A 230415-nucleotide genomic window follows, 5' to 3' on the forward strand; every position below is an offset into this window, starting at 1 on the left:
AGTGTGTCTTAATAAACCTGTTCTCATGTGAAATATGAGATGAGTTCAAACTAGTAAGATCTAAAATATAAATAGAGATAAGGTGCTACTCGTGTTTTGGGCATGTTTGGGACCTTTTCAGTTGGGGTAATGTGCTACATACTCGTATCTGTTTCTATGAAATTTTTTTAGCTCCATTAAGCCTAGAGAAAGAGAAATTTATGTTAACCTAAAGTAGTGTTTCAGAGATTCTTTTCAAGGAGATCATCTTTGTGTTGAGATATGAGTTTAAATTTTAGCTTTGGTTTTAAAACTGGGTTAAAAGGCAAACTAGTACTGTTCAAAATGCTCTAACAGCAAAGTGTTACAGACATAAGTATTTAACTTCCAAATCCATTTGATGTTTATTTTTAATGCATTAAAGCGATTTTTACATGCAAATACTAGAGCTGTGAGCATAGGCTAGGCTAAAGGCATTTATTTCTGAAATAAAACAGAGATAATATAGGATATTTTTCCAAGCTTATATCGAGCTTTGATGAAGCTTGAATATTAATTGTGTCTATTTTTCCCAGAATGAAGACCAAACCGGAAAACTCAGTTGTTTGCAGACTTTATAAATGTGATGATAAATATTTCCTTTAGGACCTTGCCAAGGTAGTAACTTAAATCATCCTAAGAAAGCGTAAACTAGGAAAATTTCCTAAATTAGTTATTTACATCCCAGTAAAATACATGTATAAAATAATACATGTTATTGGAATGTATTCCAGACTATTACCTCTTAGTGAAAAGTCGCAAAACATCCAAGCATGTTTTTTTGTCTGTGTATAATAAATTTTAAACCTTAGGATGCTTTTAAATTCCCAGGAGTTTCACACAAGATAAGTGGTTTCAGAATATGTGCAAATCCTGGATATTGTCTTGAGGCTCTGCTGAGATTGTTGTGGTGTTTCTTTTCAGTATTTCTGATGCGGAAAACATGAAGGACAGGCTGGCGCTGTTATCAGACTATCCTGGTTTGTACGGGGCGTCCCTAAGGAACGAGCCCTTTTGCTTCACCCCAAATTTACTGAAATGCAGGGTGACTAGAGTGTGCACAGTTGTGGGGGTTGCGTTGTGTTTTAACCAGCTGCCAGATTAGATCCAGTGGCAAATGGCGCCAATTCAGGTGAACTTTAAGTATGGCATTAATGAGAGCTCAGCAGGAGGCAAGTTGAACCTGGGCTGTGAAGGTCCAGGAGATGCTGGAAGGTGTAAGCAGAGACTGAGAGGCTCTGGGAGCTCAATAAGTCCCTCAGTGTTGGTGGAGATGATGTGCTGGTTTGTTTGGCCAGCAGGGCGTTGATGGGAATGGGCTGGGTTGCAGACACAGGACGTGAGAGCAGCAGGAGAGTTTGGCGTCAGTGAGCAGCCACCGAGCCGTGGGCAGCAGGCACTGCCTGGAATACTCACTCATGGAGGGGCTGGAATGGCCCTCCCTGCCAGCAGATAGGCTGAAGTGTTTTCGTCTTTGGGAATCCTGGGGGATGGGGGAGATGGCTGTGGAATTTGCAAAGATTGCAGAAGTTTGGCACCATTTGGGGGCTGATGTTATATTCATAACATTCTGTTCCAGGGCTCTGGCTGGGGCTGATGACTCTGCCTTACCTCATGGCAACGCCCTGGTGTTCTGCTCCTGAGAGCTCGGGTTACTCAGTGAACTTCACTGTGTGGCCAGATAAAACTGCCCCATTATTGTGACACACTGTTGAAACTCTTCTGGTGACATTTAGACCAGCACAGGTCAGAAATTCAGGGACCTGGATTCAGTGAACACAGGCCATGCCGCTTGGTCAATATTTTTAGGCTGATATGGGATACTGTGAGCGTTTTTGGCTGCCTGTGGAAAAGGTACTGAAAATAAGACAAATGAGAAGAGGCTGCCATAATAAATAGAGTAATGGAAAGATGCAGGAGGAAAGCACAGAGGAGTTCAGTTTGTTAACTCTAGCAAAAGAAGGGCTTTGATTTCTGTGGGTAAATACCTTCAGGCAATAATGATCTGGGGGACCGAGAGGAAGGGAATTATTTGAACCTTTAGTTTAATAAAACCTTTAGCAACAGCAGCCAAAGTCCAATTATTTTAAGCACTTTTTAAGAAAGATTGCAGGAAATTAGAATAAGATTTTTAAGCATTGTGTCACTGAGGTTTGGAAACAGCATGCTGATCAAATGAATTTTAAGATGGAGTTGGATGAATTTCTGAACAAGGTAGGAGAAGAATCTCAGGGGCAAGAGTTCCTTCCCGATGTCCCTCCCCGGCTGCCCTCTCAGTCTGCATTGCTGCAAGAGGGCAGTGAAGCTGAGGTTGTAGCATGAACCTGAGGTGATTTTGGAAGGCTCTTGCTGTAAGACAGTAGAGCAGGGACAGTTATTTTGGAGACATTACTTCACTGTGAACGGATCTGATGTATTTCCATTTACTAAGTCGTGCATCAGAGCCGTCTGTTGGAGTCTTCTTTGGGCAGCCAGTAAAACCTTGCCATTTCATAATTAATGGAGAGGCAACAACACTCATTTCCCCTCTTCCTGGTGCTGCAGAGCAGCTGCCAATGGCCCCAGTATTTTACTTCAGTCCCTCTTCTACTGGGGTAATTTCAGGTTTCTCAGTGGCTTAGAGTGAGAGGGGAGAACGCCTCAGTCACGCCTCTGAAGTTTGTCCTTCCAGTTCTGTGAGGTCTGTGCTTCACTTATTGGTTTCTGTTGCTAACTGTGAAAATCAAACAAATTTTGATGAGGATAAGGCTAAGAAAAACCACCACAGTAGTTGTAAAAGATTAGGTGTGTAGCACCTGCAGTCTTCTGTGTATAAAATTGTGAAAAGTATTCATTCCTGCAGCTCAACAGTCTCCCAGCCAGTGTTTTGTTGTTTATGTTTTGGGTCTTCTTAGTATCAGAAGGAATGCTTAAATAGGTAATTGTTGCTGTTAGAGCATTTTGATCACGTTACTAATTTGCCTTTTAACCCAGTTTGGAAACCAAAGCCAAAATTTAAACTTATATCTCAGTGACACAGATGATCTCTCTGAAAAATATCTGAAACACTACTTTAGGTTAATACAAGATAATTGAAAAGCAGCTTGCCTAGTTTGTAGCAAAATCACATTGTTAAATAGTGAAGACTGAGAAAGTGTAGATACTGACCATTAATTCCTTCTTATAACTGTTGAATGAAAGGAAATATGGGTATTGGCCTAACCATAAATAGATTATGCTGATGTTCTTTTGTAGTCCATTCCAACCTTGTATTTGTTAATAAAGCAGTTTAATTCAAGAGTATCACCCTTAACTTTCTCAGTTAATCTGTGAACTCTCCCTTGGGCAACAAATCTGTCCATAGAATATGATAACCTGTAGGATTTGCTCAATTTTTCTCTTTCTTTTTTTTTCCCCCCTGTGAATATCACGCATGTTCCCCCTCTGGGACCTTTGACTCCTGCCAAGACAGTAGTTTGCTTGTGATTCATATGTGAACTTCAGAAAATATGGACACTTGGTGGTGATTTCAGGGATATGATGTTACTCCCATCCTTTTCAGCTTTTTACATTTTTATAATCACTTTGTCTGGCATAATATTAAAGAGCATTGCAAATAACATTTATTTGGAGCGATTACTCTTGCACAAGACAGTCTGGCAGATTGCAGAGGTTCCCAGATGTTCTGAATTACAAGTACTGTTGCTCATCTCATTAAAGTAAATGTATTTAATGTAGGACCAAAACAGCTTAAAAATAAACAACCACTGTATAATAGGAAAATGCAAAGAAAGATTATCTTTACTTACAAAATCTGTCTGTGGAAAACTGGAGTAGAAAATTGACTGAATATTTAACATATCAGGATATCATTCTTTAAATATTTGATTTTTTTGTTGTTAAAATACAACAGATTGAATCTAAAAAATATAAATCTCAGTTTCCCAATAATATCTCTCAATACAAGAGGGCTATCAAACATGTGACAATTCGGGCAATAGCTAACGGATATTTTTCACGTCAGTCTCTCCCAAAGGGGTTCTACAGCTTACTTTAGAACATGGGGACACAGGATATAATACTTCAGGTGAAGTTGTATGGTAACTACTAGAAATGAAACAAGAATCTGTGGCATGTATGCAATGCTTTGTTCAGGTATCTGTAGGGAGCTTTTTCCATCTCTGTGTGAGAACATTGACTCATTTGATACATGTAATAAATATAACCTTATTTCTGCTGAAAGGCTTATAAACACTACAGGTACACATTCTTTTTGTGCTGGACACAATATTGAAAAAACCAGGATTTCATCCCAGAAGTTTAGTACTAAGCTCAAACCTGTAACTGCAGGTTTTCTTGCTAAGTAGCAGGTCTTTTTGATGCTCTGGGTTCTGACATCATAAGAAAAATTAAAAAATAAAATTAAAAAAAAAAATGAAATCCCAATTATATTTACAAAAAATATGTGTCCACTGTTTCAGCAAATATGAACTTAAAATCTGGTTTCTGCTTTGAAGTTGTACCAGTGTGCTGTGGGCTTGTGGATGCATTGGTAAGTGCTCACGTGCTTTAAGTGGTTGCTCAGGACATTGTCAGGAATTGGGGACAGCTTTCACTTGGACTAAATCCATAAATCCACAGTGTAAAAGAAACATGACCTGGTTTAAATCTGGTTTGTTCTCTTTCTGGTTTAAATCTACAACAGGTGACTCCTGGGGGTTTGGTACTGCTGAGTCACTGGTCTTCATGGAAGTCTCTGACCTAGGGAATTTTTGTCACCATGACCAGCATCTGATACCTGCAAGTGCAGGTTGCAGCATCTGATATTTGATAGCAGCACCTCGTCAGGCCACCTGCAGTCCAAGATTTCTGATGCCAGTGGGTCCTTCCTTCAGCACCACTACTCTGTCACTGTCCCCTCCTGTGGAGCAACGAGGACTCCTCCAGTCAATCCTGCCAAGTAAAACTCTGCTTTGTTGCTAGCAGTGTTCATATGTTCAAGAATACATCAGCAGGCAAATATCAGTGCATCACTTCTAGTATATAAGATTGTGAGCTAGAGGAGCCCCCTGTGCTTTCCCCAGGGGTGGAGTGCAGAACAGGTCCTAAAATCCATGTACACACACCTTTGTCTGTAATGGAATGGAATTTATCTGGACTGTAGCTGCAGAGTTTTTAAAACTGGAAAAACAACTCAATAACCAGCCCTCTCGTAGGTGAAATCATTATAAAAGTGCTGTTTACCAACATGCTGTTACACTGGAAAGTGTTTAAAAGCTTCCAAAACTAATTTTTTAGGTAACTTGTACAGAAAAAGGCGCTGGACTCCTTTCCTGTAGTTATGCATTTCACTATCTTTGTTGTAGTTATATCTAATGACACCCCAAAAAAGGAGTGCTCTGGAGAAAAAATTGAAAGAGCAAAATTAAGTGGTTTTGTGTAAACTCCTGCCAAGTGAAAACACCAGCTTAGGAGGAAGAGCAAATAGATCTGGGGGTCTAGAGAGGCTGATTCCTGGCAGTAAAGACAGGCCATACAGGACTTGAAAGGAAAGAAGTGGCTGCTTATGTCATTATACCAAGATCAAGGTCTTTGTAGCAGCAATCAATTATTGTGAGTGGGGGGAAAAGGATTTGCTCTGGACAGAGGAACGGTTATTTTTGTCACTGAGAGGTGGCTGAGAAGTTGATGCTCAGGTACATAAAGCTCTGGCTTTGAGTTCAGTGTAATTGGGACCAAATATTTAATTTGAAGCTGTCGTCTGGATGTGTATCTGAGTATCAGAAGCATTTGTTGAAAGACACAAATGCTGACAGAAATGCCAGTTGGAGAGTTTGGGGTTTGCCAGGTGGAACAAACATCCATCATGGTTTTTCTCAGCTCAGCTTCAGGTGGTAAAAGGACTTTGTCAAAATACTGCAAATACTTGTGAAAGTGGGCAAGTTATTCACGTGGCTCTAAATCATGAAAATGTCTGAGAATTTAGCATGACTGGTTTCAATTCTAGTTTCAGGCTGGAGATTCCGTGATTGTTATTTTTTATCAACTCCTTTCTAGTTCAGAGCAAAGCCAGTGCTGTGTGATTTATTTAGATAACCAGTAGGGCTTTGTAAACAAACAGGGGCTCATCTGGCAGTGCTGAACTTCAGCTGAACCTGACTACCCAAAAATCAGCTTTACTTCTCCAAAAAGCTGGTTCTCAGCTGAATGCAGCCTGTTTCCATTAGCTGGTTTGCAGGTGCTTTTTTACATGCTGTGGTAATTCATTCTGCAATGTGCCGTTCTGTCCTGTTTATAATTTTCAGATTTCTATCAGGACCATTCAGGTTACATCAGCTCTAAATAAAACCTAGCTTTTCTTATTACTCTTAGTATCTGCTGAGAACTTTTCTGTGATTAAGAGATATTTGGATTAGCTGAGATGTCCAATTTGAAGACAGGGTTTTAGCAAAGTTGTGACTGGCTTTCAGTCACAATTTAGATGTGGCTCTTTAGTAATCACTGATGGCTCTTTGCTTTTCCATAGTAAAGCTACTACAGGTGGTAAAAACACCATGATATTGCCTTGCTGCACATTTGGGTTGGTGAACACAAACCACTTCTGTGTTAGAGCCTTGTCTGTTAAAGGACAACATTGTTTATGCATCCAAAAAATTTTCAAAACATGAGCTGTGAAACGTTAGCGGTAATATTTTGGCAAAGGCTTTGCAGGGTTACACCCAACTTGAGGTTCTCTATCAGTCTCTGCATCACTGAGAGCATTGCAGAGAAACCAGTTAGAAAACCATGAATATTTCCTTTTCAACAAGGTCACAGCAGCTGAGAAAGCCTGCTGGCCTGAAGGGTTGGTAAATAGTGAATACTGGTGAGCTAATTCTGCTCGCAGACAGATGAGGAAGGATGAGACAGATGAGGAAGGATGAGACAGATGAGGAAGGATGAATAAATTTGATGCAATCAGAGTTATTTACAAAGTTTATATTTAAAGTCTAGTTCTTTTAAGTAGAAGAGAAATTGAAGAGGTGATGGTTTTGTCACAGATTTTTTCAGCCCATCTCGTTCCCGTAAGCTCTCAAGCATGTGAACTGCAGGACATCTCTGCAGAAACCACCTGGTTCTGTGCAGGAAAGCTTTTTGCAGGAAACCTGGTTCTGTGCAGGAAAGCTCCTGCCTTCAGTGTGTATTTTAATGTTGTTTTCTCGTGGTATTTTTGCTTCTTCCATTTCAGTCAGTCTTGCAGTCTCACTCAGCCAGAGAGCTCTGCATTTTTCTCTTTGGACCTGGAGAAGTCTTTTGCCTGCTTTATGTGAAGAGCTGGCACACTCCATTTGTTCCTGTGGTGTTTGGGAGCTCATTCTTCTCCCATATTTGCCATCCTCATTTTTTAGATCTGCAGCAGCAGATTCCAGAGAAAATGCAGCTAAAATTCTGTGAAGGAACCTTGATGGTGTCTGGAACTGGGCTTTTTTATGGACCACTGTGTTTATCAGGGACAGTGGTAACAGGGAATACTCATGGAATTCTTTTCTTCAGGGATGCTGGCTGGGTTTTGCCTCTGAAGCTGGAGACCTCAAATTGAATACATTCGTTTTTTGAAGCTTTTGCATACAACTTTGTGTTTGCCAATGGTTCTGCTATGGTTTTGTATAGCAAGAGTTTGGCCTTGCTTGAATTATGGCTGTGCAGTGCAGATCTCTTGATTCCTCTCAGGTGTTCTCTATGAGAGGAATCCTTGAAACACTTCTTGTGATTGAGCAGGAGGGCAGGATTTGATTTGTGTGACTGCTGTGCAGTAAGCTGTTGAAGGGTGTGGAGGGGGGCTTGTCTCACTCGTTAGCAATGAGAAGTTATTAATAAGGAAGCCAGCTGCATCTCACTGCTTTTTAGGACTTCTTAAGCTATCAAGAAACACAGGAGATGTGCAGTCCTTACATACAGTGAAAAATCAGATGAGATTCTCTTCTCTTTGCACAGCATTCCTTCAGAGCACTTCTTAACCTTTGCGCTGTATTCTGAACAGCCCTTTGGCTTGGTGATGTTTGTGATGCCCCCATCATTCAGCTGTTCATAAACTATCATTTGAGTCTGTCTTAGTGTTGAAGAGCACCTTTTTTATCCATATGCCTTTATCTGTAAGCAAGTCTTCTTTTCTTCCCTTTCCAACCCTAAACTTAGCAAAGCAGAAGAATCTGCCATCAGTTGTGCACTGATGATGTGGGATGGTTGAACCCAATGATCTGAGAAGTGATTGGAGTTGTGTTAAATGTGTCCAGGCATGCAAATGTGTTTATAGAAATCTGCAGCCAGCTAGGGATCACATTAAACATTCACAGGGATGAAGTACTGGATGCACTGCTTGGATGTTGAGCTGATCAGTGCACTGCTGCTGGAGGTGTGATGTCTAAGGCTCTGTTTAGCTCTGGCCATCAGCTGGCACTCTCTGGTGTTTCCTTGCTGTCCCAGCTCACACCCAGAGCCCTGTGCCTCTCAGTTTGTCCAGAGTTACAAGGGGCAAGTAAAGTCATTCACTAAGAGCTCTTGTAATCCCTGTGGAGCAGCAGCTCTGCATGAATGGGGAACTTCTGTCTGTGCAAGAGCTGAAACTGTCTCAAATTTCCCCTCAGAAAACACAGCTGTACTTAAGTCATTCAGACTCTCCAGCATTAGTGGACATTGGTGAAGAAGGTGTTTTAAGTTTCCAGCCTTCAGTGTGGTGCTGAGTGACAGCTGATGGGATCTGTTTGGTTTTGGGCTGAATCAAAGCTCTCTGCTGGAGCAAAAGCCAAAGCCCACAAGGCTGGAGGAGCCTTATCCACAGGATCCTCCACAGAAACAAAGCACAGCAGCCCTCACCCATCCATACATTTGTACATCCCATATCCCAGCAGGGAGAACTGGAAATGTGCCAGGGTGATCCCACAGCCAGTGCTGCTCCCACCTGTGTGTGACGGCAGGGTGGGTGCTGGTATTCCAGTCTCATAAACTAATCCATGGATTTCAACTGTTGCACTGTGCCAAGGTTTTATTGGCAGCAGCCTTGGATTTGAGCTGCCAGAACTAGAAATGCCTCTGAAGTCAAAGGGCACCAGAACTCCCCCTTGGACCCTGGGAGCAGAGTCCTGCCTGTAAGTGCCCCGCCGATGTGAGCAATGACAGCTGCGTTACTCAGCATCCGGCCTGGCTTCGCACCCACTGTCTGGATCTGACCTGGAAGTAGACATTTCCCAGTCAGGCATTGCTGCTCTGGTCTTTGCTGAGCATCCATCTCACCTGATGAGGTGTTTTCCCTTTACCCCACAGTGCTGTGCATTCAGCACAGGCTCATTACTGTAGCCATGAAGCAGCCTTTTACATCAGCCAGTGTGTGAAGGGAAACAAAACCTCAGTAAATTTCCTCACTCCAGGGGCTGGGAAGCTGGATCCCTGCGGAAGGTGTGATGGGCATTCCTTACCTGCCTCTGGTTCCTGAACACCTGGTTGTATCTCAGTGTCCAGTGTCCAGTGGTGGGTGTAGGAGAATGAAACCTGATGGTGTGGTGAGGGTGGCATTAGGGCATCTGTCATCTTTTAACCAGTGCTGGTTATGAATTTTCCATCCCTTCTAGCCCCAGTCGACCCTGGTTTCATCCCAGAACAACTTTTCCTGCCTTATTCTTTTCCTAGAAATTAGATTTGGAAGGAATCACACAGGGTTTTTTTTTTTGCCAAGGGCTGTATTTAACATATAGTTTCCTTTAGGCTTGACCAAGAAATGATTGTGGGAGGAGGAAGGAGTCTGGTGGTGCTCTGGCAAAAGCTGGGATGTAGCAGATGTTTCCTGGAATACAGGCGTGGGCTGAGTGCTCTGGGCACTGCTGCAGCAAGCGAGCAGCTGGGATCCAAGGTGTGCCCTCTGGGAGGTGAGCTTCAGGAGACTTGAGTGCCCAGCTGCTGGGATGCCACCGGATGTCACCCTGAATCCACCAGGATGTACAAATTCATCTCTGTAAGGGATAAACCCCCTTTTGCCATGTTTCCCAGGGTGTGTTTGACCCTGGTAGTGTAGTTAATGAAATGTTGCCGTGTTTGCACAGAGGTGAGGCCCAGGAACAGAGGCAGGAGCCAGTGTCACAGGACAGTGTTTCAGGGATAATAGGACCAGGAGAAAATGCTGCTCCAGGAAATCCACTGAGCAGTGGGAATAGTAATGGCTCTAAGAACTCCCTTTATTTTCCAACTATTATTTGTTGTAGTGGTGTGGCGTCTTTTAATAAGAACTTAACATTCACACATATTGCTCTCAGGCTGCTAAGTTGGAGACTTAGTTGTTTGTGACAGGAAGGCATTTGCAAATTGTTTTGTGACAAATCATGTGGTGACCATATCAGCCCTTGATGAGACTGCACTGAAGCTTAACAGTGCAAATATTGCTGCAGACTAATGGAGGGGCTTGGACAAACTGATTGTGCAGCCCTGAGACACTGGAAATTGCATCTAAGGTTTGGGCAGCTTTATCCAAAGTGGTGATAAACACAGTAGAATATTTTTTGTATTTAAAATGTGGATTTATCAAAGCAGGATTTTTAGTCCTTAAGAAACACCCAAGTTCATATGGGCACACAAACACCCACTGACCTGCCCATTGCCTCTCAACAGACCAGGAAAATCTAATGATAACTAGCAGCTTTTCCAGCAGCAACAGTGCCAGGTGGCTTGTGGAAGTAGAGCTGAAGCAGATGCAGTTGCTCTGAGCTCTAATTTAACATATTTGCAATCTTTTTAATAGAGCATAAGAGAAATTACAACACATCTCAAGGCACATCCCAAGGAGGGGAGGGGAGGCCATGGAACAAGTTCTCCTTTGCTTAGCACTTCCCATCAACCAGTCCCTGAGTGAAATCACCATGCTCACAGTGACCCACGTCTCACTGAGCCCTCAGTCCTGTGGCATCATCTCAGTGTAAGGAACACCTTCCACATGGACAAGCAGCTCCTCCTTGAGCTGGCTCCTGGAAAGCCTGGGATGAGAAAGCAAACTTGGAGCAGTAGCTGTGTCAGTGATTAAGTGGCTTCCATCTGGTTGGTAACTATTAACTTCTTCTAGGGTCAGATTTGCCTTTAAGGCTGTCAACTCTGTTAGGTTTTTTTCCCCTTCTCACTCAGTTATGTCAGAGTGGAAATTTTTGTGTTCTAGGAGTGGAGTTAGATTCTCTTAAGGATGTAATTTTCAGTCTGATTCTCATCCTTAAAAGACATTGAGGTACCTGTACCTATTATAATTTACTCTCATTTCTCCTTCCCTAATGTCTTTGTCATGAATTTACATTCTTTGCACTGCTTTGAGTTTTCCAGTCAGGCTTCCAAGAAGCAATCCTGTTTAATTTGAAGTCTGTCACTCATATGAATTTGTATCAAGTGCAAAGTAATTTTAAGTCATCCTTATTTTACCCAACTATTTCACTTGGTGCAATGCAAAGGGAACAAAAAAGCAACGTTAGGGGACAACTAGTGGGGCTGTCTAGAGACAGTTAATAATTTCAATAATAGAGACAAAATTCCATTGGGAGGCAATTTGTCCCTGTGGCTAAAAATATACTTTTAAGCTGTTGATAATCCCTTACTACTCCAGAGTACTAGGAAGAGGGAGGAGAGCTGGAGCTATTGCCTGGTTTGCTGGGCACAGCACCTTCTGCATTGTCCCCTGGCACATAGGGAAAGAGCTTTACAAATGGAAAAGAATTTGTTTCAAAGATAAAACTCCCAGCAGTCTCAAAGGTGATGGAAACCTTTATTTTGATTATTTTCATTGTATTGACATTGTCCTTTTATGCAAACTTAACTGTAAAACACTCTTGAGATACTGCATAGAAAATACACATAGGAAAAACCACATATATACACGTCCATAAAAATAGAATACATCTTGGCAAAATTACTTGTGTACAGTGTATTGACATTATTGAACCAAACTTACATCGCCTTTGGAGAAAAATGTTCCATGTGTGTAAACCCCAGCACATTTACTGAGCTGAGAGTATGGCAGTGGATATGAGTTTGGGTTAAATAAATTGCTATACCAGAATGGCAGAGTAAAAACAAGTTACAAAATACCTGCTCTAGAAAGTAGAAGTAGCCATGTTGTTTTTTCTTCCAAAAAATAGCAACATCTCTACACTTGCATGGAAATCAAAGGTACCAGTTCCACATTCTCCTGTAGATTTGTTAGCTGCAAACAAACTTTAACATAATTTGTTTCAGCATTTACAACCCTTGGGCATGGTGGCATTTGGTGGGTTTGAGCACACAACATAATATAGCACAGCCCTAATTCTATTGGTAATTGATAAGGTAAAAATCTAATAGATACAAAATTTTAAACACTTAGCAACCTTTAAAATACGTAGACCACTGGAAATTATGGGTTAATTTTCTTCAGTTACTTTCAGTGGAGGCTGCTTCTTGCTTACTGCTTTGACTACGTTGATTTCTGTGCTTTTCAGATTTCTGGTTTTCAGAACATACTGTAGAAAATGACTATTCCAGTGTAATAAATAAAGCAAGTGGTAACAGGTCCTTAAAGCCATGGATCTTCCTGTTGAATTGGAACAACGGAACTGGAGAGGCAGGCTCAGAGAAGGAGGGGAAAAGAGCATAGCACCTTTCCAAGTGCCTTGGTTCTCACTGCAGGGCAGGCAGCAGTCAGGCTGACATGGTGGCCCCACTGGCACTAAGGATGTGGTTCCTGTGGGCTCTCTGCAGGGGCCGTGCTCAGTAGGGGAAGGCAGACACGGCGATGTAGACGATGAAGGTGGTGCGGTACTCGATGCTGCCGTCGGCGCCGTAGGACAGAGCCCTCACGCCCATGCGGTACGTCCGCGGCTCGCGCAGCGCCCGCGTGGTGAACACCACCCCCTTCCAGTGCTCATCCCGCAGCGCGAACGGCACCGCCGGGTCCTCGTCAGCCATCAGGAAGGTGGTCCTGGGGTGCACCACTCGGTCGTGCGTGTAAGCCACCAGCCGGATCAGGTCCTGCCCCGCAGCGATGCCGAAGGGCAGCGACAGCAGCTTGTACTCCAGGGCGTAGGTGCTCGGGTCACACTCCAGGTCATTGGCCGGGCAGTTTTTGAGACAGAACCTAGGAAGAAGCAGACTTTAGCCCAGGGAGAAGGTACAGTTATTAAGTACCGGGAGAGCTCTTAAAAGAGAAGTTCTTCCCCTGTTTACCCTGTTGCAGATTAAAATGTCTCTAGGGAATGCTCATGCTCCCTTCATCCATTGTTCCTTTAAAGCTGCAGCCCAGTTTAATGTCCCATTTTCTCCCAACAGGATCATCTCAGAAAGATACTGACTACACTGATGTCACTGAGGTCCATGGGGTAAGCTTTAGTGACCGTGCTTTTAAACATCAGAATAGGAAGAGCTGGTTTAAAATATCCTGGGCATCTCCATTTGAGGTATCTGTCTGTTTAGGTCATAAAATAAAGAACTGGAATGAAAGGCAGAATAAAATTTACTTCTATTAATCAAAAATTAAACCAGGAAATCTTTGCTAATCTTTGCTAATCTTTTGCTGTTTGCCAGTGCTAATGGAGGTCAAAGGGCATGACCAATGTCAGCTTAAATGTCATTGAAGTTGAGTTTGATCCCAAAAGATGGTTTCTGATTATGAAACAAGCTATTTTTCCTTAAGAATATTAAAAGATTAAAATAAATCTATATTCTTTTTTCTAGAACGGAGAAATAACAAAGCTTAGCAGGAACTGTGGCATTATTTTCATGACTAAAAGAATATATTGGATGCTTTAAAGTGACAGCAAGTCAAGGCCATTAGAGAGATTTAGGTTAGATGTTACAAAAGAATTCTTCCCTGGCAGTTGAGGTCCTGGCACAGGTTGCCCAGAGAAGCTTCCCCATCCCTGGAAGTGCCCAAGGCCAGGTTGGACAGGGCTTGGAGCAACCTGGGATAGTGGAAGGTGTCCCTGCCCATGGCAGGGTTAGGGTTCTTCCAGCCCAAACCATTCCAGGACTCTCTCTCTATGATCACCAATGTCAATGTCTTACCTTTAGCTACTGTGAGGTCTACTGGTGTCAGGCAAACTTAAAGTTTCTTCTTTAACAAACACATGTTAAGGGGCTGAGCTCGGGGCAGGTGGAAAGGGGCTGAGAATAAAACATACCCAGAAAGTGGCTCTCGCTGGTAGTTGGGCGGACAAGGAGTGTCTATGCACTGGTAGCTTCCTCTCATGTTGAAACACATCTGATTTGATCCACAGTTTATGTTCTCTTCCAGACATTCATCAATATCTGGATGGAAAAACATGCAAGGGATCAACTGCTCGTAGAATTAAAGGGTGGAAACAAAAGTAGGTAAAGGCTGAGCAGAGGTCCAGAATGTGCTTCTGTTTGACCTAGAGCTTGGAGCTCAGTGTGTAATGTGAGGTCACAGGGGGAACTGCAGAAAATTTTAAGTTGCAATTGTGTAGTTTGCTGATGTTTTATGAAACAGTTAAGTGTGGAATACAAAAACTCTGAAACTTGACATTTTGAATGCTGACTCTCACATAGCCAATTCAGAGAGGTGGCTTAGCCATGTCCCAGCCTGGTTTGTATCTGGTTTCTCTGCAGCCCTCCCCTGAGCACTGCAGCAGTGGCTCTCCTACCTTGGCAGGTTTTGCCATTGGGCATGAGGCGATATCCTGAGGGACAGGCACACTGGAAGCTGCCCAGGCTGTTCCTGCACTCATGCTGGCACGTGTCTCTGCTCTCACACTCATCGATGTCTGCGGAGAGAAGCACCAACACCTCAGCACTCCCTGAGCCTGCCACAAACACAGGTACTTCTCCCTATTTATGTACTGCAAGTGTATGGGCAAAGCTGGTGGGATTTGTCTGGATCTTTTTTCCTGATGGGGTTGAACACCAAAACTGGAGTGTCCTCTCCCCTTACCTGTGCCATTCCTGGTAACTCTGCAGGAACTGAGGTCAGCTTTGAGAGGCTCCTCCCCTCGGTGAGGAGCAGCTGTGACAGCTCCCAGCTAAGGACAGCAGTCCTCAGACAGAGCTCTGGGGAAATGACAGATGTGGCACCTGTGTCCACTGCCAGGGTCACACAAACACAGTCCTGTCCCCAGAGCAATCGGAGCTGCCTGCTAATCAGGTGTTAAGCAACATGCTTAGGGAACACCCAGATTCCTTATCTCACCTGAGGAAGTCTTGTCACTGAGGGAGTTTCTTACAGTCACTCCCTCCTAAGGCAAAGCTGTTTCCCTTCCAAACTGACCTTGCCTGTGCCAGGGGGGTGAATTGGGCTCAGCAGCTGGTTAGACTGTCACTAAATGCTCTTAACATATTTTCTTTTTTTTTTTTTTTAATCTCCCTCTCCAATACAGAAGTACCACACCACATTATGTAAAGTTTTCAAAGCAGATTAGTGTGATTTAGACACAGATAATTTATAATTATAATGGCTTCTGAAACATCTGCCTAGTTCAGGACAACAGTAAATTTCATGCAGAAGTTCAGACTTGCATGGTTAAGTCAGTGGAAGGAAGGTCTTTGCTTCCCCTCTGACTGACAGGGGTTGAATTAGATCAGAATGCAAACAGAGAACAGAAACAGATGTGACTACAAATCTCTGGTGTGTTGTTAGCAAATCTTGATGGTTGCCCATTGAAAGAATTTTCTTTAACAAAGCGCCATTTGGGGTATTTTTCATAGTAAACAGTAATTTTAAAATTTAGGTGTTTATTCACTGAAATTAACATATTAATATTAATGGAATATGAACTGGTTCCAACTGGAAGCTGGGATGAAGGTCCAAATTTGAACCTAGCCCTTCTTTCATTTAAGGGGAGTTGAGTTCCTGGACCTATCAATTAAACTGCTGTTCCCATAACAATCCACTTTACTGAAACCTCTTTGTAGCTTAAATACATAGTTTGATGTCTGCCTGTCCTAATTTTTATTAATTAGAATTCTATCCCTATTTTTCACTGTTGCACCTGGCTGTATCATCCCAGCAGACTCCTGGCTGCTGGAACCTTGCTGTAGGTCATTATTTACCTTCCTACTGGGAAGTGTCATTTGCTTGAGATACTCAAAACATGAATTAACTTGGCAAAGTCTGGCTTAAGAGAAGCATTATTTCCAAAAATTAACTCACTTTTAGTATGCCCCCCAAACAAGTGCAGAGCTTCCCAATTCATGTAACTGCTCACTCTCCTCCTTGGGAGAAGTGCATGTGCTGTCACTGCCACAAGTCCTGACAAACCCCTGTCTGTTTACTTACCACCAGTCTCTCCATGCTCACTGAATTACATTGCAACCCCTTTTCTTATATAAAATTATAATAATTTAAGAGCTTCTGTGCCTGTTGTCAGTGTGACAGTGACTAATGGTCCTGTGGCAGTGCTGGCACTGCCCCCAGTGTGCTCAGTTCTAAAATGTTTATTCCAAACCCTTCTGAACCAGGTTCTTGCTGCCATCAGAGGGAGTCTGACAGAAGCACTGTGACTAGACTGGGGCTACTGGAGATTTTTGGAGTGTGAGAAGATTCACCAAGGTCAGCAACCATGATCAGGAGAAAGCGAGTAACATAGGGATATACTTTGCAAAGAGATAATAAGCAGCGCAATTAAAACAAGAGTTACATGGAGATTTGAGAACATTTTTGCTACAATGTGATCAAAGACAGCAGAGACCAGAACATGCAGAGCCCTCTGGGGTAATAGAAAGCACAACCCCAGCACCACAAACCCTCAGCCCCTGGTACATATCACAGTAACCTAAGAATAAGGCCCAAAACAGAGAGTTGCATAGATAGGACTGACATTTACCTACACATCTGGCATTTCTTGCCTCATAGCCTTCAGGACAAGTTTCTCTAAGGTTCCTTCTAGTCCTGGAGAAAGGTATTCTGCTGTTCCTATACTCTGAGAAGGAGCTGTAGAGATTTGAGGAGTGCCTGTAATAGTGCTGCAGTTGCTGGTTGTCTCTCCCAGGAGAGAATTGAGCATAGTTATAGCTACTGTAATAGGCACCCGAATTTGGCACCCTCTCCAATCCAGCGCAAGATTTCCCATCACCCAGTAACTGTTGCCCAGGTGGACAGAAACACTTGAAGCTGCCGGGGGTGTTGGTGCAGTGAAGTGCACAGGGTTTAGGCACTTGTTCACATTCATTAATGTCTGCTCATGTGACATGATCCAGAGCCCCAAACCATGTGAAAAGGAGAGAAAACAAACAAACAACAACACGTAACTATATGTATACATACACACAGATACTTATCTCAGTCTCAGGAACAAGCTGAAGACATTAAGTGAGATTTGGAGGCAATAAAACATGGAGAACATGACGCCAAGCAGGCAGGATGCACTGTCCGGGACTGTTACAGATCTTTATTCCTCCACAGGCTGATGTGACTGTGTTCACCAGGACAGGAGCCCTGCTGAAGCCTTGTGTCAGCCTCAGCTGCTCAATACTCTTTTAGCAATTGGGGTTTATCCTTAAGTGCTCCACAGATGAGTGGGAGAAGCTGCTGGGCCCTTCTTTAAAGCAGGATACTTAACACAGAGCATTGCAGAGAAGTACAGTGTTGGAAATTCCTTGCACCCCACGCTGAGGAAAGCACAACAAGCTCCGACACAGTTACTGTGCCTTGTGTCAAGGGAATCATAAAATCATGGAATGCTCTGGGTTGGAAGGGACCTTAAAGCCCATCTGGTGCCACCCCCTGCCATGGGCAGAGACATCTGCCACTATCCCAGGGCACTCCAAGCCCTGTCCAGCCTGGCCTTGGACACTGCCAGGGATGAGGCACTGGGCTCAAGGATGTGCTTTAAGGCTGCAGGGGCAGGAGGCTGGGTATGTTCTAACTTTTGATGCTGTTATTGGTCATTCCACCTGTGACAGGTTGGAGACTTTACAGTAAATATTAATGGACTATTGGACAATTAAAAAATAGAGTTATTTTTGTTTTCCTAAGCAATGCTTTTTTCTTTTGTTTTCTTTTAAATTGCAGTCCAAAGTGATTTGAGCCATGCCAGCAGTAAATATCCATCTTTGAAAACTGAGTGCTGAGCAGACAACCTATGGTAAAGGCCTTAAAGGTGCAACATGCTGAGTGTCCTTCACTCCAAGTAATGTAACTATGAGTGATCTTGGTACCCCTCCTCCACAGTCTTTCTGGCACTACTAGAAAGAAATTTTCTATGACTTTCATCAAGTTACTTTAGGCCCAGCTGGAAATTTGACATACATTGTATTTCTTTTCAAACTTACAGTCTTTCTTTACCAGAAAAAGACAAAAATCTGCTAATTTCAAACAACTCTGCAAGGACCAGAAATAAATAACCTGCTATTAACATACATCACAACATATCTATAATTGACATATATTATAAACATTTTCCTACTAGAAATTAAAGATGATCTTAATGGTGATTCAGTAACAGTTTAATTATTTCATAGTAGTGTGTATTCTTTCAATTACTATTGTAAAAATGCCACTAAGCCAGTGTTGTTACAGTTTCATTTGGGATTTTGAGCACAGTTTGTAACTCTCCAAGGCACAAACACATGAGAACGGTATTTAAAAATCGGTACTGTCAGAAACATAGTAGAACATTAGATTGCATTTTTATGAAGTAATTAATATTTGATACATTTAAGGTTTTAAAGAATTTAGGGGGATATTAATAATTAATGCTGTAAGAGTTGGAAATCCAGGAGTAATAATTGCAGAGTGTTACAGTATTTGCCAACTGTTATTTGGCAAACACACAACTGAAACTTCACACATTAGTGGAATTATCCTGAGGGTAGAATTTTCAGGTGTTACAAATGAGAATTTCAGTTTAAGTATGGCAACAACTAATCTGAATTTTAAGTGTATTAACCTCAGTATGTCCTTAAGATGAAAAATTCATTATTCATATACATGGTAAAAGAAAACAAACTCATCATTTCCTTAGCACTCAACTGCTGACTTTTACATTCTGTACCTGCCTAAAGTAAATGAACACTGATATCTTTATGACAACCAATGTCCTTGGAACAAGTTGTGGATAAACAATAGAAGATAATCACAGAAATGATGAAAGACAACAGGTAAAAATTTGAGCAATTTCTTTTGCAGGAGCAGCCTGTGCAATACAAGCAGAAGCGACTGCAGAAGTCCCCAGTGTTGGTTACAGGGCTGCCCCCATGAGAAGAAGCCACTGAGGGATGGGAACCCTAATATTTACAAGAACAAGGTAAAATCACTTTGAAATTAAAATAGCTACATTTTCAGGCTCTCTTTAATTTGAAGAACAATATCTGATTTTATATTCTGGATAGCCTTGCACATGTTATCTGCATTGTAGCAGCCTTTAGCAAAGCCCTTCCACCTATGTGGAAAGGAGAGAAAACAACACAGCTCCCAGAAATGCTGTAAATTCAGGCAAATGGGCACACAGGAGGTCTGTGGGGGTCACAAAGGAGCATCCTGTCCAACAAACAAAAGGGGAATTGTGGCACAAAGAGCTTTACCCAGGAACAAAGTTCACTTCTCTTTCAGTCTGGGCCCTAGTTATTTTTCAACTCTTCCCAGTGTTCATTGTCAATACAGACAATAAAAACTGGATTTTTGTTAACAAAACTAATACTCTGGATGAATCTATATTTTAAATATATTTTTAAGCACATAAAATTTCAAAGGATAAAAATTCAGATCATACTAAAGAGGGAGTTTTCAGTGGCCTTGGTCAGAAGGCAGCTATAAGGCTGCTGGTGTTTTGTGAAAATCTACAACCCTAGACTTTACCTGGCTTTTTCCAATCAGAAGTTTAAATGGCTTAAATATACTTTAAGAGTCTGGGATTGGTTTTATTTCAGTACAGAGGCAAATGGCAGAAGCAGCATCTTGGTCAACAGCCAAACACTTTCTTATTGCAATTTAATCTCTTTTAAAAAAATCCCGAAGATTCCTGGCTTTTGACAGTCCAAAATCTTAGGTTGCTAAAAAAAACCCCAAAATGAGAAAATAAATATTTATAACTTAGGAAAGCTAATCTTGAAGTTATCAAGGAGGAATGCTTTTCTGACATGATGCGTAAGAGCAACCAAAACCAACCTCACTTAGTGTCATACACCCACATTCAGAAATCGTCATTATCAGGGTAGGTCAGCTTTACGTTTGAAGTATTTGGCATAAATGCAATAAAGACGATTCTAAATGATCCTCCTGCCTTCCTGAAGTCTCTTAAAAGCCAAGTGAAGTGTTTACCCACTTGCACTGGCCCCACATATTAACCTCCCTTGCTCCCCATGCCAGAGGTCAGGAGCCTCACACAACATGGGAGAAAACCCCACGTGGCTTTATGCCTAGATGGCACAGGGAGTGACTGCATGGTTGGCGTTCCTATGAGTGCCAGGAATCCTGTTTCTTCCCTGCTGGAAGCCCCCCACACCAGGAGGGCAGCACTGAGGGACAAATGCAGAAATGCCTATCAGGTCCCTGTGCTCTGCCTGCTGGAGAACACCCTTGGCAGTCCTGGGTGGGGTTGGGTGTGTTGGGGATGTTCAGCAGCCCAGGTCAGTTCTGGGTCTGTCGGGGCTCTTGCAGCTCCTTGGAGTGTACTCCTTAGGGGAACCCACATGTGTGATTGCCTTCAGGGTGAACCAGGGCAGGCCAGGCACATCAACAAACCCCATCTGATTTTTGTAACTGAAGCCTCCTGGGAAGTGGTCACCTGCCACATCATCCAACAGTGCTCTGAGACCCTTTTACACTTTGTTTTCAAAGCATGGCCCCAAACCAATCTCTGTTTGGAACCACTTAGCTTTGACTGTTTAGGGTGGGGTGCTTTGTTTTAGACGGGCAATTTGGAAATGCAGAGCAAACTTGTCTCTTCAGCACGGTCTTCCACAGGACTAGCTAGCACTGTTGGCGTGTTGCAGCAGAAAGCCAAGCAGCAAAGCTGTGACAGAAGTGTGAGAGTGTCAGCTTACCCACGCAGGGCCTGGCCGTGCCCTGGGAGCGGAATCCTCGCGGGCACACACAGCGGTAGCTGCCGCGGGTGTTCTCACACAGCTGGTTGTAGCGGCACTGGTGCGACCCCAACCGGCACTCGTCAACATCTGCAGCACATGGCAAGGCAACAGTCACACCTCTGCAAAATCCTTCAATGGGGAGGGAGCTGTGGCTGCCCCATCCCTGCAAATGTCCAAGGCCAGGTTGGATGGGGCTTGGAGCAACCTGGGATAGTGGAAGGTGTCCCTGCCTATGGCAAGGGCTAGAAATAGGTGATTTTAAGTTCCCTTCCAGCCCAAATACTCCCATGATCCCACTGGAACAAAAGCTTTGGTAGCACCTACAACATCAGCTGTGTCTAAAACACTTCCTGATAAGCAGCAGGGATCTGGGATCTTGATTGAGAACTCCTGAGCCAAACTCTTAAGATATCATGCACACACAGGGCAAAACATTTCAGTCCATGAACAACTGAGAGAAATCAAGGTGCCAACTCAGGAAAGACACCAAGGAAAATCTTATTGTTCTTGCTTAAGAAAGGTGGAAAACTAGAGGTGATAAGGATACATCCATTTCTTTTAATACCAACTACAAAAAAAAGTTAAATATAGATGTTGCCATAGGCAAAAACAAGTTGGTGATGTAAATGTGCAGATATTAATAACTGGAGATGGACAATCTTCAGGATTGTTTTAAAAACTAAAAATCATCATAGTGCCTGTGTTTTCCATCACCACAGAGTGAATTAATGCTTCTACTCACCAATGCAAGTCCCATTCTCTGCTTTGGTCATCCCACTGGGACACAGATCAATGCACTTATATCCACCACGGGTGTTCTTGCAGAGCTGATCAGACCTGCACACGTTCTGCCTGCACTCATTGACATCTTATTCAAACAAAAACCAAAAATAATAAAGCAAGATTAGACTCAATTACGTCATGAAATTACCCTGTGTCCATGCATTTGAATAATTTTATGCACATGTATCACTCAGCCCAATTCCTGCTGCCTCTGGTTTTTAGTACTGCTTGACAGATTCCAAAATATACATCAAGTGTATACATCAGGATTTTCTTCCATAAATAAATAGAGCAATAAATAGATGTTGAACTCTGTCTCTTGGAATGAGAGAATGGACATACAGAACTTCATCCCTACCCATGCATTTCCTGCCCTTCAGCTGGAATCCTGGGTCACAGCCACAGTGGAAACTTCCTATGGTATTGAAGCAACGCTGATGGCAGGAGTTGGACTCTTGACACTCATTAATATCTGTGGAACAACACAAATCCTTGACACCAGGGCTGGGAACTGCCCTGTGGGCATCACCTGAGCAGGGTTTGGCTGAGTTTTGCTCTGGAGGGTTTGCTGCTCTCCTATCTTTGTACGAGAAAAGGCACACAGGACAAAAACCCAAGAAAGCTAAGTTCTTTCAGAAAAAGCAAGAGGTTAAAAAACCCTCAAACCAATAAAAATCTATTAAAAAAATAACCCCCAAAAATCCACAACCTTAAGAATAAGATGCTTGGAGATGTCCCTTTAAAGTGACTTGCAGTTGCACGCCAGCAGCATTTTCACCCCCAAACCAAAGCCCTTGCACACCTTGGCAGCTGAAGCCGTCGGGCGTGGTGCGGAAGCCACTCCCGCAGCGGAGCACGCAGCGGAAAGAGCCCGGCAGGTTCTCGCAGTTCTGCCCTGCGTGGCAGCTGTGTCCCCCCAGCGCACACTCGTCGATGTCTGCAATGGGAGACAAACTGCCAACCCTCACAGGCGGCACAGGGGACACACACCAAGCAGTGCCTTGAGCATGAGCAGCTAGAAACATGGGACTGCAAATACATTCATCTATGAAATTATTAGAATTGTATTCTCATAATAAGAAAATGGCCCAAACAAAACCTTTCCTTAGCAATTTAAGTGCCTTTTAAAGCATTTTAAGGCCTTAAAGTATTCAAGGGGCATTTGTATCTAAGCTGTCCCCAGCAGCATCTGTCTTACCCTGACACGTTCTTCCATCAGCAGAGATGGTGAGGCCTTTGGGACAGGAGCAGTAGTAGGATCCCACAGCATTGTGACAGGTGTGGGAACAAGGATTTCCCACAGCACATTCATCTTCGTCTGGAACAAGGAAACATTTGAAAAATCAGTGGGACTTCACAAGAAACTACTCCAAGCTCACCCTTCCTCAGAGGGGTGTGACTGGTAAAGCCCACAGGGTAAAACCAGATCCAGCAATGGACCAGCTTCCTGTGCAATTCCCTTTATTAATGAACTTTCGAGAGGTAGTAAGTCCACAAAATCATCTCAGATGATTGCTCAAAAACAAACTGACTCTAGAGAGACAGCCAGGACACTCATGTGCTTCTCTCCACGTCCATCCCTCAAGCGGGAACACAGGGGCTGTTGGCTGAGGTGTCAATACTTGTCCTTTCCTCCACACAGGTCACGTAAGTCCTTCATTGCTCTGCAGGCTTAGCAGAGCCTGAGACTCAGTGTCCTCCAGGTGTACCTGAGGTACTGAAAAGCTATCTGGGCACTACTCATAGTTGAGTGCAGGAGTAAACTCTTCAACTGCCCTTGGATCCACACCCTTTTAGCAAGGGTAACTCATACATTTTGAAGTGCATACTTTGAACTCTATTTTAAATAAAGGGGATGTAGGTTTTGGTAGGTTAATACTGTGTCCAGCTCTAGGGCCACAAGCACGAAGTGGAAATGGACCTCTTAGAGCAGGTCCAGAGGAGGCCATGGAGATGTTTCCAGGGCTGGAGCCCCTCTGCTCTGGAGCCAGGCTGGGAGAGGTGGCGGTGTTCACCTGGAGAAGAGACGGCTCTGGGGAGACCTCAGAGCCCCTGCCAATACCTAAAGGGAATCCAGGAGAGCTTGGAGAGGGATTTGGGACAAGGGCCTGGAGTGACAGAACAAGGGGGAATGGTTTCCCACTGCCAAAAGGCAGGGATAGATGGGCTATTGAGAAGGAATTGTTCCTGGTGAGGGTGGTAAGGCACTGGCACAAGGTGCCCAGAGAAGCTGTGGCTGCCCCTGGATCCCTGGAAGTGTCCAAGGCCAGGCTGGACACTGGGGCTTGGAGCAGCCTGGGATAGTGGAAGGTTTCCCTGCCCATGGCAGGGGTGATTTTTAATGCCCCTTCCCACCTAAACCACTCCATGGTTGCACCCATCAGTGTCAGGCATTACCTGAGCAGTAAGGCCCAGATGAGTCCAAAGCAAACCCTGCAGGGCACTGGTTGCTTCGGTCCCCTGTATGGTAAAGGAAGCACATGTCACTTGTGGACAAAAATATGGCCATTTCATTACTTGAAGAATTGCCGCCCAGCTAGTTATAAAATATTTATTAGATTTCAACACCAAAACAGCAACTTTAGTGGTTTTTTTACTTGGGCACTAAAAGCCAGAATAACATGGCTTCTGCTGGTTTGAATAACATTGAACAGGTGTGTGTGAGTTCCATGCCAGCCTAATGCAACTTGCAAAGTTCCTTATTGAAAGAATGAAGACCATTCATTTTAACTTCACATAAAAGGAGGTAAATAGACCCAAACCTAACAAATCACCCTGTCACAAATCTTAGGAGGTCACTGTAGAACACAAGTGTGTACTATGAACTGCAGTGGAAAACTCAGGGAGAGACTCCCCAAAGGCTACAGGGGTTTGGCCGTTTGAAAACTGATATTTAAAAAATGAAATTTAATAAAATCCCTAACATCAGTATCTTGATTGTTGGAGGAAATAAATGAAAGTTCAGTAAAGGCTTAGCCAGATCTAATCACAGGTATATCTTGACCTGGAGACTCCCTTTTATCAGGTTTCTTCATAGATTAGAAAGAAAAATCTATTTGGTTTTCAAGTTGTATAATGAGTCCATAGTCTGGCAAGTGGGAAAAACCTTATTTTACTTAATTTAGAACATTACTGAAAAGAAAGACTGAGACAGGCAATCTCACTGTTTCCTTCTTACTATGTAAAAAAACCCAAACCCTAATAGTGTTAACAAAGTAACAGGCCATTTTGCTGATTAATTAGGACTTCTCAAAGGAAAGCCTGCTCACATAAACACATGCCCTGTCCCCCTTAGGTCACTCAGGGAAGTTAATTAAAGCCAGCAGTTAGCAATGCTGACTGATCATCTATGGGTACATTAAAAAGACATCCCAGGATCTACGGCAAGGTTACCCAACTTTCACAGAATTTCCTTCTGAGACTACAAGTAATGAATTCTAGGAAGGGAAGATACTCTTTTTCCATTGTCTGATTTCTGGGAAAGTCTAGAACAATACCTTTTGCAATGGAAGCCTGGATTTTGAAAGCCACAGCCTCCTCCAGTGGGTCATACTCTGTGGTGATGGAGGCAGCACGCAGGGTTTGCACCAGGAAGGGCATCTTGCCCTTGGAGGAGTCGTAGGTGATGCTGTGGTTCCAGGTGTAGGGAACGCTGACCCCATCTGCCGCGAAGAGGCGTGTGGAGTGCGCGTGCAGCTGCCCAGGGCCCGTCTGGATGTAATCCTCTGTGTAATCCTGCAACAGAACCCTCCCATCCATCAGCTGCTCCCACACCAACAGCCCCTGGGCTTGTACTTCAGAGCTGGCAGATGTGTGCACAGAAAGGCTTATCTTAACTGCTGAACAAAGGGTATTGCATACACACGGGTCCTGGGTACTCTTACTGTAGTAACTGTTGAATCTTAACATTGCCCGCTCTTTAAAAAAGATACAGATTGATGGACTGTGGATACTGATGACGGAAGCCACAGCAGAGCATTTCTAAAAAGTATCTTACTCTTCAGTAACAATCTTTTGAGGTCTAAATGTTTGGCTTTTATTCCAAGTCAGATGCTGACAAATGTGCTAAATAAACAATCACTAGAGAAGAATTCTCCCACTGAAATGAGGTATAAATACTGCACATACTACATATTGCAGTGTACCAAAATATCAACAACTTCATGTGCATTTATTGCATGGTGGGATTAATATAGTAAAATACTGGCTACCTGCCACTAATTACTAAGTCAGAGAGGTTAAAGATGCACTCTTCTAGCTCTGCCCAAAGCAACACTGACATGCCAGCCTGCAATAACTGCCCTGATGACCCTCCTCAGCACTACCTGCCAACATCTCAAAGTCCAGAGACCAACACCACCTTCTTCATGACAACTTTCTGCTTTCAAAGGCAACATCAGCATGCTCAGTTAAAGCAGACACAAAAGAAGTCACATACAGTACAGCAGGTTTCAGGACTCAATGTTCCCTGCTTTCTCTGGGTGAGAGCAGTACAGGTGGATGAGAGCAGGGGTGGTACCTGGAGCAGCTTTACCTTGACACTGACATCAGCCACCGACTGGAGCTGCAGCACGTGGCCACTCACAACAACATCCAGCAGCAGAGCCCCATCCGTGTCCAGGCCACGGGCAACGTGTGTCATGCGCAGGATCTCCCCTGGCAGGAACAGCACACTGATTTACCAAACATCCCAACCACAGACTCCCAACAGCCACATGGAATCTGAATGGGAGTCCTTTGACCAGTTATTTTATACTTATATTTTGTAAGATGGACCATGACCACAAGAAAAAAATATGACAAATTTCAAACTACAGCTCTAAAAGCCAGATTTAAGCCTCAAGAAGCCACAGTCAGTCTGAAAATATTGGTGTAAGCATAAGACCCAAATCTCAGCAATTGTCCTGTGCTGTCTCTTCAGAAATGCAGCATCTATCCAGCTTACTGGAGAAAGAGCTGGTCTGCCCCAGGGAACTCACCGGTTGCAAACTCCACTTGAGTTTCCCTCTTGAAGACTGCGTCAGTGAGTGTAAATCCATTCATTGCTTCCCCAATTTCTTTGGCAGTTGTCCAATAAACTGGGCTGAGTATGGAAACAAGCTTTCTCATTGCTGGGCCTGAAGGAAACCACAGAACATTGAGGAGCTTTGATCTCATACTGGACCCACATGCACAGGAGTTGAATATGGAGACCTAGAACTAGTGTAACTTTTCAGCTTTAAACCAGAAAACCATATGCATTGGTGCATTCAGAGAAAAAAGTGATGAAAGTCAGAGGCCTACCGAGACTCCGAGGGATGTTGGTAATCTTGGCCTGTATCACTCTGGTATCAGAGTCCAGACTGTCCATTACCGTGGCGTTCAGGAAAGCAATTCCAAATTCCACATTGTTGATATTGCCAATAATGCTGCCTTTGGCACGTGCAGGCCCACCTGTGCAGTGGAGGGGAGGGAGGCAAAACACAGACCCATGTGATATTTCCTGTTGGGTATTCTAAGGAGAGAGAGTATTGAGCTTAAGTTGCAGGGCAGATTTAAACCCAAAAAAATCAAAATACGCAGTCAACCAGCCAAGACATGAGAGAGCACCAATGAAATCAGAAGTGTCACAGGCTTTCACGACACTGTCACTTATAGCCTGTTTGCAGGCTATAAATACTCACCAGGACATGCCTGGGTGTTGCACCTGGATATCTGGGAGGAGTCCCCAGGGCAAGGACGGCCACGATTTAAGGGGGCTGGGCTGCTGCACAAGCGCACCCGGGTCTGCTCTCCTCCTCCACAGGAAGCAGAGCACTGGCTCCATGATTGCCACTGCCCCCAGTTTCCATCCACTGCACAACAAAGAACAAAGAAAGCAATTTTTCAATTTAAAAGTTTCAGGCTGCACTGGTTATGCTGAAATCTGTTCCTTCCTGGAGGAACCAAGGTTCTAAAGGAATAGCTCAAAGGATGACAAAATCATCTTAATGGGCAGGTGTGAACACTCCTGTCGTCAGAAACACCGAATCTCGGCACGGTTTGGGTTGAAGAGACCTTGAAGCCCATCCAGTGCCACCCCCTGCCATGGGCAGGGACACCTTCCACTATCCCAAGTTGCTCCAAGCCCCAGTGTCTAGCCTGGCCTTGGACCCTCCTGCATTCCTTTCATGCCATGAAGGTATCCCATTTGTGACATATGCCCTGATGCCTTGCAGAGAAAGCTGCATTCCCCCTGCTGTTGTGAGCACTGACCTGGGCAGAGCTCCGTGCTGCACCTCTGGAGCTGCACATCAGCCCCAGCACAGTCTCTGCCACCGCTGGCCGGCCGAGGATTGTCACAGCTCCGGTACCTCCTCGCCTGGCCCCCACTGCATGTCCGACTGCAAGTTCCCCAGCTGCTCCATGGGCCCCAGTTGCCATGAACTGCAAGAAGTCAGATTTGATCTTCCTCAGGGACTTAAAACCAGTCAGTCAAGCTAGGAAAATACTTTTGTTGGAGACTAACTTAATTTCTTTTTCCCAGAAGAAAAGAACCAAACCAAGGTGTGGGCAAACAGCCCAACCCAAAGCACTTACCTGGGCAAGGATCACTGTTGCAAAAATCCATTTGTATGTCACTTCCCTCACACTTGTGTCCACCAAACTGCGGGGCTGGGTCGGAGCAGTGGCGCGTCCTCTGCCTGCTGCCTCCCCCACAGGACACGCTGCAGGCACTCCAGCTGCTCCACAGGGACCACTTCCCATCCACTGGGGAGAGAGGCACAGCACAGTTACAGCCTCTGACACAGCAGGGCAGTGCTCCATCGGGGAGAACTGAACATGGGCATCACTGACTCTCTACAGCATCTCAGCTGCACAGGGATTTCTCCCCAGGGACCTTGGGTGCTGATGGGTGAGAGCTGGACCTGTCCCAGCGGAGATCCCCCTGTGTCCTGGCCTGAGCCCCAGTGTGGGCAGCAGGGGAGGAGGGAATTTGGCCCCACTGCCTTACTCAGGTGAGATCCCACCTGCAGAGCTGCCTCCAGCCCTGAGGCCCAGCAGGGGAAGGACCTGGAGCTGCTGGAGAGAGTCCAGAGGAGGCACCAGGACGATCAGAGGGGTGGAGCAGCTCTGCTCTGGAGCCAGGCTGGGAGAACTGGGGGTGTTCACCAGGAGAAGGGAAGGCTCCAGGGAAACTTTAGAGCCCCTTCCAGGGTCTAAAGGGGCTCCAGGAGAGCTGGAGAGGGACATGGGACAAGGGCTTGGAGTGACAGAGCAAGGGGGAATGGCTTCCCACTGCCAGAGGGCAGGGATAGGTGGGATATTGGGAAAGAATTATTCCCTGTGAGGGTGGTGAGGCCCTGGCACAGGGTGCCCAGAGAAGCTGTGGCTGCCCCTGGATCCCTGGAAGTGCCCAAGGCCAGGCTGGACAGGGCTTGGAGCAACTTGGGATAGTGGAAGGTGTCCCTGCCCATGGCAGGGGTGGGGACTGGATGAGCTTGAAGGTCCACTACTACAAGGTCAGTTCTCCTTTCTACCAGTTTCTGGTCATGGTGAGGACTTGGTGTAGGATCTGGCAGGAGCAAAACGCAGCATGAAGCCAGGAGGCTCAGTCTGACGTGTTGCACATTACAGCCTGTTGAATTTCCCTCTGTCACTCCTGCACTCAGTCAAATATTGAAGTCCTATTTCAAATACGTGATTTTTCCTATCCTCTCATGAAGAACTCATTGAAATGCAGAAGAAAAAGATAAATGAATAACAGAACATAGGAAAATTTAAAAAATAAATATTTTGGAAACCTATCATATAACTGTCAAGAATATAAAATGCAGCTTCAGTGGAGTAAAGCAACAAGGACAAGGAAAGAAATCCCATTTGTAGAGTCTGTACTGGGATGCTAGAGGTAGTGACAGGGTCAGTGACAATAAAAGGCTTGAAGGGAAGTTTTTCCAGGTATTAGACTTTTAGAGTCGGCAAGCATTAACCACAAGGAAAGCAGAACTGGGGAAGGGAGGGAGAAGCCGGCTCTCACCTGGGCAGCGGCGGCGGTGGCACAGCTGGAGCTGTGTGTCCAGGCCCCGGCAGCGTGAGCCGCCATGCGCTGGGGCTGGGCTGGCGCAGAGCCGCAGCCGCGTCTGGGTGCCCTTCCCGCACGAGGTGCTGCACGGCCCCCACGGCCCCCAGGGGCTCCAGCCACCGGCCACTGCAACGACACACAGCTCACGCACTGCCCCGGACAGACACACAGCTCACACACTGCCCGGGACAGACACACTGCCCGGGACAGACACACAGCTCACACACTGCCCGGGACAGACACACAGCTCACACACTGGCCCGGGACAGACACACAGCTCACACACTGACAGACACACAGCTCACACAAACAGACAGACAGATACACTGCCCTGGACAGACACACACCCGTGATATCCCAATTCCCCCGTGAAATGCATTCAGCAGCAGCTGAAACGAACAGCAATTTGCCAAGCAAATATTAACTCTTTCTGGTTTTGGAATACATCACCTCACCACCATCATGGAACAACAGAACTGAGCAGGTGATCAAATCCAGAGTTTTCCAGTTCCCTGGGTAGGTCCAAGCATGGCTGACACAGCCTGGCTAAAAGCTGCCAGAGAGCTGCAGCCAGGGCTGGCTTTCCTGCCACAATCTGGAAAAATGAGCCTCAAGCCCTTGGAGGAACATTTGGCATCATGGTGGGACCAGAGCCAGGGCAAAGTGAAAAAATCAATACGCTGCAAATTGTACAGAAGGGAACATGACAGTGATGAAGGCTCTGAATAAACTACAACCTGTCAAATGTGGGAAATATTCATGTGACAGGCAAGGAAACCTGAACGTTCAGGCAGCTGGGGTAAAAATGTGGCTAAAAATTAAAACAACAGAGGAAAATACACAGATAGAGTATTAAATTATTAACAATCATTTTTACATGGATCTTAAATAGTTGGTGGTTTGGGTTTAGTTATTTTTCTTATTTTAACTGGCTTTGCAGGATAGGTTTAGAGTAGTGAGAATTTACACTGTGAGGATGTGGGTAAAAAGTACTGGAAAACATTAAAATACAAAATTAATACTTTCACTGGCATAAAAATAATTGCTGAGAACATTTCTTACGCTTACTTTTGAGATTCTTATTTCCAAGAACTAGTGCCATTCAATTTTAAAATAAGAAACTAATTAACAACTAAAAACAAGCTGAGATAATATGGGTTTGGAGAATCAGAGACCTATATGGGAAGCCCCTCCTGCCAGTGATGTTAAATTGCTCTTCTCTTACCTGGGCAAGGCCTAAGATTGCACATGACTGTCTCCAGAGCGCTGCCCTCACAGGGCTTCCCTCCGTGCTGAGCCGGGGGGTTACTGCAGGTCCTGCTCCTGGTCCTGTTCCCTTGGCCACAGCTCTTGGAACACTCTTCCCACAGCCCCCACTCTGACCAGCTCCCATCCACTGAGGAAGAAAAGCCCAGTTTTCATCCAAGAATATTTTTGCCATATTTACTGAAATTTCTTTTTTCTTTCTGCAAAATCCAGAATCAATTTCAACTACTTAGAAAAGTTAATCTGCCACGAAGATCCATGGTGATAGAAGTTCATTGTTTGGCCACTTCATCCAAGGCACATTAAAAGTATCAATTCATTGTGGCTTTTCAGTACTTAAAAGGAGATTATAAAATAGAGGGAGGGAGACTTAAATGGGCAGACAGTGACAGGAGATAGGGGAAAGTTTTTAAACTAAAAGAGGAGAGATTTAGATTGGATATTGGGAAGGAATTGTTCCCTGTGAGGGTAGGGAGGCCCTGGCACAGGGTGCCCAGAGAAACTGTGTCTGCCCCTGGATCCCTGCAAGCGTCCAAGGCCAGGCTGGACACTGGGGCTTGGAGCAGCCTGGGATAGTGGAAGGTGTCCCTGCCCATGACAGGGGGTGGCACTGCATGAGCTGTAAGGTCCCTCCAACCCAACGCGCTCTGGGACGGTGTGAGTGATGAGTACCTGGGCAGGGCTGGTGGTGGCAGCTGCGCAGGTCGCTGTGGGGTCCCTGGCAGCCGCGGCCACCATTGGCTGGCACGGGGCTGTCACACTGCCGGACTCGCTGCTGCACTCCCTGGCCGCAGGTGACGCTGCACGCCTTCCACTCCAGCCAGCTGGAGAACCCGCCGTGCACTGCAAGGGAGCAGGGATGCTGCTGGCACTGCTGCTGCCCACAGCTCCCTTGGGCTCACAGAGATGTGAAATCAGCACATCCTGAGCCATACTTGGAAATCCAACTCACTTCTCGTCTTTGTTACTGCAGAGGTGCCTTACTACAGGTCAGAGACAATTACTGCTTATGTTCCTAAATGCTTTTCTTTAGAGGCACAGTTCAGTTACGATGTTTTCTGAGGATGGGGTCTGGTTCAAGACTCTTTCTATTAATGTCTCTGACCCTTCACAGCCTCTGTCTCTCCCAGCTGGATGAGTAGAACGGAATTAAATTTACTGAAAGAGAATCCCACTGACACCTCAGACTAGGCTTTCCTTAGATCTCTTGCTTATGAGGATAAGATCAAACATCTCATCCGTAAAATGTGGGCAAGATGAACCTCAACCATATTTGATCCAAATTAATGCTGTCATCTACCAGTTCGAAAGTCACTCTGGGATGCTTTGTGCACCTACCCTGCACAGTGAGGGGCACTCTGACGAGGACAGATCCCAGGAGATTCCTGGCCACACACTCATACTCCGAGGTGTCCTCCCTCTGCAGCGCAGCGATGCGCAGGGAGCCGTTAGCCAGCAGGGTCACTCTGTCATCTCCCAGCACAGGCTGGCCCTGGCGGGACCAGCTGATGGCCGGAGGGGGCTCTCCCCTGGCCTGGCAGTCCAGCACTGCCGTGGCTCCAGCCTCCAGCACGGTCCCTACTGGCTCAACAGTGATGGCTGGGGGGCCTGCAAGAGAAAGGGTTCTTTGAGCAACAGCACATGGGCCCAGGTTATTTGGTATTAAAGTGAGCACAAAGAAACCCTAAGGCAGTGTACTTTGACTAAAATTATTATTGCTGATCTTTCACTAGCAAAACAGAAACACAGAATCCCTAAGTTTGGAAAAGACCTTTAAGATCATCAAGTAGAACTGCCAACCCAGCACCATCACCACGTTCACCACTAAACCATGTCCCCAAGTGCCACCAAACGGATGTACATTACAATGCCAGCAATAGGCTGGTTTGAATATGCAGCAATCTCAGGAATAAAGTGGAGATTAAGCTATATGAGCACGTGCTCTTTCTTATTGCTAAAATGGGTTGTTTTTTCATAAAATCCATGGGACAATGTTATTAATCATATCCAAAGACAATGGAAAGGTAAGGAACAGACACACACTGCTTGAGGCTACAGTAGGCAGGGCATATTTAGAAATTCTCCCACTAGCAAAGAAAAATGCTGACATTATTTTGCCAAAAATAAAATATTGTCAGTGACAATTAGGATTAATCTCATGTAACCTGCTCAATCTGTAAACTGAGAGTCTAGTTTATTCCAGTTATATCGAGTGAACTAAGGGAAACAGGGCCTTTCAGAAGGTGATTCACCCCATTCCACACTGGTTTCTAAGATGAGGCTCAACCACTCTTTACATCCCTCTTTTCTTTGACCTCAAACACAGTTTAGACCAGACTCTCAAATATTCATAATGAAAGATGCCCAGAGAAGCTGTGTCTGCCCCATCCCTGGAAGTGTTCAAGGCTGGGTTGGAGCAGCCTGGTCTAGTGGAAGGTGTGCCTGCCCATGGCAGGTGATCTTTAAAGTCTCTTACAACCCAAGCCCCTCTATGATTCTATCAAGAGGAGATGAATCCAAACCTCCAGGGCAGTGCCCAACCTGCAACACTCCCCCTGGAGCTGCCTGCACATCCCAATATGCTGGTTTTCACTCCCATCAGGGGCATTAAACCTTCCTCTGAGCCTTACTCTGCAGGGTCAGCGTCAGGCTGCGCTCCACCACGCCCGCGTCATTGGTCGCCACGCACTTGTAGTCACCAGCATCTTCACTCTGAGGAGCAAAACAGAGGCTCAGTCTACAGGGCCCCTCCTGGCAGGGAATTTTAACCCCAATTCCAAATGCAAACCTGAGTTCATGGGGAAAAATAGGGGTCTTGCTGTTCAGATTAGGAGTTGGAATAAGAGAATTACACGTGGAGAATGTAATTGCTTTTCAGCTGGCCTGACTCTGTAGAACCCAGGCAATCTTAAGGTCAAGAGCAAAGATCCCATTTAATTGGGTCCCATTTATTTAGTATGTAAATTCAGTCCTTCTGACAAGAAGGCAGAACTCTGACCCAAGGGGGGTTTTTGCCTCAATAATTTGAATCTAATTCTAGTCTGAATTAAAACATTGGTTAAAGGTAAAAGCAACAAAGTCTGGCTTGTCTAGCTTGACTCTTTCAAACCAATGTGATCGGGAATAGCTTTATCAATCAGGTTCAAGGCAGACACTCAGTACCAGAGCAGGACTCACCACAGTGCCGTAGATAGCGAGGGAACCATTGACAAGCTGTCGGATCCTGTTGCTAATCTGAACTCCCACCCCTTTTTTACTCCATTGGATGGTTGGAGGGGGATCGCCCCTGACTTCACAATTCAACATAGCATTGCCACCCAAGGGCTCAATTCGGCTGGAGTGATAATCCCCTTTGAAGACTGGAGGCTCTGAAAAAACAAGGCATGGCAGAGAAATATCACAGTCAAAATAAAATGTCCTTAATGATAACTGCTGGCAGGGATCACTCACCTCTGACTTTCTGAAGGGGGAATTTCAACCTGTTTGGATTTTTCCCATTTAACCATTGGCAAGGCATTAAATACTGGGAGGAATGGTTTTAAACTGACAGTGGGCAGGTTCAAATTGGATATTGGGAAGAAATTCTTTCCTGTGAGAGTGGATGTGGTCCTGGCACAGGGTGTCCAGAGAAGCTGTGGCTGCCCCTGGATCCCTGCAAGTGTCCAAGGCCAGGCTGGACACTGGGGCTTGGAGAAGCCTGGGATAGTGGAAGGTGTCCCTGCCCATGGCAGGGGGTGGCACTGGATGGGCTTTAAGGGCCCCTCCTACCCATTCCATTCTGACTCTGCCTCCAAACCCGATGGTTACATGGAGCTGTCCAGCACTGACCACAGCTGCTGAATTTCATGTACCTTTGACATACACGAAGCCAATGGCCTTGATGGAGCCCACTGTGTTCTCTGCAGAGCACACGTAGGTCCCAGAGTCCTCCTTGGACACCCTCTCGATGAGCAGCTCACTGTGCCCATTGACATCGTCGTACTGTGCTGAAGGGAGAGCAGGGAAAGGATCATTCCAGGGACTGAAATTTACACAGCTCACAGGAGTGCTTGCATCTGTGCACTGCTCAGCAGCACAGCTCAGGAGCTCTGTGCACCCCTGAGACACTCCAGCAACACACAGAAAGTCACTGCTGGGACATTTGCCCACATGCACCTGTTCACTCCAGCTGTCCCTTCATTTCAAGCACCAGTTGCTACATGCTGAGTAAATATCATCAGATATGAATGTTTTTAAGGTGCTCCACTATTGTCTACAGAAGAAGGATGATTACTTTATTACCTTCCTCATTGCTTTGTCTCAGAGGCAATTTATTTATGTGATTGCATAACACTAAAGATATTCCTCACACGATTACTAACAGTTTATTCCAGCTAGTGTTTTCTTCTTCCTTGCCCTAAACTGCAATGCTGCACAGGGGAAAACAACACTGGAGCTGAATGGCCACCAGGGACCCACCTGGAATGATGTTATTGTTAAAGGTCCACGTTATTTTGGGTATAGGTATCCCAGTTGCTTTGCAGGTTAACCTGAGCTGTTCTCCTTTGGTCAAGGCTATGTCTCCAGGCAGCTCAGTGAAAGCTGGGAGCATGTGAACTGTCAGGGTGACAGTGTGCATGTCCTCCCCAGCAGTGTTGGTGGCAATGCAGGTGTAACTGCCAGAGTCTTCAGGCTGGAAGGAAACATGGTGAGGGAATTTCAGCTGGAATATATCCTACAGTACACACCACGCCTATCAGTAAGAGAATCTTGAAAGGTTTGGAACAAGCACTCAGCAGAAATGCCCAGCTGAGCTCTCCCACTTCCCTAAATTTGAAGGAAGACTAACACTTTATTTTACCCATCCTGAGGATTTACCACTACAAATTCTTCATAGATTTTACTACTCCGTGGAAAACGAAACTTTTATAACGACTTTGGAACATTAAGAGCAAGGAATCAAAATAAAGCAATGACTAACCCAGAAGTGGATCTTATCACTGCCCAACCTGTCCAGTAATAGCTTAGATTTAGAGAACTTACAACAGCATTGTCCAAAATGAGGTCTCCACCTGGCACAGTCTGGTATTTTCCCACTGTGTCTCTTAACAGGGTGTTGTCCTTCCTCCAGTTAATTGTTGGTGTTGGGATCCCCTCAGCCATACAGGACAGAACAGCCTGGGAGTTTTCTGTGACGGTGTACTGTGCATCTGTGCTGCGGATCCTGGGTGGAACTGTGGGGAGGTCATCAAAAACATTTCCTCTGGGTATTATCCAAGCACAGCACTGGACTGAAGAAAACCCTGCCTGGACTTTCTGGATCGTCCATCTCCATCAACGACCATGTGCCAAAATTCAAGCCACTGGCTAACACTACAACCCAGTAATGGTCCCTTATATTAAGCAGTACATGAACTCCTCACTGTACATCCCTAGCTCCTCACTCTCTGTGGGGTCACAGGGTGTCATCGTCTCCCTACAGTCCCACTCATGGAACCACAGGATGGTTTGGGCTGGAAGGGACCTCGAAGTCCATCCCATTCCCACTCCCTGCCATGGGCAGGGACACTTTCCCCTGTCCCAGGGTGCTCCAAGCCCTGTCCAACCTGGCCTTGGGCATTTCCAGGGATGAAGAGTCCTCAGCCTGTCTGGAGCAGCTGTTGCACTGTCCCACACCCTCCCAGGAGGAATTCCTTACTGTGCACAGCAAGCTCTGTGCTGGACATGCTGGATCCCGCGGGATTTGCCGCCATGCAGGTGTATTGGCCGCTGTCCCCGGGCTGCACAAACACGATCTGCAGAGCTCCCGTGCTCAGGATCCTCCTCCTCATGGACTCCATTATCTGCTGCCCATCCTTGTGCCAGCTGATCTCTGGCCCAGGGTAGCCCTCAGCCTCACACTGCAGAGTGACAGACTGGTCAACAGCAACAACGTATTCCTTCACATGCGACTTGATAACAGGAGGGACTGAAAGGAACAAAGACAATTATTAAGAGAATTAGAGGCTGTAAGAAACACAGAATGCTTTAGTTCTTAGTGAAAATAATCCTAAAAGCACATCCTGAAGCAGACATAGAACTAAAGAGAATAAACCTCCTGGGCTCTGTTTATCATCATATCAAAAAGGAAAGCACTAGGTCCCTCTCCATTGCTCAGAATTGTGTTTGGATGAAGAGGAGGCATTTAAAAGGGGATTTACCTTGAACTTTCAGTTTGATCTTCCCCAGAGCAGTGCCAGCTGGATTTTGAGCAACACACGTGTAAGTGCCAGCATCTTCCACAGCTGCTCTGGCAATCTGCAAACTGCCACTTGGCTGGACCACGTAACTGTTCCCTAAAACAAATATAATCAAAGTGTGACACTTCAATTGTTTGGTTGTAAATGAACGGAGAGGAGGAGCCCAAGCTCCAGGAAAGAAAATGTGTGTGTGCATCATGGGAGCAGGTGGGGTGCCAGGCTTTGGAAAATACCTGTGGTGATGATGTTGATGCCCTCCTTCTGCCATGTGATCACGGGCTGAGGAGTGCCTGTGGCCTCACAGGGCAGCACAATGCCATTGTTCACGATGACATCCAATGCCCCCGGCTGGGCCTGGATAACAGGAGGCTCTGTGGAATGGAAGAAAAAGGGAAAAGCACAATGTTCAAGGCTAGGAAAATACAGAAGAGCACTCAAATGGTACAACCTGACCAGGCTGAAGTAGCAACGTTGGCTGCCAGAACAGCCTTGCTCATTAGCCTCCAGCTTACCCTGCACGTGCAGAGTGACGTGCCTGTGGGCAGAGCCTGCGGCGTTCCGGGCCACGCAGGTGTACTTGCCCCCATGGGCCAGCTGGGCAGAGGGGATCTCCACAGCTCCTGAGGCAGAGAGAGCACCACAACATGTAGAGCATCCTCCAGGCACAACTGCTCCCTTACAGCATCCCTCATTTCATTCCAAGCCATCAGAGATGGGATCTTTGGGTGATTGTTTGCATTTCGGTAACTCATGGGTGTGCCTGATTGCACTGATTTCCTGCAGCACATTACCTGAAGAGAGAATTCTGTAGCCATCTCCTCTGGGAAGCAACTTGACACCATTTTTGGTCCAATGAACTGTGGGGACAGGAACCCCGGAGGCAGTGCAGGAAACCACAGCCGGAGAGAGCTTTGTTACCAGGAGCTCTGTGGCTTCATCTGCTATGGATGGGGGCACTGAAAATGAACAGCAGGACAAAGGTTACTTCCTCACGTTCATTTGTTATAAATGCTTGGAAATACCAGAGACTTATGAATATCAGTATCAAAGAGAAATGAAATACAAAATCTCATCTCAACATTGGAACACCCCAAGGAAGTTCTGGGTGTCACACACATGTAATAGCAATATCCCCTCTACCTTGAACAGTGAGCTCAACTGCCCTTTGATCTTCTCCTGCATCATTTGACACAGAGCACTCATAGACAGCAGTGTCATCCACAGTGGGAGAAATGATTACTAAGGAACCTGAAGACAGAAGTCTGAACAAAGAAAAAAGAAAGTAAAAGCCATTGAAATACTTCTTTTCTTCTCAGGTGATCAGCCCACTGAATTTGCTGGCTAGACAAGGTAGCTTTTAAGCACAGCTAGATTTTTAAAGTGCCAAAATCATCCCTGAAAACTTGAAACCCACAGTGAAAAGAAAACACCTCTCACCTGTATGTATTCTGGTTCTGGTCAATACTAAGCAGATGTCCATTCTTTTTCCAGCTAATTGCTGGTCTGGGAATTCCAGTGGCTTCACAAGGCAAAGTGGTTTGCACATTTACAGTAACTGTGATATTCGTCTGCCCAGGAGCAACAGTCGGAGGAACTAAGGACAAACAAACCCAATTATTTAGAATAAATGTTTGTGTCTATATACATATATATGTATGCCCACACATCTCTCTCGCACCTAAATTTATTGTGATGAACTGTCTGAACACATTAACTTAATTTTTATAAAGAGTAACTCGACAGCAGTAAACCTACTAAACATGTAGCATGGGGTGTGTCAAGTCTTCCTATTTCAGGACAAGGAATAAATTGTTCCTTCTCAAGAACATTTGGGTTGTATTCCTAAGGCTGTACATTTCTCCCCCTTTGTTTTAGTCAGAACATCTAAGAAGGGGCTCAGCTGAAACTGTCTCTGGCAGAAGGAAGCTGCTGCCAGTGGATTCCGACGCAGTGCTTTACCAAGGACATGCAGGTCGATGCGCTGGCGCTCGCTGCCTGCGGCATTGGTGGCCATGCACACAAATCTGCCTGTGTCAGACACCTGTGCTGAGGGAATCAGCAGGGAGCCATCCTCCAGCATGGAATACCTGCAAGAGAGCAAATGGGAGTGCCACCATCAGGCTACAGGGCCATGGGCTGCCCTGGCAGCAAGAGGAAAACCCTTAAAAAACCCTAATTAATGCCTGTACTTTTCTTTGCAATATAACAGAATTCTTTAGAATTTGCTCATTTCTAGAAAAAGCCAAACTTACTTCCCTTTAAAAGAGTCTGAAGACAGAAACAACTCACTATAATAAAAGTTGGTACTAGAACATATATAAAAAGTTCCATGTATTAGAAAATACAGAATAGCTTTTGGTCTGCATGAAATTGCTTGGCTTTATCCCAAAACTCTGTGTGCATATAAAGACCTTTCACATTTACTCTTCCAAATCTCGAATGTCAGAATTATTATTATTGTTACTGATTCTATATTTGGGTACCAAAGGAGTTTTTTTGTCCTTCTTAACAACCAAAGAGTGAAACCTTTGGTACTGCTACTTTTCTGTAGAACAACTTCACATCTCATTAAGCTTTCTGTAATAAATACATTCTCAAATAACCATGAAGAATATTTACGCTGACTTCTGGACAATACCTGGAATTGTTTCCAGTAAAAACAGCCCCATCCTTCCTCCAGGTCATCCTGGGGGTTGGGACTCCTTCTGCAGCACACTCCAGTAGGGCAGAGGTGTTGATGTGCACCACATAGGTCTGGGAGCTGCTCCGGATTGTGGGAGCCACTGTAAGGGAAAACTGCTTATAAAAACTGATGATACTAAGGGAGTAACTCTGCATTGCATTGACTGAAACTGAACACAGGAAAAGAGGTGCAGCAGCAGGTTTGGGGGCACTGCAAAGACAGGAACAAGTTTCTTACCGTTCTGGGTGACAGTAATTGCCAAGGTGCAGCAGGAAAAGGAGAAAGAAAGTTTGGCTGAAATGCACTGCAAAGGTCAGCTCTGGAAGGTACTGCAAAAGGAATCACTAAGCTAAAACAGTGAGAGTTCAGCACATGGAATTCAGCAAGCTAAGGCTGTGGGGATATCCTTGCTTTCTGATTACACACTAAGAAATAAAAAGGACTGTAGCTGGACCAGGTACGGCCAGTCATTGGGGGCACAGTGTAAGGCAGGGCCCATGTGACTGGGCTGGGAACAGAACAGAAAAAGGGGGAAAGTTTGAGTGTGACAGTAGAATAATTTCTCATCAGACTAGAGGCGAGAAAATAAACAGGTTTAAAATGGAGCTCGAGGCTATGGTAGCACAGGACAAGCATTGAGCATAAGGCTCCTCAAGCCTTGTCCTCTCCAGGTGCAGAGAAGCTGCCACAGCTCTCAAGTAACCTGCCAAGGTGGTGGCCAAGCCAGCTGTGAAACCTTGTCCTCAAGGTGCCAGTCAAATGCTTCCAAGAATTGCTCTGAGTTTTCCCGAGAGCATTTCTGAGTCCCGGCCCTGGGTGTTCCCTGTGGATGTATCCTGACTCCATGTCAGGATGATGGCTGGATGCAGTCTCTGCTTGCATCACACACAGATGCAGAGTGAGCCACATGGAGTCCCCAGCAGGTCCCTTAGTCTGGGGACAGCTGTGGGCTCGGCAGTGGGACAGGAGGCCATGATCCCACCGTTTGGGCACGGCCTGCAAAGAGGCCACAAATGCTCGGAGTCTGGTGCCTGAACTCCTGCAGAAGCACCTTGCAAAGCCCAGGCTGCCCCAGGCTGCTCCCTGCCTTTACCATGCACTGCCAGCAGGAACTCCCTGGTGGTCTCCCCTGCCACGTTGCTGGCCACGCAGGTATATCTGGCGCTGTCTCGCAGCTCGGCATTGTTGATCTGCAGGTACCTCCCGCCGGACAGGATCCGCAGCCGGGGGCCTCCCTGCGGGCACACAGACATGGCAGGGGTCAGAGCTCACTGCTGGCCCCTGCTGAGCACAGAGCATCCTTCCCTGCACAGCAAGAACGGCCAGGACACAAGGGCACTGATTAACCCGGCACTGAACTCACTGCTGGCTTTAAATCCCTGAAAAGAAGAGGGCAAACGAAGTTTTAAAAACTTATCATTACTTACTGGTTCTCCATTGAAACCCTTATTGGGGCTCATGCCTGAAGGAGACAGCTGTTACAGAGCTGTTACAGAGCCAAAGGGTTTTGGAGTTTTTATGGAAAGGGGAAGCTGATAGCAGATGATTAATTTCATTTTTCTTTTTTATTTATGCACACTACAGGCAGAAGGAATAGAAGTTTCTCTACACTCTTCTTCCAGCAGCACCGTCTGACTCAGGTGGCAGCCAGCACAGGCTTAGCCAGCTGAGTTTACCAGCAAGGAGTTCCCCAGCCAGCAGCTGTGGGCACAGGCTGTCCCTCTTCCCAGCCCCTCAGGGACCCCATAGCCCTGCCAGGAGCAGTTCAGGCAAAGCTTTGTGACCACACCTAGCGTGGGTCATGTCTGCATCAACCACTGAGAGCAACATCAGCTATGAGCACTCAGAGACCTGAATGGATAAAAAACAGCAGGAAAAAGCGCACAAACTCAGCTTTTCCGGTATGTGCTACCCATCCTCTGGATGGAACTAAAAGCTGACATTCCCATCTACTGTTCTGGTTAGAGGGTCAGGAAGGGCACCCCAGAGAGAGGGAACTCCTGTGGTTCTGCACTACCACCCTGGTACCATTCCCTCCCACCCACCACCAGCTCCAAGGCTGCAGTGCAGGGCTAGAACTCTCAGGTGACACAATTCTCCACCAGGGTGGGTTACTGACAGATTCTGGGCAATCACAGGCATGTCCTGTTGAGAACACAGCCTGTGTGATGGTGGAACCTAGAGACGACAGAAGACAGGGGACGAAGCTATAACTTAATCCTTAAGCTCTACTTAAAGTAAGCCAGAAAAGCCATGTTGGAAAAAAGTACAAATTCAGCAAGTTCTTTTAGTGTTTGAATAAAGCCAGATTAGCCAGGAGGCTCCTACTTCTTTTCCTAACATTCAATGTGCATTTCCAAATCCCTGAAAGTGCCACGACTTCAAAGCTGCTGGAGACCAGATCTTTCCAGAGTTCTGCTGCCAGAGAAGGTGGTGCTGCACAATGCCATTGCTGCCGGCACACAGAAATGGACTAGGACAGCCTCCAAATCTGCCCAGTGGAAGACAAAGAAAGCAGGAGGAGTGACACCCCCCACAAGGCTGCTTCACAAAACCAGTGACATTTAAATTGAAATAACACTGCAAGCTGAGAACTTGCGTTTCTCCTGCCCTCTCTTGTTACTGTGACACCTCCACTTTTCCAGGCAAGGAGGATGACTTGCCAATGAGCTCTCCACACCCAAGGTCTCCCATTTCCAGCTGCTCAGGATTAGTCAGCTGTTACATTTCTTTGGGGTTGAGAAAGCAACTATGGACTGGGGAGGACACTGATTTCTCCTGATCTAGAGCACGTATTTATATAAACTCATGGGTGTGGCCCTGGCACAGGGTGCCCAGAGAAGCTGTGGCTGCCCCTGGATCCCTGCAAGTGTCCAAGGCCAGGTTGGACACTGGGGCTTGGAGCAGCCTGGGACAGTGGAAGCTGTCCCTGCCCATGGCAGGGGGTGGCACTAGATGGGCTTTTAGGTCCCAAGAAGCTTCAGCCCTCACATTCTGATATGAATTCATGAGGCAGGATGAGAACTAACAGTGCAGAAATAATTCTCAAGTTACCAGCTGAGCACCTCTGGCTGTGACATTGTTCCTCTACTTTTGTTTCCTGGGGAATATTTTTAACGGTAGCTGCTTTTCATGGTTTATGTTCACTAAGTACTGCTTCTAAAACACAATGAAGACTAAGCATGCATATATTTTATTTCTGAGCCTTGTTCTTCCTTGCTTCCATTAAAAAAAACTACCAATTAAAGAATTAACTGGTCAGAAGCAGTATGTTTCTGTTAAATTTGTTTCTAGCTAGGTTCCTGGTCTATATTAAGATCATAGTCCCTAGCAGCACTTTGTGAGACATGTTCATCCACCATATCCTTACTTCTTCCAGTAATATTTAATTCTTCTAAATCTACCACAGAGAAAGAGTCTGAGAAATGGCATGTCAGAGGAAAGCAAACAAGCAGGAATTTGGGTGAAGATCTAGTGATGGACCACAGCAAAGGGAGACAATTTGTTTCTTCTTTATTAATGAATAAAGATCAATTGAGGGAAAAATGTCAATTAAGTTCAATTAATAACTGAACTTGCATGTTTAGTTGAAAAGCACCTGTTTTGTAAGTGATCTCAAGGATGGGAAGGAAAAGATTCCTTCTGTATAAACCACCCTCATCTTGCTAATTGTCTCTCAACCAGCAAAGACTCTCTGCCTTGCTGCAGCACTATGGAATTCTGAGTGGGAAAGATGCACTTGGTACAAAACTTGGTAATTAGCAACCCATTTTCCTTTAAAGAACTTCACTTCCTTTCTAAATGCTACTAGAGTAGGAGGATGCATAATATAGCCAACGGAAATATAGAGTGCAGTCTTGTCTCAGCTACCTTTCCTGGGAAGCCATTCAGGAGTTTACCGAAGGCTTCTAGCATTGCTCAAAGGATCCAGGAGGAGCAAGGGATCCCCCTAAAGGAAAAAAGAACAAGTAACAGCGGGAGGGCCACTTCACATGGCTGCTGGCTCTGGGGGCTCATTTGGGGCTGCCTGCAGTGGCACTGGGGCTACCCAGCTGCTCTGAGCTCAGGGCATGGAACTCGGGCTGAGGGGCGAGTGGAGCAAGAGACCTTGAGCACTGCTGTGACAAGCGCAGGGAGCAAAGGCAGCACACAGCATGGAACAGAGCTCTGTACCTCCAGTAGCTGCCCATTCTTCAGCCACGAGATGGTTGGAGGGGGCACAGCATCCGACCTGCACTCTAGAGTGACCTGTCTGTTCTGCAGCACTGCCAGCTCCTGCGGCCCCTCGGCACCAGCGATGTTGGGGGGCACTGCGACACAGACAGAGAGCAAAATCAATGCCACGGATCAACCAGCAGGAAAATTACTGATGGAAAATTTGCAATTTATTAAGATAAATGCAAAGCTGTGGTAGCATTAATTGGGTCTTCCTCTTGATACCTGTGTTAAATGTATCAGTATATTTCACAACTCTTCAATGAGCACAAAAAAATCGATCCAACCAAATACCGACATCTGTGAACTTCCTGGATATTCAAAAAAAATACTTGGAATTGTAACAGAAATCAGGTGGAGCTTCCCTTCTAAGTGTGTATCACATTCAGAATGATTCCTTATTCACAAACATTAATTACAACCATATGGTGTAATACCACAGAATATTGCATCTTTAGGAACATGTTTGTTAAATGAGATGCTGACATGTACCTCAGCAGTTTACACTTTGAAGGAGTATCCTTTTTTTCCTAAATTAAACTTACCATGCACTCGTACTAAATATTCCTTATCATCATCTCCTGCTGGGCTAGATGCCAAACATGTGTACCTTCCTGTGTCCTCCACCTGGAAACACAGGGACAACTTCAGCAGAAACCTCAGATTATGGGAAAAATTCAGCAAAACAAAGAAATACAAACACAGCTACAACATACAATAGGCAGGACTTGAACACAAGCATGGGAGATACAGAATGCCTGGAAAATAAGTAATGAAGTTATTAAATAATTCTTTATTTTACCACAATAGAGTTATTCAGAGATGGCTCAGCAGTTGCAGGGCTCCATAAAACCCCTCTGGGTAATGTGTCTCCAGCACTAAAGATAGAACTAGCTATAGGCATCCATCTAAGCAAGGCTCAGGGTTTGGGTACTGAGGAAATCCTTTTGTGCACACACAGTCCTTAACACTTTTACAGTTTCTCCTTCCTATACACTCCTCATTGTACAGCCCAGAAGTGTCTGTTTTACGAACAAAACCAGCAGCAATCAATCCGAAGCCCTATCCCACTTCTGTCAGAGGAACTTCACCTGTGCATCCACAGCTGGATCCAGCCTTAGTTTATTGATGCAGGTTTTTAAAGGTGATTTGCCCTCAGACCCTTCTCTAACCACAAATGCAGGTGGGTGATTTCATAGGGGTTTTTGGGACACCTCTGAGGATGGTCCTAAGGCAGGAACCCTTTTAGGGGTTGCAGAACTGAGCCCATTTTGAAACAAACACTCCACCTGAGCACTGGTTATTCGGAGGGCTTCTCTTAGCACATGAATATTATCAGTCTGCAGCAGTGGGCGCCCATCCTTCATCCAGGAGATTTTGGGCACTGGGATGCCAGAAGAGATGCAGAGAAGCTCAAGTGGGTTGTTAACAATGACAGAGAGCTCTTCTGGTTCATCTGAACCATTGATGTGAGGTGGCTCTGTGGAAGGAAAAGCATTCCAGTTCTTTATGGACCCTGTAAAACTGACTGAAAAAGCCTATAAAACATGATCTTGGGGGTAGAGTCTGTAGAATTAGTCTACATTAAATTATTTCTGAGTATATCATGAATTCACTGAGTAACTCAGGTAATTTCCATGACTCTGCCTTTTAATTTGCACATTTTTTGATTGGAATTATTAGTTAGAAAATGTTTTCAAAAACACCAATGAAACATAATTTCAGCAAATATATTATCAGCCCTTTAACTGTTGTGCTTTCAGCTGTGAATTTCCTGTCAAGCTGAATTTCTGCTAAGCAAAGGTACTGATTTAAAGCATATAGTTATATTAATTATAGCACATTTCAGGACTTGGGAAATGTATACTATATTGCACATTCACACATCTTTAGGTATATTTCCTTATTTCTCTCATTTAGCATTCATTGAAAAGGCCAGGCTGGATGGGGCTTAGAGCAGCCTGGGATAGTAGAAAGTCATGGCAGGGGGTGGCACTGGATGGGCTTTAAGGTCCCTCCCAACCCAAACCCCTCTGGGATTCCGTGAGCCTTGAAAATACTCCTTGACCCTGGAGGTTTTCAGTGTCATTGCTCATGCTGGCAGGTGAGCACTCACCCAGCACCTTGAGGACAAAGTGCTTGCTGCTGTCCCCAGCGGCGTTGGAGGCCACGCAGGTGTACCTGCCGGTGTCCCCAGGCTCTGCTCGCAGCACCTGCAGCACCATCCCGTGGCTGCTGTGGCTCAGGTGACCCCCGAGGCTCAGGGCGAGGCCATCCTTGAGCCAGGACACGGTGGGAACAGGGGAGCCATCGCTGACACAGCCCAGGGCAGCTGCACCACCCCGCAGCACCAACACCTCCTCTGTGCTCCCCGCGTTGTCCAGGCTGGGTGGCACTGTGGGGACAGAGCTCAGTCACATACAGGGCCACACGGACAGGGGGACAGAGATCAGTCACACAGGGCCACAGGGACATGGGGACACAAATCAGTCACACACAGCACAGGGACAACGGGACAGAGCTCAGTCACACACAGCACAGGGACATTTCCAGCACAGAACAGCTGGACCAGCTGCCCTTTTGCACTTCCCCACTCACATTCCTGTACTAAAGTTCAATTACAAATTAAATATTATTCCTTCTTAAAAACCTGTGACACATTATGGGGGTTGGAACTAAATATGCTTTAAGGTCCCTTCCAACCCATGCCATTCTGTGATTTTATGATTATGGGTGACAATTGAAGTAAGGACTTTTCCTGGGTTAAAACACTTTCCATTTAAAAAACTCCCACCACTCTGAAAAGTTAAAATTCCCCTAATGATTACCGCTAAGATATACTTGTGACTGTCTGCAACAAGGTGTTGGTGAGAAAGAAAACAGAAGAGTAGGTTTAAAAAATTAAGAAATAAGGTTCTTTACATAAAGCATTGCAGAGAAGCTCACCCAGAACTTGCAGGTTGTAGCGCTTGTTGTGCACTCCAGCCCTGTTAGATGCTACACAAGTGTACACTCCAGTATCAGATGTCTGCACTCGGGCAAGCCTGAGGAAAAAAGCAATTTAAGCAAGCTGTAAATGGAATACATGGAACACATTACCTTTATTATGGCGTGGTTTGGATCACAATTTTTACTCTTGCTTCCAAAAATACTGCAGAATTATGCTGATACAGCAAAAGAGAGCAGAAAGTCAGCTAATTAAAAGAAACGAAAACTGACCTGAGGATCTGCCCTGCTGAGAGCAGCCTGATCTGGGAGGAGACAGACAGAGGAAGGCCATTCTTCAGCCAGTGGAGCTGTGGTGAGGGAGTCCCAGTCGCCGCACATTCAATATTTAGGGAGGTGTCCAAAAGGGCAGTGAGCTCCTCTGCTTCATCTTTACTATTGGCTATCATTGGAGGAACTGCATTTTGTAAATGATGGAAAGGAATGCATTAAAACAGGCTCTCGAAACCATTCCACCTTGCAGGAAATCCTGCCCCTGATGCCCAACTGACAATTCAGTAAGAGGATCCCATTTTTTGTAGAGTAAATACTCAGAAAATAACATTGAGCACTGAAAATCACCCATTTAAGTATTTCAAATCAGAGGCACTGTACAATGACAGTAGGATTATCTTTGATTTGCCAGCCTACGGCAAACAAGACAGACCTCAGTGCTGGAAGCTCCTGGGGTGAGAAGGACAATGCAGGAAGGGACAGTCTGAACCCAGGGGCCAGAAGGGACCACTTAAACTCATGGCCTTCACTAAATCTTAAAAACAGTGAAATCACAGAGGAGGAAAGTTAGTTTATTCATGTCTGGTTGCATCTGCTGACTTCATTCTTAAACAGAGAAAGTTCAAAATGCCCAGGTAAGTATTCTGGCTTGTTATGCCAACTGCTGCTTGGGGGCTCTTTGGGGTTCCAGGTTAGTTTGAAAGCCAGGGCTTTGGGGTTTCTCCATGTGAAATATCCCAGCCAGGTGCAGCTCCAGGCCCTGGCTCAGGATCCCATCACTCTCCATGACTGTGGCATCAGTAAGACCTTTAAGTTGGTTATTGCTTGAACTTCAGCCAACACAAACTAAGCAAACTCACCCTGTTGTGCAGAGCCATTCTCTCCCAAAAAGATGCACTGTGGTCATTCAGAACTGTTATTTATTCTATCAGAGGTCATCTCTTGTTGTTCTGCTCATGCCTGTGTTCCCACTGATTCTGTGTGAGTGGAGCAGATGGCTGCCCTGCTGTGGAACCCTGCCTGGGCAGAACCTTCCCCTCTCCCCTCCAGACACTGTACTTTAAAACATTTTTCACAAATTAAAATACCCACTCTCTCTGCTGCTAAAGAATTAAACTCACTATCTGCTGGATGTCAAACTGTGCAATTTCCTCCATCACTCCCTCATTTTTAAACTCTTGGGACATTTAACTATCATACCATTCTGCTCTTAGCTGATGTGCTTTGATTGGAATTGGGGAAGATAATACAACAAAACAGCAGTGTCACAGGAAATCAACCCCAATATATCTTTCCTCATAAGAAATAAAAAATCACTGCAAGCAGAACCCCTCTATTATGAAATCCACCAAAGGAATTAATTCCTGTTTATCCCAAAACATATTTACCAACAATTTCAAGCCTTCTGTCATTGACAGAGCATCTGTGTAATATCTGCAGCACAGGCAATTGGAAACATGTGCACGCAGGATTCCACTGCAGACAGGCATTCCTCTATGGGCTCTCCCTTGGGAGTACTCCCAAGGATGGGATTATGTAGCAGACTTGGGTTTCACATCTGGCAGAACTCACCATAAACATTGAGGTTGAAAATCCTGTCCTCCTCTCCTGCAGGGTTGGTAGCCACACAAGTGTATTTCCCTGTGTCCAAGGTGAGAGCTCTGGAGATGTTTAATGTGCTGCCATCTGGAGTCACTCTACAAGAGGCATCACAAAGCACAGCGAGTTTGCTTAGTGTTCTTCTGACCTGGCAAATAAATAGCCTGGCCTGGACATTTCAATAACTACCTCTCTCCTGCTGGGAGCTTGGTGAGAGAACCATTGTGTTTTGCAAAATATTATTGTTAGAGATAGGCTAGGAAGTTTTTCCTAGAGATGTCCGGTTTAACTTTGTTTTAGGATTCCACTCTAGCCAGGCTTTTGAAGTACACATAATGAAAAGCATCAAGTAAAGTGTTTCCATGCCTCAGATCTTTCCCCTGCAAAGGAACTTAATGACCTTAATAAACTTTCATGAAGCTGATGAACTTCAATGGCATTTATTAACTGAGAAAAAAATAAATATCATATACTTATTTCTTTTAGGAAAATTAGATTTAAAACCATCAAAGTAATAACAAACTGTACTCGATTTATAGAAGCTAAGGAGGGAGACGATATTCTTAACCTGGCTAAGCTCCAGTTCAGGCTCTCCTCACAACCCCTCCTGTGGGCCCTCTGAGCTTTAAAATCATAAAAGAAAATGCAGTGCTTGCTTATTTTTCTTGCCTTATTCTTTGTAAATCATCACTGGCAACTGTTTTTCCATCCTTCAGCCACTGCACATCCGGGGTGGGCACTCCACTGGTGTTACAGAGCAGCTGGACACTCTCCCCCAGGAGGACACTGACCTCGCTTGGCATCTCAGAGCCAGCAATACTGGGAGGAACTGGAAATGCACCATAGAGGGAAGAGATTCAGCAACAAGAAATGTAACCTGAGCTAGGAACAGCCACACTGCAGTAGCTCATGAGCACCAGCACTCAGTGCAGCACCTGAGGCAGGCTCTCAGCAGCTGTGGCTGTCCCTGGATCCCTGCAAGTGTCCAAGGCCAGGTTGGACACTGGGGCTTGGAGCAGCCTGGGATAGTGGAAGGTGTCCCTGCCCATGGCAGGGGGTGGCACTGGATGGGCTTTAAGGTCCCTTCCAGCCCAAACCATTCTGGGATTGTGACCAACATCATCGTAGCCACACTAATTCCATCCTAATCAAAGCCATTTCTATCCAAGGAACAACAATGATAGTCCTGCTATTCATCAAGTCAAGACTGTCAGTCCCACTAGTAAGTTCTGAGCATTTCAAGCAATTTCAGACACATTTGCTCAACCAACCAGCTGGACATTCCATTCCCAGACCTGGGGAAAAGCTGGCAGGCAGAAGTAGCCCAGTGCAATTAGTTGGGATGAATCATTAGGAACAGAGGAAAACACAACAGTTGCAGACCAAGGGTGATGCACAGCGAGGCAGGAGACAATTCCATAACAAACAAGGCTTTGTCATTTGAGGTGGGGGTGAGGGGAAGTATTCCTGAGGCAATTCTGGCAGTGTGTCTTTGCTAACTCCTCCCATGGCACAACAGGTACCACTGCTTCTGAATCCATCTCCATGTGCTGCTCCACAGCCAAGCGAGGCAGCCCCAGAGCTCAGCAGGAGGAAGGATGTGACCAGCAGCAGACACACACAGCCTGCACCACTCTGTTCAAGGTCCACCGCAAGGGCTTAGGGATATTCTTTTCCATGCAAATTTTGGACCAAAAGTACTGAATTCTCCAACCATTTCCCCCTCTGTTTACAGAAATAACAGTGCAAATTCTCCACTTTTCTACGTGGGTGTGTGATCTCAGTGTCTCCAGCACAGACAGTGTCAATTCACCCAATTTTCAACCAGTTCTGTTCCCTGCACCCTCCCCCATTCCTTACCTTGGATAGAAAGCACATAGGTTTTCTGGGCTTTCCCCTCTGGATTGGAGGCAATACATGTGTAGGTGCCACTGTCCAGGAGCTGAGAGCGAGCGATCTGAAGCTTGCTTCCACCAGATAAAATATGAACTTCAAGAGAATCCAAGTTTTCTGAAATAGATAAACAAGTCATCATTCCAAACCAGGCCACAGGGAGCAAACTCCTCTTTTGGGAGAAATTGTTCCATCAAAGTTTCAAAACAAAGATTCCAATCAGTTCTCAGAAGAGTCTGTCTAGAGACAGATGAAGAAGTAACACAAACCAGGCAGCACAAAGCAGAGTGGTGCCTCAAAGGCAAAAAAGAGAAGTGAAAAGCACGAGAGAATGTCACCTATTGGTTTTCCATTCTTAAGCCACACTAATGTTGGTGGAGGAATTCCAGTAGCATCACACACAAAGGTGACAGGATTACTGACGGATTCCCTGACCAGCTCCTGCTCAGGGCCTTCTATACTTGGAGGCACTGTGAATTGAACAGAAACAATAAGAAAGCTATAAACCGATTTTGAATTGCCTAATCTGCAAAGTCTATGTTATTAAAAAGACTGCTGTAGATAATGCAGAGGGTGCTCACCGTATACATTCAGATGGAAATTTTTATCATCTCGTCCTGCAATATTTATGGCTTTGCACGCGTACTGGCCAGTGTCAGAAACCTAAAATAAAAACAAGTTTTAAAATAAATCATTATGGAATCTTATTTTAATGCTACAGTTTAGAGATATTAGCAGCCTGTGCTTCTGCAACTGAAGCTCCTTCTCACAGGATGAGAAGCCTCCAGCAAACACATCTCCCATGTACAGCGAGTAAAACACACCAATAAAGACTGAAATAATCGCTTGGCAGTGGCAGCTGCAGCTCTCCCAGCCTGGCTCACCTCTGCAGCCTGGATCCTCAGACTCTGCCCGTCTGCCAGGACCTCCAGGGCGGCAGAGTCGGGAAGGACTCGGCCATTCTTGTACCAGGTGATGACAGGGGCTGGGATGGCGTTGGACTCGCAGTGCAGTGTCACTGGGGTGCCAACTCGCACGTTCAGCACTGTCACCGAGGTTCCCCCCTGGGCCTTGATGCTTGGGGGCACTGGACAAGGAGCTCAGAGTTAGCTCTGCGTTTGTTTTGTTGAAACAACCCAATAAAGCAGATAAACATCCCTACCCTTTCCCAACCAATATGTATTACTTCATTAAATAATAAATAATAATTTTCAAAAAATAAGAAAAAATAATAATTTTCAGAAAATAGTAAAACACAAACCAAGGACAGTTAGGAAGCTCTTCTTCTGCCTTTCCCCAGCTTGGTTCCTGGCAGTGCAAGTGTATTCTCCACCATCTGACAGCTTGGCTCGGGGAATCTGCAGTGTCCGAGCACCTGGAGTGAGGAGAGAAGACTGGAGATTTGCTCTGTGGGGATTGTGTCAATCCCAAAGGCTGGCTCAGAACGGCAGGTCCAACAGGCTGAGCACAGGCACTATGCCCCATACAGAATGGCCATGGGCCCTGTCAAGGCAAACCAGACAGAAGCTGAGCCCGAAGGCTGCAGGAATAGCTGAGATTCCTCACCAGGCACAATAAAAGTGTTGGCATTGGAACTGACAGGTTTCCCGTTCTTGAGCCAGCTGAGATCAGGAGGTGGAAAGCCCGTGACCTCACAAGTCAGAGAGATTAAATTATTCACCACCACGGTCAGATTCTCTGGGTTAGTCCCAACAACACTTGGAGGAACTGTGGAGAGAAATATATATTAATAGCATCTATCACTGCATCAGCAAAGGATTTCCCACAAGATCCTGATTTACTAAAACAAAGCTGAATTGCTGCTTTTTGCCAAAGGGCCAGGTTGCAAAAGTCTTTCACATCCTATGAAGGGATCCACGGCTTTTTGATGTGTCTGGAAATCTGACTGAAATCAATCTAATGGTCATGCCTGTTCCTGTACTTCACAACAATGTCAATTATTTCATTTGCAGTCCTTCTGTGCTGGAGATCTGGGAGGATTAATGAACCTACAGAAGGTCCTGACGATGCACTGTGAATTTTGTAATGCTGCTCACTGGACGTTTGCTCTGTGAGGCAGGACAGACCAAATTCCCATTGTCAGAATATGCAGGATGACTATCACTTCTTCCTGATTTCTTGCTGCTCCTGTCTCTCTGGAATAGTCCATTTTCTGCCTACAGAGACCCCAAACTGATTCCTCCTGACAACGTTCAGAGTTTTTCTGTCAACCAGGCAAACCTGCTGCTTAGCAGTGAGCTAAGCACTGGAAAATCCTGGCATGCAGCATTGCTCCACGGGGTGCATTCTCTAAGCTTACAAGTCCCAGGATTTTTAAATCAAGAATAGTTTGACATGTGACCTTTCCATGAGAACGATTTAGAATGAAAGAACTGTAAATCTCTTCCTTTTAATAACCCCCAAGCTTTAGTTGCCATGTTTTTGCAGTGGGGATATATAAAACACTTAAGAGGAAAGCAAAAGCATGTTCTTGGCTCTGCTGGGTGAAAAAACATTCCAAACAATACATGGAATCCTCCTCTTCAAAGACAGAAACGTGGAAGTATTTTGGCCCATCTCCCCCTGAAATGCTCCAGCTGTTTGCTGTCGCTTGAGTGACACAAACCAGTCATTAAAGCAACTTTATGGCCCCTCTGGGCACTGCACAAACAAGACGAGTCCATGTAAAGAGAAGAATTTGGTCCATGTTTTTCAGCTTGGAATAACTGAAGGATATTTCCCTGATAAAGAGCATAAAATGGTTCACTAGAGCAAGTGGAGAATTCTGATCTGATGACATTTGATAGTTAGTTATATTTATTTACTTTTACAGTTCCTTTCCCACAGATGGGATTATTGGCAGTGGGTAATTTAATGTACAGGGCCAAATCTCGGCTGTCTTTAATGAAATTTGCTTAAATTGTCTAAGGGGTTGATTTCAATTTATGGAGCAAAAAACACCCACAAATGCATCACAGGTAATCTGCATATGTAAATACCTTTACATGTACATAAAGACAAGTCATGGGCTCAAATACAGCACTCAGTATGAGAATTACCTATTATTTTCCTATTATTTTAAATCTGGGTGCTTATTTTCTATGTTTTAAAAGGTGTTATATTAGTCTTATTACTCACCTTGGAGACCAGAACTGAATTTTTCAACTTAATAAAGAGCATAATCTTTAATATTTTACTTGAATTTATGAAAGCAGTTCTATTAGAAACACATAAAAATGCTGGGAAATAGCCTTTTTTTTGACACTGACGAAACACAGATCCTGCTGCTTACTGATAATGCATTTTCTTTAGTGATTCACCTTGTGTGGTCTTTTCCTGAACAGCTACACTCTAATTTTTCAAACTAAATTGCATTAAGAAAAATAGACCTAAGTTGAGTTAGAATTGAAGCTTCACGTAAGTATTTCTTTTAAGAGAATAGTATTAAGCCATAGTCACTAAAACCAAATATTTTTAAGACAAGAAGTTTAAATTAAAACACAAATGTCAGGAAAAGTGAAATATTTTGATTTAAAAGCAAAACTCATACATCAGGAAATCTGGACAGACTCCATTGAAGGAAAATAACTTTTCAGAGTATGACTCCAGGGCAAGTTCTTCCCATGACAACACTACTTTCGGCTAAATGCATTACTGAATAGCAAAAAGTGCTATAAATTTATGCCATGTAGTAGGTAAATTTGCTGCGTGTGGGAAGGAGGAAAAAATGTAATTATTCTGTGTGCAATAAGCTGACTCTTCACATTCCTGGGATGCTGGTACTGTCCTCAAAAGGGAGAGAGAGGACAACCCTTGGTTTCTGCCTGGACAAACCACAAAAGCCTCTCCAGCTGACAGGGATGGGACAGAGGACATGGATCCCATGGGAAAGGTTGGGATAAAAGGTCCCCAAATCACACGGGGAAAGCAGATAAGGACAGAGCTGCCAGTGCTCTTGGCAGGTTGAAACACGGAATGGTGCAGAGGAATTACTGTGAGTGATGCTTCTTCGCTCTTCAGGATGGAAAGCTGAAAGTGGGGGGATGGAGAGGGCAGAAATAGAAGGGGAAAGTTTGGGTTTACTCTGTAATGTTAATTACAGATGTCCTGATTTTCTGAAGTCATCAGGAGAGGGAAGGGAAGGTGGTGGAGACACTTTATTGAAAATTTCTCGATTTCTTGATTGTATTTGGTATAGACTTCTGATGCTTAAGGCCAACATTTATTTTAACATTATTGTAACTCCACAAGAAAGCCAAAAATAGAGAACAGAAAGCAATCTCTAAGGGCACATTTCTAAAAACCAAGCTTTTACAAGCTGTGTATCTTTATTTAATGCTATCATTAATTTCTTTGAAAAATGCATTTTCTGAATGTCTCTGAACAGGCTATAATCCAACCTGCTTATAATTCATGATTCCAGGGCTTAGCAACCCCACCAGGGTGAACACACACAGCCACCACACCAGGCTCCCTCAATAACAATTTGCACCTTTCTGGAACACATATCAGGAGCTAAAACCACATATCAAGAGCCATATGTTGTCAACGTACTTTAAACTGATATTTGAGCTCTGGTCTGTCAGAATCACACCCAAAAAGACTCACATGAATGAAGCTGAGGGGGTCTGAGCACTCTGCTAAAAATAACACATCCAAGCTAAACCAGCATTTGACAGTAGACAGAAGTTATGGGTGATGATACTTACCATGAACATTGAGGTTAAAATACTTCTTGGCACTTCCAGCTATGTTTTCTGCAATGCAGATGTACCTGCCAGTATCTATTATTTGGGAATTCAAAATCTAAGGGGAAAAAAAGACAAAATGTGGTTGTGGAGCTAATACATAAGGAACTCACTGCCAAAGAAGCAAGTGGAGAGGATTAAGCCCAGCTCTCCGTTTTAACAGTTTTATCCAATTTCATTCATTGATGGGAAGTTCTTCAGAATACACTATTTTCACTATTCTCTCCATGAAAATCAGTATTATTTTAAACTGAGTGATTTCACTGATGTGGTTCACACCATGATCCCACAAATGGTTGGATCTGAGGGAACCACATGGGAGTAAGAAGCAGAAGGTGAGGGACAGGACCAAGGGACAAAAACTCCTTATGTTTGCAGCACCTTGTAGAAGAAAGAAGGGATTTCCTACTCAGCAAAACCAGTTTTGTGTTGCCAAAAACCAGATTTTCAGCATGAGCTACCTGTAACCTCCTCCCACTGGACAAAAACATGTGTTTGTCATCCTCTGCCAGGAGCTGGCCATCCTTCTGCCAGGTGATCCTGGGGGAAGGGCTCCCGCTGGGAATGCAGTCCATGGCTGCCTCCTTGCCCACCAGCACAGTCACCTCCTCAGGCAGGTCCCCGTCGTCAGCCCCGCTGATGGATGGGGGAACTGCAGGGAGCAGAGACGAGGAGAGAATGTCACTGTCACTCAGCACCTCTCAGGTGGTTGTGAGATTAGATTGGGTTTGCAAGAGGAAGGAGTGAAATCTCCAGTGAATCCAAGATAAAGGCATGCTATGAGTAGTTCAGCTGGAATAACTTAGCATAACTCCAAGGAAAGCAGCAGAACTACACTTATTCACAGCACACACAGAGAAGGAGAGGTGAAAACCCATTTCCCAGTTATTCCATCGTGTTCTTTGCCATCAAAACAAAAGATGATTTCCAAGGCAGGACCCCTTTGTAACAATAAATCAGTATTTCAGTGGTATAACACAGCAATAGAGGTAAAGAAATAAGTGTTTCCCAAGGCTAAAATGTTAAGTACATCAACAGACAGATCATCAAAATGTTTGTGCAGGCATTCATTAATCTAAGTCCTCAATCTCCTTCAGCCTTTGGGAGTTCTGCATGTATTGTGGAAAATAATGGCCAAAATAAGGGGAGAGAGAAAAGTCTTGGTCAGGATTTTCAGTGGGTAGGTGGGAAGGGAACAACAGATGAAAAACCTGGATTTTTCCCTATGCTTTCCTTCCTGGTAGTGAGAGATGTAACTCAACTGAGTTCCTACAACAGTAACCTAAACACATTGAACTAGGAACACCAACACTCCGTTCACACAGCTCTGCACAGCTGTACAGCTCCAGCACCCCGAACACATGAACGCCATCGTTTACAAATGAACATTAGAACCACTAATGACTCCTGAAGCGTAATGGTGGGTTACTTTGCACAGAAGCCTTTTTTTGGCAGCAGAAGGAGAACGGAAGCTCACAGAGCACTCGGACGTCGTAGTGGATGGAGTCCTGCCCCGCCTCGTTGACTGCCACACACTCGTATCTGCCGGCGTCCCCTGCGCGCGCCCGCGCGATCTGCAGCACCCGGCCTCCTGCAAACAAACAGCCAGCCAGTATCAAGGACTCTCATCATCTCCACACCACATCCCACCAGAGACCTGAGCAAGCACTTTATGAATGGTCAGCATTTGGGCTCAATTAGAAGTAACTACAGGGTTTTATTTCCTAGCTACTTTTTCGACCAGCGGGTATTTGGAGTGCAGCCACGTTCATACTGAAATGTTAGAAAAAACAATTAATTCCACATAAAGGAAAAACATGCTGCAGCAATATGCAGCCAGGCATGATTCTTCCATCAAAACCAGAAATATTTCTCAATAAGATGGCACAGAACTATATAGGGAAAAGGAAATATAAGCACAGAATATTCCATTTCGAACTGAAAAGATTCACTTCTGAGCCTCAGACGTACTTTTCACTCTATTCTTCATTAAAGCACAATCATATAAATAGCTTCAGGAGGAGAAGAAATCTTAAGAATACACTTTGGGAGTGCTTGTCACTGCTCTCCCAGCAGATTAACAAAATGGATGCCCTTCTTTAACTACTCCATCCCAAACCATCTCTGCATAGCAACACTCAGGACTATAGGCAGATCTTTCCCTTCCCGGCATGAGTTTAAGTAGGAGATCATGGCCATTTTTCTGCTGGAAATGTGTTTCCCATGCCTCACTCCTTGGTTAAGAAGCTTTTCTATTCCAATTATTGTTTTGTCAAAGCAAATTTAATAAGGAAATAAATCAGGAACACATCAGAGAGAAGGTATCATTGTTGTATTTCATTTTGTAACACGTAGAAGTGTCCAAGGCCAGGCTTGGAGCAACCTGGGATAGTGGAAGGTATCCCTGCCCATGGCAGGAGGTGCAACAAGATGGGCATTAAGATTCTTCAAACCAAACCATTCTGTGATTCCATAATTCTCTGTGAGAGATCCATGGTGACATTCACACCATTTTAGGGACTACTTCTTAAATTAAAGACAACAGTCTAAGGCCAAGGACTGAAGAGAAACATTTCCAGCCAACAAAGTCTGAGAAGAACATTGAAGAAGTGTTCTGAAGGGGAGAAGTATATTATCACTACACAAAATACCAGCACTGAGGCCATTTCTTAATCACAATTATAAAATTGTTTGGTTTGGAAGGGACTTAGAGATAACCCAGTGACACCCCCTGCCATGGGCAGGGACGCCTTCCACCATCCCAGGCTGCTCCAAGCCCCAGTGTCCAGCCTGGCCTTGGACACTTGCAGGGATCCAGGGGCAGCCACAGCTTCTCTGGGCACCCTGTGCCAGGGCCTCCCCACCCTCACAGCCAAGAACTGCTTCCCAATATTCAATCTAAACGCACTCTCTTCTAATTTAAGCCCATTCCCCCTTGTCCTGTCACTCCATCCCCTGTAATTCATCTCTCTGCACATTTCCTGTCAGCCCTTCAGGCAGTGCAAGGCCACAAAGAGGTCACCCCAGAGCTTCTCTTCTCCAGGCTGAACAATCCCAACTCTCCCAGCCTTTCCTCACAGGACAGGGGCCACCCGAGCACCCACCTGGCAGGACGAGCACTCTGCCACTGGAGCTCAGGGGATGTCCATCCTTGAACCATGTGAGCACAGGGGGAGGAACAGCGTTGGTCTCACAGTACAGTGACAGGGGGCTGTTGACAATCACATCTTTACTCTCTCCACCTCTTCCTGCATCCACTGTGTTCCCAGCTTCCCATTCCCTGTAAGGCTTTTGGAAACTAGGAGGGACTACCGCAAAGAAGAGGAAAAATATTAGCATTTTGCAGCAGGAATAGCTGATTTTAAAGTCAAGAAGTGAAGGGGAACTGCAATGTTCAATACCAGCAATAAAAATTAAGTGTATTAAATCAACCTCTCCCCCCCTCCATTAGGTTACCCAGGAAAATTCTATTTCTTCTAGAATGAACAGTTGAGCAATTTACTGAGTATTTTCTGAAGAGCAATAAAAAACAGCGTAAGATGACCTGCTAACAAACACAGAGGGTATTCATCAACAAAAATACTTAAACAATGAGGTATCTGGTTTCACTCAAGTTCTCATTTTGTCTAAATTTTCAGAAATTACTCATGATTGTTTTCTTGTATTTATACACAGTAGGCTAACAGGATGCTTATATCTGGGGCCTCTAAATACTAGTCGAAACAGAGAAATAAAATATGACTTAAATTAAAATAAGTTAAACTTTTTCACGGCATTCAGAGGAAGATCAGAATTGCTATGTCATTACACTGACTTCAGATACACAACATATAAAAGAATAACGTGTTAATAATAATACTGCATATGTTAGTATTATTACTAACATATGAAGCATTATTATTAACACATTATTAATGTGTTAATAATAATAATAATGCAGTAGAATTATACTGCATGTCAGAGTGATGTGCAAAATATCCCCTAAATCAAAGACACACAAAACACAAAAGCCTTGGGTTTGACCATACCGGAGTAAAGGACATAAAATCATTAATTCCAACATGCCAGAATACAAGAAAAGCAAGCTACCAGGGGAGTTTTATTACCCTTTTACCTTGTATATTCACATCAAACTCCAGCTCATCCTCCCCAGCAATGTTGGAGGCCAGACAGGTGTAGCGCCCCGTGTCTGACACCTGAGCCTCCTTGATGTGCAGGGTGTGGCCACTGCCCTGGATCAGGACATGGGTATCTGCCTGCAGGGGCTGCAATGGCAATTCAAATGAAAATTAGCGCTCAGCAGAGGATACACTAGAAATAGCCAGATTTGTGGGAGTAATATGAGTAAAGTTGATTAAGCTCCAAGTTCCTGGAGACAATTTTCTTTTCACGGTTGTCAAAAACTCTGCATCTTCATCCTTCTGATCGTGGTGGCTGGTCTCCTCAAGGATGGGATTTTCCACCACTCCTAGTCCCAGGATGCTGCTGAGAGGAACAATGCCATCCCCATCTGGCAAGGAGTCTCGTGACATTGGATCCAATCAGGCTGATCCAATCTCAGGACTCACTGGCAAGCTTCCAATCCATGGAAAACTACCATTTTTCTACGAGGTGAGCAAACGGATCTAACTCACCCTACAGATCTGCTGCCCAGCAAGGACATGGTGTGAACCTGGAATGGGCAGAGCAGCAGCACAGAGAGACACAGCATTAGACGTTCCTGAATCTGGGTCCCACAGAGGCTGCAGTGACGCAGCCTGTGTGTCAGTAGTGGATCCAGAACACACCGCTACATCAGCAGCCTGCTCCAGTGGAAGGTGTCCCTGCCCATGGGAGGACTGGGGCTGGATGGGCTTTGATGTCCCTTCCAACCCAAACCATGCCATGAGCCCATGATTCCATGATTAGGGCATCAGCACTGAACTCCCAGCCTTCAGGGGACAATTTATTCAGCCCATGGATGGGAGTGAGAGCCTTTCACCCAGGGCAGTCTAAGGAGCAGCAGCTGCTGTGCTAGTGGCAGCCAGCTGTGCCCAGCCACTGCCTCTGGGGACCTCTCAACTCCCCAGATTGAGTTTTTCTTTGGCAATGCAACCAGGACTCCCAAGGGATCCCAAAACTGCAAGGCACGCCTGGAACAGCCTGGTGTTTCCCCAGGTTCTTCCCACATTAAATCCAAGAAGAGCTGTTCCATGATGAGTGTCCTACCAAGAACAGCTAAAGCAAGAGATGATACTCTCCTTTCTGACAGAAGAGTAGCACAGTTCCTTCTCCACTCATTCCTTGTGCTGTATTTCCCTGTGCCCCTGTGGCCCAGCCCTTCCCAAACCTCCAGACAGATCCGCAGAGCGCTGTGGGCGGCAGGAATCGCGCCTCACCCCCTGGAGCAGCCAGATGCTCTTGTGGCTTTGTGAGCTCTGCCAGGACTGAGGGGGAGGCTCTGCAACTTCTGCAAGGGCAGCACTCGAGGGAACCATCTGCAACAAGGCCTCTGGGGGCTTTACACAACAGCCACGGGCCCTGTGGTCACACCGTGGGATGCTCCTGCCAGGAAGGGCACTCCCTCTCACGGCACAGGCCGCTGCCAGCCTGGAAACTCCAGCCCCAGTGTCCCAGGCGCTGCCAGGCACCCATAGAAACCCCAGATGTCGATTCATAGAGCTCTGGCCACCAGCAAACACCCCAAGCTGCTGGGGAGTGATGCTGCCAGCAGCAGGGGATGAGGTGACTGCTGCTGCCCTGCATGGATGCTACTTCCAGGGACAGGGAACACACAGCTGTCCCTGTCCAACATCCCCTCAGAGGAAGAACTGAGTTTGTGACTGGCCTGTCCATCCTTGTACCAGCTGATGGCAGCAGCAGGAATGGCGTAGGCTTCACACTCCAGGGTCAAGCTGTGGCTCACTTTGATCTTCACTTCCTTGGGTGACAGCCCCATCCCTAAGATATCCCCTTTGGAAATGGTGGGTGGAACTGCACACAGACAAAAGCAGAGAGGGGAGAGACTGTCATGACTTACTGTCTGCTGCAGCATTCCAAAATTAACTGGAAAAGGGGAGATCCTAGTTGTTAACCTCAGGGAAAGCAAGTGCTTTCCCCCAATAAACTGCCTCTTGCCACAGACAAATTATTATTTATAAGTATATATATATATATACACGTATGTATAAATATATTTATGTACATATATATGTATTTTCAACCATTTTAGTACCATTATTATGTACAAAAATATATAGATCTGTGTTCAACACTTTTAATGTGCAAACCTGACTACAGCCCTACCTAACTACAGCACTTCATCATGATGTGCCTGGTTTCAATTCTATGAAGTTCAGGGTATTGTAGTAATTAAAAAGCATTTTAATGGAAACTAATATTCCCAGAAACATATGTTTGATCCCAAGTCCACACTCAGAGTAGTTGGTGAGAACTCAGCATTTCCACCCCACTGAAATCCCCGTGTTGCAAAATCCTGTTTCTTTCAGAATCAGAAGGAAAACAGAATGTTTCAAAATTTTTCAGCTACCCCCCAGCTTGGTCTTATAATATTTTTGAAATTATTAAAATGCTTTCAGAGCATTTTCCACTCTTCTTTTTTCCACTGGGAATTTTTAAATTCTCCCTAATACTCACAGTATCCTAATAACTGAGAGTTGCAATGACATTTGGGGGTGGAGGATATTACATTCCTACTTAGCCATGCATCAGTAATGACCTCTTTTATCATCTTCTCATTACTCCAAATCCAGTGGGCTCTTATTAGGGACTTAGTGTAATTAAAATAACAGTATAGTTACTGCAAGGAAGCAAACCAACTCTAATTCATACTGGGAAATTTTAAAAAAGGTAAAAATCATGCTTGATTGAGCCCATAATTAAGAGTTTGAGCATTAAAATCAAATACTTAGGTACAGATGCTCAAGGAAGACTTGAATAGGAAAACCTTTCCGCATATGGAATTTTATGGAAGGATACAGAAATAGTATCCCCCTGTTTTACCTTCCTCAAGAAAGTGTACCACTAGATGTCAGAGGCCCCCTTCTGTTTTTCTAAAATGGTTTCTGTGCTCAGGAGATTCTCTGCTCACATCTCCCATTGTGCTGCGCTCATCTGACTTGAAAATCAGCACCAAATAAAAGCATTTCACAGGGAACTGGTGTTCAGTGTTTCTTAAATGTCCTCCCCGGGATGGTATGAAGACTTCTAGCCCAACTGCAGCATTGCAAAGGCTGCTACAATCAACTTTTCTGGGGTCTTTCCTCAGCAATGCCAGGAGCTAATGCAGACATTTGCTCAGCAAAGCCATTACCAGGAAACCTTGTATTCACCAGGAGAGACAACACTGCATGCACTGGGGAACATGGAAGAATGCAAAATAAAAGGAAATTTTAAAAGACTGAGAGCATTGCCATACTGTAGACTTTCACTTGGTAGTGCCTCAGAGTCTCCCCAGCCTCGTTGGTGGCAATGCAGGTATATCTTCCAGCACTGTCCTGCTGGGCATTCAGGATCTGCAGGGTTCGCCCACCTGCCAAAGACACCAGCTTGAAACAACATCCACACCAGACTCTTCCCAGTTATTTAAATTGAGTTATTTAAATATTTTATACCCTTTGGTATAAAATCTGCCCCTAGAGAAGGAAAACCTGGCTGCATACTACCACATGTAATAAATGAGTGCATGATTCATGGCAGTGCTGTGGATCACAGCTCCTGTTGCTTATGGATTCTCAGGAAATTTGTTAAAAAATTTATGCAAGAAATTTCTACTGGGAGTTTCTTGAAGATAGCCAGGACTCATTATTTCTCTGAATACTTGCAGTTAACAAGGTAAGGTACGTGTACATCTCCAGCACTTCAAGTGTTCCCTCTGACACTGTTCCCATTTTCCACCTCCATAGGTGCTAGGGAAGAGTTATTCCACTAACTAAAAATGGCAAACTACTAATGACCTAGAAAAATGCCACCTCATTCTCTTTACTAATTTACATTTCATCTTATTTCCACACTTAATTGCAAGTTACTTATATTCATTATTATCTCATATGAATTTTCCCATCACTTTGCTTCATTGTACAAAAGGATAAATACCTAAGTACAAATAAAATACAAATAAATAATCAGTTAATTGTGAAGCACTTAAAAATACAGGAATGGGAAGTGCTAGAGAAGTACAGAGAATTCCGGAATAGCTTGAGTTGGAAGGGACCTTAAAGCTCATCCCATGATGGGGATCCCATTTCGGGATACCTTGCACTATCCCAGGTTGCTCCAAGTCCTGTCCAATCTGGCCCTGGACACTCCCAGGGATAAGGCAGCCCCAACTTCTCTGGGCACCCTGTGCCAGTGCTTTACACTTAATAGAAATACATCCTTTGATTTTTCTAAGAAATCTGTAACAGAAAAACAAGCAATAAAAGAATGGGGTGTTATTTCTCAGTAAGAACAGCGTTTACCTGGCAGAATGCGAATGTTTCTGCTGGACTCTAAGGGATTCCCATCTTTCAGCCAGGTGATGGTGGCTGGGGGGTAGGAATAAGCCTCACAGACTAGTGAGGTGGGGCTGTTGAGAATAACCGTGACATCCTCTGCATTCCCTTGGCTGTCTGATCCCACGATGCTTGGAGCCACTGGGAACAAAAAAATCAGTGACCACAGGGAGGAAAGCTGCTCTCCAGAGAACCTATTTTCTGGTCCCTGTTCAGTCAGGAATCTGGCTGCAGCCCCAGCTAGCTGGAAGGCATTCCTACAAGGAGCAGCAAAACTCAGGCCCAGACAACACTCAGCTGGGTCTGTGTCTTGTCCTGAAGTCAGCAGTGATCCCAAATCAGTGCAATCCACCCCCACCCATTCCTTTGTCAAGCACAGGTCCCCAGAATTCCAGCCACCACTCATCGAGCAGAGGTGGTAGAGCTGCTGCTTGATGATCCTGGAAGGAGGGATGAGCCCAGGAAACAAGGCTGTGGAAAACAAACTTGCCATTGTTTGCACTTGGTTGCGCAATAACCCTCATGGAAAAAACCGTACGAAACGGAGAAGTGCAGATGGTTTCAGCTTTTCTGAAGAGATAACAATCTGAAATGCTCTTCAGATGCTCCTTGCTTGAATCACAATAAGCCAAAGTGCTGTCCTGCCCATTCCATAGGGACATTATGGGTATGTTATGGTTCCCTATTTTCCAGCTCTGTGGTGTCTAAAGCACAGCAGTGGTGTTTCTATTGAGCCACTATCACTTATCAATTACTACGCTGTAAAACCATAATCCTAAACAGGCAACTTGTGCATTGTTGTCAATAAAGCCCTACAGAATTCCAATGGAACTCTCTTTCTTCCCGAGCTGCCTGTCTCTCTAGCAGAGGCTGCCCAGCTCCTCACCAAGCACATTGAGGCTGTAGGTTCTGCTCCTGTCCCCTGCAGCGTTGGACGCCACACACGTGTATCGCCCTGTGTCCAGGAGCTGCGCCTCAGAGATGTGCAGGGATTGCCCGCTGGACACAATCCTGGGATCTCCAGCCTCGGCCAGGACCTGCCCATCCTTCAGCCACGTGACCTGCGGCACGGGATTCCCTTGGTGGAGTAAGCAAAATGGCAAACATGAGTTGGTGCATAACCTCTAGGATATACTGACACTTCTGAGAAACAGGAAAATACAGCTTGGGGTGTCCTTTTAAAATACATCCTGTGAAGAGATGCTTTGAAATGTGGGTTCTGAAGTCTCTGAGCCCCCTGTAGTGATATACATGACCTCTGAAATTCCACGGGCCTTTGGAGAGCAAATATCACAGCAACATCCCTCTTGGTGCATCTCATCCAACCTCTGCAAGGAGTGCTTAGTCCTGCTCTAAGCACCACAGTTAAATCTGAGATTTAAAAATCCCGCTGAACTGAAATTCCATTAAAAATACACTGTGCAGGATAAGTTGTGATCTGAACAGACTTTTCATGAGCAAAGGTAAATCATAAAATGTTCCTTTACCTGTCACCTCACACCTCAGGGTAACTCCATGCTTCTCCTTCACTTTCACCTCTTCCAATGTATTTTCCCCTACAATCCCTGGAGGCACTGAAACAGGTGAGGAGACATCAGCACGGATTCCTTGCAACACCAAAATACAACAGGCTGCTCACTGATCCTGCTAGGAGGGACAAGCCTGAGAATCCAGGATGTGGAAAACAAGCTCACCAATGTTGCTGTTTGGTTATACACTAACTGCCATAAAAAAACAAGAGCAATACAACATATTCTCTCAGCAAATGCAGCTAATTCCATATGGGAATGAACACACTACACAGCTCTAAAGGCATCTTGCTGTGGTACAAATTACATTTCCCTGGGGAAACACAAGAGAAAACCCTTAAAATACCTATCCCATCCCACAAACAGCCAACCCAAGACAAGGAAACTCCTACTGTATGGCTGATGTGGATAACAAAATTTTGTTTCCAAATAATCCTGGTCAACTTGTGCTTTTGGATGAGGAGGGCGGGTTTTGAGGGTGCTGGGGAGTAGATGTGGTGGTTAAGAGCTGTGATCAATTATTTATTTCAAAGTAAAGGCATTTGTAGATCAGGCCAAAAGAAACTGGCACAAGTCAAAGTAGGCATGGCGTGTAACAGGCTGAAAAGCAGACCCTATAGTTACAGGAAAGCAGCCCCATCTCCAAGAGATACAGGAAGTTTTGTAACAAAAATGTCAGAGTAAGGAGCCAGATTTATGCTTTAATAATCCTGCAAAATGGAAACTTTCAGCCTAGATAGAAAACCTAAGAAGAAAGGAATTAAAATACATTTAGCAGCTTATTTGTGATCTGGAATTTTGCTGGAAGCAAAAGTTTAATAAAAGTAAGAATCATGGAACTATGCAGAGTTCACTGTCAACAGAGACAATAATGTTACACCAGATTTCTGATAACTAATGAAAGGTTCAAAGTAGCGTGAAGGAAACAGATGGGGGGGAACAAAACTTAAAATCATAAAGTTCAGGACTTAAGTCAGGCCAAAAGTTACCACTATTCATAAACAGAGACAGCAACTCATTGCTTTGGCCCCAAAATAATACAGTAATTTGTCAACGCTTCTTAATTTCAAAAATATGGCAAAGCCACACCAAACCCTTTTCAAATATATAAATATCGTGCTTATTACACCAAGCCCTGCCTGCAAACTGCTGCGCCTCCTGCAACGACCCAGAGAAACCCCGGCATGTCTGCATACAGTTCTCACTGACAGTGACTGGTGAGGATTCTGTGTCACTGTCAGGCTCCATTCCAGTGACTTTCCTCTTGAAAGACAAAGAAATTACTGGAGAGAGGGAAGAGAAGGCTAAACAATGGAATTTTCCACTTGAAATCAGCTCCACTGAGCATTTTTCTTCAAGGCAAACAAAGCCTATGCAATAGAGATTCCCAGAACTCTCAAGAACACCCTGCTACTAAAACCCTCCAAAGAAAACAGACAATGAAAGCTTTCCAGTGTTTATCCATCTCTTCCGTCCTACCACACTTACACTTCCATGAGCTCATCAAATAAACATGAACTGACTTGAATGGGAGTTATCATTTCCAGGGTGAATATGTCCAAGTCAGCTGAAGGCTGAGGGCTCAACACCTCAGAGAAAGGAAACAGAGCAAAATTCTACACATAAATGCTGTGAGAGTACCTGCATCAGGCCTGACAGTTATTGATAAAAATAACACTTACTAAACTAAAAAGTAGTGTTTTCTTGGGAAAATACTTGTGTGAAAAACCAAGTAATGTGAAAAAATAACACATTAATGGTTACAAATAGTATCTAAAGAGCCTGCTGGATCATTCCTGGTCTAAATACATCAGCAGGATCACCCCCTACCACACTGGTTTATATTCTTTGTCACATGAAAGGCTCTACTGACTGAAGGTTTCCACTGTATTAGAATTTGGTTCACTGATCCTGGAGAAGAGAAGGCTCCAGGGAGACTTGGAATGGGCTCCTGGAGCCCATTCCAGGGCCTAAAGGGACTCCAAGAGAGCTGGAGAGGGACTCTGCAAAAGGGCCTGGAGGGACAGGACAGAGAGAATGGTTTCCCACTGCCACAGGGCAGGGATAGATGAGATATTGGGAGGGAATTGTTCCCTGTGAGGGTGGGAAGGCCCTGGCACAGAGTGCCCAGAGGAACTGTGGCTCCCCCTGGATACCTGGAAGTGTCCAAGGCCAGGCTGGACATTGGGGCTTGGAGCAGCCTGGGATAGCGGGAGTCCCTGCCCATGGCAGGGGGTGGCATCGGATGGGATTTGAGTTTCCTTCCAACCCAAACTGTTCCAGGTTTCTATTCTATGTAGAGGAAGCTTCTCCTTACCACCTGATTTTCTGTATGTGGTATCGACTTCACTTATTTTTCCCCTAACATATGCTTTGACATACTATTTTTTAAAATACCAGCAAAGTATACAAAATGCCCTCCCCCCTTCTGTACTCTCTTGTGCTGCCCCAAACCCAAGCAGGTACTCACCCAGGACAGATAGGTGGAAGTCCTTCCTGGCCTCCCCTGCGGCGTTGGTCACCACACAGGTGTAATGTCCCTCATCCTCCGCGCCCGTGGGACTGAGCCGCAGCGTCCTGCCCCCTGAGACAGCCAAAGCAGAATCAGAGCCCTGCTCTGCCACCCCAGCAGCACCCTAGGGCTGGCAGGGCACACACACCCTGCTCTGCCACCCAACACCATCCCAGGAATGCTGTGCTTGCAACACACACTTCTGGGCCAGAAACTGGGACAGCACCCAGTGTCTCAGACAGCAGGGTTTTCACTCTCAAGAGTGCTTTGCTGTACTGAGGCTCTAGAAGAATATTCAGGAAAACTAATAATGCCTCATCAGTGCTTTTTATGTGTGTACATATGTACACATAAAAATAAGCTTGTTTTTATAAACACCTTGTGTTATAAAAATGCTAAATGTATTTTCACATGTATAGATCAGGAATAAAATTCCAGTTCTTCCTTCTAGTATTTGCATTAATTGTACCATCAACAATAATAACAACAGGGGATAACAGCACTGTTTTGCTGTAATGGTTTAAAAGAACAGATTGCTCTTAACTCTGTAGTTGTCAGATCACCTTTGCACAGACACATTTAAAAGGAAGAAGACTTGCAAGTAAGTTTGACCAAAGGACCAGGAATATCCTTGTTTTGCCATAACAGAGTAACTTCTCTTTCCTTCTTTTTTGGCAGAGAACAGCAAAATATCAGGGAGCATTTGAGTGTGAAACCAAAGGTGGTGGCCAGCCTGCAGCTTCTCCCAGTTTCTGGTTAGCAGCTCTTCCACCAGCAACCATTCCCTAACCCACAGCACATCTGCCCTGGGCAGCTCCCGCCTGTGGCTATCCCTGTTAGGATGTGAAATTGATGCTCCTGGTCATGCACTTGGAGGAACAAACTGCTGAGCTGGTTACTGGGTGTGCCTCTGCCTAAGGAATCCTGCCTGCTGGAGGGAGCACTGGGAGACTCAGGGAGGCTCAGGTTTTCCAGCCTCGTGTCTGACTGATTCCTTCACCCATCCACCCCTGCACAAGGCCACAGCAGAAGCAGAAACTTGCCTGCAGGAGTCTGTGACCTTCCCTGGCATCACACACCAGAGCACCCCCAGGCCTTCAGTGCTGAGGCAGGACAGATTTCCTACATTCAGCTAAATAAAAGCTCTTCTCCTTCCTACAGCCAATGTGCAGCTTAGGGCATGGACTGCATGGAAAGCAGGTGAGGTACACCGGAATTTTTAAATGTTACGTAGAAAATACACCAGAAGGATCACCAAAAGCGAACATCAGTATCTGGACAATGCTCTCAGGCACTGGATGTTGGGGTGTCCTGTGCAGGGCAGGAGTTGGACTGGATGGTCTTGTGGGTCCCTTCCAGCTCAGGATATTCTGTGATTGCATGATCTGAATTAACTGACTAAAAGCTGCCAGCAGTGTGTCCACACACTGAAATTATCTGTAATGCCAAGTATGTTTTTAATCAACAGAACCAAAATCTTGCTTTGGCAAGGTATTTAACTCCAAAATTAGAGGATTGTTGTCGTTGTGGTTGTTGTTGTTTGCAGCTGTCCAAGCACAAATAAAGGTCCAAGTGCCATGCTGGTTACAGCTCACTACCACAACGTGCAGCTTTCTGAAGCACGAAGTTTGGAGGAAAATAAGGGCCCAAGTCCTGGCGTGTTTCCCCTCCCACACAGCCAACATCCAGAGACAATAAACATCTTTTTGTCTCTCCCCATCCCAACTCAGCAATCCAGGAGGTGAGATTAGCGTGGGTGTAGAAAGCAACAGAGAGGACAGAAACAATCAAGCCCAGAAGATGTTATTTTTGTTGATGGCAACTTGACACAGAAAGGAATGCACAGCAGCTCCCAGAGCCAGGTTCACACTGGGAAATAATCACACACCCACTCCTTTTTCCATGCACCATATGCAAAAATGGCAAAGCAGAGGACAGGACTAACATTAAAAGCTGCACTGATTAAAATATCCTGAAATGTATCAGCTTCAAATACAATCTTCACTAGCTACTAAACACATTCCAGCCCTTTACCTGCCTGATGGTTTCCTTTGGTTCACATTGCAGGCTTTGAAAGGTGGCTATGACAGAGTATTAGAAACTCCATCAAAACTTATTGTCATGAGATTCCTACTTGCCAGTGGCAAACCCAAGTCAAAGAAACAACACAGCCAGAAATGCATTAACATGCACTCATCTCTGAGGCTCCCTTTGGTTTCATATACAGACCCACAGAAATTAAAGATGTGCTTTGGCTTTTGTCATTTGTTCTTTCAAAGATTTTTCCTCTTTAAATGGTAAAACAAGTGTGAAGAGGCAGAGGTGAAGAAAAATAAATAGGAGAGCTAATGGAGTATGTTCTTGGGCGTGACAAACTGAGACATTGCCATGTGCCCTCCAGCTTTTGTACCTGAGAGGATTCGCACTGAGCTATTTAAGGTGATGGGCAACCCATTCTTGAGCCACGTTATTGCTGGCAAGGGGATTCCTGAGGCTTCACAAACCAGGGAGATGGGATTCTTCTCCACAACACTGATGTTTTCAGGCAGCTCCAGGTGACCAGAAACACTTGGGGGAACTACAGCAAAGAGTAAGGAAAAGCCATACTTCAAAGCAAATACAAGTTCACAGTGCTCACAAAACATTCTGCCACCCAAATATTAATTCACTGAGAGTGAGTAGCAGGATAGTCTTGATTAAACCTTACTTCCTCTCTCCCAAAACAGAATATTTCCCACCATGACACTCACTCCAATGCCATGTAAAACTGTACCATACCCTGGTTATCTCGGGCGATGGAGCAACTGGGGGTGAGTTGACATTAACAGAGAGAGAGCTACAATTTTAAAACATTCATGAGCTATAAAATCGGATTTGGGCTTTTCCTAACCCTGTGGCTGGAGCTGCATCCCCTGCAGCAGGTCCAGGATGTGCACCGACCACCACACCACTGTTGGCCACGTGGGGGTGAATTTCCACGTGTCCATCCCCCTGCCCCAGGTGGCTCTGCTCACCGTGGACACTGAGGTCATACTTCCTGTCGGCCAGCCCGGCGGCGTTGGTGGCCACGCAGACGTAGCGGCCAGTGTGGGACACCTGGACCCTCTCCAGCCGCAGGATGCGGCCCCCGGCCAGCAGCGCCACGTCCCCACCAGCGTCCAGAGCCCGCCCGTCCTTCAGCCATGCCACAGCTGGCTCTGGGACACCCTGGGCCTCACACTCCAGGGACATTTCGCTTCCCTGGGTGACCACGACCTCTGAAGGGTGGGGACCACTGTTGGATATGGTTGGTCGAGCTGGGGAAGAACAAGGGACACAGTGTAGGAGTCAACTGGAAGCTGCACTTCAGGATCTTCATCTGCTGCTGAGCAGAGTAACAGTCAATTTTGCAGAGCAGCAGGGCCAAGAAAAGACAAATTACCTCCTCTCCCCCTCTCCCACCCTAATTTTTAAAATGCAAGCAAGAGAAAAAATTGTATTACAAAAGACTGCCCCAACACTGTCAATCCCTACAGATTTTGGAAGATTTTATTCTCTGTGGGATTGTTTAAGAATACCTCCTTTATTCCTGATCAAAACACAGTAAAATCTCAGGGAAAGAAGGGAAACATAAGTTCAATTGGTTGTCATCACTACTGCAGTTTGGGGACAAGACTAAAGGGCTTATGTCCCTGGATCATGCACTTCCAGCAAGGATATGCAATGTCTTGGTCGAGCTCTGAGTCCAAATTGCCAAAATTTTAATGACTTAACACTCTTGTTGAACTCCCTCTATACTGTCCTACAGCAGCCCTCCCTCTCTGGAGATCCTGCAGCTCATCATCACCGCCCTGCTCACACTCCCATCAATTACTGCAGAACTGGTAAACAGTAATCAGAGTTTCCCTGGCACTTACTGTACACTTGCAGGCTGTACTCCTTGGTGGCACTGCCAGCCACGTTTGAAGCAATGCAGGTGTAAGATGCAGCATCAGACCTGTCAGCAACTGCAACCTGCAGCTGTCTGCCCCCAGACAGCACCCGCACCCTTCCCGATGGCTCCGGCACCAGAGGAGAGCCTGCAAGAGACCTTCTGTCAGACAAAACCACACGAGTGGCCAGGAGCAAATGAAAATCACATGGTGTGAAGGCCACTGGCTCATTCAAAAGGACTGAGCTGCACAATTGTCTGTTTTACAAGTGCTCTGTCAGAGTTTTCCCAGAGAGCAAGAACTTTGCACAAGCAGATCCTGAGGAGTTCCTGTATTAACCACAGACTTCATGGGATACCCTGAGCTAAAGCACACTGACTCTTCCTCACATCCATCCATAGTTTGGGACACCTCCACTAAGCAGAAAGCTCAGCACTTTCAGTAAAATGTGACTCATTTTTCAGTGTGTAATTATCTCACCCAGCACAGCCAGTGCTTAGAAACATGTAATTCAGTTTTCACACCATCTGTGGGTTGTGTGTCACAGGCTTCTGCTCAGGAAATCCTCAGCAGAAATGTGACAGCAGAATACCACTGCATTCTCTGAGCAGATGTTTCAGTCTTGGAGACCTCAGATTATCCATCTTCATCTTTCCAAACCGCAGGGAGACTTCATGACAGAAGGAATGCACCGGCCATGGATACTTCTTTCAAGCTTAACCTTCATTTCCCTCTTGTGCATTTAAAGCCCTCTCTACAAAGTGCACCAAATGTCAAACATGCTGAAAAATCTACTCCTCTTCCTTTCCAACTGCTTTTCTAGACTTTCCAACAGTTTTAAGTCCCCTTCATGCCACTAAGTGTACACACATTAGCCTTGCAATACACACAAGGGCTTTTTGGCTTTCAAGGGACAGGGTTTACATAGAACCTGATTAACTTCCCGTTCTCTGAAAATGTTAAGCATTAGAAAATGTGTTTTGTAATTAAAACCTGCTCTTTCCATGAGCCAAAATCAATTAAAGTACATTCTCCACATAATTGTGCTGCCTAGGAAAACACAAATATAGGTAAAATAGATCAGTAACACAAGAATTACCACACTGGAAGAGTAAATTATCTTCTTTTGTCTTATATTCTGTCTCCAAAAGTGTCAATGCTTAAAAGGAGGTGCTGAAAATAGTTGGCTTTGTCTGCCAAATCCTACAAAGGTGTTTGGCAATGTAACTTTAGCCCCTGAAGCAAAAGGTGTGCAGACTACTCTTGAGTAAGATGGGATGTGTGAAAGGGTTTGGTGAATCCCCAAAGCAATTACTACAACTACACGTATCTTGCAGCTTGGCAGGATGCCATGGCTGCAGATCTAAAACCAACTTGGAGTCTGTGTGTTCTGCAGTGGATCACAGGGCAGAGACTCAACTCCACGCCACAGGACTCCCAGAGACCCCAGCTCTGACACCTGGGATCCACAGATGAGTCATACAATCCCACAATGGTTTGGGTTGGGAAGGACTTTAAAGATCACCTCATTCCAACACCTGCCACGGGCAAGGGACACCTTCCAATTGCTCAAAACCCATCCCCCCTGGTCTGGAACATTTCCAGGGATGGGGCACCTCGCTGCTGTCCTGGTGCCCCATGGTAAATAAACACATTAAGTGCTTCCCAGTTCATTTTTGTCAGCTGTGGAATCTCTGCACTGCACTTCTCTTGCACTTTTAGGAATAATGACACCTGATCCAAGGAGAGATGAGGGAGAGAGAAGGGAATAATCTACTCCTGCAGTTCATTTTACTCAATGTCAGTACTATGCACGTTTGAGCTCCTCACAACACACCATTCAAAATATGCACAAGATAAAAACAAAACCCAGCAGGTCAGACTTATCCCATTTGCTTTACAAAACAGATAATGGGCAGTTACCCACCATTCTTTTTCCAGGTGAGACTCGGTGGTGGGATGCCACTGGACTCACAGATGAGGCTAATCAAGCTCCCTTCAGTGACTGTCAGCTGAGAGCTGTCATCTGAGCCAGAAATACTTGGTGACACTGCAAAGAAATGCCAGATAATTGCAGCCTTTGAAACAACACGTTATCAGCCAGCAGCAAACCTCAAATGACCCTTATTCAAATATGTCCCATTCAGCTCTGAAGCCATGACAAGGATTGTCTCCACAATGCTGACCAGGTCCTGGGTGGGGAACAATACCCTTGGGAAAGACTGCATCCATCCTTCTGGCCTCCAAGGGCTGCTGGCATGCACAGGCTTTATTTTGGGCTGACTTTGAATGGACTTCACTGAACAAAGCTGGTTTGGGGAATTCTGTCAAGTGACTCCAGCTCTTAGAGTCTGCCTCATTCATAGCCTCAGCTAGTAAACTCACGGAGATCATCATCAGTGACTTTTAAAATTCAGCCTCTGTTTTTCCTTTGCATTTTTCCTGCATCAGCACACTAGCTGCCATGTCCAAGGCTATGGATCCCACCCCTCTGATCACCCTCCTGCAACAAAGGGATGGCTTTGCTTTAGAGCTCTGTGACTCTAACCAGCTGCAGACAAAAGGGACCAGTGTTTTACTGATTCTCCAAGTCTTAAAGAACTTTGGTTCAATCCCTAAGGAAGGGCTAATTGCCTGCTAGGAATCAGGAAACCATTTTCATCAGATGGAAATAGTGTAGGCAGAGACCAAAAAAAAGCAGAAGAGAATTGAGGTTGAACCTGCACAATAAAAGCTCCCTGGGGGGACAGCCTATGCAGCACGTTTTTAATGCATGTGACAGTAGCCAGCTTCTTCTTCTGACACCTCCAGCTCTGCAGCAGCAACCAGATGTGTGGGGTGTGAAACATCACTGCCAAGGGCCTTATGGTACTGTTTGCTTTATTTGCCCTGCTTCCAGTAAGGACAAGTTTGTGCCATTCTCTTCATTTAACTCAGGGTCTGGCTCCTGAATCCACAGTTAGCTCTCAGGATCTCACCACTCCGCAGAAGGATACATTTCCTGAATTTAAAACTTCAAAAATACAGCAAAGAGGAATTCTGGTGTCGGGGTGTAAATGAAAACTGTAATTCCAAACGATTATCCACTCATGGCTTTCACAGGCAGCCTTTCTATAGAAACCAGCAGTGTTAATAGAACACCAGTGTTAATTGAAACCAGCAGTGGTTTCTTATCCCATCAAAGCTGCTAACTAGCAAAGAATTATCCCTCCACTCAGATCCTACTGGAATGGTCTCACTGCACAAAGGAACAAATCCAAATCCCTGCAGCAAAGGTCCTGTGCAAAAATCTGGGAGTGGGAGAGGAGAACAGAGGCTCACCTGCACACTAAATGGTATTTGCTTCAGCAAGAATAAATGACATGGTGCTGCAACACCCACCTCTAACTTAAATGCCATGAATGGGTCTTTTAATAAGGACAGACTTGAAATCTGTACTAAAAATGTCTTTTTGGTGTTTCAAATGCTGATAGGTAATTCTAGTCTGGTGACTCCAAAGCAAGAAATTTATAATAGTAAAACAGGGATATTTCAATTTGAATAAGGGAATATAATAATGGTGCAGAAAAACCCCTGAAAAGCAATTACTCAAATAATGTCCTAAGCCACATTCATCACAGTGCCCTAGAAAAAAATTACTGAAGCTGTTTTTATGATTCAGCACCAGTAAGTCTGTAGAGCAAATAAAGCTAGGTGAGGCAGCTTTTATTTATCTGAATTTTCAATGCTCCAGCATTTCAGTAAATGGAAAGTTGGTATGTTAATTCAAACAGCATTAAAGCTATGGATCCAAATCCAGTTATTTACCATAGAGTCATAGAATAGTTTGGGCTGGAAGGGACCTTAAAGATCATCTCATTCCAGCCCCCTGCCATGGGCAGGGCTACTGTCACTAGTTACAGCTCTAACCACTCTCATTTCTGCAAGCCCAGCAAAGGCCTGTGAAGTAGCTGGTGTTAATTTAGAACTAAATTAAAGCCACTCGAAAAATGTGTGCACTGTCTTGGGCCTGTTAAAGTAGAGCAAATATGACAACATCTCCCTGCACGAGCCTCAGCAGCTGAGTGTTGATGAACTACAGAGGATTTCAGTGTCTCACATCACAATTCAGCTCTGAGCTTTGTCCCCATTCCCAGAATAAGCTTAATAAATCTTACCCCAAATATTGACATTATAGTTCTTCTCAGTTTTCCCAGCAACATTTGTCGCTTCACAAGTGTAGCGTCCGGCGTCCTGCACTTGAGCTCCTTCAATCTGGGGACAAAAGGAAAACCTTGGGTTTCTTCTTCCTACATAATTATTCATGAAGTGTGCAGGGAGAAGGGGGCTCAGGTTGCAATTTTATTTGTACATATAAAGTATGCATTAATAATGGAGCATGAACCCAGCAAGCTCTGTACTCAGACATCCAGGGACGCTGACCTCCTTCCCTCCCTGCTCACCCACTACCCTCTGGTGCCCCAGAGAGCCCAGTGCTGTCCAAGCCCCACAGAGGGTGTAACTGCCAGGAAGGAAGCCCAGTTACCTTCAGCACGCTGCCATCTACAGAGATGCTCAGGCCTGGCTTCTGCAGGAGAGGCTGCCCATCCCTGAGCCAGGCGAGGCGCGGTGGAGGCACAGCATTGCTGCGGCACTGCAGCTCCAGGGCCTGGCCCAGCAGCACCGACACGTTCTGCTCCTCACCCACGATGTCCGGGGGCACTGCACCAAGGATATCACACAGCTGCTTACCCTGGAAAAGCCCTCTGACATCAGAGAGTCCAACCGTGCCCCAGCACTGTCCCTAGGGGCAACATCCACAGCTCTTAAATCCCTCCGGGGATGGGGACTCCACCCCTGCCCTGGGCAGCTGTGCCAGTGCCTCACCATCCTTCTGCAAAGAAATTTTTCTTATATCCAACCTGAACCTCCCCTGGCACAACCTGAGGCTGTTTCCTCTTGTCCTGTAACTTAATTCAAGCGACATTTGGGCATTAAAGACTTCCCAGCGTGAACATAATGTGGAGTTAAGAGACTTCACTCAGAAAAATAAAGTAACACACCTTGCTGACACACAACTTCAGTCTCCTTTACACCACAAACCCACAACGATAATTTTTGTTACTTACGGAATATCTTCCACATAAAATACACACTACTAAGGTGTCAGCTACAGAGAAATTATATGGATAAGCCAAGACTAGCAAAAAACCCCCTTGAAACATAGCTAGAAGGGAAAATCCCTGATATATAAAGAACAGGGGAATGAATTTCTGCTAGGAAGAAAAAGAGCTGCTGAGTGAAAAAGCTCCTGAGATGATAATCAGCTCCAGAAGCTGTAAATGTCTTAAGCTGTTCCAGACAGTGCCAAGAAGGATACTTGCTTTAAGGAAAACTCTGACTTACAGAGAATTTGTCCAGAGATGGCCAAATACAGCTGACAGAATGAGAATTTACATGGTTGGCAAGCAAGTCAATGCATTAATGATTTAACAAATCATAATCTACAATTAGCTCATGTATCAGGTCTGTGTGGGATCTAGTAATTAGTGCAGTTGTTGGCACTGAGCACTATATTTACATTTGTCCTGCAGTTCCAGTGATAACCTCATTATTACACTATTATTTCCAAATCAGACAGTAGAAAAACCAGCTTTTGGAAGGAAAGTTTTCTCTGTAGAAATAAAAAAAGCCCAAAACAGTGGACACTTCACTTGAAACCCACTGGCTGCTCTTGAACAGTCAGGATTTAAGAAAACACATCCCCCCCTCCCATTTTTAAATTTTGTGTTTCCACAATCAGGAAAACAAAAGCAACTGAGAAGGCGAGTGCGAACTAAACCTTGGAAGACAGCAAATCAACAGATTTCCCCAGGAAAAGTGTTCATGGCTGGAGTGAAAACAAACATGGAGGAAATACTGCCCCCCAAAAGCTTGACCAGGACCAAATATAAGAGCCTTTGCTGTGACATTTTCTTTGCCCTTTAGTTTTGGAATGCATTAGCCTGGATGTTGTCGGTCTGTGTGCACAGAACCTTGGGGTGAGAAGGGAGGCAGTGGGACTCAGTGAGAACCAAGGACCCTGAGTTAATCAGCACATGGGAAACCAGAAGGTGTCCCAAAGTGGCACTCAGGGGACAGCAAGACATCTCAAGATGGCCTGAAAAGCCAGCAGCAATCAAGCTTTGTGTTTCTTGCCGAGGAAGTACTGAGCAGAGCTGCTGATTTCACAGTTTGGAAATAATTTAGGGAAAAGCCTGGTCCCTGTGGATAAGAAATATAGTAAGTGGGGAAAAAAAAAAATCTGTTTATCTTTCTTTCTTTGTAGAACTCACAAAGGCCTAGATTCTTTATGAATGTTGTGGAACTGAGTATTGGAAGCTGATCCATTCCTGCAGAAGATAAATTTTTTTCCAAAGACTTTTCCACCAATTACTTCTCCTCTCAGCTAAACGAATTGAAATGTGCTCAAAAGGAAACTGAGTTTATGACACAGAGACAGACACTAAAGCATTCGTTTCTGAAGGAACAGGGTTTAAAATTAATCTAATTATACTCATAGTAACTGTAAGTAACCAAGCTTGTTCCAACTCCTGGCTCAGTGCACATTTCCAACCAACCCAGGTCCAACTACACTCCAAATTATTTTCCTCCTGTGGCTTCTTAATTAGATTGCCCTTAAGAGGCAAGTCTGAAGAGCAATATTACGTTTTGCTGACAGCCTCACTCAAGCTTGCCCTGCAGCTGAGCTCAACCCTGGCCAGTTTCTAATACAACACTAATTTTAAACATACACAACTCCTAACTAACCCTTTTCATGTCCTCCAGCTAAAATTGACAGAGGTTCCAGAAAATAAAAGAGGAATAATAAATACATCCATGCCATGTTACACAGACACACACCTGTCCTCAGACTCCAAAGGAGACCCTGATATTCCTTGATCTAGACATAAAATGTTCCAGCCTGTGTTCATCCAGGCTCACTTACCACAGCAGAGTCCTGGATTTCTGAACTGCCCCTCCCAGATCCAAAAGTCACTAGGACATCAGTCAGGAGTACCCTAAGCAAGGGAGTCAATTCTGAAAGCCAAACTTGAGAACAAAGAGCCTAGCCAGCTGTCCTGACTTAGAACCCATCCAAACTCCTAACTTTTCTTGCAAGGTTTTCCAGACTTGGGATGGCCATAACACTGGAGACTGGCAGAGTCCAGCCACTGACTTACTGAAAGTAGAAGCAAAACCACAAAGCTACCTCATTTCTGAAACAAGTGGCAGATCATTGTTCATCCTCGTTTCACTGGTGGACCAAACCTCTGAGCCATCCAAGGAAACTCAAAACCTGCTGCAGTCATTCTCCCTGGCATCCCTGCTGGCACAGCACCCACAGGCTCTGAGAACACAACATGGGGTGACCTTAGGGACCCTTCCAGTGCCTGAAGAGGCTCCAAGAGATGGAGAGGGACTTTGGAGAAGGGCCTGGAAGGACAGGACAATTAGGAATGCCTTCCAGAGGGCAGGGATAGATGGGATTACTGGGAAGGAATTCTTCCCTAGGATGGTGGGGAGGCCCTGGCACAGGGTGCCCAGAGAAGCTGTGGCTGCCCCTGGATCCCTGCAAGTGTCCAAGGCCAGGATGGACACTGGGGCTTGGAGAAGCCTGGGATAGTGGAAGGTGTCCCTGCCCATGGCAGGGGGTGGCACTGCGTGGGCTTCAAGGTGCCTTCAAACCTAAACCGTGCTGTCATTCTATAAATATGAAAAGGCATCTCACAGAAGTTATAAAAAACCCAGGATGAAACTCATACAAGTTACAAGAAAACCCAGAATCACAGAATATCCTGAGCTGAAAGGGACCCACAGGGATCACCAAAGTCCAACTCCTGGGTCTGCACAGGACAGTCCCAAGAATCCCACCATGTGCCTGAGAGCGCTGTCTAAATCAGATGGGAGGATGAATCTACACAAGTTCAGGCAAAAAGATTTCAGAATTAACTTACTGACAATCTGGAGAGCTGACAAGTAACACTTATTTCCTGCTCCTTGAAAGAGACAGAGTTGATTGGTTGGGCTCCACACAGTGTCACTATTTAGCACTAAAATAGTCCCCTCCATTTAGACAGGCAGAGCAAGGCTTGGGAAGGGGATGGGAACAGCAGAGCTGGATGGGGAACTCCCAGTGACTCCTGGGGCAATAAAGACAATGGAGCACTGGCCCCAAGAATATCTCTCACCTGGCAGATCTACAGGGTCTTAGACAAACACGTATTTTCTTTTATCATTTATAAATGAGCTTTTACGTATTCAACTTGCAAATTCACTGTTGTAGTTACATTTCTTCAAGGATACACAGAAGGACACACCTACATGCCCTAATAAATGAGGACCTATGTGAATATATATGTTTTAACTTCCATACACACACCCCTCCTCCTCACTTAGCCTTCCATTATGGGTTGGGTCTGTTTTTACTCAGTGCTGCTCAGGCTCTGGGCCCAGTGTGTTAAATTAAAGCTCCAGGAAGAGCTCTCAGGACCAAAGCAAAGGCATTTGTCACTCACCATAAACGCGGAGGTCGATGTCCCTCTGGCTCTCCCCTGCAGCATTGAGTGCCACACAGGTGTATGTCCCCGTGTCACTGAGATGGGCACTGGGCAGTGCCAGCACCCGGCCCCCAGACAGGACCTGCAACAGGAGCAGGGCACTTTCAGACACACCCCAGTGTCAAACAGGAGCAGGGGGAGCTCTTAGGATTCATTTCAGAATGAAACACAAAACAAGTGTTTTGCCACTGCTTCCCACCATCCCCATGCTCCCTGTGCTCTTCCCTGCACTCCAGCGTTCTCTTCTGATCCAGACTTGTAAAAGCAGAACTCCAAATTCATGCCAATCCATAGGGAACTCCTGGTACTCCCAAGACTCTGCAGGAGCTGGAGACCCCTCCCTCCCACTGGCTTCAAACATGCTGTCACACCTTCTGTCTGTGCCCTGAGCTGTCCCCACAGAACAGAAATTTCCCCTCTTCCCCTTCAGTTTACACAATTAGCTTCCAAAAACCAACCATGGCCTCTCCTTTTACCTCTGAAGTATATCCTTATATCAGAGGCTGGTTTTCTCTTCTGAATGACTGTTGTAAGTAACGAGCTCTACAGACCTCTTCAGCAGAGGAATATGGTCCAATTTCCTCATCTTCCCACTAAGTGGAAAATTTGTTGATGCAAACTCTTACTCAGTATGACATCAGCTAAAGGACCACTTTATTTCAATATTTCTCTGTCTTCCACTTCACACTAACTACTGCAGCTAACTCACTCAAACAACACACAGCAAAAGGCCTTATATTTTTATTGTGAATCCTCTTCTCTTCCATTAAACTGCATTGACTTAAAAGCCTCCTGCCACAGCAGGGAGCAGCACAGACAGAGTAGGATCTGACTGCAGTACCTGGAGTCCATTGCTGACGCTGGACACAGGGCTCCCATCCTTCAGCCAGGTCAGGATAGGGGCAGGGATGCCTCTGGCTTCACACTCCAGCCTCACTGGATTATTGACCACCACTGTCACCATGTCACTGCTGCCGGAGATGGATGGGGGGACTGAAAAAAAACCACAGAAAAAGGGCTGTAACAGTACATAAGAGTATTAATCACAATGAAATTAAATAGGCTGCCTAGTTTGGGATGTTATTTCTCTTTTCTCATGTTATTCCTACTGAACTCTTGTCATGCTCTGTGCCAGATTCTGCTCTTTCCTTGCACAAGCAGGCAGATAACCACAGCGAAAACTACTGTGAGCAAGGTATGTGGGACTGGGCCCACAGCCCAGAGGACAGCTGTGAAACCCAGGAACCACACCATAAAGCCAGAAAATATTCCCTCAAACTTCTCCAATATTCCATTTAGACCTTGTGGAAGGCTTTAGGAGTGGTGGGGATTAAAGAAAGGAGTTTACCAAATAAACTACATAAAGTAAATCCATACACAGAGTGATAAATTGGCCTGGCAGAGCATATGGGAACGTTTACCAAATTGGACTGGAAAACATCTGCCTGTCTGATGACACAAAACATTGTAATGGAACATCTAAAGCACTTATTCTAGGCGCACCATCTAGCAAATATTGTAAGGCAGTGGCAGAAAAGGAGACATGAACATTTAAAAAAGGAAGATGTTTCATTGACTAGGAGAATCAAAACTATTCTATTTTCTCCTACCACTAATAACTAAGGAATAAAGCTTAAAATTTAGTGTCAGGTGAGAACTTAATGCTTGAAGTCACTCCTGCAAAGAGAGAAGAATGGTGTGAAGAGAGAAAACATGTATAAAATTCTGCACTGAAAGTAAGATTCATTAGTGAATTTAGCAACCTCTAAGAGCCTGTAATTCAGGTTTTGGCTGCCCCATCCCTGGAAGTGTCCAAGGCAAGGTTGGATGGGGCTTGGAGAAACCTGGGATAGTGGAAGGTGTCCCTGCCCATGGCAGGGTATGGAATGAGATGGTCTTTAAACTCCTTTCCAACCTAAACCATTCCATGATTCTGTGATTCTCCCCACTCTTACATGTATTTCAGTAATAGCAGAAAGGGCAAGAAAAAAAGCACAAGATTTTATAATTTTAAAATCTTCTCCCTGTACACAGAGTTCCTCCTATTGCAGTGCAATGGCATCCATTGTTCTTAAATGCCTGAGAAAGTTATACTGGGGAGAAGGAAATGAAAAAATTAATACAATGAAATGAAATCCTGTGCATACACTAAACTGGAATTCCACCTGCTTCCTTCAGTTGGCCTGCCTGGTTCCATTCAGTGTTAAGCCTGCAGTATCAAGCATTGTTTTTAATGCCAAAAAGATCTGTTAACACTATTAACAAACAGAAATTGTTGAATAAGACCAGCAGTTGACCAAGGCAGGTGCTCATAAAAATCTTGAGCAGCCTTTCCACAAATACAGTAGCACAACTTTCTGTACTTGGCATTTGAGCGTGCTCTCCATTAGGGAGTCATTGCTTCCACTGGGAAGAGGGCAAAACCCTCAAGTTTTGTCTTCTCAAATTCATCAACTCAAAGGACAGTGGGTGATAAAACTGTGGATGGGGAATTCCAGCAGCTCCCACTGTCAGCCTGGCAGGACCAAACTGAATGAAGCAGGTCCATGGACAGCAGTTTGATACAATTAGTTCTTTTGATGCAATTAGTTGTGACTGCAACGGCATACTCCATTCTAGAAGGGGAAGCTCTGTGTCTTAGTCAGAAGGTTTTAGTTCCCTACAGAACTCTGGACATGTTTGCTGAAATTCCGCCACCCTTAAAAAGACACACATGTACTGAGGGGTTATTTTTCATTTAACTAGAATAATGACCTTAGCTCTAAGGATTTCCTGGGAATTAATCACTGGGTGGAGTTAATTGCCTTTGACTATGTCTTGTGCCATCAGTTTTTCCCACGATGGTCATAAAATCCATGGAAACGCACTGCCCAAGTCATTAATTAGCGTTAATAGGACCTATATACTCTTGTGCGCATCTCAGTTGGGGACACTGGGCCAAATTTGGGCCACACTTTTGCATGGAAGAAAAACACACAGAAAACCAGCTACATGCACACGCATGTTTCAAAGATAAGAATTTGGATAATGGCCACATCCAAAAGCCACTGAAATCAGTGGAAAAGCTCCAATTTGGCTTTTGCTCAGGTGTCTCATGTCAGCAAACACCCACACTTCCACTTCATCTTATTAGACACTGCGCATTTTTTTTAAAACTCTTGGATTACGAAAGAGCACTTGATTTGATCTGTGTCTTTTGTCTACTATGAGCTTCAAAGTCACCTACAACAAACCCCAGCAATTGCCAGGTCCTCCAAATCACCATAGTGATCCCTTAAATAAAATACCTCTTCCACAAATCCAGTGTCTCTGCTCATTCTTCTTAGAAATGCCTTCCCTTAGCACATTTTCCTCATTTAAAACACCTATTCTACTGCCACTAAGAAAACAAAAGAGTGAAGAGCATGGAGTGCCAGGACAAGGGGAATGGCTTCCCACTGCCAGAGGGCAGGGAGAGATGGGATTGTGGGAAGAAATTCTTCCCTGGGAGGGTGGGGAGCACAGGGTGCCCAGAGAAGCTGTGGCTGCCCCTGGATCCCTGCAAGTGTCCAAGGCCAGGCTGGATGGGGCTTGGAGTAACCTGGGATAGTGGAAGGTGTCCCTGGGAGTGGGATGGGCTCTAAGCTCCCTTCAATCCCAAATCCTCCTGGGATTCTATGATCATGTTGTGAGTGACACCAAGTCTGTTAAACAGACTGGAAAAGGAGGAAAACAAAGGTGGAGCTTTCACATGTTGTCCCTGAGTGTCACTATACAGGGCAAGAGGAAACAGCCTCAAGCTGTGCCGGGGGTGGGGGTTTAATTTGGATATTAGGACAAATTTTTTCATGGAAAGGGTGGTCAGACACTGGCACAGCTGCCCAGGTGGTGTCCCCATCCCTGGAGGGATTTAAAAGCCATGTGGATGTGGCATGTGGGGACATGGGTCAGTGGTGGCCTTGGCAGCACTGGGGGACCAGCTGGGCTTGATGCTCTCAGAGGTGTTTCCCCAGCTCCAGAGTGCCAGCTCTGTGGTGCCTCACTCACCATGGACCTGGAGGCTGTAGAGCAGCTCAGAGGCGCCCGCAGCGTTGGCCGCCAGGCACCTGTAGAGGCCAGAGTCAGCCACCTGCGCGCCCTCGATGTGCAGCACCTGACCGCGCTCACCCAGCACACGGCCGTCCTTGGACCATGAGATGGCTGCGGGAGGAACGGGGACAAGTCACCAACAACCCTGGGACAAACATGGCCCCACAGAGCCATCAAACTATCCACCCCAGCTTTCACACACCAGCGTTCAACAGTCACTGTCAGCGTTCATCGTGAGTAACAATAAAATGGAACTGAAAACAAGGAAATTGGGAGATTGGTACAAAATACTGACTATGCCCCAAAATTCAATAGCAAATTTGACACTATCATCCACACCACCCATATATTTATGGAAAAGTGTTCTGAAATTGGAAAACTGTCACGCAAAGCAAATTACAGGGAATTATCTTATACCAAGGAAAAGTGCACATGTTTAAAACCACACAAAAATATGGAGGTGTCCCTGCCCATGGCAGGGGTATGGAAGGAGATGAGCTTTAAGGTCACTTCCAATGCAAACCATGCAGGGATTTTATAATATATATCAATGTTTTTTACCTTTTATCCTAAATTATCACTACATTTAACTAAACTACCTGGGACAAGGAATCAAAATGTAAGCAACCAAACCAAAGTGCAACTGACAGACTGAAAAACTGAAAATAAAGAGCAAAAAACTGATGTTACTGCAAAAGAAAGTTTATAGGAAGTTGGCAACCAAGAAAATCTATGGATTTTGCATCTCAGCCAAAAGATGGCATCATAGATCAGGAGAATAGTTCACTGAGGCTGTACTGGCACCACTTCACTGCTCAGAAGAAATTACCACTCACTGAATGAGTATCTGTAATACACAGGGGTTTTTTTGGGGAAGACTCACACTCACAAAGTGCTCTGGCCTGACTGATAGACCAGACTTGCACACAGCTTCTCTCTTTTCCAGTGGGATGCTGTGCTCTCACTTTCCTGAGCTAATGCTGTATCTTGACATTAAGATGTGCCATCACAATCATACCAGAGGTGATCAAACTGTTCTTACTGCGTAAGTTATCTGAAATCCATAATTTTAACTGTTTGTTCTAAAATAACTGAAAATTTGGGGGGAAAAAAGGAGGAAAAAAAAAATTAAAAGGAATGTAAAATGGATATGAAGTTCTTATGTTTTTATAACATTTTACTTCCTCAATATTTTAAATTCTTCTTTTTTACAAGTCTAAATTATTCTATAAAATAATACTTTGCCGTGAATTAATTCTTAAAAAGGCAGAAAAGGAGAAGCTGGATGCACATCTGAAATGTAATAACACCTTTCTGCTGCAAATGTTGCTACAATCAGCACAAGAATAACATGCTCTATTAGATATAAGCTCCTAGTAACTATTCCCCAGTTTCGCTCTACAATAATACAGCAAATTGTTTTCATAGTAACATGTCCCTTTTTGTCTTATCAGATAATAAAAACAACACATTAAAGAAGGTCCTAGACATGGGCACACTTGGCAGGCACACTCAATACACGAAGCATTTCAGATCTGCCCTACACTATCAAATACCGAGCTGACAGGAGACAACAGGTTAAAGCTGATTCAGTAGAAATCCAGCAGTGCTCTTGCCTCACAAGGGCATCACAAGGGGACAGCTTATCCTTGTGATGTGTTCTCACTCACTGACCAGTGGGGATCACTGAATTCCTCAGTCCTTCCTCCATATCAGCCCATACTGACACTTCCCATCACAGTTTCTAGCTGGTTTAAAGCCACACAATTAGCTCCACATTCAGCATATCCACATGTGAAAGTGAAACCTTTATGGGATGTTCCTTGAGGTGCACATGGATACCTGGCAGAGGGTTCCCAGATGCTCTGCATTCAAGTTGGATTGGATTATTCACCACCACTGTTTCATTTAATGTTTTTCCTGCATCTTCCAGACTAGGTGGTTCTGGGAAAAGACAAAGGCAGCAGGTTTTCATTAATTCAGCCACCCAGCTAGCACAGCATCCAATAAACAAGCAATTAGTGGTAAGAGGAATAAAACATTATTTTTGTTCATTTTAATTTTTTTCAGGAAAAATTGAACTTAAAGTAAAATTGCAAGTAATGGGTGCACAACACAGAACAGCAATTCCTTCTCGTGGCAAGCTCCCCTCACTTCAGCTGGTGATTGTAAACTAAGTGGTAGTAGGTAAACTTAGTAAAAGTAGATATCTTTTACCTTCCTGAAGTTTAGAAATCTGAAACATGACAGAAACACCAGATAATGACACTTTGACACAAAGACTGACAGCAAAGGAGAGCTTCATGAGCATGGGACTGACACTGAAATTAGCTGTGATGCAATTACCACAGTCTGAATGTGGCTTCTCTTTCTAAATCTCATCCACAGAGACTCTGCAACCTCTCCTAGCTTCAGTTTAACGTTTTCCAGTTACTGGCTTGGTTTGGCAGTAAAAGTCAACATAACCATACTCTGTGAGAGTATTCCTGCACCTCTTGAGGATTCCCACACCTCCTTTGAGGATTGGGTCACATCAGCAATGCACAACACTTCGTGACCACTTCGGAGCCAAATATACGTAAATCGTGGTGAGAGCATTTATTAAATTCACATGCAAACACAGCTCCTCGAGTTTCCCTGATGCTTTTTATACTGTCTTTAGCTGAAAAAGAGAAAATCCCCTCACGAGAAAACGTTTATTTCTCAGAAAAGTCATCCCTGTAAAAATTTCCCATTGCAGGGTCATAGGGAATACCAACATCCACAAAAAACCTGGATGAAATTAGTAATGCCAGTGGTGGTATATCATATATTGATCCAGAAACACAGAGTACCCTTTTGATGGGCGGGTTAGTGGGAATGTGTTTGGCATTTTGGGATACCTCTGAGCAGTGGAGGTAGCTGGAAAGATACCAGGTAAACACACATACATACATTCATACATTCATTCATTCATTCATTCATTCGTTCATGTGGCCCTTGGTACTACAGGATAGAGGCCAAATTCTACAAAAGACAGTTTTTGCCATCACTCCTTGCCAATGGAGTGGGACAGAGAAAGAGAGCTGAGAGGTGGATGTGCAGAGTCCCAGCAAAGCCAGAGCAGAGTGACCCCAGGTGCAGAGGTGCCCAGCCAGCCCCACATTACCATGCACGTGGAGCCTGATGTGCTGCTGTGCCTCCCCCGCAGCGTTGGTGGCCACGCAGCTGTAACGGGCAGCATCTCCAGGCAGGGCCTTGCCAAGCTGCAGGACACGGCCCGAGGACTCCAGCTGTTCCCAAACACAGAGAGGAGCTGTGTGACACCCCTGTCCCCTCACAGTCGCCCGGCGAGAAGGCGAACGGCTGCTGAGCATGGCTGGGCTCATCGCCTCCCAACCCTGGCTCGTGGAGAAAGGAAACTGCTAGCTCAGAGATTTCAGTGTCCCTGGGACAGTGGCATCAGGAACTGTACAAGTGAGGGGCAGGCAGGCAGAGGAGACTGCAGGCAAGATGCCAAAAACTGCTCCAGCCATGGGAAATCAAAGCCATTGCAAGTGCTCATCCCCTGGAACATGCAATTATTGGGAAGGGCTCTACATGGAAAAGTAGGGTATCATCAAGAGAAGGGAATTACGTAGCTTCTGCAGTGAGCACAGAACAGCTCAGCTAATCCCACTCACAGGGACGAGTGGATAGAGCCACCTCACAATCAGCAGATAACCATTTGACTTTGAAGGGCAAAGTACAACTGGAAGGAGACAGATTCTGAATTTCCAGTCATGAACTCCCCTGATATGAGGTGCCTAATGGGATTCAGTCTACTAAACACGGCTATTACCTGAGACACCACCCCAGTCAGGTAAAAAGCCTCTCACTCTGCAGGATGGATCTTAAGCACCTTTGTATCACAGCGTGAGGGAAGCAAAAGGAAAAGAACCACTAACTAATGTGTAACTTACTGCAATTATCTTCCATGGTTTGGGTCCCATAAAAGAATCATGCTTACTCTGATATTGCCTCTGGCTGTGTTTACTGGCTGTCCATCTTTTAACCAGGTTATGGAAGGGCTGGGAAGGCCACTGGCTATGCACTGCAGCATCACAGGCTTGTGGAGCACGACTGCTCTCTCGGAAGGCCCAGCTGATTTAATGGTTGGAGGAACTGCAACAAGCACCAGAAACAGAAATGATGCATCACTGGAACATCAGACATTTAAATACAGAGAAGCAATATCCCAGAGGTACATTCTGCTTCCCAGTCTAGTGGAAGGGGTCCCTGCTTGGTCCAACCCAAACCATTCTATGATTCTATTTCATCTAATCTCATCTCCAATTTTTCAATCTGCTAATGGAAATAAACATTTATAGAAAGTTTGAGTACCTTGTTGCCAGCAATTGAAAATAAAAGCAGTCTGCTACTTCCTCCCCACCTTGAGTAACCTACCGTGCACTGTAACATCAAATTCCTTTTCATGTTCTCCTGCCTTGTTGGTAGCCACACATTTATAGCGGCCAGCGTCTGACACTTGAGCTTGAGAGATGACAAGTTTCTGTCCATTTAATAAGACCTTGTGTCCAGCCTCCTCTCCAACTGGTTGACCATCTTTGAACCACCTACCAAAAACAAAGTTCCATCACAGATGTCTGTGGAAGTCAGATCAACAACACAAACAAAATATGCACAGTTCTATTAAATGGAACATCTCAGTAACTCTGTTTGCATTTCTAGGGAAGTCTGGCAGTGTCAGATTGTATTGCCCTTGTCTGAGTGGCATGGATCGAAAGGGTTTCTCAGAAGGGAGCATTGCCACTACAGACAATGTCAGAAAGGTTACAGCAGATACCACCAGAGGCTGAGAGGAATCTCCAAAGCAAAAGCAGTCACAGGTGGCAGAAGAGAAGTGCACATTAAGTTGCATCAGCAAAGGACTGAGAGTTTTGTCTGCTCTAATCTCCAGGACATGGATACTGGCACAACAAAGCAAACTACTTTAAAGTAAAATCCTGAAGCTGCTGAGTGAGTGCCTGATGGTGCTATCAGTGGAGCCAGGAGTTTGTCCTCTACTCAATAACCACCCCTGATAACACAGGTGACCATAAAGCTCACCTAACCAACCAGCAGATTTATTTGTATTTTTTCTACTCTCATACCAGTGACCTTACGTGATAGCTGGTGAGGGTGTCCCTCTTGCTGGACAATCCAGCTCCAAAGGACTATGGAGAATCACAATGTAGTCCGAGACCTCATCCCCACCTTCCACAAATGGTGGGACTGTAAGAGAGAAAAATCCACCAACAGAAACATTTACACATCAGAAATACCATAAAAGATTCTCTCAAATCACAGTGTTAAACACATACAGAGTCATTAGGAACCACTGTTCCTTTTTGAAGGGAAACATCTGCCCTGTGACATTTTACTGCTTCAAATCACTGTTCTCACTTTTTTACTGTTTCTTGTTCGCTTGGGTTTTCCAGATTCGGTCAGAACGACCTTGTGAATTGGTGGGAAGGGGGTGACTTTTAGCACCCTCTGCCAGCAGGAAGAAACCACAAAGGTGCAGAGAACCCTCTTCACTGTGTCTCATCCTCTCTGGGAAGGAAGCACTGCCAACACAGCTCCTCCACTGACTATCAAGACCAGTGACATTTACCTGCAGCAGCAGAAGGGATGCTTTACATCTGCATTCAGTGTCGCGTTCAAGAGAGTAAAACCTAAAAACCAGATCTTTACAGCTGCCTTCCATGTCAGGAGAAGGTGATTCACATTTTTGCACAATTCATTTACCTCAAGACATTCAGAAGGGACTGCTGAGATGCAGACTGTGGTAACGGATTCAAGAGATATGAAAGAAAAAGCTTTTTTTTCAATATAAGGCTCAAAACTTGCACAACACAACTCAAATTCAGAGAAATATGACCTCTCGCAGAGGCAACTACTCAGTGGCATTTTTAATATATACCTCTGATTTTCTTCTCTTAAGGCAAGTTAGAAGAATTTTAGAGGTTACTGGGAACAATACTTACCTACCACATGCACAAAAACCCTTCAAGAAAAAGTTGGGGGTTTTTTTTGAAAAAAAGTACAAGGCTTCAACTGTCCTGTAGCCCTGGACAGAAAAGTTGTGCAGTGCCCAGGTTCAGCTACATACAGACCATGACTAACTGATCTTAATACATTGATACCCACAGAAATAAAACTGTAAGTTTTATGCAACTTTTCCATCTTAGATTTATGGCAATCTGATAAACCTGCATCTCACACACCTAAGATTTCAACGCCATACTTGATTTCTTGTTCTCCAGCTATGCTCGTGGCCACACACCAGTACTGGCCCCGGTCAGCCTCGACAGCATTGAGGATCTCCAGCTGCTTCCCCCCAGCCAGGACACGGAGCTTGGCACTTGCTTTCACAGGAACCCCATCTTTTAACCAGGTCAGGAGGGGGGGAGGGTTGCCAGCAGCCTTACACTCCAATGTCAGAGAATTCCCAGCAACCACCTGCCTGCTCTGGGCTGTGTCAGCATCGCCCTCGATTACTGGAGGAACTGCAGAAAGGAAAAGAAATATTGCACACCATTAATTCTGTAGCCAGAAAATATATTAAGAGCAAATGGGTTAGTTCCACCTACTCTGGCTCCATCTGCCATCATGACATACACAATGTCATGTGACAATTTGATGCTGGGGCAAGGCAGGGCAGAGAAGTCTAATGATGTACTTCAGTATTGACCAGTTGTATAAAATAGGATCTGCAGGACTTTGAAATGGAAGAACTAGACAAAAGGGATTTAAAAGACTAAAGATCCCACGCAGAGTGGTTCTTTCAAGTATTGTCCAGCATGCAGATGTGAAAGAGAATGGATAGACATGGAAAAGAAATAGTGATTGGAAGAAAGCATGGTACTAAATCTGGTGAAGGGAGGGCAGGGTTAGATGGGATATTGGGGGGGAATTGTTCCCTGGGATGGTGGGGAGGCCCTGGCATAGGGTGCCCAGAGAAGCTGTGGCTGCCCCTGGATCTCTGGAAGTGTCCGAGGCCAGGTTGGACAAGGCTTGGAGCAGCCTGGGATAGTGGAAGGTGTCCCTGCCCATGGCAGGCAGTGGCACTGGATGAGCTTTAAGGTCCCTTTCAGCCCACACCATTCTGTAATTCTCTGAAGTAAAGAGATTTTTGAGACTCCCATAAAGCAGAGGGTCTAAATCTTCCTCTACATGGCCCTGCCAACAGAGGCCAGAGTTCAAACACAGCCACCGGAGGCCTGCAGAGGCTGAAAATCTCTTCCAAATCTGCTCTGCAGGAGCAGCTAAGGCAGTCTGGGAGCTGTCCCTCACCATAGACATCCACGTGGAACAGCTTCTCAGCAGCCCCGGCTGCGCTGCTCACATGACACGAGTAGCGGGCAGAGTCGGACACCTGCGCCCGCGGGATCTGCAGGAACTGCCCCCTGTCCACATACACAGCCTGGGGGCTGGAAATCACACGCTGCCCATCCTTGTACCAGGTGATGGTGGGCACAGGGATTCCCCTGGTTTCACATTCCAGACTTATCAGGTTGTTGAGGAGCACCGACACCTCTGTGGTAATATTTCCTCCCTTAATACTAGGGGGGACTAGTGCAAAAGACAAAACAACAACATTAAAACATTACACTACAAATATGTGCAGATTTCAACAAAACATTAGAATGCTGTAAGAATAAAATATTTTCATCAGCTTTCCAACCCTTCCTACTGTGTTTTGTTTGGTTCTTTCCCTAGCTGAGCTGATCTATCACCTGTACAGTCCTCCAAGGCATACAGGGTTGAACGCATGAAGAGAACACACCAAAAAAGCCACCAGGCTCCCACATGGGCCAGGTTAGGACAGCTGGGCCTCCATGCCTCCTGCAATGCATCTGGGCAGCCCTCTTCCCTGTCTCCAAATGAACAGCAATCCACTGGATGCCTTGGGAGGTGCATCCTCCCAGCAAGGATTCTGCTATTGCAAATACCAAACACACCTAAGAGCCTCCACAACTGCAGTGGGAACAGCTCCATGCTCCAAACTTCTGAGGATGAAGTCACTCACTTTGAGACTAAGTATGAGCTTAACAGTCTTGCTTTATGCTCCTAGTTTTGAAGCTTTTTGGCCCATGGTAATTTCCCTTGCTCTCTAGGCAGCAGGACTCGGATTTTTCTAGCAAACAAGCTCTCGTGTAAATCAGCCAATATAAAGAGTCCGTAAATCTCTATAGAAGCAATAAAAACACAGTGCAATTGGCAACGACTAAATTTATGGCTGCTGAAAGTACCAGACACATCTGGAAGACACATTGACTCCTCTGCTGCCAAACATGCTCAGTATATCCACGGATTCCTCTGACTTCCACAGTGGTCCCTAAAAACACCACAGCAGAAATGTGAAACAAAGTGTCTGTGAATGGATGAATCTACACCGGAGATGCATCCTGCAATTCTCAAACCACAATGAAATATTTTCCCAATTAAACACTTTTTGTGCCAAAAAAATCCCAAATCCACCGAATATGCTGAAACACACCCAGTTCAAAGGCAAATGCATTTCTCTATTAGAGATGGGGAATGGTTTTAATATGGTGTTTTGGGAAAGTATCAAAGCAAAAAGCAGGGCTAAACAGCTAAAACAAAGTAAACTAGCAAGATTAGCATTGAAGTTCCTCATTTACTCCGTGGGCTTCTGTTTGTCCAGACAGGACTAATGAGAAATACAAAAGTAAAGAGAAGTTCCATTCTACTGTCACAAATTCATCTTTCCTGAAGAACCTGAAATAGAACTACTCATCTGCAAGGATCTGGGTGGTGGGGGAGAGGTGCTTTTCATTCCTGTAATCTTAGAATAGCCAAAATCACCTGCAAGTCTTCCCAGCATTTTCTTTGTTCCTGATAGAAAAAGGCTTCACCAGGATGACTGGTGCAAAGCCACATCCCTGTGCCTGTGGGTGCTCTGTGCTTCAGAAATGCCCCAGATGAGGGAAATAATGCACATTAAGTTGATACAATCACACACAATGCTCAGGAACAAATCCATAGCAAGTGAGGACTTGAAAGCTCTCAGATTCAAATCCCTACCCTTCACACTTGAGGCACAAGAATTTCTGAGTCACATAAAGCATGGGCTGTATCCTGGCACCAGGTTAAGAAAAATAAGACCAAACGTGTATTAAAATCAAAATCTTATTAATTTTCTCCTCCCTAAGACAGATCAAAACAATGAAGCCAATGTGATAATAAAATAATTCTGTTGAAACTAACAGCAGAATTTGAGAATGCCCTTCAAGATTTTTGGCTTTCACTAATTAGAAAAAAAGCACATGAACAACACTTCAAGATGTTTTCCAAGCCTGCAAAGACTACATCCATACTTCATACATACAACTACTCAAAAAGGTAATTTTGTGAACACATGATTATTAAGTTTACACACAAATTTTGTAGGATCAGAGCCTTAATTTGTACTTGCCTGAGTATCTTCATTCAAAAACAAACCTTATGAGTAAAACAAAAGGATATTCTGGGATCAAGCATTGCATAAACTTACCATGGACAACGAGCCTGACCTCCTTGACTTGTTTGCCAGCAGTGTTGGTGGCACTGCACTGGTAACGACCCTTGTCACCCCTGCGAGCACTCTTGATGTGGAGAACTTGATCTCTGTCCAGCAGCTCAACATTGGGATCACCCAAAAACAAGGGCCTGAAACAGAGACCATTTTGCTTCACAGAACTCTGACCCCACCCTTTCTGCATTAATTTAATCTGACAGTAAGAAGAGGTCCTTTGGTGGCAATAATTGTACCATTCGAGAGTGCCATTAGCACTAAATTAACAGCAGTAATCACAAGAACCACCATGAAGTGACAAACCACTATGATTAACTCTACTCTTAGCTTCTGAAAGAAACCAAACCACAAAAAGTATTTTTCTCAGGACCTCCAGGATGCTAGCACCAGAGCAAGAGTCCTACGCCTGACCTCAGCTTCTTTTCCAAATTTGTTTAGTCATGCCAGGCCTTTGCTGATAACAAAATGTCAACCACTACACAGGAATGATATATACATACCAAAGAGTAAGGAATTATCACAGCAGAATCTCTGTGAGTACTGACCAATGTCTATACCGAACCACATTGTTAGACAGCAAAAACACCCAGCCCAGCTTGGTTTTCAGCTAATATTTAAGCATCCAAGAATTCTTCTCCTGCTGTGCTTTCCTGGAGGATGAGGTGCAGAATGGAAATGTGCAGGCTATAAATGTTCTCCAACCTTTATGTATATGTGTATATATAGCCTTTAAAACCTTTAATGTATATATACAGAACTGCAAAAGGCGCTAGCCAGTAAAATTTTGATACAAGTTCTGTCTAACAGTGAAAAAATCATCTCAGCTAAACAACTGCATTTTAACTAATGACATGTTTAAAATAATCCAGGTAGAATAACTCACAGAATAAATTTAAAGAAAGGGCTCTGCTTATCTTGCTTCAAGCATCATCTCACTTCAAAACCCCAAAATCTGCTCTGCAGGTGTCAGTAATGGGTGATCTCAGAAAGAAAAGTGGGATGTTAAATTTGGATTAAAGAATTTACCACCTCACACGACCCCAAATTCTGATGGCACTAAGTTAATACTAAGTAGTTAAACATCGCACCTCCTCCCTCTCTGCTCTAGGGGAGGAAGAGCCTGACACAAACCACAAAAGCTGCACAATACTCACTTGCCATCTTTGAACCAGTGAATGTCAGGAACAGGGAAGCCTTTGGCTCTGCATTCCAGATGGATTTCCTGGTTGAGGATCACTGTCACTTCACCAGGGGCATCTGCACCTATTATGCTCGGTGGAACTTTAAAAGGACAAACATTAAGGAAGGACTGGTATTTAGCCAGGGAAGCTGTGCCCTGTGACTGGAGGAAAAGCAGCAGTGAATCTTACTAAGCCCTTGAAACACCTTTAGTGTTCACTGCAGAGGGAATTCTGCAGATCACAACAGATCGTGACAATCACTTCCACACCTGCACTGGTGAACTGTACCTGGGAACACTCCCATGTCACACTGCACACCCCAAATGCAAAACAAAGCACCAAAGCCCAGAAATAAAAAGCAGCATTTTGTCTCTGATGCTACAAGAGTGGCAAAGCTTAAGCACTCAGAGCTTCAGCAGCCAATACTTCATGGGCAGTGAGTGGAAGAAGCTACTCAAAATTAGTTGAAATGTATCGGCTTCTTAACTGTTTTTCCAATCACCAACTAAAACCCAAACCAAATGAAAATCAACCCCGAAGCCACAGAACTAACCAAGTATATGGAGGTTAAACAACTTCTCAGAACTTCCTGCTACGTTTATGGCTTTGCATGAATATTGTCCTGCGTCCTCAGTAGCAGCTTTCAGGAGCTTCAGTATCTTCCCATTGTGCACAATCTGGAGAGCACTGCTTTCCACAACCTTAGAGGAACCCGAGACATTAGCCTTATGTGATCCAAGCTACAGCAGCCAAATATCACAGCTGGATTTTTATAAGAAAATGATAGTTTTAGTGGAAGGATAATCTGTTTCCCCTTTCAGTTTCAGCACGAATCTCCTGCCCTGCTGCAATCTATTCATTATGGTCTGTAGCTCAGCCTACAGCAGGGAGTGGGGAAACTCCATCCAGCAGCCATTAGCAGTCCCAGGGGTGCATAAAGGGACCTCTCCTCATCTTAAACTACAACATATCAGCTACAAGTGGAAGCAGGGGACTCAAGGATAATCCTGAGGAATTCAATTCACCGCCAAAACTTCTTATTTCACTATCTATAGAATGAAAACAATGGCAATATTCGTCCCCTCTGCATGGACTGGCATCTACAATTCTGGGAGACTGCTAAGGCAAATTCCTGAGGGAATATTGAAAATAAAGAGTTTATGTTTGACTTACAGAATTAATGGATGAGCCCTATTATCTGCCTTTCTGTGGGGGTGTTCTTAGAGCACTTAAATATACATAATACATGTAAATGTATCTCTTTTAAATGAGTTATACCAAACCTTCAAAAGTCCACAGTTAGATTAATCCCACATACCTGGATATCATCCTTATACCAGGAGATGACTGGGAAGGGGTTACCAGTTACTTCACAGAAGAGACTGACAGTGTGATGAACAACCACAGATGTATTTGTCACCTTATCTTGATCTCTAATTTCAGGAGGAACTGCAAGAAAGCCCAACATCATGATCTAAGTCTTCCATTCCAGTGATTTCCCCCTTCTTCTTTCCCATCCCAGTCAAGGACCACTGTAATCTAAATTTCTCAAACCCTTCTCATTCCCTTCCCAACATTTCCATTTTTCTTTTGGCTCTGGACATATGTCCCTGCATCCTTTCTTCTCTTTACCCAGTAACAGATTCCCTGGGAAATTCACTCAAACACAAGCACCACCAACATTTTAAGAGAATAATCTTCATCTGAAATTTAATCTTGAAATCTTGTGTTATATGCTTTGCATATGAAGGAAGCATATTCCAGAGTCATCCTTCCCCTTCACTGGTCTAGTCATGCCCAAGAACCCCACCTATCATTTGTCCCACTATGAATGCAAAGAGAATGACCTTAAGTGGTAGTTCCAACCCCACTGATGAGCCCTGCTGGCACGAGATGAATTCCTGCTCTTCTCAAAATAAGGATATAATCCTGCTCAGGCATTAGAACTATCATGGGTAGCAAACAAGGCTGGAAGTACTCTGCAGGAACCAATACCTCAAGGCCACCTGTAGGGTTTCTATCTTCTAACTAGGATTCTGAAAGAAGAGTATCATGAACTAGAAATCTCCTAGCCTATGTTCATTCTGATAACTCTTCTCTTATTTGAAATGCAGATTTATCCCTCAATCTGTAATTTCTACAGTACCAAGTTTCATTTATTATTTGCATTAAACTTTTCAAGTATAACTGGAGTTTCTACCAATGACATGCATCTGGATCCCTGAGCAAAACCAAGATGGTTTGTGCATAAAGTCATGGAGAACAGAAACAATAGGGGAAAATAAAACTATCAAGAGTGTCAGAAAAACAGAAAGTACTCAGATGAGATTTCATCATTTGACAGCACCAGCACAGTGGGCCATTTGGGCCATGCAATTTCCAACAAGAAAACAGAAGATACTTTTCCAAGCAGCTCCCCAAGGGCTGTATGTATTATTTACCATGCACTTTCAGGCTGTATCTCCTCTGAGTGCTCCCAGCCTCGTTGGCTGCCACGCAGACATAGTCCCCACTGTCCAAGGGGCTGAGGGCAGCTATGACCAGCAGGGTCCCATCCTCCAGCAGCGACAGCCCAGGCTCAGCCCCGCTCAGCTCCCGCCCGTTCCGCAGCCATTTGATGGCAGGCTTGGGAATACCTGCAAGGAAAAGGGGAAACAGCCACAAATGCCTCGCTCAGCTCAGAACAAGGAAGATTCAAACAAGTCCTGCTGCTTGCTGGAAGGACAACACACAGGGAGGCCAGGAGCTTCCAAGAGGAAGCCCCAGCTGTTACAGGATGATTTTAACATTAAAAATCTTCATCCTAAACACTGTAAAATCCTTGTTGGCTAGCAATGACTTTCCACAGGACGTCCACACACGGTGCATATTTAAATCACTGTTAGTTTGAATTTTTCCATATAAAGCATACATGGAAAATACTGCGTGGATCAGACATTTTTACGGCAGCTTTGTAATATGCAATGGTCAGCAGAAGAAGATCCTTTGGCCACTCCAAGGGGTCACCAAGACACTCACCTTTTGCAGGGCATGGGAAGGCAATGCGCTGGTTCACCACTCTTTCTTGGAAGGGGCTGTTGAATGGAGGGTCCAGGTCCTCGATAGTGGGAGACTCTGAAAGACAATCAGACCCGAAAAACTGCTTGATCTCTGCTCTAAATGTAAAAACACAGTTTGACAGTACATAACAGTAAGTCTCTCTCATTCACATAAGGTTACATTCCAATAACCCTCTTTACATTGACTGGAATGGGTATTATACAAGAAGTCTTGATTTCAGTGGGAATATTTAGGAAGTAAGCAGCACAAAGAGGCTTTCAAACTTGACAGAAAATGGTTCTTTTTAAATCCTGCTCTATTTATTTTGAAGGCAATGTTGCTGCATAATCTGAAAATTATTATTTTAACTGTTTTTTCCCCACACCACATTTTAGTGCTACTGCCATCTTTTGTTCTGAGTCTCATTTTAAACTCATATGCAGAATGAGACTATACAAAGAATATTCTTTATAATTAAATAAAGTTACTTAGAGCTCTTTGTTGCCTGTAAGAAGTGTTTCTCAACACCTCTAATCCAAAGGGATCAGAAGGTTGCCTTTAGATTTTTGCAAAGAAGAAATAGTTCCTGCTTAGCTTAAGTCAGTCATGCTCCACTGACATCTGTCAGCCCCTCAGGTGAGGAGTACATATTTAAATTGGCACGTTGACCACTGTTACCCTTTCAGCATTTCAACATAATTTTTAAATTTAAATATATATATTGAGCTTCTTTTTTTTTTAATTTCTGCAACCTCTCCAAAGACCATTTGCTCATTCTAATCCTCCTCAATTACCATGGGAACACAACATCTAAACCAGATGTGGCTTTTGCATCATGTACCAGCCGGCAGCAGAAAGCCCTGCCCGGCAAAGCCCCAACCCCACAGCCAGGCAGGGCCAGGGCAGAGTGTGGCCCCAGACAAGTACCTTGCACTTGCACTGTGACCTCGGCCGTGTCGCTGCCTGCGGCGTTGGTGGCCACACAGGTGTAGGCGCCTGCGTCAGGGGGCTGCACGCTGCCGATGCTCAGAGCTCCATCTGGGCTCTGCAGGAACTGCCCGCCGGCCATGGGCACAGCACTGCTGCCTCGGAACCAGGAAACCGATGGGGCAGGGATGCCCTGGGCACTGCAGGGAAGCTCCACTCGCTGCCCAGCCTGCACTTTCAGAACTCGAGGCCCACGCTGGATCCTTGGAGGAACTGAGGAAGACAAGTTCAGTCCAGAGAAATGGAAGGAAACGAAATACAGGATCATTCTTAAGGCTGGGAGGGCTGAGCATGTTCACCTGGAGAAGGCTCCACGGACACCTTACAGCCCCTGCCAGTGCCTAAAGGGGCTCCAGGAGAGCTGGAGAGGGACTTGGGACAAGGGAGGGAGGGACAGGACAAGGGAGAGCTATTTTAAACTAAGAGAGGGGAGATTCAAACCAGATATAAAGAATTTTTTACAGTGAGGGTGGGGAGGCCCTGGCACAGGTTGCCCAGAGAAGCTGTGGCTGCCCCTGGATCCCTGGAAGAGTCCAAGGCCAGGCTGGACACTGGAGCTTGGAACAGCCTGAGACAGCAGAAGGTGTCCCTGCCCATGGCAGGGGGTGGCACTGGATGACCTTCAAAAGTCTCTTTCAACCCAAACCATTTCCCGATCCTATGAAATTCTTTTCTATTTTTATTATTTCAGAAAATGTCCTTTATTTACTAAAACCAAATGCCCCCAGGTGACTACAAAAGCAGCCCTGCACATTCTCTGCACCAAAGAGAATGTGAGATACCCCGGTGCTGAATTTATTTAAACAAGCCACATTTCAAACTCTATTGAACAACTCCCATGAGCACTATCATATTCTGAGCACACTGGAAGAGCTGTGGGTACTGGCTCTTCATAACACAAAACAATTCAAAAGCTTTTATGATAAAGTTAATCACATTTTCCTTTTGGCATTTTAATTTCCTTTCCCTAATCCCTGGTCTTTGTACGCTTCCAAACACAAGTTCGGACAGGGAGATAAAATATGACTGGAAGTGATTTTGCTGGTCCTGAAGAATAATATAAATCCACCGTAAGTCTTTTGCCACAATGTTTTTGGTTTTAAGGATCGTTGGCAATAAAAAGATTTTTTAAAAATGCCTGAAACAATAACAAAGTGACATTTTTCTAGACATGAGAATGTGTGAGTGGTTAAGAGAAGGTGGCTGTGCCCCAGTATGGGGAGAGGAGAGAGACAAGGGAGTGACATGGGATAAAGGTAAGGAGAGTGAGGAGGACACAGGTCCTGGCTGGAGCCAGCAGACACCTTTACACATATCTATGATTTTGCATATGTTTATACAATATTTCCTTTCCACATAATCAATAACTCACATACGAAGATAAAATGACCTGAAAGAACAACAGCCAAGAGGATTTAATGTCAATTAGGAAAAACCTTTGAAAACCTCTTCAAGATGCTCAGCTCCATGGGGAAACTCGCAGATGATGAACCCTCTAGTTCCAACTCACCATGTACACTGAGCTTCACTGATTGAGTCACGTTCCCAGCAATGTTTGTGGCGACACAGATATACATTCCACTGTCTGAGACTTGGGTCTCACTGATCTTCATTGACCCCGAGGGGAGGAAAGTGTGTCTGCAAAAATAAGAAGCAGATAAACCATATAAACATGTGTGGAAAGATGAATGACCTCTCCTTATAGTCTGCTAATGATTGCTATGAGCTAAAATAACACTACTCTGACCATATTACTCAACTTTGACTTATATTTACTCATTTTTTTCCAACTCTTTATGGAGCCCTACATTCAGAATACACAGTAAATATCTAAAATATAAGATTCAAATCACAGCATTTGGTTCTAGCTATTTATAGGACATATTAAAATGTGATAGAGGCAGAGAAATTCAGCTCTTCACCCTCTTGCTAAAAATTTTTGCTCAGGTCAGGTCAGCAGGCTCAGAAAGTTAAAACTTTTAATACTGCTTCATCCTGGCAAAAAACGATTTTATATTGATTCAAGATGGAAGACAGGATTTTGACTCAAAACTGCCCATTCTGGTGTTCATAGGAATTGTCATTATTCCCCAGTAAATAATTAACTTCACAGCATTAAGTTCTCCCACAGTTCTGGTCACAGACCTGTAACACCAGAAGCAACATTGGCCAGCTAAGCCAAAATCTTCTGTAGAAGTCAAAGGTAATACAGACACTCTAATAACTGAGGAGGGAAGAAAAAAATGACAGCCAGGGATTGATGAGAAGAAATTTAAGCCTGGCACTCAAGGAAACATCCAGAATTGGCAGGAATTGATGGGATCATCTGCCTTCCTTTCTCTGGCACTATAATTTGGACAACATTATCATAAGGACATAAATGGTGAGTTTGGGGATTGCAATTGCTGGAGAGAATGGAAGGAAAGTGAAATGTATTTTTTCCAGCATAAAATCTGTCTGATACTACAATTCCTCCTCTGCTGCCTGTATCTTTCCAAACTTTTTGTGTATTTTTTCATAAGCCCAAAAGACAAATTTCTGAGGCAACTTCTTCTTGATTTTGTCCAGTAATTACATTAGCTTTCTGATAGAAGCTCCTTCATATCTGATTTCCCTATCTGTTTACTGTTCACATTTCTAACAAGATCTTTGGGTGGTCTCAAACAATTCTGTTTGGAACAATCTGTAACTTTTGCTGACATCTGTAAACAATTTTATGGAATGGGCTGAGCTGGACTTCTGTTCCTCTGGACAACTTGGATCTCACCACAACAGCCATGAGCAAGTACCCTAATTCATCAGTGTCTCCTGAGGTAAAACAAGGACAAGTAAGAGACCAAGAATGCAGATTTGTTAGTGCATGCAACATGCTCACAGGACCCAGCAGAAAACTCCATATGGATTACTAAGAAAAAGCCAAGTCCCTGCACACGAGCCTCCTTCAGCAGACACGGTGGCCAATGAGCTGCTCAGGCTGTCACAGGCTCCCTGGAATGGCTCCAAGGTGCTGGTCTGGCCACAAGGGAAAGAGGATTTCTAGCACAATTCTTTAACACAGCTCAGACACTGGCAGATTCTTTCCATGGGATCACTGGGAGACACCAACAAGCACAGTGTGCCTGTAGCCAGCCTTGTCACTCTCTGTTTTATGGACACAGCTGCTGCCTGGCCCTTCTGAGGGACCCTGAGGGGCAGAAAGCAGCAGCACAGCCCATGACAGTACCTGGAATTCCAATGGGGAACATCCAGGGAATAGTGACCAACTTGTCCCCCTTCTTGTTCTGTGCCACATGAAAGAATAAGGGAGGACTCCAACACTGTCCAATACAGTCCCAAGCTCTTCATTCTGTAAGGCTGTCAGCCCAACATTTTACAAGTACTTAACTCTGCTTTCACATGTTCAAGAATCTCTGGCGAGAGTTTGGATCCAAAATACAGCAAGAAACGCACCCTTGTCAGCACACCCAAACATTTATTATCATCTGCATCCTACTGGCAGCTCAGGCTTTATGTAAATCACAGACAGGGCTCTCCTGAGCATAAATGTGAAGTTCATAAGAAAAGAAACCCAGTTTTTAAACAGTTATAATCATGCACAGATGATGTGGGTCTCTGGGCACCAGCACAGTACAAATACCCAGGATGTCTCTCCTCCTGGCCTCCTGAGATTGGATGTAAGCACATGCTGGAATGAGAGCTCTGCAGCCTTAGGAAAGAGAGTTTCAAGTACAACAGGTCAGGCAGGACAAAGTAACACCTTCTGAGTGAGCCTGTGGCAATCAGAAATCACACATTCTCCTAGAATCTTGAAAGCTTACAGGCAATTTCACTTTTCTTTTGTTTTCATCAAACATTGTTACCTTGGAGAGAATGGAGATATGAGCTGCATTTCTTTGGCCCAGGTAATTATGGGGGGTGGCAAGCTCCTCACTTCACATGGAAGTGTGACATCTTCCCCTGCAATTACTGAGATCTCTATGGGTTTATCATGTGCATTTCCTTGCTGGTCTCCAGGCCTGGACACTCTAGGTTTCACTATAACATGGAACACGTTAAGAAGCTGCAATGAATATATATAATCGTACAAATGTAACATCATACAACATCTTTTTATCTGGTATAAAACATTACAATCCTATTTTAGTGACCTGTCTGCAATAGAGATAAATCACGGCAGTGCTGATGTGCAGTTTCTGTAGGTCAGGCACAGGCTGATGCCCACATGGAACACCACAAACACCAGAAAGCCTGGACTATCCACCCAAAAGCTGGTTAGAAGAGATGGCTGTAGCTCCTGCAAGTGCTGAGCTCTGTATTGCATAGGTAGTTTGCAACCATTCCCTGAACTGTTACACTACTGCCCCAGTAACTCCAAGTCACAAAAGCCTTGCAGAGCACACCTACACCCAAACCAATTTTTTAAATAACTTTGGGAGATTGCAGGAAGTTTTGGGACCAGTGGGATTAATGGATCTTCATTCTTCTGTCGGCAGGAAATTCTATTCCTATACAGATGCTTCCTATCCACTTCCATAAATGATGAAATTATGCTCAGCCCAAGCCCCATGAACTCAAGGTAAGAGGGATCAGGAGGCTTTAAGGGAATCAAAATGGCTGAACGACAGGCTTTTTAGGATCAGCCATGTAAAAACTGCCTGGTTTGCAGATCCAAAAGCACTAATTGGAGAAGAGTTCCCACCCCATGTGCCCTGGGGGTGTCTAGCTCCCAATGCACTGGGTGGGTGACAGGAACACTGCAGCTGGGGGGAGGTGACACCCACCATAGACAGTCAGCTGCACCTTCCTGGTGGCATAGCCAGCAGCGTTGGTGGCAGTGCACATGTACTCCCCACTCTCCTCTCCCCCTGGGGACACCACAGAAAGGCTTCCATCTGACCCTGCCGAGAACCTCACATTGCTGGGAAGAATCACCTCTCCTTTCTGTGGAAAGAAAAACAACAGAAGTCCACAGTGCCTGGATTTTCAGAAATAAACCAAATTACAATTATTGAATTCAATAAAAGCTGCTTTTACTTTTTGAGGCTGACATGGACAAAATATTTTATATTAGCTGAGAAACTTGGCCCTAAAATTCCATTTATACAAACTAATTATCTACAATTAACTTTTCACAGTCCTTGAGTGTCACTTTCTAAGCAGCAATAAGAACAGAAGCACAGGGATTTTTATGCAGAAAATTTGCTACATCTTACGGACTCAAACTCTTAAAAGAAAATTTTAAAAATAATAGTGAAGAATAATAATCACATTTTCAACTGAGTTAATTCTGACATTGATTTCCAATGTCAAAATTAATCTTGTATACATTACACAAACTGGTTCTTATTCACCTCACTCTTTCTAGTCTGTATTGAACATTAGAAGCGATAATTAAGAAAAAGGAATCCTCCCATCTTCTCTTCCCTACCAAAACAACAGTTAACCATGTTCTATTCCTTCTTTGAAACAAAGCTGTTCCCAAGGACCCAATCAGTTACATCTGCACAACTTCTGACGCCCAAAAGTGCCTTCATACTACACCATGTGAGCTGTAACACACCCCAAATAACTGTAACTACCAGAAGCTATCCTGTTCAAGGAGGGGGAAAAAAAGACCTGACTTTCAGAAAAATGCTCTCAGAGGCTGAGGTCCTCCTCAGTGCATATCTTGTCAAGGCCGTGACTGAAAAGTGATGGGTTAGCCCCACAATGCCATTATTAAACACTTTCCTCAGAGGAAAAAAGTCATCTTGGAGCTCCACAAGGAAAATGAACTCTCAGTCTGTGGCAGGCTGCCCAAACGCAAATTATCAACTCACAACAGGAACAGGAAGAATTTCTGAAGTGTAAAACCCATAAAGATATAGCGATAACCTAAGGCCTGCCAAAGAATAGATCACTGAGCTGTGGCAGGACCACGGCCAAAAGTTCTGCTCTAAGAAACAAAAGCAGCTCTGAACAAACAGAGGTTTCTAGGTCCCTCCCAAGTGGTGCTTTTGGCCATGTTATTTGAATATAATTTTTATGACAATTAAATTACACGTTTAGCCCATCTTTCAGCATGAACAGCTCAAAGGTGAGGGATTACCTTGGACCAGACAATGGATGGTTTGGGAACTCCACTGGCTTTGCAGGGCAGTGTCACTGGGATCCCTTCGATGGTGCTGAATATCTGCTGTCCATGCTGAATGACAGGCAGGACTACAAACACAGGCAAATGTTAAAGACATGCAGAACACAATTGAACATGGTGCAACTTACTACAATAAAATCCTGATATTCAATTACTGCTTCCAACAGGCAAGCAGGGTTTGGGACCTTTCAGACTCTTCTCCAGCCCTAACATGGACAAGGAGCCACTTTCCAGCCTTTCAGGACAGAATAAATCCCTGTTCACTACAGAGCCTGCCAGCCACAGGCTCATCACTGCATTAGGCATATGCAGTTTCAAATTACCTGTACGTATTTCACTGACCAAAATTATTTCAGAAAGGCTTTGTGACATTATTCTCTGACAACATTTTAGGCTTTATTTCTCAAAATCAGTAACAGGAGGCAAAAAAACCCCAATTCCCTCACTCAGCTGAGCTGCCTCTGAATTAACAGAAAAATAAGATCAGATTTAAGGCTACAACACCAAAACCTAGATATATCTACACATATACAAAGATATTCATTTTTGTTCTCAAGCTCTGAAACATTAAAAAAAGTCTTGGCATGGAAGAACTTGCCTGTATTGAAAAATTATAGCCATTCCTTATATAAAAGGAGGTTTCAGCATCTTCAGTAAAGCTCAAAATAAATCTCCCATGATTAATTTAACATGTGAAAAGATTTAACACGTGAGAAACCATGAAGTGATTGTGGCCTCAGAGTTAATACAAATACGTTCAGCTGAAACACAGATGGGTTACCAGAGTGCTAACACTTTGTCTTGCTGTCAGTGCAATTTTTGGCATGTTTTAATTAAAGAGAAAAAATAAGAGGAAGGAGAAGGGAGATGACACCAAAAATAACAAACAAATTATGACTTTTACCAAACTCATAATTCAATCTCTTTCATTCTAATACTCCCATGAGCTGTGCTTCCTTGGCCCAGTTATGAAACATTCAGGCAGCACATTTCATGGTTTTCCAGCAAACTCCCACTTGCACCTGTTTTTTAATTAAACCAGATGAAGATTGCACAGGCCAGCCTTTGGAGCTGTTTAAAAACTAGGATCTTTTGTGATCACAAAACAGTTTTATTTGATTTTACTTGAAAACCAGTCCTGATTGCTCTTCCCTCTGCAGTGAATCCATTCTCCCCCCATGTTGCTTCACGAAGCAGCATCAGAACAAAAGAGGATATTTGTGCAGTCTGTGTAAGTGCAGCAAAGCAGTGAAAGCTGCTGCTGTCAGTGCTGCCCCTCCCTCCCCCCAGCACGAAGAGCAGGCTGCTGCTCACCAAACACATGGACAGTGGTGGTGCTGTTGCTGGTGCCAGCCACGCTGCTGGCCATGCAGGTGTAATCGCCCCCATCCTGCAGCCGAACCCGCTCCAGGTGCAGGCTCCCATCGCTGTGCACGCTCACATAGGGATTGGGGACCAGCTGCCGAGAGAGAGGAAACCTTCACTGGGAAATGCTCCTGGTAATGCTCACCTGGGGATGCAGGGTGCCTTTATTTGACTATGTCACGTTCTTCAAAATTATGTGTTTTGGAGAACTTTACTAGAGCTTCTCCTACGTTCCATCTTTCATGCAAAGCTAATTTTAATGAAGAGTTTTGGTAGCACCTCGTACTTACTGCCAGAGTGAGACTAAGATCTGCATGAGCCACTCCTGTCTGCCACAGCACATCCTGTGCTGCCAGTCCTGTTTTTAATGAAGCAAGCCCAAATTTAGCTCAATTATTTCACTGCATTTTTATTGGTTATTCCAGTAATTTATGAGTGCAATGACTTATTCTTCTTCCACAAGTAGACTATTTTCGCTTACAGTTATCAAAACCTTTTAACTTCCATATCCATCAAACAGATCAACTCTGGAGCAAATCATTGTGAAAGAGAATTGAAACTTTCACCAAGGAGAAACCCTTGAAGAGTTACACATCCTAGAGCAACATCAAACACCCTGAGCTTGGCAGCACAGCCCTTTCTCGTAAAGGGTTGTTAGAAAGCAAAGCTGTTCCAGTCACACTCAGAAGCAGCTGAATTCTTCTCTAAATATAACTTACTCCAACACTTTCCTTGGAGCAGAACTTTTCCCAGCAGTTTACAATGACAGGAAACCAGCACTACTAGAGAGAGGAATTAGCAACTCAACAAGGAGGATCCTGCCAGTATTTCTCACAGGGCTTACAGCCTGTGCTCCTTGCACTAACACAGCCTAAGGAAAAGTCAGTGATTCCCAGAGACACCAAAACTAAGCACGAAACTTGAACAAGACTCAGGTACTACCAGGTTCTGCTTAGTGACACAAACTTAAACATTTTGCTACAATATTTTAATACCAGCTGTGCAGATAGGGTTTGAGGGAGAAATCAGCAACCAAGATAAAAAGCAGCTTCATAGGGATGTAAAGCCAGAAATTTCAGTATTAAAGAATTGAAGTTTCCTTCATACAACCAACCCAGTTATGGTGTCTACACTACCTTTCTACCATCCCTGAGTGGTTTGGGTTGGAAGGTACCTTAAAGATCACCTAGTTCTGTCTGCAGGAGTTAGAAACTGGCAGTGGTTCCCAAGGGGGAAAGAAAACACATTCATTCTCTGAGTAGAGCACCACTAGGAAAGGAGGATAGGAAACAGAGATACTGGCATTTACCTCAGCCCATCAGCAACAGGAAAAGGTAAGATGTTAAAACACCCTTAATCTATAGAAATTTTTGGTACCTTTACTTAAAAAAACCCAATTATTTTCATTCTGGTAGGTATATGCCACCAGCACTCCCATATTCAGAGTCCTAAGCTAAAATCCATGAGCTACCAAAACGCATTAAACTCCTTTGAAAGCAAATAAAATAGAAGATAAAAGGACAATTCACAAATACTTCGGTTCCGAGTCCTTTTCTAGATCTTCACGTCCCCCACTAATATCTCCTATTTCCTCATCTACATTTCAGGGTCAGAAATTCCCTGGCATAGGCAGTGATCACTTTAACTCTTGCAAATTAAACCAAGCTGTTACTGTGCCTTGAAATGTCAAATGTAGCTTTTTTCTGCCGATAAACCTCACAGGAAACAAAGCTGTCTTACCACCACACCATTTTTAATCCACCTCCTGTCTGGAACGGGGTTCCCAGCGAGCAGAACACAAGGCAAAGTGAGCTGCTGGCCCTCAATGACATTGGCTGTGGACGGGCTTGCTCCAATCAGAGGTGTGACTTGAACAGAAGAAGAATAAGAAGAAATTATTAGGAATTTTTATATATTCGTGCAAAGTATTAAATTAAATTAGTATTAAATTGAAGACACGGAAAAAACATGAAAAACAAATGTTGGGGTGGGATAGCACAGGAGAGCTGGGAAGCTGGGGAAATGCATGAACAATAATCCTTAGCCTAAGGAATGGCAGCAAATGGAAGATGCTGTCCAGCAGAAACTGGATCCAGTCAAGGCTTTCCCTGGGAACTCATGTTTCCCTCGCAGAGAGTTGATGTATCGTTTTTCCTTACTTGGGCAAAATACTGAAGTACAGAAGTACTGGATTTGGAGAGGACAGAAAATGAGCTGTGATTTCCATTGGGCATAAAATTGTGAAGGACCAGGAGAGAGGTCACAGCCCAGCAGAAAATCTGCACATTCATGAAAAGCCAACAGCAAGCAAGCCTGGGCACATGGCTGGAAAATTAAATTTTAGTAATGGGCATTAAATAATACTTTTAAATAGGTAAAACCATGTATATCAAACACTACCAGCATTACTGGATCTTTCAATATATTTCAAGTTAACAAATAGTTTCTTTGATGGCAGAGAGACTCCGTTTTTATCCTCTTGCAACTGTACACATTCCATAGCGTTATTTTTTCTTTTATTGTCAGCTGTCCAACTGAGATAACAACCAAGCCTTTAACAGCATGGATATTTGAAAGGAAGTAGGGTTAGATGGGATATTGGGAAGGAATTGTTCCCTGGGAGGGTAGGGAGGCCCTGGCACAGGGTGCCCAGAGAAGCTGTGGCTGCCCCTGGATCCCTGCAAGTGTCCAAGGCCAGGCTGGACACTGGGGCTTGGAGCAGCCTGGGATAGTGGAAGGTGCCCCTGCCCATGGCAGGGGATGGAATGAGACGGGTTTTAAGGTCCCTTCCAACCCAAACCATTCTGTGATTCTGTAGTCAAGGAGAGACATTTATTGTCTTCTTGGATCATAAAATTCCTTCCCACTTATCTCAACACTGACACAACCACGTTAATTGCTGCCTTTTTTTTAAAGATTAATTAAATGGCAGGAACCCCATCATTACTAATTATCATTATGGTGATTTTTCATTCCTCAATAAATTTACTTAGAAATAAGAAACAAAACACTTCTTTAAGGTCTATGTTAAAAGTGCGGGTGGAACTAATTCAGTTTAGTGTAGCCAGTCAAAAAAATGTTCTAACAAACAAAATCCACTGAAATCAACTACAGTATTCCATGGAAATGTTTTCTAATTCAGTTTGTGTGGATGACATACAAATACAGCACACAGATAGGTTAGCATGAGTGGACATAACCCCCAAGCATCCTGTGTGCTGTCCAAACACCAGCAGCTCCCAGTGCCACTCGCTTCCTTACCCAGTCCTGTCACTGTGACTGTGGCTGGCCGGGACTGAATCCTTCCAAACTGGTTCTCAGCTTCACAGACATATGTCCCTTCATCAGTGACCCACAGATCTACAGGGGAGAAAAGAGAGCTGACTGCAGCATCTGAAATGACACATGGACAGTCTGCCCTCCCTCTCCACATGGACACTGTGTCCTTGTCCCTCCCACCTTCAAACACTTAGTTTGAGCCAGAGCATTCCTTCCCCTCTGTCACCAAGAAGCAATGAAAATACAGAAACTAATTAAAAGCTAATTAACAAAACAGGATAATATTGCTTAACATAAGGGTGACTGAAATGCTCCAAAATAATCAAAATCACAAAGCCACCTGCAGAGTTTTTAATTACCCAAATTAGGACAGGTCTAAAATAGTGAGTTTAGAACCAATTCTCTATTAAAAAAAACCCAACAAAAACCAAACCAAAAAAAACCACACCAAAAATGAAAATCCATGGCTACTCAGTACCAGAGAATAGCCCACATGTACTTCAACAAAGATATAATAATTTGCACGAAGAAGAGTGAAGCCAATGACCAAACACAACTGAATTCACAAGCTCATGGCAAAATGAACTGCATGTCAACAGCAATGAAGTTGGTATCAGAAACACAGTCTGTGATAAAAACCCAGTCTTTTTAAATAGTTAATTTAATAGAGTCAGCCAGTAAATGCCTTGCATGTGTGTTAGTTCCTTGTGGAATTCTGTTCTTTTCAGGCTGAGTCCACCTACTCTGGATGGCCAGGGCTCCTGTCCTGAGTAGGCTGCTGGAGCTGGGTGTGAAGGGTCGGGAGAAGAGGGGAGCCCCATCCAGCCTCCTCCACTGCACCCTGGGCTCAGGGTAGCCCTGCACATAGCACGGCAGTGTCACGTTGGAGCCCAGATCCGCCAACTCGTCCCCCGGCTCCTGCGTGAAAACGGGGGGAGCTGCGCAACGACAAACACACAAAGTGAGCATTGCAACACAGCAGTCTCTTACACCACTGATGGCCTCCCTTTATGGCCCACTGGGCGTAATTATTCTTCTAACATTCCCAACTCTAGAAACACCTTAAGTATCAGCGTTGCTAAATTCCTTGTCTTCTGCAAACAGCGTCACTCGTTCAGAAAGTGGATGTGCCTGACAGGAACATTGAACAGGACCTGGTGTGTCAGGCCACAAGCAGATGGAAAGAATTAGGAAAAGAGGAGAGGAAGGGCTAAATTACAATAAACTCACATAATAACTCAAGTTTGTGTCATTGTCTATTTGAGAATTTTGTTAGGTTGAGGTTTGAACAGCTTCCTCCTCCTGTGCCTCTCTCTTCCTCCCCCATAACTTTTATGCTTTGCAAAAGAAGTAAGACTCGGCTGGAAACAGATGGGCTTTAAGGTCCCTTCCAACCCAAACCATTCTGTGATTCCAAAGTCCAAATGGGACAAGGAAACCGCTTAGCCAACACCACCAAAAGGTGTTCCCAGCACACACAGAGATTTGTTAGAAAGGTTCGGGGAGCCAAGACACCACCCCCTGACCAGTACAGAAACTCTTCAACCCCAGTGTGTCCCATCCAGGACTTAACTACTTACAGCCAACATCCAGAGTTATCTTGCCAGCGGCTCTCCCTGCCTCATTGGTGGCCACACAGGTGTAGTCACCAGCATCCAGGTCTTGTGTTTCTTGGATCTTCAAAACACCCCGCTGAGTATCAATAACGAGAAAGGCTGATGCCCTCAACTCTAAGTCACCTAAGTCCAGACAGAAAAAGGAAATATAACTGTTTATGTCAAACGTATAGCTGTATTTATCAAAATTATCAACGAAACAGTGTCCAAGTTTGAGATAGTTCACAACACAGCTGTTTGAATTCGGCATATGAGAACTCTGACTCCTACTCAACTGAGAGAAAAAATTCATTACTACATTAAATACATTGTTTTTTATGTTGGTTCCATGAGGCAAACACAAACCCAAGTACCTCTGGGCAGAGACCAGCATTAGGACAGTGTGTCAGGCTGTATTCCTCCTTCCCTAACTAGAGGCTACATGAAAACATCACAAAAAAGTATATAGAAAAATGCTTTTCGATTTTTGTAGCTTATAGCCAAGCATTTTCTGACAGAAGAATGAATCTTATTCAAGCAGGCAAGAGGCTCAGGTTTGTTTTACTATTATTATTAATTACGCTGCAATGTGTTAATTCACCATATTTAATTTGAAGCAGGAATTTATGCCCTAGAGGTCAATGTCATTTCTTCCAGATTTAGAGAATTTCACAGGTCTGTCACTGGTTGAATACAACATAAAGCTCTTGAGAAAAATTAAGTCACTTCCAGATCATTGTTCTAAATATTGCTGGTAAAGAAATGATGCAGTCACCAAGCAATGTGCACACCTTTAAACCATTTCATTTGGGGGGGTGGGATTCCAGTTGTTTTACACTCCATAACAGTCGTGTCTCCAAGGCCAACCAGAATTTCACTATGAACTATGGTCAACGTTGGGCCCTCTGAAAAGAAACAAGACAGAAAAAATGCGCTCTTCAACCAAAGCTTACATAATTTTTACGATACAAATCATGAAAGACTCTAATTTTCTCTTGTTATACGGAAGACTGTTTGCATTAGAAGTCAAACAGACTTAAAAGTAGAAGATAAACACTGGGAAATATGGAAAAGTCTGGTCCAGAGCACCTAAATGCTATGCAGAATGTACAGGAAATTTAAGGACAAAAATCAGAAAAGTTTCACTGTGCAAAGAGTGAAAATATGAAGAGTCATTCTCCTCCTCCAGTCAGAGATTGGTCATCAGACAGTTTAATACTCTCCTATCAATATAATAACATTGTATCTACATACAGAAACACAGGTCTTTTTCCAAAGACCTACCCAGGTTTCCAAGTCTATCTCACAGTAAGACCCAATTTTAGGGTTTTTCTTTAACCTTAGAAACAGCATCAAGCCTCAAATACCAACTTAACAATGCCACTCAGGTTTGAACAGAAAAGGGACATTTGTGAGCTGTTCAACATCTTTTCTGAGGTTTCTGAAATTTCTACTAGTATGTTCTGCACAGCCCTACTCCTTTTAACAGCTCCTCCTCCCTGACAATGAATCAGTTTCTTTTTTTAATTTCACTGCGTTGTTTCTCTCACTTACCAATGTATGTGAGGGTGGATGTCTGTTTCTCTGTCCCAGCTGAATTACTTGCCAAACAACCATAAATTCCTGCATCTTTGGGAATTGCCTTTCTTATGATTAAGGTGCCTTCTGGGGTCATTCTGTACCTGGGAAAACACAGGGGATCAACCAAAATGATTAGAAAGAGCAATGGTTGTATCCACACTCCAGGCAGCCACAGCAGCATGAGCAGATGGTTTATAAACAGGTATTTCTGGGGTTTTTTTCCTCATGATGAACACTATTAGTACTATTATATCTAGCACTACATTTTGTGAAAAATATTTAAATTAATCTTGAAAAAAAAAAACCCTTGGGAGAACTAAACTATTTCTCCGCTAGAGAGGATGTAATTGCAATTAAAGAGTTACAGAAGTAAAGGTTGAGGCACTATTTCCAAAACTCACAGACTCCTGTGGAAGTAGTAGAATATTTTGGCACTATTCAAACCTTCTTTCTCATATATGATATTAAAGTAACTGGAGACAACTCTAAGTCCTACCTGCTTGAGCCAATGATAAACATTTCATTGTGTGTCCACACAACTGTTGGCTTTGGATAACCTGTGGCAGAACACCTGATAGACACTTCTGAGCCTTCTGTAAAAGTCTGGTTCTTGGGTGAAATGACAAGCTTCGGAGGTTCTACCAAAAGGAATCAACAACAGCAATCAAAAATGCCTGTTTAGAAAACACAGGTTACATTACATTCCCATTTTCAAATAGCTCCATGGTGAGAAAGCAACCCAGTGAAGGTCTGAGCCTACTTGCTTCCTCTGGCACACCAGACAAAATCCTCAGCACGAACCACCTCTGTAACAGGATTCAGGCATTGGCCTCCTTGAGATGGGGTTAAAAAAGCAGCAACAGAACCAATTTTGACAAACATTAGACAGTGAGCAACCTGGAAGCTGTCCCTGCCCATGGCAGGAGTTAGTACAAAATGAGCTTTAAGGTCCCATCCAACCCAAACCATTCTGTGATTCTGCAAAATTTATTCAGACTACTGAACACTAAAGCCCACAAACCTTCATGTGGGTCAATTAGCAGCATGTAACCTGAGGAAAAAGAATGAAAGACACAACATACATGCAGACATGCATGTGGAAGAGAAGTGAATCTGTAGTGTTGAAAACTGCAAAGGACGTTATGGATTTCAGGGGTGTTTTCACCAGAAAAGCAATTGGTGAACTCAATAGAACTCACTCATTTTTAACCCAGAGAAGCTGTGGCTGCCCTGGATCCCTGGAAGTGTCCAAGACCAGGCTGGACATTGGAGCTTGGAGCAGCCTGGGATGGTGGAAGGTGTCCTGGCCCATGGCAGAGGTTGGACAGGATGGGCTTTATGGTGTCTCCAGCACAAACCATTCTGAGATGAGATTCCATAATCCTTAGTCAAGATTTCCTCAGTGAAAAACAACCACAAAAGCAGTTCACTTTGGCAACAGATACTTTCTGTGTTTGTCTGACAGCAGCAAGAAGAACATCCACATTCATGGATAAAATTAGTTGAGATGTGAAACTGGCTGCTATGAAATTAGTACCAATGTTCACCTTTGGAGCTTTGCCTTTTGTTCATCACTGTCTGTATTGATATGAATTCCCCTGTGGCTGCTTATTCCAAGACAAACCACAGGACAAAAGCCTGAGCCCAACTCTCCCATTCATGAGAGTCCAAGAGGCTGAATGTATGGAACCCAGAGGTACCTCTGTCATATACAGAAACACAGCACTACTTCACATCCCTTCCTGGAGGAATTAATACCATACTCTTTTCCTTACCATTGCTAGGAGGAAGATTACTGTCCAAGTCCTGTGTTCAAAACACCATTTGCTTAAAAAGCTGCTCAATAAAAACCACAGTGTTCCAGCCTGGAAGGAGAATCTCCCTGCAGAAGACTGTGCTGCTCCTAGGACAGAGCCAAGGGAAATTCTGCCTCCTTGCAGGGCAGGGACAGGGTTGGGTTCAGGCAGCAGGTTTTAGAGCATATGGCATTAAAACACAAATCTCAGAAAACAATCTTCCTCCCTATGACCTCAGTACGGGGAGGGGGATTAGTGACTGTCAGGAAGTGAGATAATGAGTTATTAAATGGTTTTTCAAATGCTTAAACAGCAAATTAAGACCAGAGAAAAGGACAGCAGATCTCTTTCCCTCTTACAGGGAAAGTTTTATCAGGAGTAGCATAAGTTTGCAAAATACAGGTTGGCAAGTCTGTGGGCATTATCAGCTGAGCCACTTTGCTGGCCCAGCATGTCTGTGCTTCTGCAGGTCCAAGCTCACTTGCTGATAAGGACTAATTACACCTCATGACAGCTGCAAGGCAGGGCATCCCACAAACACCGTAACTATGGAATAATCTGTTCTGCAGTACATATTGCTGAACAGGAGAGCAAGGCTCCAGTGGAAAATATTAGTCCTGACATAGAGTTGTACCACCAGAACACAAGTCCTGGACATAAGTGCACCATGTTTTGTGTTTGAGTTCCATGACAACTCACAGCTGTTGGTGTCTCAGGCAACCTTACCTGCATGCCACTGTTAAGCACATAAGCCTCTCCTTTGAAAAGGAATGTCATGTTTGGAGGAGCACGCTGTTCCAGCATGGCACCTGGGGAGCTCAGGGGAGCAGAAATGTGATTGCCAGGATGTGAGGCCTCTGTTTTGAGGCATTAACTAAACATGTGAGCTTCTAAAGGATTCCTAGATCTGTAACAATATATAAAAGCCACACTGCTACACTACCAAGGAAGGGAAAATTCAGTAATAAACTGCAGCCAATTTGCACACAGTTGCAAAATCATAAACACAAATGCATTTAATGCCTTATCATTTCCTTTCTTAAAACTATGTCCATTAACCTTCCCCAAGTTCATTAATTATTCACTTGTAAATTTAATAAAAACTGCAGGGTGCAGAGAAGTCCATCCCACATTGTATAACAGCTCTGAAGCATCCTGCGGAAAGGCAGCAGAGCAGGGCAGAGCCATAGTTCCAGAAGTACCAGGACTAAACCCAGATACAAGAGGGCAGGAAGGGACCAGAAATAGCTCCACATTACACAACTGTCCCAGAGTGATTCACAATGTGCACAACTGGCTCAGCTTTTTATTTGGTTTGAAATCCTGCCAAGAGATGCTGGGGGTATTCTGCATGCTCTGGTCAGAGGCAGGTCTCCTCTATTGTTGGGATCAGGAAATTGGCTCTGACGGCAATTACATATCATGCTTTGGCAACACCCCCTGGTCCATGCCAGTATTTTCACATATGATATTATCAGGTGAGCAGAAGATGAAAGAAATTTTCATTTGTGTTATATTTGTAAAAAAATTTTCAGAAAAAAGTCAACATACACAGCCGTAATAATCAAGATATTGACTAAAATCAGTGAGGCCCCATTTGCCACCAATTAAACCATTTTGTTTTCTTTCCCAAATGCCAGGGACCGGGCAGGCAGGCACACAGAGGGGCTTTCTTGTAGGTCAAGTCCATTTAATTTCTTTTGCTTTGTTCCCTCTATCTCAGAAGTGAAGAACTGGAGATAAAAGGGGAAGCACAAGCTCCTTACAGTGCCCATCTCATCCCACGCTGCAGAATGAAACCTTTTAAACAATACAGACCATGTGTAAAGCTTCTCAAGAGACCCCAACTGCAGAGCTGCCTTCAGCTCTGGGCCTCCAATAGCAGGAGGACATGGAGCTGCTGGAGCAAATCTGAGGAGGCCATGGAGATGCTCCGAGGGCTGGAGCCCCTCTGCTCTGGAGCCAGGCTGGGAGAGCTGGGAGTGTTCACCTGGAGAACAGAAGGTTCCAGGGAGACCTCAGAGCTCCTTCCAGTGCCTAAAGGGGTCCAGGAGAGCTGGAGAGGGACTTTGGACAAGGACAGGACACAGGGAATGGCTTCCCACTGCCAGAGGGCAGGGATAGATGGGATATTGGGAAGGAATCCTTCCCTGTGAGGGTGGGGAGGCCCTGGCACAGGGTGCCCAGAGAAGCTGTGGCTGCCCCTGGATCCCTGCAAGTGTCCAAGGCCAGGCTGGACAGGGCTTGGATCAACCTCGGATAGAGGAAGGTGTCCCTGCCCATGGAATAAGATGGGCTTTATGGTCCATTCTAGGATTCCATTAAATAATATTCAATTCAATTTTACGCTTTTATTTACAAGCCAATTGAAAGAAGTACAGAAGAAAAATCGCACATAAACACAAAAGCTGTGAGAAAGGCTCCTGTTTGGACAGCAAGCTGAGAACAGAATTTTACAGCATAAAGACAGACCAAAACATTCAAGAGGGATAAACAAAAAGAAGCCTTCAGCATCAATCAGACAGTCACATTCATCTGTTCTTTTGGCATCAACTAAGTGAACCTAATTAAAAAGGAATATCATCTTCAGACATGATCTTGCCTCATTCACTTGCCAGTTGCCTTACTTAGCTACCAAATTCCCAGTGATCCCCTTCCCAATCCCCTCTACACCCTGCCAAGGCAGGGTGTGCTGTCCTGCAGCATCCCTTGTCCTGGCACTCTGCAGAGGGTCACTGAGATCCTGCAAGTAAAGGAAAATCCCAGAATCCCAGAATGGTTTGGATTGGAAGGGACCTTAAAGATTATTTACTCCACTCCATGCCATGTGCAAGGACACCTTCCACCAGACCAGTTGCTCTATATCTCAGACAGCTCCAAAGAACAGCCTAGAGAGAAGCACAGAATGCCCAAAACTGTTTTTCATTCCTTAATTTAAATTTCTTTTCATTCTTTAACTTCAAATTTCAAATAGCAACTGAAACAATAATACTTCAGTTTTATTCCCTGCCCTGTTTTCTCAGGGCAGTGTAACCAGTTCCCCTCTGCCCATTATCACAGTGTGTATCCACAGATCCAAGTGAACAACATTCACACCATCAGTTAGAGAGAGATCTGAAAGAGCAGGGTATTTATTTCTGAATTGTATCTTTTCAGAGAAAAGAGCAGAGAAAATTCAGAGTCTTGCCAAGGAGGTAATTTTCCTTTCATCTATCTGGGCAGTCTCTTCCCTGGAATTCTTCCAGATCTAGTACATTCATGCTGAAAACCCTACTGTGTTCATCCAGACCTGGCTTCTGCTCCTGCCTGCTATGTACCTGAGTATCAGCATTGCTTTGTTGAGCCAAGTTGCCCACACTGTCTCCCGGGCTTTTTTTTTTTTTAATTTTCAACTGGATTTCAAGTTCTGGGGACTGGGAAGTGCCCCTAGCAGTCCAGCAGTTCCCCCAGGCAGCACTGGGACCCACTTTCCCCCACTGCACATCTCAGGCAGCTGTTCAGAGGGCAGGACAGCACTCCTGTCACCCCCGGGCTCGGCCAAACAGCACTTACACAACTCTTACTACAGCAGTGATACCTCTCCAGTGCCCGAAGGCAGACAGACTTATTTCTCCTGTGGGCAGGTGGAACACATAATAAATCAGCTTATTTCGTGCAGGTGTGGCTGGTCACTGCATTGATTAGCAGTGCACCCTGCAAGCAGCTGCTGAAAATGCCTTTCAGCTGTGATGGTGATACCAGACAGGCACTTGAACATTTTTAAATAAGGTGAAGGAAACCCACCATGGTATGGACAGAACAGTAACTACAGCAGGTATGATTTTATTCCACCTATACATTCAGATAAAGAGATACACCTGAGCAGGATGCTGATTTCACTCCCATCAACCCAGTGCTGGAATTCATCACATGCCCAGATTATTAACTAAAAACATCTCTACTAATCCCAACCGAAACACAAGCCAATGCTGGAAAAGTCCCTCCACACCACACAGCTGTGTTGTGCAGTGAAAAGAAAGTTGCAATAATCAAGATAATCCCTTCCTTGTCTGCTCCGGCTTACACCACAACACATGAAAAACCAAGATTACCACAAAAACACACTTATCACCCAAATTTCTGGGGTTTAATGGTGTAGTTGAAATTCTTGGAGGGGAAGAAACAGAAGAAGCCACCACAAACTGACCTCTGCAGCATGCACACTGTTTCAATTAAAAAAAAGAAACGCCTAAATTTCTACATTTCCCCACCAAATCAATATTACTTATATATATGAAAATATGAAAATACCACAAACAAAACATCAAGCTACCACAATATGTCATATTAATTGAACCTCACAAATATGCAAATAGCAAACTCTTATTTCACCTACAAGGCTGTAACAAAACCAGAAAGAAAATGTTTGAATGTTCATGGAATTTCAATCATCTGTGAAAAACATTGAAAAATACATAGGATCACCAACGTTTCACACTCCTAGCCAATCTCCAGCCTCACACAGCTGCAATATGCTCATCTAGGCACCTGAAAAAGTATGGAATCCCCTCAGAAATTCATTTATGTTTCCATACAAGACCAATGCAATGGTAGGACTTGACCAACTCACACTAAGTAGCCACCATTTCCCAGTTCCAAATTTGAGCACATTCTTTGAGTCAGTCCTATCACTCCATGAGCATCAATACTTCTTGGGATTTATCAAACTGCATTCCAGGACCGTCCAGAGGGCTCTGGGCAGCAACCCCAGCCCACAGAGGGCCAGGTTTCACACAGGGCCATCCCCTACCTGTGTCTCTGTTGTGGGGCACAGTGTGGCTGGGGACAGGGCGTTCTGAGCACAGAGCACACAACTGGGGCACAGTCAGCCTCATGAAGATTCCAGGCTGTATTTGCACAGCTGCTGGCACAGGGGTCTCAAGAATGTTCCCTTTCAGAAACAGCAGCATCAAACCCGATGCTTTCAAAACAAGGGCTTACTACAACCCATTGCAGCAGGGAAAGCAGATGCTGGGTTATTTTTAGAGCCACCAGCATTTGTTCTCTGCCTTAACTCCCCCCACAGAGAGAAAATGGGGATGAAAGCAGTGTTTATTCTCTTATGATCTAAAATTCAGAGATCTACATGGAGCTGGTCCAACAATAATAAAGGGCTTCAGGATGAATTTAATTTGATGTTCTGAATTACTCACAACTACACAAAGCATGGACCCATCTCCATCAATTAACAAGACTTCAAGTTTCCCTCTTCGGCATGTTAATAATGACAAGCCCATAGAGCTTTAGCTCTTACATCTGGCCACTCTTTACTCTTTGCTGCCAAATAAAAACTGGTTTTTGAAAACTACTCCAGGCCCTAACAAGCACCACAAGTTGTACATGGCAATCACACACTGAGTACCCCCAGAAGTCTGACAGAAATAATTTTGTCAGGGCAAAATAAAATGATCACAAGTAACAGAGCATGCAAACCCTTCAGATACCATTCAGCTCCTGCATGCAGACACTGGGAAGGTTGGCAGTAATACTTTTTCCAAACAAAAAAAAGTACTGCAGCTTAGTGTTTCCTACATATTTATTCTGTTCTAAGCATCCTTCACCAGAAATAAAGAAAACACAACTCAGACTCTCAGCTAAGGCTGTCTGAACTGCCCAAGAGGGTTCTCCCAGACATGTTTGAAAGCTGTTTGCACTACCAGTACCAGTCAAAATGTAATTCCCAACTATTTCATATAATCATTTCACATATATAAGTGATTTGAAAGTCAATATTCTGCTGTAGCAGCAGTAAAATTTCTTTAGCTTTATTAGAAAAAACAGCCAGAAGCAATTCGGCCATTGTGTTAAAGTTCCTAGCTGAGCTACAGGAGGAAAATCTAAATCCCAGGAAGAGATGAACAAGGGAGAAATGCACTTCTCTTGATGCCTTTGATGAATGGCTTGATGGAAAAATTCTGTACAATTTAAAACTAGGTTTTCCAAATGCATGGCATTGAGTTTTTTTCATTACCCTTTTTCCTTTCAGCTTTGTTAGAAATTTAAGTTAGAGAGCTCTAAGTTAGTTAGAAATTAAGTTATAACTCTGCTGTAGCAACCTAAGAGTAATTCAAACAGACAATGAAAAAACCCACTTCATTCTGCTGTGTTTTGTGCTAGGTCCTACATAACTGATTGCACACCTACTTATTCCACCTTGATAACCAATATAAGAAATACTAAATCTCATTAAGAAGTGTTATAACTCCAATTTCGACCTCTGCTTTGGAGCACCTTATGTAAAGCTATTCCATTTTTCCATAATTCTAAGTTTTCCATCAGCACTAGCAAAGTACTTGAATTACAGCAGCATACTCAATTAATGAAGGTACCCCCTCTGCACAGAACATGACCCAGGAGCATCCACAAGCAGAAATCTTGCCAGAATCACCTACAAGTGACAGAATTGTTTCCTTTCTACAAGATTTTCAGTTCTGTCTCTCCTCACCCATAGAGCAACAAAGAACCAAGGCAGCAAAGAACCAAGGTTCAAACCTCCACACAATCAAGACAAATAGAAAAAAAAAACCCTGCAGTACTTCAAAGTTTTAAAAGTATTTGCTCCAATACCAATTACTATATTTATACATTTATTTTTTTCTAAATTTGTTCCTGGTATGCAGCAACAGCCTGAACCTAGATTTGCTTGGTCTCACTCATGCTGTCTTTCTTAGTTCTGATTTTTCATGGAATCACAGAACAGTTTGGGCTGGAGAGGACATTAAAACGCTTCTTGTACCACCCCCTGCCATGGGCAGGGACACTTTCCACTATCCCAGGTTGCTCCAAGCCCCGTCCAGCCCTGGACACTTGCAAGGATGGGCCTGTGCAACATGTGAGGACAGCGTGCTCCAACAGGAGCCATGCCCAGCAGGCTGTGGTGTCCCCGCGGTTACCTTGCACGGTGAGGAAGACGGAAGCGCTGGTGCTGCCGCCCTCGCCGGTGGCGATGCAGCTGTAGCTGCCCGCGTCCAACAGCCGGACTGGCCTCACCTCCAGGGACAGGTTGGCCAGCACCCTGACCCTGAGCGGGTCCAGCAGGCGCGCGTCGCGCCCGTGCCACTGCCACGTCAGGTTGTAGCGCCCTGCGCTCAGCACCAGGCAGCTCAGCACGGCCACAGCCCCAGGCAGCACCGTCACGTTGGCAGGCACCTGCAGCACGGGCGGGGGCTCTGCGGGGACACAGAACACAGGCGTGAGACACACACGTGGGGCAACCTTTCAGCACCATGCAGTCTTGATACACAGCTTCAAGAACACCACAGTATTAAAATAATTGTAATATTTTAGTATTTAATTATGTATCTAATAGCTTACGGGTTTAACATTAAATTTAATGAACTGAGTTATGTAATAATTCAGGTTTAATACTTGGTTTCATTTCCCATTCTGAAGCCACAAACAGGGCAGCAGCTTCATTTCCCAGACACTAAGCTACATGGTAGGAGCTCACATCACACAGACACACCTGGTCTAGCTCCAAACTACCACATCCTGTAGGATGAAAAATCACATCCTCCATGAGAAGAGGCAGCTCTGTGTTCTTTGAGCACAGCCAACAAGGGATTCGTGTCACAGCAACAGGAGGGAGACAGGACCACCATAGGCCCCTGAGTTTGATCTCTGCCCCAGGTGTGACCCCACCTGATGGCATCTGAGCTGTGCACTAGATTTTCACAGGTTGTATATGAAAGAAAACATGTTACTGGGAAGTTCTGCTAACAGCAACAATGGAACCAAGTTAACACCATTAGTGTTAGCACCATTAGTGAGTTCTTGCCATGACGGATTCAATAAGAGAATGTGGAAGGAGAGGGAATCTGTGCCCTTATTTGATTAAGACACTCATCAAATAGGGTAAGAAAAGGGGAGGTAATAAACACAGAATGCAGACAGCCCTGACTGACTGACTGACAGACAGACACACACAATGCCAACAGCCACTCTTCCTCATGCTGATTGAAGGGCACCCAAAGTTACCAGCATTGCTGCACACAGCTGTGCAGCTCGTGAGGACTAACCTGGGCTCCCTGCAGTGGTGGGAATGAGAGGCAGCTGGCAAACTCATCAAGGAATATGCAAGGAAGTGAATCAGAGAGGAGAAAGGGGACGAATAGGCAGGAAGGGGTATAAGAGGGGCCTTCCCTGGAAAGCACCAGCAGTCAGTGCCCTGTCTGCCCCCCGCCCTGGCCTGATCTGCACAGCTAGTTCTCTCTCATTAGTAAATCCCTTCTTTAACTTTCTCTGGGTCACCTCAGTCCCTGTCCCTCCTCTGTATCTCTGAAAGTACTAAGTGCCAGCTGCTGTGGGGACTGGTGTGAGTGGACTGGGTGCCAGCTGCTGCAGTCAGAGCAGTGACCCTGGGCCAGTGGCAATGACCCTGTGGGTCTGGGGTCCCAGCCCCAGCTCCTGGAGCCCACAGTGACCTCGGGCAGCCCTGTGCTGCCCCACACCAGGTGTCCCTGGGTACATGGGATGAGCTTGAGCAGCCAGGCAGGAGGAATTCCTAGGCTGGAGCTGCTCTAGACAGCAGCTACGTACAACATCCTTCAATTCTCACTTCCACTCAAATCTCTGGGAATTTCATTATCTTTTCCTGTACATAGTTTCTGTTTTAACTCCCAGTATTTGTTGTTATCTTCTTTTCATCCTACTAATCTGTACACTTCTATCACACTCCTAGAACAAAGCAGATGCAATCATTTTCTACCAAAATTAAACTTTGAAACCACAGATGCTTAAAATAGCAGCAATCATCCTGCTCCTCCTTGAGATATCACTGATCAAGGACGCAACGTTTCAAGAAAGAAAATAAATTATGTATGACCTTATGCATTCCCATTAAAAATATTATATATATTCTATTTGGTTTTCTCCAGAACAAAGAAAACTCTGCAATAAATAATACTTTGAGAGGGATGCTTGTGCAGAAATGAGACCGCTGTAAGAGCAAGACCAAGTCTTTATCAGTACACACTAAAACACAACTACCCTAAGAAAAGCAAGAATAACAGGGAATAAAATAAAATAAGTAAAATAATCTGTATTTCTGAAGGGTTAAAGTTACTCCTAAACTCAGAGCCAGCCATAAATCCCCCTCCTCGAGGTCTCCTGGGGGGTCTCAGATGAGGTTCACAAGCCCCATACTGAATCCCAGCACAGCACTGTGTGCTGGGTGTGCAGCTCTGCCTCCCTACAAACACAGCAATCACCCCCATTGCCAAATCCATGGACTTTAACCCATGCAGAGCAGAGTCAGGGAAAGCTACACTTGCTAACTGAATGGAGTTTCTCCCCTGTACTCCTAGTTTTGGAGTGTTTGGGAGAAACAACAACCCTTCTAATGCTTTCCACAGAATTCCTAATGCTTAAACTCAGGAAAGAGAGAGATGAGGCCAGTGCAGGACTGGAATCCCCATCTTTTGACTGCCAGTCTAGTGGGACAACACATTTTGGATCACTCCAGCCTCTTCCCACAGCAGTGCTGACACACAGCCATTCCCCAGCACTTTACTGGCCCTTCAGTTAAGGTGCTGCACAAGCTAACGAGCCATTTGACTTTTTAAAGATTTAATAGCAGTACAACAAAGTCAAACTCAAGTGTTTGCCTTCTGTGAAAAGAGAAAACGTTGGCACAGCTCCAATACCTTTCACACAGCAGTCGCCAGAATGGATTATCTGTGATACATTGTCTGTCAGCTGGGTAAACCAAGAACGCTTGAAAAGATTGTTTACTTTGTTTCAAGAAGAAATTTCAAGTAATTTTCTTGCAAATATTTGTACACAAGGATTTCAAAGCAACTCCTTCCCATTAATCCTCTGCAGGGCTCCAAACAGAACAAATTGCTCATGTTTACACAGTGACTCAGTCCCAGGCCATCTCTCATGCTCTGTAAATGAGGGGATACAGGATTTTCCCCCTTATTACTCTTGACTTTCAAGTGCTACCAACATCACAAGAAAAAGGTCAGGATTCTCTTTGATAAGAAGAATCTTTATGGACACGATTTCTTGCCCTCCAAGCCACGGTTTGAAACAAGCATCTGGAAATATCCTTCCTGCTTGAAGGATTTTTGTGGTCAAAATAAAAACTAGTGCACTCGAATTCGGATAAGCACAGATGTTACTGTTCTACTCTACTCACTAATATGTGTGAAGGAAAGGGATGTTCCTCTCCTCAAATTTACCCCTTGATCCAAGAGAGCTGTTTCTCTACAAACTTTGCCCTGCATAAAATCAATGATATCACACTGGTTTCTTTGAATTTGCCCATAATGCAATGAAAGGAACATCTTTGCCTGGAAAAGGGAAGGTGAAGGGCTAAAGAGCCACTCTCTTCAGCTCCAGAGGGGCTTTGTTTTAGGGAATACACAATCAGAGACTTCTCAGGGCACAGGAGAAGAAAAAAAAAGGATGAGAGCCTTTGTTCATAACATGCAGCAGGGGAAATTTTGACCAACATACAAAATATTTTCCTAGTGGGAGTAGTTAAGCACTGAAGGCTGCCCATGAACTTGTGAAATCTCCACCCTTAGGGACATTCAAAGACTGATTGGACAAGTTCCTGAAAAACATAATCAAGCTTGGAAGTTTATTATCTTTGAGTTAAACTAGGTGACTTCCAAAGGTCCCTCCAGCCTGAATTGTTTTGGTTCTGTGATTAATAACCCAGGTTAATTTACCTGCAGTAGCTACTGCAGGACATAGACAAGACAACTTTAATTTCAAGACATTAAATGAAACCCTGAGTTGAAAATGTTGTTCTGAGCTCTCCCATCCTCCCTGTCACAGAAAATTAACTGCTCCAGTGTTTTTCCAGTTCACCAGCACCAGCTTTCACTGCTGCAGGACTCCTATCCAACCAGCACCAACGCAAGGCTACATATATGATGGATTTTGGTTACAAACCAGAAATTATTTTTCCCTTTCACTCTGACTGCACTGCAACCATGAAATATTGACAAGATTTGCTCTAGCGTGGGCAGGGTTTTCATCCATCCACCCACAGACAGAAATAAGCCTACTGTTTATTCAAAATTATCTTTGTGATTAGCCCTATTTTTACCTCATTCATTTCACTTCATCATTTTTGTAACCCCTTTTAAGAAATTCAAGGTAATAGATGAGATTTCCAACTTCCCAATTTACTGAATTTTGTTTTTTAAAAAAGCAGAAATTTGAACACAACTTTTGTACTTCCTTGTACATACACATATAACATACATACACAGGTAACACATACATACATTTAAGCAAAATATATAATTGCTACAAAGTGAAATAAAAATAAGATCAATTGAAATCTGATATTTCAGTTTTGGGCTCTACAGGTCAGATCTATTCTGCAATTCCAATTGATAGTGGGAACTAAAACCCAACCAACTTTGATGTTTAAAACAGGTTTGCTGAAGAAACGTCGGCTCACTTGTGAATATGGCTGAGGAAAAAACACAGTAATTAAAAATATACTTAAAACTGGGAATGTATTTTATTGGCCTCAAGTGCTGTCTTAGATGTTCCAGCCCAAGTCAATCACCCAGAAAGGTGGCTGGGACCCACCTGACACATCCAGGAATGTCTGTGCACGTCCTGTCCCCGCAGTGCTGGTGGCCGTGCACTCGTAAAAGCCCTCGTCAGACACAGACACCTGGGCAATGTCCCAGCTCATGCTGGATGATTCTCTGCAGGAGAAAAGGGCACTCACTGAATCCCTCAAGGAACCAAGAACTACACCAGCTTGGTTTCCTGACTGCAGACATAGGAGAGTTTCACAATCATTAAGAGGCAAGACAGACCCTGTGACAAATCATACTGGATGTTGCTTTATGGATAATGTTCTCTAATAAGATTTTGCAGAATGTCCTGTCTGCACATCAAAAAAAAAAACCTTTAACAAGTCAACAGTTGTCACACAGTACCCAAAGGCCACATATACGCTGCCAGCTTATTTGTACACAGATACTGCCAGCATTTTTGTATTCCCCCAGCTGCTCATGCTCTTTCATGTTTACCAGCTCAGAAGACACCTTTCTTGAAACCAACAAATTTCTGTGCAGAGCCAGCATGTGGTATCAAACCCACGATTCTTACTAGTAAAGGTAACAAGGGCTCATCCTCCCACCTGAGCTTCCCAAACAGGTACAGAAATCCAGACCACCACTGCAGGTTTTCTCTAGATCCCAGCAAAGCCAAGTCTGCTGGGCAGTGACACCATGCTGGTGTTACACACAATGAGAAAGCAAGAAGGGAATAAAAGTGTAGCTACATAGGCTTGTTACATGTGCTTCAAAACAAACATTCTCAGTTTCTCAGGATTCAAAACCACATTTTATAAACTCTTGGTGCTACAGACACACAGAGGACAGCATAAATGAGCAAACCAGTGGTTCTGCAGTGTCCCAATGGCCTGTTGCTATGGCACATAAACAAAACTGATAAGCACCAAAATATCTGTGAGAGCTCTGGCAAGTCATTGCCACATTACAGGAAAACACTACATTAATGACCCCTTTGTTTGTCTGAATAGATTGATTTATCAGCCCTTAAAGGATACAGAAGGAACAAGAGGCTTGGAATATGCATGGAAGTTCAATGCTGTAGCACCATGAGACAGACAATCCAACTATACAGCAAATGAAAACAGTGTATGGTGACCTCAAACGGCTTCCTACTTGTTCCCTCTTACTTCATACTTACTCTAGATAACCTAATATATCATACATCAAATCTATGACATTTCCCAGTGCAACGCTGGCACATGGACATGGCAGCAACTGCCAGTACTAAAGAATAAGGTGGTGTTTCTTCCAAATAGTGAGGGAGAAACTACTCTATTTCACGGAAAGTATGTTAAAAGTGATGTTAGGCAATCCTGTTCCACTTCCTTCCTGACTTGTGCTATACAGCAGATGTCAAACATGGAAGCCTTGAGAACAGAAGCACAAAGGGAAATGTTCAGGATGGAACAGCTTGGCAAAACAAAGACCTGCAGTGGGCTGTTAAAAAGAAATTAAAAAAATCAAACCAGCACTGACAGCAGTGATTAACACACAGCTCAGGGCATCTGCTCCCCTTGGGGGTACTGGGTGATGAGCTGCAACTGCACGCAAGTCACAGCACATGTCATGGGATAACTCAGCACCTTCCAGCACCACCATTACTTACCTGATTAATTTTACTGTACATGCATCTGCTGATTGGGCTGTTTGTCTGGGCAGCCAAGGAACTACAAACATTGAAACTCCAAAGCTCAGATGACCCCCAGTTCTCAGTCACTGCAGAGAGCACGGTGGTGCTCAGGCTGTGTCTGACCCCATCTCCTGGACACCCCAACCACACTGCTCCAGACCCTGTTCCCAGCTGGGAACTCACCAGCAGCAGCCTGTAGCTCACAGGGAGAAATTATACCTGTAATTTCACTTTTTAGCACATGGTTTGGAAGGATATATTCTGCATGGTTTATTAGACTGGAATAGCAACCACAAATATCAGTTGATTATGCCTGATTTTTTAAATTCTTATAATTGTTATTTTGCTTAAATACATGAATCGCCTTTCTTGTCAGAATTTCACACCTTATTTTTCCTAGTTCTGATCTCTGCAGGATTGGTGGGATCTGGTATTTATGATACAGAATGGACTGTAAAGACACTAGTGCTCAGTTCCCACTGATTCCCCACTGGAATGAGGCGCTCAACTACTGCTCTTGACCTCGTTTATCAGGCTATCAAAAATGCACTGGGATTTTAAGCAAAATCTAAATTGTCTGACTACACTGCCACAGGATGCAGAAATGTAGAAAAACAGTACTGTTAAAATTTTACAGAAATCTCTTTTTCCCAACATTACATTACTCATTTAAAATTAGGAATTATTATTGCAGTTGATAGTACCTCTGGAACCAAAGTAAAAAAAAACCAAAAATGAATTTTAAAGTCTGTTCTCCTCATGAATCCCTAACCTGTAGTCATTCCAAGGGTATTTTCACAAAGACAACTGTATATAGAAATACAATATTCAACTCGTAAACCATTTAAGTTTTAAAATAAATATTAAAACAATCAAATAAAGACATCTTGACACCAAAACAAAACTTGAATCAATGCAGAGGAATAACGGAGCTCAAATCTGCACTGAACTAATAAGCTGGACAAACCCTGCCTGGAACTTCACTACCAGTAAGAGGCAAACAAGCCAAGCTGAATTAAGATCCTATTTAACTGTGACCAACAATATTTGGCTTGGGAAATGTTTTGTTAAATTGACTTGCACGATGTGTTCATTCATCTGCTCTGTAACAGGAAAATGAAAAATGCAGCCAAATCGGCAGTGTTGGATGTGTGAAGAACAAGGACAAGTGTGGGAAAATGTTACGGAGCAGCCCAAGTGTGTGCTGTGCCAGGGCTGACTACATGTCAGGGGCATCTTGTTAAAACCCCAACCACAGCAAAGCTGCAGCATTTCCCACTGCCAGCAGTGCACCTGAGAGCTTCAGGATGGCTTTACTTGGGTACTCTGTAGCTGCTCGCGAATGAATGCAGAATTCAGTCTTCAGTCTGCTCCTGAGGTGCTTCGGGCTGTACAGGAGGCTATGTTTGCTAGGGCACACACACTTCCCTTTTGGTTTTAACAAACTGAATTAAAAGGGGCACTTTATGAGTATTTTAACTAATTTCTGATTTTTTTTATTATTCTTCTCTCACTCTATAGAGTACACAGTCCCTTTTCTATACAGAAATCTGAAAAGCCTTCTGATATATCCCACATAAAGTGCCCTATTTTGAGAGATTTTCTGAAGATGAAAATTTCTTGGTTGGGTCACAAGACATACTTCTAGGGCATCCACGAAGGGCATTAAAGTCAAATTAATGTATGCACAGTCATCTATGTATCACTGGGGCCAGAGTGAGGGGTGTGTTTCAGAAACAAAGCTAGTCACCAATTCTGCATGACTTTTAAAAATACAAATCAAAACCTTCTAGACCTTTAGACCCAGTTTATCATAATTTCAGAGCACACATCAGAGGGGAATTTTGACAAGAACCTTACAAATCCCATCACATGTACAGAGGGCTCACCCTTCTCTATATACAAAAACTATCAATATCTCCATAAAATACAGCCTCCCTGATGAACAGCACCAGAAATTACAGAATGGAAGTAGCATGATGTGAGCAGCACATAGCAGTAAATAAGAATAGAAATCATAAGCTCTAAACAGGAAATAAAGCAGCATTGTGAAAAAAGGCCACTACTTACTTGAAGAACTGATCCACTCCCAGTTTTACTCCATTTTTAGTAAAACGTTGAGTAAAAGGTATCAAGCTTTCAACATGGCAAGGGACAGAGCCTGGCTGTAAATAATATCCTGGAGTCTTCATGGGCATTGTAACTTTGGGGGCATCTGAAGAAAGAAAACATTCCCCAGAAAGTGTATTAACAGCTACTAACACACATCCTATCTTTTCCTTTTATTAAAAGGAAGCTCAATTTCTGATAAAGCTCCACTTAGTAGATATTGACCATCATGAACTAGAGACAGAACTTTAGAAGGAAACAGTACAGAAGTTGAGTTGAGTAAGTTACAAGAACATACAAGATCCCAATTTTAACTGATTAAGATGAAACAAATGCACAGGCAATTCAAGGTAAAGGCTCTTACCAGGAGTAATACTAGAAAATGAAACACTTGAAACTCTCTGAAAAAGATAATCATCCTTGTCATAGCCTGTTATTTTAACAAAAAAAGCTTCATCTGGTGGGATGAAGTCAGAAATATTCCAGAGTCCATAGGGCTTTCTGTCAGGATAGTATTTCACAGGCAATGTCTTAAGGAGTTCCCCTGTAATACTCAGAAGTTCCAGTCGGTCTACTCTGGCTGGAAGCAGGATCCCTGTGGTATTCAGCAGCACGAAGGTAGGAATCCCTAGAAAAACAGAAACATGCTATTTTAAGTGCTAAAGAAAACAGATCATTAAAACATGAAAGATTAAATTCCACTACCCCATGAAAACGGCATTCAGCTCTAGCCCTTAGACTGAGTAGGGAAAGGCTAAATTGTGCTGAGCTGTGCTCTGCTTATTAGCAGTGAGGAGACCCAGCTGGGGCGAGTTTAAATTACTGATTTCCAACAGGTGTTTCTGAAATAGCAGCTTCTTTATTAACTCCTCACCTTGCCCTAGGGCCAAGGGCTTTTCCTGAAGCTCCAAAAATAACAGAAACAGTGTTGCAATGTTGAAGCATAGTTAAAAATATCTGGATTGCTCTCACTCAGATACAAAGCCCCCCCCCGAACCAGCCCACAGCATCACTGGAGTTATCACAAAGCTCATCACAGAGCTCTACTCGATTTTGGGGGCCAGAAGCTATTTAATATGGACTAAAGTGGGAACAAACCTTGCACTGGCCTGCTAGATGTTTTTTTAAAGTCTAAGGTGGGTCTCCTGGAGAAGCCAGCTCGGAAGTCGATGGTGCTGAGGCCCGTGATGCGCACGGAGTGCCTCCCACTGCTCGAGGTCTGCAAAACAGCCAGCACAGGGAATCAGCACTGCAGGGACTGCACATAGCCTGAGCCACCCTCTGAGCTCAGGGACAGACTCCAGCAAGCCTTAACAGCAGCAGACAGAGGAGCCTCATGGCTAAAGCTGTAAGGAAAAGCACCTTGAATACAGCTTTGCTTTCACATCCTGGGCCCTACAAGTTGTGGTGTCAGCAAAGAGAGCCAGTTTGTCTGGAAGTAAATCACACCAATAAACCAACAACTCCTTGCCACATGCCAGTGGCTGCAGTGGGAGTGGTCTGGGAGTTAGGACCTGACCATTACAAAGTCTACTAGAAAATGGTGAGTGAATCAGAACTCAACAGAAAAGTCTGTTCATTAAAGGTGCTTCTCATCCCCAGCCAAGTGCTTGGCTGGAAAGCAGAGGGTGCACAGATACCTCTCCCCCTTAATCTGTACTCTGCACCCCCTGAACGTATCATTCTGCTTCAGCCAGCAAAAAACAAATCAGAACCACCCCTACCCATCCATCACCCTTGAACAGCCTGAGCTTGAGGTTTTGGAGGGTACAGCTGCTTTGATGCAAGTCTTTCATCTTAGAGAAAGTAATTACATCTTTCTTTCATCTTAGATCAAAGTAATTACAAGTTACTTCCTATGACTCTACGGAAATAAAGAAAGAACGGTCAACTGCTATTTGCCAAAGGTGCACAGGAACCCCAGTTTTTCTTCCTCACCTACTTCCACACCCTTCAGGTGTATGGAAGCTTCCACTGAGCTTTCCCTGGAGTTTTACCTGATCCATTCTCAAGACCCTGCAGCTCAGTAACCCACTCTGCCACTGCTGCGTGTGAGTATCATTTTAAACAGTTGCTTCTTATAGCTAACAGCCATGAGACAGACATTAATGATAAATGGATGTCTATCTGATTAAAACAACATTTTTCCTTCTATTTGGGTAGTCTTTCACCTCAGAAATAGCATCACTAAAGCTTTTTTATTATAAGCCAGCTGTTAACAATACAAAGAAATATTTAATTGTGCCAAACAACTCGAGGTATCAGGCGTTAATTGCCAGTTAGAATTTCATTAGACAAACTCAGTGATAAAGTTTTCTTTTTATAGCTTGGTGCATCTGTAATAAGGAATTTATGGTGTGAATAAATTTTCATAAAGCTTAAATCTTCAGTCTTAAAATCTTTGTGTAAATAAACCAAACCAGTGACTAAAGCCAAGTAAACAATCCATAGAAAAATATACTGGGAAATCATTTCTCTTTATGAATTACTCAGACCTTTGCATATTTGTGAGTTTTAATGCCAGAATAAACTTATAAAATTTTACCATTTACTAATAACAATAAACACATCTCTCACTGTCATGTTTGGAGGTCTTAGGGAAACACCAGGAATTATTTTCCTCACAAAAATTGTTTTCCAGTTATTATCTTCAAGTGTCTTCTCATTATTTGTAGTTGAACATGGATCACAGAGACTGCACATCAGTGTTTCCCAGACTGGGTAAGTATAATCAAAAGAGCAAACATGTATTTGTCACAGATGCATTCCTGTCTTGCAAACAATGCTGTAGGAAAAGGTCTCCATACCCAACGTGGCTCATGTTACCAAGTCCAGCAGGACCCAAACCTTTTTCATTTTTAACAGCCCACCAGGTTGTCTCCCCATGGAGGTTTTCAGCAATTTTGGTCATAGAATCATGGAATTGGAAGGGACCTTAAAGTCCACCCAGGGGGTAACCTGCCATTTGCAGAGACACACCTTCCACTATCCCAGGTTACTCCAAGCCCCAATGTCCAACCTGGCCTTGGACACTTGCAGGGATCCAGGGGCAGCCACAGCTTCTCTGGGCACTCTGTGCCAGGGCCTCCCCACCCTCACAGGGAAGGATTCCTTCCCAATATCCCATCTAACCCTGCCCTCTGGCAGTCTGAAACCTTTCCCTCTTGTCCTATCACTATCTGCCCATATAAAAAGTCCCTGTCCCTCTGTCTGATAAGCCCCCAGTCCTAGACAGACATTCAAACAATTCTTCCCAGAGCTGCTGACCTCAACATGCTTTTGTAGCTGCAGTTCTACAGCAGGATCAACAGCTTCTGCCAGGGCTGTGTGTGAATTAATGATCCTTTTCAAATCACTTCAGTGCTTAGGGCAGGGACAGTGCACTGCAGGATCCAATCAGCACTGCCTATGAAGTGCCTCACCCGGGTGCTTTCCTCTCCAAAAATAACTATAGAGTATTTACACTGTTACAATAGAATAGTTCAGTCAGAAGGGACCTACACCAGTAGGATTGTTTCCACATCTATTTAGGAAAGCTGGGATCATGCAGCTTTACCTACACAGAGGTATACAACAATATTAAATACAAGATCACAGGACATTTAGTGTAACACAGACTCAGCTGTGAGCATCTGTGATAAATAACATAGTAAATCACTATACAATCCCCTTATATGCTAGAGGGCAATCATAGATGAGTTCTGCAATAACTTTACCTTAATTGTCCACGTTCCAGGCTCTGGATCTTTGACATTTACTACCTTCGCAGAGTTGTGGATGTTTAGCAATTCGTTCAATCCTGACCCCTTACTGAGCTGCTCGCCTGAAGAAACAGAAACAGGAAGTAAATACAAGATGGAGTAAACACAGTATTGCTTAAAAATTTACAGAGAGTAAATACAATATTGTTGTTTTGTACCAATGTATTTCTTATACTTTACTTACTCACTGCTTAGCAGTCAATGACACTTACAATACCCAAAACTCCCTGTAATTCTTTGACAGAATATTGAAAATGTTCATTTATGTGTCGGTGGTTGTATGCAAGAATTGACTCTCTAGAGAGCGATTTTGCTCTCTCAAGGCTGACCGTGAAGAACCATCAGCCCTAAAACCCATCTGGCTCTTTCACAGCACTAAAGGGAAAGGGGAAGTAGAGACTGGGATGTCCCAGTCCACATTTTGAAAGCCTTATTAGACATGCCTTGAGTAATTTCAGTGAAACTGTGGATTTAGATGCATGGAGCTGATCTGTGAGAAAGGAAACCAGAAGTGGGGTCACAGCTTCAGCTAAGCCTGACAGTTGCACCCAGGACTGTGCTGTCACAGCCTGAACACAGTCACTGAGCAAATCTCTTTCCTGTAAACAGAGTGCCTCAGTGCAGGACAGACCTGACCACAATGCAGGGAACCCATTCTGGGCATAAAATATTTCCAAGATACTGAAACTTAAGCTATATCCTTGGGCAAAAGTCATTCAGAGAATATGAAGTATGATCTGAATTTATTTCTGGAGTACTGTTCTAAGTTCCTAAGGCATCAGCAAATCAATAACAGATTTGTTCAAAATAGCTTCAATTACAAATTAGCTCCAAATCTGTCACTGTATTCCCCATCACACACTGCTTAGCTGGAGATGGGGAAGGGAGACAGGTTTGGTTCTGAATGTTCTCACAGTTCAAAAAACCCAGTCCATGGTTAAACTCTCCTCACATGAAACCCAACCATCATCTACAACCCTTAAATGATAGTTCAGTGAATACATAAATAGATGAAAGGCAAAAGCGTCCAAAAATTCGGAATGCAATGACAAGTAGTAACTAAGAAGATGGAGGTGAGATGAAGTAAACAGAATACAGAAGTTTTCCGGTTTCTTCCAAGTTAAAAAAAAACATGGAATATTGGGAAAAAAACAAAATATCAGAAGAGATTTTTCCTTCCCTGTTCTCACTATCACAAAAGAAAGTATGAAGTACTTCACCTAAAGGATTGTGAATCTCAATTGCTGGCGAAGGACCACTCAAGGACACTGTAACTTCCTTCAGACTGGGATCAAAAGGGATCTGCCAAGCATTTACAGCCATGGACAGATGGTCTGTAGACAAGAGATGCACTTTGGAGGCTTGAACTGCTTCTTCAACCCATTTTAACACCTAGAAGAGAAAAGAACAATTGTGACTATACTGTCAGCAGTACTGGCTGTTGAAATATTTTCTGCTGAAAGGCTTGTCTCTACTTTCTTGTAGAGATTCCATATTAATTTATTTTTTTTAAATGGGAATACTTAAAGGAAATGCAACCACCAAAGCCATGGTCAGCATGGTATTTAAAGGAGCACACAAGCACACCTGGATACATCTCTACACAACACCCAAAGGTACATTTGAAAAGGAATTAGGGTTACAAACCTGCAGACGTTTCTAGTCATCAACTACTAGTTACATGAAGTAACAAGGAAAATTTCCTCATCCAGATGTACTCAGTAATTGCTACCTATGGACTTTTCCAGGGTTTTTTCCCCTTAAAACACCTAATACAAATTACTGTTAGCCACAGCACAGAGGTGAATGTAGAGGGGAACATGGCTTTGGAAGGTATGTCCCTACAGGACACGGAGACTGCCACACCAGGGACAGGACAGCAGCACATGGGAGAGACCCCAGTGAAGGAGAGGAAGGGTGTGAGGAGGAAGAGCAGCCGAGAGAAACACTTGTGTACCAACAGCACTCCCATTCCTGGTGGCACTGGGGAAGGGAGGAGGGAAGTTGAGTTGGGCAGGGGGAGGCAAAGGTGTCCTACTTGTCTTTGCTTCCCACTGCCTAAAGGAATAATTAAATATCTGTTTTAATTGGCAACATAAGTCAAGTCTGTCTTGCCCTCAACAACAGCTGGTGATTTCCCTGTCTTTATCTCAACCCAGAAGCTTCCTCACCCCATTCCTCCTCTGCAAGGGGTGAGTGAGTGGCTGAGTGGCTCTGTACATCACAGAGCTGCAGTGTATTTTTTAAATCCCACTGAAGAAATATACTGGGTTTGTACAACACTGTGAATGTGACTCACAGTAATGCTGAACTATGATTTTAAGCTGCAATTGACCACAGCTGCATTGAGAAACATCTTGTAAAGGAGAACCATATTTTGATTATGTCAGTTCAAGACTTGGAAACCAAAAATAAACTAACCTGGATGTGTTATCCATCAGCACTGGGAGGCTCCACGGCAAGTCCTTCAATCTAGGACCCAATTCAACACACTGCCCAAAAGAACCTCATTCCCCTGGTTTATTGAGCTGTAACTTGCCAACTTTTCCCATTAAAAAATGGATTATGCCATAGGTGTGTGAAATGACTCTGTGATAGAAACTAGATTCCAGCCAAGCGTACTTGTTTTTGTAAGTATTCTCAGTGTATTATAGTGTAATCTTATACACTGTGAATGCCCAGCAAACTTTGTGCCGAGATGAAGTAAGTTAAAATAAGTGAAGAGGGTTACTGAAAACACATCTGAAATGGTGGGGGCAGGTTTTCCTCAATGATTCCCCCTCCACTCTTAGGAAAGCCCCACCTGAATGGTGCTGAGTGCTCCCAGCACAAGGTGAGACAGCACTGACCAGGTATTCCCTCCCCAAGGGTGTACACGAGCCAGGTGCTCAGCCATGTACGCAAAAGAACGTACTCAAAAAATCACAGTAAAATTGTCTGTGCTGCTCAAAGCCCTGCTGTAACGTGGCCCAAGAGAGAACTGGGGTTTGTGCAACAGCTGGTGACACCAGCTAGGGAGCAACTTGTGTTTGCTTTAGACAAGCCTGGAACAGGATCACGAGGCTTCAAGAAGATCCAACTCATTTAAGTTCTACTTTACAAATTATCCATCTGGGTCCAAAAATGCTTCCAAAAGAAATTTCAGTGCTCTGCTCACAGTCAGATGAGCATGATACGTTTTCATATGAGGTATATGGAAAAGTTCCCATTTAATTCCAGGATCTCACCTCCACAGGTAAGTTTTTAAATGGATTGTAAAATTTAATAAACCCATGTGAACTTCAGCTTCTGAGTTTTTTTCAAGATCAAAACTGAAAATGGGAGGCAACAGAATGACCCAGCTGTCTGCAGGTCTGGCAGCAGCTTGCTTGTATAAGTTCAATAGGCAATTCTGGGAGATCCATTTCCCAACCCTCAATTCCAAAGAGGTTTGCAATACTGCTGTAGCACTGGTTTGGAAGTAGGGGTTTTGGTTTTTTTCCTTTGGGGCCTTTACAGAAAGCCGCCAAAACAACAGCAGCTTTTGTTGTTCTGCCAAAATGTGACGTGATGATTATTATTAGAGGGGGAAGGGCAAATACAGCAATGATTTATAACATTTCCCCAGAAAATTTGCTCTTGCAACCTGCCCTGCTGTCAGGTCATTTCTTGGAATGCATACTGAAACCTGGAAAATCTATGGAGCATGGTCTCTATTCCCATTTGTTTATTCTGGGACTCAAGAATATTTCTCAAGCAGTCAAAGCAACTGGATCTCAGGTTAACTGTTTCATTGCTTTAGTAAATGTAGGTTCATACTTACACCCAGACGAAAAATATTCTAATAATGCTTTTAAATGCACATGAAAAATAAAACTGAGACAGTGCATGAGAAGATTATATTGTGAAAATAAAACATAAATTATGTATATAACATGTGTGAAAACCACAGAACTGAAAAGTTTTAGTGCTGGATCTCAAGCTCTTCAAAGTTAGGAGCCACAAGAGGCCCGTCTGATTTCAACTGCCTTTCAAAAGCCCTTTTGCAATTGCTTTATGAAAGTCCTTAGGTACATGATCATGGTTTATTTTTTCCAGGGCCTCCAAATTCCACTGAAAACAGAAAGGCCAGCTGTAACTATTTGTTTTTCCCTTCTTTGTTTGGCATTCACTGTACATTATGTATCTTCAGAACAGAAGCATTCAGCTGCCTCTCCCATGAAACCATTCCTTCTTTTTCTGTGAAAATGGATAATGCCTCCTCTCGTTTGGGACGGGCAAGTAAAAAGGCAAGAAACCTTCATTCTAAGCTGTAATTTTGAACTTTTTACTTAGTCACATTTACTGTATCCTTGAATAGCAGTGGAGGGCCTTTTATGTTTTTAACTGAGTGAAATAAAATTTCAAATTGCTTCTGCTGCAGCATCATCCAGACAGACATCGGTCACACACACCAGGGACCTGTAACACCAACCCAAGGGGTGTCAGTGCAACCCCTGGGCTGCCATCCCCTGGGAGGACTAAGAGCCAGCAGGAATGGGATGTTCTCCAGCGGGTTTTAGGGACCTCTGTTCATAGCAGAGCACTCGTGAGCGTGCAGAACACCAAACCCCATTCCCCATGATCTTACAGATACCTTCAGCACTTTCCCCACAACAATGTCCCCTTTTGCACCATCCTTTCTGAATGTTCTGTCACCAGTCTTGTCTTCAGTCCCCCCTCAGTCTCACCTCATTCAGAGCATCCCTTTCATTCACAGGCTTTTCACCCAATTCCAAACTCTCTTTTTTTTCCCATCTACAGTCATCCACTTTTCAAGTCCCTCAACAACACCTCTTCTTCCATCAAAGTCAACACTGCATCTCCACATCATTCTCAGTTCTCCTCCCATCATATTGATGTTTTGTATATGGAAGGTCCATTTCTACTTATTTAAAATATCAGAAAGAAAGATGTCTTTTTTAGCAGTCTAAGGAAATTTTTTCCTTCTTACAAAAAGGTTAGAATAAGAAAAATCAAGTGCTTCAACACTAAAAGAAATGGAAAAAGACCACTCGCCAACTCAGTCCCTGTGCTCTATCCACCCTGATGACTTCAGTTCATCAGACACAGGAATGACTCATTTTTGCCACAAACAATGAAAATTACCTGGAGACATGACCTGAACCACCAGTGACTAATAAATCTCCACTATTTTCCACAGCACCACATTCACACTCTGCTGATCATCTCAGTTCATCTCAACAGCCACTCTGACATCAGTACAAACCTCTGGGCATCACAACCATTTACAGGAATTTCCTTACAGAAGGATAACTAGGTGTGGCATAATATAACTTCAGTTCAAGTCAAAATTCATACCTTCTGGAAATTGGATAAAGTTATGAAAATATACAATCTGCTCCCAGCAGAGAATTTAACTCGTGTTTGATGTATATTCTCGATGCCTTGATAATAGAACCTGAGGGAATTGCTGGAGCTGTGTTGGGGGGATAACCAGGCTGGGTATCAGGAACAGGTTCTTCCCCTAGAGGGTGCTGGGCACTGCCCAGGCGCCCCAGGCAATGGGCACAGCCTGAGGCTGCCAGAGCTCCAGGAGTGTTTGGACAGCACTGCCAGGGACGTTCAGGGTGGGATTGTTGAGCGGTCTGTGCAGGGCCAGGAGCTGAAGGCAGCAACAACTGCGTGCTGGGTGCAGGCAGGGTGCCGGCGGTGGCTCCGTCGGGGGAAACGGCGAGCACGAGGTTGTCGCGGGGCCGGCGGCGGCTCCGGGCAAGCAGCGAAGCAGAGCAGGACACGGGCAGACAGGACAGCCAGCCAGGGGAGGAGCAGGATTGCAGGGAGGAAAATGCAAAGGGGGGAAGGCTCCAGGCGAGCCCTCGCTCCCTCCAAGAAACCCAAAGTAAACAGCCCCCAGTTGTGTCGCAGTTAACAGCTTTTATGTGCTCGGCCCTCCTGTAGCATGCCTTCCCGCGCGTTTTTTCCCGGGCATCTGGGGATCTGACCCGCCAGCAAGGGGGGCAGTGCTTGCAGATCAGTAGTGGAAGGTTCCTGTCTCCTGACTGGCTGCCAGGCGAAGCCTCTCGGGGGACAGAGCTCCCAGACATATACAGCCCCAAAGTAATTTTTTTACCTCACGTATAACACACGTTGAGGCATAAACAAAAATCAGATTGGTCTCTCACAGGGATGTTAAAGCCCATCTTGTCTCACTCCCCTGCCATGGGTAAATAGTCCAGGTTGATCAGAACTCCAACAAGGGCCTTGAACATTCCCAGGAATGGAGCCTTGATAATCTAACTGGATAGATTTATCCATTCTCATTTATCTAATGCAGTAAATTTGTCAAAATAGGACCTTCGTCCAAGACTCTTAGGTGAGTTACCTTCAGCAGATAAGTGGATAATACTTTTGTGTTCCATGCTTTGCTGGACTGAACCCAACACAACTTTGTCAATCACCAATATTCTGCCCAGGTTGATTGTAGTATTTGAAATCACAACATGTTTTTCAGAAGTCAGAAAAAAAAGGCACAGAATTTTCATAGTCTTCTCAGTACACAAGCGTTGGATGTGTATCAAGTACTGTTTTGCTGTGTTTCCTTGTATCTAGCTCAGAATATTGCTTCATTCTGCACTTAATGCTCAAAGGGCAAAAACAAGAGGAATGGTTTGAAACTTTATACACTAAAAATAGCTTTGTTTGGGTTCTTGGGGGGTAGAATAATCAAAATGTTTTAACAAAACAAGCCGTTGGCTTGGCAGGGTACTTGGCCAGGAACTTTGTAGTTGTTTCCTAATCCCCAGTGCAGCCCTGGCTGTCTCTGGGCCCACAACGGTGAGTGTGCTTCAGCATTTATAAACTGCATTCTTCACACATCATCAATTCCTCAGAGGAAAAGGAGGGCAAGTTTGATTGTCTGATTGCTGCTGAATCCTGCCTGAGGGATATCCCATAAACAGCTGATCAGACCTCTGCTAGATGTCCTGTTTGTTTGCACCCACCCACTGGTAGATGTGCTTCTTGGAACCAATGCTGATCCAGAACTGAAACTGCAGTGAAGGTTTTACTGGGGATGGCAGCAATTTGGTCAACTCATTTTCTCAGTCACTTGGCCCAGACACAGATTTATGTAAGGTCAGTAATCACTAAAATTGCAGAATCTTTTGGGTTTGGCTTTAACACAAATTATTCAGCAGTTATTGTGGAAGTCTTCTGAAAGTTATTTAGGGTTTGGTTTTCTTCCACCTTAGGCGATCTCTTACACTGCTTAAGCATCTCTTTCCAATCGCCATAGACTGTTTTTCCTTCTCTCTCAAAAACACCCTGCAAAAATATCCCCTGCTGATATCACCCTCTGCTCTTGTGTAGAGGTGTGAGGCCCTGGCACAGGGTGCCCAGAGAAGCTGTGGCTGCCCCTGGATCCCTGCAAGTGTCCAAGGCCAGGCTGGACACTGGAGCTTGGAGCAGCCTGGGATACTGGAAGGTGTCCCTGCCCATGGCAGAGGGTGGAATGGGATGATCTTCAAGATATCTTGCAACCCAGGACATTTTATGACTCTACAATTCTAAGATTCTTTGCTCAAAAGTAATGTTGAGATGAAGCTGGAAGGAGGTGAAAGTAGGTGGCTACTGAAACCCTCTGCTTAAAACCTTGCCCAGAATTCGAAGACAGTCTATCCTTTCAGGCAGCAGCTGGTGTTCATAGAAACAGGGAAGTGCCAAGAAGTTCAGGAAGCAGGAGCAGGCAGCCAGGAAAGCAGTTAATGCCAACCCCACTCCAGAATACAGTGCTGTCTAGCACCTACAAATGGCTTTTTTTACTCACTTCTTTCTCTCAAAAGCAGAAGAAAGCAAAACTGCAACAATGAAACAAAAACTTCACCTTAAAACTCCAGTCCTGGCAAAGAGCATCCCCCACTCTATCAGAGGGTTGCAGAATGGGTTGGGTTGAAGGGCCCTCAAAGACCATCTCATTCAATGATGATCCCTTCTGTATAAATGGATTTCATGGAGTGTCAAACAGAAGTTTTACCCTTCATACATAACAGCAAAATGCAGGCCAGGATCTGAACAGACCAAACAGGTAATTTCTTTTCCTCCAAATCTTAACCTATCTAACTTTTGGAGGATAAATCTTCTAAGACGTTTCTCCTTTTGATCACATTCACATCACTGCCAATAGCTTCTATCATTCCCAATGAGAACTTCAATTTTTCTAGGCAACAGCTGTAGAAATATGCAATTTATCTCCAACATTTATCACTGTCCAAATTTTAGGATAGAAAGAAGGAGGAACAAACCAGAGTAAATTTTTATTAAAAAACCTCAGCTAGTTATTACCTACACTGGGAATTCAAAAGGGAATGTTTACAACATTTATAAACAATTCCAGCTCTCCAGACAAATACCATGTGATTTCATCTCTCTCCAAACTGTTTTCTCATGCACTTCTGAAGTTTCATTGCTACCTGAGACATTGCTACCGGAGTTCCCAAGGGAAATATTCATGGCTGTGGGTCAGGAACCACAGTTACCAGGAGGGCAGCAGAGGTGGCAAAAGTATCGCAGTGATAACCTCAATTCAAGAGCTATGACTCCATGAACAATGGAAGCCTGAGAGTTCACACTATCTAGCCTATGTGGAGAACATTTTTGCCCAGGCTAAGGAGCGGCCCTTTGCTTGCTAACAAAATGCTCATTTAAAGCTGATACTGCACCCTTGTTCTGAGAAGAAAATCCACTGGGCTACTCAGAGCCCAGAACTGCTCCTTTTTGTAAAGGCTCTTCTCCTGGAAGCCTTCTGGCACAGGCAGAGGGAGGCTGGGGAGTTTCTGGTTTCACACTTCCCTAATGCAAATGAAAGTCACAGAACTGCATCCTGATACAGGAGATGGAGACAGGAAGGAAGGAAAAGGTGGAACAGAGTGCACATACCAAGACCAGAACATTTAGAATTTCCCTTTCTGCTCCCTTAACCCACCATCAGGTCCCTTAAAGATTTGGAGTATAATTCTTGCCTTGTTTTCTTTATCTGTTGCGAAACTCAAGCAAAGTTACCTCATTAACTTGCTTTTTGTCCAAGTGAAAAACTTGACCAGAACTTGTTGAGGCAATTTCTTCATAGACCTTGTAGCCAATATGATCCCTGTCATCACAGTCTCCAGTCAGCACAAATACCACCTGGATTAAAGGAAAATCAGTAAATCATTGGACATGTGGTGCATAGGTGAAGACAACAATGCCAAGGCAGCTTTAAGGCAAGACAACAGAAGAATGTGTCCCCCAGGAGGGCTTTGTTACTTTTCACAGACAGAGTCACTGCACCCAGTACTGACAGAAAAAGCAATGCAGAAGAAAAGGAACAGACAAAAATCTCTTTAGAAATCCATCAGCCCTGTCATTCACACAATACTTTTTTCAAAACAATATGAAAAATCTACGTAAGTGGTAAGCTGGCCAAAAATACGTATACTAGTAGAAGATTCAGTTGCATTATTTAATTCACAAGAATAAAAGGAATATTCCACCAAGTTTTTCCTTAACCAGATCAGTTAACTCTATTTAAAAATAATCCTTAGAATGCAGTATTATGGTCCCTTCTGTAAAAAGATCTCATTGAGTCTCACACAGGAGAATTTTACCCTTTGTCACTGAGAAAACAGAGCATTAAATACACAACACAGCTGGGAATGCAAATCCCCTCAGTACCTGGGACTGTTTCTGTTGGATAAGTTGAAGCACTTCATGGGTCAGTCTATAATCCTTGGATCGGGCATCAGTAAATACATAGATGAAAGAGCCAGGCAGGGAAATTTCTAGAGCAATCTTTATTGCCCCAATGCTCATCTCTGGACAGTCTCCACCACCCTGTTCACAAGGAGAAGAAAAATAAAATTTGGGGTTTTTTAAGAAAAAAAGAACATACCAAATAAGTTACTTTCTTTTGGGACATTCAAGACAGATACTTTCTCAGCCTTTGATCATTTATTTACCTTTTCCACCCTAAGGATTTTATGGCTTCTGCAGAGTGCTGTCACACACTCACAAGCAGCAACTGCAACAATTCCAAGTGGAAAATAAATTCAAAGGAAGAGGCCTGGGGTAGGCTAGTGTCACAGTCACTCTCATCCATGCTGTGCTCAGCTCCAGCTCTTGTGACAACCCCATTTCCCACACTCACACGCTTCCTTCCTGGCTGACAATTCCCCTGCTCCGGTAGCACACAGCAGTCACAGAGGTCAGACAGATGGGAAATGATCCCAGGCAGGCAGTGCCGAGCTCCAGGAGCACCTCTGGACACAGGAGCAGCAAGAGCCTGCCCTGGACTCCACCCTGGGACAGGGAGCTCAGCACAGGCCACAGATGCTGTGTTCCCACAGCTCTGCACTGCAGCCGCTGCAGAGCTGGAGCTTTTTCAGACCATGTGTTCAATCAAAACGCTTCCAAGTATGACTTTATCTTTATAGGAAAAGATTCGTTTCTCTCCCTAAATTAAGAATTTGGGAAAATATTGTTTAAATAAAAGCTCACTTTAACTTTACATAAAAATTAACTTGGCATATTGAAGACAGAACTTTCTGAAGAGCAAACTGCAAAACCTGCCCTGTCATCTACAACAGATCTCTGCATATTCAATATTAAATATAAAATTGTGCTCTTTTATTTTTACAATCAACATGTCTTCACACATATGTATATACAAATCTACACACGCTGGGAAAGAAGAAGGCAAAAAGAGTGCAGTTGGTGTACAGAATTTTAATTCTTAGGATGCCATTAAAAGTTACGTTTTGAGGTTAAACATATTCACACAGAAAAAACTTGCTTCAGCTTTTCATACTTAAGAATTTTGTTTGTCCTCAGTGAAATGTTCATGTTGGGAACAACTTTATCAGTATCCTTAATCCAATTTCAAAGCAAGAATATCAGTAAATTTCTCATCTATGTTAAAGAAGAAGCATGTGGTCACAGTTTTTTCTGTAAGTCATATAAAAACCACTGTTCTTTTCAGAAGTCAGTTCTCCTAAATGTAGCCTTACTTTCATGGGAAAAGCAAGTGGTAGACTCCAGACAGCCTGAAATTGAAGTGAGAATTCTCCAAAACGATTTTTGACATGCATCAGAATTTTATCTTGGCAATGCCTACACAGTCCAATGGGACACATCAGTATATCCAAGTACTTTCAGCAAAAGACTCTTCCACGTAAAGCTTTAATTTGTGGGTGAAGTCAAAATAACAGCTTATTTCCACAGACATTTCTTGGAACAAGAAAATTTCTATTCCCACTTCAGGTCTACTTGATTATCATCTTATAAGATTCTATATGGCAGCATCTGTTTTCTACACAGAACACAAAATCACTGCTGAGCTAAATGGTTGTTCTGAGAACAAGCATGGCCTTTTTTATTCCCATAATGTCGAATAATACTTTCAAAAGGCAGCTGGTGGAACACCAAACCATCATCATCATCATGGAATGGTTTGGGTGGTAAGGCACCTTGAAGCCCATCCAGTGCCACCCCCTGCCATGGACAGGGACACCTTCCACTATCCCAGGCTGCTCCAAGCCCCAGTGTCCAACCTGGCCTTGGACACTTGCAGGGATCCAGGGGCAGCCACAGCTTCTCTGGGCACCCTGTGCCAGGGCCTCCCCACCCTCCCAGAAGAATTGCTTCGTAACATTTAACATTTTGTATTGACTTTACTTAAAAAAAAAAAAGTAAAAAAATTTCCATTCAGTATTTCCTGCCTTTCTCTCCAAACTGAAATTAAATACAACTCATGAAGCTTTCTGGAAAAGCTGAGGTGAGTGAAGCTCAGGAAGCCTCGTTTTCCCTTCAATTTGAACAGGGTCACAGAAATACACAAAAAAGCTGCTTAATTAAAAAAAAAAAAAAAAAAGACTCTAAGGAGCCATTGCTGCCCTGCCCAACTCCACATTCTTATCACACTGTCCATAAGAATGATTCACAGTTAATTACAGATGAAATAGAGGTGATACCTCCTAAGCTGATCCTGTATCCAAGGAATATGTCCTTTATCACTCTGAATGTAAAAGGAACAGGGCCCAGTTTCTGCAGTGAAATGTACACAGCCCAATTTTACTTGATGGCAAATGTCAGCCAAAAGACCCTTGAATCACGCTGTGACAAATTAATAGAAAACAAGGACTGGGCTTACCTGATGTTCAGGGAGGACAAGTTGAGCATATTTTCGTATAATATACTTTATACATAAGATGCTTTGAAATAATTTATCTTCACCTTAATTTTTGCTTTGTTCATTAATGAGAGTATTTGGTCCATGCCCCTTCTCAAAATAAACCCAGCTCCAAATTTCCTCTACCTCCACAACATTCACTGTTGCATTTTTACCTGCCTTTCCGGGAAAAATATTGATAAGAAGCCTGCAGGAAGTGTTCATGTTTTCTCAACTGCAGGATGACCTTTCAGTCCTGTTCTAATAATTTTTTTATTTTGGCCCTTCACCGATACAATGGATGAAGGCTTGTTAGTGACAGCCTTCATTTAGCAGAATGAGCACATCTTGAAAGTAATTATGAAATATGCAGTCAACCAGCACTAAAGCACGAAATCTAAAACTCATTAGACGGAAACTTGTAACCAACTTGATTAGAAATGAAGAGTTTGAAATTCCCAAAAGCTTCATCTAAATCATCTACCTTTTGGAAACAGCTGCAATTATTGCCCAGTATAACTACTGAGGAAAAAAAACATGAAAGCTGGATGGAGTTTTGAAGCTTAAATCTCCCCACAAAGGAGAAAACTGCAATAGCTATTGTTTTCTCTGGATTTCAAACCTTCTGCCGACTATTAAAGTCATCTCCGAGCAATCTATTCCTACAGGGATTACACCATGTGCCAGTTTCTGAGGGAGAGCCTGTCTGGCACTACTTACTCCAGCAACATTTTCCACAGGTCAGAAATGTTTTACTTAGTCAAAGACAAGACAGTAGGAACATATATTCTGTCAGTAAGGATAACTCAATTCCAATACTTCCCATTTTCTTTCTATCCCCTGAGGGAATGGCTGCAGCTGTGCCAGGGGAGATTTAGGTTGGATATCGGAAAAAGGCTCTTCCCTCAGAGGGTGCTGGGCACCGCCCAGGCTCCCCAGGGAATGGGCACAGCCTGAGGCTGCCAGAGCTCCAGGAGTGTTTGGACAGCGCTGCCAGGGATGCACAGGGTGGCATTGTTGGGGTGTCTGTGCAGGGACAAGGGTTGGACTCCATAATCCCTGTGGGTCCTTCCGTTGCAGCTCAGGATATTCTGTGATTCTAAGAAGCCTTTCAATCAGTAAGTGCCAAGTAATGCACGGCAGGGAAGGCAGTAGCTAAGGAAAACTTAATGGGTCTTGCAGTGCTCTTGTTTGAATGGTGTTCATGGAGTATCCTTCCCAGAACACAGAAAAAAGTCCATAAACGGGTCTGTGGACAAGTGGCAGGACTAATGAGAATTCCAACTGAATGTCAGCATTACCTAACTATTCCTTATTGTGTTATCAAATGATGTAAACTAAGACAAAGGAATGAATCATAATCCTAAATTAGGATGAGCAGGAAAAGGACAGTTTGTGCAGCCAAAATGACAGAGGTAAAGTGATCCTCATCCTCATGAGTGCTTGTAGCAGGAATATCAGCACAGGGGGAAAGATCGGTGTGAGGAAACAGTCTTTGCTAGAACCACGTAAGAAACAAGTTACTCACCTGAACATACAGTTCCCTAAGTTCAAACTGAAATTTCTTGGGATCTGTGGTTATTGTCACTGGACCAATTTCTAGAATGAAATATGAAGAAAACACAGAGTTATCAAAAGACATATGGCAGAAAAAAAATGAAACTAAAAGCATTGAACAGAAAGAAATAGTAGAGAATTACATCCCCAGCACTGAAACCTATAATTTCAAATTTAGTAACCTGAATTTCATTCCGGTATTATCAACTTTTAGGTGTCTTAAACATTTTTAGGCAAATAAAGCCATTTACCTTTGATTTTGACCAAATATTTAATTGTCCTTAGTAATAAAAAGGGAACAAAAATTCCCAGAACAAATGTTGCTGGGCCAAGAAGTACTGTATTTTTCCAGAAAGAGGCTCTTCAGAGTGGAGAAAAAGAAGCCTCGGGAAGACCTTATAGCGACCTACCAGTACTTCCAAGGGAGTTGGAGAGGAATTTTGGGCAAGGGATGGACGGACAGGACAAGGGAAATGGCTTCAAACTTGAAGAGATTAGCTATTAGGGAAGCAATCCTTCTCTGTGAACGCAATGAGGCCCTGGCACATGGTGCCCAGAGAAGCTGTGGCTGCCCCTGGACCCCTGCAAGTGTCCAAGGCCAGGTTGTGATTTAGAGGGGCTAGAAGTTACTAATTTAGGTGGGCTAGAAGCTAAATAATAATCTTTTAGAACTAATTTAGGAGGCCAAAAATTGGATAATGATTTACTAGAAGCTACTTGCTAAAACAATATATTGCTTGCGTAACAGTTTTTGCACTTGCCAAGCAGAAGGGGAGGATGCAAAGACGAACATGGGACTATTGAAAAAATTACTGAGTGTGAGTAAACATCTTGCTCTCAGACCCCCAAACTGGCTCAAGTTGGTTCTAAGGTTTAGACTTAGACCAAGAACGAAGGGAGCATGCGCAACGAAACAAGGTGAAGAGTTTATCCTGAGGAAGACTACTAACTTTGTCCCTCATTTATCTTTGGGACCCTCACCCACAATTAATCCGTGACACTTTGCTTGCACAGGCATATTTAAATGAACTTTGAGCTCATTATAATACAAAGCAGATAGGTAATGAATATGTATAGGGGCATGGTGTAACTTCATGCATATGTAACCTGTAACCTAATATAAACCAAGTGAAGTGCTGCTGAGGTTGTGCATGCCTTTGGAGAGGCTACCCCCCATGCACCACAACTGGAATAAAAACATACCTACTTCATAACGATCTGAGTTGTGGAGTCTATCCATGCCTCAGTTGGACACTGGGGCTTGGGGCAACCTGGGATAGTGGAAGGTGTCCCTGCCCATGGTAGGGGATGGGACTGGATGGACTTTAAGGTCCCTTTCAACCCAACCCACTCCACAATTTTGTGATTCTAGGTAAACATGAAGAGGCCTCTCTGGAGAAAACACACGTACTTGGCTTGCAATTTTACTCATGTAAAAAAAAAGAAAGAAAAAAAATATGTATGTGTGCCACATCTCTTCCCTGAAAAAAGAAATGTACCTCTGGAATAATCGCAGTGTGACCCCATTCCCCAATCTCAGCACATCTAGCAGGAGCTGCCAGAAAGAACCAAAGCAGAAACAACTTTATTCATTGTATTTGCCATGTCTTTGTCCATTGAGGAAGGGCAGCACATCCAACTAAAGTCTCCTGGGGTGTGTAAGCAGCAGCAGCACACATGTGAGCATTTCCCAATCCCATAGAGCTGTCCCTCTGCCCCTGACACAGCTGCCTTCCTGATGCGTATCAAATGTGATTCCAGCCAGCTGGTTCCTATGCTGTGATTTCCTGCCTGTTCACCTCAATCTGCCTTGGCACTGGTGCCCTTCATTCTTTGCCTGGCCCAGGCAGGCATTACTGCCTCGGCCATGGGCACTCACCCAGCTCAGCAAGCGCAGTCAGGGTGCCATGCCAAAAATCAGTAAATAAACACACACACACACACACAAAAGTGAAGAGATTTCTGCCAGCTGAGTGCTCCAAACCACTCAGAGAGATCAGCTGAGTCCCAAAAGACCAAATGGGGCACAATTCTGCTGTCAGGGTAAAAGCCAAGCATGAAACTGCAGCAGTGCCAATTTAATACAGATGCAGCTTACAGGGAAGTGCTGCCTCAGCAGCCCTCACAACACTTTCCAAGTTCTATAAAAGTTAATATGCACTTATCTTCCATATAATACAGACATCTTTCTTTTTTAAACAGTCCAAAGTTTTATTTCACTGGAGTTACAACAACAGCCATCGCTAAGGTCTACTCTAATCACATCCGTATTTGCTGGGCAGGCTCTATTTATGAGTGTCCTTTGGTTTAATTTGTTTGAAAGTCACCCACGAGATCACATAAAACCTTTCCTAGAATATTAAACTGTCTTTAGGGGTTTTTTGTGGCTCTGAGTCATTTATTTGAGAATGCCATGTACTAAAATGCTGCACTATCATTAAAAGACATTATAAGGACTCACTGTTCCTTTACATATCTCATCCTGCTATACTCCACTCCTCCCACTCCACCTGGCACCATTCTCCTTTGGGTATCCTTTAAAGCAAAAACCTGCAATAAAGCTACCTCCAAATTGTTTTGTTTCCAATCTCCCCCTTGCCAAGCACTGTTCTAAAGCACATCACTGACTGGATTTATCCATACAGTAACCCCCATTAGTTCCATTATTCCCTTCCATTGAGGGATTCATTGTTTCAGTCTAGAGCAGTAAATCCTTTGGAAAGGCTTTCTTACCCTACAAAATAAAGATCTGAAAAGCAACACTCCTTGAGATAAGCTAAAACAGCCCATCAGGTCACACGGGATGAGAACTTGGCTCCGTTCCCCCGCAGGCAGCACGGGCTGGCTCCAGCAGTGCCGATGCCAAGCAGAGGCTGGCCAGCTCCCTGCAGGATCACAGCTCCGGCCGCCCTCTGCTGAGAGCCAAGCAAAGAGCTCAGCGGGGAAATGGCACCAGGGTCACACGTTAGAAACAGAGCGTGGCACGGTTAGCACCAAGCGCTGTGGGCAAGACAGAGCACAGAACCCCGCAGGAGCCGTGCAGGGCCAGGTGTCCCCAGCTGACTCCACAACCAGGGCCACATCTGAACGGGGATGGGGCTCCTCCTCACCACCTGAACACTGACCAGATGTCCCAAAAAACCCAGCAGCTACTGCCATTGACATGCTCTTGTGCCACCAGCTCACGTGACCTGTCAGCCAAAATAGCTTTAACAGCCTTCATCAGCTTCACTTTCTTCCATCCTCATTCTGTGACTCCAAGTGCAGCCCAAGTAAGGCTGTTTCACCCACACAGATAAACACAGGCCTTCAAAGTGTCCAAAATACATAAAACTGAGAGGACATTATGACAAGTCCTTTAAATTTACTTATCAAGCATAGTTTAAACCTTTCATTCTAAATACAGAATATCCACTCAGAAACTACACCCTGTAAACACACCAAGCAGAAGAAAATAAAATGCTTTTTAATGTCATTAGTTCTTTAGGTGAAACTCGACATATGGAATACTCTAACAGAATACAGAATCACAGAATGGTTTGGGTTGGAAGGAACCTTAAAGCCCATCCAGTGCTACCCCCTACCATGGGCAGGGACACCTTCCACTATCCCAGGTTGCCCCAAGCCCCATCCAACCTTGCCTTGGACACTTCCAGGATTGGGGAGGTGTGGTTTTCCATTCTCCTGCTGCCGTGAATCCGTTTTTAGGGGACGATATGGGAATATTTGGGACTGGTTTGTTGTGGGAGTCTCCCCATTGCTCACTACTCCAAAGCTTTCCTGGTCATCCGGAGGGGGCTGTGCAAAGGTGAAAAAGCTGACACAGCCCCAGAATGGCAGTGAGTCTTTGTGAGGCACCAACTCAACCCTCTGGCCTCACAAGCAGAGTGTAAATGTCAGCTCTTCCAGACTGACTCACGCATCCAGGAATCAATGTTACACACGCACAAACTGAGAACAGTGGAAAGGAAATGTTTTAAAGGAATGGCTGAACATCCCTGAGCAAAGCCTGGACTTCCTAAACCTAAATCACAACACTCAACATAGCCACTGTGGTATCTGAGCTTGCACCTAAGCAATTAAACAACCATGACAACGTAAGAGAGAGTAACACAGAGATCAAGGATTTTGATACTTCCTTTCTGGGGCAAGGCTGATAAAAATCATCTCATTGGTAAGCAAGGAGAAAAGCCTGCAGTAACCTGAGAACGTGGCCATTCCAAAAGGGCCTGCTGTTTTTCCATGGCTTTGTGCCACACCTCAAATGGCCACATGTTTATGTACAAGCTGAGCAGCAAGCACGTTGGGAAAACCACACATTTCCCCATGACACACAATCACACATAATTACCACTGGCCGTGATTGCAAATTTGGCACTCCCCTAGTCCTGACCATGGAGCACATCTGCACCAAATGGCTGCTTTGGACAGCTGTGTGCTTTAGGAGATCTAGCAAAGGAATATGGAAGCCATTTGCTTACCTCCCATCAACTCAGAACACTGGATGTGCTTGTTCCAGAAGGAATAAAAAAGCTCTAATTAATACTTGGTAGCTGGAGGAATTTTGGCAGAGATGCTAAACCTTGTGGAGCGCTCTCACCCACAGAATTCCTTCTTCTAATTCACAGCAAGGATGTTATCCTGATACAAAGCCATATCCCGGATTAACACTAACCAGGTAAATAAATAAAGCAAACATATGCACCCAAAAATTCTCCATACCTTTGAATACTTCCGAAGAAACATAAATTTCAAAACTATGACACTACAAATGAAAAAGAAGAAAAATAGAAAAAAAAACCCCAAACCAAACACAGAACAGCAAAACCAGATATTTTAATGAGAATAATTATTTTTATATATAATAATAGTTATATTTTATATAACTATATTAACTATATAATAATAAAACCTGATATTATAGTTATTAGTATATTTAGTTATCTCTTCATTACACAGTACACACAGAAAAAACCTGGGTGACAATTATCTTCCACATTCTTTTTCATTTATGAAGTGGCCTGACAAGTCTAGTACTCGGCTATGGCAATTCTGACAGTTTTTGAGATGAGAAGACTAATATGGGTTTCACATATCCATATATACAAATCCTCACCTGCCCATTTATATATGTGTGTATATATATGTGTGTGTGTACATGTTTATCAAGTAATTTTCACCACAAATGAAGAGATGCTGAAGGATTAGGAGTAATCAGCTGGGACAGCTAAAATGCCTAAACCAAGATTCTTTCCAAAAGAAGCTGGTGTCCAATTATTCCCTAAGAGCCATTTACTAAGGGTGCTGAGCACCAACTTTATCTGATTTAATGCTCTTCACAGAGAAAAAACTGTATCCAATCCATTGCAAAGCTCTGCTCGTAATTCCTCTGAAGTCCTTTAGGAGCAGCCACCGCCAAGAATTAAGAGAATAAGAATAATGGCTGCTCCCAGGCAGATCCAGCCAGCTGTCCATCCTGAGGGCACAGAAGGAGAAACCTGCAATTTTCCAACAGCAAATTCAGTCCTGCAGGGTCTTCTCACTACACATCCCTCATGAGCTGTCACTGGAAGGGCTTCCTAGGGCTCCCCTTCCCCTTAAGGGAGGGTTGTCACACAGGTGACACAGACTAAATAAAAGAAAAACACTTTAAATTGTCATCTCAAATGATAGTGAATAGTTTTCTTCCTCACACAGCTGACAAATACATGCACACAGAATTAGGTGTTCTATAGCATTATGTTTCAATGCACCTAAAAATGCTGCTTCATTTTAACGGACTGCAAACTTCTGTCAGTTGTAGACTGTTGTAGATAGTTGCAGACTATTAAACTAAGCAGCTAACGGAAAACATTAGTTAGAAAAACCCTACTAACCACCACCTAGTAAAGACCAAACTTAAAGCCCTGTGCTTTGTGCTCTGAAGTGAAGGACACCCTGAACTCCCATTCAGATGATGGGAGCTGTGTGGATAAACACCCTGATGAGTTTTTCCAGGAGCAGAGGCAGCACTGGAGATGCTGCCTACAGTCATGAGCCCCCTGTGGTAACACACATCCCTCTGGAAAGACCCTCCCAGTGGATTCAGGGAGCACTGAGTAAGCCAAGATGCTTAGCACTAGAATATGTAAGAAGCTGTTTAAAGTTTCTTCCTAAATGATATTCCCTCATGACTCAGCTGCTTTCAGATTCTAACCTGGCTATAATTCATTTTTTGAAGTGCCCAAAAACTGCAGTAAGCAACTTTTACCAGATTCTTAACCAGAGAGAAATGAGCCAAACCAGTCCAATGAGCCAAACCAGTCCATTTATTTTTTAAATGGATTTTCAGCCTCATGACTTATGACTATTAAGTGTAACAGCAGACAGGAAGGAGTCAGCCTGCTCACAGTTTTTCACCCAGTTTTTCATGAGTTGGCTATTCACAGACAAACGAGACAGATTATCGTGGGAACTGCAGAGCCCTGCTAAGCAGCCCAACCCAGCACCAGTGGAGCTGATGATGGCAAGGAGCTCACAGATGGCAAGGGCCACCACCCTCATGCATCAAACTCTTCACCTTAAAACAGCAGCCAGAGCCTGGACAAAACTCAGTGACCAAAGATCTAACACAAGCTTTACTAACAATGTGCCTAGCAAGTGCCACATTTGTGTTCTTATTTTCCATTGTTATATTAGTTATGAGCGCATGATTTTTTTTTCTTTTTCTTTTAAAGGAAAATAACAATAACCAAAAAAATCATTATAAATGCTTTATTTCTTGGAAAAGCTCACTTGGAGACCCACAGTGGATAAAATCTAATATTCTCATCTTTTGTTTAGCTTTTTAAACTAAGTTTAGCTTTTGGGCCTCAAGTGCAGTTGTCTAAAAGTTATTAGCCGCATGCAGTAAGAAACAATAAAAATCAGGAGCAGATTTGCCCAGCACAGTAACAGCCAGCACACTGTTAACACCACCTTCTGAGAACTACAGTCACCATAGGGTGTGCAGAGAAACCTCCTCTACCCAGAGATAGTTCAAATAAATCCAGGTTTGCTACAAATGCTCTTTTAAATGGGTGATGGACAAAACAGTCTTGAAGCTTTTGAAGCCCTTTATATGGGTGGCACATCACACTCACCCATTGAATCCTGATAAAAAAACTACTCCCTTACGCTGGAAAGGAGAAAAATCTTAAATTAAATAGAAACACAGGCTGATTACTGTTCTGAGGAAGTAACCCACATAAACATCTACTCCAGCTCCACTGCGAGGCCAGAAGGTTTTGTCTGTTGCTGGTGCACAACTATGGGCAAAGAGACCAGAAAATTTGAGTCCATGTGGTTCAAATTTAATGTAATGACTTTACTGGCTATTGAATGTCCCAAAAAGAATGACACCAAGCAAAGGTTTTTTTTTTTCCTTTCTGGGGACAAGCAAACATACTGAATGCTGAAATGTAGAGCAGCCCCACCTTCCCCCTCCCTGCCCTGGTCCTTTGCACAACGCCGGAGGTCTGTTCCCAGCGGGGCCAGCAGCGCCGTGCCTGAGCTGATCTGCTGCTTCTGGCCAGCCCTCAGTGGATGATTGCCCGACTTCCAGCATGCAGCCTCGGCTGGCAACTCGGCTGACAGGCCCCGAGAGGGGCCAGGGCCTGAGCGAGCCACAGAGATTATGGGAAGCTCCTACACCTAGGTGGTCCCTGACATCCAAGCCTGGAGCTTGAGCAACATCCCAGCACTGAGTACGTCCAGGACTGCAGTCTGTGCTCCCTGCATCTCCTCTGTGCCCAGAGCTTTGGGGTTTGTGACTGTCCGTCCAGCAGTGCCACTGCTGCAGGCATTCATGGGGCTGCTTGGCTTTTCCAACAACAAAAGGCACCAGCAGACACAAGGAGGAAAAGCCTTGAGCAATTTGCTTTGCTCAGCCTACAGTAAAGGACAAACAGCTGGTCAGGACCACAGCCACAGCTTCCTCACTGTCCAGCCTAGGAGCAGCGCCGGACCCCACGGCTGGCCCACGCTCTCAGCTCCCACTAAACATCTGAGAAAGTCATCAGCTCACTTTCTGTTTGTGTTTATTTCCCCTTGTTAACAACAGGCCGAACAGAGTAAAACTCAGTTCTTAATGCTCTTTAAATTCTTTCTCCAGACTGAACTCCAGTTCAGTCCAGGTCTATTTCTGTCTCATCTCTGGGTCTGTGTATTTTGGCACTGCTCCTTCTACACTTGTAATGGCACTGGATAAGGAACATGCACTGAGGAATTGAGCAGGAATGAATGCAACTACCCATTTCACAGTGCTGCTTTGTGATTAATTACCTTACCATGCTGAAGTCAAATCGAGAAAGATTTAAACCCCAATTTTTAATTCACAATTTACACTTAATATTGTATTACAAAGTGAACTTTTTTACTGCGACATCTAGCACGATTGATTTTCAGCTGCTGCCCACACCACTGCCGGCCAGGAATATCCGAGCTCCACCATCGGGAGCCTCCTGGCACTGCAGGGTACCACAGCCTCATCCATAAAGCTGTTTCTCTTTCTTCGTGCTCCCAACCCAGGAGCAACTCAGGCTCCCACCGTGTCCCCTAATGTACCTCACCATAACATGGATTGAGAGGTTCACTGGCAAAAAAGGAGTCACCACTTTTTTTATTTTCCAGGATAGATGAATCCAATTACAGTGGCTAATTAAAAGCTTCTGCTGCTTGGAAGATTATATTCCCAGATTACTTCCTTCAAAGAGACTTGGAAGATCCTTGGAGAGAGCTACCTTACTGAAGCCAAGTCAGCTTTTTGATCTTGAGACATCAGCAAACTGAAAAAGCAACTGGCTCTTTCCTGCTGAAAGTGCAGCTGCATTGCTTTCCCAAAGGATATGGAATTACTAATGCACTCAGCGCCCACAGCTACACAAAAGCAGACCCTGTAAGCAAATAAAGTCACCACCAGCAACCTGAGCGTCCTGGGAGCAGGATAACCAGTACTGCTCAGTCTGGGATGAGGGGAAACATTCTCCATCCCCATTATGTAGCACACACCAAAGCTCTGAGGCAGGAATGGTACTTAACAGGGGTAATTACCCCCCAGTTATTAATAAAGCAGCAGTCAGTGTTTTCTTCAAGGAGCCATTCTCCTAACAAGCTTTATGGAGACCATGGCACTAATCCATCAGTGCTTAAAACTGCCAAGAGACCATGGGAACACAAGGACTTCCAGAGTATGTTCCCATAATAACCCTATCCTGTTCTTTAACAAGCTTATATTGTGTGTTTCCTTTCACATGGTAAAAGACAATTTTATTTTAAATCATCATAGGCTTAGGTGGGAAGGGATCTTAAAGTTTATATAGTTCCATCCCTTAGGCAGGGACATTTTCACTATCCCAGGCTGCTCCAAGCCCCAGTGTCCAACCTGGCCTTGGACACTTGCAGGGATCCAGGGGCAGACACAGCTTCTCTGGGCACCCTGTGCCAGGGTCTCCTCACCCCTCCTTCCCAATATCCCATCTATCCCTGCCCTCTGGCAGTGGGAAGCCATTCCCTGTGTCCTGTCCCTCCATCTCTTGTAAATGCTCTCAGGTACTGCAAGGCCCCAGTTAGGTCACTCTGAAGCTTTTCATCTCCAGGATGACCAATCCCAATGTTCTCAGCTTCTCCCAATAGGAGAGATGCTCCATCCCCATTGCCCCCTCGCTGTATCTCCATCCAAACCATGGATGCACTGTGATGTATTAGATTTGAATGGGTCTCTGGAGGTTCCTTTGGCCAAAGGGAGTTACATGGCCCGGGACAAAACACCACTGTTGGATATGAAGCTCAAACACAGTGTGTAAGTTTTAGACTTTGTTCTCTAAAAGAAACACAAAAAGGTAAAGACTGAGCAAAAATTCCTCGAACCATTAATTAAATTTTGTTCAGCAAAGTATCAGCAAACTACGTAATTACTCAATTAGCCCTAAACAAAGGGAAAAGATAGTGAGACACTGATCACAGACCTACCTACACTTGCATAATCCAAATACTACTAAATAGTCTCCTCAGTTTTCATATCAAGCTCCCTGTCTCTGAATAAAACACAAAGAAGAAAGAAAAAGGTTTTATTTTGAAAATTCTAGGAGAATAAAACCAAGGTTCTTGGAGATGACCCATGTGTGCCTATACACATACACGTGCATGAACATCATTTTGATACTACAAAAGGCTTTAGGCTATATCCAACTGCTATCCTTTGTGAATGGAGATTTCCAAACATAACAAAAATCAAGTAATCTGAGGCCAGCTGCTGGGAGAAAGAATTGTCACATTCAGTACAAAATTCAGATATTATGCATGAGGTTACTCTGTACCTAAAATATTCTCTTTTTCCCTTTTAATACTAAAAACGCATCTGCCTTCTTTCCAAGTAACTGACAGAGTTTTTATTGATTTCAGTTAGAATGGGCCCCAGCTCCCCCCTCCAAGTATTCCACTATAAAGTGAATTGCTAAAGGATTACCAGAATAAAACCATTAGAAACCCCAACCATGCCCTTTCAGGCATTACAACTGTAAATTCAAATCTCTGTGCATCATTCCAGCTAAGTCTCCACTTCACAGAACTAATCCATGTGCAGCTGACAGAACATGGAATGTTACAGCAGATAACACTGTCTGTATACACCATTTATTCACTCTGACAGTATCCAGTTGGGAATATGATTCCTAGTGCTCTAACAAGGGCCCAATGATGCCTCAAATACCCTGTGAATAAAGAGGCATCAATTAGCTGAAGTTAAAACATCCATTTAAGGATGTTCAGAGAAGGGCCATTACTGGAGTTCCAGGTTACTGTGGACTTTTTGGTCCTTTTAAAAATCTATTACTAATCTAAACAGTGAAGACTGTAAATAGTTCATTTTCTATTTCTACCTATCAGACACATTTCTTACTCCTGGTGAGGGTCCGTTTGAGAGGTCGGACCAGAATATTTTTTTGAGGTCCCCTCTAACTGGGCCTGTTGCAGGACTCTATTATACATGAAGGCAGTGGGGAAAAGAAGCAGAAAATAAGACTGCAAAATAGCTTATCTGACACAGCCAACCGAGGCAGAAGAGAATACTGAAACATTTTAGTTCTATTTTTAAAAATACGTGGTTTGGATTTAAATGCCAATTTAAAAAGAAAGATATAGCAAGTTTTTCATGGCCAGATAAGCCTCTCAAAACCTTCATTAGAGCACTGTTTACTTTGGGAACTGGCAAGTCAGCTGGAAGCAGCTCTCTCCCAACCCTTCACTTTTGTCTGTATCATTTGTAATTGTGTCATTTTCTAAATGGCACCAAGGAAAACATTTTTAAGCAGAAACCATTCAAGTAAGGGATAAACTTCTTGCAGAAGTCTAGAGAACTGAGGCTCAGAAACTGGAATGCTCACCACAACCTGGGATAAGGGGAAGGGAGTCAGACCAGGCTGAGCAGTGTCTCCACATTGCCAGAATAGCTTGGTGGTGACAGTGGTCTCACACCAAAGATATGGGAATGCCTTGCCTCTGGTTCTTCCCACCTCTGAGCCTGGCCCAGCAGTGCACACAGGGCTCTGTCCCTCACCGGGACAGGCTGCAGCCCATCAAGCTGGGCTACTGGGAACCATCTACACAGAGGCTCTTCTCCCCCTCTGAAGCACTGCACTCATGGTTTCAATCTGCTGGAAGAACCAAAAACCAGAACTTGTAGCCACAGTAGTCACACAGGCCCTGAGAATGACTATTTGTTAAATGAATCCTGTTGCATGGAAGTCTCCCACTCCTGGCTGCTGAGGGTCTGGCTGCAAGACACACACATTCATTTATCACTTTGGAAAGGGAATCAGCACATTCACTGACTGGTAAGCTCTATGGCATGTAAACAAATGCCCCAGTCCATGTCTAAGCATCATTTCTGCCCACAGTCACTTGGCATATAAAAATCCCATCTCAGTCAGACAGCAAAACACCTTTTTGAAGAGCATCATCAAATCATTTAGGTTGGAAAAGCCCTCTAAGATCATTGAGTCAAACCATTTCCCCAGCACTGCCAAGGCCAGCACTACCCATGTCCACAAGTGACACATCCACACGGCTTTTAAATCCCTCCAGGGATGGTGACATTAATGCTTGTCAACCCTTTGAGTGAAGAAATTTTCCTAGTATCAATCTAAAGATCCCCTGGAGCAACTCGAAGCTGTTTCCTCCTGTCTTATACAACAATATAGATTTAAACGTCAACTGGGGAAAGACCAGAAGAGACCCAAAGCTGGAAGAGCCATGCACTCATTCAGAAAGAATTCCAGGTTGCTTCTCCAGCTGTGAAACAGCAGCTCAGGGTGTTCATCACCAGCAGCTCAGCCAAGATCTCAGAGCATGTTAATGTCTCAGTGTGATCTGGCTCCATGCAGGACTCAGAATCCCGAAAGCTCATCAGGCCCTTTCTTCATCATCCTTCAGACTCCTACTAGACCCTCAAAGGCATGAGAAGTTTTTGAAGCAGATGAGCTGCCCTAGTAAGCTAAAGGATTTGCCCTGAGAGGTTGTGGCTGCCCCATCCCTGGAAATGTCCAAGGCCAGCTTGGATATGGCTTAGAGCAACCCGGGATAGTGGAAAGTGTCCCTGCTCATGGCAGGGGGTGGCACTGGATGGGCTTTAAGGTCCCTTCCAACACAAACTGTTGTGGGATTCTATGAGTCTATAATTCTATGACATTTCTGATGTCTGCACAGAAAAAATAAAAACAGAAGGATTTGATAAATTGCATGGATTAAAGCTGAAGAGACCATCAGTGCTTTGGACTCCACAGCAAAAAAACAACCAGGCTGTCAGCTATAGCTGTTACCGTCTCCCATCCCATAAGCAGCTCAGGCAAGAGCCTTTGTTGACCACCAGCAGTACTACAGTGCCATGTCCTTACTCCCTACAGGTTTGGCTCAGGACAAACTCAAAATTAAGACTCTGGAAGTGTCTTACAAAACACTAATTTCAAGGGCAAATTTGAGCTGCTGCAGCTGGTAACTGAGGATGCCACCATGGAATGCTTTGGTTTGGAAAGGACCTTAAAGGTCACCTCATTCCCACCCCCTGACAAGACAGGGAAGGCAGAGACACCTTCCACCAAGACCAAGCTGCCCAGCCCAAAAAATCAGCACAGGTCCATGTGTGTCACAAGGTCTGGCCTGGCACTCGGCCCGCAGCCATGCCCAGATGCCACCAATGAGTCCCACATCTGGCATTTGTTCCCTGTGCGCAGCAGCTCCCTTACAACCACGCTGCCTTTTGCCAACTCCTCTGTGCAAGCAAGAACTCCAGCAGCTCATTCCAGCAGGATCCAGAGAGCTTAACCAGGGAGCTGCTAATCCAGGCAGCTTTGCCCAGCCCTGTCTGCCCAGCAGCAGAATCGCAGCTGTGCAGATCTCTATCACCTCCTGCTGCCCCGACACTGACCCACAGGCACAGCACAGCCCACAGGAGCACTGCAAGCCTCAGCACAACGGGACCTCGGGAGCTACAGGCTTTGGGAGAAGGAAAATAGGCATGAGAATATTTCTGCTCTCGATGCAAGTTCCTGTGCTCAGAAGTTTTTAGGAAGCTGTGAAAGGAAGGGAAACATTAAATATTATCTGCGGGTTATAAAACTCCACTGAGCTTTACTAGTGTAAAAATGCAAGCATGCTCCAAACTAACTCAAAAAGCAGATGGGAACAGGGAGGGAGGAGGGAAAGAGGATGGGAACTTTAACTTTTTTACCCTAATCAGCTAAACAGGAATACATTAGGCAAAACCTTGTTTCCGTTCACTCCTCTTGTAAAATTTATTTGAAATAATGCCACTATTTATGTTTAGACAGAAATTAATTTGGACTAACTCATTTGTCTTGAACCTTGTGTTTCCCAGTTTCACCTTCCATCTCGCCTAGTTCAAACAGACTGGAATGTACTCAGCTGACTACTGGAAAAACATGGAACACTCACATGGAAATTAATTAATCGATTGCTAAATAATTGTCAAAGTTACTCTAAAAGAATGATTACAGTTTAAAAATGGAAGCATTTACCATGATGATTGTTTTCACTGAATTGTTCACCCTGTTTATACAGTGCAGAGCACAAAGATTTCTCCTCAGTGGTTTGGATCTGTGGCCATAAAGCCATCAAGCTCCAAAAACCAATGTTACCACCTGACTTGCACTGTTTGTGTAGGTCAATCCAAAGCATTTTTTCTCAGGGTTGGCATTGTGTGTGGAAGAAGACCCGCTCTCGGAATGTGCAGGTGCTTTCAAACACAGTCTGACTGCTCACACTGGATATCTGAAGTGGTCAGGTCAACACGAGTGAAGGGTGAGTGCTAACTCCTGAGCTGCTGCAGCCAAGTGCAGTCACTGAGGAAGCACCAGTGAGTGGCATGGAATCACAGAATGGTTTGGGTTTGGAAGGGACCTTAAAGGCCATCTAACTCCACCCCCTGCCATGGGCAGGGACACCTTCCACTATCCCAGGCTGCTCCAAGCCCCAGTGTCTAGCCTGGCCTTGGACATTTGCAGGGATCCAGGGGCTGACACAGCTTCTCTGGGCACCCTGTGCCAGGGCCTCCCCACCTCTCAGGGAACAATTCCTTCCCAATATCCCATCTATCCCTGCCCTCTGGCAGTGGGAAGACATTCCCCCTTGTCCTGTCCTCTAGGCCCTTGTCCGAAGTCCCTCTCCAGCTCTCCTGGAGCCCCTTTAGGCACTGGAAAGGGCTCTCAGGTCTCCCCATTTTCCTGAACATGAATGCCAAGGAACAAAGATTGGGCATCACTAACTCTTTAAACAACAGCCTGTACCAACTGCTCACTGGAAAGGTGACAGTGAAGACTGTCATTCCATGGAATTCAGAAATCATTCAGGTACAGACATGGATAGTGATCCAGCCTCTCTTGAAGCTCTTGTTCAGGTGTCTGCAATACAAAACTGCATCCAAATGATTAAGGCAGGATGGGTCAGGTTTAAACCACCAATTCTGCTATATACTCCCATTGCTGCCAGAGGCAAATCTTCAGGCATCTATCAGGAAAACACTTCAGGGTATGTGAAAAGAGTATCAAAATCAACAGAATATATATAAAAACATTCCAAAGTGTTTTGCTTAACTACAGAGTTTGTGTCTGAGCTCTCCAAACTGAAGGCGGTGGTGTTTCCCACTTCCTATCCCTTTATCCCTAGAGCTGGGGCTGGATATCCTGGGCAGGATTACTTATCATCATATGAATGTAGCAATACTGTACCAGCATAAGCCCAACTGCAAGGGCATTAAGACAAATGTTATGGATTAATTTCTGGAACGATTACGAGGACCAAGACCCCACTGTCCATCTAAACTACATAAACACAGATAAAACTGTCCAAACTGAGAACCTGAATAATAAACCCAGTTTAACTAACAGAATACCCTAGATTAAATTCCATATGTCTCTCACACATGGTAAATTAAAATACTCTGTAAGAAAGTTCAGTGTACACTTCTACAACAGAAGTATCAACAAAAGCAGGAAAAATTTAATTCATTTCCTTCTCCAAAGTCACATCTCACCTTTACTGAGCTGTTCCAAACACGTTATGTTGCTGATTAGCAGTAATGCCTTAAGGCACTCTTTTTTTCCTTTTTTCTGATCTTTGGAGTTAAAAACTGCTTTGAAACATCACTGAGGCATATAATTCTTATTGAATGATAATGTCGGGGAGCACCCTGTAATTTAAAACACCACACTTCTAATGGACAAAATTGAGTCAAGTAGGAAAAGCAGGATGGATCCAGATCCCAGCCTGAGCATAATCAGACTTCAAACAGGGCCGAAAAAATTAAAACCAGCTGAGCTAATAAAAACCAGACCCTGCTTAAACAATCTTTCATCAAGTAAACTTCACCTATCTTGTTACTCTTGGAATTTGGTAAAGTAGGAGGAGCCAGCAAGGTCTGAAGACATGATGAGAAAGGATCTTTGGGAAAGATGTAATATTTAGCAAATTAAGATGGCAGACAACCAAAGCCAGACTCTGAGCTCAGTTATACTGGTGTAAATCCAAACTAACATCACTGACTGTAATGGAATTACTCTGGATTTACTCCATGTTAACTGAGATCAAAACCTGTTCAGAGTCAGAATATCGAAGTGGGAAAAAAGGCTTTTATATCTACACAATGAGACATTTCATTGCAAGTAACTAAGCAAGTGTTTAATGGTACGTAGCTACAACACAAGGTGAGATGGGCTTGAGTCATTCCATAAATACCCACAGCCAAAATTCTGTACAGAGCGGAAGGTTTTATGCACTTCAAATCTACCTCTAAGCAAGATTTATATAAATTAATGAGTTAATTCAAAACATGCTTCACTTATTCAGGGCTTTTCTTATTTGCTTGTTTTGTGAAAAAGACCGTTTGAGATGAACCAAGACTCATCCTCATGGAGCAAGAATGCAACAGCATCTCTTCAGTTGCTTCCCTTGGGTCCTTTCCAGAAAGGAATTCAGACTCTTACCACTTGCTAAGCTGCAGCTTCAGCTCCATACCCTAAATACACCACTAGCCTGGGGAGTATTTCTGTGCCTTCCCTCTAAGCAATGTCCAGCCACAGGTACAGACCACATCGGTGGCTGTGCCAAACCACCAAGGCACTAAAAGACTTGCTTGATGTGGCAAAACTGTCAGCTCTTTAAAAAGTCATTTAGCCAACATTCATTTTCACCTCCCTACACCATGGCTCACTTTAGGTGACAGAATGACACTCAAATCAACTTTGGAGGGTAGAGAAAGGGCCAATGTTTTACAGCAATGACACGATCCCCACTTTTCACACCCTATGCATAAGCCACAGCAGGAATATTTGAGAACAAAGCTCGACACACAAAGAGCCACATTTTTCCCCCCTTGTCAGCATTCAGAGAGACTGCCCACATTCATCCTGTCACACAAATGCCATGTAACTCAATCCCTCCAGTTCATTAGCACTAGGGATGCTCCCTCCCTTCCCGCTGCAGCTCTGCCAGCGTAGCCCACTGCCAGCCCTGCCGGCCAGAACCACCCCAACATACGCCATCACCGCCTCTGCTCAGCCTCAGAGTGGCTTATGCACACTCTAACCAAGTTCCCAGGCTCAAAGAGCTTCTGCAGCCTCTGCTAACCTGGACTATTTGGGAATGAATCCGGGTTTGCAAGCAGCACCCATGGCTGGGCATCAGAAAACTGCACACCCTTGAAGTGGGAAGCAGGAAGCAGTGCTGAACGGTAATTATTTTGTCCACTACAGTTACAACTTTAAGAAAGCGTAAGTCAACAGATTCAGCCCAGTTTCAGAGAGAAAAATATCACGGTCAGTTAGTCCAATTTTGACCCAGAACACACCCTACAAACACACTCCTTCCCATGGCCAACACGTGAAGTGGGAATGAGATGTGTCCTTGCTATCCCCTCATTCAGGCTGACACAAACATCACACAGCAGGTCAAGAGAGGGGGTTCTCCCCCTCAACTCTGCTCTGGTCAAGGACTCTGCACAGAGAAGATATGGACCTCCTGGAGAGAGTCTGAGGAGGCCATGGAGATGCTCCCAGGGCTGGAGCCCCTCTGCTCTGGAGCCAGGCTAGGAGAGCTGGGATTCACCTGGAGAAGAGAAGGCTCTGGGGAGACCTAACAGCCCCTTCCAGTGCCTAAAGGGGATCCAGGAGATCTGGAGAGGGACTTGGTACTTGGGACAAGGCATGGGGTGACAGAATCAGGGGGGCTTTGAGCAATCTGGACTAGTGGAAGGTGTTTCTGCTCACGGCAGAGAGTTGGATCTAGATGGTTTTTTAAGTCCCCTCCAACCCAAGCCATTCCATGATTGTGTTCTCCTGCACAAATCTTTTCATGGGTGATTCAGCACTTCTTTCAGATTAAAGAATATACTGTCTTTAGCACCAGCACATTTTACCACCAGGATCCAGTGTGCATATGCAAAAAAAAACTCCAGACTGCCCAGAAATCTTGAGAAAGAGGAGGGGAGTGCTGAGAAAGGACACAGAAACTCTGAGAGAAAAGGGTCAATGGAAATTTTGAGGAAGGGATGGGCTGAATGCAGAGACAAAGAAGATAAAAAGATGAGGAGTCAGACAGACTAGGAAAGAAATGAAAAGAAAGAATAAACATTTCAGGAAGAAAAAAGTGATTTGTGGGTTTGTGGTTAACACAGAGAACTGTGACTCAGGGGTAAGTCACATGAACTCCCTGTGTTTTGATTCAGCTTACGTAAAATTTGAAAAGGGAAAGACATGACCAAAACAAAACAAACAAAAAACCCAAGATACCAAAGGAAAAAAAAAAAACAAACAACAAAGCCAACCACACAGACAATCTGAAATGGCCTAACACACTGAGATGAAGGGGTTTAAGTAATATGTTGTTAAATCAGGAGTAAACAATCCTGGCCAAGCACCACTGCTTAAGCACCTTGTTACGTTTTCCAAATGCTGTAGAGCATTTGGAGAGCAGCCAAAATGTTACCCCAGGCAGTGCCCACCACGTTTTATTTCAGCTAAGTACCAGGGCATCACCAGGGACTTGGCGTACCCTGTGCCACGCCCTGGGTTGTTGCTGCGCTTCTGGTACTCAGACTCTGGTACACGACAGCAATTAGTGTGCACAGGGATGCTAAAGATCTCTAATTAAAACCACCCCACTATTGTGTTGGTGGAGGTAACAGAAATGGGAAAGGATCTGCCCAAAGGTGGGCAGAATCACAGATTCGCTGCTTGGGTGCTCCAGCTATTGCTCTTTTACCTAAAACCATGTATTTCCCCTGTTCACAGCCTAAAAACCTCTGACACAGTAGCTTGAAGTCACAATCTCGTGAGGATTTTAGTAAACAGAAATACAAATTAATATGGAAGCATAAAAGAAACTACAGTACTCCTAGCTGTTCTAAGGCAGGGCACTTCATTTTTCCTGCACAGCTTTCCTCCTCTTCTTCTGTTTCTCACTAAGTTCCAACAGCAAATGCATAGTACTCCAGTGAACTAACTAAGACCTCACTAACTAAACAAAAAGCTCCATCCTTTGGAAAACAGACTTGGACATACCATTGCAGAGCTTAAGAGAACTCAGGAAATGTTTCAGAGATATTCAGCATCCCCAGAGACACTTCACTTCAGCTCATGAAAATACACTGGTGTCCAAGGCATGAAAATTACAATGGCTTCCTGCTGATCCCCCCCCAGTCCCCAGGCTAGGAATCTAATTTAAACAAGCTGGCAGGAGTCCAGCAGTAACCTACAGTCACAGCTCAGAGCTGCTATCCCAAGCAAACAGCCCAGACATTTAGCAGGGACTACAGCAACACAAGACATTCCTTCATTTCCATGCTGCAAACCCACCCCCACTCACTCCACTTCAGCAGCGTTTTTCCAGGCTGAGAACTGGAGTCCTGTTCTGCTTTGGTTACCTCTCATTGCTGAGCAAGCTCTGCTGGTTGTAATTTATCCTATAAAGTTGATATTGGGAATTTGGCTCTACTACATATCAGACTACATGAAATTGGCTTTTAAAGCTGCATAATACTCATTCATTGTACCTGTATCGCACAGATACTGGCATATTCCCAAGAGCAAATGGTAAGGAAGCCACTATTCCAGACAGAATGGATGAGCCTGCTACCAGGGACACATCACTGAGAATAAATTCAAACCTTTCAGTTCTCTCTGGTTGTTTGTGATGTTTGCTGCATGCTGGCTCGCTGTCTGGGAATATGTAATTTGCAAAAATGCATATATCTCACCAGTAATGCCTTGCAGACTGAAATCTGTGGCTAGGAATGTTTTAGGAGAAGAGCTACAGTTTGGCAAAGTGCACACAGTGAAGAGGAGCACCAAGGGTGCCAAAGAAAACAAAGATGGAGGAGTACAGGGATACAGAACAATGTGCTCACATCGCTGCATGAACACACACAACCTGTTCACATTCACAGGACACAGCACAAGGTGCATCCCAGCCCCGGCCTGCGGATTGTCCCACGGGATTATCCGCTTGGAGCTGCCAGTGCTACTCCTTTAGCTGACACCGAAGGGGTCTCTGAAAGCCCAAAGTTCAAACCCTGCCAATAATCTGTGGAGAGGGCAAAGGAGGTGCACGACATTCTCACTGGCCCCGTGGTCAGACATGCACCAAGGCCCTTGGCAAAGCCGGGTCACAGGAGCCCTCAGGGTGTGCTGGGGCTGCCCAAACAGGGACCTTCTTCAGCTGCTGATGGGAGCCAGTTGCATCACTGTGTGGCAATAACCTATTCCCCCCAAGAGCCTTTGGGATCTATGTGGCAGGATGAAAACCTATGTGTGAAACATACCTCAGGAATTTTATTTGGACAGTCAGCCCAGTGCAGAATGTTCGAAAGCAATAAGCCTCTCAATTAACTTCACACTTTCTAAATTCAGGGCTTTGATTGAGCTAACCTTTGCTCTCCCTACAACAGCCAGTGAAAGCAAGTGAGATCTGTAAAGGGTATTTAAAGATTGACAGGGGATTAATTGCTCCTTAAGGCACCAGTTTCATTTTGTGATTTACAGAAAGAGCCTTTGGGTCATGAGCCTCTCAGCTGAGAGTCTTCAGTTAAGTGCCTGAAGTGAAATGGGATTAATCCTGTCCTCAGTGCCATGGCTTCATGTATCTTGATGTAACATGATCCCACCCAAGTTCTTCAGGAACATGAAGTCATTGTGCTTCTCCTCTGGCAAAACCAGTTACCAAAGAATAGGTTGCACATGTTCTTCAAAAGGCAACAAAAGAAGTTTAACCATAGACCAAAAGGGGATATGCCTGACCTACACCACTCTGATCCCCCTTAAAAATGCAACACTGCAAACTACTCTTTTGCAAAATGCAACTCTTGGACCTAGAGTTCACCCAACAACAACTGCCAAGCATGAATTCACTGCCGGTATCACTGAAGGACCTCATAAATCAGATCTCAGAGCAGCACACCTCAAATAGGAAATCCTAAACACCGGCAACAGTTATAAAAAACACATTATGTTCAACAATGTAAGTGAGAGGTAAAACATTCTCCTTGGCTGGAGTAACAAAGCACAAAAAGCAACCAGCCCAGAGCACATTTCATTAAATCCATCCTATTTCTTCTAGGATGCTGATTACCCAGCCATGGTGAGCCAATCAAGTAACACCATCACTCTCTTTCAACAGAGAAACTGTTTTGCCATTTGCAAACTGAAAAACATATGTTCCCAATATTTCCTCTGATGCATGTGTCTCCTTCAAAACTAAAGCCACAGCATATGCCAACAATCAAATCATTGCTTGGAAAATATATACCAACTGGCATCTGAGGGTTCTCTGTCTAAAGGAACTGTCATGCTTTAGGCCAGATTCAAAGTCCATTAACTAAATAAAATATCTGCTCCTTTTCCACAGTCCTTAATCCAGTTTATCCAGATCCTCCACTGACTGAATAGAATCCACACTAGTATAAATTCCAAGCAGCCTCTGATACACACACAAAGGATAAGGCACAAGTCAGAAAAAAGATGACAGGGACTTCAAGTCATAGAATCATGCAATATCCTGAGTTGGTTGGGATCCACCAGGATCATCCAGTCCAACCCCTGGCCCCACAGAGGACACCCCAACAATCCCACCCTGTGCCTGAGACCATTGTCCAAATGCTCCTGGAGCTCTGGCAGCCTTGGGAATGTGACCATTCCCTGGGGAGCCTGTTTTCACAATACAGTGGAAATAGCGCTGAGGTTTCTAACAAGTTGGTCCAGCAGGATGCAGAATGAACACTGCATGATGCATTGAACAAATCACCAACCCAATATAAACCCCTTTTGTTACCCACGGGTTAAAAAAAGCTCAAACACAATTTGTACCAGCACAGGGAGTCCCATAACTCCATGACACTTATGTAGGACAGGTACTGCTCACCTTCTGCCAGTAACACAGCCCACCTTTGCATCACACAATACTGAGCTTTCAGAAGCTGGGCATGGCCTCATGTCAGTACTGCTGGAAGGCAGTGCAGCACACAGAGCAAGGATTAAGGATTACAGTCTCAGTTTCACCAGTTTTCAGTTCTTGGGTGGTTCTTTCCTTTCATTCTCCCCTGAGAACTCAACTTCACTCTCTTCAGTAAAGGCATTCACAATTGATTAATTAATGTCCAGAGAAGGGAACAGAGCTGGGAAGGGACTGGAGCTCCAGGAGCAGCTGAGGGAGCTGGGAAAGGAGCTCAGCCTGGACAAAAGGAGGCTCAGGGGGACCTTCTGGCTCTGCACAACTCCGTGACAGGAGGGGGCAGCCAGGGGAGTTGCCAGGCTCTGCTCCCAGGGAAGAAGGGACAGAATGAGAGGAAAAAGCCTCAAGGTGCTCCTGAGAAGGTTAAGATTGGATATTAGGAAAAATTTCTTCATCAAACAGGTGGTCAGGCACTGGAAGGGGCTGCCTGGGACAGTGGAGTCACCATCCCAGCAGGTGTTCAAAAGACATGCCAATATGGCACTTGGGGACATGGCTTAGTGGTGAAATGGCAGTGTTGGATTAGTGGTTGGACTCTCTGATCTTAGAGATCTCATCCAACCTCTTAACAATTAACCTCTCTTAACAATTCTATTATTTTAATTTCCCACCCCAAAGACATGGCTTTTCCTTAGTTTTCCTCTAGCACTGGCACATGAAAAGAGCAAGCTTGGTCTTTCAAGAGGCAAATACTCTCTGACTGGCCTCCTTGTCAACTTCCCTCCCACATTTCTGCAGCAATTCCCTTTACCATGAACACTATTGCCTCAGTTAAAGTGAGATAAAGATGTATGCAATATTCATGGCTCTTAATTCACTTCATTACCATGCATTCTCAGTAAATAATTGTTTTCTCCAGATGAAAAAGGTCAGTCTCAGGGAGGGACAGCTTATTCATAGCTCAAAAGCACTTGAGGAACTGCATCAGATATCTGCTTTTTATACAGTAGTAGGAATTCAATTTGTGTGCATTTAAACCAATTCAGGAGATGCATACAGCAGCAGAAATTGCTCTGTTTCCATACCACAGCACTTTCCATACCATCAAGACTCGTAGCCAGTGCAGCCTTGTATTAAACAATTACCACCATTAATAGGATTAACTGGCCTTCTCCATGTGATTGTGTGAAACACAAGCTGCTGTAACTCCTCAGAGATAAATTCACGGTGCGGGAAAGAGGAAGGTGAATGGGGCAAGTTTCTTTGTTTAAAAACTGGTTAAGGAACTGGGAGAAGATCTCTCTCTGAATTGTCACCTACCCAAAAGTTGAGTTTGCAAGGGCATTGTGACTCCTTCCTGGAGCACAAGGGGTGAAGTATCCTCTATGCAAACTCCAGAAGCTCTAGGGAAAAGGTGCACACTGCTAACAGCAAGGCTCACCTGATCAACATCAGTAGTGATTATAGGGAGAGAATATCACTGGAATACAGTGCTAATGAGCTGCAGAGCTTTCCTTGGAATTATCACCACTTGGAGCTGAGGAGAGCAAAGCAAAATACAAGTAGCTTCTAAGTTCTGTAGGCAACAATTTCAAATGTAACATGAAAAATTTGTAATTCAAAGCAGAAAATAATTATGTATTTGAGGCATTATCAATTTTTTCCCAAGGAAAAGAATCTCTGCTGTATCTTCAAATAAAACAGGGATAATAATCCTTTCCCTTGCCAGAAGGATTCAAGAATCAGAGGGGAAATTCACCCTTGTGCATACCTTCTGGTCTGGACAGGCAGAGTTAAGACAGCAGAAAAATAAGTTGTAAGTGATGTTCTAACATGATGTCTTGGATCATGTCACAACATTTTGGCTGCCTCACAGATTTTGGAGCTTCTGGCATTGGCAATACTTACTATCTTCTGCAATCTATATAAAGAGCTACTTTTAGAGGCACCCCAGATAAATCCTTCTAGAGGAACAAGAAAACATCCATGTAATCACAGGGAATTCATTTTACAGATAGCACAATGTCTCCATTAAGGGTGACAATAAGGTTTCAAACACTCCTTTCCCACCCAGTCAGTACAGTTATCCCAGAAGCCACAGAGATGGAAAATGTCTGCAGTTGCTTTAGACTTCGTCCTTATCAGCTCAGAGCTGTTCACTTACACAGCATTGGTGACAGCCACTCACCTGGTGACAGCAACAATGACACTTGGGAGTGGTAACAACATAGAGCAGTATTTGAGCTTTAGGGAAGCAGTATTTCCCACTGGTATTGTCACCAGTGAAATATTAATGGCAACACTTCATCAGTTCTGGTGCAAAAGGGCAGAATTCCAAGTTATTATGCCCAGGTCTGCTTATCATTGTCCTCAAACACACCAAGACAGCACTGAACAGTTGTACATTTACACTGCATCTTCTAAAACATCAAGGAAAAACTCAGAATTTGGACATGCACTCATTATTGCTGTCACTGCGTATCTAAGTCCAAAACAAACCAGCCTCCAAAAAACCCCAAGCACATCCTTGAGTTGTTAGATGGGCACACAAATTTGAGCCACCAAAAAACACTGCTCTGAAAGATCGGCTGTGACAGCTTTAACCTGCTATTCTGTGATCCATCCAAAGAAAAAAGGAGATCAGACTTCCTAAATTAGCAAATTTTTTTCCCACTTTTGATTTTGGTAGCAATATAAAAGCCACTCAACTCTCAAATAAGACAACTACTTGAATTAAGAGGACAGCATAATTGTCTTGGCCTCTGACCTTACTCTTAACAAAGAGAATTGAGGCAATTCTTCTCTATCTATCCTATAAAGACCATGGGATATTGACAGGTATCCAGTTTTCACAAAATATTTGCCCACAGAAACTTCACTGATAAGCAGTTTATTTCTCCTGGGCAACCTAATAATTTGTCTAGTTCAAATAGTAGACAGTTTTCAAACAGTTTTAATCATTTTTACCCACTAAGGAAGGTAAGGAGCCCTCCAGAAGGTAGGCAGGAAAAGGGCTGTATTCCTCTCTCTCTCTCTCTCTGCTGTCTCTCTTTTCATTACAATCATAGAATTATAGAATTCCATTCCAGACTAGTTTGGATTGGAAGGGACCCCAAATACCATCTCATTCTACCCCCTGCCATGGGCAGGGACACCTTCCACTATCCCAGGCTGCTCCAAGCCCCATCCAACCTAGCCTTGGACACTTCCAGGGACCCATGGGCAGCCACAGCTTTTCTGACACCAATCTTTTCTTGTGTTGCCCCCATCCCCTGCACACGCACCACTTCAGTAGTGTGGGCAAACTCAAGACACCAGTCCAAAATACCATATTTCCCTTAAACTTGCTCTCCCTGCTTTGAAAACCACTGCCACGCATTTCTCCACAGCCATGTTCCTGTTCTTTAGTAAAACTAACACCATGTTGAAGCACTTCCTCCCCACCGCAAAAGAAGCGGAGGGAGTGCTGAAAACAATAACCTTCTCCTCATCAGGCTATACCAGAAGGGCCATTCTTCAGCTTCTCCGACTGATTTATACCATTCAGCCTCTGCCTGAGAAGTTTAGACACCCATAAATCTGAGAGTAAAGCCCAAGGCCAAGGACCTCCAGTGACAGAAGAAGGCAAGAGCACAGGGCAGCACGTGGGAGAAGGACTATCAGGAGACTGGATGTGAGAGAAAGAGGCAATGACACCATCTGTGATACCATCCAGCTGTGGGTACAGCAAGGACACAGGGGTGCCTTCCCTGCTCCCTTCACTATCCATCTGCATAACCACAGTACTTTTTCCGTCAGGAAGTATGAAAAACTTTAACTCCATTAATAGCCTAATTCTAATTTCATAGAATTCCTCCTCTGGAAAAAGCATTATTTCTTCATTATAACTTCCAAAAAAAGCTATCAAACCTGCAAAACCCAAAGTTCCCAGACTTTTCATATGACCTCCTGAACTTGATCCAAACTAGGATGTGGCTCAGCAGCCTAACCATGTTATGGACACAACACTGCTAGTCTGTTAAATAAAGGAGACTCTAGTTAAACATAACTATGTGTTTAACTATGTGCATAAATTCAAGATAGAAAAAAAGCTTTATTCTCTCAAAAAGAGAAGTGGGATAGAGGAAAAAAAAATGTATTCCTAGTTCTCCTATACATTTACTGTATGACTTCAGTTCAACACTACTTTCCCATCTGAACTAAGCATTATTACTGTTTCCCCTTTTCTCACACAGTGTTTTCTATCTGATTTGTAAGAAAACGGTTAGAAGATGCTCAGAGTTCTGCAGACATGCAGAATATGAACAGGCAAACACCACCCTCTGCCTTCCTAAGAAGTCTAGAGGTTATGTATTCCCTTCATTTCTGTTTTAATTACTAGAGTTTGGTCTATAGAATAGCCATTTACACTAAAGGAATGCTTGATTAAATCACACTGAGTTGAGTTATGACTGGTATAATTCCATTAGCTTTACAGAAAAATACTAGGGATGAATTTGTCCTCTCAGGCTTATTTTCCATTCCAAAATTCCTTAATGGCATAAAGAAAAAATAGCAAAGCTGGCCACAGATGTTAAATAAAGACATTCCAAGTCCAATCCCATTTCCACAGGATACAATGGGAGTTAGTAGGACATCAGGACCCACAACACGCAACTACAAAAGCATTTGCTGATCTTCAGCTTTAGCTCAAGTTCAAAATTTTCCTGTGCCAGCTCTTCCTAAATTTGGCACAATTTTCTGTCCCCCACACCAGTTTCTCCCTTGAACACAAGTCTGGCAAGAGATTTCTTAGTCAACAGTCCTTTTCACTATCTACAAAACTTCTGTGATCATGTTTAGGCATTGAAAACCCACAATAAAAATATTCACTGTAATCTGTTAAAGCACTGCACATGCTTACTCACAAAGTAGAATCCAAAACAAAACTTTTTTTCCAAAACTGAACTCTCTGCATCCCACTAGAGGGTACGTGGTATAGGAATGTGAAAGCCGTGACAAATTTTTTCCATAGGTCATAATTCTGTGGCAAAAAGACTCAGGTTTGATACTAAAAATATACTTGTATTCCTGTTTTACCAAAATGCCACTGCAGTAGGGAAAACACTACATTTAAATCTATCATCACACACCATAGTGCATTGGCACATCACAGTCATGGAAACACAGAATCATTCAGGTTGGAAAAGACCTTTTACATCATCAAGTCCAACCATCAGCCCACCACGTCCACCACTAAACCTTGTCCCCAAGTGCCACATCCACATGGTTTTGAACACCTGCAGGGATGGGGACTACACGACTGCCCTGGGCAGCCTTTGCCAATGCTTTACAGCCCTTTCTGTGGAAAAAACCTTTCCTAACACCCAACCTGACCCTCCCCTGACACAGTTTGAGGCCGTTCCCTTTCATCCTGTCCCTGTTCCCTGGGAGCAGAGCCCGACCCAACCACAGCTGCCCCCACCCCCCAGCTGCCTCCTCTTGCCAGGGAGTTATGGAGAGCTAGAAGGTCCCCCTGAGCCTCCTCTTCTCCAGGCTGAGCCTCCCCAGCTGCTCCTGGTGCTCCAGCCCCTTCCCTGGGCAAGCTCCAGTGCCTCAATGCAGCACTAATAATCCAGCACTTCAAGTTACTATTGAGTTATCCCATATTCTGTTGGGACTACGTTGTTACCTTCATACAAAGACAAGCTCCTTGGACCTGAGCCCCAGCTACATTTGTATCCCCTGTAGAGTCCCATCTGCCCCAGGGACCACAGCACCTAACAACAGCATCCAGAAAATCTGCCTGTGGGGCAGCTACATATAAAGCTCTTTTTTGGAATAAAAATTGAGTGAATAACAACACAACTTGTGAAATAAAATAGCTTCATGCTCGTTTATTCAGCTGAGCAATCTTCAGAAAGAACACCACCAGGTAAACGAACTGGATGCTGTGAAATACTTGCCAAGCAGTATTTTATGAGGTTTTTGAGTAAAGTTACTTCTCTATAGATTCCAAAAAAAAAAAAAAAAAGAGGTTGAAGTGGTCACTACAGCACTTCTTGCATTTCCTTTTAAGTGCCTTAGCTTGGTCATCAGCAGATGTAAGGTACAGATGACCAGCAGTCATTTGAAACTTACACATCCATAAAATTCAAGACATTGGCCTGTGGTGCGTTTTTCTAATTCTAAGAAAGACCAGAGAGAGAGCTCTCAGAAACTAAGACAAAATGAAGTTGGCAATTGTCCATCCTCCACTTCCAAAGTGCCCTCACAAGTTATCCATCGCACTAAGAAGTAAGACCCCCTCAGGGAGGTTGGGCTTCCACACAGAGAGGTGTAACAGGATACACCACGGCACATTTGCCAGCAACTCTGTGCTGTACAGGTCAGCTCTCTGCAGGTTTGGTTCAGTTACTCCACTGAATGAGGTCTAACATTTGCCAAGGAAACGGATCTCCTGTGGAAAGTGAGGAAAGGGGGGAGAAGGCAAGGAAGCAAGGAGTTAATGAGTGGGAAAATGTGACTCAAGCATGGGAAGGTGGCAGTGGATTTGTTGCTGGTGAAGTTTTTACAGAGCAAGGAGGGGTGGTACAGCAAAGCAGGGTCAAAGGAGAAGGGCTGAAACACAAGCAAAGACCCTGGAGAGGCAGTGGAAGCAAGAACATGAGGAAGACAGAGGAAAGGACTGAAAAGATAAAAATGTGCAGAAGAAAAACTTGATGGAAACATATGTGATGAGAAAGACAAAAGGAGCTATTGAAACAGAGGAGCTGAAAGTGGCCTGTAATGAAAACTAAGCACAGGGATACCTGTGAGAGAAAGCTGGGACTTCTTTCTACTGAGGATGCACATGAACAAAAGGCCACCACACAAACCTGCACACTAAAAGTGCACCACACAACATCTTCTTGCTTTTGTGTTAGAATAGTTACCCAATCACTCAGAAAAAGAGAACTATCAACTCTTAGACTGAATCCCTTTCTGCTCACAGAATTGAACATGTGCTATTATGGAGAGAAAAATCAAACCAAAATATTCCCAACTCATCCTCTCGATCTTCTGGCCATTCCATGGAAAAAGATCTCTAAAGAGATCTATCAACTTTATTTTCCAGAAGGATATAAAAGAGTTCTGGGTTCTACACTTAACCAAAATCTTTTCCTTCTGTCTTATTTCTGTGCCATGATGCCTTTTAAGTTCCATATAGGCTTGTTCATTAAAATAACCCCCCCAAAAATGGGGAGGGAGGGAGTAAAGAGGAGGGGGGAAAGAGGTTCAAGAAAAAAGAAAATGCCACCAAAGGTGGAACAGTAAGAACCCTTTTGCAATATAACACTCTGATACTACAATGAAGGACTCTTTGTAAGAAAAAGAAAGAACCTATACAAGCTTGGACATGGCAAAGCAGCAAAATTTAAATTTACAAAGAAAAGTTTCCCTCTAATTTTCTAAGCATTTTGTTTAAGGTATTTGTACCAGTAGCAAACACATATCTTGTAAGCAGAAGTATCTGTGATGGGGGAAATAGAAGGATGTCCACTTTTATTTTCTGACATCCCTGCAAAAATGGAACTCTTTAAGCAATGGCTTTGTGAATATCATACCCTGAGATATTCTATGGGAACTAGAGCCAAAAGGTAATTTTCTAGGGCTTTATCCCACTTTCTGATTCTTTTTTTTTAAAGGGAGTTTACTGTGTACTGCACAGTACAGCACACATCACCAGCCCGGGGTATCCTGTTCCTATTTCCTCTTCAAGTCAACAGAAGAATTTGACAAGGAAAGAGGAAGAAAGCCAGAGAAAAGGGATAGGAAGGGAACAAAAAACAGATGCTAAAAGAGAGGAATGCACGATGTACAGAGGAAGGGAGGGAAAAAGGCAAGATGAAGGAAAGATGTAAGACCCCAAACAAAAAAAACCCACAATGTACAGCTTCTGGATCATTTCACTGCAAGTTTCTGAATGTAAACATGGGACAATAAGACAAGAGGAAAAGTGCAACTGCTTTATGCGTGTTCTTAAGTGCACTCCCATAGAAGTGGATTGAAAAACACCTCAGTAGCACCATTACTACAACATGTGCGGGTCACTGAAGCCACTTCAGCTGTATCAGAACTATTAAATGGAGTATTTGATCCCCTAAGTTACTCTTTGGTGCACACAGCACACTTGGAGCCCACTCCAGTCTATCCTGAAGGCTTTGGGAAGCTCTTTAGGGAGATAGGGAGGTAGAGGTCACAAAGTGTTACTCGCCGTTGGCAGAGAAACGCGTGCAGCAAGAAAGACTAGGATGGGACTAGGCTCCAGTCTCTGTAAGCGCAGGAAACCCAACCTTTTGCCAGCCCTCGGGAGCGCCCTGCTGCCCGCCCCGGCCCGGGTCCCGCTCGGCCCCCCGGGAATGCCCTACCTGGGTCATGGAACGGCACCAGCGCGAAGTTGTACAGCGGCCGCTTGGGTCTCTTCAGCGACGTCTCCAGGATCTTGGATGCGCCCTCGATAACTTGCACCAGGTCATCGTACATGGAGCCAGTCACATCGAAGACGAAGGCCAGGGTGGAGGCTCCCTCGGGCACCGCCTCGGGCTCGGGCACGGCGCGGGCGCTCAGGGCGAGCAGCAGCAGCAGCACCGTGCCCAGCGCCCCGGGGCTCCCGCCGACAGCCATCGCGCCGGGACCCGCGGCGGCCGGGAAGGACACTGGGGACACTCGGGCAGGGAATAAGAGGACGGACCGGGGAGAGCGCGGGGACAGACCGGGACGGACCGCGGAGAGCGTGGGGACAGACCGAGAAGAACGGATACCGACCGGCAAGAACGGGGACAGACCGAGGGGAGCAGGGACCGAGCACGGGGAGCACAGCCCGTCGCCCACCGCCCGCTCCCCTCAGGCGCGGCGAAGGAAGGGCCGCCGCTTTTGTCTGCGCGCGGCTGCAGCCCCGCTCCGCCTTCCCCACCGGGCAGGGCTGGGGCAGCGCCGCCCCGAGGGACAGGGCTGAGGCGCGGCCGTGCTGCGGGGCTGCTGCTGCCGGCCGGAGCTGGGGATGGAGCTGCGGCTGCCGCCCCGGGAGCACCGGCTGTGGACTGAGCTGCGCCCGCCCCCGTCCCGCCTCCCGTGGCCCGCCGTGGCCCTTGCCTTCTGCTCGAGGTCCCTGCCTCACCTGGGGTCCCCGTCTCACTTAGGGGTCGCCGTCCTTACCTCAGGGTCTCTGCCCTCACCTCGGGGTTCCGCCCTCACTTGGGGGGTCCCTCCTCACGACAGGGCTCCTCCCTCACTTGGGGTTCCGCCGCGGCCGCTCCCTCCGGCAGGTCCTGCCCCTCACGGCCCAGCGTCTATGCGCGCACCTGCCGCCGGTGAGGGCAGCGGTGCTGGCTCAAGCTCGTCCCAAAAGAGCAGGGTTAGATGTGATATTGGGATGAAACTCCTCCCTGGGAGGGTGGGGAGGCCCTGGCACAGGGTGCCCAGAGAAGCTGTGCTGCCCCTGGGCTCCTGGAAGTGTCCAAGGCCAGGCTGGACACTGGGGCTTGAGATATTGGAAGGTGTCCCTGCCCATGGCATGGGGTGGAATGGGATGAGCTTTATGGTCTCTTCCAACCCAATTCCATGCTGGAATTCAATGATTTTTAGTGTTTTGTTATTGGATATGTGATGCAAGACCGAAATCACTCTGACATGTGCTGCTGCCCTGGCTGTCCCTTGGTTTCAGTTACACATTCACAACTACTACTGAAGCCCTCCTCAGTGCCCATGAGCATATTCTTAAATTTAATAATGGAAAGGGAGTAGGAAAAATCCAGACTGTGACCAGGACCATGGCTTCAGGCACTGGCAGTCTCTCTTGCGAGAAAAAGCCTGGAAAACAAAGAAAAGAAAGTGTGCAGAGTGGTGTTTTAACCCTGCTCAGGCGATGGAAGAGATTAAAGGTTCTATATTTCAGGCCGCCTTAGTTATTTAGATATGCAGCAATGTCCCAGCAGGCATCTTTGGAAAACTCAGTCCTGACCCAATGCCACACAGAAGGGCTCCATAGAGAACCAGGAGCCTCATTCCTGTTGCTCCAGCTCACCTCAGTGCTGCTATTGCAAGCCTCCTTTCCATGGGCTGCATCCTGCCCTCCGGGGAGCAGCAAGACATCATTTTAAACACCAGGTGGGAGGGAAAGCCCAGCCTTTGCACAGAGCTCGGTGCAGCTCGGAAAGGTAGACCGTGAAGCAGGATTTACCTTATTAGTTTCCATCCTTATTTTACTAATCTTCAAATTTCTGCTAAAACTGCGCATTATTGTGACTGGAAAATAAATCATGTAACATTGCTTATCCTAATCAAGTTATAGTCCTTGGATTGAATTATAAAAAACAGATGTTTACATTCTTTCTCCCCTTCAGCACTGATGTCATGAGAAGGAAGCACATAACCAGAGCTGTGAGAAGCATTTGCAATAAAACCCCAAACCATGGAAAACTTGCCTCATCTGTAACTCTGCTAGCAGAAAACTAGGACCAGGTTTGTCAAAAATACTCACAAATCATGGAAGGAGAGATGCACTCACGCCATTAAATAGGAATATGTATTTCGAACATCCTAAGGATTGGCAGCATTTGAATTTAAGGATTGCCTATAGTCCTTTATGAAGACAAATTCCTGTTATGTTTTGCATCATCAAGAAAGCCACCGTGTTCTTTGTATGAAATTATTTCCCAGTTCACTGTGAACAAGAAAGCACAAACCCAGTGCCTCTATGAAAAAATAACCCTCTGGGGTACCTACTTCTGTGTCCCAAAAAACATATCCTTGAACATGGCTTTTAAGGTACAACCTAAAGCAAAGTCTTTATTTTGTAACAGTGGAAACTGATATTTATTTTTGTTGCCTCACACTTTCCACTATAAAAAGCCTTGCAGCTTGGAAGCTTTGACACTGTTATTCACAGCAGGCCTTTGAAACTTGCAGGAAGAAAGCCCTGTAGCAAGAGGAACAACTTTTTTTCTTCTTCTCCAATAAAATGATTTTCATAGTTTGCTAAAGATTCATCTATTGAAAAAAAAAATGTCTGGGTTCCTTCTGACATGCTCTACAGTAAGGTTTTGACATGATGCCAGAGTGAGAGCTAAGCACAGGCACTCCGAGGTCATTGTGGAAATGCTCTATGGCAGGAACACCTGGAGATTATCAGGGTGGGGGCTGTGGGCAGGGCAGGGAGGGCAGCGAGGTCGGGGTACCCCAGAGGGAGCAGTCCTGGTCCTGCCATAGCAGGTACCACCCTCACGAGGTCCACTGGAGTCTCCTTCATATGCACAGATATTTCAGTTGTATTCTTGCTTCCTAATTCTGAGCATTTCTAACTTCACCTTGATCATCTCTTCGTGCCTGCTTAGGGCTGGAATTTAACAGTTTTTAATGCAATTTGGTAGCATGGAAGCATCCAACCGATGTGGGCTTGATAGTATAAACCCTTCCCACCACACTCCTGTACTGCCACACTGAGTGTGGGCAAAGCATGGACCAGCTGACCTTTACAGGTCCCTTCCAACACAAAAAGTCCACAAGTCCTTCCGTATTTATTTATCCTGGACAGTTGTAAAGTATTAGCTGAGGTGGAGTAAAGAGTTAAGTTGTTTAATTCCTTCTTCTAGTTCATCTCAGTTAAAAAGAATAAAATTTGTACGCTAGTTTAGAAGATTGGGAAGGAAATAAAGTACTTTTCGCCTTTTGTGCTTCTGTCTGAATCTGCCCCATTCTGTAATTTGCAGCTAAAAATTGTTACTGTCCAATGACTGCCAATGAGGAAAGAGCTGCCTGTTTTATCCTTGCTTATAAAAAACAAGACTCCACTTCAAAAACCCAAGTTTCCATCTGAAGGAGAATATCAAAATGATTGTTTTTAGAGCTGATGCTGCTCTCTAATTACAGAGCAACTGCTGGTCCCAAAACAGATGCTCCTCCTGGGATCCCATGGACCACTCGCAGCAGGCTGCATCCCCCAGAGCTCTTTCTCACGACACCTCTCTCCTGCCCAGCAAGTTCTGCACGTATCTCAGATACTCTGGGCTGTCTTGTCACAGGCATTTGACAATATTTTGTTTCCTCTGGAACTCCATATACATTTAAAGCTTTTATTCCCACTCCTCCTAAAAGTCTTGTCCCTCCTTTTATTCTTTTCTTCTTTTGAACTTGATTAATTGCAGAAAAGGAGGGAATGGTTGCTGTTTGTTTTGGGTAGGTGGCTTTGGCTCTCCCTGTGAGAAGTGTGTGTATTGCAGAGTGAGATCTCTCCAGTTCACTGACAGTGTTTTCTTAGCCAGCCTTTAGTCCTCTCTTTGTATTTTATTATGCAGACATTCTGGTCCTGCATATGAGAGGTGCAAATTCACTGCTCTAAAACTAAAAATAACCTTTTTTGTCTCAAATTTTTGCATGCAGGCAGAACCTATGCTGCTTTTGGGAAGGACTGGGTTAAAGTGCCATCCCTGAACAGGAATGCTACAACAGGAATTATCAGGTGTGTGGAGCCTGGGAGCAGGTAATGAAGCTCACTGGAGCTGCTGCTAGCAGATCTGCAAGGAAAGATATACAAGATGCAGAAAAGAGAAAGGGCTGATAGATTAATCGGTTGTTATATTGCTATAGATATCTTCCCCTTCATCTACAGAGACCATGAAAAGACCTGCACAATTTCTGGGGGAGATTTTGTAATGTGAATGCCATTATATGATGAGGGTTCAGACTCTGAAGGGATCAAGTAACCCCTGATCCTCTCCCAGCCCATGCCCTGTGCTTTTCAGCTGTGCAGCTGCTCTCACACGTGGACAGCATGTTTTTAGTACTCATCTCTGTGCTCTGTGACCAAGGCATTTCACTGGTGATGGTTAAAAGCTGTCCTGCAGACAGAAACAGAGAGCCTTTAGACTGAGCAATCTCAAGGCCCTTCAGTCACAGAGGAATCACACCTTCCTGGGAAGTACCTTACCTTTGCCAATAATACAAAAACTGTGATTAATTATAAAAATGGGATGTATATAACTTTTGTTCAACTTCTGCCTTCTGACTCTTCAGAGGAGTCATATATTGTGAGTTTTCTCCAGCATCCACATGACTAGAAACAACCTGCTCTAGTTAAGGAAACAAACCCTTGGATTCCAGTCTGATCACCTGTGTAGGAACCAATGTTTTTATCTGATAATCGGATTCTGAAGAACTGCAAGTTTCTGATCTCCACTTTCCCAAAAACATTGAATTTGGACCAAGCTGCCAGCTATGTTCCCTGTTCCTACCCTAAAGAGATAAGCTGGGAACAGAAAACTATTTTGAAATGTTCACACCTAAAGTGTCTGGCTGAATTCTGACCATCCTGTATTTTATGGTTCCTGCTTCCTTTTTAAACTCAGTCTGCTCTAATATTTCATGGCTTTGCCAATTAACGCCTTACAGCAGAATCAGAGCTGACAGGTAACAATTCCCTGTGTTCTACAGACATTTCTGATGACAGGCAGCTTTTCATGCAAAGGTTGCAAAAATGAGACATTTTAAAATGCTCCGTGTTCTACATTGTGAAGAATCTGGAAGTCCTACAGAGACACTTCACCCATTTTGAATCTTCTTTCTGTTCCACAGAAGTTTGCTTAAATAAAAATGTCAGTTTGATTCACAGTTCAACACATTTCAAACTCTCCCATCCCAGTGAAAAAGGGTGAGACACAGGCATAAGTAGCTGTAGCAACCGGAGTAGTTTGTTTAACAAATGCCGTGTCTGAGCCAAGAGACCATTTCACCCCACTGTAGCACTGAATCATCTCTCATCTGCAAGATGAAATCACTTTGCTATTGGTTATAAAACGTTTGTTTTATAAAACAGGCCATCCTGTGATCATGACATAGAAGTCAGGGGTCAAAAGTTTTGTTTCTGGCTCGGAAGCAGACTTGCTGCCTTCATTAATGCAATTATGGAGCAAGACCAGGACCAAGTTAGGACCTGCTCTGCTGCTTACTTGGAAGAACAAAAGAGTAGACAAACTGATGGATGGAGATTTTGAGATATTAAATATCTAATGAGAAGGTAATGTATTTCTTTGTGAAAACACAGGGAGCATTATCACACGCTGAAAGCAAAAGGAGAACCATGCCATAAAGGTAATTTTTCAAGATCACCTCCATGAAGATCAATAAATACTATACTTAAATTTTTTAATTCTGCGCATGGGAAATTCATGCTAATTATCCATGATTCCAAGCTGGTTTTACCCACATCCATGTCATCATGCAAACCTTACTTGTGGCTGTGTATTAAACACAGCGCATGAGGCAGAGTGGGGTTCATTGCCCCGAAAATGTCAGTATCTCCACTGACCAGAGGTGTCCACATTTAGTCTAAGCACCTGAAGCTCCTTTTCCAGTCCCTGAAGATCTCCCATTCGATTTCTCCAAGAAATCCCCATGTATGTGCATTAAGTTACACTCATGAATGCATCAAATTATATTTATACCTCAAATTATATTTATAGAGAACCAGATGTATAGATGTAACAAAACAAGGATAAGAGGAAATGGCCTCAATACACACATGAGAGATTTAGATTGGAGAGTTTTGGTAAAATTTCTTCATGGAAAGGGTGTTCAGGCATTAGAACAGGTTGCCCAGGGCAGTGGTGGAGTCCCCATCTCTGGAAGTGTTCAAACAATGCGTGGATGCGACACTTGTGGAGAGGTCATTGCTGGGGAATGGTTGGACTCAATTGTCTTGAAGACCTTTTCCAACCTAAACAATTCCATGATTATACGGAAACAGGTAAAATTACTACACAGGTACTGCTTTCGCCACTGGAGTAATTGCCTGTTGCATATAGGAATTTTTTGCCCCCCCCCCAAAAAAAAAGTTGCATTAAAATTTTGTTCTTGTATTCTGGAGAATTTTAACATATTCTATTGGCCACGTCAGGGTTATCAATACATTTACAATTAGGCAACCAGACTGTGTTAAGAAAGCAAGTGGAAGAACAAGATCTCCCTCTGCTGGTACATCACGATGAAATGTTTTGAGACGGGACTACGGAATGGATGGATGTTTACCCTTCTTTTTAATAAAGTTAGAGATTATAAAATGAAATTACTTTTCACACGTGAGGTTGAAAACACATGTAAAATACCAGCAGAAGAGCACAGACACACACAGATCAATCCCTATGTCCAAATGTTTTGTACGTAACATTTACACAAGTCTCTTCTACAGGGAAGGCTTTCTGGAAAGTAAATTTAGTTGCACAGAGAGATTCTAGTGACAGGAGAATTTAAAGAACAAGAGTACCTTTTATATTGGGGGGGGGGGGGAATGTTTTGACTTAGAATTCATTTTTTCAAAACTGGTCCAATGATAGATTTGTTTCATTAATTTGACCAGAAAAAATCAAGCATTTAATACCTTTATGTTGTCTCCTTAATAGTTCTGAATTACTTAAAATGAACTTTGAAATTCAGAAAAATCTACAGAAGTTCCATCGTGTTATAGTCTGTAACATGTAACAGCAAGGTGGTGTACGCTGAACTATTCTCAGTTATTTTGTTATTAAAGCAAGTTCTATACAGTGCAGAAGGATCTGAGATTAGATGTTTGATGCAGTGCTAACAGAATCAGTCCAGAACACAGCTCTGCAATCCCTTATCTGTCAAGTGAACAGCAATAGCTCCTGGCTGACACCCAGAACAGGTTCTGAAAGAAGAGGAAATTACTTCAAGTATCATAATCCTGTTGCAAAGGGCAGTTGCTTTGCGACTTGGCTCTACAAACTAAAGCTTGTTTTGGAGTCAATGACAGACACTCAAACCATAGATAACATCAAAAGCATCCCATTTTTCTCATATCAGGAGCTATGCTCTGGAATGCAGTTGACAGATGAGCTTAATTACTGCACCTCGTGCCTTGGAATGAACTCTTCTAATTTTAATTTCTCAGGAGTGAGTTAGGGTTCAGCACCATATCAACACCCCATCACAGAAGTTAGATACAGCTGTCCTGTGGGTGTGTTCTAACAAAGCTGGAGTGAAAGAGATCTAGGCATTCTTGATCATAAATCATAAAATAAAACTACTTCATGGAACAACAAACCCTAGAATGCTAGAACAGTTTGGGTTGGAAGGCACATTAAAGCCCATTCCGTACCACCCCCTTCCCAGGTTAAGCCAAGCTCTGTCTAACCTGGACTTGAACATTTCCAGGAATGGAAATGAACTTGGTGTTTGTGCCATTTGCATAGCAAAGATGTTTAGTTCTCCAGAGTTGTAGCGTTGCTCCTTTTAAACCTGTCAGAAAAGTATTTTGTTTTAAACAAAACATAAGTCCAGATTCCAGGCACCTGTCTGTACAGGCTGAGCCTCTGATGAAAACTGCTTGGCACTTCTCCTCCCATCTATCTTCATCCCCATGAAAGTGTTAGCTCACAGTTCCAATCTCAATGTTATATTTTTGTGTGTGTACAGACTTGGCTAATTTAAATATTTCTCACTTTATTAAAAATCCTGCTTAAGATTTCTCCAGACGCAGAGCACTAAATATCTTCAGGCATGTGAGGTGTGTTTTCCTGGCATTTGAAGAAACCAAGTTCACCCAATTTATGAGCTCATAACTTTTGAGTGATTTTTTTTTTTCTTTTTTAGTCTGCAGTTTCAGTTTTTACATTTAAGTCCGTAAAGATCGAAGCACCCTTTAAAATCCTACCAGACTGTAAGGTAGTAGAGGGCTAGTTTTACTACCAGCAAGGACTGTATTCTCCACAGTCACACTCTTCTTGGCATAACAGAGATGTTCTCAAAACTTGGAATGTTTTGCATATAATTTTTTTCATTATCATCTGTTTCTCCTTCTACTGTGAAATGTGAGCCTTCTGTCAGGCATAGCATTTTCTAGGATTAAAGGAATGAGTTAAGGAAGAGTGAACGTGAGCTTTTATTCATAATAATAATAAAAAGCCTTTCATAGGGAAGTGCGATAAAAAATGTTTCCCCTTACAAAACATAGTTGTTAATGTACACACACATGAGAGAAGAAAATGGCTAATTCATCATTTGGCATGAGGTTACCGGGCAGTTTCCATTCCAACCCTGCTTTCAGGGCTTGTTGTTTTGTTAGACTCATGGTCTGGTTTGAAATTTTCCTCATCAAGCATCTGCTCTGGGGTAATTTTGTTGGTTTTCTACCAAAAGAGCTCAGGTGTTTCCAAGAGCACTCATTGCCACAGACAAGACCATCTCTACCCTTTTCCTGGCTGGTTTTGCAGAACACAGTGCAGGGAGCCAAATGGTGCCCAAAGCAGGAACCAGCAGTACCAGAAGCTCTGCAAAGATGGAAAGAATCACAGAATATGAAGATTGGAAAAGACCTCCAAGATCATCAAGTCCAACCTTTACCAAATCCCACCATGCCAAATAAATCCTATCATGAAGTGCCACACCTGCTCAGTTTTTGAACACCTGCAGGAATGGTGATTCCAGCACTGCCCTGGGCAGCCTGTTCCAGTGCTTCACCACCCTGTACATGAAGGAATTTTTCCTAATATCCAATCTGAACATTCCCTGGCACAACCTGGGACGAGATTCCTGAGTCAGCATGGGTGGATTTCCGCTCCCATCATGGCAGCTCTTTGGTCATGGATAGAGAACGCAGCACTGAGCAGGGCTCTGAGATGGGGCTGGGTGAGATGCTGATGCTCTGAGCCTTCTGCTGGTGGCAAAATCCAGGCTGCAGCTACGAAAACTGCTCACCAGGAGTCGCAGGTCTATGCTGCCAGGATTTCAAGCTCATTTTCTGAGACTTGAGAACATCTAATTGTTTGCACAAGAACCCACAGCTACAGCTGCAGCAGGTCTGCACAGCCCTGGCAGGCTGTTCAGCTTTACCTTACAACACACTTACCAAAGCCAACCCGCTTGTCTGCAGCTCTCATGGGTGTCAAATGAGGTCCTGAATGCACCTCAGGAAGCTGATGCAGCAGCAGTGTGGGGCTAAAGCCAGTTGTAAGCAGCAAAGGTCATTCCCTTGTGGTCACCAAATCCCCTGGCCACAGTCTGAGCACAGTGGTGGTTCCTGTCACTACTTTAAGACCTCAGTCTAAAGTGAGCTTTGCCAGTGCCCTGTGACAGGCTGAACTTCTCTTGTAAAGCCTGATTTGCAAGAGAGAAACTTGGTCTGGAGCGAAACCACGATGGCATGTGAGACAAGTGAGCCCATTCTGCAGTGCAGTGGAGCATCAGGCAACACTCTGGTCACCACCTGTGGTTTGTCCCTGCTCCAAAGGAGTGAGCAGCAGATTTCCCTCACTTCATGTAACTTCATGCCAAGCCCTTTCTGAAGAACCCCAGTGAATCTTGGTGAGTTCACATCCCGATTAACTGACATGAGCTGAGCTGGGAAAGCTCATTGTTCCTGCAACTGCAGTGGTTGGCCTATGCACAGGGACAGTTCCTGTAAGGAATGATCTCAGCTATGCCTAAAAAGATAAATTCCTATTTCAATGCTCCAGTCTTGGGTAGATTTACCTCCTGCCTTGAGAATCCTGAGTCTAAAAGCAAAAAGCTGTCTGTTATGAAGAAAGGTGTCAGAAATAATGTTGATTCCAGTTAAATACAAACAACAACACATTCCCAGCTTGAACTGCAGCTCAGTGAGATGAATGGGCTTCTTCCCTTCACATTCAGCCATCTCTGGATCAGACCATTCCTGTTTATCTAGGCACTGTGTTGAGACCCAGAATAAGCTGCTCCTTCAGTATGAGAGGCCATGCTCCAGACACAGGAGCATAATCAATTTTCCTATTTCTCCTGTTTGTGTACTTCATTTCCATTGGGAGATTTTCTGAATCCACTGATTAGGGTGCCATGTATATTAGCATGTATAATAATTCCAAAAATGCAGGGCCTGCACTAGCAGGACTGCTGCTGAAGCTGATGGGTCTGCTGGCAGAGCTCTGCATAACTCCTTTCTACCCCTGCCCACTAATTAACATATAACAACAGTAATAAACTACTTTTCATGAGTTTTAGAATCCAGTCAGTAAAATATGGATGGATCTTCTTTGCAGATCAGTAAGTACTAGTAGGCAATGTCCCAAATGTGTTCTAGAAGCTCTACTGTAGATGGCCTTATGAAGAAACCAGTCTTGATGGCTTTCAATTAGAAAAATAAAACATCTGGAAGCAGAAGGTTTGCAATCGCTTGCAAAATAAAATATTCTAAGGTTTCAGTAATTTGTTTTAAACACAGGAGTTTTATTTCACCGATGCCAAGGTTGTTCAGCAGAAGGGGCCTACAAAAAAGCTGGGGAGAGACTTTGTACATGGAGGGACAGGACAAGGAGAAATGCCTTTAAACTGAATGAGAGTAGGTTTAGATGAGATACTGGGAAGAAACTCTTCCCTGTGAGGGTGGTGAGGCCCTACCACTGGGTGTCCAGAGAAGTTGTGGCTGCCCCTGGATCCCTGGAAGTGTCCAAGGCCAGGTTGGACAGGGCTTGGGATAATGGAAGGTGTCTCTGGCCATGGCAGAGGGCGGCACTGGATGGACTTTAAGGTCCCTTCCCAACTAAACCATTCCATGATTGTATGTTTTTTAATTATTTAACTAACAAAACTTTTCACAAATAAGCAGGCAGTAAGATTTTGCTTTCAGGGCAATGTGGCGTTGAGTCCTCAATAAGCAGCTGCAGCCCCAACGGCACAATGGAAAGGCAAAGGGCTGCGCTGGGCGTGCGAGCCGAGCAGGCAGCGCTGGGTCCGGGGAGCACGCAGGAGCAGCGTGGGGCTTGGGGGACAGAAGTCCGGTGGGAGCCGTGGTGGGACGGAGAAACGTACGGACACAGTCTCTGGTCTTCCAGGGAGATTTATTAGGATCTTCGGGTTAGGGTCCAGGGAAGGCGAAGGGGGACAGGAAGCAGGGGAAAGATGGAGAGTCTGGAAGCCCAGAGACTGCGACCCCCAGCACACTGTGGCAGGGGTTTATATGGGAAGGGAAAAGGGGAGGGGGTTAGCTCCGAAGAGCCAACCCAGGAAAGTCTGAGGAGAGAAAGGCAGGGGTACACACCAATAGACTTCTGATAGGGGAGAGTGCATAATTCAAGAGAACCAATTACATACAGAGCTAAGGAGAACAAAGGAGAAAGGCAAGCCACCTAGGGAGAAGGCAGGGGAGAGACACACATTGCTACAGGGCAAGACATCAGATAGAAACTGCAGTGGTACCACTAAAACTTTTGATTTAGTGCTCAGAGCTGTTTTCTCTGTATATTGAATGGAGTTTGGACGTACAGAGCTCAAAGGCACAACTGCCCTCTTCACAAGCAGTTGTGTTATTTCATAGAATCCCAGAATAGTTTGGATTGGAGGGGACCTTAAAGACCATCTGTTTCCACCCCCTGCCATGGGCAGAGATGCACTGGATCAGTTTGCTCAGGGCTCCATCCCACCTCCTTTCATTCCCTTTTTGGGCTCAGAATCACCTGTTACCCACTATTCCCATTTGGAAGTGACCCAGTTGTAGTGATTTGTGGCTCTCTAAATTATTCATTTTTATTAATCAAGCAGAAGCTGCTGCACCAAATATTGCTCCCGTAGCAGAGTCACAGCCCTGCTTTCGATGAAAGCTTATCTCCCAGTGCCAGGCCATGGTAACAAAGGCAGAGATTAGATTTGCTGTCTTAGGCAGAGACATTTCCTGGAGCTTGTGGGCCAGAACAAAGCAGCGTGTACATAAACCCAAAGGCACAACTCAGTTATTAAACTGCTGAGAATTCTTCTCCTTTGAGCTCTGAAATGGAAACAGTGGCTTAAGAATGGGGTTGAACTGTCTTCAGACCAGAGCAATTTTGCTAGAGAACTGAGGAAGAATTTGGGAAGAAAAATTAGTTATCTCTACAAAAATGAAAATCAGTTCACTATCTGAGTTGTTTACATTCTCACTGGATTTGGCAGAAAGGTAATACTGAAACAAATACTTTGACCTGCTGAAAGATGGATAAAATCAAGAAGTTGTCCACTGTTTATTTTCAATTGATATCAGTAATTATAAATTTAAATATAAATTATGAATTTAAATTATTTTAAAATTGGCCTGGCAAAGAAAGAGGATCTGATTGGGTTTGATCTAGTTAAATCCACTTAAAGTCTTGAGGAAGTTTGTAGCTTTTAGAGAGCAATCAAAAGCATGGAGAATATTCATGTGACCAAGGTAGCTTGAAACTGCCAAAGATCAATTTTATTTTACTGTTAAACAAAACTCTCTTTTCAGAATATATTCTAAGACCTTATTAAGTGGGGAGTGAGGATTAGAACAAACCTCAGCAGAACTCCAGCTCTCATGATCAAACAGATCTGTAATCTCTGTGCAATGCCAACCTTCAGGATCAAACAGAACTGTTTAAACCACAGCTGTGTACAGTTCTGGAGAATCAGCTCAGATTTCCTAGGGGGCAGGCGCCAGACATGGAGGATGTGAGAAGGAAAGAATAAGTTCTGCTTACAAGAGGTGGCCTAGTGCGGCACCATTGTGTTTGTCCCTCTTGGGAACAGCATATTTGGGACTTGCCATCACTGCTTCAGAAGGTTAGGCTGAGTGGGGAAGCAGGAATTCAATCATCCTCTGCCTCAGGCTGCTCTCTCTGCCACATGAGGTGGCCAGAATCTCACTGAAGTACTGGGGAGAGGAGCAGAAGGTAAATGCCATCCTGGGAGCATTGCACACAGCATGGTACCCTGATCCAGAGAGGGGATGGTCCCACTGGGCTCAGAGTGGGCTCACTGGAGCCAGGTTTGCAGGGCTGGTCCCAGCACTGGGGAAGTATGTGAAGTTCCTTGGATGCGTCCAGAGGAGGGTGACAGAGCTGAAGGCAGGTCCTGGGAAAGGCAGCTGAGGGCTTTGAGCTTGTCTAGTTTGGAGAGAAGGAGGTTGAGGAGCGACCTGAGGAGGCAATGTGGAGAGAGAAGTGCTGAGCTCTTCTGTCTGGGATTCAGGGTCAGGATGGCTGGGAATGGTTCAAAGCTGTGCCAGGAACAGTTCAGACTGGACATTAGGAAGCATTTTAGTTCTGAGGAGGTAGTCCAACACCAGAACAGGCTTCCCAGAGAGCTTGTTTGGACAACACTCGAAGTGATGCACAGAGTGGAGTTGTTGGGGTGTGTCCGCAGGGCCAGGGGTTGGACTGGATTATCCTGGTGGGTCCCTTCCCACTCGGGATATTCTGTGACTCTGTGACCGGGTCAAAGCACAGCTCAGGACACCGCTGCTTTGACACCATCCCTCGCATTCTTTTCACACGGTTTTAAGATTCCTAAAAGGCTCTTTAGGGAAGTAAGCAAAATGTGCGAAGCGTCCGGCCCTACTCGTAAGTTAAATTCCAGCCATGCCTGGTGCTGCCGGCTCATTGCACAGCACAGCCACGAGGTGGAGGCCTTTACAACGCTTAGGCCAATTACACCAATTAGCCCCAAAAAGGGCATTTCCCCTACCCGCAGAGCCCGGGGCTGGCCTGCCCGTGTGAGGGGACACGGGCCGGCGGTGTGAGGGGACATGGGCCGGGGGTGTGAGGGGACATGGGCCGGCGGTGTGAGGGACACGGCAGAACCAATGCATTTGTGCTCACAAACACAACTGTGTGGCTGGGCCTATTTATACTTTAGTGACAGAGATTCTTAGTCACAGACTGATGCCTTAGGGCTGAAAGCGTTACTTTTGAAAGCATAGAATGATAGAATAATTTGGGTTGAAAGGACCTTGAAGACCACCCAGTGCCACCCCCTGCCATGGGCAGGGACACCTTCCACTATCCCAGGCTGCTCCAAGCCCCAGTGTCCAGCCTGGCCTTGGACGCTTGCAGGGATCCAGGGGCAGCCACAGCTTCTCTGGGCACCCTGTGCCAGGGCCTCCCCACCCTCACCAGGCAGGAATTGCTTCCTAATAGCTACTTTAAACCTGCCCTGCTTCAGCTTCAGGCCATTAACAAAGCCTAAGTTCCACAACCCCCCTGACTGGCATCAGCTCCATCTTTAGCCTGTAACTCTTAGCTGATGCTCTGCTCTCCCTTAGTTTGGAGCTGTCTGCCCTGGGACTCTTACCAGAACTGAAACCAAGCAAACAGTCCACAAACGTTCTGGGTCACCTTTTTATTCTTCTAAACATTTCAAGTATATGGCAAACCTCCAGACCATTAGTGCTTTCCCCATTTTAAAAGATAAAACCTAGAGTTCTGAGGAATTTCAGAAGGTTATTGGTTAAATTAGAAACAGCTGTGCCATCCTGAATTGTTTCAACTTCCCCCACATTTTTGCCTGTAGTTTGAATTACATTGTATTTTTGTCTTAGCAGAAGAGTTGAAGGGCAGAAAATTACATGAAATTTTGTCTTAGCAGAAGAGTTGAAGGGCAGAAAATTACATTTAATACTCTAGTGGTTTTTTTTTGCTTTGGCATTGCAGCAGCTGTAATTGCTTTAACTGGGATTATAAATAGTCTATATATAGGAAATAACAGGCCATGGATCTAATGCAGACTTGAGAATTAAGTATATTAATGTAGTGGGAAATAGTATTTTTTCCCAAATGCTGGAAAGGACTAAAGATCTTTGTGCCATAATCTGATTAAATGCAGAAAGTGTCTCCTTCAGGAGGAATAATCTCCTTCAATATATGTGGTTGACAAATTGTCAAACAAAATAGGCAGCTCCTCCAAGGGCTATTAAATATATGGTAAATGTAATGCACAAGAGATTGTAATTTATGCTACAACCCCCAGAAATCCTGCTGGGACTTCTTCTGGGCCATCACATCCATGAAGTCAATCTCCATGCCCCATTCTTTTGGGAACAACCTGCTGTCCCTCCTGAATATTCCCCCCACCACCACCATCTGCTGCTATTTAACCCCCCTGGCAATTGTTGAGCAAACAGACTTCCCAAGTCTCTATGTTTTATAACTAGTTCCACATCTCAGATTTAGCTGATCCCATAACAATAAAAACTTTCATAAATAAAACAGAGTCCAAACTGTGAAGACCTCCCACCTTGGGAGCATTCATATGCTTCCAAAAAAAACCCAGGCCAACAGAAAAGAGAAAAAATGCAAAACCAAGCAATTTTAAAGCAGTTTTAACACATTCATCACTTACTTGTTTCCTTTGTACTTCCAACTGATAAATCATGGCATGCAAATGCAGCCACTCCCTCTGCAACACAGCCCTTCCAGATCTTCCGGAAGGCACCTGCACCAGAGGGCAACGGAGAATGTTCATTTCCTTTCACTCTCTTTGATTTCCTGAGCAGATAAGTCAAAGGCTGGAATGTCCATTTTTTAATCAATACAAATATGCTGATGAAGCACAGTCTTGAGACTACAGTTTCATATTTAAAGTCTTGCTCTACTATTACAGTAATACACACAGAATTGAGAGAAAATTTCTTGTGTCGTTTAGAGGCACAAACCTTTCTGTAATGCTGAGGATTCTGGTGAGAAGAGGTGTGTGAAACAGTTATTCAGCTCCTCACAGAAACTAGTTTGGATTTAGGCCTTGTGTTTACCTAGTGTAAGTGTTCTCCAACACAAAATATTCACCCCTATAAGTCAGCTTTGTATTCACTGACCTTCTATGAAGTGCATGCTTCGACAGGGATATGAAAATAATATTTTCACTTTAAATTCAATGCAAAAACATGATGGCAGTAGAAAAAGCAAGTCCCAGCCACATTTGTTACATTAACTTCTCTAATTAACGGTTCTACATTGTTGTATGAACAGTATAATCACTGCAAAGGATCAGGCTCTTCCCAGGTTCTTCCATTAGACTCAGATTCCTAAATACATGAGTCCTCACCTACTTGCTATAGAGAGCAAGGACTGTGCCATGACTGCTTCACTGGCAAACAAAAAAGGAATCTGTGAAATCCATTTTTGAGCAGAAATGAACAGGTAAAGTGATCATAGGTGGCCACAAGCTGCTTGTGGGTTTCTGTGCTAGGCAGGGTATTATTTTCCTGAGTGCTAAATGTATATATTTAATAAACCAAAGACCAACCTTGCTCCAGAAGAGCTTGTCTTGCACCAGCAGCAAGGCAGATGTTTGCACCAATTCCTCCCCCTTTCCCATCAGCTTTGTGTACAAGACACTTTGGTATTCTAAGCACATAAGGATCTTGCTCAGTATCTTGTTCGTGCTCGCAACACATATTGAAATCAGGAACTGATAAGGTGAGGAGCTTTGATATGTACAAGGCTCGGGGTTTATTTAAATCAAAGGAGCAAAATGCATGATATTGTCTGGAAGCATAAAAGAAAAGGAATGAGGATAATAAATACCTCAGAGGCCAGAGACATGTCAAAATACAAATTGCTTATGTGAGGTTGAGTCACACCTTGCAACTGAAGTGAAAATGAAAGATTTTAAATTAAAAAGCATAAAAGTCAACCCACAAAAATACTGGCTAAAGGAAACACAGACCCGTTCTGTCATTGTCCATTATTAGTCCCCAGGATATCAGCAAGTAATCTCAAAATGACTACACAGGAATACAAACTCACAGGTACACTCCCACACTTGTAGGCAAACTAACAAGTAATGCAGAGGAAAAGAAAACAGAACCATTCAGGCTAATTTTTAGCTGGTTGTAAATGCAAAAATGCAGCATGGAGTGCATTGATATGTTTGGGATTATGCCAAACAGGTTAAGTAGCTCCTTCTAAAAGACTGAGAATCTCTGTTGTGCAACAGGGATAGAACTGAGGTTAAATGTGATAGACACATAGATGAAACGATATACAGATACACAGATATATAGATATAGCCCCCAAAAGGAAATGCAGATTTTGCTTCAGTTAGCAATAGAGTTATGACATAGACAGAGCAAAGGTGCAGTAAATTTCTAGGACTGGGGAAGATCACAGTATCTTCAGAAGGAACTGGATAACTCAGGATATTATAGTAGAAATTAAATGATATTTCACAATACAAAGTCATGCACACACTCTTGGGGTGCAGTTACAAAATTTCCAGCTGGAAATGAGAAATAAATTTAAAAAACAAAATTTAAAAAATTAAGTATTTCTGTTAATTTGGAAATGCAAAATATGTCTATAAGTTGCTAATGTGGTGCTCTGAAAAAAATACACAAGCAAATCCAGACATTGGCATGTTGGTAGCAGCTTTCCATTAAGACCGTGGAAGTATTAAAACTGACAATGTGAGATTTCATTTGAATATCATTTTGATCATAGAAACTTCTAAAATTTTCCAGATGAAAGGAAGTACTAGAAAAGGCCTCAGGAAGGATCATAAAAGGAGTCAGCTTGTTTACATTGAAAAAAATTAGGAGAAAAACTATACAATCCAAACTAAATACTGGCAGGAAGCTAACCAGCTGGTCCCAGTTAAGTACAAGCAGGTACAGAACTCGACTCTGAGCTGGTCACTCAGTGGGTAGATGGACCTTTTAAATCTGCAGGTAAGTTCTGGAATAATTTTGGCAAGTTTATGCCCTAACTTATAAGAAACAGATGAATCTGAACAGCAAAAAATCCACTGGTTGCTCTCACATATTGCCAGTTGCAGAACCACTGGACTGAAGGAAAGAAATCCTTCTGTAGATTATAGGGTATTAGGAATACTGCCAGGTAGTGAAGGGAGTCAAAAAAGGATACACTTAAATGTGGATGGGGCTATGGATACGTTTATGCCTAAAACAGAAAGGCTCATTTGAGTCCTTTCTGATTCGTGGATTATGAATATTAGCACAGTACCCAAGCTTCAGCTTTGTTTCATCCCTTGTGCAATGTCCCATACTGGGGACAGCTGGACTGGGAGGCAAGGCACAAACACACAGCTCAAGGCTGTAAACTTCAGGCATTCCAGCCAGGGGAGAATTCCTACAGCAGAGGTTTTACTCAGTGCACGTGAGAGGCCAGGAGGAGATATCCCCCACCCCCTCAGAACCAAGGTCAGGAGACCACATTCAGATGGGAGTTCTCCTGGCACAGACACTTAACCACAAAAAAACAGAAAAAAATAACTGAATTTCTTTGTTCTCCATTCATCCTTTCTAGGTTCTGCCAGTTAGAACATTTCAGGCATTTTCAGCTTCATGCAAGAAGCAGGAACACTTGGATCTCTCACTATGAATTTCTCAGGTTAAACACAAGGGGTACAGAGTAAAGCAGTTTTCCCTTTGCCAAAGAAATGCTGTCTTTTATTCTCCACTTCAATAGAAAACAATTTTTTCAGGAACAACCTTAAAGGTTTCCACTGCAGGAGTTAAATAAGTGGTGAGAGGCCTGCCATAAGCACCACTGGGACCAGCTATTCAGTGTGGATAATGACAAGCATGGGACTCTCCTCTTTAGTAACACTGCAACCCAAATCTCACAAATCTGAAAGCAGCTGCTCATACCCTTGTGCTGTGCTCTAACCCCAGTGCTGAGTAATCCCATGGATCCAACCTTAATTCCATCAGAGCTGCCTTTTGTTCCTCTGCTCTGTCACTCCTCCCATTTCAATAACCAGAGAGGCTGTTAAACCTGTAAAGCTTCTGATTTTTGTGTCTCTCATCTTGTGACAAAAGCTCATCGTGCACCCTGGCAGATCTTCCCACTGGCCAAGGATGGACATGTGTCAAGGACACATCTGCTGTGCCAAGGTGGGAGCATCCAGCTGCTCCAGCCAAAGGACATGTTGGAGTTCCAAAGGTATTTGCTTTGGCAACTTTGCTTAAGGAAGATTATTTTCTTTGCAAAGCATTAGCATGTGATTTATTGTTAACTTTATCGATTTACAGAGCCATCTTTTTGGTGAGGACAGACCTAAACACTGGCCCACACTGTAAAAAAAGTCATCACTTTTATTTTCCTAGGGCAGAGACTCAAATTCAGGATTTCTGCATCTTGGCCTCAGCCCTGTCCCTTAGGCAAGATTTTTAACTCCTTTGTGACCCAGGTTGTTTTGCTGGCGATGGCCCAAACCACTTCAAATGTTAATTAGCATTTTCAAGGTACCTCAAAACCAAAGTCTACAGTCCTATATCTCTGAGCTAATGCCAATGAAGTGACTCAACGCTGAGTCTCCAGACAGCAACTTCCCCTGCCCAGAACCCAGGACACGAAGGGAGAGGTGGAATCTGTTGGATTTGTTTGGAGCGGGCAAAGGGGGAATGTCTACAACAACCTCAAGGGAAAGTGCAGAGAGGATCAAGCCAGACGTTCTTGGAAGTGCACAGCCATAGGCAAGAGGCACAGACACCAGGTGGACATGGGAAATTCCAGTTCTGTACCAGTTCTGTACAGTTATTTCACAATGAAAGTTGTCAAAAATGTCCAGAGCATGGACTGAAGATAATCAGACCTAGACTGGACAAGGCCTGGAAGAACCAGACCTAACTGAATCTTCCTTGAGCAGGAGGTTCAACCTTGATGGTCTCCAGAGGTCCCTTCCAATCTAAATTATTCTGGGATTCAATAACAATTATTCCTTTATTCTTAGATTACTAAAATTCCTAGATTACTCAGAACAGAAAAAGGTAATTTGTGCAAAATCCCACCTCTCTCCTGCTCCCAGGCCTTTTTCCTATATTTTTGCCCAAGGCCAAGCTCAACCTTCTCTGGGAACACCTTCAACTTTTCTACTTTAGCTGTGATTAATTCATTCCTTGTTGGATAGCATTGTTTGTTTTCCTGCTTCATAGTGCCAGGTGGATATTATGTTTTGGTAATCCAGACTTTTTTGTAAACTGCCCAAAAGTCCAGGCCCAAGGATGTTCCTTCTCTGCTGGTCCCCAGACATAGCACTAAGCTCTGTGGGCTGTGTATTTTTGGGTTCTTACATTGGAATTAGGCTGCTTTCTAGCAAGAACTCCCAACTCACCCATTTTTAGTGTATGGATTCAGATGTTATTTACCAGCAGAGGTGTTTCAATCACCTTTCAAAGTTGGTTAAATTGTAATGAAAATAATAATGAACAACAGGCACTTCATTAAAAAGGAGATAGGTTTGTTCCTTGGCTCAGATTAAGGTGCACTGGTCATTTAATTTATTGTTTCACTGCTTTCAGATTATATTTTTATGTTAAAATAGTCTCCATTGTCTCTCTCTTCCCAGAACTTTTATCTATGATGCAACTTTTTTCATTTAAGGATGAAATTTTTTCCATGAAGATACTGAAGAAAAAAAGCAGCCAAAGGACTTGCAGGAGCCACAATTTGCAGTTCATTGTTAAAACAGAACCTGGTACATCTAATTCCCTGCTCCTCAGCCCACTCCACCTCTTATACAGGCACCTTCCCCAACAGCTGGGAAAACCTTGGGATGGCTGCTGATGTGGAAGGCACGAAGGGGGATAGAAGCAAACCCTCCCAGGGAGCAGGGAGTCTTACAGCTCTCCAGGAAATGTTAACATTGTTCCATCAGTGGAGCAGCTTTGCTCCTGCTTTGCTTCCTTAGAAGTGTTCCTGCCATCTCTGCTCATCTGCAGGCAGAATGTTTCCCTGGACCATCCCTGGGGATTTTCCTTTCCCAGCCTGCCTACATCACTCAAGCTGCTACGGTCAACATTTGGTTGGTATCTCTCTCCAGCAGTAAAGCGTTTTCTGTCCACTGATAAAGGCTGCACATTGGGAAATGTTGTAAAGTAGCAAATAGTTCTTGCTTAAACAAAGAGAAGCTCAAAGAAATTAAAATTATTTTGAAACCAAAGAACCCATCACCGGCAGCTAATACATATTATCTGCACTTCTATATTGAAAGCTGCATTACGAGTATTAAGGAAGAGAAAGAACTGGGAATGTTCCCAAAGTTCACTAAATCCTTTGCATTCCAGAGAGAGATCAATTTCTCATTCATATCTCCATCAGGAGCTCTGTGTACAGAAAGGACACAGCTCTGCTTTCCATGAGCATCAACATTGCTCACATATTTTTTTCTCCACTTGTGCCAAGTCATTAAAATGCGAAACAAGAAATACTGAGCACAAAATGATTGGGGGATTAACAGAGACGTTTCCTCTCTCCAGTTTCTGTCTGTGCCTCTCCTTCCTTTCAGACTCACTCTACTGTTATTTAGCCTGAGGTTCGATGATGTTTGAATTATTTAGCTTAGTCTTGTAGGGAGATGGACTCACAATTCAGTGACATTTCTTTCCCCCACTTTAATGACTCCAGAGCTCCTGTTAAAATGTAGGACCTTCCCTTTTACTGGCCCGTGGAAGGCTGTACTTCCACCACTGGGAGGAAGCCAGAGGGGAGCCTGGCTGCTGTGCCTGCAGCTCTTCCCCAGGTGAGGAGGTGGTCAGAGGAGGGAATGCAGGCTGTCAAAACATGGGAACAGGTCAGCCCTAACAGAAAATATTTGCACCAGGGTCCAATCCCCCCCAGTTCCCATGCCCAATGATAATTTTGTCCAGTTAAACAGGTCAGAAATATCTCCCTCACTCCACCTAGGGATGAGGTTGGAAGCAGAGGAATCTATAACTCCTTTTCTTGTCAGATAACTGCAAAGTAACTTCTGGAATAGTTTCCTGCCACGTAGAAAACAATGCCCTGGCAGCAGGGCCATGTGTGAGTGCTCTGCAGGGAGAGCATTGTCTGGCATGTCAGTGTGTTTGTGTACACAAATATTAATGAAAGAGAGGCCAAACAGGAACTGAACTCTCTCTGGGAACTGCTCCTCCATGGCATACCCAGGGAAGCAGGGAATGAAACATTCAGCAACTGTGCAAAAATTGCTGGAAAACTGTATTGGTTTGAAAACAAACCAGTGGGAGATCACAAGTCAAGATTGAAATTAAAAATAAGTGAAATAATACAAGGAAAAGCACTGACAAAGTCAGATACAACCTAACACCCTGTTAGGGTGGTAGTAGCAGTCCAACTGAAGTAGTCCAGTTGAAGCGGTGATCTTGTGAAGGTCTAGTCTCTAGCTGAAGATCCAGTGGTAGCTCTCGTCCTCTGGGAACCCAGTAGACAGGGCTAGCTCAGGCAGTTCCAAGGCCAGGTTATATCCAGGTGGGAACACCTGGCTCCTCCCTCCTGGGCAGAGCATCTCACAATGGGATAAGTCCATGAGTCACACGGTGGGTCCCTGATGGCCCATTGTCTGTCATCCGGGGTGGGTCATTAGCAGGTGATAGCAGCTAATGGCCCACAGCTGGTGGTAATAGAATACTTAAATACATCTATATTGCAACCTAGGACAAAAACAACCACCACTATGTTGTACTGTGTCTATCTTTTCCCTCTGAGAAACTCCACAAGTGTGTTTATGCTGCTCTCGAGTGGAGTTTCACGTTGGTTTATTTTGTGTCACTGCAAACTCTAGCGTGATTTAAGGCCACATGAAATGTTTTGTCATTTGCTTTGGATAATTGTTGGAAGCCCAAAGTGAATGGATCCTACACACTGTGGGCAGCCACAGCTTCTCTGGGCAACCTGTGCCAGGCCTCACATGACAATTTCTTCCCAATATCCCATGTAACCCTGCCTCTGGCAGCCTAAAGCCATTCCCCCTTGTCCTGTCCCTCCAGGCCATTGTCCAAAGCCCTCTCCATCATTCTTGTAGGCTCCCCTCAGGCATTGGAAGGCCTCCCTTCCCAAACACTGACATCAGAACATCAAACTCACACATGATGTTATTATTCAGGAGGAACTCCATTTCCCATACCTCAGACAGGAAAAATGTGCTTTCTAGGGATGAAAGTAAGTCATTTCTTTTTTAAAAGCTTCCTAAAGGTGACATGGGTTCCATGGTTATTGTTTTATTATAGAAATGATCAAGTGCCAGGTACTGGCTTTGAAAGAATGGCCAGTGTGCTGAGTGTGAGGCCCCTTTGGAGGTTTCTGGAAGGTGACACCTTTTAAAAGTCTTACTTCAATTCTTGCTGTGATTAGAAATTCTGTAGCTCTGACAGCAGTGTGCCATCTGTATAAGAGGACCCTGTTAGAGTATCCATCTGCTAAGGAAAGGATTACTTCATCAATTCTTACAGTTTAAAATCCCCAGGACTGGGCGATGTATTTACCCTGGGTGCTGTGAAGGGAGGGACACAAGGCAGCAGAAGAGCTGGAAATTTCTCTGCCCAAATAACCAGACCATCAGCATCCACTAAGGTTTTGATGTGATTTAAATGCTTAAAAATGTGCCATTGCTTATTTTTTATTACATTACACCTCCCTCTGGAGAGACCCAGCTCTGCCAACAGCGTAATGCAAGGCTGGGGTTTCAAAGAGCTCCCTGGCAATACCTATAGAAATGACAAAACAGCTGCAGGAAAACCTTGCTTTAAAGATGATGTTATTTCATATTTCATGTGAAATACATAAACCTGAATTCTGGCTGTGTCAGTTTTTTCTGTTCCCATTTATTGCTTGAAAGATCAGGCTAATACTTACACAAAGGATTCATTAGTGAATTTACGAGAGGATGAAAACACCCAGAACAAGGAAAGGAATTTATTGTGCTTTGAAAAGAAAGTGGTTGGGAGAGGAGAAGAAGCAGAGAGAGAGGCAGAGTGATATGGCTTTAAAGACAGGCAATCCAGTGACTTTCTGAATAATTAAAATAAACTTTTAATCTTTTTCAAAGGAAAATGAGATGGGCTCTATCCAAGCACAGGAAGGTTTAAAGATACTCTGTACTGGTTTAGTAGTTCATCTGCAGGAGGTTAGGAAAAGTGTGAACATCTCTGAGAGGAAAAGGCAAACGAGTCAAGAGAGAATGAAAAAACATGCACAAAGCTTTTGGAGAACATCATAGAGTAGCCACAGCATTGAACCAACACCAACCCCTCCCAAGGCTTACAGACATCCCAGCATCTGCAAAGAGCCCTGCTTGGGGCACACAAGAGTGAGAGGCGCCAAAAGCAGCCTGTGACCGTGGAGCTGAATGGAAGGCCTGGGAGCTTCCCAGCCAACTGCTTCAGGACCTTCCATCCAAATTCATCAGAAAACTCAAGCCCAAGTGAACTTCAGAATTCAACACCTTTATTCTACCACAAGTGCATAGGTTAAGAAGATACTACATTTCTACTAGCCAAGCTACTTGAGTTGTGCTCTCACCAGGTGGCACACACTTACCACATTGTATCCCCACTACTGAATTTATTTTAAATGGTTTTCATCAAGCTAAAATGTCCAAAACCTCCATTTTAACAAAAAGGAAAGAAACCTAGTCCATTCATAATTAAAACATCTTTGGTATATCCTGCTTCAGAAATAATTTTGGTTTTGAGAATATTTATAAAGGGAATATCTTTCATGTAGGAGTAGTTCTGCCCACGTGCTGTTCTTTGTAAAGTGAAGGAAATGAATAAAAAAATTGGCTGACGTGTGAGCACCTTTGGATAAAGCGTTCTGGTATAAAAATCCTGGTGCCAAAGGCAGGATCTCCACTGTTCCCTGGCACAGGAGCTGATGAATCAGTGCCTTAGGAGCAGAAGTGATGGAGTGTGACTTCCAAGGCAGGCTCAGGAGCCTCCTCGTGGACAAATTCTGTACTCCAGGTCACTATTTTCCCATCTCCATACACAGATGTCAAACTGAGGGGCAAAGAAGTCAAGTAAGTACAGCCTTCTCAGAGTTTGCTGGTAGGAGGAATCCTATCAGTTCTGTGGGATACAGCAGTTGCAGTAATATTGAAAAATAATGCTTTGGTTTCACAGAATCACTAAGGGTGGAAAAGACCTCCAAGACCATCAAGTCCATCCTTCAAATCCCACCATGCCCACTAAACCATGTCATGAAATGCCACGTCTCCTCATTTCCTGAACTCTTGCAGAGAATGATGACAGGGACAGGGATTTCTTTACAACTCACCTCCCTATTAAGAAAGGCATCAAAATGAGGCTTGCTTAGCATGAATTAGCAGTGGTTGATGTGCATTAAAATGTTTAATCTCATACATACAACCACAGGTAACTCTCATCTCTGAGTTGTTGCCTCCTGCCTTCCCCCAAGCATGCCTTCCTTCCTCGTCCATCCCAAACCTGAAGAGAGGAATTTGCACCCAGGATTTCAGGAGGAAGGCAGTGGGAAGAAGGGAAGGGGAGCCTCTCCCAGTGCTGGCCTCGAGCAGTTTACTTCAGTGTCAGGAAAGGAGATAACTCTGTTTACATTCCTGTTCCCTGGAAAAATCACGAGATTATTTAGATGATGTCTGGACAGTGCTCTGAACATGCAGAAGAGCCACATAAAGCTCAGCTTTATGAGGAATAGTCTCCCCTTTCTTTTTAATACTCAAATTTCCAAACACACACAGGCAGCCAAAATGCAGAGGTGAGTATGCCAGCAATGCTGGGTAAATCCCTGGCATCACACATCAATCTGCTCTTTCATGTGAAATTAAAGCCTCCTCTCTGACCAGAGGGGAAACAAAAAGTGGGCACAGAACAGGCAAAGGAGAAACAGAGACTGGGGAGAAAGGGATTGGTAGAAATTGGCCTGAGTTAACCTGTCTGCTCGACTCTAAGAAAACCATTTCTCACAGAAAACCATTTTCTGCCCAGCTGCTGTCACATGAGCCACAAACATCCCAAGAGGCACCCAGCAGGTCCTCATCAACCCCATGCCACGTCCAGTGCCCTTCATTTCCTCCTGCAGCTTCCATAGGGTGTCTCCCACCTAAAATCCAGTGGTACAAGGTTCTGTGACTCATACTTACACAGCTCTTCTGGAGTCAGCTGGGAGAAATCACCCTTTTTCTGCACTTGCCATATATACATACACAGATAAATAAAATTTACAGTCTGAGTTTTACAATATTTAAGTCAGTTTGGATGGCAAAGCAGCCTGAAATGTTGAATTAAAAGGTATTACAGAAACATTATCAGTTTTAAAGTGAAATACTTGAGATATTATTTGGTTTAATGAAATATTGTCCTGGATTTTCACCCATTAACATGCAAACCTCTGTAAGTGTAGTGCTTTTTCCAATTAGAACCTTGATTTATCCAGGATGGAGGTTAGACGCATGATAACACTTTCACTTGGCTTAACAACTCACCCATTTCAGAGGCAGTGAAGCACTGCTCCTCCTCAGTTACACTCTAGCTGTGCTCCTGCAACACCAGAAGGAAATTAAGAGGAAATTAAGCTGGAAATGGACCTCCCTGTTCATCAAATTCAGTGTCCAGTTGGCACAGTCAGTGTTTCTGTATCACCTTGGGAATCTTGTGGTAGCCTGTTGGGCCTCCAGGTGGAAATAGGTGATTATCAGGATAAACAGCAAGATAACTGTGCTGGGGCTTGGGGTGGAGGCCATTTCCCACACATTTGAAGAAAACAGTCCCAGGGGATTAAAAGAATTTCACAACTTTTTTTTTTCTTCTTCATAAAATCTACAATAAAAACAGACCATATTAAGCAGAAATGAGCCTACCAGAACTTATGAATAACTTGCATTCTTCCACTGGAGCCCAGCCAGCTACCCTTGGAAAAAAAATCCTGTTTACTTTGTAGTGAATGTGAGAGACATGCAGTCTGCCAGAAGCTGCTACAACAGTAAAAACACAGCCAGGGGCTGTCACAAATGGGAAAATCACAGAGAAAGTTAACTTTTTAACTTCAAGGACTAAGATTAAAATAATATCTATTTGATTAAAAGTTATTTACTTTATCGCACAGAAGACTTAAGTTGCCTTTACATGAAAGCTGTTCTAGTTCAAAGGCAAATTTCAGCAGCTTCTTCAATAGTTAGTGTGGGTCTTAATATTTTTATTAGATTTACAAAAGAAATGTCTTTCCTTGTTGCTGCCAGTTGGGATGAGGTTAATATTTCGCCCTACAACTGCATCTTTCTTTCCCCAAGCCTCAGGCAGGATGGTTGCACAAGGAATTCCTGTCAGTGTCCTCGTTCAAGGCGCTTCCTAAATCCTCGGGGAATGGTAAGACATGCTTGACCTTCTGGCTCCTCAGCAGTTTGATCCTAGGGTGATTCCTACATAAATTCTACCCTAAGCTGTAGGTCTGGCATTTCAGAAATTGCAGAAAACGTATTCCCAGTACCCGAAGCCTGAATACTGAGGCCTGATTAAGTGACAAGCTCTTTGAGAGAAAAGAGAGGGTAATACGTAGCCTTAGAGCTCCTGTGTTTTGTGCTGTAAATTGGGATTTCTTCCTTCCTGATCTTCAACAAAGCTGGATGATTTTTTTATAATTTTCACTCCTTTGTGCACAATATTTGTATTCTTTCTCTCTTGGCAAAGCTTATCGTAACCGTAAGTTGAACATGAAGGGACTTTCTCCTGTTCATTTATGTTCTTGATTCATCTTTTCATTTATCTTATCTTTCATAAGCAACTTTCCTTTTGTCCCACAAAATAGTCAAAGGCCCATGATGGGGAGATGTCTGTTGTCCCACAGCAGCCCCTGCACCCCTGCTGTCACAATCCCTCACTGGCTCTGATAGATTTTCCCATTGTCCCTCTCATCCCTTTGGAGCCCATTTTCTAGGCTTTGTTGTTTTGCTTTATACTTAAGACCAAGAACATGTTTAAGTCTCTTCCTGCACCCGAATCCAAGAATGGGTGACCTGATAACCCCACAGCGGCAGTGAAAACAGGAGACAAATGTCACCTCAAAGGGACACTTAAGCATATCTGGCCCTGTCAGGAACAGGAAATACCAGGAGTCTTACGTCAAAGATTTCTAACCTAAATCTGCAGACCCAAGGGGGCTGGAATGGCTTGAATACGGTTCAGATAAACATCCAGACTTTGTGATGATTATCCAAACTCTTTGGGAATGTGGAAGTTGTGAGGTTCTCTCCTCAGTAGTACCTTGGGCGCATCCTGCACCTTGAGGCCAGCCCTGATAAGGCTGTTTGTCGGAAACCAACTGCAGCAGCATTAATTAGATCACATTGGTAGGAAGCTGTGAACCAAGGGATGCTGGAGATGTTGCCAAGTGGCTCAGGAGAAATAAATCAGATTTGTCCAAAACACAGTCTCATACCAGCCGTTGGGAAGAAAATTAACTCTGCCTCAGCCAAAACCAGCATGAGAGACTATGAATATCTTCAGTGCAAGAACAGTGGAAATTATTCACTGTCCTAGAAAAGCAGGATCTTCAAAAAAAGAGAGAAAACCATTTGAGCACCTCCTTGTAGCAATTCAGAAGTCAAGTAACTTTGATTTGACTTTGGAAATTAAATCAGCTGTATCGAATTAAGGCCAGATTAATCCTGATTACGATTAGCCACCCAGAGTCTTAATACAGTTTGACTAATACATGTTAAAATTACATTTTTAGTTAATTTGGAATATTTCTTAAGTGCTCCTGCAGAGGTGAATCCTAAATCTCACTGCTATTAATCAGCCAAAAGAAAGGAAGCCTTTAAGCCTTGCATTTAACTGGTCTTTCTCCGTTTGTTTCATAACATCTTCACTGTGAGATCTTCTCAGCATAGTGCATTAAAAAAACCTGTTTGGCTGCAATAGGCAAAAGCCTGGTAGTCTGGATAAATTACTGTCGGGGGTTGAGTACCTTTGGAATTTCTTCCCATTCCTGTTACTAAGCAACAAATAGTTGGGTGTTTTAGGGCTATCAAGTCTTTTGTAAAAGACCAAAGGTGTGCTTGGGAGGGCAAGTAAGGGAAGAGCCAGCCCTGGGAACACTCTCTCGTGGTTCGGACGCTGAGGGGAGAGGCTGCTTTCTTTGCTCTTCACCTGCGACCAAAGCGAAGCCAACTGTGCCCTGTTTCTTCTCTTCGCCTGGCTGGGTGAGCTTTGATTCAACCTTTCTTCCCATGGGGAAGGGCACGTTTCCCCCCCCCCCGGGCTGCGTTCCCTCGTGGCTGCTGCCGGGAGAGTCCCGCGGCCTCTGCTGCCTGCCCCTGCCCTCTGCCGCACGAGACCGCGGCGTCTGCTGTGACTGCAGAAATCCTCGCTGGCTGGCTGGGGAGAGGGAGAGAGCCAGCGCCCGCCCCTGCTGCCCTGCTTTCTCGCTGCTCCGAGCTGCTTCGCTGCCCTGCCTGCTTCTCAGCCTCTTCCGCCATTACCAGCTGCCTGAGGCTGACCTGACCCTGTGCCACAGCGCCACCTGCAGCCGCTCGGCAGTCATCGCACCTGCCCTGCCCGGCCGGGAGCTCAACAGCGCCCCTGCTGCTTGCAACCGTGATTGCACCACACGGGAGAAGGTTCAGCAGCTCACGTTATCTGCTGTTTGGTTTTCTGGTTCTAGTTGTGGTTGCTATTATTGTTATTGTTTGTTTATAGATATTAGTAAAGAACTGATATTCCTTTTTTCCCATACCTTTCCCTGAAAGCCCTTGATTTACAAAATTAAATAATTCGGAGGGAGGGAAAAAGGAAAATCACATTCTCTGTTCTAAGGGAGGGTTCAACCTCTCTTGGCAGACACCTGTCTTTCAAACCAAGACAATTACACAAGAGAATAAAAAGGACAGGTATTTTCAGAGCTGGTTAGTAAACACACATGGCTCAAGGATTTCTGCAGACAGCCGGAGGATTCAGTTGGTGTTACACACAAATGGACTAATTCATAGAATCTTAGTCTGGGTGAAAGGGGGACCTTGAGGATCATCTAGTTCCAACTCCTGATTAATTATTAATTATGACATGCAAAAAGAGTGGGAAGGAAAATTCACTCTCCCCAGCTTCTTAAAGAAAAGGCAAAAACACCTGAATTTCCATTGAGTCTCAACAACCAATTTCCATAGATTTGGGTATTTATCTTTAGAAGGCAAAAGTCTGGGCAGATACAAACCCCAGTCTCCCTCAGGCTGACTCTGTTAGCATGGGATTCCCACATTGTCTGAAAGCTGCTCTTCCCCTCCAGCTTCCCAGCAGCAACACTGCCAACCCTCGTGTAGCACCACCCACTGACACAGCGAGCCATCGCCTCATTTCCCCCTCCTTCCTGGCCTTTTGCAGGCCTTTTGCATCTCCCAGGTATTTCTTAGGGGTGCAAACTGTCCAGCCTGAATCCAAATTGCTCAGTCTGGAGCACCTCTTGCCAGTTAATACCTTTAAGGAGCTAAAAGCCACCAGCAGAGTCCCTCATCACACCTCCACAAGGGCCTGGCTCACCAAACCTTTGGCTGTTATTCCCCAGTTAGAGTAATTGGCCTCCTAGAGGATATCAACTCTCCCTTCACACTTTGCCTGCTTTTCCTGGCAGGCAGCACGGCTGCTAAATCATGAACACAGACAGCATTGCCAAAGGGCTGGTGCTCCCCTTTCCTCCTGCTGGGACTCTCACAGTTACTCAAACATGCAGAACTGTCCATCACAACACAGCACCTCTCACATTCCACAGAGCAGTGACCACCCCAAATAACCCTAATGACTGAATATGCCCCTTACTATAAAGAAACAGCATTTATCATGGAATCCCAGAATAGTTTGGGCTGGAAGGGAACCTAACGCCCATCTTGTTCCACCCCTGCCAGAGACAGGGGCACCTTCCACTTTCCCAGGCTGCTCCAAGCCCCAGTGTTCAGCCTGGCCTTGGACGCTTGCAGGAACCCAGGGGCAGACACAGCTTCTCTGGGCACCCTGTGCCAGGGCCTCCCCACCCTCCTAGGGAAGAATTTCTTCCCAATATCCCATCTCTCCCTGCCCTCTGGCAGTGGGAAGCCATTCCCAGCTGTCCTGTTAATCCAGGTTCTTGTCCTAAGTCCCTCTCCGGCTCTCCTGGATCCCCTTTAGGCACTGGGTCTGAGGTCTCCCTGGAGCCTTCTCATCTCCAGTGAACACTCCAAGCTCTCCCAGCAGGGCTCCAGAGCAGAGCGGCTCCAGCCCTGGGAGCATCTATATTTATCATCATAATTTATCATTCTCACCAGTCAGGATTTTATATGCCAGCGCTGCTGCATTTAATATTTTTGTAGAGATGATTGAGAGAAACAAGGCACTATTGATAGAAAATTTCCTGACAGGGTCCTAACAGGCTCTCATGGAAAGCCATTGTTTTGCTTTCTTATTTGTTGTCCTGGTGGAACTGTAACCCACTGCTCCACATTATCCATCCATATCTATTCTTATGCAGCAGTGAATGCCAGGACACCCCAGGCTGGCTGCTGATGCCAAAATGCTGTAAGGACATTTACTGCCATTTGGAATATTTTCACTTCAAAGGAAAGGATTAATGAAGATTATGGAAATTATGCTCAATCTCTGCATTTCCACTGACCTGTTTTTCCCCAGATAACACATAATGGTTTGTTAAAATATGTGTTACCTTTATGAGAGAAATGTTCAGTGCAATGCAGAGTGGGAAGTGCAATATTCCAGATGTACATACCACTTGCAAGGTAAAATGCTTTTGAAGCCCAGCCAAACACTGCTGGCACTCAGAGCCACCTTCCTGGGGTGGTGGAGCGCTGTCTGAGGCAGTCTAAGATACCCCAGCCCCAATAAATGTGGATCAGCTCCAACACAGCTCCAGTGCCAGCACTGCCGCTGCACCACTTGAGCCTCACACTCTCCTCACTCCTGGCTGCTCCCCGAGCTGCAGATCCACCATGAATCCATCCTATTAGTGCTCTGTATAACCATGGGATAGCAGGAAAGGAGCAGAGACAAGGCTATTGTGATAACATGTGAGAGACAGACAATTTATCAGACCAAAGACATTAACAATATGCAATTTTTTTTTCTCTTATTTCAATTCTTAAGGGTATCTTGGAGTTTTGTGCCACAATATCTATATTGATGCTAGCACCCCATTTATCTATACTGACCCCACCTTGACCTATATTACCGTAACTTTTGTATAAAGACACGAAGAAAGTGCCAAATCCCAATTACTTGCAGAGTCTTGTCACTCTTGAGAGTAGTCAAACAGTGGCACAAGTCACCTGGAGAGGTTGTGGAGTCTCCATGCTTGGAGATACTAAGAACTCAGCTGAACTTTAGTTAATATCTCCTGACAGCCTCCAGAGAGCCTACCAGTTTATAATTTTCATAGGATCATTCAGGTTGGAAGGGATCTCAATGTCTCTGGCCCAAGCTCCCATTCAGGGTCAGCTCTGAGGTCAAATCAGGAGGGTCCTGAAAATGTCAAAGGGGGGACTGCACAACCTCCAAGGTTTGATTTTCCTCGGCGGGGAAAGGTCGCTCCTTGTATCCAGTCTGATCGTCTCAGGTTTCATCTCTGCTCCTCCCACTCTGCACCACCGTGAGGAACTCCCAACTTTTCCGTAATCCCCTCACAGGTATTCGAGGCTGCTGTGACCTCCCTGCCCCCCAGCTTCTGACAGAGCAAGTGCTCCAGCCCTGAGCACAGGGTGTCCTGCACTGAACTCTCTCCAGTTTAGCCTTTCCTGTCCCAGGAGCCCCAAGCCTGGCACGGATTTGGGGTGTGAGCTGCTGGGTGCTGAGCAGAGTGAGCAGCCCCCACCTGGCACCTCCTGGAGCTGTCCCCCGGCAGGCAGGCAGGCTGGTCTCTGCCAGGCTTCCCCAGGGCACAGCTTTGCCCTGAGCTCACTTTCCTAAGCTTCACCTCACCCCACCTCTCCAGGCCCTTTGCTGGCTCCCATAGCAGCCCTGCCCTCAGTTCACTGCCATTTGCAAACCTGAGAAGACCTTTCTTCATATCTTCCTCCAGGACTCTGATAAAGATGTTAAACAGGAAGGTAGCTGTGGTGCTCCATTTATTATCAGCCTCCAGGCACAAAACCAGCTCTGAACCATGTTTCTGTGAGGATGATTATTTAAGTAGTTTTTCAGAGGATAGACAACCTGATAAGTAGATTGTAACTCTTATTCTGTGTTTAAATTAACAGTTTACTCCTTCATGTAACATAAAAAACAGTTTTAATTTCCTTTTTTAGTATATTCCGGAAGACAAAGGATGTCACAGGATGTTGGAATCATTCAGAGGTGCAAATGCTCTCAATATGCCCATTCACCGAAGTCAAAAGTCTCAGTATCTAACATAATTAATGCAGGTGATTTTATCACTATGCTGGTATGGAAGAGTTCAAGATGCTATGACAAAAAATCATTTGCCTGGCAAAATAATTCATAACTAGGTTTTGGCGAAGTGTTTATTTATTTTTTGAGTTGGTTTTTTTTTTTTTGTTTGTTTGTTTGGGTGGGGTTTTTTTTTTTTTTAAGATCAGTTGCAAATAGAGCAAGCAGTGCCAGCACAATTGGTGGAAACCTAAAGGACAAAGTTGTGGGAAAGTCTGTTAGGACTGCCACATACTTTGGTGGATAACCAGTCTCTCAGATATGCTGAGCTGTGAAGGAAAAGAGCAGAAAATATTCCATCAGTCATTTACCCCCAAGGCCTGTTTATTTCCCTCATAATACCAGACTTGACAAACCAACCCGCACTGTGGAAAGGGAAATGCCCCTTTCCCCCAGGCACAGCCCTGGGAATGCCCTTTGCAAAGGGAAATGCTTGGTGCTGCCCCAGCGTTGTGCCATCACAAATGGAATACACAAAGGCAAGCTGGCTTTTAATTTCTGATAAATAAGAAATGGAATGAGCAGCTTTTTTTGCCCCTGCCAATCAAGCTTTATGTGCCCTGCAATTACCGTTGACAACAGATGGAAAATTGCAGTGACTAAACCCCAGAAGCTGGTGTTTTTCTATTTTTAAATTAGTAGTTTAGTGGATTAAGGTGAAATATTTGCCTAGTGCTGGATCACCCTGAAAGTAGGTTAAACACTGGGTTAGGGAACAATGCTGTGAGTAGCCAAGGAGACACAAAATCTGGAACTAAACCTCTATTTGCAGGTAGAAAGAGATCTGAGAGACACAAACAAAGCTCCTACATCCACAGAGGAGCTGCTCTGTGTTTTATTAGAAGTACCATGTGAGAATATGCAAAATAAAGTGCTAGTGAATAATTTGCACATGCAAATCCAGGCCAGGTGAAGAGCTGACTTTTGATCTTCAGGAGCAGAGCTCTGTGCAATGCCCACGTCTCCATGCCTCCAGGCCTTGGAGCCACACTGCCAAATTTGCCTTGGTTGCTGCTGGGGATTCTTCGTGCTTCCTTTGCCAGAAGCCTTTTTTTCCAGCTTAATAGGAAACTGGACTTTAGTATTCAATGGCTGAGAAATGGCTCTGTTTCCTCCATCAGACAGGAAGAAGGAGTTGGTATGGAAAACCAAAAGGAAATACTTAGACCTGGACTGCAGATTCTGCTGACAGCAATAGTTATAAAAGCAGAGGCAGATCCTGCTTCACATACTCCAATCCTTTCCTTCCACTGCAGCAAAATAACCCAGCAAGGCCACAGCAATCCCACTACTACCTTAAACCATGGAATATCTCTCCAGTGATAGCTTTCTGTGGGGAGACAAAAGCCAGCCAGTTCTGAGCATTGTGTTACATTCCATGTTTTTGGTTTGACATCTCCTGCAGCCTACAGGAGGAAGGCATCCAATCCAAAGCCCTTCCTCAGCACACTGGCAGCCACCACATGCCATGGACAGCAGACATCCTCACTTCCATAGCACCAGGATTAGGAACAAGCAAAGTTCAGTGAGCACCTCTTCATTTGCATTGTGGCTCTATTCCTTTCCAATATGTTCAAGTTGTCAATGCTGCAATTAACATGTCAATACTCCAATTAATATTTTCTCTGCCCGCTGTTCAGCCCACTCTGCTAGGGCAGAGCAGAATCCATGGCTTTTTGTTACTTAAAACAAGGAGGAAAAAGCTGCCAGGAAAAGCTGTCAGGAGCTGCAGCAGGACTGAGTAGCAGGAGCACATCTGCTGCCTGGCTGCTTTAAGAAGAGAGGGAGAGAGGAAACCTCTGGGGTTAGGTTTGACAGAGAACTGAGGCTACAGGAGCTGAAGGAAGTAACAAAGTGACACAGGCAGTGCAAGTCTAAACCTTTGAGTTCAGAGGCTTTTGTAATTCATATCATCATGACTTCTTTCTTGCATGATTCTTAGCTGGATTTACAGGATCCAAGAGTGAAGTGTTGGGGAGGAGACAACCCAAGCTATAAAGAGAAAAGCAACAGGAGATTTCAAGGCTTTGCTGATTCAACAAGAAGGCATGGAATTCCTCTTTCACTATTGAAACAGTTACTCAAAATAGAACTCTTAAAAGTAAGGATATTAGGATATTATTTTGTCAGCAGGATATGCTGACAGCCATCATACTCTCATTTAGTCCTTGAAAAGTGTAGGAACAGGAATGTACCAACCATAAATTGCAAAGGCAGCATCTGCAGGCCTTCATTCAAGGTTCCTAATTGCTCCATGATTCAAGCAGACATGTAGCTCTTTTTATTTGTTATTTGTGCATATTCAGGCAAACTGGCTGGTATTACCACATGCCTGGGGAATGGCCTTTTTCAGGGAGGTGTTGGCATATTTCAGTTTTGTTTTTAGGAGGTCAGTGGTTTGGGACTGGACTGAAACATTCCAAGGCCAGCATAAACATTTCTTTTCTTTCAGATTATCCTTGGGGAAAAATAACAGTCTGGCCATTGCAGCTTTAAGAGTTACAGCCTCACTCCTGCCAGCCCTTTCATCCCTGGCTTACACCAACAGCAGTACAATTCCACAGCCCTCCAGGTACATTTCACCAATCAGAAGGATCAGAGATTAATTTGGAGCTCCAAGACCAGAGGCAGATGCTGTTTGAGAGCATGTACATGTAATACAAGGAGGACAATTATTGCTATAGAAATAGTCCTCAGAGCCTGTAGATTCATTTCCAGGAGTACAGTAATGCTCCAGGTCATTGACTTTATATCCAAAGATGGGCTGTGTTTTAATTCTACACCTGTGGTAAGCACCTCCCCAATGCTCCCTGGGAAGAACTGCAAGCACAAAACCAAAACGGGGTGAACCCTGGTTTCAGTTCTCCTCTAAGCCAAAGAGATATACATTGTCATGAGAAGATGCACTAAATAGCCTAGACCTTCCAAAAATACACATCCAGGAATCCACCTCAAGAAAACAATACCCTAAACCATGAAAAATGGGACTGATTTCCCGTGGGCAGGAAACACACAAATCTCTGGTGGAAGGTGTCCCTGCCCATGGGAGGGGGTTGGAACAAGATGATATTTAGGGTTCCCTACAGGTCAAAGCAGTCTGTGATTTTATTAACACTTCACATGTAACCTCAAGGGACACTGAGCTCAGGGACCCTGAGACAGCTCTGACTGAGGTTGCCTCCTTCCATTTCTGCTAAAAGGCTTTATTATGAGCACTGGGATAATAAAGTCCTTTTGAGTAATTTGTAATTAGGTCATTAAAAGCAGAGATTTAGACCACTCGGATCTTACTTACCTTAGTTGATACCCAAGCAAATAACTCAGAGACAGATTATTTCATAGATGGGTGGAGAGTGACTTTAGGTCACCTGAAAGCCAATTTGCAAACTTGTCCTGCACTCCCCCCACTGACATCGTGGCAACACCCAATGGCTCAAAGCTGTGCCTCAAGCCATCAGCCCTTGGCTCAGGAGACAGTGGCAGAACACAGGGAATTTCTCCAGACGAGGACTGGGGGGTGCAGCACCCAAGGGCTCCTGTATTTCACACATGCAGCGGTTTTGCAGTTACTATTTTGTCAAAGCATTCAGGTTTTTCACCTGAGTGCTAAGCTCTTTATCTAACATCCTTTCTACAGCCAGACTACAGAGAGCCACAGAGCAGAGGTTGTTACCCTGGCAGGGCTGCTCAGCAGTGCTGGCTGTACCATACACCAGGCCTCTCTGTCTCTTGCTCTCAGCAAGGTCAAGTCTGTCTCTTCCTCTTGAGTGTCTCAACACCCCGTGTCACACACTGCAAACAGTATTACAACACCCCAGTGTTACCACGTCTTCCAGATGCTGCAGGCTTGCTTGCTTTTCACTTGTTCCCAGCTTTTTGAACACAGAATCTTTATTCTCATTGAAGAAAAAAAATAATACTGTAGCCACATTGTTGAAGACTTGAGCTTGACAAGAAGATCATATGAAGATAGAGAACTTACACCGATGTTGATGGCAGCCAGCACTTGTTAAGCATCAGCAACGGGCTGCAGAAGTCCTTGTCCTCCATGTAGGGAATTGGTGATTGCACCTGCCAGAAGACATTTTCTTATGGTCATCCTTTAAATAGAGTGAAAGTGAGAATAGGTGTAATAATTATAAATGGCTTGAGCCACTTTCAATTCTGTGCTGCAAAAAAAAAAAGGCATGTACCAAATTATGCCAATTCCTGCCCTCAAAGCAGGCCCAAGTCAGTAGATCCACCTGCTAATTACCAGAGAAAAACAATAAATAGCATTCCAGCCAGATTAACCAGGTTCCCTCACCATGGCAGTGAAGGCACGTAACAGTGCTGCTGACTCCAGAAGAGGCATGGCCAACAACTTCAGAGAGAACAGAGCCAGTCAAATAATTGGAGGTGAGGGTCCTACTGTACTGGACCTTTGCTTTAAGAGTCCAGAAAGAAATCCCTGGTCTCTCTCCCTTGAAGAGGAACCCAGAAAATCACAATATATATTACTGAAGACCAACATTTATGTTTGAGCTATTCTATGAGTCATTTGGAGATACAGAGCCAGGGAGTAGCTGGAAATGAGAAATTAAATGTGACATGAACTAGAGAGAGAAGTGGGCGGAGAGGCCTTTGACCAGAGGCACGAAAGACCAATAAAGAGTATGCCAAGAGAGAAAAACATATGAAAATTGGTCCAGCAAAGACACTGGATAGAAAAGTGCTCTCCATGTGAGAGGGTGGGGTGTATACCCCACCTGTCCTAATTTATTTACTCACTGCTTGAGAACACCTCATTCCATTTGAAACTGGCCTTTACCTGTCTTGAACTGAAAGTATCCACTCAGGCAACCAAAACATTTTATATTCTGTACAATCCTATGCTATTTGTATTTTATAACATGTCTTGGGCCTCTTATAGACCTCTTCAAGAAGTCCAGATTTCAGAAATACACAAGCACAGCCCTGAATCCCTAGAAAACAAGGCTTTTTTTCCAATATTTTCCAGCATATTCAGTGAATATTACTGCCAACCCTGTAAAATCTGCTTTCTGCAACTTTAAAAAAAACCAAAAACAAACCAACAGGCACAACATAAAGTAGGAAAAAACAAAGGAAACCATAACTACACATAAACAACTTGAACTTCCTTCTCCTTCCACAGCAAGAGGGCTTTGTTTTTCCCCTCACAGCTGTTCAGATGTTAGGAGAGGTCACCTGAGTGCTCAGGCAGTGGAGGGTGATGAAATTCAATGCTCCTCTCTGTGTTAGGGAGCGGGGGACTCCCTCTTTTTCAAGGTGAGTTTCACAAACTGCACAAATCAGGTGCTGAGAGCCTGAAGAACTCTAGATATGGTCCTGCAGGTGTCAGGAGAAAACCTGCAGCTGGTTTCACTGGAGAAAGGCTGTATCGAGAACACAGTTCCATATTCACCACAGCCTCTCCTCACCCAAGTGGTGGTTTGGCTCAGACAAAGCTGCCTCTTCCTCAGGAAGGAGCGCAGAGCCCATGGGCACAGCAGAGCCAAGAAAACAGAAATGCTTTTGGGTCAGCATGAAGGGGAGAAGGAAAAACCCAGAAACAATTAATTTCAAGTAACAGAGTAGGCAGGGAGAAAGAATCTAGTGTATTACCCGTGCAGCCATGACCACATCTCGTGTGACTGCAGCACAGACCCCACATTCACTGACAGGAGCTGTCAGGTTGTTCTTCCCTTTTGTTACCTGTGCATGCAGTAAATCCAGCTCAAGAGCAAAGATAAAAGAGTGCTACTGTATATCAAAACACTTTAATAACAGGCAACACCATAAGCTAGAGACAGTGGTAAATCTGGAACACCAGCTCTTTGTTGGAACAGATTCCAAACCCTTTCAAGGCTGGCACATGTAACACTTGTCCTCTTACCATCAGTGCCAGATATCCAGAAAAACTTCTGCAGAGGCAGCTGGGTGGAATAAATGACAGAAAGCCCTGCAGGCCCCCCTGAGTCTGCTTGGGAACATGATATTTGGGGATGAGCTTTGCTGGGGACATGGATGCAGGTGTGCACATCCAAAACCATGGCACATACCCACTGTGTGCAAGGCTGGGGTGTACATGACAGAGGGAAGGGGCTGGGGGAAGAAAAGGGTTGGGAAGGAAGAGCTGAAGCCTTACACAACCACAGGACTGCCTGCAGTGTGACCTGAACAAGTGGCTCAACAATGAGCTATGAATCAGTAAGACCAGCTGAAAGAAAAAACAAACTAAGAAAATGATCCTCCAGCACTCTGGAATATGGGATTTTTATACGCCTGGATGCAGCCTTGCTAGTTCATAATACAAGAATACAAAATAAATACATGATACCTGCTAGTTCATAGCACACGATTTTATCACAAATCTCTCTAGACACATCAGCTAACCTGCAGGACCCCATTCATGCACACTCAGCTGTATCAATTCTATCTGCAGGATATGAAGCATTGCAAACACCAGGATAGGTGCACTGAAATGGGTAGAAACACTTGGTCCTTCAGAGCCTGGTGCTTTTGCCGCTTGTAGAAGTTCCTGTCATGCTAAAAATACTGAATGATTCTCCTGTTTGTACAGAAACACTTACTGCAGGTAAAGCAATCAGCAGCAAGTGAGCAACAGTTTGATTTCATCCACATAACCCTCACAAATCATGGAGCTCTTGCCCTGGGAAGCTGTAGGGGCAGAGCTGGGCCTGACACCCAGCTGCAGAGGATGGATATCTGCCCCAATAAAAACCAAGCCCACATGTTAGATGATTCCATCAGTTTTTCAGGATGCACAGAAACCTTTCAACACATTATGAACCAATATTTCTAATTTTGCATCAGAACAATGGGGGACTGAGTTTGCCTACAGCAACTGATGATCCCCAGAGATTCCTGTGTGTGCAGAGCCTGTTCTTGCATTGTCCAAACACAGAGAGAAAACAGTCTGATGTGATTCCAGCCCCCTGCCCCTTTCATCCTCAACCTAGAGCTCTTTGTGCATCCAAAGCAAGAACACACAACGTGCACTCAACCAGACAGAGCTGAACTGCCTGCAGCCAAAATACAAAAGATTGGATATCTAATTTTTTTTTTGGTAGTATAATCATTCTGTCATGTATAATGGATGCACAGGCAGAGTTTGGGCTTTTGAAAATCTAGAGCAAAGCTTTACTTTATTCCTGTAAATCTCATGGGCTTCAAATTGAAGCATTCCCTTCTGTCAGCAGCAAAATGCTTAGCAATGAAATTCCATGGCTCCAATAGGACTCTGAGTCTTTGATTACACTTGGAAAATAGAATGCTACCAATGGGTTTGCTATTTTGCTAATTTTATACGAGATTCATGAGCCTTAATATAGCTCTAAACCCACCCTTAAAGGGTGTGGGAAGGAAGGGACCAAACAGATTACCCCAAAAATCTGTTTTCTTCATTTAAGACTGAAGATTCCTGGAGGTCTGGGAGTGGAGGAAGCTAAAGATTGGGGGGAAGGGTCCATACTATGTGGATGGGGAAGAAATTGGTGGGTATCTTCTCCAGCCCTAAGAAATTAATTAGGCAATCCTTATCAGTCTGCTTCAAGGGGAGAAGCAGTGAAAGGATGGACAGCTGGGGCTTTTTGCTAAGTTGTGGAGTTTGCAGAGAGGGGTGAGACAGCAAAGAGGTCACAAGAAGGGATATTGTGAACCCTCCCTAACCGGAGCGAACAAAATAAATTAAGGGAATGAATAAGGATATTTCATACAGAAATTTTTGTTTCTCTGTCTGACAAAGCTGCTAAAGGCTCATAATGCCAGATATCAAATTACCTCAGGTATGTTGCTCCATCCTGGAAGTGTCCAAGGCCAGGCTGGACAGGGCTTGGAGCAGCCTAGGATAAAGGAAGGTGTCCCTGCCCATGGCAGGTGGTGTAATGGAATGGGCTTTAATGTCCCTTCCAACCCAAACGTTATTCAATGATTCTGCGATTTTATGTGGTTTCATTTTCCTCCCAGGATATTAGAAATGTGGTTCTACAGAAGGAGAGAGCAGATAACATGCCTGGGGTCAGCCAGGCAGCCTGGGCCATGGGTGGGAATGGGGCAGAGCCTCATCTTTTAGGTGACCTAACTGCAAGGTCACAGCTGCTTTCCTAGATGAAAATCAGATTTCCATAGTGATGAATCTGAGCAGCAGAGCCTGAATCGTGATCAAAGGTTTGGATGCCTGGCACCCAAGGCATTCAGGCCATTATTGCAGCGTGACTCATGGCACCGCAAGAGGCCACAGCACTCGGATCCAGACTTTCCAGTTTTGATGTGGTGAGCACTGAAATGCTGGTTCTGAGAGCTCCTGCTCAGGCTTGGTCAGGTGCCCTTTGTGTTCCCATAACCTCCACACACCTGGTAACAACCCCCATGCTCGTGGCTGTGTCAGAACCCCCGGGAGGTCCCAGACTCCCCATTGCTCATTTTGCATTCCTGCTCCTATTTGGGGCACCACAGTCCAGGAGCAGCACTGTCACTGCAGCCCTGCCGAGGTTTATAGGCTTAGCCGAGCAGCGAGGAAATTCCACCAGCACACCCACTCCAAGCTATCCAGAAGAGGGAGTGTACAGCATGCACACACAGAAATCATGCTGTGTCCTCACTGCCCTGCACAGTGGCTCTGCAAATGTCCTGCCTTGCTTGAGACTGCCACCCACTCAGGAAAACTCCCCCTGCACAGCTCATCCACAAATACTGCTCCTCCTTGATGTGTGTCTGCTTGAGATTTTTCTTAGGGGGATTTAAAAGAAGTATATTTTTTTTTTTAAAGCTTGCTTTATATATCAGCTCTCTAGTCAAAATTAATGAAGTACATTTGGTTCCAAGTCCTTTGCTCCCTGATTTGATAAGTAACTTGTGGGAAATGTTGCAGAATGCAAATTCCGAGCTAATTTCTCATGCTTAGTCAAAAGTGAAGTTTAAAAATTCCCTTTCCGTGAGCAACAGAGTTTTTCCAAGTGGAACTTTCACCTGTGTTTATCTGGGTTTGTGGCAACAGCCCCAAGTGGTGCCTGGACACTGCTGTAGGTGCCCTTGACAATAAAAATGCAGTCAAGCACAGGAACAAAGCCACAGGCAAGCACCATGTGCTGTGATTAGCCAGTCAGACCCAGATTATGAAGAGGAAGCAAGAAGTGGGCAGCAAGTTTAAAAAGAAAACAATTCTGATAATGTTCCCATGTTTTTCGCCTTTCTCTGCTGACACATCCTCTTCCTCCCCCAGCACACGCTGTTCGCTCTCCTGCTGAATTACTTTCTTTTATATTGGCCTAAATCTCTGACCTTAGTTTGACTTTTTTCCACTTTGCTTATCTTTGTCCTTCACTCTAGTTAAGAAAATTCCCACAAGACTTAGCTTTGAAAGGTTTGAAAGGCAATATTAACTCTGTTTAGCTCCCAGTAATAGTATAAACAGCAATAACACGATTCTTTAATGATTATTACCTGATTTTATGTGCCTTCCTTACCTAACCTTTCTCTCTTTTTTGATGTCTCTTACAGATTATCAAGAGCTGGTATTCTGTTGACTTTTGTTATTCATTAAAAATGAAGTTCAAGGTCAACTGATAAATACATGTTGCTATTGCAGTTTTGAAAACAAATTACTACCATTGCAGTGCAGTGATGAAGATTTTGAAAAAAAAATTGAAAGAAACTTCCTGCCTATGCTGCATTATTACGCAATTCTATATAAGTGGTTTAAAAATAAACGCACTGCTGTAATTTGAATTGTCAGTAAAATACACTGCATTATCTTGCTCAATTTGTACCCTCTTTCTGCAAAAAAAATCAAAATAGCAAATTCAGATAATAACCTCTGGTTATCTTCAGCAAGATAAATACCTGAGGAAGTAATTGGCATTAACTTGCAGTTTCTAAACAGAGGTTCAGCTCTGTTATCAAGCCCTGAAGAGGTTAAGGTCCAGGTGCAGCCCAGACTCACCTGATCCCTGACTGTGTGAGGAGCAAAGGCAGCCTGAGGTAGACACAGCCTAGGCAGCAGCACAGCAGAGGCACCTTCTGCAATGGTGCAGGAGGCCAGGCTGGACAGGGCTTGGAGCACCCTGGGTCAGGGGAAGGTGTCCCTGTCCATGGCAGGGGTGGCACTGCATGGGCCTGAAGGTCTGTCCCAACCCAAGCCCTTGGGTGAGGAGAGACAGTGATGGCCTTCCCTGTGCCAGCCCTGTGCCCTGGGAGGGGGGCTGGCTGCACACACTGCCATCCCTGGGCAAAGGCTCCTGCTCACAGGGCAGGGAGGTGTCTGCCAGCTGGGAACCTCCAGGAGCTCTGGCTGCCAGGGGCTGCAGGCAATGGGCACAGCCTGACACAGGGGAGCTCCAAGCGATAAGGAACTGAACACCACATGGGTTATTTCACAGCCTGGACCCTGCAGGAACCAGCAGGATGTCCATAGACACCCGGAGAGCAGGAGATAAATGCCCCATGTCCTTGCCCAGCAGGCCCAGGCCAGGGCACTGAGACCCTTCAAAATGCCCTTTAAGACCAGACTGCAATAATTCTGCTTGCTGACACAATGGGCATCCTGCCTTCTTTCCACAAAATTCCCAAGGCTTTTCCAGCATAAGGGTGACTGGGCGCACACAACAACTTGCACTGCAAGGCTTGGCAAAGACAGCAGCTTTTGTTTAGCAGGGTGCAAAGGACTAATAACCACATAATGATTTGTATTCAAACGCTGAGCAGAGTCATCGACACCAGCAATCTGCGTTGGGGCTCCGTCAGCAGCTCAGCCCTCAGCTGGGCTGGGAGTTCAAAGCCTGGCTGCCAACAAGGGCTGGAAACAACATAACCCTCTACAATTTACATGTATAGTTACTGGAACAAAGGAAGGAATGGCAGCAAATGACGCCAGTGAACAACCAGGATCAATAAGAACAGTCATGGAGAGTGGAAAATTATGGCAGAGCTAAACCCGGGTGGCACCAAGTGCAACGGATTACCCTCACCTGACTTTGGTTTCTTCCAACCATGAGGGTATATTGTTCCTTTCACTCCCTGCTGCAAGGATCGGTTGGTTAATTTTCTAGTAGCTGAACCTGTTTCCAAAAAGCAACAGCTGTTATTTTTATTTTACTTAGTGACTGAGCTAAAGTTAAGCTGGAAAAAACATCCCAAACATAAAATCTATGCCATGCTGGAATCCAGTGCAAGCTGTTCTACAGGAATAGGAGAAAACAAATCCCAACTTACTGACTACATTTCTGGACTGAAGTACAGGAAGAAAAAAAACCCACAGAACATCTTGTTGGACAAACCAACCATTCTTAGCTTAACACAGGAGCTGAAGCTCTCTGTATAATCATTATGGCCCCCCCGAGTTACCCAAAGCATCAGCTTAGAGACTTCTCTCCTCCTACTGAGCCCAAAGGGTGTCTTGGTTCACAGGTTACAGAAATACCTTCCACAAGTGCTTATAAAATAGCTCTCTGGAACACCCTGCAGTTCAGACTTCCTTTGGATGTTTTACTCCTTAAGTTTTTGCAGAGAGTTGCATAATCATGGTAAAAGCAGGACTATTCACCTGCCTGATCTGATCAGAAAACTCATTTCCTGCTAGAGTAGGAATTTTATTTATTCTTTAAATATGAATGCATGATGCTGGCAGAGAAGCCATCAAACATAAAGAAGTATCCAGAAGTTGAGCCCCTGACTTTAACCAGCAAGAAAACACTGACAGTCTATATCTGTTGTTTTCAAGTTGTCTAATAAACATAATGTTTTCAAAGAGTTTAACAGCATATCTGATGTCCTACAGGTTGTTCAAAAACAAAATTTCAATGTACCTTTGTTTCCCGTTATAATCTCCAAACAAGCACTACACAGAGAGGTTAAATCAAGACAGGGAAAAAAGAAAATCAACAGAAATTCACATTGTTTGCACAATTGCCACCTCACATGTTTGGAAAGACCACAAATATTGGGTCAAATGAAGACAACAGGAAGCACTGCAAACTCTGGCAGGTTAAACGCAAAACACAAACCAAAAATAAAACATTAAGGCAGGCCACAACAAAGGTTCTGCAGAACAATTTGTAAAGGGCAAAGAAGCAGCTATTGACAAAGACAAAAACTAACTGTGACATGACACGAGGATCACGTTCATCCACAGCCTGGGGGCAGATCCTGAAGGATTTCAGTGATCCATCCAGAGGACGTGAAGTCTGTCAGAAGTCAGTGTAAGGCACAAGGTTCCTGTGGTCACACTGCTCTCATGGTTCCCCTCCAACATGGATTAATCTGGATTGGAACAGACAGGTTTGGTGTATTTTCCAAGGGTTGCTCTCCTCTGCAACAGTTCTATAGCAGTACAGTCTTGAAATTACAAAGGCATAAATTACTCTGAGTAGCTGGCTGGTCTATGAAATAAAGAGTAATTTCTTCTCCTCCTTTCACTCATCCTGGCAGTGTTACAGGTATTGCCTTTAATGTTTGATTTTGGTGGCTTTAAGGTGACCACATACCAGAGCCATTAAGAGGGCTCATGCTTCTCCAGTTACTTTTGAATATGTATGGTTGTGGGTTTGTTCTTTTTCTTTTAAGAATTAAGCTCCTTCAGTACTGACACATGCATTCTGCCTCAGAACATTATTCAAAACTAGCTCTTCATGATTTCCTACCTGTAGAGCAACTAAATATCCGTAAAGAACCAATAAATTTCACATCCAATTTATCCTGGTTGGAGTCTGTTTCCCACAAGTAATAAGAAAGCATGGGGTCTTGTTCTGCCCGTTCTTGCAGCCAGGGTAAGTGTAATCACCCAGGAGAAACATCCCAGATCAGCTCATACTGTTCCACTGAAAGTATCCATCTGAGCATTACCAGCACAGCCTCAGACAGTGTCCCACAGGAATTATTGGCAACAAGGCCACTCCATAGTTATGTTGCAAATGCAGAGGTACCCCCAGGCTGACAGAGGCTGGTCTGTAAACCAGACTTCTGCACAACAGAGACGGATCCTCCTTGAGCAAGGCCTTCTCTGTTCCCTGATTTAAAATTCACATCAAAACTGGTCCTCAAAGGTCCCTTTGTCGTTTTCTCCTCATTAGTAGATCTTAGATATCAAGATGAGATCACTCTCATTTATTCTGTCTAGTTGCACTTGAGTTCTCTTGATTGCATATGGATGAACTGCAATGGGGAAAAAAGGTATAAACTTGTTCAACAGAAGATCAGTTTTGCTCCATCCAGGATGCTGAGAGCACCTGGGGCTGTTGTCCCTGTGACTGTGTGCTTTTATAGAATGGTTTTAACAGCTGTTATAATTGCACAGAATTAAAATGCACCATAAATTTGTGTGCCACATATGTATTTCACCTGCTATGTTGACCAAAATGGGAAGCAGAAATACGGGGGAAGTGACTCTTCATATTTGAAAGCAATTTAAACATTACCAAAAATCAGAGAGAGACTAATCAAAGTAAATGTACAAACCCTTAGTCATGTGAGTAATCCTTTCCCTTGCAAATCATTCACTGACGTCAGGTGACGCTCCACGTGGGAGGCAGGATTATTTACCTGTCCAAGGGCTTGTGGGATTAGGTCTGAACACTGTTCCAGAAAAAGTCCTTGGAAGTCTCCAACATTATCTCCAATATTCTACCCTCTGTAAAGCAGCCATTCAACTGAAATTCCCTCAAATAAATTAAGTTTCTTCTCTTACCTTTGTGTTTGGTTTTAGTTGTTTCCCTGCAGTCACAGTGGCTGGAACAATGACCTAAGGCTGAATTCAGCAACGTAAGGTAATGCTTTTTAGGATAAACACAACCCTGCCTGATTTCCCGAACAGCACTGACTGCAGGACTGAGACAATTTTGGGTTGCAAGAGAGAAAATCAGACTAAGCTGTGGCATAGAAATTTAAAGCCCAGATTTGCAGCTGGAAGTAATCTCGGTTATTAGGCCATACCAACACTGTTTCTAGATTTAGCCTGAACTCAGAGGTTCAGGAAAATCCTGCTGTTGTAGGAGTATTACACTGAGGAGGACTCAGCCTCTGGAGTTTTGTGGTGTCCATTTCAAAGGAACAGAATCTGATCAGTGGTTTTGGCCAATGGCCCATACATCATTCCCACAAGGACTGAAAAAGCAGTAGATGCTGCACAGTCCTACCCAAGGGCAAGAAGGGATGAGTAACAAGGCATGTAACATCTTTTTTTTTCTTCCCTGAGGAATTTGAATCTAGAAGGAACCCATCTGGCACAAATCCTCATCACTACTGAAACAAGCTTATAAATGACAATTTCCCCCCATGGCAACACTAGATAGTAGCCTCAGCACAAGCAGCAGGAAAACCCTTCTCAATTCAGAGTCCATTCCCTTATCAGCTGGATTCCCTGGGTAGTTGCAGGTTTACTTGTTGTCCTTAAACCAGATGGGATCCATAGATGCAACAGCTAGTTACCATTGTGTTGTGATGCTCAGATCCTGGTTCTAATAATTTTTTTCAAAAAGACCCACTTTCTAAACACTGATTAGACTCTGTAACAGAGTCTCATGTACCCACGACCTACCCATTTGTGACTGGTGACCAGTGGAACATTTGGCTTAGCAGTAAAACTCAGATCTAGATGTCCAAGTGAGGAAGATGCCCCTGAAAATGCAGGGCTTTTTAGTGGTGTAGAGGGGGAAAAGAAATTCCATCTTGCCCAGAATGCATCATGAAGGATCATGGCACACCTCGTGGACAGAGGATGGGGAGTAGGTGCAGAAGTCCTGCCCCACAAGCACCTCTGCTCAGCCCAGTCCCTCTGCTGCAGGATGTATTTCTCCTGAGAACAGCAAAGCACCAGGACTGCCACCTTCCCCTGATGGGCTTCATTAGAAAATGGGGTGGAAGTGAGAGCTGCAGCCCTACTGAAGCATCCCAGAGGCACCTGCTTGCCAGGAAATGCTTTTTTCTCTTGGATTCCTGTCACTCCCCTACTCTCCAAAGGTGAATTTGAGTGGTAAGACCACAAGCCATGACTCACATTTACACAAACCACTGTGAACCCTAAAGGGAACACAGTCCTTTGGGAATTTTGGTCAATGTCACAGAATAAGCCTGTAAAGAAGTCAAAATTCAGGAGTTTCCCTTCTGATCTATGTGGGATTTGATTTCATTTTTTAGAGAATCATAGAATTATAGAATTGTTAAAGTTGAAAAAGACCTTTAAGATCACCAAGTCCGACAACCACGTTCACCACTAAACCTTGTCCCCAAGTGCCACATCCCCATGGTTTTTGAACACCACCAGGGATGGGGACTGCACCACTGCCCTGGGCAGCCTGTGCAGGGCTTTATGGTGGGGTTTTGGGTTTGGTTTTTAAAGTATTAAAACTGTAGTTCTGATCCAAATTGCAAAACTTTACATGTGGATGGGGGGGTGGAAATCCCACCATGGGTTTAGGGTCACTCACATCCGTTCTGTAACACTGCTTGAGCAGTTGGCCAAATATCTGAGCTATTGCATTTTAGCATGAGTCATTTGTTTGTTGTTAGCTTCAGCAGATGAATCAATGACCCTATGTATCAAAGTCTCTAATGTTGATTTGTTTTGATATTTTCCGAAAATGTTAAATTGAACCCATCTATTCCATTTGCCAGGTAATCTTGCAAATTATTAACACTGCAATCCATAATAAAATAAATCATCAACAGCAAAACAGAAAGGTCTTAACAGGACAAAACCAATCATTTAATAAAGCCCCAAGCTCTAAACATTAAATTATTTCTTTCTAATTTGAGTTGCTTGTATTTCTAGTTAGGAAAATGCAGTCCCAAACAAAAAAATTCTCCCAGAAAAGATCAGCAGCAGCCCACTCTCTAGCCAGCATCCTTAAAGTCTGAGCTTCTCTGGAAACTGCAAACTCTTACTGCAGTAAGAGGAGGCAAGAGCAGGACAACCAATCTCCCCCAAATCTGTGTTGTGTATTTCCTTCCAGCTCTAAGTAACTGAAGGACAATGAATCACAATGTTCTTTGCCTTCCTCCCTCAATAACAGTGTTAAAATTCAACTAACATCAGTTCAGAGAAAATGTTCATTGACAATTTTTCTGGACTCGTGCTTCATCTACACTAACAATTGCTTCCCAAAGCCAGCCTGGCTTATCAGCAGAGTAACCCCATGAGAGGTTGCAATTCACTGTTCTAAAAGAAACCATCAGGCTCAGAAAATATGTTCCTTCTGGGACCAACACAGCCATTTATATAAATATAACAAAGAAAACATTTGCTTTGAGAAAAAAGCCTTCTCTATATTATGAACATAATAAATTAGGGCCGGTTGCTTGGAATTCTAGTTTCATTTAGGCCACTAAAATAAATCTGCAAACATTTGCCTGAGCTCTGTTTGTTCTTCCTCTGAGGACATCAGTGCTCTAAGACCTGAAACTCCCACACATACCTCTGTTTCTTTCTATTTACCCTTTAAAAGTAGAAAAGGTCTGATCAGGAATGCCCTGTGCTGGCCTTCCTCACTTTATCAAACTCCTTAGGGACAGACAAAAATCCTAAAAAGTTAAGATAAGGCTGCATACAGGATTTAAGTCCATGGTGGGTTTGATACTGACTTCAGATCTACATCCAAGTCTCTTCCACCCTTTTTTTAAAAGTGCAGGCTTTTCAACAAGATTTTCATCTGCCTCTGCTCAAAGTAGATGCACAAATGCCACATTGTGCCATTTCAGCAGTACTGCTGCCAGGCTTAGACTGAATTTTCAGGCTCAAGGAATGCAGGAGTGGGCCCCAAAACACTCCCCTTGTATTCTATGAGAGATTCACTTCCAGTGTGGCATTTCCACCCTGAGCACTGAGTCTGCAGGAGAAGCCAGCTGGAATTGTCAGTGTCTTGACTCCAAGTGAGCTCCTGATAGGAGTCTGGGCCTGATCCTCACTCCAGCCCCAGCACAGGGTTTCATCATCTGCAGCATCTCTGCAGGCTTAGAGCAGTAAACATGAAATGAGTACTGAGAATGAGCAGGAGTCTCAGCAACGGGTCCTGAGGCTTTCAGGCCATGCTGCCTTACAAACCCAAAGGAAATGCACACCAAGGCTGCTTTTCCATCTGTAGAGCCAAGGCTATCAGAACCCACTGCCATGGGTTTGAACCCACATCCAGCTGTGTCTCAGAAAGGGTAACAGTGAAGAAAACCTTTCAATAGGTGGTGTTAACATTGATTTATTATCAATGGAGGTTTACTACCAACATATTTCCATTACAGCTAAAACCAGCACCACGTTAAAGGCTCCATCTGCCAATAAAGAGATTTCCTCTGTAAAGCTTAAGAGTGCATTAGATTTGTACTTACATAGTAAAAGGAATAGCTTTATACAACTAATTACATTTCTATTTTTGCCACAGTTTACTTCCCCTCACAAAAATTAAAAGTTTTCCGAGTTGCTTTTCTTCAATACAACAAATATTGCTGTATTTCGTCAGACTGAAAGCCTCATGTATTTTGTCTGCCTGCCTTATCTGACTTGTACACGTGGCCCATATAATATGTCATGCCTTTTACAAAAGTAAATTTTTAATCCACTGCAGTCTCGCTGACCTCCTTTGGAGCATTCAAAGTACAATTCAGGCTTGGTTTACATATTGATAGTCACTCCAGAACGAGATCAGTGAGCCATGGAGTTGTTTCCACATGAACTGTGCTGCCAGCAGTTGGTGACACTGAAAGCCACCCTGAGCACGCCTGGTGACAACTCTCTGTCCTGGCTGAGCCTGGCCCAGACCCCTCTGGTGCAGGCAGAGCAGGCTGTGCCTCACATGGCTTTCTCTGTATCCAGGCTGGCTCCAGTCCCTGTTCCTCCTCAGGTGCCTTTTAGCTGTGCCTGAGCACAGGCTCCCTGTCCAAGAGCATTCTAGAGATGATGTACCCACAGTCAAATCTGGCTCCCAAAAAACAGGGCTAAAACACCTCCACTGTACAGTTACAGACATGGAAATGCCACTGAGCTCTTCAGGCATCTGGCAGCAGATGGGATCTTTGATCCCAGTGGAATCACTTTGTCTCAGTAGATTTACTGATGTACATGTGATACATGTGAAAATGCTGGTGGGAGAGGCTGCCTCACCTCCTGCCATCCCAAGAGGTAGGAAACACCAAGGAAAGGTAGGCAGGCTGCAGGACTGATGGGAAGGAGGGCAGGCAGAGCACATCCCAGGCAGCATTGACACACAGCACTATCTCCCAGGCCAGGAGCAGCAGGAGAGTTCCACTATTCAATGGAAATAGTTTCTTGTTGGCAGCCAAAAAGAAGCCAGAACTGAGTGGCCCTAAGGACACCCCACAGCCCTCAGCGGGAAAAGGCTGCCTGGTTTGTCCTTAGGGAGTTGTACCCTGGGGAGAAATGGAAAAAAAGCCACACGTACAAAAAGCATTTAATAAACC

The 230415-nt window shown here is 44.3% G+C and overlaps 1 protein-coding gene and 1 long non-coding RNA gene across 3 annotated transcripts; both read right to left on the reverse strand.

The window, feature by feature from the left end:
* Positions 1 to 11745: 11745 nt before the first annotated feature.
* Positions 11746 to 179180, reverse strand: HMCN1 (hemicentin 1). Its single transcript, XM_085068685.1, has 107 exons — positions 178478 to 179180; positions 148090 to 148160; positions 144071 to 144229; positions 143420 to 143542; positions 135601 to 135772; positions 134336 to 134442; positions 131718 to 131838; positions 130984 to 131247; positions 130581 to 130725; positions 126882 to 127003; positions 122219 to 122494; positions 113987 to 114128; positions 113464 to 113591; positions 112701 to 112814; positions 111895 to 112053; positions 111058 to 111252; positions 110297 to 110395; positions 108776 to 108903; positions 106985 to 107129; positions 105626 to 105738; positions 104319 to 104478; positions 103398 to 103572; positions 101048 to 101175; positions 99478 to 99750; positions 98530 to 98625; positions 97953 to 98147; positions 96830 to 96960; positions 96065 to 96212; positions 95485 to 95611; positions 94310 to 94464; positions 92086 to 92364; positions 91017 to 91298; positions 89913 to 90021; positions 89194 to 89363; positions 88757 to 88911; positions 87917 to 88040; positions 86611 to 86712; positions 84727 to 84879; positions 81542 to 81693; positions 80659 to 80782; positions 76647 to 76822; positions 76279 to 76375; positions 74049 to 74171; positions 72107 to 72268; positions 71225 to 71506; positions 70621 to 70788; positions 68169 to 68282; positions 65657 to 65743; positions 65056 to 65247; positions 64137 to 64310; positions 63095 to 63208; positions 61505 to 61650; positions 59792 to 59942; positions 58782 to 58985; positions 57155 to 57268; positions 56139 to 56329; positions 55639 to 55735; positions 52496 to 52657; positions 52191 to 52304; positions 51814 to 52016; positions 51511 to 51592; positions 51268 to 51399; positions 50897 to 51046; positions 49706 to 49865; positions 49010 to 49134; positions 47438 to 47621; positions 47165 to 47262; positions 46335 to 46613; positions 45508 to 45698; positions 44764 to 44845; positions 44177 to 44313; positions 41097 to 41238; positions 39959 to 40103; positions 39280 to 39407; positions 38758 to 38914; positions 38461 to 38582; positions 38112 to 38276; positions 37833 to 37940; positions 37554 to 37691; positions 37282 to 37416; positions 36780 to 37049; positions 36125 to 36315; positions 35561 to 35774; positions 34954 to 35088; positions 34280 to 34470; positions 33733 to 33814; positions 32441 to 32710; positions 31775 to 31945; positions 31062 to 31232; positions 29792 to 29962; positions 28354 to 28524; positions 28030 to 28200; positions 27459 to 27629; positions 27079 to 27228; positions 26775 to 26912; positions 26330 to 26451; positions 25293 to 25530; positions 24193 to 24255; positions 22994 to 23113; positions 22598 to 22732; positions 22154 to 22267; positions 21755 to 21880; positions 20971 to 21099; positions 16812 to 17162; positions 14637 to 14756; positions 14154 to 14280; positions 11746 to 13111 (listed from the first exon to the last, which is right to left on the reverse strand). The coding sequence occupies exons 1-107, from the start codon at positions 178731 to 178733 to the stop codon at positions 12745 to 12747; spliced, it is 16887 nt and encodes a 5628-aa protein (XP_084924811.1). The 5' UTR covers positions 178734 to 179180; the 3' UTR covers positions 11746 to 12744.
* A 10660-nt stretch (positions 179181 to 189840) lies between these two features.
* LOC146434229 (uncharacterized) lies at positions 189841 to 225846 on the reverse strand. 2 transcript variants are annotated; one of them, XR_014853870.1, is made up of 5 exons: positions 225698 to 225846; positions 222984 to 223073; positions 215978 to 216066; positions 194202 to 194294; positions 189841 to 192000 (listed from the first exon to the last, which is right to left on the reverse strand). It is a non-coding gene; the product is annotated as an uncharacterized LOC146434229 (long non-coding RNA). The 2 variants fall into 2 exon arrangements; XR_014853871.1 differs by lacking the exons at positions 189841 to 192000; positions 194202 to 194294 and adding an exon at positions 211452 to 212264.
* Positions 225847 to 230415: the final 4569 nt, after the last annotated feature.

The sequence above is a fragment of the Lichenostomus cassidix genome, chromosome 8 (genome assembly GCF_008360975.1).
Source record: "Lichenostomus cassidix isolate B80296 chromosome 8, HeHo_3.0, whole genome shotgun sequence".
In the NCBI taxonomy this organism is placed as follows: Eukaryota; Metazoa; Chordata; class Aves; order Passeriformes; family Meliphagidae; genus Lichenostomus; species Lichenostomus cassidix.

Excerpts from the sequence above, each read along its gene's own strand:
- HMCN1 (XM_085068685.1), bottom strand. The coding sequence starts at position 178,733 with ATGGCTGTCGGCGGGAGCCCCGGGGCGCTGGGCACGGTGCTGCTGCTG. Across the intron at positions 131,248-131,717 it reads ATCTAGCAGGCCAGTGCAAG|GGATTCCTACCTTCGTGCTG; the intron begins GTTTGTTCCCAC and ends CTGTTTTTCTAG. Across the intron at positions 55,736-56,138 it reads CCAGTGGGAGGAGGTTACAG|ATTTTGAATTCCCAAATAAT; the intron begins GTAGCTCATGCT and ends TTTTCCCCTTAG.